Genomic DNA, 258655 nt, shown 5'->3' on the forward strand with positions numbered 1-258655 from the left:
CCTAAACCCTAAACCCTAAACCCTAACCCTAAACCCTAACCCTAAACCCTAACCCTAAACCCTAACCCTAAACCCCCTAAACCCTAAACCCTAAACCCTAAACCCTAAACTCGAAACCCTAAACCCTAACCCTAACCCTAACCCTAAACCCTAAACCCTCAACCCTGAACCCTAGACCCTGAACCCTAGACCCGAAACCCTAAACCCTAAACCCTAGACCCTCAACCCTGAACCCTCAACCCTGAATCCGAAACCTAAACCCTAGACCCTAAACCCTAAACCCTAAACCCTAGACCCTCAACCCTGAACCCTCAACCCTGAATCCGAAACCTAAACCCTAAACCCTAAACCCTAAACCCCAACCCAATGAAGTTTTTGCAACTAAACAAGTTTTCAAATTTGCTTCACTAGAATTGAAATCAACCAAATAAAGATTCCCATATCTAAAACCTTTGAACACACAAGACTTGTCAAAAAGGCTAGAAACAATAACTTCTTGCGGGAAGAAAGCACTTGACAAGACAAGATCACAAATTTGAGCAACCAAAAGCAAATTGAAATTTAGAGATTTGACAAGAAAGACATTATCAATTGACAAATCATTGGAGATAGCAATTTTACCTAACCCAATTACCTTTCCTTTGCTATTGTCTCCAAATGTCACTTTCTCTTTTTCTTTCCCTGCTACTTCAAATGTGGTGAACATAGCCCTATCACCGGTCATGTGTTGAGTGCATCCACTATCAAGCACCCAATGGCTCCCACCGGTGCGGTAGTTCACCTACAAAAGAAGATCAAGCTCTTTTAGTTACCCAAACTTGTTTGGGTCCTTGGAGGTTAGAGACCAAAGCTTTGGGCACCCAAATGGCATTTTTTTACCACTGAGTATAGGAGAACCCACATATCTAGCAACAATGCTACCATCATGAGCCTTCCTAAGCATATAATGAGAATCAAACATGCATGTCTTAGGGGGCTTACCACCGGGGCAATCATTCACCAAATGCCCAACTTCACGGCACTTGGAGCAATACTTACCATTGCTCTTGACAACACGAGTGGCATAGTGAGAAGGTTTCTTACCCTTCTTTGGAATGAATCCAAGTCCCTCCTTGTTAAGGATGCACCGTTGCTCACTCAAAATCTTGTCAAGTGTGTTCTTACCCTTGAAGCACCTCTCCAAACTCTTATTGAGCTTGGCCACTTGCTCCTTAAGCTCATTGTTCTGAACAACAAGTGAGGCATCACAAATAGAAATACAAGAGCTAAAGCTAGAGCTAGGCATATCCACAAGATCATCACAAGAGGTAGAAATGCTAGATGATGCAACATGAGCAATATGGCAAGTAGCACTATCATCAAGCAAATCACAAGATATGCCAACATCAATGAGAGCTCCATGTTGAGTAGTGGAAAGGAGGTTGTCATGAGCTTCCTTAAGCTTCTCATGAGAAATGGTGAGTCTCTCATGAGAGGTCTTTAGCTCCTCATACAAAACCTCCAAAGAAGCATGATCCTTCTTTAGGGTCTTGAACTTGACAATCTCCTTTTCACTATAAGCATGGAGCTCCTCAAACATACTCACAAGCTCATCATAGGAAACATCATCACAATCATCATCACTCTCACTATCACTAAGAGATGTTACCTTAGAGGAGCTCTTTGCCATGAGACAAAGTGGAGCGAAGAGTGATGGAGCCTCCTTGATGGCAACAACGGCCATCTTCTTCTTCTTGGAGCTTGCATCATCACCACCTTCTTCCTCGGACCCGGATGAGGCGGAGCTCTCCTCATTTGAGTCCCATTCCCCGATGAATGCCTCAATCTTCTTGCCTTCCTTCTTGAGCTTCTTCATGAGCTTGTAGCCTCCACTCTTCTTCTTGGATGACTTGTCTCCATCATCATCCTTGGAAGGGCACTTGGAAGCAAAGTGTCCCTTCTCACCGCACTCAAAGCACCTCAAGTTGGAGAGAGTCTTGTTGGGTTTTCTATTTCTTCTCCTATTTGAGTTCGAGCCCCTTCCTCTCTCCTTTCTCCTTCCCAAGAGATCATTGAACCTTCTAGCAAGAAGGGCAATCTCTTCCTCCAAGTCCTCATTGACTTCATTCACCTTGCCCTTACCCTTATCTTCAACTTCGGCTTGGAGAGCAATGCACTTCTTGGAAGGTGAGGCTTCCTCCATCTCCTTCTTCTTCAACTTGTACATGTCATTGGTGTTGATCTTCCCCAAGAGGCTTGCGGGTGTCATCCTTGACATGTCGGAGTTGATGAGCATGGTGACAAGGGTCTCATACTTCTCCGGTAGAGCCCTAAGCATCTTTTGGGCAACCTCAAGATCGGTGTAGTTTGCCCCAAGCCCCTTGAGATCATTCACAATGACATTGAGCCTCCCATACATGTCATTCACACTCTCATGAGGCAACATGGAGAATGTCTCATATTGGATCTTGAGGAAATGAAGCTTGGCATCCTTGTACTCGCTTGTGCCCTCATGGATCTCCGCCAACTTGATCCAAATCTCATATGTGGTCTCAAAGTTGCTCACTCTATCGAACTCCTCTTGGCTCAAAGAGTTGAACAAAGCATTCATGGCTTGGGCATTGAGTTGGAGGTTGCGGTGATCAATCTCCGTCAAGAGCGTGCCGGTGATAGCAAAGCCTATATCCACAATACTCCAAATATGGAAGCTCATAGCTTTGAGGTGAGTAGAAATTTTAATTTTCCAAGTGGAGTAGTTTGTGCCATTAAACATGGGAGCCTTCCCTACATGGTTCACCTCGTTCGACATCTTCTCTCTAGGCGGTGAAGCCTAATCAAGAGAGACCAAGCTCTGATACCACTTGTAGGATCGAGATGTCGACTAGAGGGGGGTGAATAGGAGATTTAAAACTAAATGACACCTAATCAAAACTAACCTAAGTTGCTAGGCTTGGTGAGGGTGAACTCTAACTAAACAACTAAGTTATGTTTTGCAAACCTAGGGTGATAGAAGCTCAATTATATCTCTAGGAAAGTAAATCACACTCCTATGTCAATGTTTAGCAATCCAAGGGTGATATGATCTCAAGTATGTCTCTAGAAATGTAAATTGCACAAATGTAAATGCGACAATCAAATGAGACAAGGAGACAAGAGATTTTTCACCGAGGTTCGGAAACTTGCCGGTTTCCTACTCCCCGTTGAGGCGAGCCCAACTCCACCGCTCAACCACGAAGCCACCGCACGCCCCCTTCGTCAAGGGGTGGGCAAGGCGGGAACCGGCCCACGGAGAGGACTACCCAAGCCTCGATCACTAGGGTAGTTCTTCCTTCACTCCGAAGGTGGTGAACTCCAAACCACTCACAAACCAGCGCCGGGCCTCCTCCACAATCTTCTCGGAGAGGTCACCAGGCAACTTCTCCACAAGCCGTCTAGGAGGCGGCAACCTCCAAGAGTAACAAGCAATGACCCGGCGTGGAGATGATCAATCAAGTGTCACACTAGCTCTACAAATGGAAGCAATGCACTTGACTCTTGGCTAATCAACCCTCTAACACACTAGATGGATGAACACAAAGCTCAAGTGGGTGTGAGAGAGGTGCAAGGGGTGTATGGAATTGAATTGGGTGCCAAGAGAGTCCCCTTGCTACTGGAGGGGGAGTATTTATACTCCCACCAACCAAAACTAGCCGTTGGGGGCGAAATCCCCAAACTTTGTGCTCTACCGGTCTGACCGGAGGTATGTGGCCGGTCAGACAGTGCTACTCTGCAACGGCTAGAAAACTAGCCGTTGTAGCGCTGTCAGAGGGCCCCATCGGCCTGGCCGGTCAGACCGGCGTTGAGTGGGCGGTCAGACCGGCCTCGACTCGATCAGACCGCCATCGCCTCAGTCTTACCGAATATGGCTCCGTCGGCTCTGTATCGGCCACCCCGAGTAGCACCATCCCGGCCTCCAGGGGGCCGGTCTGACCGCGCATGTGCCGCCGGTCAGACCGGCCTTATGTGCCGGTCAGACCGGCCAGGGCACGCCGGTCAGACCGCCACTATGTGGCCGGTCTAACCGCCCCTGGTCAGGCCGAACCTAGTGAATTGCAAGGTGATTTTTGTGTGTGTGATGAAAATGTGAGCACAAGTGAAAATGCAATGACTTAATGTGGCAATTTAATCATCTCTTTGCTAGGTCATTACCCCCCTTGATAGTACGGCGAAACTAACAAATAAACTACCAAATTTGATCGCCCTTCATCTCGATCAATTTTAAAATTAAAACACTAGTTTTACCGTTTTCTTTTCTTCGCTTCGCACCATCAAATTTTAATCCATCGATAGTCATCCATGCGCACACATGACGTGGACCTAACTAAAAATATATCTCAATAGCAACGGTTAGTCCACAATTAGTGCTTGTCATTAATTACCAAAATTAACAACGGGGGCCTAGATGCTTCAATAGTTGCAAGTCCTTCAATTAGTGACAACAGAGTGCTGCAACACCTCAGGCACGTACATCGCGTCTCGCGTGCAACGACACCGTGAGCGTGGGATGGATGTGGTTTCCCGATGTAGGCTTTATTGGTGGTGCGTAACCCATTCACCTGTATGCGTACACCACTCCGTTATCATTTCCCTATATGATTTTCCCTTTCAATTCCGCTTTAATTTATTTGATTTAATCACCATTAAAAGTCACCTTTTTATCCCGAGTTTTCTAGATTCTTTTCGATTTTGATAAAAATGGAAAGAGGAGATTGAGTGTATCAAAAGCTATCAACCAATTGCAGATTCATTTCAATTTTGATAAAAACGGAAATAGTAGGAGATATTGTGTATCGAAAGATTTTGGGAGATCGAGAAAGATTCGACCAGATTTGATGGGAATGATCAGTTCTGGCATCGTACGGACACAGAATGTCTTATAGAGGTTAAAGACGGCAGCCGACCATGCGAAGGATTGGGATAGCGGGATGGGTTGGGACTGAAAAGTGTATAGTGATAAAAAAAAGTTTTTAGTTTTTACCCGTTGCAACGCACGGGTATTTTTTTCTAGTTAACATAAAAAAGAGAAAAATGCTTGCATCGCTCCTGAACAGGTTGTGGCTGATAGGAGTGGATGCGTCGGCGGTCGTGTAGCACCCTAGATTTGCGGCAGATAGGGGCGGATGCGGCCGAGGTCTCGTACCTCCCACGGATCTCGGCGAATAGGAGCGGATGCGGCGCCCGTCCCCTACCACCAGCGGCTTGCAACGCTTGCCTGCCATAGGCGGCTTGCGGGGAGTTCGTTAGCAACGCCCGAATCGTGCGGAGGTTTGACAGATAAGGATGGACCAGGTACCCCGATCTGATTTTCATTCATCAGTAATATCCTTTCTTTCTCCACGAATCTCATCTTCCTAATTCTTGAAGGTCGGCGTTGTCGAACCTCCGTGTGCAAGATGTCTGATTCCGCCGTTCAGGTCCATAGTTATCCCGAAGTCCATGACGATATAGCAGTGGTGAGTGCAAGTCCTTATTGCATCATGCCGCTACTGCAGACATGCCTTGTTATTTTGTTTGGTATGGCTTCCTTGTTTGTGCTAAGCCGTGTAGAATACTACTCTCCATTGGATCTACCCATATGATTATTAGTCAATATCTACTTGTTTATAAGCAATAGTATAAGTGACTACAGTGGAAAGAATACTTAGCAAATGAAAATGTGAATTATGGGATTGTCAAAGGCACAATAGATAATTGGTATTGTCAAAATATATATCACCAAGCTGTCGATCTCAGGATCTCATTAGCGGATCTCATTAGCCTAAAATAGATGTTTTCCTAGAATATATTTTTATGATTCACTAAAAAGAACAGATGTTTTCCTTAAGATCATATATTAATTTTTCTCTGCGATGTAATATTCATGCATTGTCAATCACTTATCTAGGCTCCCAGGTTCATGTGAACCCCCTATATCAACTAGGCTCCGCCACTGTTAAGTACAATTACCTTTCTTCAAACCAAGAGAAGTTCAGAAAGCAGTTTCTACTTTCTAATGCATGTACTGCCTATTGATTTCAGTGACTGATAATTGGCACAAACAGACAATTCACCATGTGGTTTATATGATGATCAAGTGACATAGCGAGGGTAACAAATTAAAGACATTTTTACACACAATATTTTGTGTACTGCCTATTGATTTCAGTTTGCAGCTTGCTTCAACTAAGACGTTGATTTTTTTTTCTTCTTGAAGTGCAGCTTGATGAATTATCATGTGCTGATGAAAACATGTCGGCCATGTTTAATGTGTTGAAGAAGAAAAAATCTGCAAGGCTTGAAAACCTAGTGTTGGATAGAAATTCATTTTCCCAAATGGTACAGAACATAAATAATTTGGCATTCCTTGTTTATGCTGGAAGGGTAGAAATAACTGTGAATGATGGGGGCCGTCATATTGTATGTAAGTGTCTCATTACTTGTTCTCTATTTCTGTTGCTGCAAATCTGTGTACTCTATAGCTTAACTTGATGCTATTATATTTGTTGGTATAGACCCAAGGAATGCACTTGCGGCAGAAGACATAACCTGTGGAAATGTAAAATACAGCCAGTTTGTATTCAGGTTGGATTTCAAGGACCGGCAGGTATGTACTCATTCATAACATTTCTGACCTTCATCTATCAGATTTTGGTTGCTATAGTTTTTTAATATTGTTAATGTTCTCATGTTCGATTTGTATCAAGAGCAGCTGGCTGTCCATATTACAGTGCAATATGTTTTTATCTTGTCTCACATTTGTTGGTAGATGATGATGAAAGACAAGGTCGTGGACGGTGAAGAGCCGATGCATAGTCCTCAGCTCACCACACATGGCACCAATGCCAGCAATACGCCACCAATCCAAGTCATGTAGGATGTGGAGGCGGCGGCCACCACCACGGCCAAAACGTTCACTATTATTAGCATCGAGATCATTGCACACGAAGTTTGTGAACTTTATGACAAAAAAAATTGTGTTTGTTTCCACTCAGACTATATTTTCGCGTATTATAGCCTTCGGATAAAATACGTGAGTCTTGAGCTTTGAGAAAAGAACACATGAATTTTTCCTCCAGCCCAAAATTTCACTAGAATTAGCATCGAAAATCGTTGCACACGAAGTTTGTGAATATTTGAATTACAACAAAACATTTTGATTTTTACATTCTAGCTATGTTTTCATGAGTTATAGCCTCCGGATAAAACACATGAGTGTTAACCTTTGAAAAAAAGATTTTTTACTCCAGCCAAAAATTCGCAAGTATTTGTACTAGGATCGTTGCACATGAAGTTTGTGCACTTTAACATTATGACAAAAATTTTCATGATTATTTATCTTTAGGCTACAATTTCATGAGTAAAACAAGTGTTAACCTTTCAAAACACGCAATTTTTTTACTCCGATCCAAAAATACACTAGTATTTGCAACGGGGTCGTTGTGCAACAAGAGTGCACATTAACATTACAATAAAAATTTTCATGATCTTTTGACTTCAGACTACATTTTCTTGAGTTATAGCCTTAGGCTAAAACCCATAAGTGTTATCCTTTGAAAAACAGATGATCTTTTTCCCCGGACAAAACGTTCACTAGTATTAGCATTGGGATCACTGCCCACGGCATTTGTGCACATTAACATTATGGCAAAAGATTAAATTATTTTTTGCCTTTAGGTTACATTTTCATGAGTTATAGCCTTCGACTAAAACCCGTGAGTGAACCATTGAAAAAAGCATGATTTTCCCCTGGCCAAAAATTTTACTATTATTAGCATCGAGATCATTGCACAAGAAGTTTGTGAATATTTACTTTATGACAAAAATATTTCTTGATTTTTTGCACTCAAGCTATATTTCATGTATTGTAGCCTTCGGATAAAACACGTGAGTCTTAAACTTTGAGAAAAAAATGCAAGAATTATTCCTCCAACCCAAAATTTCACTTGTATTAGCATCAAAGATCGTTGCACATGAAGCATGTGGATATTTCAATTACAACAAAATAATATTTTTGATTTTTGCATTCTATCTATATTTTTCATGAGTTCTAGCCTTCGGATAAAACACGTGAGTCTTACCCTTTGAAAAAATGTAAGATTTTTTCACCCTAGGCCAAAAATTCACAAGTATTTGCATTAGGATCGTTGCACATGAAGTTTGTGCACATTAACATTAAGACAAAAAATTTCATGATTATGTGTCTTCTGGGTAAATTTTCGTGAGTTATAGCCTTGGGCTAAAACAAGTGTTAACCTTTGAAAAATGCAAGATTGTTTCACTCCGGCCAAAAAGTACACTAGTATTTGCAATGACATTGTTGTGCAGCAAATTTTGCACATTAACATTACGACAAAAACTTTTAAGATCTTTTCCCTTTAGACTACATTTTGTGAGTTACTCCAGCCTTGGGCTAAAACCCGTGAGTGTTATCCTTTGAAAAAAACACATGAATTTCATCCCCGGAAAAAAAGTTCAATAATATTAGAATTGGGATCACTGCAAATGGCGTTTTTGCACATTAGCATTACGACAAAAGATTAAATTATTTTTTGCCTTTACGCTACATTTTCGTGAGTTATAGCCTTAGGCTAAAACTTGTGAGTGAACCTTTGAAAAAAGCATGATTTTTTCCGTCGGCCAAAACGTTCACTATTATTAGCATCGAGATCATTATTTTTTGCACTTAGGCTCTATTTTCATGTGTTATAGTCTCCGGATAAAACACGTGAGTCTTAAGCTTTGAGAAAAAAACACATGAATTTTTCCTCCAGCCAAAATTTCACTAGTATTAGCATCGAGATTGTTGCACACGAAGTTTGTGAATATTTGAATTACAACAAAAGTTCTTGATTTTTTTTTCATTCTAGCTATGTTTTCATAAGTTATAGCCTCCAGATAAAACACGTGAGTGTTAACCTTTGAAAAATCGCAAAAAAAAATTACTCCAGCCCAAAAATTCACAAGTATTTGCATTAGGATCATTGCACACGAAGTTTATGCACACTAACATTATGATAAAAATTTTCATGATTATTTGTCTTTACGGTACAATTTCGTGAGTTGTAGCCTTCGGCTAAAACAAGTGTTAACCTTTGAAAAAAAAATACATGATTGTTTTACTCCGGCCCAAGAATACTCTAGTATTTGAAACGGAATCGTTTTGCAGCAAGTATGTGCACATTAACTTTACGGCAAAAATTTTCATGATTTTTGCCTCCAGGTTACATTTTCGTGAGTTATACCCTTTGGCTAAAACACATGAGTTTAATCCTTTGAAAAACACATGATATTTTCCTGCAGCAAATAAGTTCACTTGTATTAGCATCGGCATCATTGCGTATGGAGTTTGGGCACATTAATATTATGACAAAAGTTTAAATTATTTTATGACTTCAGGCTACATTTTTGTGGGTTATAGCCTTAGGCTAAAACCGGTGAGTGAACCTTTGAAAAAAGAGTGAATTTTTTTCCGCCAGCCAAAAAGTTCACTATTATTTGCATCAGGATCGTTGCGCATGAAGTTTATGAATATTAACATTATGATAAAAAAATTCATGATTTTTTGTACTTAGGCTATATTTTTGTGTGTTATAGCCTTTCAGATAAAACATGTGGGTCTTAACATTTGAGAAAAAACGCATGAATTTTTCCTCCAATACAAATTTTCACTAGTATTTGCATCAGGATCACTGCACATAAAGTTTGTTAATATGTCAATCACAACACAAAAAATTTTGATTTTAGCATTCTGACTATATTTTCATGAATTATATCATTTGGATAAAACATGTGAATGTTAACTTTAGAAAAAAAATGCAAGATTTTTTTGTTCTGGCCCAAAAGTTCACAGGTATTTGCATCAGGATCGTAGCATACGAAGTTTGTGCTCAATAACATTATGACAAAAATTTTCATGATTATTTGCCTTTAGGCTATAATTTCGTGAGTTATAGCATTTGGCTAAAACAAGTGTTACTTAAAGTAGCATTTTAGAAAACACAAGATTGTTTTACTCCGATCCAAAAATACACTAGTATTTGAATCGGTATAGCTGTGCAGTAAGTTTGTGCACGTTGACATTAAGACAAAGTTTCATGACTTTTTTTCTTTCCGGATACATTTTTGTGAGTTAGCATTCGGCTAAAACCCGTCAGTGTTATCCTTTGAAAAAAAACACATTTACTAGTATTAGCATCGATATTGTTGCGCACAGAGTTTGTGCAAATTAATTAACATTACGACAAAATTTTTCGTGACTTTTTGCCTTCGGGCTACATTTTTGTGAGTTATACCCTTGGCTAAAACCCGTGAGTGAACCTTTGAATAAATGCATGAATTTTTTTATTGACTAAAAAGTTCGCTATTATTAGCATCGAGATTGTTGCGCAGAAGGTTTGTGAATATTAACGTTATGACAAAATTTTCATGATCTTGGGCTAAAACCTGTCAGTGTTATCCTTTGAAAAAAACACATGATTTTTTCCCCGGACAAAAAGTTCACTAGTACTAGCATCAGGGTCGCTCCCCACGACATTTGTGTACATTAACATTACGACAAAAGTTTACATTATTTTTTGCCTTCACGATACATTTTCATGAGTTATAGCCTTCAGCTAAAACCCGTGAATAAACCTTTGAAAAAAAAAGCATGATTTTCCCTGGCCAAAAAGTTCACTAATATTAGCATTGGGATCGCTGCCCACGGCTTTTGTGCACATTAACATTACAACAAAAGTTTAAATTATTTTTTGCCTTCAGGCTACATTTTCGTGAGTTCTAACCTTCAGCTAAAACCCATGAGTGAACCTTTGAAAAAAAAGCAAGATTTTCCCCCGGCCAAAAAGTTCACCATTATCAGCATCAGGATCATTGCGCATGAAATTTGTGAATATTAACTTACGACAAAAAATTTGATGATTTTTTGCACTTGGACTATTTTCATGTGTTATAGCCTCGTGATAAAACACGTGAGTCTTAACCTTTGAGAAAAAAATGAAAGAATTTTTCCTCCGACCCAAAATTTCATTAGTATTAGCCTCGGAATCATTGCACATGAAGCTTGTGAATATTGAAATTACGACAAGAAATTTTGTGATTTTTGCATTATAGATATATTTTCGTGAATTATAGCTTTCAAAAAAATATAAGATTTTTTTTACTCCAGCCCAAAATTCGCAAGTATTTGCATTAGGATCGTTGCACATGAAGTTTGTGCACATTAACATTACAACAAATATTTTCATGATTATTTGACTTTAGGCTACAATTTCGTGAGGGTCCAAAAATACATGTTTTATTGCATCGGGATCATTGTGCAACAAGTTAGTGCACAACTGCACATTAACATTACGACAAAAGTTTTCATGATCTTTTGCCTTCATGATGTATTTTTGTGAGTTATAGCCATGGACTAAAACCCGTGAGTGTTATCCTTTGAAAAAAACACATGAATTTTTTCCCTAGACAAAAAGTTCACTAGTATTAGCATCGGGATCGCTGCGCATGGCGCTTGTGCACATTAACATTACGAGAAAAGTTTAAATTATTTGTTGGCTTCAGGCTACATTTTCATTAGTTATAGCCTTCGGTTAAAACCCGTGAGTGAACCTTTGAAAAAAAAAGCATGAATTCTTCCCTCAACCAAAAAAAATTTACTATTATTAGCATTAGGATCGTTGCGCACGAAGTTTATGAATATTAACGTTATGACAAAAAATTTCATGATTTTTGCACTCTGGCTATATTTTCATGTGTTATAGCCTTCAGATAAAGCATGTTAGTGTTTGTATCATGATTTGGTAAATAGTTAGTTTTATTTGAGTAGGCCAGATTATTTCAAATAGCTGGTGTATTTTTGAGTGGTGTGGGTGTGGGTGCAGGAATCAGTAATGTACTGGAAGATTGTGTGTGCAAATCACTAGGTTATTGCAGCAGTTGACTCTGCTCGGAGATGGAGCGCATCAGTGTTGTGCATGCAGAGGTGCAGTAGATGCCTTGCCTGGAGTTGATGCCTTGATGGAGATGCAAGTAGATGGAATGCAGCTGTGTGCAGTTGATTATATGCGGCCGGAGCGGCAGTGGTGGTTGACGACGAATTGTGTTGGTTACATCTGACCGCACGGGACAACGAGAAAGTAGCAGAAGACATGGTCTGGAATTTGTGCAGAGAACACAACCGGATTGGTAAAACTGCATCCAGGATGAAGACCAAAAAACCGCCAGGGAGATCTTCACGCAGTAGGCAACGTATTTTACAGATATGATAATATTCCTATTATTTGGATAGGACACCGAAGACCAGACTGCTATGTATATATAGCGCATGGCTGATTAGATGGAGAACCCCGAACAATTATCAATCTACTATTAGTTTTCTTTACTTTTCAGTTCTTTTCTATTTTGCTTTCATAGCTGAATTCTGGCAAACCTAGAATTTAGTTAATCATTATTGTTTTACGCTGAAAAACGGTCGTGCTTCTCCATGAAAGCGAGGTTATCCTTTGCTAGTTTGCTTGGAAACTAGTCGTTCGTCATCACGTTAGTACGATATTTATCTTCTTTGCTAATTTGCTTGTAAATTAGTCGCTTGATTCCGCAGAAGTGAATTAATCTCGAAATCGGTTCCGCTAGCTGATTTTGATCTAATGATTTTGGTGACCCAGTTGATTACACCGCAAATCATTAGGTGATCTTGTGTTGACCATGAAAAAGCATCAATAGTTAGTCTTAACCTTTCAGGAAAAAAAAGCGCAAGAAATTTTCCTCCACCTGAAATTTCACTAGTATTAGCATCGGGATCGTTGCACACGAAGTTTGTGAATATTCCAATTACAACAAAAAAATTGTGATTTTCACATTATGGCTATATTTTCATGAGGTCTAGTCTTTGAATAAAACACGTGAGTGTTAATCGAGTACACCAGAGTCATTGAAATAATTACATCTCAACCTATGACCCCACCTGTTAGCTATCAAATCTAAGTATATTTTTCTCTCTCACCCCACCAAGTCGATGACATCGTTGGCTCGGCACCAGCCTCCGATCCCCGTCGGCCTTCCTAGGCTCCCAGCCCCTTGCCACCAACTCCTTACCTTCTCTCCGGTGACAAGATTGAGTTCTGTCCCCTCTTCAGCGACAAGCTTGAGCTCTCTCCCCTCTCCACCAACGAGATCGAGCTTGTGCCACATATCCTTCTTCAGTCGTTGCTCCCTTCCCGCCGTCATGATGGGCTCCCACCCCGACGAGGCATGGGCTGTGCAAGCTCATGGGCCTCAAGCTCGCCGGATCTAGCCTCATGCTCGTCGGATCCGGCCTCATGCAGCAATGGCAGGTTGCAGGGGCGGCGGGATGCGGAGATGGGCACGTCCTGCCATCGGCGGCTTTTTCCTCTTGCTTCTCTCCTAGAACCACCATAAACCATTGTTACCTCTGCAGGCTCCTCTGCCACCCTACAAGATTACTCCAAACCTTAGGCATGGCATCTAAACTAGCTGGAACTTGAAACTACAGGCACGTGGCACTGCATTGTACATGACCTGAGGAGAACAAGGTGAAGGGGCCTCAACGTCGCCAAGAGCATCACCGGAGTGGGGTAGTGCATGTCACCCTCTCAATCCCCTGTGTGTCGCCACGCACCACCAACTAAGCTGACTAGGGCCCATCCGCAGGCACGTCAAGGGGGCTACCTTCGCACCATTCGCTGCCATCCACATCTTGATAATTTGGACCATAGATCAATCATCTAAGGGCTAAAAAGAATTGAGGTGATGTGGCTTAATGAGAGAAGAGTGAATTAGTGGGGATGAACTTTATATATATACACAGAATCTCCAAGAAAACAATTTTGTAAATCGAGTACTCATAACGCTTAAAAGAACAATATTTTGCGCTCTATAGTAGTTGATTTGGAATTGCAATTGTACATGACACATCAATGCATGTATCAAGTATGAGAGTGATCCAATGGCTATTATTTTTATAGGTGACGTGGTTCTATGCATGCTGAGCTTTTTGCAATAACTACAATATGTTGGTTGTAGATGCACATGATATATGGATGGTTGAGATCAAAGTATGACAGAGATACAAAGGCTACTATTTTTTATATGATGCAACTCAATGCATATCTTTTGCTTCCAACTATATAGGATATATAATAGGGATTGTTGCGCACAAAGTTAGTGAATATTCACATCAGGATATAAAATTCTGTCTTCAAGCTAGAAAATTGAGTTATAGGACTGAAACCTGTGAGTATTAACTTTTAAAAAATTGAATGAACTTTTTCCTCACGTCCAAAATTTTACTAGTATTAGCATTAGAATCTTTACGCATTAAGTTTGTGAATATTAATATTATGACAAAATATTTAGAGAAAACACATGATTTTCTTTGTCGGTCACAAAATTTAACTAGTTGCGCATGATCTCATAAATTTAGCCCTCGAGCTATAGCAATTTCGTACCCCTCCGTCCCATAAAAAACCTAATCCTACCCATGAAGGTTCATAGTCAGGATTGTCTTAAGTTATATCCTTCCACAAAAATTCATGATTATTAGCCTTTGAAAAGAATAATATTTGTTCTAACCTAAAATTTCGCAAGTATTAGCCTCGAGACCAATCAAACAAAATATTTGTGAATATTAAATAGCCTTAGGAGAAATGGTTCAAGAAATAATTTCGTGAGTTATAACTTTGGATGAAAATTAATACACATTAACATATAGAAAATGGTGCAGGAATATTTTTCTAGTGATTAGGTGTTAACAATAGCATCAGAGCAGGTACAATAAGCTGAGGCTCCAAAATATGCCACATCATTTAATTCCTATGTGGAGAAGAGAGAACTCGGGAGAGAGAAATAAGCCGACGCTTATTTTACCGCTCGGCTACAGCGCAGCTTTTCACACATTTTGTGAGGCCAACCTAACACCACCCAATAACGTGATGGACTGATCTAGTAAAGTACGATTAGAAAATGAAAAACTAACACCGGAAGTTGTGTACAAATGGAGTGCAGCCTACTACTGTACATACTAGCTTTTAGTATTAGCTGCGCTATATGACATGGGCCGTTTTACCGCCCATTGTTAGCTGCATTATTGACCTTGCTCTCATAAAGCACAAAAATCATGAATATCAATCTTAGAACTAAAAAATTCATGATTTTGACCTTTAAGCTATAATTTCGTGTGAGATAGCCATTCAAGAGTATTAACATTATAAAATGACGCATGAATAGATAAAGCCTGTGACCAAAATTCAAAGAGTAATAACTTTTGAAAAAATGCAGGAACATTTTTTCTCCGACCCACAATTTGACGAGCACACATGCTTGGTGAATTTTAGCCACAGGAAAAAAGAATCTTGTGCTTTAAGTTTTAACCATATGAAAGAAGAGTAATAAGTACGAGTAGGTAAAAGTGGCCATGGGTACCAACAGAACGGGAAGTATGACAGTTTCCATAGAAATGGATCCAGTCCACAGCAATTAGCAAAATAACAATACATGCTCCTAATCGATACATGTGCTGTTCCATGTTGCATCATCACCAAGAAGGGAAGGGAAGGGAAGTGAGCCAAGCCAACAAAGTCCTGGCTGGCTGGTGTCTAATTCATTTTCTTCTTATCACGACGATGATAGTAGATGTAATTATTACTTAATCGAAGGAAGGAGCATATATATAGCGAAAGAAGGATAAGGCGGATATGAATGATGATGGATGGGCTACTCGGAGCGGGCGGCGAAGCGCTCCACCTTAGGATCGGAGAGGTTGATACCAACCATGGCCTCGCCGAGCCCGCTGCTGACCTCCGCCAAGATCTTGGGGTCGCTGTAGTGGGTGACGGCCTGCACGATGGCGCGGGCGCGGCGCGCGGGGTCGCCGCTCTTGAAGATGCCGGAGCCGACGAAGACGCCGTCGCAGCCGAGCTGCATCATGAGGGCAGCGTCGGCGGGGGTGGCCACACCACCGGCCGCAAACTGAACGACTGGTAGACGGCCCAGCTGCTTGGTCTGCATGACGAGGTCGTAGGGCGCGGCGATGCGCTTGGCGTAGGAGAAGACCTCGTCGTCGTCCATGTTGCGGAGCGCGCGGATGTCGCCCATGACGGAGCGGACGTGGCGGACGGCCTCGACGACGTTGCCGGTGCCGGCCTCGCCCTTGGTGCGGATCATGGCGGCGCCCTCGCGGATGCGGCGGAGGGCCTCGCCGAGGTCGCGGCAGCCGCAGACGAAGGGGACGCGGAAGTTGTGCTTGTTGATGTGGTGGGCGTCGTCGGCGAGGGTGAGGACCTCGCTCTCGTCGACGTAGTCGACGCCGATGGCCTCGAGGATCTGGGCCTCGACGAAGTGGCCGATGCGGGCCTTGGCCATGACGGGGATGGTGACGGCGCGCTTGATGTCGCGGATGAGGCCAGGGTCGGACATGCGGGCGACGCCGCCCTGGGCGCGGATGTCGGCGGGGACGCGCTCGAGGGCCATGACGGCGCAGGCACCGGCCTCCTCGGCGATGCGCGCCTGTTCGGGGGTGACGACGTCCATGATGACGCCGCCGCGCAGCATCTGGGCGAGGCCCACCTTGACGGAGAAGGTGGCGGACTTGTGGTTGGAGGGCTCGAGCAAGGCGGCACCGTTGGTGCCGGAGCCGTAGACGGTGACGACGCCTGTGCCGTCGGTGGCCATGGCCGGAGGGGAAATTTGGGGATGGGGAAGGAGAGGCCCTAAGAGCGCAGACGCGGCGGCGGCCGGGGGAGTGGGTGGTAGGGGTGTGGTGCTGCCTCGCTCTCCCCTCTCCTCTTATTATATCCACCGATGGATGGATGGCGGTCGGGGTGGGACGAACGGTCCAGATGCCCACCACCACACCACAACAAAGGACAATTCCGCCTTTGCTTCTCCTCTCACCGCCGTGGGCTTTGGCAGTGCCACTAGCCCAATACTCCCACTGCTCTACTACTGGTACTGGGCTCTTCACTACTTATTTATTTATTTTTATTTATTCAGGCTGGTGCCGACGACAACATACTGTCTGTGGGGGGCCCTCCTACCTCACCAAGCAGCAGCAGCAGATCTTTTAGTAAACGCCGTTCGAGGAAGGGCGGACGGACGGTCAAGATGACAAGAAGAGAAGTACGAGTACTTCGGACTACCTCCGTCCTAAAATATAGCTATTTCTAGCATAGTACTTTGTCCTAAAATGAAACTATTTTTCTACCTATCTTCTCCTCTTAACCAATCATAACCATTCTTTTTCACCTACTTTCTCTTTTCAACCAATCATATATTTTCTTCAATCATTTTCACATATTTTCTTAATACCTGTGCTAATCTTAAAAATGTTTATATTTTAGGACGGAGGAAGTATCCCAGTAGCAGGGCTGCTAGGAAGCAAAAATCCAATTTCACCTTGGTTTGCTCAAATTCACATGGAATGGCGCATTCTATATTATGATAAAAAAAAGAAAAGCGGATGATCGAAAGCGTGATGAGTGAGTGAGTGACTAGGACGACGGCTACGTCCGCTCTCCATCTCCTGGTTGTCCACCGCCGGCGACGCCCTGCCGCAGGTCGCCAGGTCCGGACGCTTGGTTCCCCTCCTACCACCAACCATCCTTCCCTCCTACTCTTCTAATTTAGGCTTAGATTTATTATCTTACAATTTTAAATCAGTTTATTAGCTTATATGATTTATAAGCCAGTGGAATTAATGACCTAAATCTAGTGTTGGAGTTATACATCTACCTTATATAAGCCAAAAAAAGCTTCTCCAACCTAGCTTTTAGCTTAATACTCCCTCTGGTTCTATAATAATTGATATTTTGAACAAGGTTGAGGTCAAACTTTAATAACTTTAACCATTAATAACTTCAAAAATATTTAGTTTAAAGAAACTAGAACAACATATATAGATTTATCTTTTAAAATACTATAATAAAATTAAACATGCATTTATTTATTGTGTATATTATAATAGAAAAATAAGGTCAAAAGTATATTTTGTAAACCGTGTCATTGTCCAAAACGTCAATTAAAATGAAACTGGAGGGAGTAGTGTTAGAGTGGCTTATGGCTTAAAAAAACAAACGAAAAAGCTGCTTGTTTATTTAGGATTTAGACTTTTCAGCTTATAAGTCTAATCAAAGAGCGTCGAAATCCCACGGAAAATAAATTTAATATAAGATATAACATATTATAGAAATATTATAGAAATGTGAATTCAAATATAAATTTATCCAAATTCATATCACTAGGATATATCATATCATGTACCATATTTATATTTTATAGGACGAGTGGAGTATTTATGGATATGAATTTTTTAAAATGTTTTATTTTATTCACTTATTTATTGAAATACTTTTAAAAAAATAAAGGTTTACAAATCTATACCCCTGTCGTTATTTAGGAGTCTGTTTTTATAATGTGACACATGCCTATTGGGGTATTGTAATTTCTCATGGCTATGCCTCTTGCTGTCCTCTTCTATAAAGGCTTGCCTGCAAAGAGCCCCTTGTAAAATGGTTACCTATGATATTTTGTAGACGCGCCTTGTAGGCTTTCGGAGGACGGTAACAACCATAGTTATTTTATAGCGACCCCATTACAGTTGTTTGGGAGGGCGGTAAAGGGGTCGCATATAAAATGATTGCGCGGAGGTTGTTAGCATGTGTCAACGCCATGTGCCACAGCATAAAAGGCTCTCTTGGGTCACAAAGGGCACTAGGGGTGTGCATTTGTAAAACTATGAAACAAAAATTATTTTTTAAATATTTTAATACATAAAATTAAAAATTAAAAAATCATAGATAGGCAGGCAATACCACAAACAACTACTCTCGGCCCACTGTTGACCTCCTAATACTCCATAGATATTAGGAGAATATCCATATCTGGTAGACATGGTCATCTCTCCTCCAACGACGCCAACACCTACATCCTATGCTCCTGCGTGCCACACACAGTGCCCACTCCCTCGCCGTCGATGCCTTTCTCTCGTTCCTAGACAACCATCCCGTCTCATCCCCAGCCTTCGACGCTGCTGAGAAAAAGGTAGAGAGACACAAAGAAAGGGAGAAGGAGAGGATGTGTCATCGATACGTAGGGTCCACCATTATTTATTTATTTATTTAGACTGAATTAGCCTAACATGTCGGTCCCACGTAGGGTTGTCAACGGGCCGAACTCGAGCGAGCTCGCCTGCCTAGGCTCGAGCTCGATACAAGCTCGAGCCAAGCCTATAAAATGTTCGAGCTTTCAAACAGATTCGATTCGAGCTCGATCAAGCTCGAGCTCGACTACCGAGCTTGATTTTTAATTAGAACAATGTATATTTCAGAGGATAATCTTTTAAAAATAATTAATTTAGGGTTCATCATATTAGTAGAAGAGGAAAAAAAATAAAATAAATATATAATACCAATACAAGACATACAAATAACATATTTGATCTCCCAATTTATTAAATAACAACAAAATATATTACTAGGCTCGTTAGAAGCTTGAGCTCGGCTCGACAAAGCTCGCGAGCTTTGGGACAGGCTCAGGCTCGGCTCATTTGGAGCTCGAGCCAAGCTCGAATCGAGCCTAGGACGAGTCGAGCTCGAGCAGCTTGTGAGCCTCGAGCTTTCTTGACAGCCCTAGTCCCACGCTAACTTAGCCTCCACGTCAACCAAAACCGGGTACTATGTTGCCCTGACATCTTGGGTACACCGGTTTTACAAATTGAGAGATATGTTATACATGTTATTGCGGTTCAGGAATGAATTTTAAACTCAGTGTCAAGACGAGGGACCTAAAATGAGTTTATTCCATCCTCCTAGTACTATGTCTGTAGACCAATTCATTCAATTTGGGCCTTTGCTTGGTAAGTGTACGTACGTAGACAGCAATAGAGAGTGCCGAGTGCTGGTGGCTCCTGTTGGTTTGGGTGTCACGTTTGAGCTCAGGGGGTGATGCTCATTGGCTGCAACCGGATAATGAGATGACAGTACCTGTCATGAAGACGATTTCTTCGCTCTAGTCTACTCTCTCTCCCTTCCACTTAAGACTGAGCTCTTTCCTCAGCTTTCCCAACTCATCTCTTTCATTTTTCACGCACACGCTTTTCAAAATACTACACGGTTATGTTTTTTATAAAATTTTTCTAAACGAAAGTTACTTTAAAAATCATATTAATCTATTTTTTAAAAAAAATTAATAAATGCTTAGTTAATCATAAGAAAATGTGCCGCTCTGTTTGCGTGCGCGGGAGGTGAATTCCCGAACACAGCCTGAGAGTTTCGCTAATACTCTAGTAATATATTGCGTTGAGTAATTTTTGTATAATGCTGGATAATCTGGCATTGCAATAATGAGGTAGTTTTTAACCATAAAAAAATCTCTAACTTTATACAGGTTATCTTCATATGTTCGAACTGACTCCACTCTTGATGTATATGATACTTTTCAAGAACAATATGATACTATATGCAACGATGTTGCACACCTGAAATTGGTAACCAAGTAACTTTTATTTTAATTTAGATAGCGTAGTACGTATAGAATTTTGTTCTAGAATCTATGTGATTTTAGAAACGTTTGATTATTTTATTGGCGTAAATTAGGAGTTTTTCCTATCATGCATGTTTTTTTTCTAAGAGTAAATTTCAGAAAACTGAAATTATAGTGATAAAACTATCAGTTTGCTGCAAATTAGTGATCTATTTCAGTTTGTTGCAACAATAGCGTGGGAAGTTATCACAAAACTGTAACTTTTACGTGATATGCTGCTATAGTACGTGATATGCTGTTATAGTTGTCATGTAGTAGCATATCACGTAAAAGTTGCGGTTTTGTGATAATTTTCCACGCTATTATTGCAGCAAACTGAAATAGATCACTAATGTTGCAACAAACTGATAGTTTGTCACTATAGTTGCAGTTTTCTAAAATTTACTTTCTTTTTAATTTATTCCTATTTACTTTCTAGACTTTTTGGTTGTGTCCACGGATAAAGGACAAAGATGTAATTCATTTCCATTATAGAAAAAGTAAGGCGAAAGAAAATTGAAAAAATTTAAGGGAGTTGCCCAATTAATGTAAGATATAATTGAAAAAAACATAGTATACATGTAAGCCAATTATTGTAAAATAATAAGTACAATTGAAAACTAGTCGTTTTTTTTATTTGCTGGAATTAATCAAGAGTAAATTGAACGTACGTTCCCGGCGGGGCATCATCAGACGACGGAGCATCTGCAAGTGAAGAGAAGCGAATATGCTTTTTATGTGAGTTCAATTTGGAGGAGGTGAATGATTCTCCCGGATAGCTCGTCCTAGCCTAGCCTCGCCGCCACCGCTTCCTCCTCCGTGGCACTGGCCGGCGAGCTCCCAAGCAGCCGCCCCCCTCCTTCCCATCGCCTGAAGACGCCACCATCCTCTCCTCAATCCGGCCATCGGCGCCCTTCTCCCACGCCCCCTACTCCGGGCGCCGCCCTCCCCCACCGCCGGCGCCGCTCTCCTAATATGGCGGCATGGAACACCTCCATCCTCTTGCCGCCGCCGCCGCCGTTGTTGTCGCGTGCTGCCGTCGCGACGCCCGCGCTCAATCCGTACCCTCTCCGCCTGCACCGCCGCCACCCCCAAAAGCCCCTCTGCCTTCCATCGGAGTCGTACCCTGCGGATACCGACGCCGACGCCTCGTCGGCCTCCCTCGACTCGAGGCCCCGCCGCATCGCCCTCTTCGTGGAGCCCTCCCCGTTCGCATACGTCTCCGGCTACAAGAACCGCTTCCAGAACTTCATCAAGTATCTTCGGGAGATGGGTGATGAGGTAAGCTTTTCGCCGGCTTTGGATTTTGGAATTTTTTTTCCCCTTCTCCATTCCTTCACTATCCTATCCTGGTCGGTTTCGCTTCCACAGGTCATTGTGATTACCACGCATGAGGGCGTACCTCAAGAATTCTACGGAGCAAAGCTAATCGGATCATGGAGGTAGTATTAATATAATAATATATGGACGCCATTGTTGACAGTCCGCTGACAGCAGCATTTTTGCTGACATGTCTTATTTGATTGATTCCAGCTTCCCCTGCCCGTGGTACCAGAAGGTTCCACTTTCACTAGCCCTAAGTCCTCGGATTATCGGAGAAGTTGCTAGATTTAAGCCTGACATCATTCACGCCTCTTCCCCTGGAATAATGGTAGCACAAAATTTCTACTACATCAACACTTTGAGTTTTCATATGCCACTTACCGCTTTTGTTTCCCCAAAACAGGTATTCGGTGCCCTAATAATTGCAAAGTTGCTCTGCGTCCCTCTAGTAATGTCGTACCACACCCATGTTCCAATGTGAGTTTCCTGAGCTAATACTAGAAGGCAAAGTTTACGACAATCAGTGCAATATCAGCATTGAAGGGTCTCTCCCAAATCACTGCCATCAGCTGCTTCATGATGGCATACTTGCTGCTTCCTCCATGTGAAAATTCTGCATAAGGCTTGAAAATTTTAGCCGTGCTCTTTTTTACTCACTACCAAAGCATCAATTTGAAAGGTGAAAAGGAAAGAAAAAAACTTCAGTTCAGTACTTGAATAATTCAGAAATTTATTCTTTATCTTCAGTAACATCAGTGGAAACACGATTCTGGGCTCCTAGGAAAAAAAATCCGTTGATGGCTGGTTTAAGTCCTATGAAATTATGGCTTTATCCACATAGCAAACTGATTCTTCATAACCAATGGCAGTTATATACCGAGATATACATTCAGCTGGCTGGTGAAGCCTATGTGGTTGATTATAAGTAAGCTTCCAGCCATGTCCTATGCGGATACACCTTTACATTAATACTAGCCAACTGATGCATTTCTCACTCCCCAAAGAATTCTTGCACCGAGCTGCGGATCTCACACTGGTACCATCAGTTGCTATCGGCAAGGATCTTCAAGCTGCCCGTGTTACAGCAGGTTGTCATGGCTATACATAGTTTTGTTTTTTTTTACCTTTACCATCTTATTCTGACATAGTTTCACCTTCTTTTGCTATTACCAATTTATTATGATGGGTCATATTTCCAGCCAATAAGATACGCCTTTGGAACAAGGGTGTTGATTCAGAAAGCTTCCATCCCCGTTTCCGTAATGACGAAATGCGTGCAAGGCTAACGTATGTAATCTCCTCTGTGCTCAGTTGCCTTTTTGCAGTACAGATGCAATGGTGCTAAATTGCTACTGGTTGTTGCCTCATTCATTATGTAGAGAATATTTTGAAATGAGCAATTATATTCCCTGTCTAACAGCATGCTTATACTTTCCCTTTTCCTTTATCAGTAACGGTGAACCAGAAAAACCGCTTATACTGTATGTTGGTCGTTTGGGAGTTGAGAAAAGCTTAGACTTTCTTAAGAGGTGAGCTCATGCTGTGAATTTTGTCTGATTTTTTAAAAATGCTGCAGTGCACACTGCGAGGTATTTTTGGAAATATTTACTAACTTCTCATGGCCCAATTGTGTCTGATTTCTACAGTGCATATTGTAGAAACATTCCCTAACTTCTCACGGTTTTTTTTGGCCACAATATTTTGTTGGCATACTTTTGCTTTCTGCTGATATCTGTTGTTGATTCTTCTCCTGAGCTATATCCTGTATTTATTTAGCATCATTCACTGTTCACTTCATTTCTATTTTTCTTAGGGTCATGGACCGACTTCCAGGATCAAGAATCGCATTTGTTGGTGATGGGCCATTCAGGTGAGTATTGCAGAACCATGTAGTTAGGGGTATTGTTTCATTGCAACACTCGAGTTAGGCAATATGATCTCTCATGGCTACCATTCGGTTCTTTCCACAGCTGTGGTGTACCACACTTTGTAACACATTGCCATACCTTTTATAGATTCATATTCTTGCCCAATTCTAGCACAGTCTGGTCATCATTTCTCCACCTCAGAAAAGGTGTTCTTGGCACAGTTTAGCCCCTCAAAAAAGGCAACCAAACATGATACTCACTAGAGGAAACATTCTTGTGAGGTTCCAAATGTTGTACTAGTTTTGTATAAAAAAAACTAGGGCGGCTGGCCATATGCTCTTATCATCCCCAAGTAGGAAAAGTGAATTTAAACTAGCAAATGAAATGCACAAGGTGAACTTGTATTTTCTCATGATTGTTTATTTGTGCACTGGATATGTGAGTTGGTCTTGGCTATTTTCTGTGCAGGGCTGAACTCCAACTGATGTTCACGGGAATGCCTGCAGTGTTCACTGGTACATTACAAGGAGAAGAGCTATCGCAGGCCTATGCCAGTGGGGATGTGTTTGTGATGCCTTCTGAGTCAGAAACGCTTGGTTTTGTTGTGTTGGAGGCTATGTCATCAGGAGTTCCCGTAGTTGCAGCTCGTGCTGGAGGAATACCTGATATTATACCAGAGGATCAGGAGGGTAAGACCAGCTTTCTGTACACACCAGGAGATGTTGATGACTGTGTTAGCAAGATCGAACGTCTCTTGACATGCGAAGAGTTGAGAGAGACAATGCGGAAGGCTGCCAGAAAGGAGATGGAGAAGTTTGATTGGAGAGCAGCTACGAGGAAAATTCGGAACGAGCAGTACAGTGCCGCGATTTGGTTCTGGCGCAAGAAGAGGGCACAGCTATTGAGACCCATCCAGTGGGTGTCCCGGAGGCTGTTCAGGCCTACACCTGCACCTTCCACCATGAATCAATCATAAATTCATCATATTCATGAATCATGATGCTCGATTCTGTCAGTTGGAAGCAGGTCGATCAAATTTTAGTCAGATATATAAACTTGTTAATGTGCCCCTGTGATGTGAGAATATGTAAGCTCAAGCATATCGGATGAAGGAAGGTGAGGCGAAGTTCATTGAACATAATGTGTAAGGCACCGTTCAATATGCTGTCTTTGCTTGCCTTCAACACAAGAGTGTTCCTACAATACTGACGAAATATCAACCTGTGAATTTGTGAATGATAATTATATGAAAAGCAAAGCATAGGTTTTTAGGTGGCGTTTGTGCCTCCAGCCATATATTGTAAATCGCCGTGGTATTCCACCTTGCTTGCTTCATTGTTGATTGTTGTATTTAGGGATTGTAAACACCCTCTAGTGGATGTTTGAATGGGAGGAACTTTGTAATTGTTAAATTCTACAGGATTTTTTTTCATCACTATAGAATACACAAAAAAATGAAATCCTATTAAATCTTCTATTTATTTTCATAACCTTCCCGTTCCACTTTTGTGAACGGTTATCCATCTATGAGCTATTATTTTTGCCTTCCTTCTTACCATTTTGTTTTTGATAAAAAAGAAGATAAATAACTAAAGCGCTTACAAACACTGGCCAGGTATTATTTGTTGAGAAAATCCAAGAAATACCATTGACAAATGTTCAATTCTTAGAGGGGAATTTAACTATTTGCCACTATTGTATTTGCCACTTATCCAAATGCTCTTATTAGATTTGCTTTTTTTTGCCCTTCTAAAGTGATGGCTTCTTATTTGTCACTTTTGCCTACGTGGCGAACCATTGTAAATATCGATGTGGGGCCCACTAATCAGTCTCACAAACTCTCCCCTTCCTCTCTCCCTTTGGCCCAGCCAGCCCCGCCGTCCTCGCCTTCGTTGATCCTCGGCGGTTGACGGCGACCCTCCTTTCGGCGGCAGCGCGGGTGCTTGGTGATGGCGTGACCAGGAGGCTCCTCGAGATCCCCGGCCACCGAGGGAAGGGCCGCTGGAGCTCGCGGGACACCGGACATGGAGAGAGGATTGTCCGTCGTCACCACACGCCCGCCGCCAGAGCTTGCGGGATGTCGGGCATGGAGGGAGCTTAGCCGGCGTCAGGCTTGGAGGGAGGTAGGGAGCTCGTGGAGAGAGGCGTGCGCACGGGAGCTCACCGGCGCCGGGCTTGGAGGGAGGCAGGGAGGGATGCCAGACTGGGAGCCAGCTCCTCCCCGTCGACGAGCTGGAGGATGAGGAGAAAGCTAAAGTGAAGGGGAGAGGCAAAATTGTGGGTCCTACTCTGCATTTTAGAATTGTAAGCCACGTTGGCATGCCATGCTAGCAAAAATGGCAAATAGTTAAGAAGCCATCACCTTATAGGGAAAAAAATAAAGACAAATCTAATAGGGGCATTTGGATAAGTGACAAATGCGATAGTACACCATCGACAAGTCTGAGTTCTACGAAATGCTATTGTACATGCAAGTTTGTCCCGGGTTCCATTAGCAGCCCTTTGTTAAATGCTATAGGATAACAATGCATTATATGGCGTTGGGTGGATGGAACCCTAACGACGATGATATATCTAGAACAAAGTCGCTTGTACGATAACATTTAATCAAACTCACACTAATCGATGTTATTTCTTAGAATTAGACGCTTGTCAATGGCATTTCTTTAATTTTCCCTTATTTATTAGTTAACTCCATCCATCCAAAAATAAAATGAATACTACATGAAAAATCGATCTTATAACCTTTGGCTAACATTATATTAATATCTTCTTTTTATAAAGCTAATACACACCAAAAACCTAAAGCTCAACATGCAAGCATAATATTTATTAGCACTCCTAAAATATATATGCAAGCATGCCACATCAACCCATTAAACACACAAAGCTCAACATGCAAGCATATAGTAATTATGTCTATAATTCTAAAACTAAACATACACATGCTAAATCATCATTCTTAAATCATTTTCATAATATTTCAATCTAAATCATTTCATCATTTCTCCAATATCTAACACATATCCTGCAGCAAAGTGGGAGCATCATCTAGTAATATCTGTGTTTAGTGCCATGCTTTTCATACCACTAAATCCGTATTTCAAAATACTATAATGTGATGCTATTTTGAAGTTGTGATAACATATAATGAACATTTTTTTTGGTCAAAGTATGGTATTGGAGCCATGTGGAAATGTATAGGTCTTTTAATTTATATAGGACAGAGGGAGTAGATGATTTTGATTATAATAAAAGGTGATTTCGATTTGAGAATTAATTTTATTTTTTTTACTCATGAGTCATGACTGCTGTCTTGACAAATAAAATCCACTTGAGATAATTCTTTTTTAAAAGAAAAATCAAACTTAAAACTTAAAATCCTTTTTTATTATAACATGAATGAGAATGTGAGAATACAAGCAAGACACACATGCGAGAGAATTCTCATTAACGCATCTTGATTTATGTTGGCTGCAATAAAACACATATTGACTTAGGTTGCAATAAAACACACTATCTCTTCTCTACTATTATAAAAATTAAAGATATTTTTGTTAGAATTTGGGTACATCATTCGTATTTGAATCGGTTTTAATTTTTATGTTTATGTCAAATCCTTTCCTTTTTATGTTAGAGTGTCCCTCTTATCCGAGACACGAATTAATTGGACCTGCATCTTTTCACGCGCCCCTTGCTGCACGTAGCAATTGGGCTCACGCCTGAGTCTGTTTTCCACACGCGCCTTTGTGCATCGCTGCGATTGGGCCTGCGACGCCCTCGCGCACGTGATTTGCCCTTGCCACATGTCCGATTGGGACTGCGTCGCCCTCGCCCGTAATTTTAAAATTGAAGATGTTTTTTTTCAAAACTATGGTACGTCATCCGTATCCGATTCCCATCATTTCTAACATTCATTGCGAAGTCACGACTCGTGAGCGAACTACGAAAGAGAGTCCGTGTGATGTGGATACCAAGCGAATGACCGTGTGGATATCACGTGCGTAGTTGCCTAGATCATCCAATTCTATTCGTATTATTACACCGCATAATTCTTGGGACATGTTAGCATGATTTCAAGTCAGTCTCCACACATGCTCGCACGTACTAACAGGGATATCGTTACAATAATCCATAAGAATCATTTTTTACTTTTGAAAAGAACATGCCGACCAAAATAAAAGATAATTGAAGTTGCTAATTATGTCCGTCATCAATTCCTGCCTGACTTGAGATTAAGTTGGACGACAAATCTAGCTCATATTTGAAGGCCTCATTGTTTGGCTTATGCTTATTACTATAAGCCAAAATTTAAATTTTAGAACTTAATTTTGAATTTGAATTTTTGGTTTTTTATCATACTTTATTTTATAGATTTTGCTTTCGAGTCGTTAAGAACAAATATTTGCACACAAATAGTCTTTATTTAGAAATAAGTGATTAGTATAAGCTCATGAATAAACGAAACAATAGGCTGTGATTAATCCACGACACATATGCACAAATCAAATTGGTTTTACTCGTGGTAACGCAAGGGTATCTTTTCTAGTCCATTAAAAAAAATCAACTTATGCTTACAAATCTAGTCTAAGATAGTAACAAGTATTTGATTTTTTTTACGAAGGAAGCAGTTTAATGTGAATGAAAAAAGTCACCCCAAGTTAAATCCACAGCAAATATATCAATGTTAAAACCTCAAATGGCTCGCTATAATCGGTGAACTTGGCATGGCCTAATATATTTTAACCCACTCAAATCAAAATTGAAGTCCAAAATTTATGAAAAAAAAGGTTGAAGTATGAATGGTTTTTAATTTTAGTTGTAGAAAAAGGAAATGAATATGGCGAAAAACATGGTGGAGAAAATAGCAGTGGCCACCCGATGAAATGCAGATGGTGGAGCGGGGCCCACGTGGCAGTGTAAAGCAAGAAAGAAGGGGGATCCCAAATAATATCTTGTATCTTGTGGTGTGGACCTGTGGTGGGAGGGAGGAGTCGATCTGGTTGTGGTTCCCCTCCTCTCCTCTCTTTCTTCTTCTCCAAATTCAATTTCTCCAGAGAGCAGAATCTCTCTCAATCCAATCCATCCCCGACCCCGATCCCAAACCCTAGCTAGCACGTACTCCAGTAGACTGTGATGGGCGCGCCGCCGACCAGGGAATCCGAAGCCCGCGACGAGGAGGCGGAGGTGTCCCGATCGGGTGAGCAAGGCGGCGGTGAGGCCTCTACGACGCAGCAGCAGCAGCAGCCGGTGCCTCTGCGCCACCAGCTGCTCGGCGCCTGCCGCGCCGACGAACGCCTCAGGCCCCTCCTCACTCTCAACCTCTCATGCGGCGCCGCCGAGGACCGCTTCATCTCCCACCTCTCGCAGGTACCTACACCTTTCCCTTTCTTCTCTGCAACAACAAACCCCAAACCTACCCGATCTCATCTTCCATCCATCCATGCTAACAGCACTTCGAGGCGTCCGAGGTCGGCTTGCTCTACAGGTGTCTCTGCGTTCCCCTCGTCGCTCTTCGCGTCGGCAAGGTCGACCGCCATGGTCCTCTCCTCTGCCCAACGCCCATCAGGTACCGTGCTTCTTTCCCTTTCCTTCCTTCCCCCTTGCGTTGCTTGGATTCTCCTGTACTGTTACACTTTTCCTCTCTTCAACACAACAAACAATGAGGAATACTTGCACTTGAACCTTTTATTTATTCTCTCAACCTTATTTACTGGTAACGACTCTCGTGATGATTGTTATACACAACAAGGGCATCACTGATTTGCCTCCTGCTTGTTTGCATGCATAAGTCTTTAAACTGCTTGTTTACTCTTATCGGTTCCTATTAGCATTTACATTCTACTCTTGGATTGATCCAATGTTTCCTTGCAACTAGAACTTCCTCCTTTCAACTTCACTTGTACTGGACTAGCCTTGCCTTCGCCCTTCTGTATGTCTTTTTCTCCCCACACACACAAAGAAAAAATCTGTATGTCTTTTTCTCCCCATACACACAAGAAAAAAAGAAACCACAAATTCATGTCATGAGAACTGTCAATTCATGTCATGAGAACTGTCAATTCATTGGTTTGATCATGTTCCTATCCAAGTGCATGTGGATCACTAGCTTATCACCTATTAATTCTTGCATGTTTACCCTACTACTTCTCAAGTAGGCAGCACAAACTCTTCTGCTGAGGGATTATATAGCATGTTTGGCGCCTGTTGAGCATGTCCATGGTAACATACTTGTGTTTGGAAATTGTGTGCCCTACTATTAATTTGTCTCCAATGGCCCACTAAACTTTTCTTACGTTTTTTTTTCCTGAACTATGTCTACTTCATATGCAAGTGCAAGCTAGTATGTTGTAAGAACTTGCATGGGGATCGCTTACTGTTGTCTGCAAAATTTTGGTATCTTGAATCCTATTTATCCATATGTCTTTATGTAGCTTGCACCTAGCGAAGGAAAATGAAAATAATATGTCTAACTGCACAGTTGTTTGTTCTTTTTTATATAAAATAATAGCGTGGTAGTAGTGGCCATTCTATTCTGGTGGTCCTTTCTTTTGTTAGGAATATGTTCCATGTTACAATCGTCCAGTCAGAAGACTTAGTAATAAGCGATGAATCGTTCATTGCTTGCATGGGCAAGTATTGCAAGTGCTTCCTTCAATAGATTTTTGAATATTGCCATATCCAAAACAATCTGAAAACCCTTGTACTTCTCCGGTCAGCATAATAATGCCTTCTGGTCCTCCTATTTTTCTTCTTTGCCTCTTTCATGCCAGTACACTAATCCAGTTAGACCTGTGTTCATGCGGTCACTATCCTGTGTCACAGAATTATGCTACGGAATTCCTTCGTTCTTCTGTTTCTCTCTGCTATTTTAAGCATTTTGTCCGATACAGTGATACTCTGATTTTGACATGATCATTCATGTCATTTCTTTTGTTCACTTCATATCATATAATAATTTCTCATGAGCAGATATTTTCAAGAATTCTCACCTAATTAAGAAGTATTATACTAGAAATTGTTGATTACAGGATTACATGTTTCATCTTATGAGCGATGGCACTGTTCATCCTACCAAATAAATATGTCTTTTCATTTGTAGGTAATTTGGGCGTGTGTCATAATCTCTGATATATGAGGAAAGAGAAGGTAGTTTCTTTCATGGCCTTACGATATTATGTTGCCTGCATTGATAATGACTAACAGTACAATTCTAGTCTTGGATGAGATTTGATTAATAGGATTCCTGATTATTGATGCTTTTAGATGTTATATCTAACTGTGAAGAGTGTGCTGTCTTTTTTTATTGTTGTTTTTACTTCTGGTATTACTTCTAGGAACAAAATTCACTTTACTCCCCCTACCATTTCGGTGGATTTAACCTCCCCCAAAACTGTTTTTTTTGGCTCAGCTTACTTTATCCCCTGAAACTACTGAAATTGGCTCACTTCATCCCCTAATATAATTACTTATTTTTTAATTCTCTGTGTACAAATTGTGTTATAGGTTGATTTTTTTGTGAGATGACACATGACAGTGCAATCTTTGTTACAATATTGTACATACTTTTACATTTTGATGGTTGAATCATTCGTAGGTGCTTCCAACCCATCCAAATGGTTGGAAGTTCTAAAAATTTTTCGAGAACATTAGGTTTTTTATCTGTCATCGCACAAATTTCAATTTAAAACATGACTTGCAGAAAGAAAAACAAAAGGATAAATTTCATGAGGAGGTGAAGTGGGCCAGTTTAAGTAGTTCAGCGGGGTTAAATGCTCCAGCAGAATACTTTAGGGGGAAGTGGACTTTTCATTAATTTATATGATGTGCAGTTATAAAGTATGCTTGTGGTTGCAGCTAATTATTGCTAGCATCTCTGGTGTTGTTACTTTACAGAGTACTTTTAGTATTTGCTTCACTCGGCTCACGCTGTAAATGTAAATATTTGGTTCATTAGTTCACAGTGACAGTGTTTTACAAGTTGCACCGTCGATGAATCGTTGTGTTTGCAAACTGTGCCTTTTATTTTCCCCTCTTGACGTGTTATCCATTAAACACTATGTGCTACATCTTTTGTCTTCCACTTAAAATGGCACTTGGTGTGTTCTTGTTGTTATTATGCCCTTATGCTGTAAAAAAGTATTCCTGCTATCAATATCATTGCTCTACAAGGTTTTACCTGTGAGGGAAATATTTTTAGTTTATGTTTGGTTTTTACATGCTCATGTTGATCAAGGTAATAAGAAAGTCAAAGAATTGGCCATTTACTTTTTTTTATTTACTCCTATTTCTTTCTATGAAAAAAAGAGTTTTCCCATCAAAAAAAGAAAAACAGAGTTTTTTTATTCTTTTTCTTTTTTGGAAAAAGGTGTCAAACACGACAATTTAAGTTGATTTATGAATGTCTTTACTCATCATTTAGTCCCACAGATGTTTCGAAATTTATGTTTTGCCATGTTGTGCGTCAGTGCATGTTACATTTCTACACTTGTCTAGTGTTTCTGGTCTCATCTATTGCTGAGGCTAGATTTTGAAATTGTTTACCACTTCCCTTTCCCCTTTGTTAATTCTTATCTCCCATTATGTTTCTTCTGAAGTTTCTCTTCTGCTCTTCGTTTAATTGATTTCATTTTCCCCCTTTATTTTCTTATTGATGGTGCAAAAGGGGATTTATGTTTATCCACTCATGGTATCGCCATTGACCCACTCAGTCCAAGTGTCCAACTAAAAGTGTACATTTATCTTATATGCTACTTTATATTGTGTATGAATTTATAGACCAAAAGAACTAAAGCGGGCCAATCGAGTGCAAAACAATGATGCCATTGCAATACTTTTCATAGACATTTATTTGTCAATTATCTTATTTTCATTTAAAATAAGGATTCAAGGGTCTCATGTGCATCAATTTCTATGTGCAGAGGAAAGCTGAGCCTTGGTCTTCTTCCTTCATCGAGCATGTGCATTATCTTTGCTGGTGATGATGGTCATTCGGAGCAACTAGCTCTCCTGAACAATGACCATGAAGTTTCAGAAGTTTGTGTTGAAGAAATTTCAGCTGATAATACAGGACGATCTTTCCTCATCAGGATTTCAGAATCTAAAGTTTTTTACTATTGGTGTGCTGAGAAGTCAAAGAAACACGGGATGGACCTTCTTGCAAAAGTTCGTGTTTTGTATCATACAGTCTATCAGCTTTTTACATAAATGGGTGACTATAAAAGCTTGAGCAATTCGTGTTAGACTAAAAATCGACATCACAATTTTCTATGAAAATGTGCCAATATTACTGAGAATGTTGATTCTTCTATCTACATTTTGTGTGCAGATGAAAAATCTACTGCAGGGAAGGCCAACACTCTCTGATCTCACAGGCATCTCAGATTCACGACTGGATGCTTTTGCCACTCATCTACATGCTTATCTTGTTGCATCAAGTATTGGAGATGTTAAATCGCTGGGATCACTTAATGACTTCCTGGGCGCTTCAAGCCCACAAGATCAATATTTACAGCCCTCATCAGTTGTTTCCAAGTCTTCACGCTTCCGCACCTCTGCAGCTAATGCAGCAAAAGCAAGTTCTGTCTACCAAACTAGTCTGAGTCCCAGATGTGGTGCTTTTAAAGATGGGGTGCCAAGGACGTCGTGTGCAAAGATTGCTGGAAGAGACAAGCTGAAGCGACGTGGGAACTGGCTGAGCTCATCAACTGGTCCTGATGACGCAAATCTTTTGACACCGAAGATTGTTAGCTCTGATTCTGCCAGTGAGAAGTGTGGTGGGGACTGTTCTGAAAACAGTGCTAATTCACCTCCTCTAGACTTGCCTCTTTCATTTCCCTTGTTGCCATCTTTGTTTCCTCTTGCGACTCAATATCCACTTCCTAAGGATTCTACAGAGCAACCATTTAAGCCTTACTATTGCTGGTGCCCACCATGCCCATCTTCTCTGCAGTACAGTGTAACCCCTCTGCATATGCCAGTTACATCAGTAGAACCACTGCCCTTGCCGCCTTTGAGTTCTCTGCTATCAAATGATCAGCCGCCGACTTCAACAGTTTCTGCAAAGATGGATACAACTGATCTCCCATCACTTAATCTTCCATCGATACTGCGTGATCCTTTACTTCACCTGCCGCTTCCTACTTCACCACTTGTATCCTTGCATGGTTCACAAGTTCCAACATTCACACCATTGATGTCTGACCCCATTGTGCATGTCCCGGTCATTGATGTGTGTTCCTCTGGCCAGGCTTACCTGGTGAGTTGCGGGCCTTCTATGTCTGCGACTGTTCCCCTGCTCCCTAGCTTGAAGCCCCTGATTCCAGAAACAGAATCTTTGGTTGAGAGAAGCGCTAGGGAAACACTAATGAGGCTTATAGCCTCAACACCATCTGCAAGTAATCCTCAGCTGGTGAACATTCTCCCTGCAGTCCTTACTGACGTGCCTGAAATGAATGTAAGCAAACGAAAACTGTTGTTCGCCTTAATTTAACTGGCTTTTGATGTAGCTTACCTGGCCTCGTTCTTTTTGTAGGTGAGGAAACATCCTGGTGTCCATCCAGGCGACAGGCTAAGCTCATCTTGTAGCGTCGATGTGATTGGACCTGGGTTTGCCGTCACAGAGGATGATGCATCTGTTGGAGATGGGGCTCACGCAACTTTTGCGGAATATGATGATATCGGCGATCAGCAGCATTTTCAGAGCATGTAGGTGGTAGGTTGTCGACAAGGTACTCGTTGGTTGTCCAGAATATTTTGAAAGGCAGTTGTATCTATATGGTAATAGCTTAGCGTTGGGTTTACTTTTGTGACGCTCTGCGTACTGCCTATTTGCTGTCATGATTTAGCTGCTCAGTCAAAAACCTCATTAGGTTGGTCAATGTAATTAGCTGTTTGTAGTGTATTCATTCATAAAACTAAAAGCAAACTACCCAGTTAATTTGCTCGTGCGTTTCAAAGATTGAAATGTGGAATGGTTATGCACGTGCGTAGCTCAGCGTTTTTGCTTGAAGTTACTGTGGTAGATTGGGGTTTTGAACCAAATATGAATGATCAAATGCCTGATGTAACCACACGTGGCATTGTAAACCATGCAAATGTAAGGGCAAGCTAATTGACTGACAGCTTTTAGTTCACAAATATCAGTAAGATTTCCCTTTTTTTCAGTACAACTCCAATTCAATTGAAATGTTTCCGAATGGCTTTTCAATGCAAAAATAGTGTGCAAGTGCAAGCTAATCGACAGCATGTGGTTCATCAATATAGGTCTTTCCAACACAACTCCAATCTAAATGTTTTTGAATGACTCTAAAATGCAAAAAAAAAAAGAAGTGAAGAATCTGTGGGATTAAACCGTAGTACTTGTTAAATAATAAGAGACATAAATAACAAAAAAAAAGAGGGATCAACGAAACCGTGATGGATTCGGTGGTACGTGTGTACTTGGTATGGATTCCGGTCGGGTGCGCGTCGATTGATTCATTTGATTGGTAGGTATTAATGCTATATATATCGCCGCCACCGCGTGCTTCGGTTACATATATATCCAGAGAAACAGGAAGCCGGCATATGCAGCTGGAGTAGTAGCAGCTCCGAGATCCCCGGCCTCTCGATTCGATCTGCGACGTACGGTACGGCGAGGCGATGGAGGCGACGACGACTGACGGCACGATGGACCACGCGGGGAAACCGGCGGTGAGGAGCAAGAGCGGGACGTGGAGGGCGTGCCCGTTCATCCTGGGGAACGAGTGCTGCGAGCGCCTGGCCTACTACGGCATGAGCGCCAACCTTGTCAACTACATGGTCGATCGCCTCCGCCAGGGCAACGCCGGCGCCGCCGCCAGCGTCAACAACTGGTCCGGCACATGCTACGTCATGCCCCTCGTCGGCGCCTTCCTCGCCGACGCCTACCTCGGTCGCTACCGCACCATCGCCGCGTTCATGGCGCTCTACATCGTCGGCCTCGCGCTCCTCACCATGAGCGCCTCCGTGCCAGGCATGAAGCCGCCTAACTGCACCACAATATCCGCCTCCTCGTGCGGGCCCTCCCCAGGCCAGAGCGCCGCCTTCTTCGTCGCGCTCTACCTCATCGCCCTGGGCACCGGCGGGATCAAGCCCTGCGTCTCCTCCTTCGGCGCCGACCAGTTCGACGACGCCGACCCACGCGAGCACCGGAGCAAGGCCTCCTTCTTCAACTGGTTCTACATGTCCATCAACGTCGGCGCCCTGGTGGCGTCGTCGGTGCTCGTCTGGGTGCAGATGAACGTGGGCTGGGGGTGGGGCTTCGGCATCCCGGCCGTGGCCATGGCCGTGGCCGTCGCCAGCTTCCTCATGGGGAGCAGCCTCTACAGGCACCAGAAGCCCGGGGGGAGCCCGCTCACCAGGATGCTGCAGGTGGTCGTGGCCGCCGCCAGGAAGTCAAGGGTGGCGCTGCCCGCCGACGCCGCCGCGCTACTCTACGAGGGCGACAAGCTGGCCTGCGGGACGCGGCGGCTGGCTCACACGGAGCAGTTCAGGTGGCTGGACCGGGCTGCGGTGGTGACACCGACGACGGACAAGGACGACGACACCGGCAGCAGGTGGCGGCTGTGCCCGGTGACGCAGGTGGAGGAGCTCAAGGCGGTGGTGCGGCTGCTGCCGGTGTGGGCGAGCGGGATCGTGATGTCGGCGGTGTACGGGCAGATGAGCACCATGTTCGTGCTGCAGGGGAACACGCTGGACCCTCGCATGGGCGCCACCTTCAAGATCCCCTCGGCGTCGCTCTCCATCTTCGACACCCTCGCCGTCCTCGCCTGGGTCCCCGTCTACGACCGCCTCATCGTCCCCGCCGCCCGCCGCTTCACCGGCCACCCGTGCGGCTTCACGCAGCTCCAGCGCATGGGCATCGGCCTCCTCATCTCCGTCTTCTCCATGGTGGCCGCCGGGGTGCTGGAGGTGGTGCGCCTCCGCGTCGCCGCCGCCCACGGCATGCTCGACTCCACCTCCTACCTGCCCATCTCCATCTTCTGGCAGGTGCCTCAGTACTTCATCATCGGCGCCGCCGAGGTGTTCGCCTTCATCGGCCAGATCGACTTCTTCTACGACCAGGCGCCCGACGACATGCGCAGCATGTGCACCGCGCTCTCGCTCACCTCCTCCGCGCTCGGCAACTACCTCAGCACGCTGCTCGTCGTCATCGTCACTGCCGCATCCACCAGGGGCGGCGGCCTCGGATGGATCCCCGACAACCTCAACCGCGGCCACCTCGACTACTTCTTCTGGCTGCTCGCCGCGCTCAGTGCTGTCAACTTCCTCGTCTACCTCTGGATCGCCAACTGGTACAGGTGCAAGACAATCACCACCACTGAAGCAGCCGCTCAGACTTGAGGGCCGGGACCCGGGAGATTATTACAATCTGAATCAATTTCTCAGAACCAGTATTAGTTACTGTTTTATTACAACCTCGAATCCCAAATGCTACACCATACATACTGCTATTTTCTGTCATAGGCATAACGTTTCTTACAGCAACTAGTAATATGTCAAAATCACTCGGAACAAATTTTGAGCCTGAGGCGACGTTGGGGTCGGCGCCGCCATGGCGCTCACCGACGGGGATTGGCAAAGGAGTTATCTCGAGTTCAGAGCTCCATCCTCCCCACCCCACCTGCGTTCGACAGAATCTGGAACCCACCTCGGATTGGATATGTGCCTAAATTGGGTGATTTTTTTTTTTAAAAAAAAGAGACTCCTGCTTTTCCACTCGTCTGTGTGTCCCTCGGGTCAACTCTAGCATTTGGCCTGTGATTCTCCTACCCCCAAATGGAGGTTCGCATCGTCTGTCTTTGAGGCAAACGGCAAACTTTGCCGTTGATAACATCTGAAGCGTTCATCACTCAATCAACCGTTGCATGTTTAGGCCCCTCCTCATAGACTAATTAACAGCCAACTAATTAATAGAATCTGATGTGATAGTGCCTCCTTCCTCTACTTGTGCAAACTCTCTTACAATCAAAAATCTTTTGAACTTCTGGTTCTCCTCTCCATCAGAGTTGTTTTCTGTTCGTTCTTTGGGTTTGGGTATTTTCTCCTCTTTAGTAGTCAGTTCTAGCGTTGCCTCGCTCATGGTTCTTGTCAGTTGTTCGATTTTCGGTCGCAAGAATTCTCGGTGCACAATCTCAGCCTCAAATGCGCTGATCTGGGTTCAACAAAGATTTGCTGAAAGGTTGGAGTTTGTGTCCTTCACCTTGCCTGCTTCCTCCAATCATCAGAGCAAGAGCGAAAAATTCAAATTTGTCAACAGGAACCAATTGTTTGTCAAGAGTTAAGCACACTGGTTTCCCCTTTAATGAATTCGACCACTGTCTCTTTGCCTCAGAGCAAATTACTCCACTCCTCCTACCGAGCGAGCGGCATTAGTCACACCACCAACGGAACACCGCTCGTAGCAAAAGCATCATATCCCCCTGAGAGCAAACCTCTCTCGATGCTCAAGAGCATTATTTTCGTCCGCAGCTGCCGCGACCCCATTGTTTGTGCTCGTCGCTACCGCTCCGGACACCGTTAGGATGGATTCATGTAGATAGATCCTTGGTGGCTTCCACCCCTGCCATCTCTCTTGCACTCTCCACCTTCCCATCCTTGCCTTCCTCCTCCTCCTCCGCTGCCTCCACCATTGCGCCCTCCGCCCCCCACCACCCCATCTTCCAGGCTCGTTGGGTCCGCAAGCTAAGGTTCCGACAGACAGCTCGATGACGTCAATCACTCACTACACCTGCAACACCTTTCCCACGCTCAAGTCACTCGTGCTGGAATTGGATGGAGACTCTACAATTGCAGCAAGGGGAACAAGGCGGTCCTGCTCAGGGAGAGGTACAGCTGCCAGCAGCAGATGGCGGTAGAACCAACAACCAGGCAACTCAACAGAAGGAGAAGCCAAGCTTCTAGGATCGATACTGAGGTAACCTTTGGGTTAGGCTTACTGTTTGAAGACCTAGGTTTTCTTCATGTGGTCCTACCTCCGACAGTTCACCACAACTTTGAGGCAGACCCCTCTAGAAAAGGAAAATCAATTAGCTTTATCTTTGGTGTCAATGCGCCTACCATTCCTGCTGATGATGTTGAGATCAAGGACATCTTTCTCTGCAACCCAACCCCTAGAAGGACTTGCGCGAGCAGCCATCCCGGAGTTCCATGCCACAGCCAACTGTCGAGAGGTCGCAAAATTGGATAGGAGAATAGATCTTTTTGGTCTTTTGTATTCCTGTACCCCGTCCCCTTCATTTCTTGTCTTTTCCTTTAATTAAATTTTTTTTCCATCCTTAATACAAAGATGCGCTCCTTGCGTATTCAAAAAAAAAAAAACCCCTAGAGGGACCGCTATCAGGCTGGGATCACCCCAAACCCCTATCACCCATCACAGCTACATTGTGCGCCGTCCGACAAATGGATAGAAACAGTGCGCCAGGCCCAGATGGATTTGGGCCAAGTTTTTATCAAGCGGCGTGAGATAGAATAGGATCGGATGTTATGCGGATGATGAACAGCTTCCACAATGAAGAAGCAGATTTGGGAAGGATTAACCAAGCACATATTATACTCTTGCCAAAACATACAAAAACAAACACGCCATACGTACGGTTATCGCACCATCTCATTGCAAAATTGTGCAGTGAAGATTATTGCAAATTAAGGTGCTAGCTAATCGTCTTCAAAGATAACTTTCTTCCTTGATTGATCAAGACCAAACTAGTTTTCTTAAGGGAAGAAGCATATATGAAAACTTCATATATGCAACCGACTTAATCCAGTGTTGCCACAAAAGGAAGCAAGCAACAACAGTGTTTAAACTAGACTTTGCAAAGGCCTTTGATTCGATGGCTTGGGATAGTTTTCTGAAAATTATGACTGTCAGAGACTTCCTGGCTAAATGGTGCAGATGGATAGACACCTTGTTGAAAACCTCTAAATCATTCATTCTGGTGAATGGAGTGCCTGGGCATTGGATAAATCTACAACAAGGAGTTAGGCAAGGGGACCCTATGTCCATGTATCTCTTCATTCTAGCTAGTAGCTGATGTTCTTCAAAAACTTATACAAAGCTCAGCGCATATCAGGCACCCCATCTATCCAGAAAAACCCTATGCGACTTTGCAATATGCAGATGATACCATTCTTATATGCAAAGCAAACAAGACCGATGTGCAAGAACTTAAGTACTGTCTTGATAGTTCTGCCAAAGCAATAGGGCTAAAAATCAATTACAATAAGAGTACTCCGGTGGCAATGCATACAACTCAAGAGGACAGAGCTGAACTAGCTGTTGTGCTAAGATGTCAAGTAGATAGCTTCCCTCTCTTATTTGGGACTCCCTCTGTCAAGCTCCAAACTCAGATAGGCTAATCTACAACTTATGATTGACAAAGCGGACAAGCACCTGGCGGCTTGGCAAACAAAGCTACTTTTATATGCAGAAAGAATGATTCTAGTGAACACAGTTTTAAACAACTCCCAGTCTACACAATGGCTTCGGTCCAACTACCAAAAGGGTCGGTTGAAGCATTCGACAAAAATAAGAAGGGTGTTCCTTTGGCATAGGGAGCATTCATGCAGCGGAGCTGGATGCTTAGTAGCATGGACTGATGTTTGTGTGCCTAAGGCAAAAGAAGGATTAGGAATCAGAAGTCTGCATAAACAAAATGAAGCTCTCCTCCTCAAGCGACTGCACCACTTACATTCTACTGACTCCTCTTGGGCAAAGGTGGATTTTGGCAAGAGTTTGAAAACTCGTCTCTATTCTATGACAAACTCATGGGGACACACTGGGATGACATGCATGCTAAACTTGATCTTAAAGATGTAGAACTTAACCTCGGTTATTGTTGGAAATGGGCAACGAACTTCATTCCGGTATGATGTATGGGTTGAAGAGTATCCTCTCAAAAGAAAAATTTCAGACCTGTACACGCATGCTGGGGACAAACATGCATGCCACGGTGGCTCAGGTACTCTTTGCTGATTTGAGGGATTGTTTTGTTCCCAGGCTGTACAATATAGCGAATGATCAGATCCAGGGCCTAGCTATGATCCTTGCAAATACCTCGGTGAACAATCTACATGATATTAGGTGTGTTGTAAAAGGGGTGGAAGGGAGTATTTTGATGTCCCAACAAATCTACGAGTCCTTCAATGAAGATCGAATGAACGACCAAAATTAGAAATTTGTTTGGAAAAGCCGAGCTCCACCAAAAATCAAATTCTTTGCCTAGTTGCTAGCAAAAGAGAGAATCCATACAAAACAAAACCTATTCAAGAACATTGTGCAAACAGGGGGTTGTGACCTTTGTGAGGGTGAAGAGAGATGACTTTTCGTATATGCATTGGATGCTCTTTTGCTCACTCCTTCTGGATATGGCAAACCTAGCAAGATTGCCCCCCCCCCCCCCCCCCCCAATGCAACCCTCTGGGTCGAACGCTTCAAAAGTGAAGATAGAATAGTTGTTCCTCTTGGAAGGGAACTCTTTCCTCTTCAATTCGCCATTCTGTAAATTAATGATGCCATATACTACTTTCTTTTGAAATGAAATTCATGTGGGAAACTCCCCTCCCCCCCCCCCCCCCCCCCCCGGGGGGTGAACTTTCTAAAAAAACTAGTAATATATCTGTGCGTCGCAACGAGACATGTTCATATAATTAGGGATTGGTTGGGTTGATGCAGGCAGGCCAGGCACATATAATTGTAGATTAGTTGGGTGGATAGATTAAGGAGAAAGTAATGGATCCTACATGGTTACGCACACGAAGTGAGAACGGAACGGAAGGAAAAGGACTCCACTTCTAAAGTAGTAAGAGGTATGCACGATGGCCACAAAATTCATTCAATCTGCAGAGTTGTACAATGATACAATATATCACTACTGTTCTAAAAAACATCACTACAGTACGTTTTGAGGCAAACATCTCGCGGTAGTTCACCCCTAAGAAAAAGAAGAAATTACAGCTGATCATTCAAGGTGCATGTTTGCACTGAAAATTTGGGTCTCAATCACAGTCACAGATCAGCAAACAAATGGTAAGTCCTGGAATCGACCATGATTAGCCTGAGCGCAGCAACTGCAGCTGCGATGGACAATAAGCTGAAGCCAGCAACATTGAGCCAGTGCCAGGATATCTGCAAGGTGGACAACTTGTGCCTCTTCACCATCAGGTACATGTGATTTGCAAGAACGAATGTCAAGGGGAAGGTGCTGAGAGCTCCGGTCAGGCTCATGAAGTCGCCAAGGAATGGGAGCATCGCAGCTACCAAGGTGTTGACAGTCAGGTAGCCTCCTCTTACACCCACTCTGAACATCACATTGTGGATCGCAAAAGGGCCACCGTGTCCGCTGCCGTATTTCGTGTCCAAGAACTCGTACATTGGGCTCGCGAATATCTGACATTTGACTATAAAAGTAAATTCAAAAAACACATGCACACGCACACGCACACACAACTGTGAATTGAAAAAACACACACAATTGGAAAATTACTGAGGTGGATTGGACCTACATGTAATGCTATGACGGTCTGAAGAAACGCTGATAGATTTGCCATAGCTTTTACCCAAACTGGCCCCTTGACGCTATTCAGTAGATAACTTGATGTTGAGGATCCATAAGCCCAATAGCCCATAAAGGTCACGGCATAAAGAGGTAACGAACCGACAGTGAACTGAAACCATAGAGCCTTCTCCATGTTCTTCACCACAGGAGGCCTTATGGTTGCCTGCAATATTGTAGTAAACATAAGATAAGCAATTTCATAGCAAATAAACTAGTCACTGGCCATATGTGCTACACTGACTCACTTGAATTTCTGGCAGCATTCCAGTGTTGTAAGCGAACACGAGATTTGCCACAGCACCTATCGTAGTGAAGATTCTAGCTGAATGGGATCCAGGAATAGTATAATCCTTTGCAGGTGTGGTTATCCCTTTCAAAAGAAAAAAATAATAATGAAATTTTATATGACGACAAATGGAAATGCAATGAATCATGGTCTCAAAATTGGCAGGACAGTTGAACAAAGAAACAATGTGTAATACCATCTCTAAGCGATAGCACAAATGCTATAGTAATATAGATGAGACTGAAAAATGTTGAGAATCCCAACCAAATCCTGAGAGCAGAGAGATAAGGAATTCCGAAGGCAAAAAGAGCACAGACAAACCCAGATAATGCTATACAGTAGGGTAGCTTTAGAACTCCATCATCCCTGAACAATACATATGTTGCCTGCACAGAGGAAGTTCACAAAGTGAGTTCAGGAGGAGAAAAGACTTCATATGCCATCAACTAATTTATTCTTTCTGGAAATAAATTCAACACGTGCATTCTGGCAAAATTTCTAAACTTAGATACTGAGATATAGAAGGGCCAGATATTGCAGGGAATAAATATGGATAGAGCGACATGGAATTTTCACCAGATTGGTTTTCACCATAACAAAAGCTGGGTATCGTTACTCTGTAGTCTGTACCTTCAAGGCTTGGCCAGCTAATATTATAAAGCCAGTGTTGATCATGAATAGATTAACATATTGCAGAGCCCATGTAAGCGAATACATTTTTCTACCTGTAGTCACCAGAATAAAGGAAATTCAATCACACCTTTTCTATTAATAAACAAAACCACAGAAATGCATTAAAAATCCAATAAAACAAGTATGAAATTTCAGAGATATGATGCAAGGGGGCAAGGGGGAATAAATTAAGGAAATGATGGTTGATTTCTAAAATTGACCGTCACAGGACAAAAGAGAAAAAAAAGGAAAAGAGAATGAAACACCGCATTATCAAATATCAAGTAGACCTCATAGAAATATTTACCATATATGTGCCCAGCAAGATCTCTGTATCTAATATGTCGTTTGCCTCCGATTTCGTGAAGGCGAGCAAGGAGAGCATTGGCATACAGAGATATTGCAGCAGCTAGGATCAAGCCACATGTCCCACCAATCCAACCTAAAGGGACCATGACTGATCCAGAGTATCCCAGAACATATGCACTATTCACCCCAGTTGTCAGAACGAATCCAACTTGATACCAAGGATCTGAAAGTGAAAAGGAAAGAAGACTTTCAGGAGTTAATCAGTAATCATACATGCTACTTTGAAGATTGAAATGTGAAGCCATGGTGACTGATATGCAGATTGACTTGAAAGACCATAAGGTCGTTTGCTCTCTCTCTCTCTCTCTCCTTTGGTTCAGGCCGAAGTGACATGACTCTAATTTTGGGTAGAGGAATCAGATAAACAGAAATAAGAACAGGCATCACTGAAAATATATGAAATTAAGAAAGGAAATTACTTCATCTATGAACATGAACGGGGTCTCTGCAGGATGATGAACATGAATGAGCTGACAGAAGAAGCCTTTTGTTTTCAATCTAGCCGTGGATAGCGTCTATTTTGGCACTAGGGACCTGTTTAGATTGATGATATTTTAAACCATACCATTATTTAGTAAAATTGACAATTATGTGGCTATATTTAGTTTGTTACCAAATATTAGCAATGTGTATGAAATTTTGGTAACATTATTAAGCCAATCCTAAAAAATTTTAGCAATGTTGCCAATTTGCCATAATTTTGCCATTGCCAAAAATTTTGTAAGGTTCATTTTAGCATCAATCTAAACATACCCTAGGTTATGATGAGACATATCTCTACAAGTGAAAAGGGAATCCCAAAATGTAATAAAATGAGCCACATAAGTTGCAAAACAATAGCGTTGGGTCCACATAAAGAAAAAAAAGCATGGCAAAGCACAACCGTTGGATGAGAGAGGAGACTTCTAGATGTATAGAGAAAAAGAAGAGGAAAGCGCCACTACATCACCTTTCCTACTAAGGCTTTGGGCCAAGTTTAGGCCATTAGCAGACAACCCCTTATTTTAATACTATATTATAAAATTATCTAATTAATACTACAAAGCTTTATTTATGTGTAACTCCGTATGTTTGTTTATAATTATAATCGATATCATGTATTATTTAAATTAATATTCTAGACCCTAAAACTACTCAAAATTGTGAACATGTAATGTATATCCATTTGACAATTTTATTTCTAATAATTAAACGGGCGCATGCTACAAATATAAATTTATAATTGGCCTATTGGTTCATAAATGGGCTATTGGGACATTGGTAAATATTAGTTCTAACGACTAATTGCAATTCAAGTTTGATAAAATATAGGTATCACAAGCGAAAAATAAACATGGTCATGAAACAACAGATGTAGTAGGAATGTAACATCTTATGTAGCAGCTGGACCTAGGATACATAAGAGGAGGATGGGGGTCATGCAGCGACGGAGATGACGCTAACGCGACGGCTCAAGCGACAACAAAGTGGGCGATTATGGTTACATAGATAAGGAGGGTAGAATAGCGGAGGAAAAGACTACACTCACCATTTTATTAAGCTGAAAAATGACTAGAGGTGTGTTCGGGAACCCTCACTCCTAGCACGCAAAACGAAATAGCGTTTAGCTTATGATTAATTAAGTATTAGCTAAAATAAATTTAAAAAATAGATTAATATGATTTTTTTAAAAGGAACTTTTATATAGAAAATTTTTGTAAAAAACACACCGTTTAGCAATTTGAAAAGCGTGCACGCGGAAAACGAGAGAGGTGAGTTGGGAAAGTAGAGATAAGAACTCGACCTAGATATTTCAAATTACATGCCTATTTACAATATTACTACAAATGACATTGTATGGTAAATTTGTTTGTTGTTATGACAATATTCTTAGTTACAAATTAATATAAACATGTGTTACAGCTACAACTCGTGCAAGTTATTTTCTTCAAACACTTACTTAAGCTAATGTTAACACATTTAACAAAGAGAGAGGTTATAGTCGCACAAAAGTGCGACTTTATACGCTAGCATATGTATGATAGGCTCATACATAAGCATGAGTTGTGGTGTTCATCTTTGTTGAGTCAGGTACTGATAATAAAACAAACAAGAGAACATATATATATATATATATATATATATATATATATATATATATATATATATATATATATATATATATATAGATGAAAAATTACCAGCGCTAATCTGGTGCGCTGTATCCTCGGAGATGAGAGCCTTGTCGTCGGAATTGGCCATGTCGATGTTCATCTTGCAGGTAGACTGGCCTGGGGCAGCAGCAGCGCCGTCACCCCGTTCTCCTGGGGGGCCTCCTTCTGCTCCTGGCAATGGCAACGTCGGCAACGAGAGGAAGAAGAAGAGGAGTCTTCTTATTAGGTCAAAAGCATAGCCAAATTATTAAAAGCCCCCCAAAAAGTAGCAACAAATGGAATCCGTTCCATTCGTTTGCACTCCACATCGCACATATTATTGCGGAGGAACATGGAATATTAACAAATTTACTAGTTTTTTTCTCCTTTTCCGTTTCATAATCATACCCTCCCTCCTAGTATTAATCACTAGTAGAGTGGAATGTAAAACAAACAACTAAACAAAGGAATAAACTTTTTTCCCCTTTTCGTTAAAGATCCCCATTTCTTGTATTGTATTTTTGGTTAGAAAAAAAAAGAATCAATCAACTGCGCCCGCCCGTATCATAATTCATAACGATTGAGAGAGGAGCAAGGAAAGGAAAGGAAAAGAAAGAGAGGGACCCTCACTCACTCACATGCATCGTCAGTGGACTGAGACGGAGAGGCCTTTTCATAAGTAAAACAATTACTCCCTCCGTTTTCTAATAGATGACGCCGTTGACTTTTTTTCACATGTTTGAACATTCGTCTTATTTAAAAAATTTACGTAATTATAATTTATTTTGTTATGAGTTGGTTTATCACTTAGTAGTACTAAGTGATAAACCAACTCATAACAAAATAAATTATAATTACGTAAATTTTTTAAATAAGACGAATGGTCAAACATGTGAGAAAAAGTCAACAGCGTCATCTATTAAAAAATAGAGGTAGTAATTATATATGATCCACCTCTCGTATCCAATATTTGTTTGATTTTCGATAATAAAGCAGGGGCAATCAATCCGTTTCGAATCGATTCTAGAGGAATTTTACTTCTTTTTGGGAGGGAAAAGGAGAGGACAGGAGGGAAAGAAAGCAGCAGCAGCAGCAGGGCACCTACTAGGACTAAACAATAGTGGAGTGGAGTATATGCTGAATTCCGTTGAGGCTTGGGTTTGGGCTTTGCTTGTTGATTGGAGTTGCCGATCGAGGCGGTTGCTACCAAGAAGAAGAAATACTCCACATATATATAACGTGCACGCTAACATTAACTTTGTTGGGGATACAGGCCCAGCCAAAACTCAGCAGAGGTTTCCATCTCCATAACACTAATAAAACTCAGCTGTCTGTCTGTGTCTGTTAACATAACTCCAGTTTCTCCTTTCAGTCACAGAATCATCCATGAGCAGAAAGAGGAAATGATTGGCACCAGACCAGAGCATCATTAAAAAAAAATAATTTAACATCATAAAAAAAACAACAATAAAATCTTTCGTTCCATAACGGAAAAGGGTCGTTTCCTTCTGGATGAGCAACTTGCGAAGGATGCCAAAGGCTTACCATGCTGTGCTTGATTCACTCAAGTTCACGTGCCCCCCAACAACGGCAACAACATATGGTTTTTTCTAAGCAAGTTCTTACCACAAAAACCCATTTCTCCCTAGTAAACAGTAATAATATCTGGGAACATCATGCAGGCGGAGGTTGAAACTTCTAACACCACACGGATCTTGAATGATTGTGCAGAGAGATGATTATGCATTGCATATGTCCAGGTAAAACACACTGCTGGATTCCTATTTCTCCCCTGCAAAAGAAAATTTGGATTCCTATTTTTGCCATAATTGACAGATTTTACCAATCCAGCAGAGCACGATAGATGGTTCTTCTGATATACTGTACATAAATACTGAAGGGCAAGGTGCTTCAACCATTGTTGTTTGCGATGAAACCGGAAGCTTCAGATTAGAACAATCAAAACGGTACAAGATCCTAAGCACACTAACGCACAAAGGCAGCCAGGCATATGCTTGCCGAGATGTTTTCAGATTAGAATGACAAGAATGCTTCAAATTCTTCAATGCCCTATCAGCGGAGGCATGCAGGAATATAGTTGCAGAGACCGAATTCAGTTGACGGTTGACTGGGTTCGATCGAAGTAGTCGCCGAAACAGGTTCTCAGACCATATCCTACCAATTTTTGTTCAAACTAAGGAGCTGACTGTTTTTTTTTTAAAATTGCTTCTCATTAGGAGAGAAGCTAATATTGTGGTGCACCTTAGCTAAACATATGCCGGACTTCTTGTTGACATATATGCATTCAGCTAAATGGAAACATTGCTCTTGCTCTAGGAAAAAAGGCTTACAATACAAAATCAGACAGAAAATGCCAGTCAGCCCCTAGGAGGAAACAAGACAACTTTCTTCGACACAAACTCTCTAGAGAGAAATCTGACTAATGACACCAAAGAATACATGGCATGCCAATGGTTGATCATGAGCATAAAATTTTACACCTGATGTCAGAATTGTGTTACTTAGGACATTCACATCATCATGCATGCCATGTATTTTTTTTTTTAAAGATAAGGGGAAGATGATATTAAATCCCCTGCCTTTGCATGCTGACGCACACAGCCAGATGTATGCTAATTATAGGCAGTCATATTTCATGATAGAAATATATATGTGCTTTTCAAGCTATATGGTTGTGACAAAACTTATCCAGAAAGTAAATAGCTAAGCTACAATGAAGCAGCATCATATCCTATCTTACTATAAAGTTATAACCTACTAGTCCTAAAGCTCAACATGCAAATATATATATCACTTCATCATCCCACTAGCAATAATTACAAACAAAACGTATGCAAGCATGCAACTATAATTCATTGAATTCTACCAATCAACATCCAATCATCTTCCTTCACATTATTTTTCACAATATTTTTAACACATATATATCCATCATTTTTTAATGCTTTGCATATATTCATCCATACAATCAAAGTGCAGGATATCATATTTCATCTACAATCTCATACAAAGTCTACTAAATGTATTTCTCTCTGAACATAGTTTGACAAGCCAGTTTTATTTGTTGTTAATAACTAATACAATTTTTACTTTTTAGCTCGATTATTAAAAGAAATTTAAAAGTTACTTAGTAATTTCGGCAGCAAAGCGCAGGGAATCACCTAGTTCCAAAATATAGCTACCCTAATGAAAAGCAACCCTGAATTCCAAGTAGAACTAGCGGGTCTTAACTGAAATCAACAATGAGGGAATATATATATATAGTATTCCGGTAGAGGCCATAATGGACTCAGGACTCTAGAGCCACTATTGCATCAATGTAAAGTGGCTTTGGCTAACTGAAAGCAAGCTGAGACAAACGTACATAAGCAAGATGAGTAGCTGTTGCGATTTGTTATGCAGCTTTGAGATGTCATGAACCTGCAATAGGAGCCTCTATGCAGTTGGAGCTTTATGAAAGGGCAACCAGTTGAGGTTTAAATTAAACACCTGTTGCAAGCTGTTTTGCAAAGCAGAAGTATTAGATATGTGAATTGAAGATGAATAGCTAGAAAAGGCACGGATCGAGTATGCAACAGGAGGTAAGAACCCCTCTGCAAATAATCAGGAATTGGGTGAAGTCTTTTCCTTGTTGAATTGGGAACAGCAGGGAAGTTTTGCCAATCATTTACATTATATCCTCAAATTTGTAGTGAAATAGTCGAGAAATAAACGCAAGCATTCAGCTAGAGAGAGAGAGAGAGATGATGATGCTGTATGTTTTAAAATCAAATATATAATCAGAGATGAGAAGGAAAGGAGTAAGCGCATGCACATCACTGAGCATCAGAAGAAAAGAATAGCAGCAGTAGGTAGTGGATGACAGATTGGGAGTTAGGAGTACAAGATAGTGGATGAAACAGGATTGAATTGAACCTCTAATAATCTGAGGAGAAACTGCAGAGTTTGCGGTGTTAGATTTGCCCGCAAAATCTGCAGATTTTCCACCAAACCACGCTTAACTAGTACTACTACTTACAGACAGCACTCACACATGACACACTCGAACTGGGACTGGGAGAGGGCATAATTAAAAGAGGAAATACTCCCTGTGCTGTGATGAATAATTAACAGAGGCACAGGCGCACAGCTAAAGAAGACTAGAGACTAGTTGTTGTTACCAGCTACAGCTGGAGACGGAGTAGTGGCTGCGGGGGCGTCGTCGTCCTTGGCTCCGACAAGCACAATCTTCTCATAGACGACGTCGGAATCGGAGGTGGTGACTGGTGCGACAGGGCGGCGCGTGGCCAGCAGGGAGTACCAGACGAAGAGTAGGAAGAATGTGAGCATGGCACCACAAGCGGCGGCGAAGAGCAGCGAGAGCCAGGGGTAATAATGGTGGGGGTGAGGTTGTGGGCGGTGAGGTGGCGGCGTGGTGAGCAGGTGGGAGGGGTCGAGCGGCTGAGAGTGCTGCATGGTGTTGTTGGAGCGGAAGGCCCATGCGAAGAGGGTGCAGTTGGTGGCGGAGGAGGTGAAGCCGGCGAGCATGGGCTTGGTCCGGAGGAGGAGGAGGGCGGAGGGAGGGAGCGGGTGGAGGGAGAGCAGCGGGAGGGCGGGGCGGCGGGAGGTGGCGGAGAGGCGGAGCTGGAGCGTGGCGGAGGTGGCATTGTAGTGTATCCAAGAATGTAGGCGGGCGGGGGCGGAGGAGGGGGCGAGGTGGGAGGCGGCCGTACCCGTAGTATGGCCGGTGAGGTCGATGCGGACGCGGGCGGCGGCGTCGAAGACGATGGCGAGGAGGAAAGGGTGGCGGTCGGGGTGGGGGTGGGGCGTGAGGAAGAAGGAGAGGGAGCCTGGGCCTGACAAGGAGAAGGAGAAGTAGGTGGAGAATGCGGGGCCGAGGGCGACGGGGTGAGTGAGCTGGAGGCGGGCGCGCGGGGACGCCATGGAGACGGCGGTGGGGCGGAGGGAGGCTGCGCCGGAGAGGGCGAGGCGCGGGGGAGATGGGGATTCCGGGAAGAAGTCCAGGGAGAAGGGCGCGGTGGGCGGCGGCAGCAGGAGGAGGAGGAAGAGCAGCACCATGGCCATGGCTAACCTTCTTCTTCTCAGATCTCCGACTGCATTCTTCTCCGACGCACGCGTTGCTCGATCTGTGTCTATGGAGTGGAGTGGAGTGGAGTGTGGTGAAATGTGATGTGAGAGAGAGAGTGGATAGCGCTTGGTTTGGTGCTCTGCCTCCCTCATCTGCTTTTCCTGCTGCTTTCTGCTTTGCACGCCTTTCCACTCTCTCTCTCTCTGTTTTCTCAAAGACTCGAGGGCCTAACCCAACCCACTGGACAGTCAATTTAGGAGTACTGAATAACTCATGGGCCTGTATAATTAACGTGGCTTGCCTATAGACCCCCAGCCCAACAATCTCTCTCTCTCTCTCTCTGGGAGACTGGGCGCTAAAGATGATTATACCTGAGTGGGGTGGGTTGGTTTACATTGTCGAAAAAGAAAAAGAACATCCATCCTCTGGTGGAGGACGCAGGCAGGGGCACACGGGAGGAGAGCGCCAACGCCCGATGGCGGCGAAGACGGCTGCGTCGTTCAACAAATACTAAAACACCTTCATTTTCAACTCAACTGCATGCTGCGTCATTAAACTTTTTTTTAAAAAAAACAAACTGGATCGTGCATGATCGATCCTTGAATATATTGCTGCATGGCAAAAATGAAATGAAATTAATTCGATGTGTTTTGTACTAGCTAGCATATAGGAGTTCTCCGTTTGCATGCATTAGTAATAATTAATGTAATTGCATACGAGTGGAGTATAATTAATTAATTTAGCATGGGGGGTAATCGTTTGGCGGCGGGGGGAGCATGGCGTCGGGGGTGGGGCCGTCTTGGACGTCGAAGGCCATGGCCAAGCCGAAGGGAAGGTGTGCCTCCAGGTGGCAATGCATGAGCCACACGCCGGGGTTGTCCGCCGTGAACCGGATGACCGCCCAGCCGCCGGCGGGGACGGCGATGGTGTTGCGCTGCTGAGGGTTGACCAGGTTCTTGCGGATCTTCTTCTTGCGGATCAGGTAGTAGTAGTTGCCTGTGCCCTGCGCCAGCACGTAGAAGTTGAACCCATGGAGATGCAGCGGGTGGTTCTCCGTCCCCAGCACCGCCGTGTTCTGCAGCACCACCTCCACCGTCTCGTTGTACCGCAGCGCCTTCACCCTCGTCCCCTTGGACGTCACCATCAACGACATGTTTCTGTTCACCGCCGCCGCGTTCGTGAAGTCGAACATCACCGGCGGTCGGTCAGGGAAGTCGCGCGTGTACACGCCCGACGAACGCGATCGCGACGCCTCCAGCAGCGACATGGTCGCCGGCAGCTGGAACGAGACGTTGTTCATGCTGGCCGCCAGCGAGCCCCGCGTCCGGTTGCACAGCGTCTGCGCCGGCAAGCACGGCGCGATGGCGAGGCCGTAGGTGACCACCATCCGCGTGTCCACCCGCTGCGGCACCGTCGGCTTGCCGTCCCGCAGCAGACCCGTCAGGCTGCCGTAGAAGCGCTGCGCTGTAGCGCTGTCGTTGAGCGCCGGCATACGCGGCGACATTATTATTGTCTTGGCGGCGTCCTTGGCGTCGTCGTCGTAGCGGAGGAGCGCCCTGGCGGTGGCGCTGTATGTGGCGTTGGCGATGCTCTGGTACACCTGGGCGGCCACGTAGTAGCGGCGCCCCGGCGCGGCCCCCGCGTGCATGAGGGCGTCCACCGTCTGGCCTGGCGCGATGACGATGACGTCCGTGTGGTAGGGGTCGGTGTAGCAGGCGTCCACGGCGACGACGGTGAAGTTGTGGGCGGCCACCTTGAAGAAGAGCTGGTAGTTGAGCGCGGCGTTGACGAGGCGGAGCAGGTAGGTGTTGCCGCGAGCGACGCGCAGGTGGTGCATCTCCTTGTGCGCGTGGAAGAGGCCGGGCATGCCGTTTATGGTGAGCGCGACGGAGTTGGCGGGCTGTCCGCCGGTGAGGAAGGCCTGCCTCTCGACGTCGACGAGGGTGGCGGAGGCGTTCCACCACTCGCCGAGGAGGAGGGTGTGCTCGGCATGAGGGGCGGGGAAGGGGTAAGGGACGCCGGGGCGGGGGCGGATGAGGAGGGCGCCGTAGACGGTGGCGCGGAGGAAGGAGACGTGGGCGTGCCACCAGAGCGTGCCCTCCTGCCCGGTGACGTTGAAGCGGTAGGTGTAGGAGGAGCCGGCGCCGGAGCCGGGGAGGATGGGGCACTGGGTCACCATGGCTGGGCCGTCGGCCCATGCGGAGAGGCGCTGCAGGACGCCATGCCAGTGGATGGTGATGTTGTATGGCGAGTTGTTGACGACGCGGACGAGGAGGGTGTCGCCGTTGCGCGCCTCCACCTTGGGCCCCGGGAACTGCCCGTTCACCGCCGTTATCACCTGCCGCTGCCCCAGCCGCTCCACCGTCAGGTTGCCCACCTGCATCATATGCATGCATCCATTGATCATCTCATCTATCAATATATATATAACTAATTAAAATGCACATACTACATACATGGAATGTGTGCTCCACGATGGCAGCATCAACCACAGCCTGCTGCCGCAGGCATAATAATAATGATACAATTAGTAATATTCTTGTTGATCCGGAGCCGAGGGAGGGAGCCATGCATCTATATATTATGCACTTGTGCAGTCGTAACACACACTGATCGATCGATATATATGATGATCACTACTGGATTGGAATCTGTATCGACCACGATGATCGATCCTGATGAGTATATATATCAAACGCATGCAGTACTATATAGTGTTGAGCTAAGCTAGCTAGCTAGCTAGAGCAGAGCGAATAACCACCAGCTGGAGAATGCGATCTCCTAACTAGAGCTTTATATATATCAGCCCATGCATGAATGCATGTGCATGCTAGCCATAGTTGATACTACTTGCATATACACTTACTGTACTCCACTGAGTACTATACTGACCAGTGACCACTAGCTAGCAATTAAGCTACTAAATGTATATATTCTAATAAGCTCTGCAGCTGCATGCATGCATGGCCATGTAGTCGGCAAGCTAGCTAGACACCAGGCCATTAACACTTTTAAACAACGACGAGACCCTGCATTGCAGATTTAGTTCAAGCAAGATTATTAATTAGGAGTACCTGCTTCAATTCTAGCTAGCCAATTTGTTTGTTGACAAAGTAATACTCCCTCCGTATCTAAATATTTAATGCCGTTAATTTTTTTAAATATATTTGACCGTTTACCTTATTTTAAAACTTTTATAAATATTATTCAAAAACTTGAGTAGTAGTATATTTAACAATGAAGCAAATGATAGGAAAAGAATTAATAATTACTTAAATATTTTTAAATAAAACGAACGGTTAGATATGTTTAAAAAAAAGTTAACGGTGTGAAATATTTAGGGATGGAATGGAGTGAGTATATATGTACTATATTGTAGTCGCTGCAGGCGCCAGCAGGCAGTGTCTCCATCTATATAGGTAGTTGCGATTAAAAGGAGCGGAGTTGGTGATCAGAAAGCTGCATGGCATTTGCATCTCTAGCTAGCTAAAGAGACAACATGCAACTACTATATACTAGTAATTAATAAATATATTGCTCACGCAACAATTAACTTGTTGCATGCTGCAGGTCTTTGCATGCTGAGCTGCCTGATGGAGCTCTTTCGCTTACCGCGCGTGCGCCCCTCTAAACCGGCCATCAGTACCATGTACATTTTTTGTGTGGCCCACTGAAATTTTGATCATTAATTAGTTAATGGAGATTGCCCAACAATATATGTATAATCTGTCGATAGAAAATGCTCCAAAATCATACAAACTCAAAATCGTTACATCGCTTCAAGATTCGTGTATCTATTATAACTCACACTTATCTCCTTCACTCCCTCTCTCCATCACTCACTCTTTTCAGGCCAACGCACTGCTGAGCTCCTCCCTGCCCCCCTCCCCCTCCCCCCAAACGGCGCCCCGGGCTCAGCGTCTCGTCGACGTTAGAGCCATACACGGATACACCCTCCCCCTATCTAAGGGTGTAAGTGGGTTTACCCGCGAACCCGTTTATAGACAAAAATAGTATGTAACCCGTTGGTTTGATTAGCGGGTTAACTATGAATTTGACTTATAAATAACTCTGTAGATCGATACACTTCTATATTTAGATGCGGCAAGCCGGGCCACGACGCGAAAACCCATAAATTATTATTTATGACGAGTCAAGTGGTAACGAGGTGCCCCACCTCGCTATATTCTCTGTCTTTGATAGCTCCATCGCCGCTGGAGATGCCAACCTAAACATAGCCACTGCTGGGAAACCCTAAGCAGTTAACAAATATGTTAATCATTTAATTTGTGCCTCCAAATTTACATATATATACTTTTATTTTATAAACGCAACCCAAACACAGTCACTGCTAGGGACATTTTTGCTCCTAGTTCACAACCCCTTCTAGCCCGGTTGTGCAACTGACACATAATCTCGGACTAAATATGATATTTTTAATTCCGGTTAAAATAACCGAGACTAAAAACCGATAAAAAGCAATAAAAAGGCAATAAAAAAGCAATAAAAAGGTCACATTGATCGTCAGTGAACTTTCACATTACTTAATGTTTGAATGAATGGTGATTTGATTATTTACATTGTCGTTCATATACAAGTTGCAGTTAGCTATGGTACGTAGCTTCTTCTTTTTCTTTTAGCAAGGAAGCTAGCGACGGAAGCGCTAGCGCTTATGCTTATTAATTTGGACTGATGCATGCATGATTAATACTGTAACTGTTCTGAAAGAGATTGATCAAACAGGGTTATACATGTATGATTAGTACTAGCTGACTAGCTGCCACGCGCAAACAGCAACAGATGAAGCATAATAATTAACTTGCAGCTGGGTCGCGTCCTATATATATGGATGCATACGTATGCCACCATCATATCGTTCGTTGGATCGATCTATCATCGTACGTGAGACGGTGAGATCGATCATCTGGCTTTTTGGTAAGCTAACTAACCGCACCTAGTAGCTAGCTACCAAATATATATAAACACTGTACCGAGTACGTACACCCGAGCTGATATGAGCAAAAACTGATCCCACCAGGGACGGGCTGAAGTATAAGAGGAGGTACCCAGAAATCTTATCAAGAAAATTTTTAACTATATAACTCATGTGCACCCCCATGATACAAATATAGGCACCCACACCCAGGGTTTACAAAACCGCGTGGTTACCACGCGCGGTAAACTTTTCAGTTTTTTAAACCACGGTATGTCTCGTGGTTACCACGCGGTTTTCACGGTAACCGAGCATAAACTCGATCGAAATTAAGTAGAGTAAATTAAAAAAGTGGCACCCTAGATCTCTATTTTATTCTAGCTCTCCGTCCCTAGATCCCACTGATTAATAACTGTATTTGACCGTTACTATCTCTACCGTTCGATCTTACTTCTTCCGGGCTGATAATACTTGTCGTTTTAGACAAGAGTGAGGTCAAACTTTAGAATCTTTGATTATAAATTATTTTTAAAATATTTATCTTTCAAATATGGTGACTACATGTATAGATTAGTCTTAAAAAATACTTTAATAAAATAATATATTTGTTAAAACTTTTGTACATATTATAATAGAAAATAATAGTTAAAGTTATTTTTTTAGAACGTGCTCTTATTCAAAGTGACAAGTATTATCAAATCCGGAGAGAGTAAAGTATAAAAGGTAGCACTAAGCTTTTTCGTAACAGCGTGTAGCGCGGGTTTAGGTCTCCATCTCTTTAGTAAGCGTGTAGGATTAATTAATAATTAAACACATTCGTGAATGTCTTTGCGTGTAATTACTAAAAAATTATGCCATACTGTAGGTATATTCGGTTGACGAATCTTGTTTTGTTTTACAATTATAGAGTCATATATATGATAGAGATTAGAGGGTGTCTTGTATGATACTAGACATTTTGGCACACGTTGTGCGCCCTATCGATATTAAACCTAAATGTATCAATTCATTCAGACGAATCGTGTATCAAAATAAAAATGTATAAAAAATTATTACAAAATTCTCCAGTAGTGAATAAAATTACTTATCACATTACTGTAACAGCAAGTTGTGCATACACACAATGTCGGTGGCTTAAAATCAAACCTGTAGTTAATAAAAATTGATCATCATATTATTGTAACAGCAAGCACCATGAACATGATCTAGTTGTTATTACAAATAACACTGATTCTTAATGTCGCTTAGGACAACTGCTTCATTATAATAGTAAGCAATAACAGGATACAAATTTTGGTGCAAAATATATAACATGAATTGATTCTCAGCAATGCTTTGCTAATTACACTAATTGTATCAGGTTTAGAGAGAGGAGGCTGCCCCCCGATGCCACGTGGCCCTCCTCGGAGGGGAGTCAGGCCCGAGATGGGGTGGCAGCCACTCCTTCCCAAAGACTAGTCGGAGAAGGCTGCCCCCCGATGACACGTGGCCCTCCCCTGAGGGGGGGAGTCAGGCCCGAGGTAGGATGGCGGCCACTCCTTCCCAGAGACTGGATGGAGGAGGCTGCCCCCCGATGCCACGTGACCCTCCCCGGAGGGGAGTCAGGCCTGAGGTGGGGTGGCGGCCACTCCTTCCCAAATACTAGTCGGAGGAGGCTGCCCCCCGATGCCACGTGGCCCTCCCCGGAGGAGAGTCAGGCCCGAGGTGGGATGGCGGCCACTCCTTCCCAGAGACTGGATGGAGGAGGCTGCCCCCCGATGCCACGTGGCCCTCCCTCGAGGGGAGTCAGGCCCGAGGTGGGGCGGCGGCCACTCCCTGTCCGAGACTAGAGGGAGAAGGTTGCCCCAGGCGCCACGTGGCCCTCCCCCGAGGGGGGATCGGGCCCGAGGTTGGGCGGCGGCGGCCCCCTCCCGTGACTAGGGGTCGGGCTCCCCCGACCCCCTCTCTAGGTCACCATGTACAGTGGGTTAAGTGTCCACCTCCAGGTGCCCACCTACCCGCATTTATGGCGGCCCGAGTAGTTGTGCCACGCCGCATTTAATGCAGTGTGCAATGCACTTAACTGGTCTGTGACCGGTCGAATGACCGATGGGACTGGGGTAGTGCGCCTGTGCGCTGCTCGTATGTCAGGCGACGTGCAGCCTGACATGTCCCATCAAATAATGATGGTGAGAGGTTCTCATCCTCTTATCCTAGCCGGAGTCGGTCCTCCCGCTCTGGTCAAAGCAAAGCTCCCGTTTCCTGGTGTAATAGGAGTCCAGAAGTCCTCACCCATTAAATGGTGACTGATAGGGGCACCCCCCGTGTCAGGCGGCAAGATTTGACAGGCCTCATCATCAAGATGACGTGCGCTTGCTTCCCAAGTCAAGAGACAAGACATGCATTTAATGCAAAGATTGTAATCCTTCTCCACTAAGTTATGTTTTTGGGCCCATGTGGTAACCCCTTGAGATATAAAAGAAGGTCCAGGCCTAGTAGGAGGGGGGGGGGGGAGCCCCTGATGATCAACACCTTCTATCCCAACAAGGAGATCTTGTAATTTCTCACAAGATTAGCTAAGCACAGGAGTAGGGTATTACGCTTCTCAGCGGCCCGAACCTGTATAAACTCCTTTTGTCTCATCATCTTGGAGGGGGATAACTCCCTCAAGACGACACAGCTTCGCTCACCAAGCCCTCGAATCTCACCCGCTGCCCCCGGCCGAACTCACAAAGGGGGGCCTCACGGTTCCCTGGTGGAGGAGTTCATTCTCCGACAAGTTCTAATCTAGAATGTTTAAAACAAAGGCATCATTGTTGACCTGGCAACTACCTGTTAAACAGGTATGTTTTTCCAACGTAATCATAATGTTAATTAATAAGAGATGAAAGTTAGAAATGGTAGGAGCTAGTTGGCCAAAATTTCAAAATAAGAAAATACTCCAAAAACATGTTTAGTTAACTTACCAAAATTTGGGAACAGAAAAAAAATTCCAGGTTATGTTCTAAAAGTAAACCAAATCAAAGTATCAACAGTTGCAAATATACGTTATGGGTTGTAATATGCATTCTAAGCCTGCAGGGAAATATGTTTCAGGCCAAGACTACAGTCCAGACTAATTGTCACTTTGTCAGCATAATGTTCCTGAGACATCAAAGTAAGCAGAGAGCACAAGTCAGGACATCGGCTAAATGATTCTATGGAGCAGGTTAGATGCAGCAAGGCAAAAATGAGACATAAGTTAGGTCCACAAAATGCTTGCCAAATCAGTTGTTATGAACAATGAAATACAATTTTCTGCTTGGCTGTTGTATAAGTACATGCTTATCAGGTCATTATATCGTTACTGCATCATCTGGAGAAAGAACCAAATTTCTCCTAGCCATCCTAATCAGTTCATGTGTAACATATTATTCGAAATCTGGGAACACATTATGATATATGAAGGCTGAATGGTTGCCCAGATTTATATTGCAGGAGTTGCAGTGCCAGCTTCATTTTTTTTTCTCATTGGAGAAGAAGATGATCAGATAGCATTAGAACATCAACCAACACATCCTCCCATCTTTGATAGTTCCAATTGTGCAACCCAAAAAAAATCTTTAACAGTTCCAATTGTGCAACCCAAAAAACAGTAGGATAGATAATAGGAGTTCCTGCCATTTAACATAAGATAAATCAGTAGATTATTAGTACTTGTTTGGTGATTAAATGTCGCAGCACACAACACAGCAGTGGTAGGCAGCCAACCTCTGCTCCAGCAGCACAAGGCCAAGTCTTGTAGCTTGCACTAACTGACATTTTTTACCAAATCGATTGCTCCATTCCAGCCACAAACCATAAGAGAATCATTTGAGGTAAGGGAAAGGGAAGAAAGTAGATCTGGCATTTTTTAACCAAATACCATCAGACCGGCGTCAAAGCACAAGCGAATCCAAGCAAAATCCACTGCCTAGATGCAGTGCTCTTGAGAATGACATCAAGAACGAACAAGTTCCAGGCAGATTCACTCCGCCGCAGTGACCGCCAGCTATCTCCTCCTTGATCTGCAACAAAGCATCAAGACCTAATAGCTCAGTCCCAAGCCCATCCCACCAACACACACGCACCGAAAAGAGAAAAAAAATCATCACCTCTCTTGGCCACCGACGCATCCTCGCACGAACTGGTGCTCTTCGCGGGCGCGGCCGCCGCCTGCTTCATATCGGTCGAACCAGAGGTCAAATCGGGATGAGGAGAAATCATTTCCGATCTGCAGGAGAGGGGCGATGGAGGAGAAAGGGGACTGGTCGTCGATGGTGGAGAAAAGCGAGCGATGGCCTACCGCCGCCGCCGTGAGGGCAAGGGAGAGAGCAAGAGGGGAACAGCGGTCGAGTGGCGGCTAGGGTTTGGGGGAGGTGGAGCCTGCAGGGATGTTTGGTTTCGCAAAAAGACCCCTCACTTTACGCTTTTCAGAGCGCACTCCTGTTTTCCGAATTTTCTCTTCTTAGCATAAGATATTTCATATTTCAGAGGGCCGGTGCGTAATAATACATGACTGAGGAATGTACGTCTAGGGATCTATAACAAATTATCGGTAAAATCAAGGGTTTTTTTGAAAAATGACCAGATCCCACAGCCCGGCGCTCGCTCGCGAAATCTGGCTACCTGGGTGTTCGGGGGCGACGTGGATAGCGCGGCGATCGAACACACGACTCCGAATCGCTGTGGGAGCTTCAGGGGTAGGTTTTAATATAACCGATATATAGAATAGGATGCCAAGTCTATATAACCGGGTGGAACTAGAGGTGGTAATGGGTTTAACTCTTTAGCCTGGAAGAATTTGAAGGTTAGGCAATGGGCTGAACTTTTATTCATTTTTAACCTAAGAATATATGGGAGTTAAGTAGGGTTGTGAAAAAACCCATGAGTCTTAACCAATTACCACCCCTAGGTGGAACCAACACTTACAATATTTGTAGGGTAGAGGGACCGCTCACTACTACAAAAACCGTTTTCACTGGTGGCTGACTGTGGCGGCAATGTTAAGATATCCGCCGTAGAAAACATTTTTTGGAGCAAAAAGAATCCCCAATCCCCAATCCCTAGTCGTCGGTTGCCATCATCGAGCTACGTCGGCGAAGGACAGAGCTCGCTGCAGACATCGTCGTAGCTGCCGCGGTTACCATTGTCACCGCCAGTCGAGCCACGGTCACCATGTGGCCCCAACCCACTGCTTGCCAGATCTGGGAGTTGGGAGGTGTTAACGCCAAAATTTGGTAAGCTCTGAAGTCATCATAAGCCTAGAGTAAGTATCGGCTTCAGAGTCCTAGAATCGGCCGATGGGCATTATCAATTGCCAGTAGTCGGATTTTTTATGGGTTTGGTTAAGGAAGTTAATCAATTAAATAAAGCTTATCCAAAAGAGACCAAATTCAAGGAGGATGTGGCATGGCAGTTTATCTATTAATTAGGAAGAGTGTGTTAGTTTCCTTTTATCTTTAGGAAAGTGTGTTTAGTGTCCGATAAGGACTCTATGTTTTTTTCTTTTATCTTTAGGAAAGTTTGTATCGTATACCCATGGGTATAAATATGTACTCCCAAGGTCCCTGTAAACTATTTCATGATCAGTACAACTACTCTCGGCGCATCGTCACCCTCTTTTTCGAGGTTTTTACTTATCAATCGGCGAAACTTGGCACCTAACGCGGGGCTGCATCGGCTTCCGATATCTGGCGAAGGGGTAAGTCCTACGTTTCGATGGCCCTAGGCAATTGTGTTAGCTACATTGCTGTTGTTCAAGGCTTCATTGCTTCCATCTCTTGGATCGCTCTGGTTCGGTTGATATATTTGCCTACCTATTTATTATATATCTTAGTTAATCCAAGTCGATTATTCAATTTACTTGTACGATCAGATCTTTTCTAGGGTATTCCCGGTATCAGCTAAATTGTTTTGTCGATCTAGATTAGCTAAGGTATCAACCATCCTAAAAAACAGTCAAATGCTTGATTATCTAGATATTATTTTTTTCAGACTTAGTGTTGCATCAGTTAAGTTTGACCTACTAAGTCGTGTTTACAACCATAATCTCTAGCTTACTTTTTAATTGTCAACAAGGGTTTCATCGGGGTTTCAGTCGATGAGTTATCTAGACGTTGCATCGGCTTATAAGGATTACATACAAGTTAGATTTAGCCGACCACAAGCAAGGTTTCACTATTTATCTAATTGTTTGGATTTAATGACATCGGACCTCCAGCCGATGTATGCTTTAACCTTTGGATTAGCGCTTATTCTATCATATCTTTATTAGCCGATTGGTTTCTACTTAATTATATTATTGTTTCATTACATTATCATCAGCCGATTGTCTTTATGTCATTATTTACTCAAGTGTCAGAATCTACATTGGACATATAGACGATTACTCAAAACCCTACCGAAATCAGCTGGTATCGGCATCGGTTAGCATCGCTTAATCGGCTTGTCAGTCTATCGGCTCTTTGGTGATAGATATATTTATCTATTTTGTTAGTTGCAGGATCAAACTGACTGGCACGCCCGCATCTCATCAATATTTAGACCTGCACTGGAGCTAAGAAGTTCTTCCTGGCCATTGTGTTCGTCGACTTAGTTCGCACCAACACAGATCCGACACCATCGGCCGAGCGCGAATTTTTCATCAACGCAGATTTGGCACGCCTGGTGGGATGCGTGTTTTGTACCAACATGTCTGAAGAGGAAGTCAATGACAAGAAGGAACAATCCCCTAAGTCAATGCCAACAATTCCGCCCACCATGCCTTCCCCGCCACCGGATCCACCTCCTCCACCACAACCTGCCCTCTCCTTCGCCGCCCGCCGCTGGATCCGTCCCCTCCCTGTCGCCCATGCCCCAAGTCACCGCCCGTGCCCAATTGAGTCTCTACCAGATATGCAGCCGCGCCCCTTGCCGCCGCCACCACCCATGAGGGAGACGAAGGGAGAGGAGAGGGATCTGGGAAAGCTGGGAGAGATGCGGTGGGAGAGGCAGGAGGCCACCAGATTCGCTCTCCACAGGTCCCCCACCCGCCCAAGCACCACCACTATCTCCATCACCATCATTGCACGGGGAGAGGAGGAGGAGGGAGAGGGGAGAGGAGGCTGGCGCACAACTCTATTTAATTGGGTGATTTTTTTTCCTTGCGGTTCTTGTTAGTCTCCACCAGTGAAAATCCTATTTTTGCTAGCTGTTGCTTAAGTGGGCCAAAGAAAAAAAGATACATCTTCGCCGGCGGCCCTTTTAACTTGGCTGCCAGCGAAGATCCATTTTCACTGCGGTCCTTAGCCCTCACCCCTTGTTACATTTTCGCTGGCGGTTTTCGCGTATGGCTGCCAGAGAAAAAATAGATTGACGCCATGAAAAATCGATTTTGTAGTATTGGTTGTGATGACAATGTCCCCAAGACCACCGGCAGAGGCAATGGTTGCTGCTGCTACTGGTGAAAGTTGACATCAGAGGAGGTCCACCCTGATTGGCCAGAAGAATAACACCAAAATATCACACTCTATCGAATCATAGAGCTTGCTCGTGCAAGTAGGGGTGGTCATTACCATCAATCCCATCCATTTAAGACCTCATTGGACGGATCAATCACATGTGTACCGAGTCCCATCATCAAGAATGGTTGAAGAGTGTTTCCACCTTGACGTGCATGTGGGTGGGATAGCGCCACCCGTTGCTCTTACCATCATGAACTTGCGCTGCCTCCCTCTCACTGACTTCCTGTTGTCATCAAAGATGACGAGGTAGTCAGCGTCGTCGGTGAAGATGACGACCACCTAGCAAGGAGGGGTGATGGCGTCTGAGGGGCGATGGTAATTGCAACGGAGTGCGTCGTGCCGATTCTCCTTTCATCCCACATGGAGCATGCCAGTCACAGGGTGTTAGAGTATTCTGCATGTTATGCACTCGTGAAGAAATCATCTTTGGCCGGTCGACCCAAATCCATAATATGGTTTTCTCTACAGTGCCCGGAACCTCCTGGTGAAGAACACCGGAACTTCCTGGCAGAGATGAGCAGCCCGGAACTTCCGGAGTTCTTGAGCCAGGAACTTCCGGGCAACAGGGAAAATCAAAATTTGGGAAGCAAAACAGGTCCTAGCTATAGACAATCAGGCACAAGGTTGCACAAGATGTAAATCACAAGATACCAGCAGATTCAAACACAGATCATGCACAAGAGAGACAAAGGCGATTTTTTCCCGAAGTTCGGATCACACGGATCCTACTCTCCATTGAGGTGCTCAAAGAGCCGGGTCTCGATTAACCCCTTGCCTCACTTATGCAAAGATCCCAGAAGAAGTCCACAGCCTTCAACTCAACACTTCTAGGTCATTTTCTAGAATTGAGTGACCACCAAGATCCAACTCACAATTCCTTCTAGAAAAGACCACAAGTGCAAGTTGCTGTACCTAGGACAACCTCTGAAAACTCAGCACAAGAATCTTTACTCACTTACCTCGTTTCCTTGCGGAGGTGAGGAAAACCTTCACAAACCTTCCCGGGACATCCACAAGATCTTTGGAAGCTCACGGGCAACACCTAACCGTCTAGGAGAAGATCTCCAAGAGTAATAAGCCCAAGTGACAGCCCACAAGGTATCCAAAGTGCTCAAACAAACATAATCTTCAAGCCATCTCCAAAACACTCCTACACTCTAATCTAATCTCTCAATCTCACAAGATAGGCTGTAGATTTGAGTGGAGGAAGCAAAGGAAGCTTGGGAGTGGCTAGAAAACCCTAGAACATGAAAGAACTGAAGTGGAATGGCCACAGGGTGACCTGGGGACGAAATCCATATATATAACGGCTAGGTGACGTCATCTAGCCGTTACTCACAAGTTTGAACTGGAAACCTGCTAGGAGGTTCCGGGCAAAAGTGCCAGAAACTTCCGGGCAGCACTTGGGAAAAATCTAGCTAAACTTCAGTGCCCGGAAGTTTCGGCCAGAACCTCCGGGTAGCCCTCTCTGTCTCGGGGAGAAAATAAACTTTGGTGTCCGGAGGTTCCGGCCAGAACCTCTGGGTAAGCCTCTCTGTCCCGGGGAAAAACATTTCCAAAAAAGATTCCAAAAACCTTTAGACTCATGAATATGACTCAGAGCACTTTGTATACCCTAGAACCACACTTGAAACCCCTCTTTATAGTACGGTTTTTCCTAAACTCAATTTCAAAAGTGAAAGACCTAGTCTAATCACCTTCGGTGTTTTTCGCACTTAGGAACATTCAAATTGGGGGGTCTCCTTGCATTCTTAGCCATCACAACTTGCTTTGGGACTAAATTCCTGTGAATAAACTTAATAAACACGTTAGTCCCCTTTAACCACCTTGTCATTAATCACCAAAACCCACTAGGGGGTTTAAGTGCACCTTCAATCTCACAAAAAGATAATAGAATTTAAAATTGGAATAATGAGAGAAGTGTGAAGCTCCCCCTAAAGATATGCATATAATAAAATGAGATGAAATACAATATGCAAAAAAACGAAGGAAAGCTCAAAGGAAACTTCACACTATCCTTAATCAAATAAGATGCAGATGAGAGAGCTTAAATAAAGAGTGATGCAAAAAGAAAGACTAGATGACATGGCAATCACTCAAAAAGATGAAAAGAACACATCATCACATCAAAATGCAACATCCATATGGACTAACTTGCTGACATAAAGGATGATAAAAAAAGATCTAACAGTCATTACATCCAACCAATAGAGAATATGATTACATGTCCATAGAGAGATAGATAAAAGGGAGGGAATCTGCCTGGCCAGAACTTCCGGATCACAGGACCCGGAACTTCCGGCCAAATGACCAGACAACAGTCAAGGCGGCAAAAAATGATTTAAATGACCCCCTTCAATTCACAATTTCTCCCCCTTTGGCATCAAGGCACCAAAAAGCAAGAAACCACGAAGAGAAGAAGAGGATCACTCATCTCCATCTCCATCTGAGGGAACAATCTCGGTATCGCCAGAGAGATGAGACTCATCGGACTGTGCAGCGGTGTCAACAGCTTCCTCAACATCAGTAGGAACATCCTCAACAGCTGCCTCAATGTCATCCTCATCATCATCATCATCATCTGATTGGGAAGACTCTTCATTGAAATAAGTGGATGGACCTTCACCGGCAACATTGCGGGCTGCCTCATAAGCCTCAAAAGGATCCATATAGACCTCATCTTCAGAATCATCTGACACTTCTTTCCCAGCCTCTCTTCTATCTTCCTTCTGACGCCTTTCTATCTTCTTCACTTTCTTTGCAGTCTTAGCACACATACAGAAGATTGCCTGAAGTGCCTTCTTGATGGGAGAAGAGCTCGAGGATGGTGGTGGAGCACTAGAAGAAGGACCAGCCGAGGTAGAGGGGATGGATCTAGGTGCCACTGAAGAAGAGGATGGTGGAACACGAGGACGAAAAGGATTGTGGCGCCCATCTTTGATGTAGAACACCCCGGTGACTGACTCAATCATCTTCATAATGAATGGAGCATAGATGCAACCTCGCTTAGGCTCAAGAATGGTGTTGGCAATCTCATACCAAATCAACTTCATCACACTGAAAGGAGGCTGATTGTAGCGCATGCGACTGAGAAGATGAGCATGTTTGGAAGGCAAAGCAGTGGCATCTCCAACCTTTGGAAGCAAAGACCAACGAAAGATGGAGTACAGCACCTTGTAGTTTGGATGCAAACCATGAGTAGTTCCCATACAAGTTCTAGGAGCATCCTTAGTATACATGAACTTGGTCTTGATCAAGGGGAGGGGTGCTTCACTATGAATATTAGGCCTATTGAGATCCTCATCCTCCAAGCCCAATATCTCAGCAAACTGTGCTATGGAAATCTTGTGCCTAACACCCTCAGTCATCCATTTTACATAAGGAGTTCCCTTCCTTGTAGAACCAAAGAAAGCTGTCGCATAGAACTGTGCAATGACCTCCTCATTCCAATCATACTCCAAGGCAAGAATATCCCCAAGATTCTTGTTGTGGCAAACTTGCATTGCTTGATTGAACACTTCATTGTTTTTCTTCCTCATGTAAGTCCAATCAATCCACTTCATCTCAACCACTGGATTGTCTCTAGCCATAATCACTGAGTTGTACCGATCCAACTGAGTTAAGGTTCTGAAACGTGGATCCTGTGACTCCTCAGGCTGTGTCTGTGGATCAATCAATCGGTCCCTTCGGCACTTGGCAAGCTGATGAAGGTAGTTGGACTTGGGTCTCCCAATGTGGTGCATAGGAGTGGTGTCAAAACCAATAGTCTTGTAGAGCCGAACGGGATTCTCACGAGATCCAACAGGGAAATCATGAGAAGCCCTTCCAGCCCCAGAAGAGCGACCACCACCTCTCCCACGACCTCTTGAAGAAGAAGCATCACTACCCTGACCACTGTCAACATCTCGAATCTGGACTGGGCGATTGCTTGTTTGCCTTGTAAACCTGGGAGAGGTACGAGTGCCGCTGCCACTGCCACCTTCAACCACTTTCTCTTTTCCCAAACGACCACGAGGAAAACGAATAGGAGGACTCTCATCACCGGACACATCCTGAGAAGTTTTCTGTCTTTTCTCACGAGTCATAGTGCTTACTGCAACAGGAATCAATAAATTGGAGTGCAGTAGTTAGGTAAAAAAAAGAGAGAATCAAGAGTGGCTGGCTGGCTGGACAGCGCCCGGAGGTTCCGGGTGCAAGAACACCGGAACTTCCGGCCGGCAAATATGAAGAACAGAGGTCTCAAAAATAGCCAGTGCATGTGAACAAATCCTATAGATTGGTGATCTACAAGGTAGCAGAAACAAGACTATCCAAGAGGTTTTCTCCCTAGGTTCACAGATTTAGAGATCGGGATAAAAACACAATGAACCGAGAGAGGGAATCAAAAAGTGCTACCTTGAGAGAGGAAATCGCAGAACTATCGCGGGAAGATCCTCCTAGCCACCAATGTGGTTGATTCCATGAAGAAGAATCAAATTTTCACGGGTGGAAAAGGAAATCGCCACTAAGGGCACTGTGGCGGCGGCTAGGGCTGGCGTCGGGGAGGGAGTAGAAATGAGGAGAGAGACTAGGGTTTCTAACTCCCCTTGAGAGTAAAAACTCCCCGACACCCGGAGGTTCCGGACAGGGAGGCCCGGAACTTCCGGCCTGACAGATAAAGGGCAGTCAGGCCCAAAAACAAGGAGGTGATGAGAATTCAACGAAGGAAAATTAGGAACTATGGACATGAAGAGACTTATGATGTATATGACCAGCCAACAAATAACATTACATAACTATGGTCATAATACATCACAAGAAGGAAATGAAAACCAAATTTTCGCAATCAAAGGCACACAAAGGATTTTGCAAAAATTTTCACAAAAGGGTTTTTGGATAAAAGGGGAATGTTTGAGCTTTATTCCTGGTATCAAGACCATCTTCTATACAAGAAGTGATCTCAAGACACAAAAGCTCTTTTTTTTTTAATTTACATTTTAGTGACATATGTTTGACTATAAATTAGCCAATCACCCATCACCTAATGATGCGAGAATCTAAGATATTGAGCTCACTCCTAAGCTCGCAAAATCTTTTCTCATCTAAAGGCTTGGTGAAAATGTCGGCTAATTGGGTCTCGGTTCTCACATGGGTAAGGCATATGTCTCCTTTGGTCTCATGATCTCTCAAAAAGTGGTGGCGAATATCTATGTGTTTGGTTCGAGAATGTTGAACGGGATTATTGGCTATTTTGATGGCACTCTCATTGTCACATAGGAGTGGGATCTTGGTGAAGTTGTAGCCAAAGTCTTTTAGGGTTTGTTTCATCCAAAGGAGTTGGGCACAACAAGAACCGGTGGCGACATATTCGGCTTCGGCGGTGGATAAAGCAATGGAATTTTGCTTCTTGGAGGACCAAGAAACAAGGGACCGCCCAAGAAATTGGCAAGTCCCGGTTGTGCTTTTTCTATCAACCTTACACCCGGCGTAATCCGAATCGAAATAGCCCAAAAGCTCAAAGTCACAACCCTTAGGATACCACAAGCCAAGATTAGGAGTATGGACTAAATATCTTAGAATTCTCTTGACGGCAATCAAATGGCACTCTTTAGGCTCCGCTTGAAAGCGAGCACACATGCATACACTAAGCATGATATCGGGACGAGATGCACATAAGTAAAGCAAGGATCCTATCATGGAGCGATATACCTTTTGGTCCACACATTTACCATTATCGTTGAGGTCTAGGTGGCCATTAGTAGGCATGGACGTCTTGATGGGTTTGGCATCTTCCATCCCAAACTTCTTGAGAATGTCCTTCACATACTTGATTTGAGAGATGAAAGTGCCCTCTTGAGCTTGTTTCACTTGTAGCCCAAGGAAGAAGGTCAACTCACCCATCATAGACTTCTCGAACCTTTTAGTCATGATACTACTAAATTCTTCACAAAAAGAGGCATTAGTAGAACCAAATATTATGTCATCGACATAAATTTGGCATATGAATAAATCACTCTTAAAGTTTTTAGTGAAGAGAGTAGTATCCGCCTTTCCAATTTCAAAACCATTTTTCAAAAGAAAATCTCGGAGACATTCATACCAAGCCCTAAGGGCTTGTTTGAGCCCGTAGAGCGCCTTGTGGAGCTTGTACACATGGTTTGGCAACTTTGGATCCTCGAACCCCGGTGGTTGCTCCACAAAGACCAACTCCGAGATAGGTCCATTGAGAAAGGCACTCTTGACATCCATTTGGAATAACCTGAAATTATGGTGAGCGGCATAGGCTAAAAGGATTCGAATTGACTCAAGGCGAGCAACGGGTGCGAAGGTTTCACCAAAATCGAGACCCTCGACTTGGGTGAACCCTTGCGCAACTAACCGGGCTTCGTTCCTTACAACCACTCCATGTTCATCTTGCTTGTTGCGGAAGATCCACTTAGTGCCAATGACATTTTGGTTGGGTCTCTCCACCAACGTCCATACTTGATTGCGAGTGAAGTTATTCAATTCCTCTTGCATAGCCATCACCCAATCCGGATCACCAAGTGCATCTTCAACCCTGGTTGGTTCCAAAGAAGAGACAAACGAATAGTGTTGACAAAAGCTAGCGACACGAGAACGAGTAGTTACCCCCTTTCTTATGTCACCAAGTATGTTGTCGACGGGATGATCTCTTTGGACAGTGTGATGTATTCTTGGATGGTGCACCGAGGAGACCTGAGCTTGATCAGGATGCTCTACAGTACCCTCGGCATCAATCCCATCCACTTGTGCCGTAGGCACGCCTTGACTGTCCTCTGCCCGGAACTTCCTGGCAGATGGACCCGGAACTTCCTGGCCTGGAGAGGTCCGGAGGTTCCGACCATCTGGTCCCGGAACTTCCGGGTCGACTGACACTTGACTCAATTTAGGGCTATTGGATGTCGATGACGAAGGTTGATCCCTGTCTTCTTGATCATCCTGCGTCTCGACTGGTCGTATGTCTCCAATAGCCTTAGTACCTATAGCTTGACTTGGATCCACATCACCTACAACATGTACAACAACTTGCTCTCCTTGGGAGCCATTAGATTCATCAAATGTCACATCCCTAGTGACTTCAACAATACCGGAGGTTTTGTTGAAGACACGATAGGCATGTGCATTTGATTCATAGCCAAGTAAGAATCCCTCATCCACCTTAGGTGAGAACTTAGATGAGCGAGGTCTCTTACTCAAAATAAAGCATTTGCTCCCAAAGACACGAAAATATGAAACATTAGGTTTCTTACCACTCAAGAGCTCATATGAAGTTTTCTTTAAGATCTTGTGGAGGTACAATCGGTTGATGGCATGACATACGGTACTCACGGCCTCCGCCCAAAAAATATCCGAAGTCTTGTACTCATCAAGCATTGATCTTGCGGCTTCAATAAGAGTTCGGTTCTTTCTCTCAACAATGCCATTTTGAGGAGGATCATATGGGGCGGAGAACTCATGCTTGATTCCCACTTCATCAAGGAATTCCTCCACTTGAGTGTTCTTGAATTCTCCTCCATTGTCGCTTCGCACCCTCTTGATGGTGAGATCATAGAGGTTTTGGGCTTGCTTGGCGAAGCGCTTGAAGACATCTTGAGCCTCACTCTTGTCATGGAGAAAATACACCCAAGTGAAGCGGGAAAAATCATCAACAATGACAAAACCATACTTGTTACCTCCAATACTTATATAGGCCACGGGCCCGAATAAATCCATATGTAGAAGCTCAAGAGGGCGTGTTGTAGTCATGATGTTCTTGATAGGATGTGGATTCCCAACTTGTTTCCCGGCCTGGCAAGCACTACACACATGATCTTTCTCAAATGTGACATTAGTGAGCCCGAGGATGTGTTCCCCCTTTAGAAGAGTTGCCAAATTCCGCATTCCAACATGGGCTAGTCTACGATGCCATAGCCAACCCATGGAGGATTTAGCAATCAAACAAGCTTCCGGATTCACTCTATCCACATCGAAATCGACAAGATAGAGATCACCCTTTAACTTGCCTTTGAATGCTACGGAGGAGTCATCCCTTCTAAAGACGGTCACATCCTCATCGGTAAACAAGTAATTGTAACTCAACTTACATACTTGAGAAACGGATAATAAATTGTAGCTTAATGAATTGACAAGAAGAACATTAGAGAGAGATTGATTATTGGAGATGGCAATTTTACCTAGACCCATTACCTTTCCTTTACCATCATCTCCAAACACAATATTCTCACGAGTTCCGTTCTCCTCATCAAGACTTGTAAACATACTCATCTCTCCAGTCCTATGATTGGTGCAACCACTGTCCACAACCCAACTTGAACCACCGGAGGAGTATGCCTACAAAAGAAATCAAGCTTGGGATTTAGGAACCAAAACTTGTCTAAGTTTGGGTCCCTTGATGTTAGTTACCAAAGCCTTTGGCACCCACACACAAGTACGATATTCATCATTGTAATTCCCATTAAAATAAGCAACCACTTTGCCCTCTGAATTTTTGGAAATTACATATGAATCATAGTAAAGACCATCTGGCCGGAACCTCCTGGCATTATGCCCGGAACTTCCGGTTATGTCTTGTGCACGACCATTGGCCCGGAACTTCCTGGCAAACTGGCCGGAACTTCCTGGTGGGAATTTTTGAGAGACAGAAACTCCCACCCGCAGGTTTTGGCAGGTTTGTCCGGATGTTCCGGGTCCCTGGCTGCTCACAAGATTAGTCACCTCACTTGCTTGTGGTGCTTTTCCTTCTCTCACAAACATCAAGCATTCTTTTCCATTTACCATCACACGCTTAGACACAGGACTTCCACCCGAAAACCCGAGCCCGTGTCCATCCTTGTTAGGATGAGCGGTGATGGTCTTGTAAAGGGCATCTTTTGAATGGTATGTCTTCATGCATCCATATTTCACCAATGTGCCCAACATTTCATTCTCTTTCTTAAGAGCTTGCATAGCATCAATATTAGTAGCATAAAAGTTCAAATCAATATTGTAACACCTAGCACAACCATTGCTAGTAGAAGGGTTAGAGGAATTAGAAACCACATTTGGTTGAGAGGTACTATTCCAAAGAGTGTCAATTTGAACTTCAAGATCTTTATGACTTTTGTCTAAACAAGCAAATTTCTCTTGAAGAGTCTCATTGACATCTCTAAGGCTAGCTAAAGAACCATTAGCAAAATTAAGCCCATTAGCTAGTTGTTTATTTTTAGCACTTTCTTTAGCTAAGCTCTCCTCTAAGGCAAGATTTCTTTTCTTCTCAAGAATAAGAAATTCTTCTTGCCTTTCGAGTAATTGTTCTTTACTATCCAAAGCTCTCATTAACTTAGCCAAGTGTTGCATAGCGGGTTTGCTAAAGCTCTTAAGCACATCATCTAATTCATTATCACTTTCCTCATCACTAGACTCAACATCAAGAGAAGTGTGAGAGGGCTTTTGAGTCATCACCTTGCGGCCTTGGGCCATGAAGCAAGAGTAGTGGTAGGAGTCGTCGTCGTCATCACTCAAGTTGTTGAAGAGACGCTCCTTGCTTGAAGAGGATGACTTGAAGGCGACGGTAGCAACACCACCTTGACGCTCCTTGCTTGAAGGGGTGGTCATTACCATCAATCCCATCCATTTAAGACCTCATTGGACGGATCAATCACATGTGTACCGAGTCCCATCATCAAGAATGGTTGAAGAGTGTTTCCACCTTGACGTGCATGTGGGTGGGATAGCGCCACCCGTTGCTCTTACCATCATGAACTTGCGCTGCCTCCCTCTCACTGACTTCCTGTTGTCATCAAAGATGACGAGGTAGTCAGCGTCGTCGGCGAAGATGACGACCACCTAGCAAGGAGGGGTGATGGCGTCTGAGGGGCGATGGTAATTGCAACGGAGTGCGTCGTGCCGATTCTCCTTTCATCCCACATGGAGCATGCCAGTCACAGGGTGTTAGAGTATTTTGTATGTTATGCACTCGTGAAGAAATCATCTTTGGCCGGTCGACCCAAATCCATAATATGGTTTTCTCTAGATGGAATACCATAATGTAGCATTTTCGTAAACCTTCTAAGTTTATTTTAGCATGTAGATAACAATACTACCCATTTTATCAAGTAGTAGTAATACTAATAGACTGGTCCTCGCAGTACTTTGCTGATGGCAATTGCTTGGAAGAAGTACGAATTACCCCCCTCCCAAAATATCACGGTCGACCGAATTATCCCTCTAAACCACAACACCGGACATCCTTCACCCTCAACTATGTAAACCGGACAAACAACCCCCGGGCTGAACCACAAAACCGGACATCCTTCACCCACAACTATGTAAACCGGACAAACAACCCCCGGGCTGAACCACAAAACCGGACATCCTTCACCCACAACTATGTAAACCGGACAAACAACCCCCCAGGCTGAACCACAAAACCGGACATCCTTCACCCCCAACTGAACGCGCAGAGATGTAGCCTAGGGGGGGTGAATAGACTTTCCTGAAATTTTCTCAACAATCGCAGCGGTTAAATTAACAGTGCCCGGAACCTCCTGGTGAAGAACACCGGAACTTCCTGGCAGAGATGAGCAGCCCGGAACTTCCGGAGTTCTTGAGCCAGGAACTTCCGGGCAACAGAGAAAATCAAAATTTGGGAAGCAAAACAGGTCCTAGCTATAGACAATCAGGCACAAGGTTGCACAAGATGTAAATCACAAGATACCAGCAGATTCAAACACAGATCATGCACAAGAGAGACAAAGGCGATTTTTTCCCGAAGTTCGGATCACACGGATCCTACTCTCCATTGAGGTGCTCAAAGAGCCGGGTCTCGATTAACCCCTTGCCTCACTTATGCAAAGATCCCAGAAGAAGTCCACAGCCTTCAACTCAACACTTCTAGGTCATTTTCTAGAATTGAGTGACCACCAAGATCCAACTCACAATTCCTTCTAGAAAAGACCACAAGTGCAAGTTGCTGTACCTAGGACAACCTCTGAAAACTCAGCACAAGAATCTTTACTCACTTACCTCGTTTCCTTGCGGAGGTGAGGAAAACCTTCACAAACCTTCCCGGGACATCCACAAGATCTTTGGAAGCTCACGGGCAACACCTAACCGTCTAGGAGAAGATCTCCAAGAGTAATAAGCCCAAGTGACAGCCCACAAGGTATCCAAAGTGCTCAAACAAACATAATCTTCAAGCCATCTCCAAAACACTCCTACACTCTAATCTAATCTCTCAATCTCACAAGATAGGCTGTAGATTTGAGTGGAGGAAGCAAAGGAAGCTTGGGAGTGGCTAGAAAACCCTAGAACATGAAAGAACTGAAGTGGAATGGCCAAAGGGTGACCTGGGGACGAAATCCATATATATAACGGCTAGGTGACGTCATCTAGCCGTTACTCACAAGTTTGAACTGGAAACCTGCTAGGAGGTTTCGGGCAAAAGTGCCAGGAACTTCCGGGCAGCACTTAGGAAAAATCTAGCTAAACTTCGGTGCCCGGAAGTTCCGACCAGAACCTCCGGGTAGCCCTCTCTGTCTCGGGGAGAAAATAAACTTTGGTGTCCGGAGGTTCCGGCCAGAACCTCTGGGTAAGCCTCTCTGTCCCGGGGAAAAACATTTCCAAAAAAGATTCCAAAAACCTTTAGACTCATGGATATGACTCAGAGCACTTTGTATACCCTAGAACCACACTTGAAACCCCTCTTTATAGTACGGTTTTTCCTAAACTCAATTTCAAAAGTGAAAGACCTAGTCTAATCACCTTCGGTGTTTTTCGCACTTAGGAACATTCAAATTGGGGGGTCTCCTTGCATTCTTAGCCATCACAACTTGCTTTGGGACTAAATTCCTGTGAATAAACTTAATAAACACGTTAGTCCCCTTTAACCACCTTGTCATTAATCACCAAAACCCACTAGGGGGTTTAAGTGCACCTTCACCAACTATGTAAACCAGACAATCAACCCCCCAGGCTCAATCTGCAGTGGTTTTGATCCTACGTGGCACTCCAGTCAGCAATCCATTTATAAAAAAATAGGTGGACCCTACCTGTCAGTTTCTCACCCTCTCTATCTCTCTCTACTCTATCTCTTTCCCCAATCGCTCACTCACTGACTCACACACTCTCTCTCCTCCATCTCCTTAGCTCCATCGGAGGACAACGACGAAGGCAGCTGGGCGATAGAGGGGAGCCGAGGACTCCGTTGTGTAGGGCGGAGCCAAGGATGGCGACGCGCCTCTGCCCCGCCTGCCGGCCGCACGAGCGACCTCTGCCTCCTACACCGGCACCCGACAGAGATCTGCCTCGCCGGCGCACGCCCGATCGAGCCCTACCTCCCCCATCGACGCTCGAGCGAGCCCCATCTCCCCCACCGGCCGATTGAGCTACCTTCTCCATCGGCCGCCTGAGCGACCTCCGCCTCCGCCACCGCCCAAGCGAGCCGCCAGTTGGCTCTGATCCTGCCCGCCAAGTTGATAGCAGCTAGATAGGTTATCCCGAATATTGTACTTGTGTGATTCTAATGAATATATAGCAACACCGATTTCGGCCAACAGGAGCAGGGCTATTACCAGTTAGATAAGAGCCCCTAACCTGTATAAAAATCCTTGTCTCCATCTCTTTTACCTTAATCTCGCATATACCCTGGTACCGACGATTTCTATACCATACAAATACCGTAGTCGTGACCTCAAACGTCGACACCATCAAGCATTGAACGTGCCTCAGGACATGAGTAATGTATAATGCTCGAGTGGATCTTAAGGTGGGTCCAATGTGGGCCCTACTGTGATATAGCATCTCTCACACAATGTACTACGACCCTGTTTAGATCCCATCCCAGAACTTTACACCCTGTCACATCGAACGTTTGAACACTTGCATGAAGTATTAAATATAGATTAAATATAACCAATTGCACAGATTGTGACTAATTTGCGAGACGAATCTTTTAAGACTAATTGCTCTATGATTTGACAATGTAGTGCTACAGTAAACATTTGCCAATGACGGAGGTTTACCGACGGATCCTGTAATTAGTTTTTTTTATTAGTACCCGAACACCCCATACAACACTTTATATAATACCCGATATGAAATGCTAAAAACTTTACATCCGTCGATCATAACACCCCCTACCTATAGCAAGAGGAAATGTTGGTCCTACCTTTTCCTATCCAACCTTTACGAACTACTACTCCTTTCCAATTTATCGCCCCCAAACCGGCAGCCGGATCCAGCGGTGGCGTCCGCAGGAGGAGGAGGCAGTGACGGCGGCGGCGGCGGCGGCGACTGTGCTCGCGGGGGGCTGCAGTGGCGGCGGGAAGGAGGTCGCGACGGTGGTGGCCCTCATGTTCCCTTTCCGGTTGGCGAATGCACGTCATGCAATGCCATGCCGCCGCCGCCGCCGCCGCCGCCACGGTTCCCGCCTACTGTGCCCTTATCCGCCCTCTGGCCTCCGCCGGCCGCGTCGATGCCGTCGACGCCGCCGTCGCCTCCGCGCGCTCTCGCCTCTCCCCCGCCACCATCCACCCGCTCTACGTCGCCTCCATTCGCGCCTACGCACGCGCCGGCCGCCTCCGCGACGCCGTGGATGCCTTCGAGCGCATGGACCTCTTCGCCTGCCCACCCGCCGCCCCCGCCTACAACGCCATCATGGACGCCCTCGTCGACGCCGCCTACCACGACCAGGCCCACAAGGTGTATGTCAGGATGCTTGCCGCCGGCGTTTCCCCCGACCTCCACACACACACCATCCGCCTCAGGTCTTTCTGCCTCACCGCCCGCCCACACATCGCTCTCCGCCTCCTTCGAGCCTTGCCACACCGCGGAGCGGTCGCCTACTGCACCGTCGTCTGCGGCCTCTATGCGCACGGCCACACCCACGACGCGCGCCAACTGTTCGATCAAATGCTCCACACCCATGTCTTCCCCAACCTCGCCGCTTTCAACAAGGTTTTACACGCTCTTTGCAAGAGAGGGGATGTCTTGGAGGCTGGCCTACTTCTTGGAAAGGTCATCCAGCGGGGCATGTCTATTAACCTCTTCACCTACAATATATGGATCCGGGGACTCTGTGAAGCTGGCAGGTTGCCCGAGGCTGTTCGACTTGTGGATGGCATGCGTGCATACGCTGTTCCTGACGTCGTCACTTACAATACGCTCATCCGTGGACTCTGTAAGAAGTCGATGCCCCAGGAAGCCATGCACTATCTTCGCAGGATGATGAATCAGGGCTGCTTGCCCGATGATTTCACCTACAACACCATCATCGATGGCTACTGCAAGATAAGTATGGTGCAAGAAGCTACTGAGCTCTTGAAGGATGCTGTCTTTAAAGGTTTTGTGCCAGACCAGGTCACGTATTGCTCATTGATCAACGGCCTATGTGCTGAGGGTGACGTTGAGAGGGCATTGGAGCTGTTTAATGAGGCCCAGGCAAAGGGAATCAAGCCTGATATTGTCGTTTACAATTCTCTTGTCAAGGGGCTCTGTCTTCAGGGGCTCATCTTGCATGCGCTGCAGGTCATGAATGAGATGGCTGAGGAAGGTTGCCATCCTGACATTCAAACATACAATATTGTCATCAATGGACTATGCAAAATGGGGAATATTTCGGACGCCACAGTTGTCATGAACGATGCCATCATGAAAGGCTACCTTCCAGATGTGTTTACCTTCAACACATTGATTGATGGGTACTGCAAGAGGTTGAAGCTGGACAGTGCTCTTCAGCTTGTTGAACGAATGTGGGAATATGGCATCGCTCCAGATACTATCACATACAATTCAGTCCTAAATGGCCTCTGCAAAGCTGGGAAGGTCAATGAAGTCAATGAAACATTCCAAGAGATGATCCTTAAAGGTTGTCATCCAAACCCTATAACATACAACATACTGATAGAGAATTTCTGCAGGTCTAATAAAATGGAAGAAGCTTCGAAGGTGATAGTGAAGATGAGTCAAGAAGGATTGCATCCTGATGCAGTTAGTTTCAACACACTGATTTATGGGTTCTGTAGGAATGGTGATCTTGAGGGAGCATACCTATTGTTTCAGAAATTGGAGGAGAAAGGGTACTCTGCAACAGCCGATACTTTTAATACCCTGATTGGTGCGTTTTCTGGGAAACTGAATATGCATATGGCAGAAAAGATTTTTGATGAGATGCTCAGCAAGGGCCATAGAGCTGATTCATATACTTATCGTGTTCTAATTGATGGATCCTGCAAGACTGCAAATGTTGACCGTGCATACATGCATCTAGTAGAAATGATAAAGAAGGGTTTTATTCCTTCGATGTCAACATTTGGTCGTGTAATAAACTCACTAACAGTGAACCATCGTGTTTTTCAAGCTGTTGGAATTATTCACATCATGGTGAAAATCGGAGTAGTTCCTGAGGTTGTTGATACCATCTTGAATGCTGATAAGAAGGAGATAGCTGCACCAAAGATACTTGTTGAGGACTTGATGAAGAAGGGTCACATTAGTTACCCTACTTATGAAGTTCTGCATGAAGGAGTTAGAGATAACAAATTAACTAGAAAACACCGAATGTTGTTGCTCAACAACCTCAGTCATTCATAATCATTAGAGACAGCATGGGTTTGTTGTGTCAACCAACCCACAAGTGTTTATGTTTCTAGTTCTCCAGGATCTTGTATGCAGTCAAACTTTGTTACTTCAGGTGCAATCTACCATATATTGCTTAGAATATGGAAAACAGAGAGCATCTGATCCGAAATGCAGGAAAACGACAGAAGGTCTGTGGCTATTCTTTGTACTTCATATTCTAAGGACACTAGGCTAGAGTCTTCTCTACATTTAATTTTATACTTCACGCAAAAAAATGTTTGTCTCGGACTGCAAGGCCGTTGGTAGTAGTTAATAGTTTGGAACATCAACCATATACAAAGATTTCAGATACTATTCATGTTTTGAAGTACTCCTGTGTTTTCTCTTGCCCTGGAAAGATACTTTTGGTTTTCTGCGTGAACCAGGTTGGTATTGACTTTTTTTTCTTTTTTTTTGTTGCCATTGTCTTCTGGAGTAATAGTTAACATTTATGCTTTTTACATGTTTAGATTAACCAGGCTAGAAGTGTGAATTCAAAACAACTGCATTTGCTCTGCACTTGGATTCTTCTTCCCATTCAGATTGTGCCGACCTGCTGAGAATAAGATTAAAGAGATCTTCAACGGTCAGCCAAATTAATAGTTATATTTAAAGGAAATGTCAATTCCCACATTCATACCATAATCTTCAGCAAGAGAACAGTATGGCTGTTGTTCAAATGTTTATGGGATTCTATTATTATCAAAAATGGTTTGGGCATTAAAGCTGGAACTGACAAGGAGATGGGAGGGACCATCAGCTTCCAGATCGCTCATGTATAGTTTTATCTACTCATTCACAGGAAAATGAGCCAGTGGTCAGTGGCTCTCTGACCTGTCAAACTATGATAGTAGCTAGAATATGCTAAAAGGTACTGTAACTCTATGGTTTGGTGCCAAGTATAAATGATACCTGTTTAAACGAGAAGAGAGGTAAGCATCACTTGCATACTTGGGCCAGGCGGCATTGGAGACCAGTTTAATCAAAACAATCGGTCACAGAACTGATACCAGGTTTGCGAGCTATCACAATTCACAACTGATCAATATGCACTCTTTCACTCATTTCTTCACAACTGACCATCTTTTTGTTTATTGCTGATTTAATGAAGAAGAGCCAAATGAGTTGGAATTGTTCTACAATGGATGATAACCTGATTGTCCTGATATAAGCACTGACGTAAATTCCCTTAGGTTGGTTCGAGCAGGATAATGGGGCATGGGCTCATGGATGTCATGGTCTGTATCAAGTCCGACCGGCTTATAGATTGCTAGTTGAAAAAGGCAAGAGAGAGGTGATAAGCATCTTGCCACATTGGCACGTCCCAAGATGGTGAAGATCCAATTTATAGGATTTTGTGGAAATATAAAGTTCAGCTGAAGGTGTGAGTTTTCTAGTGGCATGTCAGTAATTGTAGTGCCGGCTCATGCTGTTATGCATTGGAGGCATATTGGTCAGATTGCTTTTCCGGTGCAGACTGTAGGCGGGCATATGATACTGTCCTCTCCCGCCGTTAATTTGTCAAGAAAGCAACATGCATAAGATTGATTATATTGGCAATTACTGCCAACAGGGTGTGTTGAGATAAATGTTGATGGTGCTCAACTGCGCATTATGCTGACCAATCTCAAGGTGTCTCCAGTGTGGTGATCTAATCATCTAAGGAGGCTTTTATCGCGGTAATGTCCAAGTGGTATGATCCTATTCATGTTCTCTGGTTGCAGTGTTTAATTTGATTGTTGAGTTGGGGGGATTGATCATGTTATGGTGCAGAGGGACTGCCAATATCTCTAGTTTCACTTTGGTCTTGTTAGCATCGGGCACCAATCTTGCATATCCTGGAGGAAATACAAGAGCTAAGAAAGAGTTTTGTTTCTTTTATTATTGTGTATGCTAAAACGATAAAACTAATTTAGCTACTCATCCGTGTGTAAAGCAGACAAACATGCTTGTATGATTCGCACTTGGTTGAGTAATTCAATGAAAAGCTCATGGTCTAAAAAAAATTGAGTAAAGAAAAACAAAACATATACTTGTAGTTCACTTGAGAAAGTATTCTAAAGTTTTATTAATATTTTATTTGAAATTAAATATTATAGGCAAAAGGTTTCACCACAGGATAATATATTTATCTGTGAGTTGAGGTATTCATTTGTGTTGTATCCTTGCTCATAGATATTAGATTTGGTATGAGTGGACCAACTGAACCATAAGGCTGAATCAGCATGAAGTACGTGTAAGCACTAAGCAAACAAGGAGATGGTTACATTTAACTTGGACGTTTTTCAAAGCTGTCTGGCTAGTTGCTTCCTGTTACGCCATATTCTGTCCTTTTCAGCTTATGTCATACTGAGAGAAAACAAAATGAATAACAGAGATGCTGTGTTAATTGTCTTAATATCTTTTGCATAATCAAAGCTACTGGTGGGGCCGTTGATGCAGACTACTTAGCATAATGCTTATGCAGCTGGTTCTTGAAATGGTGCCTCTAGTTCCATCATCCTGCAAAAAATTGGACCAATAGTAGGTTAATGTTTTGACTTGTAGCACGGTAGCTGGATTCCAATGCTTTACTATTAGTATTACTAATTCATTAACAACCGGGCAGGCCTTGAAAATTAAGTGGAGTTGATAGGAGGCCTAAGTGTCCATCAAACCTGCAGGCTGCAGCAGCACCTCTCCTCTTCTCTCGTGTTGCTTGCTTCTTCTACGGAGGGATCACACTCCAGTTTCAGGTCTGATCAAATTTAAACCTTCTTAATCATCTACAAACAAATTGACCAGAATCCTTCTCTTGTGGAACCTTAGTTTCTGTAGGATGCACAGTTTGCTCTTTATTTTTGTTTAGGAATTTTCTAATATAATTTCTTATCATGTTTTTTGTTGTTCTGAACAAAAAGGCTCTACAGGACCAAAACTAAAACAGCAGTTGCATAGCCTTTTTGTCCTGTTGAGTTGAGGAAGATGTTGCCCCTTGAACACAAGCTGGATGGATACTGAATTGTTGTGCTTGTTGCTTTTAATCGTGGAAGCTAGGAGCTTCAAGATTTATTGTTCCTCTTGCTTCTGACCTTGCAAGCTAGGAGCTTGCACTGCAGGTGAATTGCGAGTTATGGGAGTAGTTCTTCTGGGTTTCTTTGGCCAACTGATAAGACGACGAGCTGCTTGTCTGCGCTGGAAGCAAGCCGGCCGAGCATCTTACCGCTGCAGCTAGCACCTTGACAATTTCTCAGTTCTACAGCTTTGTTTATATATGTTAATGCATGAAATACATGAGGATGAACGCCCAGTTGTTGCAAGGCCTGTGTTCTGATGGCATATGGAAGTATGTTCTTCTATGGTCATTCCAAGGCAATAGACATCATGGGTAAGCCCTATTGTTTTATTTTCCTAATCTTTATCACCAGATGCATGGGGAAATACACTATACGGTTCAAATATTGTTAGTAGGACAAACTATTTCAATCTTGTTTTTAGCACATCATGGTTTCATTCTTTCAATTGCTCCATTGGTTTCAGGATATTGACTTGGGGCGATGTTTATGTCGATAAAGTGATCACAGAAATCAAAGGAGATCTTTATGATAGCCCCATTGATAGCAAGAACCAGATAGTAATGTCTACTTTGTACAACAATGACCAGTACCAAAGCTATCCACTGTGCCCCATTGAGGCAGCATTACTGAGCATGTCCAGCCATACATACTCTCTAGGAGAAGAGTAAGCATGCTACCATAGGCGGTTAATTTCATTTTCTTTCTACTCCCTCCGTTTCAGGTTATAAGATGTTTTGACTTTGGTCAAAGTCAAACTGCTTAAAGTTTGATCAAGTTTATAGATAAATATAGTAATATTTACATTACCAAATTAGTTTTATTAAATTAATAATATATTTTTATAATAAATTTATCTTGGGTCGAAAATATTACTATTTTTTTTCTATAAACTTGGTCAAACTCGAAGCAGTTTGACTTTGACCAAAGTCAAAACATCTTATAACCTGAAACGGAGGGAGTATCTGCTAAGCACTGTAGTAGCTGTAACAGTTCCAAACTTAACAGGCTTATTGGTAAAGTAGCGCTTACGGGACAACATTGCTGGATTTCTTCCTATGAGTTCTCTTCAACATTTATGTATAAGGTGAGTTAAGCTTACTGTTACTGTTCCATAAATCATGTAATATAGAGCTTGCATAGCACAGTACATGGTTTCAGCAACATTATTTTTCACTTCAGTATCACGAGGACTGGCAACTTCAGTTTGCAGCCGGTATCAAGGTAAGACAAACCTCTATCTGGTATCCTCTTAAATCAGTGTTTGCCTGTGGTATCAGGAATAATAGCTTCCTGCTTTACTGACCTGACAATTAGTATTTCTTACCTGTAGACAATTCTGTTTGTACCAGTGGTTCCTCATGGGGTTCTTCAACTGGGCTCTTTAGATTTGGTATGTTCAGCTTAACTAACCTTTGATAACCATGTCTTGGCCACTTGGCCTACTTACTTTTACGATTTTAAGTGAGGAAAACAGCATTCTTGTGGTTGAACCTTCAAGTAATGGTTATGTTAGGAGCAATTATAACCTAGATTAATGTTGAGGCTCTCATTATCTTCCAGCCAAAGGTTTTAGATCTCTTACTGCATAACTCATTTGTGTATTTTACTTTCCAAATTTTCAACCATCAGGTTCCAGAAAGTTCAACATCAGTGGCACTCATCAAGGATTTGTTCTATAAGCTTTATGATGCCTCAATATCTGGCAGTCCTTCAGGCACAGGGTTTGGTTACTCAAATACTGGGAGACAACCTGCTGCAATGCTACCAATGGATTCTCCAGATGTTGTGCCCCATAATTTTTTTCGTTCCATAAAGAGTTCAGCTCAGCTCTTGAACAATGATCACCTTAGTCTCCTACATGCCTTTCCTGTGTTGGAGTTTGCATCAACAGAAGATAGCATTGTAAGCATTTATGACACTAGTCTAACAGCTTGCGCGGTTGAACCCTTGGATGGTAATGACAGTGATATTTGGACCAATGTTCATGAAGAGTTATCTCAATTTACTCGCTGCAATACAGCCTCTGAGGCAGACAAGGCAAACATAAGCTATATGGATAAGTTGATCAATTCAGATAGCAAAATGAGCTGCAGATCAGTAAGTCATGCGGAAGATCCAGGATATGGTAATATCGATCACTTTATCCTGACAGAAATGGAACGTGAAAATCAAGAGCACATTAACAACTATACCAGTGTAAATGATTATGCTGTGACCTCAAATCCCTCATTTCATTCAGAGCTGCACAAAACTCTTGAGCCAATCTCCAGGGAGGAACGTGAAGACTGCATGTGGCATATCAGATATAGACAGCAAGAATCTACAAGCTCTGCGCTCCTTCAAGAAAATGGAAATAAAGCAGGATTCGACAAACAATGTGAAAACAACGATTATGCAGAGCTGTTACTAGATGCTATAAATGACCAGGTTATTTGGGCATCAAACAGTGAATCTTCTCATTCAACTGATTCTCCAGTTTCATGCGCAACACAAATTCAGAAAGATGACCATGTACCGAGACTAGATGAATCATCAGTTCCGAATTTCCCAGGTGGTCAAGACTTTTCACTTATCTCAATCGACGAAGGCTTCATGAGTTGTACAATGACTGGTTCTTCCCTTACAGAAACTAACAAGGCCATCTTGGTTGAAGAAGATTTCATTAGTGATCCAATTGAAGGCATGCACAGGGAAACTTCAGTCGAAATAAAGGGGAGATGCAGAAAAACTGGGCTCCATAGACCAAGACCAAGAGACAGACAATTGATTCAGGACAGGATGATGGAGTTGAGGCAGCTTGTTCCAAATACATCAAAGGTTCAGCTTCTAGCATTATTTGATGTCTCACCTTCCACTAAAGATGTTTTATTTATCTGTTTGTTTGTTTTATCTTTTGGCAACGAAGAAGCGAATGGATTATTGACTGTATCTTCTTTTTACAAATTAAAACAGTGCAGCATTGATTCTCTCTTGGACAAAACCATAGCACACATGCAGTTTCTCCAGTGTGTATCAGAGAAAGCCGATAAGGTGCGCGCGGTTGTGCTTCTCCAGAGTTGGATCTCTTGCAAATTTTAGTCTAACATTAATGCCTAATTGCTTTCTATTGGAACATGATGGTGCGAGAGCAGCTTGAGAAAATAATAAACAGCGAGGGATCGACCAAGAGGCAACCGGGAAGCTGTCCTCTGAAAGTTGAAGTGCTCGATCAGCCGGGTCATCTCCTCCTGATCGAGGCAAGTGATGCTGTTAGTGTTAGCTAGCTAAAACAATCGATTGGCTTAGCCAAATACTAGTAATTAACATTTTGTATGTATGGCAGATGGTGTGTGAGGAATACGGTGTGTTTCTTGAGATTGCGCATGTGTTGAAGGACCTTGAGGTGACCATACTGAAAGGGTTGCTGGAGAGCCGTTCAGACAAGCTCTGGGCTCGCTTTGTCATCCAGGTACTTCTATTTAGGACTTCCTCCGTTTCACAATGTAAGTCATTCTAGCATTTCCCATATTCATAATGATGTTAATGAATCTAGATAGATATATGTCTAGATTCATTAACATCAATATGAATGTGTGAAATGCTAGAATGACTTACATTGTGAAACGGAGGGAGTAGTAGTAATCACTACAACTATGGAAATCCAAAAGAGACTGATCAGAATTGATGTGATGCATCTTACAGGCTTCACAAGGCTTCGACCAGATGCAGATTCTATACCCACTGATGCACCTGTTGCAGAAGCAGAGATGGAGCTGAACTCTACCATCATACATCTACCATGGGTCTGCATGTTGATCATTGTGGGCTTGTTCAATAATAGTATGTTAGGCTCCGGTTTGATAGAATAATCTACTGCATGCATACTGCTGTCGCCTGCTTTCTTGCTAGAATGTATGTAACTACAGGACATGAATGTATGTTATAAACTTGTAACAAAATACAGATATAGGCTATCAACAAGCATTGCAAATTGGCATCCATTGAAATGCTAACCTGATCTTATAATCAGCAGATACCAATCATAACATCCAATCCACTGGCAAGGTTAAAATCTCTGCTGCGAAACGGCGTAGTCAAAATAGGAAATTATTCACACGACAAGAGGTTGGTTAACGGTGTCCAAATTAAACTTTCACCACTAATAACATGACAGCACATCACACAAACTACGATCATAGTGTACAGTTGATGGCAAGCATAGAGAGGAGGAACCAAGAAGCCTACATTAGTTCTAACCCGGCTAAACCCTCCTGCGGATGCGCCTATCACTAGCCTCCACGCTCTCCACAGGATTCGCTCCTTCGTTACCACCGACTCCCCTCTTCCGGTTGAATGACGCAGCATCATCATCCACTACTGCGACAGTAGCTAACAAGTCAGATAGCAGGGACGGGCATGTCTCCTCCAAGTAATTAAATCCTTCTGTCTCCATCACAGCTGCAAAATCACAACATGAAAATGCCAACAGATAAACACAAATATGTACATATACATTTTTGGACAACACCACATATATAGCTTAACAGAGCAAATAACAAATGCAGGCATAAGACACAACATTACAACTCATCATGGAAGTAGTGCTGATGAAAAATACAACCGCATAAACATCGGTCCATGGAGGAGGCATGTAAATGGCAGTTTTTAACAGGAAATGGTAGGGAAGGTCTCCAGTATGTAAATCAAAAAGGAAAGAATAATGTACAAAGCCACTTCGAACTTTCTATTAAAAGAGTTTGCAAAAGTGCACTGAAACCGTTAGCACGAATTGGAGGGGTACCGATCAAACAAACTGCATGTGCTATTGATTTTCTACTGCATATCACATCTCCTCTGGTTCATATATAGTCCATAAAAATGGCCGGCCATTTGCAAATCCAATACGGCTACAGAATTCAACTACTTAAGGTTGTGACATTCTTCTCCTTAAGTTTATATGGTAACTTGTGTCACTTCTAGTGAGCTCGTATTCAAAGGGATTAGAATTTGAAAAAGAAACCAATTACAACAAGTGGTCTGTAGAAGTTGTCAATAGCTTTGTATAATGATTACTTAGGTGCTTCGATTCAGATGATGTGACTAAATGTTATGGATTGGCTAAGGTACGTGTCCAAAGACCGAGGGATAGGGCACTCGCCCTCTAATAGTGGCGGCAGTGCTTCTCCCTGAGATTCATCGATTGCTTGATAATAGAGTACACGGGGTCCCTTTATATTCGGGGAGGGCATACTTGACATCCAAGGAACTAATCTCTAGTATTATAGAAACCAATACAATCCCTATCTTTAACTTTCTAATGAACCTCATCTAGTCATCTCTTTGCTAACTAGATAATCCCCTATCTTCATTTGACTTGTTCCTAATTTATCATGCCTAAACTGCTGCATGGGCCTGGCCCATGCCCATGACACTTAGAAAGGAAACAGAAAATAAACACCCGAAAAGGGAAGTCCCATCAACCCTATCAACATTAAAAAAAATGAAATAAAAAGGCAAGTAATACTGCACCACACATCCTATTATTGATATCAAATCGTTATTTGCTACAAGCTTGTCATTATAGGGCAATTATCCTTCCAAAATACATGGCACTGTCTTGTTGCCTACATTTGCATAAGGCACAACCTAATTGGCTGTTTTGATTGTTTCAGCACTGTTGCACTCTGGATCTAAACCAGGAGATGAAATATTACTGATGAACCTTTGGTTGGTAGGGAGACCACTAAATACAATAGCACAGCAGAGAATTAGGAAATACCACAACAATTATTTTTTTATTTTGTCAGCCATAAGGTTGTTCTGTTGCAAAAATAGGAAAACAGGGTACACACAGCATTATGTTCTTTCAACAAAGGCCTAAAAAAATTAATCCAGAGAGCATAGTACATACCTCCCAGATTTTCCCGAACAGCAGTGAACTTCAGACAAGCAGATTTCAGCTGAGTACAATGATGTTGTTCAGCTAGGGCTAAGGTTGTTGCAACTGTTTCAGCAGTGAGTTCATCACATAACTTTTCCTCGCATAGCAGACGTAGCCGATCTAGTCCATATCTGTCAGCAGCCGCCAACAAATGCTGTACTACTACTGTCGATGTCCAAGTTGAGACAGATCCAGCTAGTTCATGAATACTAGGAAGTTCATCAGAGTATATGAAATTCACCATTGCCTGCATTGCGGGGGGGAATTGCATATTTACTGTGAGGGGATATTTTCGATCGAATGACAAAGCATACAATGGCATGTGGCCTAGGAAGTAGACATGATCGAGAACATGTTTTGTGAATGAAACAGTAGATAGAAGTAAAGATTAGTAAGATGCTCAACAAGGAAGGGATTTAGGAGTGCACAGGATAGGAAAGTTGTTGATTCAGCATGTAGCAATTACCTTGAAGACAAGAGGTTCTACATCCTCGACAATGACTGTGTGTAGGTCAGGATTCCCAATAGGACCAAAGAATTGGGCTTTGAATACAGGGGAGCGGGCAGCAAGAATCCACTTGTGCGCCTGGACTCTTTCATCACCCACCTCAAAAGATACGTCACAGCCGATGCGGAGATTGAGGAGGTTGTTGAAGCAACGGCCCATGTCGGATGGAGGAATATTGATGTGGATGTTCTTTGGTGTTTCGAGACGGTTCTTGACGACGCCTACAGTGCAGTTCATAACGAGGCAGTCGTCCTTGAGAAAGTCGGATGATTCTAAGAGTGATCTTCGGTAGAAGCGCTTGTAGCCCCTAGTATGTATGTATAAGAGATGAACTGAATTGAATTGCTACATAGAAGAAACATGAATGAATGGGAATTGGGAAAGCAAGGGATAATACCACATGGAGCCTCGGTACTTGAGGGTGTAGGGTCCGGCCTGGAGGGATCGGTCGAAGTGGGAGTGGACCTTGTGGCGGCCGCGGCCGGACTGGTCGAGGAGGGTGAGCTCGAAGAGGGCGCGGACGTCGGCGCCGTCGGAGGCGAGGGCGACGAAGACGGAGACGTAGTTGGCGTTGTCCTCGGGGTTCTTGCCGTCGGGGTAGAGGTAGACGGCCCAGTGGTAGCCGCCCACCGCGAAGGTGTCGCTGCTCACGTACCGCCCGGCCCCTACGCCCTTCGCCATCGAGAACCCCTTCACCGTGTACTGGTGAGACCCCCGCACCGTCTCCGTCACCGACCGGGACCACGACGCCGCCGCCGTCATCGCATCCAACCCTAGCTAAGCTCGATCGATTGCCCTCAAAAAAATGGGGAATCACTAACCCTAATTCCAAATCCAAATCCAAATCCAAATCCTCCTCCTCCTCCTTGATTGAATGATTGGATTCGAGGATGCGGCGGCGGCGGCGGCGGGTGATTTTTTGGGATTCGATGGCGATGACCCTCCCTCCCTCACGAGACGGGGGTCGGCGTCGGCGTCGGGGGACGGTCGCTCAGCCTCAGCTGCTGCCTGCCTACAATACAATACGCCCCTTCTCTTAATTCCTTCTTTCCTTCCTTCCTTTCTTTCTTTCTTACTCATGAGACTATAAAACTATTTTAAATAAAATGTATGTACAAAATATTCATAATGTTTTAGTGGTTGTTATGTACCATAATCAGACATGTCCAAAGGTACCATTTCCATTTGTCATTATCATCTTGTTCAATTTTCACAGCCACGACATATCCATCTTAGCATCACGATAAATTGTTACAGGTATCGTTGGCTATATCACCTTACATTCGACCAAAGGGTCCATTGGATCTCTCTATGACGATAGGTTGCTAAAGAGAGGTGCTATCTGCTGGGAGATTTAGTGTGGGTCTATAACAATGGCAGCCCCTCCCTACGCGTGGGAGGAGGTGAGAGTCACTTAGTCGGTAAAATTTCTACTCTTACGCACCTTCTCTCTCGCTCGCTCTCTTTACTCTCTATAAAACTATTGAATTTGCAATATTTTTAGGTTGCTAAGGCTAATATTCCAAATGTAACATGTTTTACTCTTGCCAATTAATACTTCTCTAACACTAGTCGTTTTCGTAATTTGTAAGCACCTTTTTAACCTTTTCTCCATGATTTGCCCTTTGTCAATGATAGATGCTATCGCTCTTATAAATAAAAAAAATACAAATAAAATGTAGAAAAACAATTTGAAATATTTTAGTGGTTATTATGTAACGTCGAACAACTTATATGATCTTGGAGCTATGATCTTGCATGACCACAAAATATATACTATATGATTTGAGCCACGTCCTTCTTCATCTGGCCACAGCGGCAATTATATTGTTGGTGTGCCATACCACCCTGCCTCCGATCAACGGGCAATCGTATCGGGTCTCTCCATCAAGGTAGGATGTCGACACTAGTTAAGTATGCAGAGCTATTAAGCAAAAGATCATTATGGGCTGATCTACGAGATGATTTCCGAGACTATGTGATTCGATAGGGGCCTTAGATATCTGTGGGAGATGAGCAAGGAGGACCATGCCCTTTTTCTTTTCTTTAATAAGATTTAAATAAAAATATATTAAAAGCTAAGAACAGAGTACATAAGCAAAGTACTCCTCTGTCCTATTTTAACTACAGCCATAAGTTTCTGTATCTAACTTTGAACGTCCGTCTTATTTAAAATTATTTTATGATTAATATTTTTATTGTTATTAGATGATATAATGAATAGTACTTTATACGTGACTTATATTTTTTATTTTTTTTAAAAAATAAATAATATAAATGATTAAAGCTGAACACGAAAACTTATGGCTACACTTAAAATAGGATGAGGGAAGTACTTGTTACAATTCATGTTATAATAAAATACAAGCATAGAGAGTAGATGGTGGGAATCTGGATTAATAAATAATTAATTTGAGGCCAATGCGTATGGAGGGCGATTGATCGAGTTGCACATGGCATGGATGCATCATTAAAAATTAGTAGTACTCCGACGGAGCAATTATTTTTTTCTAGAAGTTTGACTAAATTTGTAAAAAAAATATAATAGTATTTTCAACCCAAAACAAATATATATTATGAAAATATATAAAATGTTATATTAATGATACTAATTTCATATTTTATATGTTATTAAAATTTTTTCATAAATTTAGTTAAATTTAATAAATTTTAACTTAAAGTACCTGATGAATTGCTGCATATATATCCATGTGGTGTCAATTAATCTGCACTGCTGTGGGTTGGTTCAACAATTAACAGTAGTTACTGTGGGCGGATATATGAAGCAGGTAATGGGATGAGAATGAACGAGATGATTTCCGGCCGGTTTCAAGCTAAGGTAGCCTGCAACATCCATATATACCACATTAGTTAATTACTTGTGTAGGCCAGTTATATATGCATGTGTTTGGTGTTTTGGTTGGCTGTGACTCGGTCAGTCTGTAATAACTGTACGTGCTTGCATGCTCTAGTAGCTAATAGCTAGCTTGATCTGAATAATTAATTAAAAAATGAAAAATAACGTAATACTAGTAGCTAGTCGATCGACATGCGCGCATGAGAGATATGATATGATCCTGCAGATGGATGGATCGAAGATGTGCAGGTAGATATGATATGTATATATGCGTGGTAATTAGATTAGAATCGCCCACAGGAAGGAACACTAATCCGGTAGCTAAGCTTGTAATTTTGCTATATATATACTCCTACTTATATGTAGTATAGCGATACTCCACTACAGTAGATAGGTAATGGATGGATGGTGGCAAGTTGCAATTTGGCTATGAGCACGGGCCAACAACACGACAAGGCCGGCCCACGAGACGAAACCTGCCATCTGGGCCCCACTTTCTTTTTTTCCTTTTTCCTTCTCTCTCACTCTCTCTATAGAGTATAAGAATATAGAAAATAATAAAATGAGAGATGAGATGAGATCGGGCCGTCCATACAATACAAGAGAAGAAGAAGGGAAGGGAATCCTCCTCCTCTTCTTCTTCAATAAAAAGGAAGGAAGGGCAAAGTGCAGAGAGAAAGGAGATCCCCTGATCCCTCTTCCTCGCCGGCGGCAATCGCTCGCCGGAGTCAAGGTAGGATGATGGCGGCGGCGGGGCTGGAGTCGGCGTGGGAGTACCTCATCACGCATTTCAGCGAGTTCCAGCTGGCCTCCATCGGCACCTTCCTCCTCCACGAGAGCGTCTTCTTCCTCTCCGGCCTCCCCTCTCTCCTCTTCGAGCGCCTCGGCCTCTTCTCCAAGTACAAGATCCAGGTACCAACCCACTCCGATCCCTTAGCTTGTCCATCCATCCATTTGGTGATAGGCCGCCGATCGATCCGTTCCCCACCCTGCACTCGATCAACTCACCACCACCCCTGGCCCTGGGCCCTTCCCCCCTTACCCTACACCTCTGCCTGCACAAATCCTCTATTTACTACTACCTGCTTAACTGTTGCTCATGTTATCAGTCTCAAACACATTATTCAGCGGCACATTTATTATATTATAGGGATAAATTACATATTCTCATCATAAATTAACTCAACAAACAAGTTCTTTTCCCGGACAAAATGTATATTTTTCAAAGCGTGCAGCAAATAATCTGAAAACAAATAAGCCGGATTGGAGGGATGAAAAAAAATGTTCCCATTCTTGCCATTTTGTTGGCAAGGGTTGAAATGAAAAATAACACCCACCTGTTTTTCTGCCTGCTCTGTGCTGGCTGTATTTTTCCTACGACCTGGCTCAAGTCTCATTTCTTCTTCTTGTATTTTGCAGAAGAAGAGCAATACACCCGATTACCAGAACAGATGTGTAGTGCGTCTCGTTCTCTACCATGTCTGCGTCAATCTCCCTCTCACCATTTTATCATATCGCACCTTCAAATTCATGGGCTTGAGGAGCACCCTTCCGCTGCCTCACTGGTATCCCATTTTCTCCATGGAAATATAAATGCTACTCCCTCAGTAGCCAGAGGCAACATATGCAAGCAGGTAATGAATGTTAACCTCTTCTTCCTATACTGCATTGCAGGACAGTTGTCGTCTCCCAAGTGCTCTTCTTTTTTGTGCTTGAGGATTTCATATTCTACTGGGGGCATAGGGCACTGCATACCAAATGGCTGTACCAGCATGTTCACAGCGTCCACCATGAGTCAGTACCGTTTCTCTTGACATTCTTTTTACGTGCAGCCGTTATATGCACATCTCTAACACATCGTCACACATGCATTTCTGAGCAGATATGCCACACCCTTTGGCCTAACATCTGAATATGCTCACCCTGCTGAGATTCTATTCTTGGGCTTTGCTACCGTGGCCGGCCCTGCCCTTACTGGCCCTCACCTCTTCACTCTCTGGGTGTGGATGGTCTTGAGGGTCTTGGAGACAGTTGAGGCTCACAGTGGCTACCACTTCCCATGGAGCCCGTCCAATTTCTTGCCATTGTATGGCGGGTAAGTAAGCTAAGCTGTAGTACATACTTGTGTCCCTGAACATTGTTCATTCAGTACTTGTGCATGTGACTGAAGGCGTGGCCTTGAACATTTCAGCGCTGAATTCCATGACTATCATCACCGTGTTCTCTACACCAAGTCTGGGAATTACTCGTCGACCTTCATCTACATGGACTGGTGAGAATTTATCGAGGACAGACCTAATTGTCCTTTTTCTTTTCTTTTTTTTTACTGAATTGCATGGAGCATTGTATTGTCCCTTACATGAGCTGCTCTTTGACTGTCTTGCTAAAGGCTGTTTGGGACTGATAAAGATTACCGCAAGACAAAGGCCCTAGAGGAGAAAGAAAGGACGAAGCATCTGTAAATTGTGAGCTCTTATCCCTTTGCTGGCGCCTTATTCCCAATGAGCTTTCATGTGTTGTAGTACTGATGATGAGACATTCCGTTGATTGAAGCAAAACGGCAGGCAGGCGTCTTAACCACTGCTACCTTGATTAGGGCACATGTGTATGTATGCGGTGCTCCTCCTGTTATTAGTTTTCTTCATGCTGTAATTCTCCATTGTAATTTTGGACTGCAGAGTTGGGGGTAGAGGTGTCCTGCGATTAATTTGAAGCAAAATAAAAGGTTAAGTTTTGCTGAGGATCGATGTTTGTTTGCACTGGTGTTGCTCAGATCGGGATATGACGACTTTGTGTCTTGTTTGTTGGGATGTTAGAAATGCAAAATTATTACTGTATATATGGGCCCTGGCTGGAGTGTTTCAGGATGTCCCAAATTGTAAACGGCCTGGACCTGCCTGGCCCTTCTAAAACGAGGCCTTTCGCTTCTTCATTGCAGTATCCATCTATCACTCACTTGGTTTTAGTTTCTCGATGATGATGAAGATGGTGTGCATGCTTGCTGGGCTGCTACTCGATGATGATGATCAGTACTAGTACGCTACACGCATGCAAAACAGTATAGTTGTGTTATCTACTCCATTTTGTAAGTATTCCATTTGTCCTAGAAAGACTATTATTAACCTTTTTTTTTTTGCTATATACCTGAATAAAGTCTTTCCGATCGGGACGGAGGGAGTAGCTAGCTGGTCCTGGAAGAAGATAACGGGCTGTGATAACCATCATCTATATTGAGTGTTACCAAGGTTGATGTGCAACCTGGCCTGGGACTAATTGACATGGGTTGCATATTTTAGGGCCTGTTTAGTTCCCAAACGCTGTCACATTAAATATTTGATACATACATAGAGTATTAAATCTCTAGATGTTTTTGCCGGTGGTTTGATAAGTTGTCTGTATCCGAGTCTAATTGTCATCCGCTATCTCTGATTCAAAAACTACTGACATGATCCATGGGAAGCAGTGCCGCGTCCACATCCGATTCCCATGTACATCGCCATCGAATCCAAATGCTCCCGTTGCCATTTTTTTAAGCGTTCACATGCGTTTCCCTTTTGCTTCATCCGAACCACCCCGTCCGATTCGGTTTTACTATTGCCACGATCAAGCGAGATGGACTTGGTTCTGTACTCCGTACAGATTGGAGAGATGTGCGCCTGGTTAGATTGGAAGGAAATACCGATGGAGATGGCCTGCATGTGCATGGCTGCATCGTTGTTGCTTTTTTGCCCAATCAAGTATAATTAATAGATCCTAACGAGCAAATATATCTCTGTTCACCTCCTATTATTGCGAAAAGAAATAAGAACTGCAAATTTATCTGTTCACCTCCTATTACACGAAAGAAATAAAAACTAAAAATTATTAACGGGAAACAATAGCGTGCCATATCTCTATCTTTACTATTATAAAAATTAAAGATGTTTTTACCAGTACTTTCATACATTATTCATGTTTGTGTCGGGTTTTAAGTTAATTGCTTTTGGAAATACAAAACTAATCGTATAAGAAATTTCTTTAAAAAAACTTGGATGCCAACTTGAGATAAAAGTCAAACTCATAATTGCAGCTCTTAATTTTCTAAAAATTAAAATCCAAGCGAATTCACACAATGAATTCATCCTAACTCAACCATATAATAATAATAAGATTAAAATAGTTTTTACCCGTTGCAACGCACGGGCATTTTTCTAGTGTAGAAAAAAAACAAAACCAATTACACAGTTCGCTAGGAAATTGTAAGACGAATCTTTTAAGCCTAATTGTGCTATGATTTGACAATGTGGTGCTAAAGTAAATATTTGCTAATGACGGATTAATTAGACTTAATAATTTCGTCTTGCAGTTTTTTGACGGAATCTGTAATTTTTTTTTATTAAACTTCAAATGTGTATCCGTATATCCGATGTAGCATGCAGGGACAAATTTTTTTTTGCCAACTAAACAAGGCCTTAGTTGATCGTGTTGACTAGTCTTATGGGGGTGAGTATCCATGCATGATTCGACAAGAAAATTTAGTGGGGTGAGAAATATTAATCACTTGGAGAGCTAGAAATTGCGGAAGCTGGAAATTCCAATGTGAACCAGAGAAAAAGAAAATTTAGAGTTCAAGTAAGATTACAATTTAAAAATAACTACAATTCAGAAAAATAAAAATATTAAAAGAGCCATCTATCTAGAACACGATATGAGATTAGTTAAAATTTAGAAAAAAAATCAAAATATATTTAAAAAAACTTGAAGCAGAAATATAGTTTAGAAATAACTGAAATTTGGAATAAAAAAAATATTGAAAAAACAGTCTATTACAACACAGCACGAGTTTAATTAAAATTTGGAATAAAAATAAATTCTGATTTTTTAAAGTTTAAGTAAGAATATAATATATAGATAACTTAATTTTTTTTAAAAAAGATATGCAATGCTAAAATAAAAAACCATCTAGAACATAGTACGAGATTGATTAAAATTTAGAATGAAAAATAAAATAAATTCAATTACGTTATTGAAATGACAAAGCAAGTAAAGCAATGGCGGTTAGCGAGACTTTTAAAAACTAAAAAAGAAAAGCAAAACTTTGATGTTTAAAATCCCAATTATAATAAAGAGAAGGGACAACAGGCTGGCTACAATTAAGACCCTAAAACTTAAACCTCGATGTTCCACGTCATCGTTAGTTCTCAACCATAGGATCGGTGGATTAGATCGCTTCTTAGTCGTTAGAAGAACAAAACGCAACAGCCACCACGTGAGGCCCATCTATTTCAATCCTGACCCAAATTAATCACCTCTTGATCTTTGTGTAAACCATGATGAGCGTGCAGTGTCCTCAATTGCGCACTGGACGCGAAAGGGCCTGTAGCCTAGTGGTTACAAGAGCCTCAGTAACACCTTAGGTCCTGGGTTCAACTCCTCACGGGAGTGAATTTTTCAGGATTTAACGGCTTTGTGCTTTCAATGGTAGGCGACGTACCCGTCAACGACGAAGCGCATGTGGTGACTTCGTCAATCTCCAGGATTTACCGGCCTAGTCTTTGAATATGCTCATATGGATAGGGTTTGCGTGCATGCGTCCATAGAGGTGAGTGTGCGTGTGTTGTGAGTGTATGTGCTGCACCGAGTAATTTTAAAAAAAACTACGCGCTGGACAACAGCCTTGCTTTGGCCGACGGCGCGCAAACCATTCTATTATTTGTACGGCTGCGTTCGTTAGTCCAACAAGGGGGTGATTAAGATTAAGTTTTTCGTGACACACTTTTTAAACTGCTAAACGGTGCGTTTCGTGCAAAAACTTTCTATATGAAAGTTGCTCTATAATATTATATTAATCTATTTTTTAAGTTTGTAATAATTAAAACTTAATCAATCATATGCTAACACTGCCTCGTTTTGTGTAAAAAAACTTAATCTTCATCTTCATCTTCAGGAGAAAAGAACACCACCGTAGTAGTGTATGTGTCCGTCTTCCATTCCATATGTGGTACTTTTTTTTCGGGGAAAAAGGACTTCATTAAATCACATGGGACAGATTACAGTTGTTTTCAATGTGTGCTACCTCTTGATTGTCTTGAGTTCTCTTTTCTTTTCTCACCATGTATGAGTAAATCTGTCTTGTTTTCTTGCATTTCGTATGCTTAGATGCTAAATATAGGAAAAAAAAGTCCAAATTGCCAACTATCGCGGTAGACCAAATTATCCCTTGAACTCAAATAGCATATATTTTACACTCTCAATTATTCATACCAGGTGAATTACCCCTAGCACTGTTTTGGGCGGTTTTAATGAAGAGCTTGCATACATGTGGCATCAACGTGATGAGGACATCACTAGCTTGGATATGATCACGGCTACCTTATGTATCCATCAACTAAAGGTGTATACTTTCTATGTGAGATCTACATGTTATATATTTGAACAAACACTATTGCACTATGAGTTTTGCATCTTCTCGTTTGCAGAAATACTTGTATGGGTGAAAGAAAGAAGAGCGGACTCATGAAGTGTTTGAATGATCAATGAAGTTGATTGGAGGCTAATACAAGACCTTTCCCAAGTCTACTCCAACATTATCATCACTTTTGGTTCATAGAAAGTAAGAGATAAAGTTCTGCATGTTTTGGATTAATTCGGATTCTGGCCTCCTAACAACATCAACTTTAAACGGATCTAGCCACTGATCTAGAAGGAATTTTGAGACCCATAAGTACCTGTTGGAAAGCTTTATGGAGTCTACTTTCAGATAGTTTTGGTCCCATGTAAAAATTCGTACCGAACTATTGAGAGTATGCAAAATAAGCCACATACCTCTTCTAGTCCGAGTCTGATTTAGACCTTGGGCCTTTTAATTGTGTCGTGGGTTAAGTCCAAGAGGTGGACACCCTAAGGCTAACACTAGGACATTTCTAATCATATTTATTCAGTAACCGTCATCGTTTAGAGTCTGGTTTTTCTTAGATTATCTTTGCCATTGTAGTTTCGTCACTTGTTCGGTTTGTAGAACCCCAATTTTAAGTGCTTAGTTATTCATTTGCAATTGAGTTGCAATCTACCTTACTCTTACTTGTGTTCTTTGAATCGCATGGAGGGATTAGCCTTCTCGGCGAGATTAATCAGGTTTTGGCACGGTTGATAATCAGAGAAGACGTGGTGCGATTATAGGGTTTTGATTGTGTTGATCGAAAGTCAGATCGTGTGTCAAGTTTCCACCAAATCGATAGTTATCGATAACATCAACTATTTGAAGATCGACAGTTCCTCATCACAACGTACCAATCCAGTCATTAAAGAAAATAAAAAGAAGTGTCTGAGCCCACTGTCATCCAGCATTAATTATTTGTTATCCTTATTAGCCAGTTGGAGTAGACACGTAGCTATAGCTGCCTATTCTTGTCGATATTGCAAGCTTTGCAGATCGACATCGACCGGCGCCGGATGCACGCGTTCTCGAGTGCAAAGCCATCAATGCATGCACCCATGATTCATTGTTTTAAGACGTTTAGATTTTTTTTAAGTTTAATTAAGTTTACAGAAAAATTTAACAATATTTATAATAATAAATTAGTCTACGTTCCTTAGCATGGATTGGGAACCCTCCCTCCCATGCAAGCAAAACGAAGCGACTGCGACGTGGTGACAAGCCGTGCTCCCTCCTGTTGAAATGCCATACGTAGGCATGGCCCTATAGCCAACTGCAACGTGGCACTCCTGGAATGCTCATGCTTTGCCACCTCTTGGTTACTCAAAATTGAGCTATAAAAGCAAGTTTAATAGTATAGCCCACTACTAACTTCAATTCATCTATAAGCAATCAATAGCCAATTCATACAATAGTTGTTTATTATACTATTAATACCTAGTCTTACCTGTCATACATACAATACGTCTTGGAATCCGTGCTGCAGCTGACTACAGATCTGTAGCCCGTTACTCTTCTCTCTTTTTCTTTATCTCTTTAAAATATGTTTATAGCTGCTTTATAGCCTGCTATTGTACTTGCTCTTACTATACTATTAATATATGATCTCACATGTCATACGCACATTGTGTCTTGGAGTCCGCGCTGCAGCTGGCTACACATCTGTAGCCTGCTGCTCTTCTATCTCATCTTTTATCTCATTAAAATATGTTTGTAGCTAGCTAATAGTCTGCTATTGTACCTGCTCTAAGGGCAAGTTTTATAGTAGAGATGGCTACCACATCCAATTTTATGCATGATATACATAATTAAATTAAGAGGTGACATGTATAATATGTTACCTCTACCACACAATCCCCAATATCTCTAAGACTCTCACATGTTTATTAAAGTTTGTGCAGGGGTTGCCCCTTGCATGAGAGGTGACTATTTCTCTCTCATCTTTCTTCTCTTCTCCACATCACTATTTAGTCTTATATGGCATCTTGGGGCTTGTGTTTGAATGCCCATAGTACTTGCCCTAATCCCATGTCTTGTTGCTTGACTTGGAAGCCACACACACGGGCACCGTAGCATGGGGCCCATCAAATCGAACCGGTTGACACGGGGGACACCCGTGTCATTCACTATTTAATGGGTGAAGACTTCTGGGTTCCCATTTGCACCGGAAAACAGAAACCTTACTTTGACCAGAGCGGATGAACCTACTTCGGCCGGGATGAGAGGCTAAAAACCTATTATCATCATGACGTGACGGGGAATGGCACGCCGCCTGACGTGTGACCAGTGTGCAGGCGCACTACCTCGGTCCCATCAGTCATTCGATCGATCACAGACCGGTCAGGTGCGCAGTACGTCACATTAAATGCGGCGTAACGCGCCTGCTCAGGCCGCCTTAAATGCTGTTAGGTGCGCATTGGGACCGCCCACCTAACCCCGCACACATGGCGTCCTGCAGAGGGGGTCGGAGCAGCCCGACCCCAGGCATGGAAGTAAGTCAGAGGATTCTCTTCCGTAGCTTTTAATAAATTAGAAACTTTTGTTGGAGAGCTCTTAGATTTTCAAAATTTTTTTTACCAAATTTGAATGACCAGTTCTAGCATGTCACCGACGATTGTATGGGCACTATAAATTGACGTTGGTGTGGCACCGTTTTATTTTTTACATTTTGTGCTTTTGTGTTTCTCCATTTATTTTGCCTTTACTCTGGTTTTAGAGACCTGCTTAGAATGTATATTGTATTGAATTGTTGATTTTTTTCTAAGGAAGTCTTGACCTTTTCTTTTAACCACTGTTATTTTGTTTTCAAAATTCCAACATAACATTTTTTAGTTCTCATTTTATTAATATTTTTGTTTTTTTTGTCTAAATTTTCTTTTGCTATAGTAGTATATTGTTAAATCATTGGAAGGATCTAGATGATCCCAGTTTAATTTATTGAGTGAGTTTAGAAGTCTCAGGACCGCAAGCTACAAGAAAACTTAAGCAATGTAGCATCTATTTTTTTAGTTTATGTGTATTTATTTATTTATTTATTTTTCACATAGGACTCCATGATTTATCTACAAAGCTACTTGTGCCAAGTGGACCAATCAAATAGCTGGTCTTCAGCCAGCTTTAGAAGTTTTGATTGATTTCTGTCGACTGATCATTTAAAATTAGAATAACTAGATGGTGTCCCACGCTTTGTTACGAGATATATGTTAGAAATTAGAGAAATGATAAAATGATTTGAGAATGATCATGTAGCATGTGTATGCTTAGTTTTAGAATAAAATAAATTGTAGATATAATTACTATATGCTTATATGTTGATCTCTGTGTGCTTAATGGGTTGATGTGGCATGCTTGCATGTATGTTTCGGTGTTTAGTGGACATTAGGTTTATAGAAATAAGAGATCGGATATGATACTGGGGAAAAGCAGCTAATAAAAGCACACAGTAGAAATCTAATTGCATTCAACACATATATCACAATGCATCCAAGCATTCATACACTCAAAGATTCACAAATCATTCAAATGCTGCGAAGGTTCACACAACTGATTTTAAATAGACATCATTTTAGAGCAATACTCTTCCATCATTGATACACATATCAAGTATTATATTGCTGATCTCGTATGGGATAATGAGGTTAATTAATTTGCAACCAAATAGGTGTCCTGATATCACCTTCACTTATATATATACCACATAAAATGACACAACTACTTAGGTTCACTTGCAACCATTACTTAGAACCAACACACTTTTTAGACATTTTTCTGTAGGTTCAAGCGAAACCATATATAATTAAATTTATTAACTCTGTGAGTTGGTTGCGGGCCGACAAAAAATAAATAAATAAACGGTACTGCTCTCTCAAGTCGATCTGGTAGTGAACAGCCACAATAACAACATCTATATATTATTACCCTATAGATTAATTAAAAGGCAGCCATAATAAAAATCAAGGGTTGGGCCGAGATTGTTTTGTATACAGTAGCGTGTTGTCTAGTTATAATTAGAGGTTTGCAAGGCACAGATTTTAGAACATCAAGGAAAAGAAACGCACGCTCAAAAAACAGTAGTGATCATTTATCTGATTCCAAATTAACGTGCATGCAACTATATATATACTACTGTGTTTCACTCAAAAAGAACTTGATATTATTGCATCACAAATTAATATTTTAAATCTATTAACTTATTAAAGTAATAGAAAAAGGAGCATCCACGTTTGCTCTCACGGCCTAGAAATTCTCATATTAATCGGAGAAAAAGAAAAACAGAGTCCATATAGAAATACAATTTAGAAATAGTTGAAATTCGAAATTAAAAAATAAGGAATATTAGAAAAGGAGACTAGAGTCCATATATAAATACAATTGAGAAACAATAGAAATTCGGAATTAAAAATAAGGAATATTAGAAGTAGAGTATATAGTCTATATAGAAATACAATTAAGAAATAATAGAAATTCGAAATTAAAAATAAGGAATATTAGAAGTAGTGTATAGAGTCCATATAGAAATACAATTAAGAAATAATAGAAATTCGGAATTAAAAATAAGAAATATTAGAAGTAGAGTATAGAGTCCATATAAGAATTTAAAACTAACTAAAATTCAAAATAAACATAATAAACTTAAAAGTAGAGTTTAGAGTTCGTATAAAAATATAATTTACAAATAACTAAAATTCAAAATTTAGAAAAACATGGAAAGATAAGAATACAATTTAGAAGTAACCAAAATTCAAAATTAAAAATTAAAGAATATTGAAAGATGAGTTTAGATTACACATAGAAATACAATTAGAAATAATAAAAATTCAGAATTAAAAATAAAGAATATTGGAAGAAGAGCCTACAGTCTATATAGAAAATAATCTACAAATAACGAAAATTTAAAATTAAAATAAAATAAATATTGAAAGACGAGTCTAGAGCTCATATAGAAATATAATTAATTTACAAATAACTAAAATTTAATATTAAAAATTAATTAATAACTAACACGTAGATAAAATACAATATGGATATTATACATTAGTAGTTTCGTAAAGATAGTACAAAATTGAAAATTATATTGTTATTTTTATATTTAAATAATAAATTAAGAAAATATATATGCTATTATACGAGAGAAAATATAATAATGGTAGGATATTTTGTGAGGGACATCAGACGTGCCTTCTCTCCCCCTCCCCTCCCCCCTCCCCCTCTTAATTATCCTCTGTCAGAATCTCTCCTCTCCTTAATTTCATGTTTATGTGTGCCATGTCACTGGCCGGGATGGCGAGCAGTACGTCGACGCTTGGCTACCGTCCTCCTCTTCGTGGGCACCACCCACTGCCAGCAGCAGCAGCAGCCAGCAGGTTCCAATAATCCTTCACTCCGTCCGATATACCCCAACTAGCTAGATGGCTTAATTTATTATTAATCCAGCGTGTTAGCCATATCATCACCGCTGCCCTCCTCTTCTCTCTCCATTATATCAGCTGGGGGTTGGAGATGACTACCTCGTCGCAACACCTCATCAACAATAAAACTATATATATATATATATATATATATATATATATACATATAATAATTTACATGAAAATAAATACACATCGAAGATATAATGGAAAAGGGGACAAAGGAAGACTATCATGTCCCTAGTCCCGTATAGGTTAGCGCGCAGGGATAAATTTTCCCCATTCCCACCCTTATGGAAGCTAAGATTTTCCCTTGGATTGACATGGAACAAATCCCCCTTGCCAGGTACAACTAAGACTAGGTACAATACTCAAACTAGCGGACCGATTCTTTTATATATTATTATAGATGATTTTCCTACTAGTTCATTTTTATTGAAAATGAAGAGGTGATTGAATTATCAATTGAATGCACATAGTCATAAAGTTTAAGTTAAAATATATTCTTAATATACAAGTATGGGATCATTTAACCCCTATAAGATATAATTTATAAAACAAATAAGCAAAACACACATTAAATAAAAGCATATTGAGGCCTCCTTTGAATTGAATGAAAAACATAGGAATTTTGTAGGATTTTAATCCTATAAGTTTTTCTTTCTATATGGTACTTTGAAAACAAAAGATTGAAAACTATTGAAATCTTATGAAATTACAAAAGAATGCCTCAATCCATACAAGTTTTGAAGAATTTTTAACATGAGATCCAACATAATGGGAAGTTTCCTTTGAGTCTATCTCTCTCATCTAATTTATATATGTGTTTTTCATACAGTCCAATAAAACGTCTATTCCTATATTTTTTCTGATTTTTATAATCCTCTATTTTGCATATACATCCCTATCAGATTATATTCTTTTTTATTCCCTCGTTTCTTTTTCAATCCTATGTTTCAAATGAGCCTAAAGTTAGCAAACGTAAGGGGATAAGTAGGTGGTACATTAGCATTCACAGAGGAGGCAACCCGCGTTGTCCTCGCGTGTGAGGCTCAGGGCACAACCCTAGCCGCCTGCCGCCACCCCCTTCCCCCTTTCCCCCATCTTGCCGCCATCGGAGCACGCCTCCTGGAGAACCAGGCGGCAAGCTAGGATGGTGGTGACAGGGCCGAATCCAGGCAACGCCTTGTCTCTTACACATGGGAGGTGATGTGAAGCTTGGCAAGCTGGAGGAGCTCGGGGCGGCCAACCCCACCATGAGGTTGTTGATCCAGCACCGCCGTGGCCTGATGCAGGGTCCCCGTTGCTAGATCCGAAGTCTCCACAACAGATTTGGCTAGGGTCAAATAACCGACGTGGCTTGGGACGCTGGGAGAAAGGTGGAGTGGGTGACGGCAGTGGCAGTGTGAGGCCGGCATCAATGGTGACGACGACTGCGGGAGGCCAGCGTGGGTGGCTGAGCAAGGCCTACAAGGTGGTACAGAGGGTTGTGCGAGGCCTGCGCGGGTAGCGTCGGCGGCAGTAGGAGGCCAACGCCTGGGGCTACGCGAGGATGGCGCGATGGTACCGAGGGCTGCGCTGGCCGGTGGTGGGGCACTGGAGTGGCAGAGCTGCAAGTTGGCAGAGACTGGTCGGGTGGTGAAGCTCTGGGGTGGCGATGAGAGGTGTGGGAAAGGGTGCTATAGGCGAAAGCCTAGCTCGAGGTTCCTTGAGTCGGCAATGATGACGGCTTTGGGTGCCATGAACCCCCCTTGAGGCGTTGTCAAGTGGATAACCTTCCCCTCCCTGGCATGTCTCTCCGGGTGAAAACCCATTCGAGTTAGACGGGCGATGGTGGTGCAGAAGGCGTAATGACCTCCTTGGAGGCGTTGTCTAGAAGGTCCTTGTTCCCTGCCTTTGCCGTCTCCCCTCGGTTTGGTTGCTAACATTCTGTTGGTTGTCGTCATCAGGTTGATGCGAGGGACGAGTGAATCTCCTTCTCTCTCGCCCTCTCCCTCTCATCAACCCCTCCACGTGAGGATAAGCGGAAGCTCGTCGATGACATGTTGTGTGGTTTCGGTATTTGGCGTGGCGTTTGCAAACCTCTTTTAAGCCTAGCAGGAATTGGCTGGAGGTCGGCTTGGTGTTAGTGTCTTCTCCTAGGTTGTGTGATCGTCGTGTTTTTTGTTTTTCCTGGTTACGACCTTTCAGAGTTTGTAGTCTTGTAATATTTTTTTTTCTGTTATATATACATACATACATACATACATACATACATACATACATACATACATACATACATATATATATATACATATATATATATATACATACATACATACATACATACATACATACATACATACATACATATATATACATATATATATATATATATATATAAGGGTAAACGTAAGGAGCATGTAGAGCCAAGAGCATAAGAATCTTTGCTACCCCAGCCGGCCCCCCGATGGATGGATGGATTGTTCAATAGTTTTTCCAGTACTAATAATATAGTAGAGTAATGGGACATACACAGATGCCCCGAGACAATCATGCATGATAAGAGCAGCAGCTTGCTACCTTACCTACCTAGATCACGGTGTCGACCGAAAAGATAGCGTGCAGCTGCTTCATCGATCTTACTACTCGTACTTTTTACTAGCAGTAGGAAATTAGCTAGCTAGCAAGCCCAATCGATATATACTCCGATCGATATCCATAGAAGATTTTAAGCCCTACGTACCATTATACGCCGATGAATTATTAACTTCGATTTCAGAATCGTGCATCTAATTTCGAGAATATGTGATCATTAATTAAATCAAATACTATGTTGTAATATAATCAATGAGGAATGAAGGAAATATTATTGTACTATGTTGTACCTGCTCACAAGAAAATCATTTCTAAAGCTAGCAACCAGAGATCGATTAACTAATCTTCCGTAATGTAAAACGAAACAACTCATTAACAAATAATTAATTAAATATTAGTTTTTTTAAAAATAGATTAATATTACTTTTTAAAGTAACTTTTATATAGAAAATTTTTATAAAATATACACCCCGTTTGATAGTTTAGAAAAAATGCGCATGAAAAAAAGAGGGGATTAAGTTGGGAAAGCCAACAAAAGAAACAGCCCAAGTGTATCAATCAATCAGTATGTACGCCTCCCTAGCTTACTTTTAGTACAATTAAGGAGTATTATTGTCATCATTAAATAAATGATCAAAATGGGAAGAGAGACCGTTGATCAGTGGACACTACATAATTAATTTATAGCTAGATGACAATGAAACAGAAGAAAAAGGTCACAAGATGGACAGAGGCATCACACAAGCATCGACTTTATTATGACTTGAGAGACTAATCTATCTGGATACATTGACTCGTATATCATATCGAATAAAATCGATCAATAGAGAGAGTTGCAGTCAGTGACGTATGCCTCGATCGAACAGATGAAGTGACAAGTTAAAAAGGCCAAAAAAAGTGGTGATTGAGTAGTGCAAGCGAACGCACATATATGCTGTCCGCAGCCTACCTTTTCGCTAGTAGAGATTAGTAATTAGCTAACTAGCCTTTTAGTTTGTTCAATATTTGCATGCACCAGCCAGTTCGATCTGATTAGGGTTGTGTAGTTAACCTGCTTAATTATGTATCCAGTTTTAAATTTCTCTTCATGTTGGTGCTCATGTTAAATTTCTTGGCGTGCTATACTTGGAAGAATATTAATTGGATGACGTCCATTTTATCCCCGTTAATCTAACGCAGATTTTGCTACAGGACAGTGACTTTGTACGGTTTTAGCTCCAGGACACCGCACGAAGTCACTTTTAAGGAAAAACACTCTCAAAACATGGTTATTTGCCAGCGGACACGAGCGGCAATATTTAACGGGATTTGCATGGATTGGTCAGAGTTCTCCAGAAAAATAGAAGATGAAATCCGCTTTGAATCCACGCAATATTCAACGTGATTTGCTTCGATTCTTGAGGGGAAATAAAGAGGAGGATAAGGGGAAGAAATCCCCTCAATCAATGTTTGAAACGAGCTACGGGATCGGCCGAATTTGGAGGGGGAGGCGGCAGTGTGGCGCACGGGCACGAGAGCTGGAGGTTGAAGATGTATAGTAGCGCGAGGGAGGGAAAATAGACTTTAGATGTGTAGGGGCAATTTGGTCCGGTCGCGTCAAAATGTGGGCCCTCTCAAGTCTAGTCAGCACGAATATACTAAACAAATGGGTGCTGTGTCCTCTGGCAAATAGCCATGTTTTGGAAGTGTCTTCCCCCAAAACTCACTTCGTGCGGTGTCCTGGAGCTAATTCCACAAAGTCACGATGTCCTGTAGAAAAATTTGCCTTAATCTAAAATCACCCCAAATCCTATACCGCGTGTATTACTCTTCAAGCAATTTATATTAACAATCCCCCTCTCCCCCACCCCCAGAAAAAAAAGATGATGCATACATCATAATCTAGTTAAAAATAAAAATAGTAGGGTCCATATTGTCAGCTAACCCAAACTCTTTGCTTTGATGGCATCCACGTAACATGTGGCGACTTGTGATGGTCACTACTCAGTACTACACAAACGATTTTTCTATACAAAGACCCCTATAGGTTGCAGGCGGACCGTAACTGGCTGCGCCTAAAAAACCGACCTACATTTTCGCATATGGCTCCTTAACAGGTCTATTTTTGCATGCGAGCCTTAAGTGACCTGCATGCGAAAATTACCCCATATCCCCATTCTTTTTATTCTCCCCTCCTCTCTCTCTCTCCCCCTCTAAGTCCTCTCACCACTCTCCTCTCATGGCATCCTCCTCTCTTGGTCACTTCCTCTCCCCTCTCCTCCCTCTCGACGGCAGTGGCGGGCGAGGGCTTCGCACTACTACAACACCGATTTTTGCGTGCGGCTAAACGCACCTAGTGGTCTGGGAAAATCGAGATTTTCGCGTGCGGGCGCTTATGTCGCCCGCATGAGAAAACAAAAAACTGAAAAAAATATTTTTTAAAAAATAAAATACATAGAATCGGCGGCGCTACCTCTTCCTCGTCGTCAGCGGCGGCGGCGGCCTCCACGCCGCCCGCCGGATCCATCCTCCCCTCTGGGCGCACCACCGTCGACACCCCTCCCCTCCACTGGATCTGGGGAGGGAAGGAAGGGGAGCGGATCCCGCACGGGGAAAGGGTGGCCATGGCCGCCGGATCCGTGCGGGGATGGCTGCCGCCCGCCGGATCCTGCGCCTCCACCACCGCCGTGTGGAGCTGAGGTCGCCGCGTGCCGATGCCGACCGTCGTCGCGCCACCGTTGTCGTCGAGCCGCCGCTGTCGCCGCGCGCCGCCGTCGCCGTCGCCCGCCGAAAGGAGAGAGGAGATGAGAGGCGTGAGAGAGAGAGAGAGGTTATGCACGGGAGAGAGAAGAGAGATCAGAGGGGAGGGGGTGAGGAGAGAAAGAAAAAGAGATAATGAGAGGAAATGTTGAAGTGGGTGAGAGGGAAAAGAGGGAATACTATTTTCGTGTGCGGCTCTCTTAATAGATCCACACGGAAAAATCGGCTTATTTTCTCGTGCGGTCCGTTTAGGAGGACCGCACAGGAAAATCAATTTTTCTGTGCGGGCGACAACCCAGCGCTGGTCCCCCTATTTTCCTGTGTGGTTCCACTTACGAACCGCATGGAAACAAAAGAGGTAGCGTCCAGGAAAATCTATTATGTATAGTAGTGTCGGCGGCGGTAGTGGCCCAGGTGAGGGCTCAGGCGACTATGGTGGAGGGCTCCGGCGGCCTTCTCCACCCTCCCCTGCGCGGATCTAGCGGCGGACTATGGCAAGCACTCTGGCAGCGACGGTGGTGGCGACGACAACATCAACCGGCAGCAGGCTAGGGTTTGGGGATGAATCAAGGAGCTAGGGTTTCTACTTTTGAATTTTTGAGATTTTTATTTTTTTTACGGATTTTTATTTTTCGTGCACCACCCGCATAGAAAAATGGAGATTGTCGCAGATACTTGGGTGTAGACGGATCGGTGGCCTAGATGTGAAAATCGGTTTTAGTTGTCTGGATAAATTGTTTATGTACTAGTGTGTTGCAAAGCTTAGGGCTCTTTACTGAGGAGACGTGGGTCAGTGGTGGAGTCAGAAAATCTTCACGCATATGGCTGAACTAACAGGAGTCCAAATATTTTTCTCAAATTAAATAGCATTTTTTCATATTACAATGGAGATTATGGAACCAGGCATGGAACTCAAGCCCTAGCTGCTCCATACCTATTTATGCCCCTGCATGGGGTGGGTGGGGGGGTGCATAGTTGTAATAAGCACGGTGGCAAAGGTGGACATGACGGGTGTGCTAGCACCAAAAGCGGAGGAGTCATGGGCCCGACAATGGTGGCATACGCGCCTTGTGGCATAGGTGTTGTGGAGGTGAATCTCTCCTAAACCGAGTGAAGGGTGGGGTGGGGATAGGGAGCTTATCAACGGTGTAATAGGCATCACGATGACGAATGGAGCCAGACGGGTATAGAGCGATAGGAGCTATGCGGCATCTTGATCGAGCTCTTTCATCGCCGCCCACCTCTTCCATTTTATTGTGAGCGTGTTGGGTTGAAACCACACACCTGACCCTTACCACTACACTATCAAGTGAATCTCAAAAAATGTTATTATTTTGAAGAGGAACAATCAAGTCTTGCACAATTGGGCAAATTGAGAAAGGCTCCAAATAAATGGACGATCATGTCTACTCTTCATCAGTCATGTGTTCACATTATGAAGCTAGCACAGCTCGGATTGTTTGCTTAATTAATTAGACAAGCTAATTAAGCATTCCACTAGATTGACAAGTAAACTCTAATTTATGAAATAAAGTGCAGTCAGGTGTGTATATGGATGGAATTAACTTGGACAAACTTATATGTATGTATTGGGGTATATACGTACTAGCTAGGCTACTAGCTAGCTAATCTGCTAATGTATTAATAATATATATATATATGGACTAACTATATGTAGCAATACAATTAATTAATTACTAGCTAATGTATTATGGACCAAATATATAGCCTTTTTGTAAGTTAGATATGCACATATATAGACTTGTAACATGGTGGGATCGATCAAATATATATATGTAGGGCCTCCCTCGCCCAGCTGCAGGAAAAAAATTAAAATGTAAATCGCCAAATATTCCTTCTTCCCAGAACATGTCCGGATGATACAAAACTGCCACCCATTTTATTCTTGTTCCCTTGTGTATATATATGTTTGTCCGAGACAAGTTGCAGAGGACTCAAATGTTTGCTTCCTCCCTGTGACCATCTGATGAACATCACAAGCATACACACATTCGTAGTACAGTAGTATGTAATAGTAGAAAAGAAAAGAAAGAGATCGTCGGTTGAAGAACAGTTGACTGCACTCGCACAAGCACGCAGTGCAGAAAACAAATGCATCGTCGTACGGTGCATGCGCCAAAGCAAGAGACACACATGACTTACCGCTTACCAGCAGCCAGCTAGCTAGCACACCTCAATTCAAATACTCCCGATTAATTAATACTAACAAATACTCCCTCTGCGTTGTTAAATAAATATTCGCTTGAGAATTTTTGTCGTCCCATCGAACTTCATCAAGTTTGGGCACACAGCTAGGTATATATGAAAAAGATTGTGATTAGGTCATGTGAAATTGCCAATATTTAATTAATCTATATATATACACCAAGAAAATACTTTGAGGGCTCATTTGAAATGCATGACTGAAAAAACGGACTAATAAAAAAATACAAAATTTTAACGGGAATGTGAGTGCAAGATAAAGAAAATAACACAGTAAAAACACAACAATGATCATTTCATTGGGCTACGGGAAAAACGTATGAAATCGACTCAAAGAGAAATTACTAGAGGTTGAAGCTCTTGCTAACTTTCCTCTAACATCTCTTATAAGGTTGTCCATTCTATTAAAATTTTAAAGGAGAATATAGGATTCAATCATTTATTTCAAAGGCCTTTTATAGGATTTTTTTCCATAGATTGAAATCCTCTAAATTTCGTATATTTTTCCTACAAATCGAGGCTTGAAACCAGGTTTGCTTTTAAAAAAATGCAATGGAATAATGGTACTACCTAGCTGTGTTGTATATTGTTGTAAATAAATCATACTCCTCCGTTCCAAAATATAGTAGTGACATATATTATAGATTTGTCCATATTCGTAGTACTAGCATATGCATAATCATGTATTTAGGTTGCTATACATTTTAGGATGGAGTACAATTATTTATCAGTGGCATAATAAGTACTCTCTCCATGCTAAGTATAACAACCTAATATTTAATTAGATACAACATAGTACTATGCGAATCTGGACGGAGAACATGTCTACTCCCTCCGTCCTAAAAAAAAGGCAAACCCTGGGTTTCCGTGTCCAACTTTGACTGTCCGTCTTATATGAATTTTTTTTTATAATTCGTATTTTCATTATTGTTAGATGATAAAACATGATTAATATTTTATGCGTGACTTGTCTTTTTAATTTTTTTTCATAATTTTTTCAAATAAGACGGGGCACGGAAACCAGAGTTTGTCTTTTTTTGGGACGGAAGGAGTAGATTTGTAGTACAAAAGTTGTGTCTGATTCAGTACTAGATTGTTATATTAGGAGACTAGAGGGGCAGTAATAAGGTAGGAAGGATGGCATTTCTGGCTATGAGAAGTATTTTTTTTTCTATAAGGTTGTACGGCGGATACCTGGATTTTAGCCCTAGCATAGAAATGTATGTGCTAAAGTGTAGCGGTACTACTTGTACAGCGATATGCATAAGCCATTATGGCATCATATGCATGGTGGATGGATGTATCTGAAATGATGATGAGAGGAGAAGATGAGAAGAGAAGCATATATACGTAGGTACATACATACTATACGTATACGTATACGTATAGTAGTGTTTTAGCTAGCACATAAACGCAAGACAACAAAAACACAGCCTTCTCCAACTTGGCATCATGCACTATTAGCATTCTCTCTTGCAGCAGCAGCAGCTATACTACTACAACTACAGCTACTAGTCTTGGCTTGGTAGACCCTACATACATACTCCGATCGATCGATCGATCCACTAGCTAGCTTAGCTATAGGAAGAGGAGGGAGGGGATCGAGGCCATGGACGCCGCCGCCATGGAGCGCATGGCCAAGCACTACTGGGCTCTCTGGGGCGCCGGCGTTAGATCCGGCTGGCCGGCGGCGGCTCATGGCGGAGGGGCCGAGCCGTCGTGGGAGGAGAAGGCGTTCGCGCAGGACGCAGCGGGGCACCTCGGCGGCTGCGTGTGGCCACCGCGCTCCTACACGTGCAGCTTCTGCCGGCGAGAGTTCCGGTCGGCGCAGGCGCTCGGCGGGCACATGAACGTGCACCGCCGCGACCGCGCTCGCCTCCGGCAGTGCGACGACGACGACGACGACCCGATTCCACCAACCGTCAGCATCTGCGCGCCTCCTCCTCCTCCTCCTCCTCCTCTTTTACCTGCAGCAGCAGCAGCACCAGACTCTCCTAGTCCTCCTAGCTTGCTTCTACAAATCTCCAGCCCTAAATCCACAACCGCTGATCATCATCAGAATCATCAGCAGCTGCAGCTGCAGGGCACTAATTCGTCTCCTAATTCCTGCATAGCAACCATCATCAAGGAGAGCAGGAACAAGGCAAGATTGTTCATCACCACCATGCCTGCTCCTGCTCCTGCGACAACTCATGATCTAGGACTAGGAGGAGGCAAGGACGACGACGACTCCATCTCCATCTCCATGGAGGAGATCAGGAGGAAGCGAAGGCGTGTCGATCAGCCGTTGACTCCGACGCCCTCATACTCATCTGAGAGAGAACGCCGGCGAGAAGATGATCCTGCAGCGGCTGATGCAAGTAATAATAAGGTAATCCCAAGCTCCAGTATACTTGTTAATCAGCTGGCCATGGACATGGTAGGCCGGCAAGAAATAGATCTGGAGCTTAGGCTTGGGTCTACCTAGCTAGTACCTACGTACTCCGGTCTAAATTGAAGTTACTAGTTTGCATATATCGATTTTTTTTCTTCTTGTTTTGTGCCATTATAATTCGATCTGATCACCATGTTTGAGTGTGTACATGTGCTCGATCGATCTTGTCGTCTTCAATTTCTCCTCCATCTCTTCCCGCCCTGTGTTAATTTGTCTCAGCTAGCTAGCTGCTTCTTAATTACTTTCCTAGCTAGCTTTGTTCTGATTGTTCTTGCATGATTCAATCGGAAGTGACTTGATATATGTGTCCTAATTTGGCCAAAGGCCTTTTATATATATATATTCCCTTCAATTACACATTTTTATATATGTTCTTCATGTCTGCACATCGATATATATGATCTGTACTAATTGCAGCTCAACATTTTAAGCCATATTTCACGACATATATTGCAATTTGTACGGCAAGCTAACATTGTGTATATGTTAATTTATCAAATCACAACTATTTGCTTCCTCTCGTAAAATTTCCAATATGTAGTTTAATTAGTTTTGATCTCATCATGATCAAAATAACTAGAATCCATGTTAATTTGTCATTTTGAATTATCTCATGCTTACATGTTTAGACCAAACTGATATACGATTCAGTACTTGTTTGTGAATTACATTAAATGTTGATGATAATCACTATATTCTGGTCATGTGCGCTGCTAATTATTATTATTGAATCATTGTAAGTCGTCGTGCCATATATATAGGAATTATCGACCGATGCAAATAGTGATTAATAAGTAAATATAAGCCTTTTTTGTTTTTGTTAAGTTGGAAGTTTGAAAGTAAGTGTATATATATATATATATATATATATATATATATATATATATATATATATATATTTGTAAACTAATGTGGTTTCTAGATTTATTCTAAGAAACACAGCATGAAATTAACAACAAAATCTATGGTATTTGTAGCTGAGGAGTCTATATATATAGTTGGTTGTTGAATCTAAAGGGAAGTAACAATTCAATAAACATATACATGCATACATAGTTATGTTTCGTCTATGTATGTTTGATGCGTGTTTATCCTGTGAGACCTAAGTTAATTTGCGATCTATCAAACTATGGGCATGTTTGTCCCGTGAGAGAGACCTGAGTTAATTTGCGATCTATATATCAAACTTTGGGCGTGTTTGGAATAACTTTAGATTTTGAAAAGTAGTTGGTAAGTATCTAGAGAAGTTAGGAAAACCAGTTTCTAACTTTTTTTTCATTTTCAGGATTATTTCTACAACTACAATTTTTTTCAAGATCTAAACCAAAAACTGATTAGAGGAGTTATTATTCTTAGTTAAGCTGCAGCTGGTATATATATATGGTTACGTTTCCATAGCATATACAATTAATTAAGTTGGGTGTTTTCTCCTCTCCCACCAACCATCCATGGGGTGGCCAAGCAAGCAAAGGTTGCTTCTTCTTTTAGGTCATCGATCAGGCCACAAGCAGACAGTAGAGAAGCCAAGGTGCTCGTCTGTTCTTGTCTCGTACACTCCCCTCATATATATGTAGGGGCAGTCAAGCATATTGAAAGAAAAAAAAATAAAGATCTCTTGCTTAGTTGCTTTATTATATCATATCAAGATTAGATTGATAGAAAGGTGGTTACATCATGATTATTTATATATCATCTGTATGATAATGCACGCGAAAATTGCCAGAATTCTTATAACCCAAAACATATATGTCTGTGTAGTACTCCCTCCTTTTCATATTATAAGTCGTTTAATTTTTTTTTCTTAATCAAATTTCTTTAAGTTTGATCAAGTTTGTAAAAAAAATATAGTAAAAATTTCAATAAAAACAAATATATTATCAAAATATATTCAATGTTAAATTTAATGAAACTAATTTGGTGTAAATGTTGCTAATTTTTTTTATAAATTTGATCAAACTAAATTTTGACTAAGACAAAATTCAAACAACTTATAATAAAAAAAACCTAAGTACACTTTCAGCCTCTTCACCATGAAAGTAGTCAGAAACAGCTATAGCTAGCTTCTTTGCTAATATATGGTTTCAGAAGCTAGCTAGCTAGTAAGAGTGTGCAGTCATGGCCTGATCATGAAGAGAATTATACTAGTATGAGAGAGAGAGAGAGAGAGAGAGAGAGAGAGAGAGAGATGAATTAGTTTTAGAGCTAGCAAGCATATGTAGAGACAGAGATCACAAGCAATTAAGCTAGCTAGCGAGCAAAGCATATAGAGTAGTTGCATTATATTGGCACCCACACACAATATATGCAGTATGCTGACACATTCCAGCACTCAGAAGAGGCACATGCGTATGCATACGATCCATCGATACTGCCATGGAATAATTCAAACACTGTACTGTCATCTGCTGCATCGTCCGTCGACATAGCTCTGCATGAAAGAATCTCTCTCTCTCTCTCTCTCTCTCTCTCTCTCTCTATCTCTCATGACCCATATATGTATGCATATGCTGGCATGATCGATCGATCAACTGCTCGCATGCCTCTTCTCTCAAGTCTGGACCATATATATACGTACAAATGTATTAATTTATATCATTAATTATGTATATGCATAGTACTCCCTAGCTACGATGACAATGTGTACATTGCAGTTTATGCTTCATCAATGAGAGAAGGAATTATGTACTCAGCATCTGATATCATACACATGCATGTATACAGAACTTGTGTACTAGCTAGTACAGATGTTTCTATATCTTTGTGGATCCCACCAACATTAGGCACAGTACTTCAACACTTCTTTTTTTTTAAGAAAACACATACGCGCACACAGAGATACTCCATATGCATTAATTACGTCGATTATTAATTAGCTATTAATTACGTCGATTATTAATTAGCTCCTACTTAATTAGTCCGAGTATTAAAGGAAAAGGAGAGCCTTACATTATACTCCATATGCCTGGGTCAAACAAAGAAAGTATCCGACAGCAGTAACGTTAGTCTCCCCTGCATCTGCATGCATTCTGCAGCATATATTTTGCCGGGATGACCAAAAGAAATCATCTAAATGTTATTAAGATAGGAAGAAAAGGTTACAAGAAAGGTTTTCATCGATAGCAGGATGTGCACCAGAGCACACGCCCCGAACCATATTCCAACTATCCAAACACACGCTACAGAGAGAGCAGCCGAGCACCAAACCGGCCGTCTCTATGTGAGACCGGTTGCCACCGGGTCTACAACACCACCACAGAGCTTAGACTCTAAAAACGACGTCCTCACGAAGGTTGCGACGTCGAAAGACGCCTTGTCGTCTATCCAAAGAACTGGACAAGGTTTTCACCCAGAGCTCCTTGCCGTGGGAGGAGGGGTACCTCAACAACGCCCTCAGTAGGGTTACCATATCCAAAAGCGTAGTCACTGTTGGCCCAATGAAACATTAGGCTAAGCTTTCGCTTGGAACCCTCTGCAACCCTACCACCGTTGTTCGTCGCCCAATTCGAAACCACCATCCAAACATCGGCAGCACATGGCCTCCGCCACACCCGACCGACACCCCTCCACTGGCCGGCTTCCAATCCTGCCATCAACAAGACTACCACATCACCCCGTCACCAGCGTGCTGACCCAGGCCGCCTCCACCACACCGCTCGTTGACCTCCTCGTTGAATCCAATCTATGAGAGCCCGGACAAGGAACAACATTGTCTTGATAACCTGATTCTTCCTTATAGACCGACCACCGCCTCCACCCTGCCTAAAAGCTCCCCACAAATAAAGGGAGGAGCTCCCCTAACAGGGCAGTAGCCTGGCCAACCAAAAGTAAGACGACCTCGCCGCCAGCACCCTCTACCCCACCGCCGCTCCGCAATGTGTTGACCCAGGTCGCCTCCGCCACACCGACCGTCGGTCTCCTCGTCGAATCCGACCTTTGGGAGCTCGGACAAGGAACATCATCACCTTGGCAACCTAAGTCTTCCCTGTAGACCAGCCACCGCCTCCACCCCTGCCTAAAAGCTCTCTACAAAGAAGGGGAGGAGCTCCCTTAACAAGGTGTCTACCAGGCCAACCACAAGGAAGACGAAACCGCCGTCAAGCCCACCGGTGACCACGAGGGTCAGCGCCGATGCCTCCGCTCCGCCACCACCTCGCCGCCCACCAACGGCCTCTCCGCTGCCAGAGCCAGTGTGGCTGCACTGCTGTCCTACGACGGAACCGCTCAGCATCGTCGGTTGCGTCTCCATGCTGCCAGCCGCACCTCCACGCCGGCCACTGCGCGCTATGCCGGCCTCCGCGTCATCGGCCACGTCTCCACGCCGGCCACTCCACACTGTGCTAGGCCCGCCCGTGACTTCCTCCTATGCCGGCCAGATCTGGCGGCGCCTGTCGTGACCGCCCCGCAATCACCGCTGCCGCTCCGTTGCTGCCGCCGCAGCAGCAACCATCGGTGCCGCCCCCTCCTCTCGTGGCTCCACCTCCTGGCGCCGACGCGGACCTAGCACGTGCTCGCCGGTCTCTTCCTTCCCCGCCTCCGCCTCCTCCTGTGTGCCGGCCTCGACAGCGGCGTTTCTCCGCCAGCGCCAGATTTGGAGGTAGCCACCGCCCTCATGAGCCGCCGGCTTTGCCGGCCACTCGCTTAGGCGGAGGTGAGAGGTGGAGGGGGCCAGCGGTGGCCGCTAGGTTTCCACCACCTGAGTCGCCCACGTTGGAGGCGACGCGGGGGCGAGCAGCTGAACATGCATGTCATTCTGCAGCACATATATTATGCGCGCGCGCGCTGGCTGCCTCTGCCAGATGAATGTGCTCCAGTTTTTTAAGTGTGGATTTTGTCAGTCAGATATTTCAATATCTGACTTTGTTTATATCGATTGAGGAGGCTCAATCCAACGACCACCAGCTGACTCTGTTGCCAATACCAGTCGATCTCCACATCCAAATCATCCAAAGTTAACAATTTAATAAACTGAACCAATTGAGACAAGGGCCTTTCATTCATTTGCCAAACCGTCAGAGTATTGTCAAACTCAAGCCATGGCCAGAAGCCCAGAAGCATATGGCGAGCAAAATATTTGGACATACTCCGTAGTATATAGGTAGGTGCTGAATATTGATGGTTATATAGTACCAACTAATAACATTGTCCAATATAAAGACTAAACCAGCAACGGCAAGCATGGTTGGGCCAGCTGACGAGAATTTCATGGACAGCAGAAACCTTCTCCATTGCTGTCCTATGAGCTTTCTTTCATATAAAATCAACCCGCCACTTTGACCTCACCTTCAAAATAGGAAGCAGAGCAAGAGGAGGCCAACAGGACCGAATACTGAAGCAGCTAAGCTGGTGTTTCAGGGCAGCACTTCACTTTCTGTTCGATCAAGCCCAGCTAAAATTGGGGTTTTAATTCATTGATCCAACGGAAATACAACTAGATCAATAATGCATATTCTGCAACAAGAATTGAATTGATCGACCAATCCTGAACAAGATGCAGCAGTACCAGATCCTACTGGCAAAATAGTTTTGCCTCAAAATTCTTTTACAGCTGGTTCTAACTAAATGTTCAGCAACTCTTGGCTAGGCCCCCTCCTTCTATAACTTCACGTGTCTACTCGCTGTAATAATCTCCCTCACTTTCCTCATAAATTCATCATCTCCTTGTCCCTCATGGGGTATAATTTGCAGACAAGACGACAACACCCAAACCTTTGCATCCAGTGCCCTAAGGACATCTGGATCACGGTCATAATCCTGCCACACACAGAGAGAAAGGAACGAAATTAAAAAGTCCAAAATGGACGATGAAAAAAAGTAGTAGCAGGAAACAGTGCTCTATTAAGAAGGCAAATACCTTCTCTGTAACCAAGACAACAGCATTATTTTTGTGCTGATACACAAGCTTCTTCAACGTGTCTTGGATAAGCTGCAGGTCCTATTGTATGCAACAACGAGAGAAAAACAATCACCATGTAAGAATCAACAGAGTGGTAGCACTAAGAAACTATAGATTGACAAAAATGCTGCGTTGCAACATCTAGACTAGTACCACTGAGCTAACAATTAGATATGTTCTCTTTATTTTAGGAAACAGTTAATATTACAGATACATTGGAAAGAAAGGTTTGCATGCGCATGCTCAAACTATGTATCATTGAGCTTTTCAATCTAATCACATTTTGAAAGTGCGTGCATCTTCAATTGTTGAAGGAATGGTCACTCTGCCAATGTCAATATGGTGTTACTTACATGAGAACTGAAGGAATGGTGATCGCTGAAATCCAACCTTTCAATCTTGAGAGGGCCAATCTACAGCCAATGAATGAATAACATTCTAAAATTTCCTGATGACAAGGATTAGCTGACTACTCAATTCAGATTTGTGTTTAAATCTAGCATGGCATGAATTAACCAAAATTGAGCAGAGCAACACATAGATCCAATATTTGGTAGATATCTCCATTCACAATCATTTTTGAACCATGGAATTACCAACTTTGGACAGGATGTAGTAAAAGCCTACACCCAAAGGCAAGCATTGCAAATGAGCCAGAAAGAATGTACCAATCATGTGGTGATTTGACTGTCTTGTTTGTTTTAGCTGAGAGCTCTAATAGTAAACATTAAAGGAAGACAGCCACCTTTTGCAGCTTTGCAAAAAAAGGTATTTCTTATACTCCAGTTGGGAGCAGAGAAACTACACCATATTTTGTTACTTGGATTACATCTTTTTTTTTATCTTCTTTCTATTGCAGATTTATCTGTCATTGTATCACTCATTTCTTCAGAGGAGGTGGGGGTTGATTAACAGTTAGCCTGGTAGCATTAAATTGCAATAATGCATAGGTTACCTTATAATGAAAAGGATTACAACCTCACAACAACCATCGTTCCATATTTGAGGATAGGTAGGACAAGGACAAAAGTTTGTAGACAAAGTGATAAAAACAAGAAAGGTGGGAATACCTCTTGAACAGAATGAATGAAAGCATCTGGGCAGCCAATAGCAGAAACGCATAGCATGATTATACCGTGCAGCACATGAAGAGGAAGCCTGTGCATGGGTTGGTTGACTTGAAAAATATGCGATGGTACCAATTTACTAAAGAAGACTGGACATGTTGCGCCATTGTCGTGGACCGTGGAAAGAATTGTTTTAAGTTGTGGTTGAGAAACCTGTGGAGTATAGTAGTAAAAGGTTGTTTGAGATATGAAATTAAGAAATGGATTTGTTTGCTTCAAGTACTAGTAAATATGGTTGTTGGCACTGGATGGAGGATCTGTCTATTCATGGGCTTTGATCATAGAAAGTGCTGAAATGAAATTGTTTGGTATGGATGGAGTAGTTACCAGGTTAGCATGATGAATGAGGAGAATATGAGCTCTGGTGAGTGCAGTGAGTGGTTCCCTCATGGGTCCTCGTGGAATGAGATGTTTGTTCCCCCAAGGATTGAGGGCGTTGATCATGACAATGTCAACATCTCGAAGCAAGCTGAGGTGCTGCATCCCGTCGTCTAGTATGGCGACTCCAATTTGGGCACCATATTTGCGGAGCATGGAGGTAGCGACAGCCGCTCTATTGGGACCGACACCAATCTTGGCGGAGGTATCGGAGAGGCGGCGGCGGAGCATCCTGGATTCATCGCCGCCTGCGTAGCCCTGGAAAGAAAGAAAGACCTACTAAGAAAGAAAGAAAGGAATAGGGTAGCCTACCCAACCCTAGCCTACCCTGGTTAGGATGAGGGGCGAGACGCCGATGCGGTGGAAGGCGCGGGCGAGGAAGTCGACCATGGGGGTCTTGCCATTCCCTCCCCAGGTGAGGTTGCCGACGCTGACGACGGGGACGGGGAGGGAGGTGGAGGTGGAGGTGCGGCGCTGGAGGTGGGAGAGGAGGCGGAGGGCTTTGGAGGCGGCGAAGAGGAGGGGGAGGAGGAGGGCGCGGTGGAGGAAGGGGAGACCAGGGACGCCGGAATCCGGCGTGCCGGCGACCCTACCCACCACTCGCCTCCACTTCTCCATCTCTCTCTCTCTTGCCTTGCCTTGGGCCTTTTGTTTATGGGCCCAATGCAAAGTGTGCTTGCTAGCCGGCCCAATATTAATTCCTCCGTCCCGGCCTCCTACTGCACGAAAACCGGTCTAACTAATTCTACAGCAAAACCAAGTTTGATTTCTGTACTAGGTTGTTATTAATGGGTTCACCTTAGGGCACCCGTAATGGTTATCTATAGGCTCTCTATAAGAGATCCATGTCAGTATATTGTCCTACTTGGAACAGATTAAATGAAGAGAGAGAGCAAAGCTATCTACTAACCTGGAGATAATCTGTAGAGAAAAACGAGGCAATGCATGAGAGAGCTATAGATACCCATGTAGACATACTATTAAGGTGGTTTATTATTAATCTAGTCTATTGCTGAGATATATATGTTTTATAGAGAGCACCTTACTTTACCATTGCGGGTGCTCTTACAGCCCAACACATGTTTCGAAATTTCCGAAATTCGTGTTTCTTGGTGGGTACCCATCAAAAACAGTACTACCTCCGTCCCATAATAAGTGTAGCCATGAGTTTCCGCGCCCAACTTTGATCGTTCGTCTTATTTGAAATTTTTTTATAATTAGCATTTTTGTTGTTATGAGATGATAAAATATGAATAGTACTTTACTTGTGACTTATGTTTTTAATTTTTTTCAAAAAATTTTCAAATAAGACGAACGGTCAAAGTTGGACGCGGAAAACCATGGCTGCACTTATTTTGGGACGGAGGAAGTATCAGCCAAAAATTCGGCCTTTTTTGAATTTGCATGCGTGACACTGTGTTCTTTGACTGGCTACATCATTATTTTTGCACTTATCCTGATCATTTGCATATTATGGGCCTGTTCACTTTGATGCCATTTTTAATCTTACCAAATTTTTGGTAAAGTTGACAAAAAAAAGTGGCTACATTTAGTTTGCTGCCAAATTTTGATATAAGAAATCCTACCAAAATTTTGGCAAGTTGCCAAAATTTTGACATAGTTGCCAAAATTTTTGCAATGCCAAAATTTAGTAAGGTTTTTTTGGCATCAAAGTGAACAGACCCTATATATGTTATTTTTTATACCAAATGGTTTATACAAAATACTAGCTAGGATTTCCTGCACAAATTGAGCCAAATTTTAACAAATTTTGTCTGATTTTTTTCTTATCACCGATAAAATTCCGATAATCCCGTTAATCGACAACCCATGATTTTCTTTTCATATCGATTATATTTTCGAATGTAGTGAGCAGCATATATATATATATATTCTTGTTTTCATCATTGCAATGTGTTTTTTTTAAAAGTTGGATTGAAATGTGTCGAGTCCAGGCCGGGGAAGTACGCACTAGTGGACTAGTGGTGGTATAATCGTGTGTCCATGACTCCATCCACTACGTTTTAAATCTTGATGCCTACGAATATTATGCATATGCAGGTGAACTTTCAACAGGACTTTAGAGAGATCATAGATGTGTCGCTGGTTTATGTCTTCTAGAGCATGTGTTAGGGGACGCATTCATAAGGGTGTGAATGTGGTGTTACGTGTGTAGTGGTGTGTGCGTGTTTGCGTCTGCCGTGTAGTTAAAAAAATGTTTCGAGTCCATGCGTTCGTCTCCGCAATAACAATTAGTAATGATTTTGTCTTGGATTCGCTAATGCTCGTATAAAAGTATTTTTAAAACTGTTTATTACATATTACTTGATAGAAAACGTAGTCTCTAAAAATTTTGCAGATTTTGTATTGTTAGCTAGCTTTCAGATTTGTGTGCCACCTCATCTGATGCCTACCACTTTCCACGACCATCTCTCTAATTCATCTCTTCCTCCCGCTCCCCCTTATTCCGACGACGCCACCCTGAACCTAACTTGTCGATCGGGCTACTACCGTTCGCATCAGAGGATGCTGGAGCTGGAGGAAGGCCTGGCACAAAATCAAAGCAGTCGATGAGATCAGAAATTTGCAAAATATTGGTACATCTTAATTGTTTGTGGAATGTGCGTGGCATTTAACTCATTCTAAACGAGGGCCGCAGGCAGGCAGGCATGCATGCATGCATCAAGAACCTGACGATTTGAGCATAAATTACTTGAAGGCCATCTAAGAGAAATCTAAGCAATTAATTGAAGGACATCTATCTGACGGACATCAGCTAAAACAATATCGACCACATGCTTAGCTCCATCGTACGTGCAACAAACAATTAAAGGCCTGCCTGGGCGCGCGTGCGACATAAGTATATACTCCCTCCATTCTAAAATATTTGCCACCGTTGATTTTTTTAAAAATATTTGACCGTTCATCTTATTTGAAAAATTTAAGTAACTATTAATTTTTTTTCTATCATTTGATTTATTGTTAAATATACTTTTATGTATACATATAGTTTTACATATTTTATAAAAAATTTTAAATAAGACGAATGGTCAAACATGTTTAAAAAAGCCAACGACGTCAAAGGAGGGAGTATATATATATATATATATATATGATTTACTCGATCTGACTGTATATATGATCATCATGTATAATAGTGTGTGAACGCTAGCTTAGATCAGTGTATATATATGTGAACGAATTGATTGAAGGAACACAATATTGGCCATGCATTCCGGCTCCATTCATACTAGCTAGGCCATCCATCCATCATTTTCATTGCTCTCTAGCTTTTTAGATAATAGAATAAAACATCCTAACCTGAGCTACGGCCAATTATTATAAAAGTAACTTCCTTTTCTTAATTCTTTTTCCTTTTTCTTCCTTTCATTCTTTCTCTTCAAGACGACTACTGGTGGTCTTGTTGCTAATTGGTTTAGTCAAAGTGTAGCTAACTATCAAAATTTAGATCAGTGCAAATTAAATCGCGCTAGTCCCGTGTTAGTAGCTGCCTGATTATTTTTGTAACAAATTATATATATGTGGGTTTTTTTTTTGTTGGTGGGAAATTGATCGATATGTGGCTGTGAGGGATGCAGGCATCGCTAGCTGTAGGTAAGCTTTGGGTGTGTACGTGCCTTGAGCGGCCTGCTTGCATTGAGTTTTTTCAACTCCATGGATATATATCATCTTAACGAACTCTTTACAAGTACTAGCTTGGACTAGATTAGATGGTAGTATGTCCTTAGCATGGAAGACCATCCAAAATAAATATAGATAGATAGATAGGCAGCTTCCATCATAATTAGATGTATATATTGCCTAATTGCATGTATGACCTGCCTGATGAGGCGCTCGATCGTACCAGATGATCAACAACGTACTTACGTGGACGATCTTGATCGTACTAGTGCATATACTAGGTAGACAGAAAAAAAGGAAGCATTCATATTTTTGTTTCTTATTATCGAACATGAGGTATTTATATTTGTTAAGAAGAGGGAAAAAAGGACAAAATCTCTATCTCTATCTCTACTATTATAAAAATTAAAGATGTTTCTGTGGTTCGTCATGCATGTTTGAGTCGGTTATAAAAATTGAAGATGTTTTCGCGGTTCATCATCCGTGTTTAAGTCGATTATAAAAATTGAAGATGTTTCCGCAGTCCGCCATCCGTGTTTAAGTCGGTTTTAATTTTATGTTTTGATTTTAATCTATATCTCTTCTCTATCTCTACTATTATAGTATTTTGGTACGTCATCCGTGTATGAGTCGGTTTTTAAGTTCGTTTGTTTTTGAAAATACATATCCGTAATTTAGTCGGTTTTTAAGATCATTCACTTTTGGTAATATAGAAGGAATCATATAAGAAATATGTATAAAAAACCTCGCATGCTAACTTGAGACGATCGGACTACTAACTGTGTAGCTCATGATTTTCTAAAATATATATATCCATGCGAACTTCGCTCCAATAGTAAATTTTATCTTAACTAAATCATATAACAATAATGAGATTAAAATAGACTTCACCCGTTATAACGCACGGATATTTTTTTGTCTAGTAAATTATACAGTAACATATATAATATGATGGTCAATTTGCAGGTGGGACTGAATATTTCTTGTATGTGTGTTTGACACGTGGAGCAGAGCAGAGGAGTTTGCCCTTATAAAGAGCAGAGCATATGCAAACTCCATATATATATAGGTAGAGAGCAGAGCATATGCAGAGCAGGGGAAGGGGCGAAGCGTACTCCTTCCCTGCAGCTGCTTCCATCGATACAATACAACTAGTGATTTCGTTGCAGTGATCCTTTCTGTCGATGGCGCAGCAGCAGGGGCAGGGGGCGGGTACTACTACAGTGGCGATGATGAGCCGGAACCCGAGCTACTACTACTCCGGCGAGGGTGAGCTGAGCCTGGCGGTGCAGCGGCAGGACTCGCTGTACAGGGACGCGAGCCGCGCCGGGCAGCATGAGCAGGCGCATGGCGAGGGGTGGGCGCGCACGCTGCGTCTGGCCTTCCAGTGCTTCGGCGTCCTCTACGGCGACATCGGCACCTCCCCACTCTACGTCTACTCCACCACCTTCGACGGCGGCATCCGCCACACCGACGACCTCCTCGGCGTCCTCTCCCTCATCATCTACAGCTTCCTCCTCTTCACCATCATCAAGTACGTCTACATCGCCCTCCGCGCCAACGACGACGGAGACGGCGGCACTTTCGCCCTCTACTCCCTCATCTCCCGCCACGCCAAGGTCAGCCTCGTCCCCAACCAGCAGGCCGAGGACGAGCTCCACCTCCACATCAGCAAGTCCTCCTCGCTCCGCCGCCCCTCCGTCCAGCGCCTCGCCTCCACCGCCGAGGAGCGCGCCCAGTGGGTCAAGGACCTCCTCGAGAACAGCCGCCCCGTCCGCATCTCCCTCTTCCTCCTCACCATCCTCGCCACCGCCATGGTCATCAGCGACGCCTGCCTCACGCCCGCCATCTCCGTCCTCTCCGCCGTCGGTGGTCTCAAGGACAAGGCGCCACACCTCAACACTGGTACCTACCTACTCCTACTCCTACTAGTCTAGTATTTGCTCTACTCCTTTTCTATTACCTATTAATATATTTTTGCTTTATTTAATTTCCACGATTAATCTGCATGCATGTATATATCATACATATATCCATGATACGTATATATACTGTACATGTACCTGTACTCCTGTAGGTTTAGGTAGTTGCTCCTGCAGATGGCTTGCTTGGCAAGACGCTGATCGAAACCGATCGATCAAACAAAATCAATTAAGATGATTAAGATGTTAATTAATTGCAAATAAAGCAACATGTAACTAGCTATATGTATGTGCGGGGAAAATATATATATATCTTGTACACATAAGCTTTACGTCCACAATAATTACCAAATATATCACTGAAAAATCTAGAAAATTTTGTGGATAAGTATTACACATACGTATAAAATCTTAATCTCAAATTCATTGTATATAAATTTGTCAGAATATTTTTTTCTTTTTATGTAGGATGAATTTGAAGGTAGGACTTTATAAGTGGATGTAATAACTTTAATACAATTTTTTTTCTAACTATTTTTTTAGTGATATTTGTTAGTTTGGTGTGTCTATGGAGTTGATAGACGTACAAAACTTTATATATATAGATAGATGATCATATAGTATACACGTAGCTCTCCCGCAGTTAAGAGAAAACCACGACTTTGGAACCTCTGTTTGTCGTTGCGTTGCTTTCGCCATCGATGCTGCTCCTGCAGTAGCTTCAAACTCATATTATCTATGGCCTACGACCGATTCTGATATATCCCTGCATCTTCATCTCGATCCAGGGATATGAATATCCATGCCATCTGAACCATATCATGAATATTATTGACATTTGTATATTCAATCTAATATGAACTTGGTTAATATAGAAGAATACTAGTAATTACAAAAAAAAGGGAGGAGCTATTAGCTCGCTAGATAGTGTGATCGATGGACATAGCGATCGATATGATGGAGATAGATATATGCAGGTAATTATTTATAATCAATCAACAAGGCTGGGTTAACGCGTAGTATTGTGCGTGGTACCTGCAGCTTCAGATGATTGATAGACAGACAGATACAGACTGCTAGCTGCTATTAATTGCGCTGATTTATATCCCCTTGTATATATTGGTCCTGCATGCGTTAATTCTAGCTAAAACATCATTTTCCGGCTTAATTAATCACTCCTTTTTGACCCGAGAGGGAAGAGTGCAGGATCAATACTATTATTAGCTAAGCCCGGACCAGCAGTATGAATCATGCATTCCCATATCTCGTCAGTTTGCAGCAAAAGCTACAATCTAATTATCGGGTTAGTTGAAATAGTAGGAATTGATAAACCATACATACATGTACTTTGCAAGGCCGGTGGGCATATATAACCACGTACATATAGCAAAAGTGTCAAAACCGATCTCGATTATGTCATATCATATTATGACTTTACGATCCTAACTAAAGTGTTTGATTTTTATGATTTTATATAGGTATAAAATATATCATTTTCACGATTTTTATGTTTACGATTTTATAATTGTAATCCTACTTAGAACTTCCTATTTTAATTCAGGGTCACGATTTTAAATACTAATGCTCACAAATATTATGTACATGTATGTGGGTTTTCAACATAATTTTAGTGGGGTTAGAGATGTACCAATGAATTGTACTCCCTCCGTTTCAGGTTATAAGATGTTTTGACTTTAATCAAAGTCAAACTGTTTTAAGTTTGACCAAGTTTGTAGAAAAAAAGTAGTAACATTTTCAACCCAAGATAAATTTATTATGAAAATATATTCAATTATTGATTTGATGAAACTAATTTAGTATTATATATATTACTATATTTATCTATAAACTTAGTCAAATTTAAAACAGTTTGATTTTGACTAAAGTCAAAACGTCAAATAACCTCAAACGGAGGGAGTAGTGTAAATAGAGATAAAAGTGTCAGTCAATGGCACAGAGCTTACAAAGCGAGCTTGCAATAGTATTCTATAGGTGTGTTTAGTTCACGTTAAAATTGGAAGTTTGGTTGAAATTGGAACGATGTGACGGAAAAGTTAGAAGTTTGTGTGTGTAGGAAAGTTTTAATGTGATGAAAAAGTTGAAAGTTTAAAGAAAAAATTTGAAACAAAACACGGTCATAACTAAGCATCTAGGAGTATCTATCACCTACAGTACACACAGCACTGTACATCTTTAATTTGGTGTGAAACCTGTGAAAAATATATTTGATGCAGACATAAGGTCGACACCTATGCAGTACTGTCACCATAGTTCACTGCTTCAACACAGTCAACGTATAATTGCTACAAAATGAATCCATCCATGTCATATATAGTACGTAGTAGAAGTATTCAGTAATTAGTATGTCGGTACAAGTAGATATTCATGTGAAGAAAGAATTATTATATTTATAAAAAACATTTGAATTTGAATAGTTAAACTAATAAGATGAGAATGGAATGGAATGGAAATGCATTGCAGAGCAGGTGGTGTGGGTGACGGTGGGCATCCTGGTGATGCTGTTCGCGGTGCAGAGGTTCGGGACAGACAAGGTGGGGTACCTGTTCGCCCCCGTCGTTTTGCTGTGGCTCCTCCTCATCGGCGGCGTCGGGGTGTACAACCTCGCCGCCCACGACGTCGGCGTCCTCCGCGCCTTCAACCCAAAGTACATCCTCGACTACTTCCGCCGCAACGGACGCCACGGCTGGGTCTCCCTCGGCGGCGTCCTCCTCTGCTTCACCGGCACCGAGGCACTCTTCGCCGACCTCGGCTGCTTCAGCATCCGCTCCATCCAGCTCAGCTTCGCCTTCGGCCTCGTCCCGGCCGTGCTGCTGGCCTACGCCGGGCAGGCCGCCTACCTGCGCGTGTACCCGGACCACGTCGGCGACGCCTTCTACGCGTCGACGCCGCAGGTGCTGTTCTGGCCAACCCTGGCGCTGGCGCTGGCGGCGTCCGTGGTGGGCAGCCAGGCCATGATCTCCTGCGCCTTCGCCACCATCTCCCACTCGCAGGCCATGGGGTGCTTCCCGCGCGTGAAGGTGGTGCACACGTCCAGGCAGTACCAGGGGCAGGTGTACATCCCGGAGATCAACCTCCTGCTGGGCGCGGCCGCCTGTGTGGTGACGGTGGCGGCGCGGGACACGGTGGTGATCGGCGAGGCGCACGGCATCTGCGTGGTGCTGGTGATGCTCATCACCACGCTGCTGCTGACGGTGGTGATGGTGCTGGTGTGGCGGGTGAACATCGGGTGGGTGCTGGTGTTCGCCTGCGTCTTCGCCTCCACCGAGTCGGTGTACCTGACGTCGGTGCTCTACAAGTTCGCGCACGGCGGGTACATACCGGTGGCCATGTCGGCGGTGCTGATGGGGGTGATGGGGGTGTGGCACTACGTGCACGTCAGGAGGTACAAGTACGAGATGGAGAGGACGGTGTCGACGGAGAGGGTGAGGGAGCTTGTGTCTCGGAGGGAGCTGCAGAGGGTGCCCGGTGTGGGGCTCTTCTACACGGACCTCGTGCAGGGGATCCCCCCGGTGTTCCCTCACCTCATCGACAAGATCCCCTCCATCCACACCGTCCTCCTCTTCGTCTCCGTCAAGCACCTCCCCGTCCCGCACGTCGACCCCTCGGAGCGCTTCCTCTTCCGCCAGGTGGAGCCGCAGGAGCACAAGCTCTTCCGCTGCGTCGCGCGCTACGGCTACCGCGACCGCCTCGAGGACGCCCGCGACTTCGTCGCCAACCTCGTGGAGAGGCTGCAGTACTACGTGCGGGACGTCAACCTGTACGGCGCCGCCGCCAATAATAAGGTGAGCTACCCGAGCTCTCGTTGCGACAGCATGGGCATACCCAAGTCGGCTTCCTACGCGGAGAGGCTGCAGCTGCAGAGGGCCAGGTCGGTGGCCATGCTCCACTCGCATTCTCAGCATCAGCAACAGCCTCTGCCTCAGCAGCTGGGCCAGCTGCTTCAGTACTCGGCATCCACGGGAGAGCAGCAGCGCCGCTCCGTTTACGCGGAGGAGATGCTTACTCCGGCGGAGTCGTTCTCGGAGATGGGGACGATGGCGGCGAGCGGGCGGCAGCTGATGGCGGTGGCGGTGAAGATGAGCCTGGAGGAGATGGCGCGGATCGAGGAGGAGCAGCGGTTCATACAGAGGGAGATGGAGAAAGGGGTGGTGTTCATCCTCGGGGAGAGCGAGGTGGTGGCGAGGCCTCACTCCTCCCTCCTCAAGAAGCTCGTCGTCAACTATGCCTACTCCTTCCTCCGCCGCAACTGCAGGCAGGGCGACAAGATGCTCGCCATCCCCAGGAGCCAACTCCTCAAAGTCGGCATGTCCTACGAGATCTGATCGATCTCTCATGCATCCCCCATCCATTCCTTCATAAGCAAACCTTCCTTAATTGTTGCTTTCATTTCTTCTTCCTTCTTCATTATTTCAATCTCGATCCATCTACTCTACTACTAGTTCTTCATTTCTTCTCTGCTACTCCAGTATACTCCACTGGTTATGGTTAGTACTAGCAGCTAAGCTAAGCTAAGCTAGCTTCATAACTATAAGTGCCTTTATTGATGCATGCATGCCAGTATATATAGTGATCATATATATATATATATACACATATACTAGCGGAGGAGTATGTAACTAGTTGCTAGTATTGCTGATTGATAATTAATTGTTCAATTGGATGCACTGAATTGATCCAGGTTCTTCCTACATGTTTGTATGTATGTATGCTTGTAGAAGCTTGCACAGATATATTGATCATATGATTGTCAATTCCATGTTGCAACCTCCATTTAACTTATCACCCCTACTTGTGTTGCGCTGTATAAACGTGCTAATCTGTTTTTTAATATATGACACGTTGACTTTTAACGTGACGTTTGATCGTTCGTTTTATTTAAAAAGTTAAAAGTATCTTTTTTTTAATGTGTTTTATCGTCGGAGAAATTATATTCTTAACCTATACTTTTACATATTTATAATAAATTTTAGAATAATACATATAAAACCTTCTAGCATTGCCCACATATTCATTAACATATATATGAACATGGGCAATGCTATAAAGTCTTACATTATGTGAAACGGAGGAAGTAGCTAGAGCACAAAGATGAGGTGAGGAAGTGGCAGATAAAATAGAAAAACTAGAGTGCACTTACACAGTACTTACATTGCACTTACAATATAATTACAACGTAACTGCATCGTATTTACACGGTAACTCTAGTATATTATTATTTCAAACTTTTAAATGACAAATAAATTTAGCGGTATAGTGTAGGTGATTTATAGTGTAAAAAGGATCCGACTATTTTTGGTGAAAAATATGGTGCCACGAATATAGCTACTCCTAAAAAGAAACTCGCTAAGTTTCAGGGAGGGTCAATAGACTTTAGCCTACGGATATGGAGGAAAATGACCAACAAAGAGGTAGGTAGCAAATGAGGTCCATATGTACAGCGAGACTTGGCCCTTGCGTAAGGACCATATATGTGTGGATGGGATGATTGGATCGATCAGTATTGTGTAGTCTGTACAATGGAGTGAGTAATAAAGCGAATATATAATGTACAGAGAAGAGATGAGATATACTACTAAGTACATACATACACCAGCATATGAATGTGCATATACTTACATGATGTTGTCTTGTATCAATGGATGGAGCTAGATGTACTATATCCGTGCATTTTGAAACCTTATTACCAGTGTAATAAGGTAGTCCGTAATAATCTGTGTGTTGTTAGCTTGCATAATTGATAATCTGTGGTTGGCAAGGCTTGTCTGCAGTGTTATGATCGTCCATCCTCGCCTCCATCAGCTTCTCCATCAGGCTCTTCTTCTTCTTTTTCTTATTCTTGCTATTAATCTCATTCTCCTTCTCCTTCTCCATAGCTGCTGATCCTGCTTGATCGACCACAGTACTGGACCTCGCCGTGTCCCTGTCTCTGTGTTTGTCTGAATAAGATGGTGAGAAGCCGTTGTGCAAGACTCTGTTTCTCCCTGAAGAAGAAGCTGCTGTCTTCCTCCTGCTCTCGCTGATGGCTGACTGCCACAGCCTGCGTATCAGCGCTGTGTTGAAGTTCCCCGACCGCCTGCTCCGGCCGGACCCGCCCTCCTCCTCCGTTACTCCGCTCCTCCCGCCATGGTCGTTGCTATTACTGCAAGCAGCATTGCTAGTATGATGAGGAGGAGGACGAGGGGTTTCCCTTTCCCATGGCCAGCCACCATCATCGTCGTCCTCCAGTTTTTCTAGGAAAAGGTCGGTTGCTGGGCTGGCAACACTGCTGGAGGTGTCAGTGTTGTTGCGGCGGAAGTGGTCGAACACCTTGTCCACGTCGTCGGGCGCGTGGGGGCTCTTGTAGGTGTTGGCGGGGGGGAAGAGGCCGTCGTCGGCGTTGGCGCCGCGGACGGATGCGGCCAACATGTTGACGGTGCGGCGGAGCTGGGCGTGGTTGTGGGTGCGGTGGCCATGGCGGAGGAGGAAGGACTCCATCTCGGACTGGAGGGTGTTGAGGTGGGCGTACTTGTGCTCCAGCACCGCCTTGGCATCGGAGAGCTTCATCTGCACCCGCTCCTCCCGCCACACCTCCGCCATCTGCAGCATCCGCCGCTCCTCCTCCATCTCCTCCCGCATCGACACGCACTCGCGGCGGAGCGCCTCCACCTCCGCCTGGTCCTCCTCCACCTCCTTGCTCAGCTCCTCGCACGCCTCCTCCATCAGCTCCCGCGCCTTCCGCTCCGTCTCCACCCTCTGCCTCGCCCTCGCCACCTCCTTCACCAGCTTGCCGTTCGCGCCCTCCAGCTCCCGCCGGTGATGACGCTCCAGCTTCAGCTCCTCCCTCGCAGCCGCCTTCTCCTCCGCCACCTTCCTCAGCTTCCTGCTCATCAACCGTTTTTCCTCCTCCATCTCAACAATCTCTGCTCGCGCCTTCTCCAGCGCATTCTCCAATGATCGCATCCTCCTGCTGCTGCTGGAACCAATTTCCTTCTTCACCAAGCTCTGCTTCTTGCCATTGTCCCATTTGGTTGCCTTCTCCATGGAACCACAATATGAATATGAAGAAGAGCAGGCCGCCTCAATCTGATCCATACATACATCATCATCAGTTCATTGCTAGTATTGCCAATTGCAATCTACTACTAGTACTTATATGTAGTGTGTACCTTGTCTAAGATTCCATTGCCATTGCCATGGCTCCTACAACATTGCTGCTTCCTCCCAATTCCAAAATGAATTTCACTCGGCGCTTTCCCTTTCCGTCCACCAACACCAAGGAGGCTAGGCCTAGGCTGCACCAAAAAAGCAATCCCCACTCAGACTCCTCGATCATATCATTTTCACCCCCACACACACAAAGCTTACATGGCTGATTGCATTTTCATTCTATGATTTGGCATATGGTTTGGTTTTTTTTATTTTTATCAAGAGCCAATCGATCTATCGGATTATTACAGTTATAGTTGCTTGCTGCATTTGCATTGAAAGATGATACTCCGCTTTAGCTTTGGGGAATTGGGGGTAATAAAAAGGAAGGGACCAGCAACAGCAGGTACTAGCAGTAGTACACAAATGTCAGGCCCTGATCAAGGAATCAAACACAAGACAAGTACATAAAGGACAATCAATTTGGACCTGAATTGAATTTACAGACCAAATTAGTCATGCCTGCCAAACAAGACTAGGATCATCATCATCAAATTAAGGGGCGCCGCCGAGTGAAGGGGAAAAAAATAATCTTTGGGCAGTCAAAACTCACAAAAGGAGGCAACTTTAGTGGACAAAAGTCAAAATTACAACCAACTAGATTTGATCTATATTTGTTTTAAGAAAAAGAAAAGATGATGATGAAGAAGAAGGCATTAAATCTCGTGACGATCGAAAACGGATTAAATCTCTTGCATGAATAAACACAAAGGGGAAAAAGAATGTCCCCAAATGAAATGATGCATCCATCCAGTCAACGAGTGATGATGACGAGGGAGGAGCGCGCACCTGGTTGTCTTGCCGGCGAGCAGCGGCGGCGGCGGAGCGCTCCGCTTGGCGCAGCCTCCATAGGCCGGCGGCGAGGGCCCTGGCCGTGACCGACGAGGCGACGAGCGGAGGCGCCTTCCCAGCGGCGACATTGCGGCGACGGGACCGGCAGGGGCAGGCGGTCCGGCGAGGGGCGGAGGGGATCATGGAAAGGGGAAGGCGGCGGCAGAGTTATTGGATTGGAGGATCCGACGAATTGCGTTTGCATTTGGCAATTCGCATGCACATGTCATGTGTGAGGCCGGGAGACCATCACAGGAGGAGGAGGAGGTACTACTACAACTACAACTCTCTCTTTCTCTCTCCTTCCTTTGGCCTTTGGCCTTTGGGGATTGCATTGTATGCCCATGTGCATGTGCATATACAAAATAGAGTACGTCCATGATGATGATGATGAGCAACAAGTCATTTGGTTTGCTTGGCTGGCCATGCCCTCAATAGTTCTACTATTTTAGATTCCTCACTCTTCACCACGTCCATCCATTCTTCCTCCTCCCCACATTTATGTCCAAAATTTTTTGTGTTTCAACTTCTTTTTCTTGGTGTAAAATCTATAGATTCTTATAAAAGATTGCCTCCTTTTTATTTTCTTAGACTAGTGGAAAACAATTTAGATTTTTATACCACACTTAGATTTCATATATAACTTTCTTTCAATTTCTATGACGATAGATATATCGATCAATCTACACTATTGTTATATTTTTGAACCTACCAAGATCTAACATTATACATCTTTCTTTTTTTTTTTGACTAGAAAAAATGTCCGTGCGTTGTAACAGGTGAAGTCTATTTTAGTTCTATTATTGTTATATGGTTTAGTTAAGATGAAATTCATGGTGGGAGTTCTCTTGGATATATATATTTTTAGAAAATCATGAGCTGCAGTTAGGAGTCTGATCGTCTCAAATTAACATGCGAGTTTTTTTAAACATATTTTTTATATGATTCCTTTTGTATTACCAAAAGTGAACGATCTTAAAACTAACTTAAATACGGATATGTATTTACAAAAGCAAACGAACTTAAAACCTAACTCATAAAAACATCTTTAATTTTTATAATAGTAGAGAAATGTTGGAACGAGATGCTCGCAATATCCTGCCCTTGCCCCGCACCAACCGCCAACAGTGTTGTCTACTCTTCTTCTTTCTCTGCTGCTGCTCCTCCTCTTGCCTGGGGTAGTGACAGGCTACGTTACCCCGATACACCACTCAGGCCACGTATCAATATCCGACACGCCGATGGAGTACGGATACGCTCCGATACGTATCCAGCAACTCCTCGATTTTCAAATAAGTACGTATCGTATCCGCTCCGATCTCGTAAAATTCATGTTGATAGCTATTTGCGTGTGCGTAATATATATTTTTAGGTTGCATTATTCATCAGTATAGTGTACATGTAAAGATCGAAAGAAGGACATGTAAAGGAATCTGTGATTATACAGGCGATGATATTGATAGATACTATCCTGCCTAACACTTTTTTCTCACTGAGATTACATATATTTCAACCTGGTTAGGCTAGCTACTTCATGCCATTGTGCTTGCTTGCTAGATCTGCATTCAATTAATAAAATAACATCGCATCCATGAGTACGATCGATACTAGAGTACTCCTAGTTTATGCATGGAACTTAAGGGGAGCTAGCTCTAGTTTAATTAATTAGCTATCTAGGGGAATATAAAGCAGGATAGAAAAGTATACATCTAATTAAATCTCTGATCTATATCTAGACTCTTGTAAGAGGACTAGAATATATATATCAGGGAGGGAAACCATATTATATACTCCCTCCATATTTTAATGTATAACGCCGTTGATTTTTTGACAAACGTTTGACCTTTCGTCTTATTTAAAAAATTTATGTAATTATAATTTATTTTATTGTGACTTGATTTATTATCAAATGTTCTTTAAGCATGACATAAGTATTTTTATATTTACATAAAATTTTTGAATAAGACGAGTGGTCAAACGTTGGTTATAAAGTCAATGGTGTCATACATTAAAATACGGAGGAAGTATATACTATATGCCAAATTGACAGGGCCATGTTTGACGCTGATGTTGGCGTTGTGGGATACATGCAGATTTGGATCCTTACCCAACGCTGATGTGCACCTGCCTGCCTGATATATCAAGTCGGGGTTAAACTATAATACTACTCCCTCCGTTTCGAAATGTCTGACGCTGTTGACTTTTTATCACATGTTTGACCGTTCGTCTTATTCAAAAAATTTAAGTAATTATTAATTCTTTTCCTATCATTTGATTCATTGTTAAATATATTTTTATGCAGGCATATAATTTTACATATCTCACAAAAGTTTTTGAATAAGATGAACGATCAAACATGTGCTAAAAAGTCAACGGTGTCAAACATTTCGAAACGAAGGGAGTACTATATTGGATAATATATGTATTCTAATGACCTACATCGATCGATTACGTACTCACTCCAAGTTCCAACATATATATAATGGACTATATATATGGCACATATATAGGAGTATTACTTTTGCATATTGATCTCGCAAAGTACTACAGTATGAGCACCAGTTTGTTGCTGCTTCTTCTGGCGTTTCAGGCAAGCAGGCTACACGCCATTTCTCTTACTGTATATTGAGACATAACATACTATGCAATGCTTGCTGATTTAATTTTGGTCCCCCAGGTAGTTCATGGCATAATCTGCTTGTCAACCCATATACAACTATCTCTGCACGTTTCTTTATTTATCCTTCTTTATACTACTCCATGTGTCTGCTTATCTGTACTAGTGGCAAGGACCTACTAGCTTGTAATGTCACGGTAAGCTGTCATGCAACTGCAACAGCACAAATTAAACTGTTGCTAGGCTGCAGAACCTGTATCTTGAACGGACGAATCAATCTTCCTGCTCTGTGTGTGTGTGTGTGTGTGTGTGTGTGTCTGCAAGAAGGAGAGATCACGGTAAGCAGCCTCCTTCCATTTATCTGTTCAGGTGAGCAACAACTGGCATAGGCATGTCCACATTCACAGGAATCCCTCTCCATCTGCTAATTGTCCAATTCAATGCTACAGAGCCTTGTCAAAGTTCAGATGAGATTATATGATTCTCTGTCATGATTAATTCATACATCAGAAAATGAACAATTGAATAATATAAATTCTAAACAATAATGGAGTGTAGTCCATCCCAATATGATGTACTCCCATCAGACAACAGTGGTCTTGCTAAATTGTCCTGCGCATTTCACACCCTTCAATTTTTTTCCCTTCTTTCTCTCTATACAAAGGCATAATAAATTATTACTACTATTATATGGCTTACAAGAAATTACACTAACAGCTATCAGGAACTAAAAAGCACATGTAACCTACAACACTTTGATGTGATCATCGAGCACAAAAACTCCGCAGTTGACAATTCCAATCAGCTCTCCTGAATCTGAAATTAATAATTCGCTAACTGGACTAGACTTGTAGCCAAATAGCAACAACAAGGGTGCCCAGATAAATAAGTAGGCTAAGCTCCAGTCTGTTCTGGTTGACACCTGCGACAGGAAACATCACCTTTAATTCATATGACCACAAAATATAAAGCTCCTATACTGATTCAGAGATATATCATAGCTCAAGTATAGTGTTGATTGTTGAATACTGTTTCCACGGAATGGATAGAGAAAAATAAACATGTTGCCTTACCATTTTGTGCCGATGTCGCAGCAGGTCTCTCTGGAATATTAACAGCTGAATACAAAATAACAGAACTTACAGTGAGAACCTAAAATAAATAAAAGCAACAGAGCACATACATTCAAGCACCACAAGAAGCTTGTGACACAATGCAACTGTAAAGGTGTCACTACAGCTTTGCTAGAACCGCTAAAAAATCAGAACCTAAAAAGCCAGGACAAAAGCTGTATAGAGACAAGCAATTTATTGATCAAAGAGGTTTCTTTCCCAGAAGAAGAGGATACCCTCAACAAGTGAAAAAAAAAATCCACAACTTTCTTCAAAATGATCAAAAAAAATAAAAAAGAGGAAGCAGCAACATAGAAACAGAAGGTTTTAAAATTTTTTTAGCGAGGGAATCAAGGGGAATATTTTACACTCTACCATAGAATTGGCAACTCAGACTTAATTGCATATTGTTTTTACAGAAGAAGGTAGAAAAATAACAGTAGATGAATTAAAGAAGGGTTCAACTTTTAAGCTCACAACTAATCTATTTGGCTGAGTAACTTTTTTTGGACCTGTCTGCAACATAGGAATTTGGCATTAAATTCACTTTAAAATAGTTCAATTCCTGCAGGGATCAGGAAACTTTTCCTATGATCCAAAAGGAGCCTAAGAAACAACAAAAAAGGCGCACGTGCGTAAACATGTAAATACAACTAGCGCATAGGAATACATGATCAATAGATATACAACATACATTTATTGCATGAAGAAGACGATGCTTGCATAGAAGATGGCCATGGGGCAGCAATATTATCATTCAGATCGCATGTGAAACTAATCCCAGTAGCTGGGTCAAAAGATGCATCCGAGGGCATACTTGGAAGAAGGCATCCAGATTCTGCATAAAACGATAAAAAAACTAATCAGGAACAATTAATGCAATCAATTGATACGCAATTCACAAGTTGACAAGGTTAAATTCAATGTAGCTAGTGAAGCCTCAAAAACGCTATTGCATACAGTTTGGTCAGTATAATAGAATTTTGTCAAGGTAACACAACGTAAATCTACAATGCAGACTAAAAAAGCAGCACTTTGCTATAAAAACAAGTTCAGTTAAACAATTGGTACAAGCTGATCAATCATTCATGTACTAACTCCCACGCCAAGCAAATCATGATCATTTTACAATCCCTTAACAAAATCAGCCCAATATTCAGAAATGTAGGGTAGAATGGTTTCTTTTCCCACCCTCACCTAGCTAGGTTAGTGGACAGGAAAGAATATTCAGAGTTCGGTTCCTTTTCCTGATTTTGTTTTGGGCAAGGTGAAAATGACTTCATTTATTTTGACAGAGTAAATAGACTTCCCTCACATAGCAAAGATTTCCTTACCACTACCAATGCTGAAATTTTTTTGAAAATATACTGTTTATCGGATGATTTTGCAAAAATATACCGGATTGCGAAGGTTTTGCGGGAATATACCATGGGTATCGCTGTGTGATACCGATGTTCGCTGTTTGGAAATGCGATAACATGGCGATATCGCGATGTGAAATAGCGTAGTTGTGTGCTAGGTTTGGTTGTTATTTATAGGGGATGGGAAGAAGCTGCACATAGTCTCAATTATTAGAAAGAGACGACGGAGCGTCGGACTGCTTCACTAATCAATCCAATAATTACAAAGAGAGGACGCACTTTCGGCGCGTCAGACTGTTTCACTCGTGAAGTTAATAATTACAAAGGGACATAGGTTTCTTCAGTCACGCCATGCCTATCGAGAAAAGTGATTGGACACTGTCACTTTCGGCGGCACATGCTGCTTCTTTGTTTTCTTTAGTAATTACAAAGCGACGACGGCACTTTCGGCGTGGCGGAATCTTCACTGTTAAATGTGAATGATTGATTCTCTGTGAAATGTCCCGTGATTGGAAAGAGAGGATGCCATTTTAGGTGCGTATGATTGCATCTCTGTGAAAAGAAATTAGTGTGTAATATAAGTCATAGTAGTAAAAAGTAAAAGTAATATCCAATTTGAACCGCACGAGTAACATCGAAACTGCACTATTAATTTAATTAGTGAGACTATAATTTGTGTTAGCTGTCGTTCGAAAAATTATTAGTTAACCAAAAATCATGTGTTAACTGCCTGCAAAATAGGGCGTAAAAATATGATATATTTCGGAACTACGAAACATCGTACATAACATGAAGAATAACCAGTACAAAGAAATAATGTTCACTGCTAGTAATAGAAAGACAAAAGCATAACAAGGTCCAGTTAGGTTTGCCAGCGAACTTAAAGACATAATGTTCACTTCTACTCGTCATCATTGTCAGTCATAGTCCTAGATGTTCCAGCTCGCTTTTTTGTAGTCTTTTTCCTTGCTCCTGCGGCATGTCGAGGGCCTGAGATTGACAGACGGTTTAGCTCATGGCGCTCACTGTTAGATCGACGCGGGTCATTGTTGTTTCCTTCTAAATCGCCAACCTCTGGTTGTGTGGGCTGTCACCGGGGGCGCATCAACAGTTTGCGAAGCCCGAAGCTCATTGGATACCAATGACAACCCTCCACCGAAGCTGGACATGTCGCCGTACGATGCTGTGTAAGGCATCCGGCTGCTTGCACCCGAGGATCCAGACGAGCGAGGACCACCCACTATTGAGCAAATATATGATATGCAGCTAGCACCCCCTGGCTCACTTGACGGTACTACTCGCATTGAAATATTTTGTTACATCGGTTTGTCGTTATACATGGGCTTGCACTTTCTTACATTGTGGCTACCTTCCATGCAGACCGATATTGAAGGGGAGTTAGTAAGGGATGCGAAAACTGTGGGAGAAGCTTAGAGATGGTATCGCGGGTACTAACCAGGAAGTTATGGCCGCGGTCGACTCCCTCCGTAGAAAAGGTAAGCGAATCATGCAGCTCATGTCATGCCGACATTCCTCGGACGTCTATACTCAGCAACATCAAGAAGGACGTTCGAGCCAATTCCGGAGCGTCCCTCTACCTCTTCCCGGCCGTCCACCTCGTTTCGTGAGGCACCCACTATTCTGATAAATTCCACACCCACTAGGTTCTACCTCAAGTTTCTACATAATTTATCGGAATAATGGGTGCCTCACGAAACGAAGTTGACCTTCCTGTAGCCCGACCATCATTGGATCATTGCGCGGAGGCTGAAGGCTGGGCTGAGGTGGACGGCCGGGAAGAGGTAGAGGGACACTCCGGCATTGGCTCGAACGTCCTTGATGTTGCCAGAGTATAGACGTCCGAGGAATGTCGGCACGATGCGAGCCGCATGATTCGCTTACCTTTTCTACGGAGGGAGTCAACCGCGGCCATAACTTCCTGGTTAGTACCCGCGATACCATCTCTAAGCTTCTCCCACAAAGTTTTCGCATCCCTTACTAACTCCCCTGCAATATCGGTCTGCATCGAAGGTAGCAACAATGTAAGAAAGTGCAAGCCCATGTATAACGACAAACCGATGCAACAAAATATTTCAATGCGAGTAGTACCGTCAAGTGAGTCAAGGGTGCTAGCTGCATATTATATATTTACTCAATAGTGGATAGTCCTCGCTCGTCTAGATCCTCGGGTGCAAGCAGTCAGATGCCTTACACGGCATCGTACGGCGACATGTCCAGCTTCGGTGGAGGGTCGTCATCGGTACCCAATCAGCTTTGGGCTTCGCAAACTGTTGATGCGCCCAGGTGACACAGCCCACACAACCAGAGGTTGGCGATTTAGAAGGAAACAACAATGACCCGCGTCGATCTAACCGTGAGCGCCATGAGCTAAACCGTCTGTCAATCTCAGGCCCTCGACATGCCGCAGGAGCAAGGAAAAAGACTACAAAAAAGCGAGCTGGAACATCTAGGACTATGACTGACAATGATGACGAGTAGAAGTGAACATTATGTCTTTAAATTCGCTGGCAAACCTAACTGGATCTTGTTATGCTTTTGGCTTTCTATTACTAGCAGTGAACATTATTTCTTTGTACTGGTTATTCTTCATGTTACGTACGATGTTTCGTAGTTCCGAAATATATCATATTTTTACGCCCTATTTTGCAGGCAGTTAACACATGATTTTTGGTTAACTAATAATTTTTCGTACGACAGCTAACACAAATTATAGTCTCACTAATTAAATTAATAGTGCAGTTTCGATGTTACTCGTGCGATTCAAATTGGATATTACTTTTACTTTTTACTACTATGACTTACATTACACACTAATTTCTTTTCACAGAGATACAATCATACGCACCTAAAATGGCATCCTCTCTTTCCAATCACGGGACATTTCACAGAGAATCAATCATTCACATTTAACAGTGAAGATTCCGCCGCGCCGAAAGTGCCGTCGTCGCTTTGTAATAACTAAAGAAAACAAGAAGCAGCATGTGCCGCCGAAAGTGACAGTGTCCAATCACTTTTCTCGATAGGCATGGCATGACTGAAGAAACCTGTGTCCCTTTGTAATTAGTAACTTCACGAGTGAAACAGTCTGACGCGCCGAAAGTGCGTCCTCTCTTTGTAATTATTGGATTGATTAGTGAAGCAGTCCGACGCGTCGTCATCTCTTTCTAATAATTGAGACTATGCGCAGCTTCTTCCCATCCCCTATAAATAACCAAACCTAGCACACAACTACATCTCTTCTCCATAAACGTTCTGCTGGTTCCAACTTCGTGTTGCATATTCTTAGGCCCGATCTTGAGGCAAAAACTGAGTAGTTGGTGAACTCGCTCTATGTTGTTCGTTCACTCGCTACACGGTTCCTGCCCCAAGATCGAGTCTATGAATATACAAATGTGATTTTTTTAATACATTCTTACACCCACTCTTTTTTTCAAGTTCCAGCGTCCATTTGTGAATATGACCTACTACTGCAAATTCATAAACTCGGTGTTGCATATTCTTAGGCCCGATCTTGTGGCAAGAACTAGGTAGTTCGTTAACTCGCTACACGGTTCTTGTCATAAGATCCGAGTCTATGAATATGCAAATGTGATTTTCTCTGTTAATATGACATTCTAAATTCATATTCTTTGTCAACTTTGTAAAAATTGCTCCTGAATGATCTCTCTACTCCTTTATATATTTTTAATAAATATATATTCAATTTCTATTTTTCTATAGGTAATATATTGTTTCTTTCCTATATGTATCTGTAACTGATATCATTATTTTGCAAATTCCAAGATATTTATTTTTCTTCTCATAGCCGCGTACACAATCTTTGCCTATTTTCAATATATACATATTCTCATGTTCATTTATGTATATATGTTGCACACATAATAAAAAAATATGAAAAAAAATTATACTTTCTACATAGCAACGGCTCATGAAATATTAACGACTTGCATGAAATATTAACGACTTGCACCTGATTTGCATGCGCAATTAGCTGACCGCTCTCGCGCTCCCGAAGCGCGATATTGACCGAAGCCGTCACTGTCGCCACCTACGGGATTATCAGCCGATTAGGGGGGTGGGCCACGCCGCAACGGTATCGCGCTAGCCGACCGCGATACCGCTGGCGCTCTCGCTCGCGCAAAGCGCGAGACCGACCGCGCTCTCGCTGGCGCATAGCGCGAGACCGCTCCGGGCCTCACGTGCATCAGACGGCCCCCGCCACTACGGTCTCGCGCGAGCCGATAGCGATACCGCACGCGTTATCGCGCACTCAAAGCTCGAGACCGCTTCGTGGCCCGCGTACGTCAGGCGGCGTCGGACGGCCCACGCTTTCGATTTACAAAAGTGCGATACTGCTTTGTTCTCGCGCTTTCCGAATGCGAGACCGACGCATTACCCCTCTCTCTCTCTCTCTCAATTAGCGATAGCGCCGCCGCTTTCGCGCATGGTTTACGCGATATCGCTCTCTCGCTCATTCAAGGCGCGACACCAGTATATTTCCGCAAAACTTCCCCTAATCAGCCTATTCTTGCAATTCCAGTCAAAAACAAGTATATTTCCAAAATTTTTTCTACCAATGCTAGGCTAGTCAAACAGAAGAACTGAAGATGCACATACTCTCGTTAATATAAACTGTTATATGACCGGTAAAAATAATTGAAAATGTTCACATACCTTGAGATCCAACTGTTTGTCAAATCAGCAGGGTGGTCCAATCGGTCAAACACGTAAGTTGAACGACGGAAAGAAACTCCATCAATTCAGTTTCCAAGAAATACACAAATGACATTTAAAATATGATCTTAATGCACAAACAACTGAATGTTCTTTTCTAACTTACCTTGAAGAGAAAAGTCCTTGAGAGTTATCTGACATGAGCTATAAACATTCATACTGACATTCATCTTTTGCAACTTGTCACCAAGGAATTGGGCACAATCTAAAGCTTGCAAATTTGTTATGAAGCTTTGCTTTTGCAAGTGAGATACATAACTGTCCATAGCCTTGCAACATGAAGTACCATTCTTGACAGTTCCACTGCACTCTTTTGCCACTTTACTCGTGTCTGGAAAGCTTAGTGGACAAACTGGAGAGTTGAAACGCAAACAATTTCTCAGCATAAAGAACACAAGCACTGAACAGTGAGAACAAAACTTAAGACATAATTGCTTATGTTAAAATGATGGTGATAAAAAAAAGAAAAATACAATTTGTCATAAAGACTAGGTACAGAAAATTTCTGTAACTTGTTCAATGTACATACATGACAGTTCTAGTGTACTAAAGATTCTTATTATTTCCATCCAGTTCATACATCTGAGATCCATCAGACCTAATATAAGTGGCAACGGCCCACATGTTTTCAGAACCTAGCATATTATGATAGCACTGACCTAGATACTTGAAGTAAAGAACTAAGGCTCCTATTGAGTTCCATGCAGTCAACTTCCAATGGCAGCAAAGTGTTCCGAAAGACCCACATGGACACAAGAGACTATGCTTAGATGTAGATATATCATGTATGGATTGTTTAGTGCTTTGCTTTAAATTACGGTGTTCTCTTTGGAAGAAAATCAACTGCCGCCCTTAAATCCAAAGGATCTGTCTGCAGCACTTGCATACCTTTATGGTCATGTAAGACAGTAAGAGTGAGCTATTTTATTCTTATGCGTCCATCAACTTGAACTAATTTTTCCCTCTTTGGTGCTTGTCTGAATCAATGGTCTTTCTATCAGTTTGATACTTACATACCAACATTGATTCCCTATAGCCTATATAAACTCAACTAAATCAATCTAACTTGCAGGGGATAGTGCTATATAGTGACACGTGAAAGCAAGTTTACATGAATACAGTTGCAAACTACACAGGGCAAGATGTGAGAACAGACTGGTGCACTTCTAACAGTTTGATTTATAGAGGGACTAAATAATAACTAAGCTAAATAAATGCTAAGCAATATAGATCAGGAGCAGGGTGTGTGGTCTATTGTAAAGAACATAACATGCTGGCTGATGGCATTGTAAAGGCCGGTAGTAGATTGAAGTTGCTAGTTTGAGGGGGTACCTCCATTGACATTGCAGTTAGATATCTGCCTGAGCATTTGCTTTGCAGATGATGGGCCAAGCCTACTGGATAGCCATCTGAGCACGACATTCCTGCAGCTATCAACTTTGGGGCTACCAGCGTAGCTTGTCAAACCGCCATCTTTGAAAGAGATCTTCTGGGAGGCATCGTGGATAGCATTCTGGCAGGTGCGGCTGCAGCACTCGTTGACAGGATCAATCTTGTGACAGGCCTCGAGGAGCTTTGAGGAGTCGATGACAGCTTCAAAGGCATCGACGGTGCTAACAGGGCATGATCCCTCGGTGACATTGGAGAGGTGAAGGGAGCAAATGTTGTGGAGCTCATCACTAGCGCCCTGGCTCAACAATAGCTGCTGAACATCGGAGAGGCAGTAGGTAGCGACGGTGGGATCCAAAGCAAGGGAGCCAGTCTGCTTGCTGGACTGCCCAATGAGGATGGTGAGCATGGCCTGGAGCTGGGGGCAGCAGATGACATTGGCGAGGAACGGGGCGAAGGACGCAAAGCAGTCGACAGCAGTGGTGGTGATGAGGTCACCGACAGCAGTAAAATTCAATGAGCACTTGCCTGCATCCACCAAAATTACATTGGCAATTACTTATTTGTACTCTTAATTAATTAATACTCCTATATATTATACTCCTATAAGAGAAGTGTAAGAAGATCGAAGGAGGAGAGGTAATTAAGGGTACCTGACAAGTTAGGAGGGGTGGTGTTGAAGAATGGCGCGAGAGGGGCGGGCGCGAGGAAGGGAACCAAGGGGTTGGGAGAGCCGGTGGGTGAGAGCTGTGGCATCAGCCCGCTGCCGTCCTCCTCCTCCACAGCAAATGCAAATCCAAATGAATTGGGCACACCTGCGCATTTATATTTATTTAATTAACGGATTCAGAGCAGTGGCCACACACATACAGATCAAAATCAAGAAACAACCCAATTAGATTTGGTGAAACAGAGAAGAAATGCATGGGAAACTGGAAAGGAAAGGAAACAGAGGAGGGATCAAGAGGCAAACTACTGACAGAGGAGGCAGGAGATGAGGAGGAGGCGACCGGCGGGGGCCATCCCCATCCGAGCGGCGGCGAGGAGGGAAAGGCGGCGGACTCTTCACTTGAGTCGAGCTAGTTGGAAGTTGGAACTTAGAAGAGTAGAGGAGGCGAAACGAAGGAAGAAGAAGAGGAGGAGAAAAAAGTGGAGAAAGTAGGCAGGCAGGCGGACAGCAGCAAAACCTGCAAATTCGCTACGTACACCCGCCCCCTTTCTACTCCAATTCCAAATGCATGCCTTTTGACTTGTGACTCCCTCACTCCTCCTAAAACAAATAAATACTCCATTATTAAATTATATACTCGCAGCCAACACCGATTGAAAACAAAAATCAATCTGTGTCAGGGTTATGGATACCACATACCTAATAGTAGTTGACTAAATCTCGGCAAGACCCACTACATACCATGTCCTATACGGAAGCAGCCTTCGGATATAGGAGGAGTTCCGGATAAGGAAAGACAACCAGATCTCTACATGGAAACGACAAGGACTACTCGGATTATACCCATATTGGTTTCCCTAGTTCTACTTGGACAAGGCGACACCTATGGGTATAAATACAAGCCCCTAGGAGGAGAGGGGAGACAAGGATCAACACCCAACACAATTGACATAGAAACCACAACATAGAAGCCTACATACACCAAGACACGCCGCTGGATATCGACTTCAGGGATAAGCACGGCTGGTACCCTACGGTGTCTCCGGATACTGTCAGGAGAGACGAAAGCGCTATCTCTGATCTCGCCAGGCACGGATTCGAGGAGGAAGGCTACCCTGTTGTCGACTACGAGTCAGATCGTCAGACCGCCAGATCGACAACAGTTAGATAGGCTACCCCAAATATTGTACTGGTGTGATTATCATGAATAAGAGCAATACCGGCTTCGGCCAATAGGATGTAGGGTTATTACCTAACAATTCAGGGGCCCGAACCTGTATAAAAATCCCTATCTCCATCTCTTTTACCTCAGTCTCGCGTATATTCTAGTACCAACGATCCCCATACCATGCAAATACCGTAGTCGATACATCAAACGTCGACAATCTGTTACCCCTGTCTGTCTTCTACATCTCCCTCTATCTCGCATACCCTTCAATCCTCTAATTGCTCGTCTTTACTTCACGTTATTTCGATGTCTATAAAAAGATATTCTAGCTGGACTATCGAGCCTATAACTAACTGGCTCGCGTTCACCTTAACGGAACGGATTCCCTCTCGAGCGTTCATTCGACAAAATCTATCCTATGTGTGGCGGTGCTTCTTTATGTACCGCTACATGTTGCAAATAAAGTGCTCAAGTGTGTCCAGACATGAAACTCCTTTTTCACGTAAATATAATTATGACATGAATTTATTATAAAAAATATATATCCTCATGTTAACCAATATTAAATACTCATCTTGAATTGTCAAAAAGATTAAAGACTGCCTCTCAAATTTTTTTAAATTTGTTTTTAATATGTTTCAAGTCAAACTTTCAAAGAAAAGAGAGTTAAGTATTGACACACTTGCATTTTGATATGTTTCAAGTCAAACTTTCAAAGAAAAGAGAGTTAAGTATTGACACACTTGCATATTTAGATGTGATATAATAATGATATTATCGATATTTGCATATTTAGATGTGATATAATAATGATATTATCGATATTTACTATAAATGCACTAGTAGTAAAATACTACTTACTCCGTTTCACAATGTAAGTCATTCTAGTATTTTCCATATTCAGGTATATATATATCTAGATTCATTAACATCAATATGAATATGGAAAATACTAGAATGACTTACATTGTGAAACGGAGGGAGTACTACTATAAGAGAAAGACTTACGCAATTAAATCATCAGAGTTTTAGTAGGAGTAGTCCATGTTTGAAGAAGGGAGAAGGGAGGGAGGGTTTTGGGGGTAGAAAAGTGAGGGTAGGCATAGTAGAGGAAAAGAGTGTGGGGAGGCTGAGTATTGATGTGGCCATTAAATACGTGCATTACTGCACTTGAATCCCCCCCTCGCCACCCTGTCCCCTTTCTCTCACTGCGCACCGGGACCCACCCCACCGCACACGCGGTCCCCACCCGTCAGCTACGTCTACTATGTACTCTCTCTCTTCCCTGGTTAGGAGTAATTGCTCTCTCTGTCCCGGCCCCACCTGTCAGCGTGGCCATGGCGCATGAGGACTCCCAGAAGAAGAGAAGCTAGCGATCAAGGGACGCAAAGGGAAGCCATGCGTTGCGTATGCATGGCTTACAAACCAAACTAATTAAAACAAGGTCCCGAATCCAAATGTAATGGACACATTACTGTACGAGACAATAAGGAGTAGTATTCTATTGTCGTTGACACGCTAATTAATTAACGAAATGGCTAAAAATGGCATATCATATTTTATTTTATAATTGGTTTTATTCCAGATTTTATACGAAACTTTTTAGCTGATGGTTGGTAGAGACAAGGTTAAGCGGAGGAAGCCATAGGTAACCACTTTAGCGATGAGGTATAGGAAAGTTACACAACCACAACTCATACCATAGGACAAACATAACCAGGTTTGGAATTCAATTCAACAACTTAAAACAACGCTAACTTTAGACAGCCCTCAAATGTGCATACGAATTTCATTTTGTTTCCAAGTATATAATGAAAAGCTCTTGGATCCCTCCTTTCAAAGGATCCAGCCTAATCATAAAATTTATTATGGGTTGTCAGAAATTAAAGAAATATGGTGTTATACCATCTGTCATAGGCCTTTGCGCCTATAACTTTGTTTGGGACCTTGGCCCAAATAAAGTGCGCCTCAACCTGGTGAAGAACGGCAGTAAGGATTCTTTAGTCGTTCTCCTACCTCGTTACATAGTTAGTTACCTCTTTAGGGTCTCTTGAGTTTTATTTATATTGAAGTTTAACCATTGCTACTTTTCCTAGTAAATTCATAAATCGGTTATATCACCGTTTTCTTGTTACGGAACCCTAGCTTTGATTTCTATTTGAAATATCAGACAGAGGAGAGAAGAAAAGAGAGTAGCTACCAATCTCGACCTTGCGCACATCGCCGTTGGAGTGAGTAGAGAGGTGAAGGAGCCGCCTAAGCGAGCAACAACACCTGTCGGTGGGAAGAGAGAAGATCAGGTAGACAAGGGCAAATTAGTTGCAAGATATTTGATAAAACACACCGAATGAGCTTTATGTAGTGGCTAAGTGGCATATCTCAAATAGAGCGGTAGAGTTATAATAGCATCGTTACAACTTTAAAAAATAGATGAAATTGTAATGGCGTATTAGGAACTATAGAATATATTTTTAATAAAAATGACTACCCTTCATGGATGAGGCTTACCTCTCCACCTACCTATAATCCAAGGCCATGTTTAGTTCCCAAAAACTTTTCGTAAAAACATCACATCGAATCTTCAGAAGCATTAAATATAGATAGAAAGAAAAACTAATTGCACAGTTTGTATGTAAATCGCGAGACGAATATTTTGAGCCTAATTAGTCCATGATTAGCCATAAGTGCTACAGTAACCCACACGTGCTAATGACGGCTTAATTAGGCTCAAAAGATTCGTCTCACGGTTTCCAGGCGAGTTATGAAATTAGTTTTTTTATTCATGTCCGAAAACCTCTTCCAACATCCGGTCAAATGTCCGATATGACACCCAAAAATTTTCATTTCATCAGCTAAACAGGGGGACAACACCGTGCATTGCATTACACTGCACTGCACCTGCACTGATGGAAACGTTTGGCTGTAACACACACAAATCAGCATCACCTCTGTACGCTCTAAACATGCATGCATATGAGAGAACTATACAATACTACACAAGCACCAAAATTCATTCATCATTAATGGAGCAGCTGACTATCCATCCAAGTAACAAGGCCTTGTTGACGCTTTCAATCATTTACAGCTCAAAGCACTACCAGCATCCCGCTCCTGCTTGCCAGGCGCAATTCTAGTTTGTTTTCTTTCTTCTTTTTGGGAGGAGTTCAAAGTTTTCCCATAACTAACATACTAAGTACAGTAGTATATAATAACATCATATTATGTAGTAACTAACTAGGAGGCCTCTAGCTAGTTGATTGGGTGGTACTGCGCTGACACCCGCTTAGGAGGGAGCTTCCGGAGGATGAAAAGGACAAGAGCTGAAGGCAGTATCTCTGTCAACTGTACACCATAAATCCATAATGCACATGAGCACTAGTCCAGGGCAGGCATTTATCAATACTCTACTAGTATGTACCAGTTCCAAATGTCTTAATTAGTGGACTAGTAGTTGCTTACCATATAGTAGAAGAAATCAAGAATTGGATGGTCCAAAACCTCCAGAGATACATCAGAATCAAATGCTGATATCGCCACCTACAATCAAGTCAAACCAAAAGCAAGGAGAAACTCTCGTTATTACAAGAACAAAAAACGAAACCACATATATCTATATATATGTCCGATGTTTCGGAACAGTATTTGTAAACCATAAATATAGTGCTCTTAGCACAACACTCCATAGTTGATATGTTTCACGTTCTCACAATAGGTCAACATCAAAGTTCCCTTTCAGACCAACCAGAAAAATAAGTGTGATTCTTGATACTTGAATGCCTATCAATGAGTCATGATGAATCAAGTACTTACCACTATGCACCTTATCAGGAAACAAGCACAGCAGATTGCAGTCACTGTCCCAACCTGCGACATTTCAAAAAAACAACGGTAGAATGAAAGTTCTGTAGCCACAAAACAGTTTAAATGTTTCCACTCCAAGTTGCAATCTGTGACAAGCAATGTAAAGTCTGTAGACCACACAACTATTAAAGATTTTTTTCAATTTTCTATTCTAATCAATTACTGAAACAAACAAATAACGAGAAGAACGATGATTCCTCTCAAGGGCTGAAAATAACCATGTTTAACTGGTGGACAAAAGATAGTATTATCCACCATCGATTGAGGTGGGTCCAGATTATAGCTGTGCATTGGTCAAATACATTTAACTGCAGTTTTATGACAATAACAACTGTATATCCGACTATTAACAAAAGCACTAGAGTTGTAGCTCTTTTAGTTTCACACACAAACAAATGCATCATGCTAGTTAGGCACTATTAAAGGATAGTTATATCATAAATTAGAGTTGTTATGCAAAAGGGTAAGGCAACACAACATATAAATACAGTTACAGGACTACATGACAACATATAAACATAACAAGCAATTCAGTGTTCAATGCTCCTCATTTTCTAGTATTGAATAAGAACTAATATTGGTGTGGCTAAATATCAGCCAAATGATAGGCTCGAACAACTAATCAAACAGATAAATTTATTTACAACAGCCAGTTCTATGTGCACCAAACAGGAAATATGTTTAATTAGAGCAAGTTTTGAAGCGCGCAGGCACCTCATAAAGCTTCTTTTTTCGCCCCTTAGATTCAATGGGGAAACGTCTCAGCAAGAAGAACAGCCTATCACAGATTAACAGAGCTTACAATTCATTCAGAAAAGGAAATAAATAGTGAACAATTAAGGCAGAGAATAGAATATGGGCACAAGGCTTTGGACGTGGAGTTACCTTCCACCATATACTGAAAAGCCAAGAAGAGCCACAAAAGAGACAACTACTATGAAGATTTTGCTGACCAGCTCAACCAATGGGTTGTCGTTGATTCCGAGGTATACCCAAATACAAACCTGTCGACAAGCCCAATGAGATGTAGCAATTCTAGGCTTTATAGCTAGTTAAGAAAGACGATGTACCTAAGCAACATCACTTGGGACACAGAAAAGGTACTAGGTACTTATGAAGATAGGTTTTACAGGAAGAGAAGAAGCTACTACAGCTAGTATATAAGTGTGTGCAAAGATGAGACTGAACAGACCTGAATTGTGTAAATGATGGCATTGACGGCTATGTATATAATCCTTAACTTATCTGTTGGGAGGCTCCTGGCCTGCAAAAATGAGATGATTCACTGATTGGAATAATGGATAACAGATGGGCAGTGAAGAAAAAGGGGATGGTGAAAAGCAAGCATGCCTGATGGTATATTTCTGCCCAGAAGAGAACAAGCAGAGTGTAGGTGGAGAAAAACAACAAGCCGGGGAGGTCTAGCAGCACCAACTTATAAACCTGTGGAGGCCGGCTTTTTGATCAATCAATCAGTTGTTGATGGTTAGTTTTTAGTAGTACTAGTATTCAAGTAAGTGGGGTCTTACTTTTGCGGAGAGAAGGAAGACATGGAGATGGAATCCAAAGACGAGAGCACGGACTGCAGCAGAAAGACAAGTGTTTAATTTGTGAAGGAACAGTAAAAATTACTCCAGAAATTATGATACGAAGCATCAGCAAACGCGAGTGAATTAATAAGAATAAGAAGAAGAAAAGAAAAGGGGATGGGATCGTGGGACGTTGCATAACCTCCATTGACAAGGAAGTTCATGAGGTGAAAGACCTTCTGCGTGGTCCATCCGAATTCGGGCACTCGGCGCTGGATCCTGATCAATTGAATCTGCACTCAAATCAAATCGAATATATATATAGTACGTATATTGCAGGTGAGGTGAGCTAATTCGTCGGCGAAGAGATCGAGTAGCTATAGGTGAATGAATGAGAGTTTGGGAGACGGACCAGCGCGACGGCGGAGACGAGGGCGTATGCGGCGGAGAGGGAGAAGAAGGCGCCGTCCTGCCATGCCGGCGACTCGTTGACTTCCTCCCAGAAACCCCGCAACGCCGCCGCAGAAGAAGCTGCCACGACCGCCGGCTCCCTCATCTCTCTCTCTCGCCTTCCCTCCCCTTGACTCTTTCTTTTTTTCTTTTTCTTTTTCTGTGTGCGCGCGAGTTGCGATGCGAGAGGAGAGGATAGCTGCGAGCTGCGCCTGCGGAGAAGAAAAGAGGGGTGGTGGTGGTGGGTCCCACGCATCAGTCTGTCGTCTGTTTCTTCCCGGCCTCGGGCGCTTCGGGGCCCACCTAACAGTGACCAACCGGGGGCGGTGGACGGCGTCTCGTCAGCAGATTGTACGTGGACAGCTGGGCTCCACGTGGCGACCGATAGCGCTATTTAGGGCCCACTGTCAGCGACACAAGACCGAGTCATGTCCTAATGATAGGATATGGCCCAGAGTGGAGTTCATTCCAAAATGGATAACATTGCGTTGCACCGTCTCATATCAAATTACTAATAACAAGATAATATAAAAAAATACAACATGTGGACTATTCTAGTCCATGCTTAATTTATTTTAAAAATTGCCACACATTATATTTAAGGAATACACCTATTCATCTATTCGAATAAAAATATTTAGAATCCAAGTGAGTTTAGTTTTCGGTTTCTTGTGGTGAAACCAATCCATTAGTGTTCAAATTCTAAATTGACACGGGTACTCGCAATTACATTTAATTATTTTTTCAGTGGTATGCGACATATCCGTCAACGGCGAGGCATCCATGGTGACTTCGTTAATCTCAAAATTATCAGCCCAATATTTCGGAGATGCTCATAGGGGTATGGTGTGCGTGTGTTCATTCATAGGGGTGAGTATACACGCGTTATGGACACATGCATTTGTACTATGTTTCAGTAAAAAAAAGTTTTTGATTACTTATTTTTCAAATAGCGCAGCGAATATTTTGTTTCAATAATTCCGTTAAAAAGCTAAATAGATCAGCATAACCGACAATAACTAGTACTCCCTCCGTTTATATACTATAAGATTTTCTAGCATTACCCATATTCATGCTAGAAAATCTTACCATATAAAATAGAGAAAGTACTATCAAGTAAATTTTTAACATGCTACCCTATTGCGTGTTATCTTCAATATAATTACAGTTCTTTCATGTCTTTTCCAAAGAGCAATGAGAATTTATGCTTATGATTTGCATGGTTATCCGTATTAAAGACACGCAAAACCATGAAATTTGCAGCACATACGAGGAAAGTAATCTTTCAGATATCCGTATGATTTATTATTGTTTAATCTCTATGACAAAGGTGGTTTACAATTGTAGATGAGGGAGGTTAAGCAGCACAATGCAGTTGAAATGCGAATGAAAAAGAGAATTTTGAAAAATATACTGACTGAAACAAGACCGGATCACCACATAGCAATCTATTATTGTTCTTGCTTCAAGTATGGATAACCGGGACAAGTATTACAGGCACACCCCGAACCCATCACATGCACAAAATTGCGCATCATGCCACGAGACATCCTCATGTAGCACGCAAAAGTTGCCACCATTGGCGTCGTCTTCATCAACAACCAATCAGCCCTGAGTGCCACGTCAGGCTATCTCCCCGTCGACTACAGCTTATCGAAAGGCTCGGGCCACCTGCTCGAAGTGTTCGACTCCATTCATCAAATTGTCGATTGTCTTCAGTTTCAATCAATCTTGAACATCATGTCTACCCATCTCCCTTGTAAAAGCAACTTATCAAACAATCAAGACTGCTTGCTCGAAGTGTCTAGCTCCATCGATCAAATTGATCGCCAACGTGCTCCACATTGCACAATATCATATCACGAACACTACGCGTAACCTTGCGCGGTGTGAGCACCTCCATCGTCCCTCTTTCATTGGATCTCCCTCCAAGGCAGGTTCTTATACCACTTGTTATACAAACCGACTTTGAAATCGATATTAGTAACTGGACGTAGAATAATGTCATAGAAGATACAAAGATTAGGATGACATTGACGCGATATTTGGTAATAGAGTTCAATGATAGCCTACATCTCCGATGCATCGATTATAGGTGCTCCTCGTTGTTCCAGCATAACTACAACATATCAGGGTAGTCACGACCATCGAGCGGTTATTCGGCCAGCAAGTTTTCCCTTGCCTATGCATCGCACTCTCTTCATTTGGTCACAATATATGTGCCTCTCTATTAAGAGATCATATGATAGATCTGACTCTAATTTATGTTGTGTACCTATTACAACTCCAATTTCTAATTTATATAGCAAACTTCGGAAGAGCATATTCGGTACAAATTCTAAAAAATGCAGAATTTTTGTTATGTCAGGTAGTATATGCAACTGTATTCTAACGTACATGTCTGAATCATAGTTGGACTGCTGTTTCTAGCTAGCCAAAATGAAATGCTCACAGCTAGCTGCACACCTGAAATTGATCAAATAAGCAAATAGCAGCGGGTTAAGTATATTATTGGGGAACAGCTAGCTGGTATATGGAGACTGAAGATCATAATAACATATCTGAAGTCGCCCGGCATCATTTAATTAAGAGCAAATTTAAACTCTGTGTGACTGGGGTAACAAAAAAAATATTATAACCTTGAAGTATTTGAATATGATATAGCAGACAGCCAGTCCGTTGCTCTTTATTTAAGGGGTGTGAAAATCCAAAAAATAAAGAAAGAAGAAGAAGAAGAAGAAGAGAAGAGAAGAGGAGAAAATGAAAGGAGAGAAGATCGATCGAGGGCCTGAAGTATCCATGGCATGTATGCAATCGTACACGTAGAGATGTGATGTGACTGGATCGGAGCTAGACAAGGAGGGGCTTGCCGCGGCCCATGGTGAAGCCGCGGGTGCCGTCGGGCATCCTGGGGCCGTGGGCGTGAGGAGGCGGCTGGCGTGGGCTGGAGGGGCACTTGTGGCGGGGGCTCGCCGGCAGCTTGTGACGAGGGCTCGCCGGCTCGAAGTGCCCCACACTGCCGGCGGGGGCCGACTGCGGGCTGTGCGGCGCCGCCACCTGCAGCTTCCCTCGGCCCCCTCGCGCCCACCCTCCTCCTTTCTTGCTGCTGTTCATCATCTGCTGCTCCCCGCCCTGATCGTGACCCGCCGCCTCCGCCGACAACTCCGCCGCCGTCGCCGTCGCCGTGGGGGATAAGTCCGACGACATCGGTGACTGCTCGTCGTCCGAGTTGAGGTCGAACTCCGTCCGCTTCAGCCTCATCACCGACTTGGGCTGTCCACCGACGCGACCATGCATGCATCAAAAATCATTTCAAAATTTAAATTTAAATTGATGATCCAATTGCCCGGACGGTTATTATAGTTTAATTTGGGATCGATCATATATAAAAATTTAGTACCGATCGCCTGAGGACGGTGCGCACCCGAAGGCCTTTCCTCCAGTTCCGTTCGTCGTTCAGCTTCTCCACCTGCATACATGCATGCATTCCACTTGATTTCTTTTCTCCTAGCTTGCGTATATTCACATACTGTATATATATATATATATATTCTTCTGGAAAAACAAAACGACTACTCTACTCTACTCACTGCTTTCTCAGCTTGCTGCGAGCTCTCGTACTCCACCAGTGCATGCATCTACACACAACGAACATACGTCAATAACACCAGTTACTGCATGCATCTTAATTAGTTTCTACTATGGAATTTCTGAGTGAGTCGTCTGCTACAATACAAACAAACTTTATTGCTGCAAAAAAAAACCGTGTCGCTCTTGCGCAGGCGGCTCATAAGCGAAACCCTAGCCGCCCATACTGCCACCCCCCTTACCCCTCCTTGCCACCGGAGCCCGAGCTAGCGGCCAGCCGGGAAGGCGGCGGCGGGAAAATCAACCCCAACGAAGCTCCTCCTTAGTGCGGGAGGCGGAGCATGAGTCGGGTACGGAGACCGGCGGCCGGAGTGGTTTGGCGCGATGGATCCGGCCACGCAGGAGGCGGATCTGGCTCACCACGGCCAGATCAGGAGAGGATAGCCCCGACGGTGGCGCTTCCCGGGACGGTGACAATCCGGTGGAGACGTGGGACGGAGTGAGGAGAGGTATGCACAGAGAGGAGGCGCCGTGCGGCGCAAGCGTGGCCATTGCTAATGCGGTGGCAGGAAGAGACTGGCGCGGACGACAACAGGAAGGCCGTTGTAGCCTGTGTCCACGAGAGTCCAGGACAGGCTTGGCTGGTGGTGGGGTGTTGGTGCCTGGTGTGGCAGAGGTTGTGCAGGTGGCAGAGCTTGAGAGTGGCAAAGACTGGTGTCGTGGGGCAGTTTGCAGGCAAAAGCCTAGCTTGGGACTACTCGAGCTGGCAATGGCGATATTTTCGGACGCCGCGTCCCCCTTTGCGGCACTATCGAGCGACCACCCTTTCACCCTTGACAGGGCCCTCCATGTGAAAACCAAGTCCTTCTGAACGGGTAACGATGAAGTCTAAGATGCCATGGTCTTTCTGAAGGCGCTGTCTAGGAGGTTCTGTTCCTTGCCTTCATCGCCTTCTCTCTGATTTGCCGCTACAGCTCTCGGATGTCTACATCAAGTTGAGGCGAGGGACGAGTGGATCTCCTTCTCTCTCGCCCTCTCCCTCTCCTCAATCTCTCTACATGAGGATAACCGTAAGTCTTTCGATGTCCTTCTGGGTTGAATCGGTGTTAGGCGAGGCATTTGCAACCCCCCTTGTTGGCCTAGTGGCGATCAATGACGCTTAGCGGTGGTTGGTTTTGTGCTAGTGTCTTCTCTAGGGTGTGGTGTGAGGAGATATACTAACTCTCGGTTGCGGTGTATTTGTTTTCTTTGTTTTTTCTAGTTACAATCTCCGAGGGTTGTAATCTTATAATTTTTTTCCTGCTATATCAATATGAACTTCGCGTGAGTAGTTAAAAGAAAAGTACAAACAAACAAACAGTGATGTATATATAGCTTAACAAAGTACTACTCAACATATAAATACCTTGTTACTGACTAGAGTGTCTGACTTGGAAGCTCTTGCCGTGCTAGGCTCTTGAGGGTGGCACATCTTTATGTTCTTCACACTGCACATGCATGCCGGCCCACCCCATCGATCGATTTTTCACATATGTATGCATGCCAAGTAGTAATATAATTTATTTCAACAACGTAGTAGTAATATAACACACACAAAACAATACACTCGTATACAATGTGGGAAGCATGCAACACGACTATCTGAGGCCCGGCGGCACTTCCTGACCTTCCAACGACACCGAAGATTTTCTCCAGGCTGTTTCTCGATGAGTCCTCTGGCAAATTCTCAGCTATGATCATCCTTGACTGCGCGCGCGCGTACGTATAAACGTGCACCAACAATTAATTAATTTAAGTATCATATATATATTTGTTTAATTTTAATTTGATTGTCACTATATATAGCTAGCTAGCTAATTAATCAGATATACACATGCATCGAGACAGAGAGAGAGAGAGAGCAGAGTGATGAGACCTGAAGCTCCTCCTTGTGCTTCTCCGTGAATGGCTGCCTCCGCCGGACTTTCTTGCCGTCATCACTCACAATCTGCATGCACGAAATATATATATTAACGAAAACACACAGATGGATCGGAGTATGTACGTACCCAAAGCAAGTATATATTGGATGAACCATATACTAACTATATCGATCGATGCTTAATTAGTTAGTTTGTTGATTACCAGCTTGGTGGAGGTGCGAAGAGCCTTGACCAGCATTTGATTGGTTGCTCCAAGAGACTTGATCTTCTTCCAAGAAGCAATCACGGATAAGGGGACTGAATGCAAAATCACGTTCGGTTTTAGGAGCTAATTAAGCTAGCAAGCAGAAATATATATATATATATATATATAATATATAATATATATATATATATATATATATATATATATATATATATATATATATATATATATATATATATATATAATGGAATGACGTACGTACCGTAACCTTCAGAATCTTTGTTCATGATCTTGAGCAAGAACTCGTTGGCGACGAGGTTAATGTCGCTGAATTGGTACTCGACCTGCTTGACGATCTTGTGGGGCATGTCGGCGGCGGAGGTGGGCTTGGGCTGCGCGCTGGCGGCGGCGGCGGCGGCGGCGGCGAACTTGAAGTCGGGCATGAAGAAGACGGGCTCGTGGTCATGGAAGAAGCTCCAGTGATCGGGCTGCACGTGGAGCCCGAAGGGGGAGTAGAAGCTGCTGCTGCCGGCGGGCGCCGACATCGGACTGGCCGTCGGCGACATGGCAGGCACGAACTCCGGCGCGTGCACGTTGAACTTGAAGGCCGACGACGGCGTCGACGCCTCCTCAACAACCACCACCGCCACCTGCTTATTATTATTATTGTTGCCGTCACCACCGCTGCTGATGCTCTCCTGCTGCGCCGTCGCCATGGATGATCGAAGAATTCAATTGAATTGAATTAATATTGTGCCTGCAGCTTGGATCGACCGATCGATCGATAGCTAGCGAAGCGACTGCATGCATTGGATGGATGACATATATATATAAATGAAGCTAGATGGATCGATCGACCGAGAAGCTAAGGGTTGGAGGAGGAGAAGGAGGCCATGATTTTGAGGCGAGACCGTGTTTTTCTCCCGCGCAGATCGAGGTCAGCATGCAACTAATGGCCACTCGCTTACATGTAGGGCCATTCCTCCGATCCACCACCACCACTCGCCTTGCTTTCCTTAATTTATTATTCCTTCACGTAACAACGGAGGACAAACTAGGGCCCGTTTAGTTCCCCAAAATTTTTTCATAAAAACATCACATCGAATCTTTGGACACATATATTATGCATTAAATATAGATAAAAAGAAAAATTAATTGCACAGTTATGGAGGAAATCGCGAGACGAATCTTTTAAGCCTAATTAGTCTGTGATTAGCCATAAGTGCTACAGTAACCCACATGTGCTAATGACGGGTTAATTAGGCTCAAAAGATCCGTCTCGCGGTTTCCAGGCGAGTTCTGAAATTAGTTTTTTCATTCGTGTCCAAAAACCCCTTCCGACATCCGGTCAAACGTCCGATGTGACACCCAAAAATTTTCTTTTCCCTAAAAACACACCCAGATAGACTGGATCCATCTTCATTTTTACTACTACTAAAGATCTACTCAAGGAACCAAATTTATCATGTCCAAATTAAGAAGGCAGCTGCCTTCTCCTCCAAGGCTCCAATTATATATATACTACTCTAGGGTACGTATATTGATTGTGTACGTTGTGCCCTTAATCCTTGTCAGCAGTAGCAGAGCTAAGCTGCTGGACATGCGAAGGCAACTAAGGCTGGGCTCGCATGAGTGGGATGGGAGCTTATTCCCTCGCCATGGAAAACGGAGCGATCCATTAGCGCATAATTAATTAAGTATTAGCAATTTTTTTTAAAAAAGATTAATTTGATTTTTTAAGCAACTTTTGTATAAAAATTTTTTGCAAAAAAACACATCATTTAGTAGTTTGAAAAGTGTGCGCGTGGAAAACGAGGGAGAGGGGTTGTAAACACAGCCTAATTCTCTTTGCCGTAGGCACAGATATATACAGTACAGAGACAGAAAGAAAGAGGATCAGTTTCTCTTTGGGCTTAGCTTGTTTTGAGACACTAGAGTTATGGGCCGCGTAATCCCTTGTCGGTCCAACAAGAATAGATTGGGTGGGCCGTCAAACGTATGTATGTAAGCCCATGGTTGATATATATAGGAAAAAGTATACTTTGACTCACTCAACTATGGACCGAGTATGAAACATGCCCTCCAATCGCAAAACCGGGTATATCACATCCCTCAATTGCTTAAACCGGTGCAAATCAACTACCAGGCAGTATTGTGGGTGGTTTCATCCGACGTGGCGGATTGACCCCGGTCAAAAAGCCGAGTCAGCATGGGTTTCAGTTAAGAACACGCGAACTCCTCCCCCTCTCTTTGTCGCACCTACAGTCCGAGTAAAACCCTAGAAGTGCTGGGGCGACGAGAAAGGCGAGAAGAAGGCGACACTGGGGACGGCGAGGGAGGGTGGCGCTCTAGGGCGTCGCAGCAGTCGGTTTGGTCGGCTGAATCTAGATCTGTGCAGGTACGCCTCCTCCTCCTCCCTTCCCCCCTTCCACCTCCCCCTTCCCCCTTCTCCCCTTCACATTTGTGTGGTTTATCTATTTGGGTGCTGTTTTATATAGTAGTGGATCTGTACTTTTATCTTGGATTTGATGTGGATTTGGCATTGTTTAGGTAGGAAACTAGTAGATCAGGTTAGAGTTTGACAATATTTTATTTCGTAGTGCCTCCAAAAGGTGGTTGGGATGTGGATTTAGGTTTGATCCGTGCATTGACAAGGGTTTTTTTTTTGTCTGTTTTGCATGTAGGAAACCCTAGTGGTGCAGCCATGAACGTACTTGACACTCTTGCAGTGCAGTTTTATTTCAAGGGAAATTTTGTTGTGCAAGGCAAAGAGAAGAGTTATTGTGGTGGGAGGGAGGCAATGTCTTACATAGACCGAGATAAAGTGTCCCTTCCTGAGTTAGTAGGACATCTACGAGACCACTACGAAGTAATGGATGGCACGCTTCTTCACTGGTTGGTGCCTGGGGGAGAGCTAGATGATGGGCTTCGGGCATTAGTAGACGACAAGGTGTGCAATTTCATGTCGGACTGCATTTGTGAGGGAGGTGTGGCTGAGATATATGCAGAGGAGCCAATTCTGGTTGATGTTTCAGATTGTGAACCAGATTTGCAAAGCATACATGAGCAGGAAGAACATGGTGCTATCCAAGGATTGGAAGACAATGTTGAGTCTGAGAAGAGGCTGGTTGTTTACAAACAGCAAGAAGAGATGTTTAATTTTGAGGCAGAAGATGATAGTGATACAGACAGTGATTACATTCCTGGGGATGAGTCTGAATCAGATGAAGGGGAAGAGGCTGAGAGCATCAAAAAGCAGTACAAACAACTGAAGAAGAAGATAAAGGCAGGGCAAGCAAACATTCTGGATGATGTTGCTTTTGAGGGGTATAAAACCAATCCAGTCATGCAGGATGGTGCTGAAGAAGGTGGTAATGAAGAAGGTGACTCTGATGAGTCCATAGAGGAGATAGGCAGTGATGGTGAGGTTACTACTAGAGCAAGCAATTATGCAAGGTTCAAGGAGGATTCAACTATTCCACATTTTGTACTTGGGATGAAGTTTAACTCCAAAGCTCAGTTCAGGGCAGCCATTACAAGATATGCCTTGAGTGAAAGGAAGGTGATCAACTTCATCAAAAGTGATCCAAAAAGAGTGAGGGCAAAATATGACTGGCCCAGCTGCCCTTGGGTATGTTTGTTGTCAAAGACTTCAAGGTCTGACAGTTGGCAGATAGCTACTCTGGACAACGGTCATGCATGCCCCCCCAGAAGAGATAATAAGCTTGTGACCTCAAGGAGGATAGCTGAGAAGTATGGCAAGTTTATATTTGCCAACCCTTCATGGAACTTGGCACACATGAAGGCTACAGTGCAAGAGGATATGTTTGCTGATGCTTCAATTGGGAAGCTAAAAAGAGCAAAGCAATTAGTGATGAAGGCAGCTTTAGATGCAACTAAAGGGCAGTACCAAAAGTTGTATAGTTATCAGCTAGAGCTTCTTAGAAGTAATCCAGGCAGCACAATTGTTGTGAACAGAGAGGTGGGAATGGATCCACCTGTATTCAAGAGAATATACATATGCTTAGGTGCACTGAAGAAAGGATTCCTAGCAGGTTGCAGGAAAGTTATAGGGCTTAATGGTTGTTTCTTCAAGGGTGCAACTAATGGAGAGTTGATCTGTGCTCTAGGAAGGGATGCAAATAACCAAATGTATCCAATTGCTTGGGCAGTAGTCCACAAAGAAAACAATGAGGAATGGGATTGGTTCATGGATTTATTGAGTAGTGATTTGCAAGTTGGTGATGGGGAAGGGTGGGTCTTCATTTTAGACCAACAAAAGGTATGAAATTGCTGATATGTTGTGTATAATAATGGTCTTTTATGAGGTCTTCATTTGTACTGACTTGATCTGTGCTTGCAGGGGATTCTCAATGCTGTTCAAAAATGGGCTCCAATGGCTGAACATAGAAATTGTGCTAGGCACATCTATGCCAACTGGAAGAAGCACTTCCATGACAAAGAATACCAAAAGAAGTTTTGGAGGTGTGCCAAAGCTTCTTGCACCATGCTGTTCAATTTGGCAAGGGCACAGCTAGTGCTGGTCACTCATGCAGGAGCACAAGCCATCATGAACACACATCCCCAACATTTGAGTAGAGCCTGGTTCAAGGTAGGTTCAAATTGTGATTCTATAGATAATAACTTGTGTGAATCATTTAACAAGTGGATCCTAGAGGCAAGATTCTTCCCAATTATAACCATGCTTGAGACAATTAGAAGAAAAGTAATGGTTAGGATTAAGGACCAAATAGCAAACTCCAATAGATGGAACACAGTTATTTGCCCTGGTATATTAAAGAAGTTGAATGTTTACATTGCTGAGTCTGCATTTTGTCATGCAATATCAAATGGGGCTGAGGCATATGAGGTGAAACATCATGAGCATAGATTTACAGTGCAGCTAGACAAAAAGGAATGCTCATGCAGGTATTGGCAGCTATCTGGATTGCCTTGCCCTCATGCTATTGCTTGCATATTCTACAAGACTTGCCAACTTGATGGTTACATTGCTGACTGCTACTCAGTGGAAACATTTAAGAAGATTTATGCACACTGCCTACAGCCACTAGAAGGGATGAGCTCTTGGCCAGAGGATGATAGACAGCCACTAAATGCTCCTGGGTACATCAAGATGCCAGGAAGGCCAAAGACAGAGAGGAGAAGAGAGGCTCATGAACCTGCCAAAGCAACCAGGGCAAGCAAGATTGGAACAATCATCAGATGTAGGAAATGCAAGTAAGTAGGCCACAACAGATCTACTTGTGATAAGCATAATGGTGAAGGTAATACCACTTCAAGGCCTCAGCAAGTTCCAAACCCAGATCAACATATAGTGCTATGAAACACACCACAGAGCTCAACTCAAAGTAGGAAGAGGAAGTCAGTTGCATCTGCCACCATCAGTGCTGCAAGCATGTCAAAGACAAAAATTCCTAGCAACCAAAAGGTTAGTCAAGTGTCAGTCAATTTTACATTCATAGCACAATAAACCATTTATTCATTTACCTAATTCTGAAATATTGTAGGCACTCCAAGTTGTTAGGGTCAATGCAACAACAAGAGTTGCAACACATCAAGGTGGTTCTGCTACTGTCAATTTGCAAGCCATTGTACCAAGATCCCAGGGATCGACAAGTGCATCAGTATAGATCAAGTCTGGGAAAGCTTCTGTTTCTGTATCAGCTCAAGAACCAGGAAATGGCAAGGGAAAGAAACCTACTCCTGGTCCACTGCTACTTATACCTCCATGGGAATCTGCCAAACTGTGATGCCATTTGTTGAAGGCTGTGATGCCATCTGTTGCAAACTGTGTTGCCATTTGCTATGTTATGTTATGTGTAATATTCTAAGGCATTGTATTGCCAGACTTGAAGTTCCTGTAATGTTTTGTAAGACTTAATGCCAGACTTCTGTGTGAGTTGCCAGACTTCATGTCAGGTTCTGAGGCATTGTATTGCCAGACCTGAAGTATGTGTGCTGCTTTATGGCCAGACTATGGCTGATTTAGTGATGTAATTGCCAGACTTAAAGGCAAGATATTAAGTGTTATATTCCTGACTTATGGCATATTATTATGTGATGAATTTCCCAACTTTATGTCTTATAACTTGTATATGTACACAGTTCATTTAACTCCTGATTGTTTTGCTCCCAATCTGAAAGTCAGTGATAATGAACTTTGACAATTTGCATCCAGATTCAACATTCACTCACATTTTGTACTACAAAAGATAATTCCATTCATTCAAACATATTACAAGCCATTCTTGCTACCTTACATCAACATTCACTCATACATCTCAGCTGACATTCTTAGTACCTTCCATCATAATAACATTCACTGATACTACTCAGTTCATCACCCAAACCATGACAAACAGACCACAGATTGCCAGTAAAACAAAAAAAAGCATGCACCTATCCTTCTCTAGCCTACGGTTTTGTTCTTTCAACAGAACCAATTTTGCATTGGTCTCAACAACATGCTTCTTCAACGCTGCCAACTCCCTCCTAGCTGTATCTACATCACGAGCCATGGCTTGCCCTTCCCTAACAGCAACAAAAAGTTCATCCTTCTCCCTCCTTAGTGACCACACCGCATCGTGCAAATCATTCAACAGATCTCTGATAAAACTGCTCGTTGGCCCTTCATGCCAGTCAAAAAAATTGCATCCACCGTCTTAGGTTCACAAACCCTAGAAATCAGTCCCAACGAGAAATCCAATCCAACAAAGAGAATCAAAATAAAAACTCACTCGAGCATTGCGACATTTGTAGTATCGTCGCCCCGGGTTGTCACGGCTCCACGAGATCCATCGTGCCGCCTTCGCTCTGCATCTGCACAGCACCGTAGGTTGATACTCCATTGGCCCCATGCGATGCGGGATGGGCGAGGCTGATGTGCGACGGGAAGAAGCGGAAGATGCCTCGCTATGATAACTGGCCATATCCGCCCGCGCTGCTCAAGCTCACTGCCGCCGCCGCCGCCACCTAAGTCGCTGAGAATGGTTGGTGGTAAGGTTGGGGAATAAAGCCCTCGCGCCGGTGTGTGCTTTTATTCCCAACTACCGTGCTGACTCGGCTTTTTGACCGGGGTCAATCCTCCACGTCGGACGAAACCACCCACAATACTGCCCTGGTAGTTGATTTGCACCGGTTTAAGCAATTGAGGGATGTGATATACCCGGTTTTACGGTTGGAGGGCATGTTTCATACTCGGCCTATAGTTGAGGGAGTCAAAGTATACTTTTTCCATATATATATATATATATATATATATATATATATATATATATATAGTGTAGGTGCTATCTCTCAAAACGACTCACTCGATGTTTGATTTTGGGAAGGTGGTTTTTACTGATGTGACTAGGTTGATCTAGTCTAACCAGCTGAATTGGCATGTGAGACCTGCACTGCATGTTGATGTCTCTCATACTCTTTCTTTATATTATGTTATGTGAATCCTCTCTTAATTTGTCAACACGAGTCAATGACAATTGATGATTATGCCTCCGAATTTCATTTAAATTAAATTTGTCTTCCCTAGCTCCTTCGGTTGTTAAGCTGTTGCTTTTTTAAGAAATCATATCGTTGACAATCTTCTATGAACCTCAATCGGGGAGTAGCTATACATTTCTCGTCGAATTTTAACTAAAAATTCGACAGATGTAAATATCGTGCAATCGTGATGTAATTATGTTTTAACTCGCATGTAATTGTAGTGTAACTTTCAAAAACTCCTAAGTGACATGCTATTTCTGTGAAAACGGAGGTAGTGATAATGAATCCTCTCACATGTGTGTAGATTGTGATTTTTTCTCTCTCCTTTGCATAAATTTTAAAGCAAATCAAACGATTTAAAATTACATGTACTATATTTACATATGTCAAATGTTTAAAAAACATTTATCGATAAATATATAGCAAAATCACAATCGAATTGTGTATCGCAATCTTCGTGGGAACACATCAATTTGGTTAATTTCTACTCCCTCCATTTCACAATGTAAGTCATTCTAACATTTCCCACATTTATATTGATGTTAATGAATCTAGACATATATATATCTATATAGATTCATTAACATCAATATAAATATAAGAAATGCTATAATGACTTACATTGTGAAACGGAGGAAGTAGCTACCACCCTATCGTAAACATTTGTCACTCCTCACACGACCTCTTCAATTGCTTTCCTGTATCTGGTTTCTTTATTCTTTTTAACGAACGAGCATGCTGTCAATTTCATTAAATAAAACATGAGAAAATTGTACCATGTAGAAAGAAACCGAGAAAAATAAGGTCATGTTTGGATCTATGGATCTAGAGACTAAATTTTAGTCTCTGTCACATCGGATGTTTGGACATTAATTAGAAGTATTAAACATAGATTAATGACGACAAAACCCATCCTTTTAAACCTAATTAATTTATAATTAGCACATGTTTACTTCTCTTTAATTTTAGATGGTGTTTGAATTTAGGGATTAAATTTTAGTCCCTATCACATCGGATGTTTGGACACTAATTAGAAGTATTAAACGTAGACTAATGACAAAATTCATTCCATATATAACCCTGGATTAATTCGCGAGACGAATCTATTGAGCATAGTTAATTTATGATTAGCCTCTGTGATGCTATATTAAATATGTGCTAATTATAGATTAATTAGGCTAATTAAAGTTCCTTACATACATCGCGAAAAGCTCTTTGATTAGGGGAATCCATGGGGCTAGCATTCGTCAGATCCTCATAGCTTGTGTATCTGAAACTTGTCAGGAGGTGGAAAGCCTGCATTTCCTGCACTGAGTGACGATAAGGTTGCAAGTGGAGCAGTTTGGGAGTTGCTAGCATTTTTCTGCTTTCGATTCACACTTGACTGCGTTCGGTCCTGCCGCATCTCAGCAGGTCACGAAAAAGGAAGTGATCTATTAGCTCATAGTTAATTAAGTATTAGCTAATTTACTTTAAAAAAAGATTTTTTAAGCAACTTTCGTATATAAACATTTTGTAAAAAAATATATCATTTAATAATTTAAAAAGCGTGCGTGTGGCAAACGAGAGGAGAGAGTTGGGAACTGGCTATAACGAACGCAGCTGCCAATCTACTCCAATTAGGGCCTGTTTAGATCAATTTGCTGCGGCAAATTTTTTTAGTAAAAGTTTCTTACACGTTGGTGTTTAGATGCATGGTAAAGTTTTGCCATTAATTGTTACTGCCACTCTCATGGAAGGGGCCCGATGCTTTTTTAGCCAAATTTGCTGCTATGGACTCTCAAATAATAAGTGCCAACTTGACTACTTTTTGCTACTATAGTGTTTAGATCCATTTTGCTAAAAGTGATCAAAAGGGCAAAACTTTAACCATTTTAAAGGATCTAAAGAGACACTTAGTCTTTTTTTTTTCTTTGCGCCGTCCACCATCTGTACTGATATTTTTGTTTTTGTTTTTTGGACGGGCAATAATAGTATAGTGTTTAACTAGGATAATCCTAATGGGCGATCGATCGCTCCAGGCGATCAACCCCGAAAATCCTACTGGGCGAGCGATCGCCCGGGGCAATCAGGACGTGATCCCCTCCTCCACGTGGTTTCTTTTTTTTGGCATTGCATTACTTTTTATTTTAGTAAATTTATACACCTAAAGTTTGTACACCTCAAGTTTACACATCTAAAGTTTATACACCTAAAGTTTAGAGACCCAAAGTTAATAAGTCAAAAGTTTATATATCCGATTCAAATTTGAATTTGAATTCAAATATTTTTTATATATAGTATTTCTATACATCTAAAGCTTGTATACCTAAAGTTTATAGATCCAAAGGTTCTAAGTCAAAAGTTTATATACCCGATTTAAATTTGAATTTGAATTATATCCAATTCAAATTTGAACTTGAATTCAAATATTTTTTATATATAGTATTTCTATACATCCAAAGTTTATACACCTAAAGTTTATAGACCCAAAGTTTATAAGTCAAAAGTTTACATACCCGATTCAAATTTGAATTTGAATTCAAATATTTTTAGATAATGAAAATGGATTACATCTCCGGCTTCTGTCATAAGACACACAGCCAAAGTTAATTTAATAGTAATAAAAAGTTAAGGTAAAAGTAAATCAAAATGAGAAATAAGGTGATAGGACAAATCCCCAACTCCCCTTTATTATTGACTAGCGTTAAACCACATAATTTTTTTAGCTAGCAATTCTAATGGAACTACGCCACCTATAGTAGAATAAGAGACCCTTGGCTACCGATTCCAAGAGTGTAGCACCATTGCGCATAGTATCATGCTCTTCCTGTGGTAGCATCGTAGATCAAAAAGGAGCCAGTAGAAAGATATGAAGATAACCTGCATAGGGTTAGATAATTGTTTACCATTAAAAACTTTATCATTACGATAACGCCAAATTGACCAATATACAACACTAGCTCCAATTAGAATCATCTTCTTAATGGACCTAGATACCCCTCTAAGCCAATTACCGAAAATATTTTTGGCGTTACGGGGTGGGGGATATTAAAAGCAAAAAAACACACATCTCCAAACAAACTGAGCGACATGACAGTCAAAGAAAAGATGTTGGATTGTCTCTTGTGCATAGCAGAAAGAACAATGTTTGTCTCCCCCTATTTTCTTTTAACCAGGTTATCTTTCGTTAGAATTACTTTCTTGTGAAGAAACCATATAAAGACCTTGATCTTTAGTGCAATTTTCAAGTCCCACAAAATTCTCTTTTTATCCGAACATTACAGTTCATGATCGCGGCATATATAGATTTGACGGAAAATTGACCATTCTTATGGATCGACCATACAAAACAGTCATTTTTATTTGACAGAGTTATATTAGCTAGCCTGAGGATCAAATCGTTCTACTCGATTAGCTTTTGGCCAACAATAGCTCTCCTAAAATAGATATTTAGTGGTGTTGTGTTCATGACCTCTGCCACAGTAGACTAATTCAAATATTAGTTTATAGACCCAAAGTTTATATACATGTTTCAAATTTGAATTTGAATTCAAATATTTTTTATATATAGTATATTCTATACATAAATTTTTCCAAATTTATTTTTTTTATTTTTTTAAAAATTTATGGTGTAGTAGGAATAGAAGAAGGGGAGGAGGAAAGGAGAGAGTAGCGTATAGGGCATGGGGGTGATCGCGGGCGATCCGCCCATTAGCCACACCCGTTTAACTATGCGTATGCCTATGTATCTTATGATATGCCTACGTAAGTTGGTTGTTGCAACTTAATTAACAATTAACAAAGTAACAACATACATATGTCCCACTTGATTTGCAGCATGTGCCACCATCTCCATATCTGCTAGCTAATATATGCACGGGAATTTATATCCATCTCATAAAAAAATTCCATCTAGGATTCCAACAGTATCGAGAAAAGGAATAATATTTCTATAACAAACCAATGCAAGTTAATTTAATACTAATATTTGACAAGGGAGCAATTTACTACTCCTCTATACGTTCTTTTATTGTTTTTGTTGTTGCTGCTGCTGCGTTCTTCGTTGGTTTGAAAGATCAATGTAGTACTATTCACCTGATTGAGACTCTAGAGAAGCAAAAAAAAAAAAATTAAAACACATGTATAGTTAGTTAGGCTCTGAAATGTGATGTTAGACACGCGCATCTAATCCAATTGAAAGAGAAACATGCACATGCAGTCACTACGCGACCTAGCGATTGGCTTGGATTGATCTCTATGTGCACTGTCAACGTACAGCGGCTAGCTGTGCAACTGTCCTTAATTACTTTAGTGAAGTAATTACTACCCCACTCCTGTCAGGCTGCCGTACAGACACTCTGTGGAGTAGTAATATATTGTTAAGACCTTGACCTAGCTAGTTGACTCTGATCATTTTGATAGCTGGTGGTATTAGCTTACAATATCAAGATCACATAATAGTAAATCAGTACGTCCTGCTTCAGTTGATTAATTTTTTTTGACAGCTTTTCGTTAGCAGATATTGCAAGTAATTAGGTAGCCCAGTCAAGTAAGTTAGGACATATGGACATGGAGAAGACATTTATTCTCGCAAGTAAAGTACTACTGATTAGAACAAAAAGGTAATCAAAGCGTACAGAGCTAGGATGGTGTTTGGTTGGAGGGGCTAAAGTGAGGCTAAACTTTAGTCCCTCTCATAAAAATATAAGTCCCTATGAGAGAGATTTATGAGAGAGACTTATGTTTTTGAGAGAGGGGCTAAACTCTCCCAAACACCCCCTAGGGAGAAAAGAAGAAAGCAAGCTCGATCTATATGCTGGCTGCTACTGCTAGAGAGAGAGAGAGAGAGAGAGGTGAGGATCGAAGAAAGCTAAAGCAGCAAGCTAGTTAATATATAAAGCAGTAGTGTGTATGTATGGCTGTATGTAGGGCACGCAATTGATCAGTGTTGAAAAGGAAAGAAAGAAAGAAAGAAGGAATCTTCAGTTGGTGTTGAGCTGTTTGTGATATATGAGATGCTGAAAGATGACATCTTTGCTTGCATCCAAAGCCACATCGGAATTTTACGGAGTATATATAGCTTCTTGATACGGCCCGGCTGATCCTGTGATCCACATATATACACTGACTGAATATGTAGATGTTAGGTACAGACATGCAGAGAGGAGAGGAGAGGGGAGCAGAAACGAAAAAGAAAGAAAGCAACGGCGGCACTGTCATTGGATATTGCCTCCTCACCAACTAGCCTGTGCTAATTCATTACCTCCCCCGATGACCAGCCTATAAAAAAAAAACAAAATGCTTCAGTATTCTTGTGATCTGAATCTCTCTGTAAACTAGCAGTAGTGCTAGCTTTGTCCAAACTTGGTCTATTTTGTTACTGTTTGTAACAGAAGAAACGAAGTGGAGTAGCTTGGATGTCTTGTACATGTGGCCAGGGGGCAGGGGGGTTAACATAAAATAGGAGTATCTCGTTAAGCGGAGCAGCAGCTTAATTAGCTCATGAATCTAGCTGTGGAGTGGATATATATAAGCACAAGTACAGCATTGAATCTACTTGTGATGAAGCACAAGTAGGAGGTGCCATGTGAGGGAGGCCTTGTGGATTACTCATGTGAGGGAAGGGAGGCGCACAGCAAGAGCTTAGATTATGAAATCTGAAGCAGAGGCGCCAGTGTATGCATATGCTGTGATCAACTAGTAGTAAAATAGTAGTACTAGCAAGTATAGTACTACTACCTCCCTACCATAAAAATTAAATTTCTAGGAAGTTAAAGATAGATTAAGAGAATACACAAATCATCACAATAAACTTATTTAATAAACACATTACATACACATATACCATATATATAAACTTGATTAAAAGTCGATTGAGACAACGGGTTAGGTCGAGATGGGATAGATGGAAGAGAGATTACAAGAAAACATATTTTGGTATAATCAATTTACCAGGTCCCACATTACTAGAAATATAATTTTTATGGGACAAGGAATTTAATTTTTATAAGAATGAAGATAATAAGTACTTCATTCGTTCCATAAAAACCAACCTATTACTAGTTGTGACATATCTTTACTATAAATCTAAACATATCTCTGTCTACATTCGTTGTACTAAAATTTATCATATCCAGTATTAGATTTTTTTTTTGACAGAGGTAGTAGTAGATTCCAAGTTGAATATATGCGTCTGTTAACTAGTATGAGTAATTGATTAGTTACCGTCTTGTTCGTGTGATGGAGATTTTTGAGATTGATGGAGGACAAGAATCAAGATAGGGAGAGTGGATAGAGACAAGTGAGTTCATAGCCACGTTTAACTCGAGACAGCTTTAGATACAAATATATATATATATATATATATATATATATATATATATAAAATAGATATATGGATGCAAGCAGTTAACTACTCTACGTCTCAAAATATAAAAGATTTTAGAAGGATATGGCATATCCTAATACTATGAATATAGATAAGATTTATAGTCCTATGATAAAGATGTGACTTCTTTTGTATTTTTAAAAGCAAACGAACTTAAAACCAACTCAAACACGAATGACGTATCAAAACAATGGTAAAAATATTTTTAATTTTTATAATAATAAAGATAGAGATAGAGATGTGACACATAAAATCCTTTATATTATAGAATGGAGGAAGTATTTTAAAACCTCTTATATTATGGACCGAGAAAGTAGTATGAGCAGTGGGGAAGTGGGGATTTGATTGGTTCATTGTATTTGTTCGGCATATAAGATACTATATGAGTATATAAAATCAGGATGCTTTCTTGTGCTGGGCCAGCAGAGAGATGGATTGATGGACGGAATTGCACGCACCAAAATAATCGAGAGACAGCATCCAATTCTCATCCATCCATCGCTTGGCCCTTGCTCATCTTGGAGTAATTATTTGACCCTAAAAGAAATTTCAACACTATATGTCATTGTCGATGTTATATATATATATATATATATATATATATATATATATATAAAGCGTCTTGATTTAAAGAAAAAACGAAACCAAACTTTACCATGTACAGTGAAATACTCCAGTAAAAGACTGGATGAAAACCAACAAACTCACAACTAACTAATCTAAAATGAAACAAAGAAAGTAAATATGAAAGCAGTAGAAGTAAAGGAAGGGGCGGGCGGGTTACATCCATGATCCCATCAATAGTAGTAGTACAAGAACAAGGAAGAAATTCCATGAGTTAACTAAATTAAGGAGGAGTATCCATTCCATGAGTTAACTAATACTAATACTATTGGCTCAGGCATCAGCTGATGAGGCCTGAGGTCATGAGGAGAGGAGCTGAGGCCTCACCCTCCTCCTGATGCCTTGCTCTCTTGCCTCCTGCTCTCGCTTCTTCTCTCCTCTATTTTCTTGGCCTCGCCTCGCCGGCTGCTCAGTGCTCAATCAAGAAGAAGAAGAAGAAGAAGAAGAAGAAGAAGCTCTCTTTCGATGATCTCCCTGAGTTAGTTAACGCTTACTCTGCTCTCTATATATCTGTTTGATCCAGCCAGCCACCTCCATCTTTGCTTGGTTGGTTGAGATTTGAGATGTTAAGGTCCATGTTTGAGATTGAATTGAGGACAGGTTCCTGAACCGGCAGGGAGGCTGAGGAGTTAATTAATTTCCGTCTGTCTGTCGGTGCAGCCAGTTGCCATACCACCTGCTGCATCTACTCCGTACTCCATAAACATATATATTTTGCTTCTTCTCTTCTCCCTGCTCCATCGATTCTTCTTGTAAGAGCTACACACACTACACTCTTCTTGTAAGAGCTGCTTGCTACCTAGTTGGATCAGTAGTAGAGGAGGCAGCTAGCTAAGCTAGCTACCAATTAATGGCGGGTGATCAGCTGCTCCGGCGGCTCCTGTTCCTCCTGTGGGTGGTGGCGCTGGCGGTGCCGGGGCTGGCGGCCAGGCCGGCGAACGTCAGCATCGGCGCGCTCTTCACCTTCGACTCCGTCATCGGGAGGGCGGCCAAGGTCGCCATCGAGCTGGCCGTCGCCGACGTGAACCGCGACGACGGCGTTCTCAACGGGACATACCTGAGCGTGGTGGAGCAGGACACCAAGTGCAGCGGATTCATCGGCATCATCCAAGGTAACTAACTCTCATCGATCCCCTTCCTCCCTCCCTCCATCCACTCATTAATTAAATCTGTTGCGCTGTCAACTTACTACTAATTCGATAGGTAGGGGAAGAGTAGTTATCTAATTCCTCCATTCTCGTTTGATTTTTTTCTTAATCTTTTTTAAGTTTGGCCAAGTTTTTATAAAATTACTAACATTTTAGAAAAACATATTATTAAAATATATTTAATGGAACTAATTAATTTGATGTTGTAGATGCTAAATTTTTCCTATAAAATTTGATCAAATCTAATAAACTTTGATTAAGAGAAAATATCAAATGATTTATAATATAAAATAAAGGAAGTATTATAGTATTTGACTGCGTGATTAATCGAGTGTTGACTCTGCTTCTGATGGAGATGGACCCTACCTTACTTGCCTCCCTCCATATCTTCTTGTCTCCTGCACATGAAAATTTCGTTTTTCTTCTTCTTCATCATCAATCTTCTTGTTTTTCTCTACTTGGTTTGGCTGAGAGAGAGAGAGAGAGGGTTTGGTCGGTCACTCGGTCAGATTCATGCGTTACACGCCTTCCTTGACTATTATTTGTAGAATTCTATAGTAGCTTTCTCCCCCCAAAAACTGTCCCTCCCTCCGTGCTCATGTCATGCTTATCAGTTATATATCACACAGAATTTCATTTCCTACATGATGCATCATAGTTGCATACTACTACTTTCTCCTCCCTTTCATATTATAAGTCGCTTTAACATTATTTTCTTAGTTATGTTTTCGGATTAAAACAGCTGCCTCAGAGATGTACACTTGTCAGTTGTTGTTTCCAGGCTGCTTCTATACTTATTGTATGTTTCATCCATACTCAGACCCTGTTTAGATGGGACTAAAACTTTTAAGTCCCTATCACATCGGATGTTTGAACACTAATTATAAATATTAAACATAGACTATTAATAAAACCCATACATAATCTTGGACTAATTCGAGAGACGAATCTATTTAGCCTAATTAATCCATGATTAGCTTATGTGATGTTACAGTAAACATTCTCTAATTATGGATTAATTAGGCTTAAAAAAATTGTCTCGCAAATTAGCTTTTATTTATGTAATTAGTTTTCTAAGTAGTTTATATTTAATACTCTAAATTAGTGTCTAGATACAGAAACTAAAATTAAGTCCCTGATCCAAACATCACCCGAGTTGGCTACCTGCACTACATTCATTCCTTGTCAAAGCTGGATGAATACTACTTACAAGACTTGGTTTTTTTTTTCTTTCCTGAGAGGCTGAGATGCTTTGCCCGTCCTCTGCTTTTCATAGCTAGAGCCTAAAGGCAAATGGTACCACCGTAGTTGGTTCCTAAATCAAAGCCAACTTTACTCACATGTTAATGACCCTACATTCTGGTACATAGATCAAAGATTTCATCATTCAGGGGAAATGTGTTTGTTCTTTTATGTTTGCCCGGCGAAAGATGTATATGCAATACAATGTAGTAGTAGTATCTGAACCCAAGTTGGGTTGCCTTTTACTCCACTAGTTGTAATTTGGAAACTACGTACGAAACTGACATGTATAATTTTAGCCAAATTAAGAAAATTTGAGAATTTTGGAAGAGAAGAGAATGAGAATGTGCATTATATATGCAGGTCTGCAGGTGATGGAGAAGAAGGTGGTGGCGGTGGTGGGGCCACAGTCGTCGGGGATCGGACACGTGGTGTCGCACGTCGCCGACGAGCTGCGCATCCCGCTGGTGTCGTTCGCCGCCACCGATCCGACGCTGGGCTCCTCCCAATACCCTTACTTCCTCCGCGCCACCCACAGCGACTTCTTCCAGATGGCCGCCGTCGCCGACATCATCTCCCACTACGCCTGGCGCGAGGCCACCCTCATCTACGTCGACAACGACTACGGCCGCGCCGCCCTCGACGCCCTCGGCGACCACCTCCAGTCCATGCGCTCCAAGGTCTCCTACCGTGCCCCGCTCCCCCCAGCCGCCGACCGCGCCGCCATCACCGACCTCCTCCTCCGCGTCAGCATGATGGAGTCCCGCGTCATCGTCGTCCACGCCAACCCGGACTCCGGCCTCGACATCTTCGCCGCCGCGCAGTCGCTCGGCATGATGTCCAGCGGCTACGTCTGGATCGCCACCGAGTGGCTCGCCGCGCTGCTCGACTCCGACTCGTCGCCTCCCAGGAAGACCACCGCCCTGGCCCTGCTCCAGGGTGTCGTCACGCTCCGCCAGTACACCCCGGACTCCGACGCCAAGAGGTCGCTCATGTCCAGGTTCGCCGCGCGGCTGCAGGCCCACAACACCACTGGCGGCATCAACGCGTACGTGCTCTTCGCCTACGACGCCGTGTGGATGGCGGCGCGCGCCATCGACCAGCTCCTCGTCGACGGCTCCAACGTCTCCTTCTCCGACGACGCCAGGCTGCGCGCCGAGAACGAGACCGGGAGCGCGCTCCGCCTGGGCGCGCTCAAGGTGTTCGACCAGGGCGAGCAGCTGCTGAGCAAGATGAAAACGCTCAACTTCACCGGCGTCACCGGGCAGGTGCGGTTCGGCGACGACAGGAACCTGGCCGACCCGGCGTACGAGGTGCTGAACGTGGGCGGCACCGGGGTCCGGCGGGTGGGGTACTGGTCGAACCGCACGCGGCTGTCGGTGACGGCGCCCGAGCAGGAGCAGAACGGCAAGAAGAAGAAGCAGCAGGGGGAGGAGCTTTACAGCGTGATCTGGCCGGGGGAGACGGCGTCGACGCCGCGCGGGTGGGTGTTCCCGAACAACGGGAAGGCGCTGCGGATCGGGGTGCCGTACCGGACGACGTACAAGCAGTTCGTGTCCAAGGACGCGGGGGGGCCGGACGGCGCGAGCGGGTACTGCATCGACGTGTTCAAGGCGGCGGTGGCGCTGCTGGCGTACCCGGTGCCGGTGTCGTACGTGGTGGTGGGGGACGGGGTGAAGAACCCGAGCTACGGGGAGCTGGTGCAGCGGGTGGCGGAGGGGGAGCTGGACGCGGCGGTGGGGGACATATCGATCGTGACCAACAGGACGCGGGTGGTGGACTTCACGCAGCCGTACGTGGAGTCCGGGCTGGTGATCGTGACGGCGGTGAGGGAGAGGGCGTCCAGCGCGTGGGCGTTCCTCAAGCCCTTCACGGGGGAGATGTGGGCGGTCACGGGGGGATTCTTCCTCTTCGTCGGGGCGGTGGTCTGGGTGCTGGAGCACCGCTCCAACACCGACTTCAGGGGCTCGCCGCGGAAGCAGCTGGTCACCGTCTTCTGGTTCAGCTTCTCCACCATGTTCTTCGCCCACCGGGAGAACACGGTGAGCACGCTGGGGAGGCTGGTGCTCATCATCTGGCTCTTCGTCGTGCTCATCATCAACTCCAGCTACACCGCCAGCCTCACCTCCATCCTCACCGTGCAGCAGCTGTCCACGGGCATCCAGGGCCTTGACGGCCTCATCGCCAGCTCCGACCCCATCGGCTTCCAGGTCGGCTCCTTCGCCAAGAGCTACCTCATGCAGGAGCTGGGCGTGCCCGAGTCCCGCCTCCGGGAGCTCGCCATCACCGACTACGCCTCCAGCCTGCAGACCGGCGTCGTGGCGGCCATCGTCGACGAGCTGCCGTACGTCGAGCTCTTCCTCTCCACCAACTGCCAGTTCAGGACGGTGGGACAGGAGTTCACAAAGAGCGGATGGGGATTCGTGAGTATTCTTTCTTTCTTTCTTTCTTCTTCGAATTCTTCTTCTTCTTCTTGATACTACGACATATGCAGGCTTTCCAGCGCGACTCCCCTCTGGCCGTGGACCTTTCGACGGCGATCCTGACGCTGTCGGAGAACGGCGACCTGCAGAGGATCCACGACAAGTGGCTGAGCCCGGGGCAGTGCGCGTCGCAGGGCACCGACGTCGGCGCCGACCGCCTCAACCTCAGCAGCTTCTGGGGACTCTTCCTCATCTGCGGCGTCGCCTGCTTCATTGCCCTCCTCATCTTCTTCTTCCGCACGCTGCGCCAGTACTTCAGATACCACGGCCACGCCGACATCGACGACGACGACGACAGCGAGAACAAGGCAACGCCGTTCCCGGTGGATGGCGGCGAGAGGATGAGCTCGCGGCGGCCGGCGCGGCTGGCCAGCATCCGGGACCTGATGACGTTCGTGGACATGAAGGAGGCGGAGGTGAAGCGGAGGAAGAAGATGATGAACGAAGACAGCAGCAGCTGCGGGAGGCGGCTGGACATGGACAGTCACAGTCACAGGTCCATGCCCACCTCCGCCAACGCCAACGCCGCCCCGCCCTCTTCTTCCTTTTCCTCCGTCTAATAACCAATGCATTCCATTAACCTCACATACTAACCCAAATACTAGGAATTCCTACTAACCAATATCAAGATTGATCAAAGATCATCATCATATTCATCCCTGTAATGGGAAATAGGCAACTAACTAATACTAGTATATTTAAGCGTCCAGTATTATCCGATGATTAGCCGTGTAAGTTCACTTGTACTACACAATCATGGATCTGAAACAGAAACTCTATACCAAGGGAAGAAGGGAGAATTGGTGTTTCCTTGAGACTTCCTTCCGGTGACATGTCCCAAAGCTTTCAGAGCTCAAACCATCATATATATGTGCCTTGCTCTGTCTTGATCTCTCCACTCTTTCAGGGTAAAAGCTATCAACAACTTAATTGCTCTCGTCTAGTTATCTTATACAACAAAATATGTCAGCTCATGAAGCATGTAATAATTAGTTTTGCATTGCAGAGCACACACAGGTTCCTAAGAGCGCTATGAACTAGTACTACTAGTAAAATAGGCTGCACAAGTCTGCAAAAGCAGAGTGCATACTCTGTTCTTCCAACCTTATACTTGCTCATCCTTCATGATATTTACCATGTGAGAACCAACTCTCATACAAATCCTTAGTCCTCGCTCAGGTTAGCAAACTTTGTCATCGCCATAAGGCCACCCAATCTATCACATAAAGGGAGGGTATGCTAGGGCGATGAGATGAGGTCAAGTGTCTCCTCAAAGCTCGGTGCCTGCTGCGGCATTCTCATCGAGATTGCTCTCCTCATTGTACTGGGGCTTTGGCTCCAAATCAATAAATTGATTTGAGTTACTGGCCAAATGTGATATGCTCACCCTCCCTTGTTTCCTGATGTAATCTGCGACAGCCTTCATCTCCTCAGTAGATATGTATATGAACTTCCCACGATCATCCATGACACCAGATAGCCTATCTGTGGTATTGTAAAGGGCAGCCCATCAGACCAAACAAGGTTGCGGAGTAACTTATCAAGTCATGCCAAAATATGCAAAGCATATGCCACTTAGGCTGATGCAGTAGCACAAGACAATAGTTTCAAGTCACAAAAGAGTGATACATACCCATGCCTTCAAGTGTAATGATCCGGTTGATACAGTCCTGGAAAAGAGGAAAGGCAATCAGAAGAGAAGTGAAATAGGATGCCAGTAAAGAATGGAAGGAAAGGTTTTCCTCAGACACTAGGATCACAAAAGGTAGATAAAAAAACTAGTTCCAAAAGATTAGCGATCACCAATAAATAAATTCCTGCAGTAAGAACAGGGCACATTGTTTCCCAAGGGAACAATATACAACATGCTCTTGATGGCCATTTTAGGGAAAATTATTTTTTCTAATTGATTTGCTAGATAGTCATGGCTCTGGGGAACAATAGAGTGGAGACTGCAGTGCAGAAAATCCAATACTCCAATCTCTGGCACTAGTGATACTAATACAGTGCCCATGCATTGCAACTGATCCGGAAGTGTCTTTAAAGCACCAAGCGAATCAACTAATGCATAAATGGTGATAATACAGATAGGCAGCATATTGTTGTTGGTTGTTCCATGTTGTTTTGCATTGCTCAAATAAAAACAGAATATATGGGATAGACACAAAGTTAAAAAAAAAATACAAATGAGTTAGCTAGGTGTTACACTCATGTTTGCAAGGTTAGCAAACAGGGTATCAAGTACCTAATGGATTATGGATTTATCTTCATTTCTGAGTTCTGACATGACCTTATAGCTCAGAGTGCATAAAGTGTTAATGATGTTAGCAGCAGTAGTAACACTAGTCCCTATGGCATATAAAGGCTCTTTAATTACCTGTGTTCTCATCCTGAACTCTGCGGCAAGGTCCTCTAGAGGAACACACTTCTGGTTCTGTAAGGTTTATGGAAACAAATAAAATTACAAAATTGTCAGTTTACTAAGCCAAGCAGGTTTACCTAAGTACTTATACAACCAACGGCATGAGAATATAATACTGCAGCCTTAAAAATATCCTTTTAGCAAACTAGAGAAATATTTTATAGTTGCTACAATTTATAAGAACTTTTTGACAAACTTTAATGTAATAGAGATGTAGGTTGTCTGTCAAGGCTAAAGGGAAAACATGAATAACTTCATTTTTTTTGGATGATGACAGTTAAATATGATGTGTCATGAAAAGAAGATAAATTTATTTGGTTTCCAAATTTCACAAAGTTACAAAATCATGCCAACTGGGTGACTATGCATGAGCTCTACATTGCACAACCATAAGAGGTAGAGCAGAGGCACTTAATTTGTCAAATAATAGGTCTACAAATTCTTGAACGCAACACATCACTGTCTTCACAAAAAAAAAAGAAGAGGAGTACCTTGATGTACTCTACAAAATTGTGGAGCAAACCCTGGCCATCATCTTGTGTGTCACTCTCTGTTGTACCTTCAGCATCAACTGAGAAGGCTCCTTTCCATTTCTCAAATTCCAAGGCAGCAGCTTCCTCCTCTTTGGCTTTCCTCGCCCTTGCTTCTTCTTCCTAAAACAATTAAACAATCAAGTCAACTGGAGCTGAATAGCAATATCAAACAGAATGATGAGCAGTTAAGTGGTGTCCAACCATAAGTCTCTCTTGTGCCTCACGCTCTTCGTCTTTCTTCCTCCTCATTTCTGCATAGCGATCTTGTTTAGTCCTCCTCGAATCCCGGGCTGCTTCTTCGGCCTGGCAAGTAGACAGTTTGTGTGCATGAATGTGAAAAACTTGGAACTTTTAGTGAACAAACAGCAAAGGAATGCATATGAAAGTTTTGGTCCATTGTTATACTGTGAGTTGAACAATCAAGCCGGTCATCACATATGTTACTTTTCTTAACGGTTACCATGACATATCTTCATCGGGAAACCAACATGGAACCTTAAATCTAAAAAGCTGCTATCAGTCTTGGCATACTATGAAGTTGGTTTCAATGTGTAAGGAGGAACCAATGACACAGACTTGCAAAGTACAGTAGGGATCAAAACACATACTGCGGCATATAAGAGTTAGAATTAGATATGCAAACTACAGTAGGGTTTCAATGTGTAGTAATAATATACTAGTAGTCCTATATTGTAGTGTAGTAAAGAATATAATGTGAGTGAATAGCAAGCAACCTGACGCTGGGCCTCTCGGTCTTGCCTTTTCTTCTCCTTCTTCTTGGAACCCCTGGGGACATCCTGGATCTCCTCCTCTAGGTCACTGTCAGCGTCGTCGACTGCAGATGCGAAACTAGGGTTGAAAACAAACAAGCAAGCAAGGAAGAAAGATGGATGGAAAGTAGTAACAGTACCATCGCGGTCGCGGCTGGTGGAAGCGTCAGCCGAAGTGGAGAGCGGCCTCCGGCGCATGCGGCGCGCCGCCGGACCGGGAGCGGGGCCGCCGCGGAGCACACGTTCGTCCTTGGAAGCCAAGATGGCGAGATTAGGCAGTGAAGGAAGGGGAGAATCATCGAAGACCTAGCTAGGTCGCTACCTGGAGCGGCTGGGGTGGGAGGCGGTGGGCGGCATCGGAGCGGCGGCGCCAGAGGAGGAGGGGAAAGATGGCGAAGACCAGCAGCAAGCACACCACGGCGCCCAACATGCCGCCGCCGCCGTCCATCGATTTGCTTCCCGTCGGCGTCGGCGTCGCGACCGAAGAAATTGGGAATTTGATGATGAAGGGGATCCTTTGCTATTGTTGTTGCTGAAGAAGAAGCAGAAGCAGCACTTATGGGCCGGACCGGGCCTTCCTTCCTTCCTTCCTTCATCCACGCGACGCGCGGCCCAACCCAGTCCCGCCTGCCTCCAAAGGCCTAAACAGGGAATTTTGTCCCTAATTCGCCGCCGCTTCACAACTTCAACAACCTACTCAAATTAGACACTCTAAACACCTGTATAACCAGCTCTTCAACTGATTTGACAAGTCATACTAATACTTAGTTCAATAGTTTCTACATCCACGCTCTCCATTCTAACAATGGGACTCATATGTCAATCTCTCACTTCTTTCTCCTCTTCACATTCCTCCCAATCATTGCATAAAGTACTCCATCCTCGAACTCTCTACCAGTCGCTGCTGGCAACACTGGTGGTGAGAAGGGGAGAAACCATCAACGGCAACGGCAGCATCCAAGTAGAGCCGAAGGACCGCGCACGGAAGGCAGGAGGATGGTGGGGAAGGTGTGCTGCCCCGCAGCCGCACCCTCCCTCACTCGCTATTGAGCTACCCCACCATTGGTGCCCTCCCTCGCAATCTCCGCACAGCGGATGGAGAGATTGCAGGGATAATGGGAGAAGGGAAAGGAGCATCTTAGATGTGGGGCCCACATTTAGCAAAGCAGTTGGCTTAGCCATTAAGGTAGAGAGGCGGTTGGAGTGGGATTTTTTTCTCTAGAATTGCTAAACTCCCTATTAACTATTGAAGATGATCTCATTAACTATTTTTTCCCCTCAATGATATGCATTCTTAATGAAAGGCCCTATTAACTATTTCTTTAATTTTTTTTCCTCCCACACACGAGTCTACGTATTTTCTTACTATCTTACCCTTCTCTATGTCGGCTGGCTGAATAAACTACTATGTCCTTTTCACAATGTAGGATGTTTTGGGTTTTGAATAGATTCATGCATAGATCTATATATGTGCTTTATATATGTGGCCAAAATTATATGCAAGTTAGTGAATCTAGACGAATGATGAAGAGGCTAAAGCGTCTTTTAATATTCTATTAAAATGGAAAGGTCTAGCTAGCAAGACATTCCCATTTTCTCATATTATAGAAGTATGGTAACTACAGAAGTTCGGAGTTCAAAATGTAAAGCAGATAAACTGAAGCATGAGACAGACAGTACGAATTGAACACCATAATTAATTAATGTAAGTATTAGTAACACACTACTATATATATATATATATATATATATATATAAAATTTTGCATGGACGAACAAGGTCCAGCAATGTGCAGTTACTGAAGCATGAGTTGGACAGTTAGTTGGCTGTTGAGCTGTTCCGACGGCCGGGTTTCTTTTGTGCCATCAGGACCTTTAATTTTCAGTACCCCCGTTTATTGACAACAATCCAGATTCTTAAAGTTGTGGAACTCATTTGTTGGTTGAAAAACTGAACGGCTTCAGTTCAGTGCACACAAACTGAACCTTCTGAATTCTGATGCATGCATCACTGCTGCCGGCAAGCTGCTTACCTGTTGCATAGTGGTATATGTCAAGCCAAATTTTAATTATCATATGTATTCACAGCCACACACCTGTGTGATCAGCAGCCAAAATGTTTAATAAGCCGGCATGCTGTTTGTTGTCAACACACTGTTTGCATACATATATAATTGATTTACCCAAATAAATAAGGATAGATATTCGATCAAACTGAAAAATTCGGCCTCAGTTTTCGATCTTTTAGAAATTTCAATCATCTAAAACTGGAGACCAATCGATCTTAAAAAATAATAAAGATCGAGAAAATATGTCTCGGTCTCGATCGATCATTACTGAAATTTCAGAATATCCAAAATAATTAGTCCAAGTCCCTATAAGTTGTAGATAAAAAAATTCATACATATAGAAAACAACTCAAAAACACAAATTGACTCTCTTCACCAGCATGGGTCACACATTGAAGCATGCTAGAGGTCGAAGTTGGGCCAAAATAAAATTTGGTCTTCTCAACCGAACCAGTGATTGAATTTCTCGGTCTCTGTTTTTCGGTCACGGTCCTGGTCCTGCTCTTTTTTCTAGCCACCACAAATAAATACCATTTCAATTATTTGATAATTTTGTATATAATTTTGTTGGAAGGAGACATCTAGAAAAGGGAATAGAAGAGGATAAAAAAGTTGTCTTTTAACACAATGAACAAAAGCTTGTTTGCTCGCTTTGTATGACGTGTGACACATGTTGCCTTAGCTTTATTTAATTTTACCCGTGCTAATTGGCTACGGATAAAGAAGTATTATAATATTAACTAAAATATATAAAATTGTATTTTAATTCATGAAATATGCTACCATCATTTTTCTATGGAAAATATTTACCTCCATTTGATTTTATGTGTCTATCCATTTAGATTTGATATAGGTGATTTGCGAAATTTATAATAAGAGTAATTGAGGTGGTATGTTTACTGCCGCCACCACCAATGGAGTATTTTAAAGTAGTACATATGTGGTCATATACCTAATAGATTATAATTAGATTTGAAGGTGTAATAGATGGTAGGGGTGGAGTTAAAGTCGGACTCTATAACTCGGCTACCCCTTAAATATAGAGGAAGTGTCATAATGCAACCATGTATGGCAACTATAAGTACTGTAAACACGCAGGGAGAGGGTGACGGCGAGACTATGCATAGATTCATACCCGCTAGGTACTATATTGATCAATGACTGCAGTGATTAGGAAGATTAGTCGTCGTTCCATAATATATATTGACTAACTTTTATAAAAGATATATAAAATTATTAAGCTACTAGAATAATGCTCTAGTTACTTGTTAATTTGCCATTCTTCTCCTGCTTAGCTTAGGTGTAGAAAGCTTGCGATGAGAGAGCGATTTGTGGCTTTTTGTATTTATGAGCACGGCGGCTAGGGATTTTTATTGCATTATTATCTAATAAAAAGGTTGTGATAAAGATGTGGTCGATATCTAATGACGATATGGATGGCCTTGTTGTTCAAACCACTACAACAAATACACTACATGGCAAGATTGATTGTGTCGGCAATCACTAGCTAGCGTAAATTAATGCAGGTGAAAGCTCTATATGTGTAGGAGTATTTGTCTATGGTGTCACATAACCATTTACTAGGACCTTGACTTTCCAGTTTCCACGAAAAATGTTGTTTCATTCGTCTCACCTCGATCTCTCTTCCATCAAGCATAGCCTTTTATGTTTCATTACTGGTCCTACATATATAATTAGTTCACACACATGATTCCATGAATAAAGTGATAGCGATATGCATGATGTATCTATTGATCAAGGGACACCATAATAGTATAATATATATTATATTATATATGATGCCAAAGTAGATAAGTTTGTTTTTATAATTATCTTTCTTAACCCTTCTATAATTAACGAAGACTAATTAGCTTGTGCATCTATATGTAATATGCATGCCCAATGGGTTCGGCGGTTCACCAATCTATAATTAAGCCGATGGATAATCGAGGAACGAATAATTAATGTGTGAAAATATGTCATAAAAGGGATAAGGGGTCAATAATCAGGATCAGCTTTAATTTATTTAGCAGTAGATTGTTGTGGTGTTCTTTTCTCCTGAAGATGAAGATTAAGTTTTTTACGCAAAACGAGGTGGTATTAATGTATGATTGATTGAGTTTTAATTCTTACAAACTTGAAAAATAGATTAATATTATATTTTTAGAGCAACTTTCATATAGAAAATTTTTACACGAAACACACCATTTAATAGTTTGAAAAGCGTACCACGAAAATCTTAATCTTCAATCCAATTCTTGTGTGATGTACTGATCGAAGACAATGACATGCATGCGCCCTAATCTTTTACTTCTGTACATGTGGTGGGTCACTGTATCATAGATAGCAAATTGATTTAATCTGCAGATTATTAAAGGAGGCTTTTTTGCCACTAGTAAATTATAAACTTTAGTTTTGCAGGATTAACGCCGGCCGCATGCAGTGATGTAGATGAAACATGCATGTACACCACGCATGCACACATGCATATTGTCCCTTGGCCTAGATATAGATAAATCCTTGCATGAACAATATTTGTATGTCCAGATATATTAATTGTACCATGATTAACCGATTAACCATGATGCTTTAAAATTTCTACGAATTAATTACTATATATATAGAGACAGATATTAATTGTTTCTCATGCATAGTGCATCAAATTTGAATTTTTTATAATTAAGTAATGTCACAAAAGAAAAAGAGGGAGTATATATATGTTAGGACTTCAAAATTAATTTGCTGCACCGTGAGAAACAATTACTCTTAACTTCTTCTCGTCTGTACGTTTTGACAGTATTAATTCCAAAACAGAAATTCTATCTGGGGGAAGAAAATCGGGTGTGCTAACTTTTGTTCTCTTTTTAAGGGCATAAAGAGCTTTTCTGTTTAGTAGTGTCTGTATTTTTTCAATGGAGGAAAAAGGTAGCACAAATATAAGTTGAATTGAATGCTATCCTCTCCTTATCCACCTTTAGTCGGTAATAAGGACAATCAAATGATCAATACAAACTATGACAATGCGACCGCGAATATTTAGCTATCGACCTTTTGCTGTCCACCAGCAGTCACATCTTCTACATGTGTGTCGGCAACAAAAAAGAAAAGAAAATTAAGAAAACAAAAACGAACACAAACACAAACATATATTAATGTACAAATTAACATAAGATGCATGAGAGGATGCACAAATAATGTCAGTATATATATATTACTTCTGGATGCGTATTTAATCCTATATACTTGTACAGTTCATTCCCACTAAGTGTAGTAAATGCTATTTCTCTCTTCTCTCATTAAACCACATTACCTCAATTATTTTTAGCCTTTGGATGATAGATCTATGGCTTAAATTGTCTCTTCTTTCTTCTCTCATAACACCATGCAATCTCAGTTATTTTTAGGCTAAAAATTCATAAGTATCAATTTATTTTAGTTTTAATAATTATATTGCAGCTTATTTATACATATTATGTAACTTAATTTCTCGTAGCAATGCGGCGGTGTATTCATCTAGTTAATTATATATGTACGTACTCATGTATAAAATATGATCCGCCGCATTCAATAGGTTTCGTGTGCACTCCATATTTGCTACTACCTCCTTTCAAAATATACAAAGTTTTATGTTTAGACATGGGTATTAAAAAAGTATGTGGGGTTAAATGGGAAAAGGTTATGATTGGTTGATAATAAGAGAAAGTAGGTGAAAAATTTGAATAGTAGAAGGTTGTGATTGATTGAGAAATAAATATAGGTGAAGAAGTTATTATATTTTGGAACAAACTTTGAATGTTAAAAAATATTATATTTTGATATGAAGGGAGCAATAGCTAAGGAAATGGTTGTACGATTGCAACGGGTATGAATATATGAATTTATCTATGGCGTGTCCTTGTTAGTTATAGAGGGTCAAAACAAGCAATACGGTTTTGTGTTGATCAGTTATTTTCAGCCTTTTGGTTTGGCTAATACCTTGCATTTCATAAGCACATTTTCTAAACTGCTAAACTGTATGTTCTTTTAAAAAAATATATATGATTTTTTGAAAAAAAAACATATTAATCTATTTTTTAAGTTTGAAATAATTAATACTGGATTAATCATGCGCTAATAGCCTGCCTCGTTTTGCATGCTGCTGAGTAGCTAAGACAACTGTTCCTTTGAACGCAAACTTAATTTGCATCAAACATACTCTTACTTCGCTCCTATTTTAGTGAGATCGTGAATGATGAGGAGTGTTGTCGGAGCATTTTTTCACATCACCGGCAATCATGCACCCTCGATCGATCCTATCTATGCATCATTCGACACATTTATGTTAACAGTGAAATTTGGTAAGCCCCGAAGTCATCATCGGTCTAAAATTAGTATCGGCTTCAGAGTCCTGGAAATCAGCCGATGGGAATTATCAAGTCGCTAATAGTCGGATTCCTGCTATATTCAGTTAAAAAAATTAATCAATTAAAAAAAATTATTTAGAAGAGATCGAGTTCAAGAAACTAGGAAGAAATATTATATCATCTCATCTAGAGCTAACTATAGCTAGCTAGGAGATGAATGGCTAGGAAATAACTAGCTAGTAAATACATAGGATGCTATATCGCAGCAGTGATAGAAATCACTATGGGGAATAGGAAAACGGCCAGCTTCTGCCACTCGCACTGGCTGGAGAACAAGATGCCTAAAGAGGTCGCTCCTGATATCTTTGCCGCCTCCAAGCGCAAAAACAGAACAGTGCACGACGCCCTAATTTCCAATACATGGACCCGAGACATCAACCTCCTTGGGATAACGACATCGAATCATATGCGACAGTATGTCCAACTGTGGGCTATATATGATTCGTCGAGTGGGGTCTCTGAACGAGCAAAGGGACACCATCACGTGGAAGCTTATTGCTAATGGTATCTACTTAGCCGAGTCTACGTATAGGTTTCAATTCATCGGAGTGGCCGGAACAATCTACAACCAGATCTATCTTATGCCCCGCCTAAGTGCAAATTCTTCTCTTGGTTAATTATCCAAAATAGGGTCTGGACAGCGGACAGACTCCAGAAGAGGGGGTGGGCGAACCAGCAGATTTTCCCCCTCTACCGCGGAGCACTCGAATCAACATTACACTTGTTGGCTAAGTGTAGGTTGTCCGTTGTCCAAAAGGATATGGGCCAGAATACAGACATGGACATGCGTCATGATTGCGCAACTGTGAAGGACCGGTGGTATCACATCTCCCAGTTTTCACACTGCCTGAGGAAGGCCCTAAAATCGACGATCATTTTGGTGGCTTGGGAGTGTAGGATCGAAAGACAAGAACTAAGCCAACCAGAGGGGGGGTGAATGGTTGGTATACCCAAAAACTCAAACTTTTAGCGGAATTAAAAGTTACCCTCGAATCGATGTAAATCGGTCTGACCGGAGTAGTCCCGTCGGTCTGACCGCGCCTGTGCCGCCGGTCTGACCGATGTAGATTGCCCGGTCCGACCGCTCCGAAGTCGCCTCAACCTCCTGACACCGACGCTGGTTTGATTGCAGCGGTCTGACCGCCGCGATGTTGCCGGTCTGACTGCCGGTGTCCCGCCGGTTGGACCGCCGCACCCGAGAAAACACAAATCGAAGAACTATCAAAGTAGATGACAATTTTATTGCTTCTCTTTGTGTTTACAAAGTGCAACTACAACACTCCTCACGAAAATCTCGACTAAACTCGAAACCCTAACTAAACTATCAACTCGATGCTCTCAAAAGCGATATCAGGAAGCCTCACTCTCCCTCTCTATTTATACATGAGGTAAGCAGCCTAAATCTATAAACCAAACTCATACTAGAAGTCCTAATCCACCTAGGAAACCTTCCCGTACAAGAAACAAACTTTACAAACTCCAATCATACCAAATTTGGACTCCTTCCAAATTTGACTTCGTATCCCATATGCACATAATACCTCCATCGTATACCATATGGAATCTTCACCAACCACGTGCATTGAACTCTAGCCTAAGTATCCCGTATGATATCTGACCACCACGGACATCGCCTTATCCCCAAGTCGACTCACGGTCCATCACCAGCAATACTCTCCCGAAGCATCAAGTCACGCACCTACACATGAATCAAACAAAGAAACCATATTCCGAGACCAAGCTATCTCCGACTTGACTCATTATTAGCAAACAACAGTATTACATACGCATAGTATCCATCTAGAAGCCATAAACATGAAACAATCACGGATATCCAAACAAACAACCCGAAACCGACACCAACACAGAGTCGGCAGGTCAGACCACAGGCTGGGCCGGTCTGACCACGCAATTAATATACGCCGGTCTGACCGGCAACACATGCCCGGTCTGACCGGATCTGACAAACAGCAGTTCCTGTTGATCACCTAAAAATTCCAATCATCTCCAAAACCACTTCGCCAATAATCTCCAAATATCAAAACCAATAATCACATATGCCAATTGTTCATCATAAAATAAGAATAAAAAACACTTTGATTTTACAGTGAGATTTGGTGTGAAAGAAACGCCAAAATATTCTGGCGTATAGCAACCGCACCAACCACCATCATCGCCTAGATCAAGGAAGAGGTGCGGACTTGGATCAAGGCGGGAGCAACAAAAATTCGTAGAGATCATCCCCCACGGAGAGTAGCCCCTTTGGCCTTTTTACGTGTCTTTTTTTTCTTACTTAGGCCCTGTAATATTACTTTGCTTTGAGGGTTTTTTCTTCTTCTCTATTAATATAAAAGTGAAAAAGCTTTTATCCTTCCTTTAAAAGAAAATAGGATATATGAGCTGGATATTGTGCACACGTGTTAGGCGGCAGCAGATGGTGCCTATAGAAAATCCAGGGCGGGCCAATGGAAGAAGAAAAGGGGTTACTAAATTTAGTCGGCATGACACACATGTATAATTAAGATTGATTAATTGTTGCTTGGTTAATAGCCACTTATATCTGATCATCGAATCGATGCAGTGCAGTTCAGAGGATATCTGATCCTTGCCGTGGCTGCAGGATTGACACTCGAACAACAGCTACCGCGTACAGCAAAAGCTTGGTGGGAGAGAGAGAGAGAGAGATAGCTAGAGAGAGATGATGATGGATGCGATTGACTGATGAGACGTCTGCTAAAGTGACCAACTAATCGATATACTCCGTACTAATTCAATGGCCCATTCTAATGGCCGGCCCCAATTAAAATGGACAGAGAGCCTTGGCCTTAATTATTGACGTAGTACGTGTCAGGAATCACCCAACCAATCGGCGAGCCGAACACACACGACACTTTGGACGAACACCTTTGTGGAGCACTGTACACCGTCTGAAAATGTGAAGAACAGAGCAAACAGAGGAGTTTGGTGCTGCGAACTGCTTGCAGCTTTTTTTGGTTTTTCTTCTCCTTATTTATATCAAATACAAGGATGCAAAGAAAGGAAACGTGTGCTTCAGAAACGTTCCCACGTCGCGGATTTGATCGTGTCCATCCCCACGGATCCGCAAAACGCGTGCACGCCCCCGTCGCCTGCGCCACGCCGAGCTATTCTCGCGCCATGACATCTATTCGCACGGCTTCCACAAACCGGGGCTCGCGCGCATGCAAAACAGAAAGAGAAACATGCAAACACACAAGGTTTATCTGCTAACAAATCTCCCCCTAAACCTTGCGTGGAGTTTTGATTTCGACGAGGCCAATCCGAGAACGAAGTTCGATGAATATGTCGCGCCCGAGTGCCTTCGTCAGGATGTCCGCCAACTGCCCGTCAGTGCCGATGAACTCGGGCTTCACCCTGCCCTCCTCGATGCATTCCCTGATGTAGTGGTATCTTGTGTCTATATGTTTGCTGCGATCATGGAAGACAGGGTTCTTACTGAGCATGATTGCGGATTGGTTGTCAATCTTCAACGTGACGGCGTCGGCCTCCTCTCCCCGGAGCTCAGCAAGGAGACGCGCCAGCCAAACGCCTTGGCAGGCTGCCGTTGTCGCCGTGATGTACTCAGGTTCGCAGGACGACAATGCCACAACCTTCTGTTTCTGCGACTGCCAGGTGATTGGGTTGTCACTGAGGAAGAAGAAGACGCCGGAAGTGCTCTTGCGAGTGTCGAGGTCGCCGGCCAGATCATTGTCACTAAAACCGACGAGACTTGCAACCTCCTTCTTCCTCATGTAGTGGCAGCCATAGCGATAGTGCCGGCGATGTATCGCAGCACACGCTTCACGGCCGCCAAGTGTTCGACGGTGGGTTTCTCCATGAATCTGCTGACATAGCCCACTGAGTACGCCAAGTCTGGCCTCGAATTCACCAGATAGCGCAAAGAGCCCACAATTCGCCGATAATCAGTGGCATCAACAGCAGGAGCAGTACTTGACTTACTCAATTTCAGGCGTGTCTCCATGGGAGTCAGGCTCGGATTGCTCCCGGCCATGCCAGCCACCTCAAGAATCTTCTGAGCGTAGGCACTTTGGCACACCGTGATCCCTTCCTCAGACTGGTTCACCTCCAAGCCGAGATAGTATTTCAACAGCCCGAGATCGCTCATCTGAAAAGTGCCCTTCATCTCTTCCTTGAACTGCATGAGCTCGCCAGAGTGGCCGCCCGTGATGATGAGGTCGTCGACGTACACCCCAACCACCAGCCGATGCACACCTATGCCACGCATGTACACGGCGTGTTCCGAGTCGCTCCGGTGAAAACCGAGTGTTAACAGCGAGGCGTCGAGCTTGGCGTACCAAGCACGCGGTGCCTGACGCAGCCCATAGAGCGCCTTGTCAAGGCGCAGCACTTTGTGCTCTTGGCCGTCGACGTCGAATCCCGGCGGCTGCGCGACGTAGACCTCCTCCAGAAGCTCGCTGTTCAAGAACGCCGATTTGACGTCCATGTGATGCACGGCCCAGCCCTCACACGCCGCATGCGCCAGCAGCAAGCGGACGGACTCGAGCTGCGCCACCGGTGCGAACACCTCGTCAAAGTCGATGCCCTGCCGCTCCACGTACCCCTTCGCGACCAGGCGTGCTTTGTACTTGGTGATGTTGCCGGCGGCGTCCTTCTTGGCCTTATAGACCCACTTGAGCCCGATCGAACGTTGGCGCGCCGGCGGATCAACGAGCCGCCACGTCTTGTTTTCTTCAATGGAGCGCATCTCCTCGATCATCGCTTGTCGCCAGCGGCTATGCTGCTCTGCTTCGGCGAACGACGCCGGCTCCTCCGCTGTTATCGCGAACAGTTCCTCGCTCAGCTCGCGAACGGCCTGTCCCGGCGGCGTCGCCGGCCAAGCACGTCATCAATGCGACGGAAACGGAGTGGCGCATCATCGTGGTCCGCGTCGAGATCATCCTCCACGTCAGGCGGAGGAGAGACGAACTCCACCGGCAGCTCTTCCGCCACAGGCGGAGTTGGCGGAGTCAAGCCTGATGCAGGCGAGCATGGCGAGGCCGGAGCTCCCCCGTGCTCCGGGCCGATTTGCGTCGGGGCCGCCGTCGCTGGGTGGTACACCGTGGTGTACTCGATGGTGAAGTCAGAGTCGACGTCGGTGGCCGCCTCGCCATCCCAATTCCACTGCGCCTCCTTGTCGAACACCACGTCTCGGGAGACGTGGACGCGCCGTGTCGCCGGGTCGTAGACACGGTACGCCTTGGAGCCGGGCTCATAGCCGACGAAAATCATCGGCCGGCTACGGTCGTCCTGCTTCTTCACGTTCGACGCCGTGACCTTCACATGTGCCACATACCCGAACGCGCGCAGGTGGTGCATGGCCGGTGGGACTCCATTCCAAAGCTCGTATAGGGTCTTGCCACCAATGCTCTTGGACGAGCTCCTGTTCAACAGATACACAGCCGTGTTCACGGCCTCCCCCCAAAACATACCTAGGAGTCCTTTGGCCTTAAGCATGCTTCGCGCCGTGCCCACAACGGACTGGTTCCGGCGTTCGACGACACCGTTTTGTTGCGGCGAGTAGGGAGCCGTCAGCTCGCGTCGCACCCCGAGCTCCGCACAGTACTCGGTGAAGCGGCCGACGGTGAACTCGCCCCCGTGATCGGTGCGGAGTGCTCGAAGCTTGTGGCCGCTCTTGCGTTCGGCCGCTGCCTGAACGCGCTTGATGACGGCCGGTGCGCCGTCTTTGGTGGTGAGGAGCGTCAGCCACATGTAGCGGCTGTAGTCGTCGACGAGTAGGAGGAAGTAGCGGTTGCTGCTGGGTGTCGCCGGTGTGATCGGGCCGCAAAGATCACCATGGATCAGCGCGAGCGGCTCGGTGGCGCGGTGGAGCGCCTGTTGCGGGAAGGGGGCACGCCGGTGCTTGCTGGCGAGGCACGCCTCGCATACCTGTTCGACCTGCGACAAGACAGGCAAACCATGTACCAGGGACTCACGGCCCATCTTGCGCAATGCGGCGAAGTTGATGTGGCCGAAACGAGCATGCCAGCGCCACGCGTCCTCCCCCGCGCGCGCCATTAGGCAGACCGGCCGTGCAAGGTTGATGTCGAGCACGTAAAGCCGGCCCGGGCTGCGAGCTATGCGGGCGAGCAGACGACGCTGCTCATCCCACACGCGCATGATGCCATCCTCGACCACCACCTTGAAACCCGTCTCATCCAGCTGCCCCACACTTATGATGTTGGCGGCGAGACGCGGAAGGTAGTATGTGTTGTGCAGCATGCGGTGTTCGCCGTTCTTGCAGGCAAACAGTACCGTCCCGCGTCCTCTGATGCGGACAAGTGAGCCGTTCCCGAGCCGGACATTGCCGGCGACGTTGGTGTCGATGTCGGAGAACGCCGCCCTCGAGCCGGTCATGTGGTTCGATGCGCCGGTGTCGAGGATCCAGCGCTTGTTGTCGTGGTCGGAGGCGTCGTCCAGCGCGGCGAACACCTTTTGCTCCACCAACTCGACGACGTCTGGGCGAGGCTGCGACGCGAGCGGCGACGGCGTCACGCACGGCGCGCCCGTCTCCTCCACCTCATCAATGCAGCCGCCCATCATGAGCATGAGCGTGGGCTCATCCTCGTCCTGGACCACATGGGCCTGCTCCTGCTTGGGTTTGCTCCTGCAATCCTTGGCCTAGTGGCCGAGTTTGCCGCAGTTGCGGCACTTGTCAATCTTGCGAGCCAGGCCAGCGCCCGTGCTGTCTGCGTTCCCATCGCCACCGCCGCCGCCAGTGCGCCCTTGTCCGCCGCGGCGCTTGCCACGGCCGTTCCCTCCGCCATTGCTCTTCTTGGCCTCCTGCTCCTTCTTCTTGTGACGTTCAAGCCACTCCTCCTCAGTGAGGTAGAGCTTGGCCCCGGCACCTGGTGAAGACGAGGACGACGACTGGCCGGAGTCCTCAGCCGCCTTGAGGCGTCCAGTGACTTCCTCCAGCGTCAAAGTGGAGATGTCAAGTAGTGTTTCAATGGAGAGAACTAGCTGGGAGAACCTGGGACGCGCGACGCGGAGATATTTCTCAACGTCTTTGTCATCCGGCTCGGGATCCCCCAACGTGGACAGCTACGTGACGACGGTATTGAGGCGCATGGCGAAATCCCCGACCGACTCCCCGTCACGAAACGCGAGAGCCTCGTACTTCGAGCGCAGCTTCTGTGCACTCGCCTTGCGAATGCGGTCGTTGACGACGCGCATGGTCTTGATGCAGTCCCACGCCGCCTTCGCCGTCTCCTTGGTCGCCAGCGTGGAGATCATCTCCGCGGGGACCACGCTGCAGATGGCATCGAGTGCCATCCGATCTTCATGGAGCTCAACCTCTCCTAGCTCGATGGCTCCCCACAAGCAGCGAGCTTGCAACTTGATCTTCATCAACAGTGACCATTCGTTGTAGTTCGTCTTCGTGAGCACCGGGTAGTTTGCTGGACCTCCCGCCTCCTTGACCACGCGGTGAATCACCAGCCCGCGATCATTCCCGCCGCTGCCCGTGGCGCGGCCGCCGGAACTTCCTGGAGTAAGCCCGATCGGGGACGACAAGCGACGGCGAGGCATGAATGCTGCTTCTACTGCGCGATCACGTGTCCACACCCTAAACCTCGCTCTGATACCAATTGTCAGGAATCACCCAACCAATAATCACATAAAAATTCTAATCATCTCCAAAACCACTTCGCCAATAATCTCCAAATATCAAAACCAATAATCACATATGCCAATTGTTCATCATAAAATAAGAATAAAAAACACTTTGATTTTACAGGGAGATTTGGTGTGAAAGAAACGCCAAAATATTCTGGCGTATAGCAACCGCACCAACCACCATCATCGCCTAGACCAAGGAAGAGGTGCGGACTTGGATCAAGGCGGGAGCAACAAAAATTCGTAGAGATCATCCCCCACGGAGAGTAGCCCCTTTGGCCTTTTTACGTGTCTTTTTTTTTCTTACTTAGGCCCTGTAATATTACTTTGCTTTGAGGGTTTTTTCTTCTTCTCTATTAATATAAAAGTGAAAAAGCTTTTATCCTTCCTTTAAAAGAAAATAGGATATATGAGCTGGATATTGTGCACACGTGTTAGGCGGCAGCAGATGGTGCCTATAGAAAATCCAGGGCGGGCCAATGGAAGAAGAAAAGGGGTTACTAAATTTAGTCGGCATGACACACATGTATAATTAAGATTGATTAATTGTTGCTTGGTTAATAGCCACTTATATCTGATCATCGAATCGATGCAGTGCAGTTCAGAGGATATCTGATCCTTGCCGTGGCTGCAGGATTGACACTCGAACAACAGCTACCGCGTACAGCAAAAGCTTGGTGGGAGAGAGAGAGAGAGATAGCTAGAGAGAGATGATGATGGATGCGATTGACTGATGAGACGTCTGCTAAAGTGACCAACTAATCGATATACTCCGTACTAATTCAATGGCCCATTCTAATGGCCGGCCCCAATTAAAATGGACGGAGAGCCTTGGCCTTAATTATTGACGTAGTATGTGTCAGGAATCACCCAACCAATCGGCGAGCCGAACACACACGACACTTTGGACGAACACCTTTGTGGAGCACTGTACACCGTCTGAAAACGTGAAGAACAGAGCAAACAGAGGAGTTTGGTGCTGCGAACTGCTTGCAGCCTTTTTTGGTTTTTCTTCTCCTTATTTATATCAAATACAAGGATGCAAAGAAAGGAAACGTGTGCTTCAGAAACGTTCCCACGTCGCGGATTTGATCGTGTCCATCCCCACGGATCCGCAGAACGCGTGCACGCCCCCGTCGCCTGCGCCACGCCGAGCTATTCTTGCGCCATGACATCTATTCGCACGGCTTCCACAAACCGGGGCTCGCGCGCATGCAAAACAGAAAGAGAAACATGCAAACACACAAGGTTTATCAGCTAACAGTACGTACACTTGATGCTTGTTGTTGATAGATGCAGATCATATATGTATGGATCGAGGAGTTGAAGAAGATACATGCATACATACAGATACACTGCTGCAGTACAGAGGAGGCCGGAGGAGGAACTCCAAGCTAGAGGATGCGCGGGCCTCAATGTTCAGTGGCGGCACGCCACACGTTTCATCTCCTAGCTAGCTTGTTGCACTGCATCTGTAATATACTCCTCCTTATATTCCTTCATTTTTCAGCCTCGATCAGCTCTCCTGGGGTTGGTTGGTTGGTTGGGTTATATATCTACCAAAGCATGCATATCCCTTCCTTCTTCCACTGTGTTCCTAATTCCTTCCCTGCAATTATTGGTTGCTGCTTCACTTCATCTTATTGGCAACCAGCTAGCTAAGCTTATATACACACCCACGGCCAGACCTGAACCTTCTACCTACTACCGCACAAAAACAACAAGCTACCTAGCTCGCTAACAACAATCTCATTTGCATGAATCGCAGGAGATCGATAGTAGCTACTAGTTAGCAAGTTCATATATAGTATCGATCTATGATCGATGCTAGCTAGCTAATAGTATCATCGATCGGGAAAACAGACACAAATTAGAGCTAGCTAGAGCCCCCGGCCGGCCGGGTCGACGTACTGCTGCTAATCAATAGCCAGGTTTGTTTGATCGATACTAATTAACCCATTAACATGTATCTCTGCAAGTTTATTGATCTGTGATCCCTGCAGTACGCTAGCAAGTAGTTAATTGTTTCTTCCATGCATGCATGTTTAATTTTCCAGCTCTTCAATTCTGCACATACAGTATATATATAGACAAGTCTAGCTAGCTATACATGCATGAATGCATCAACCAATTAATTTAATTTTGCACCTCCTGACAATATATTGTTTTAATTCTGCACCTGAATGCATGCATCGACAATATATACGTACTCCGTACGAGTACGATTGATAGATCATGAACTATAAAATTAATAATATGCATCGCGCCCCTGAAAAAAAGAAAATTAACATGCATCACATATACATATACATAAAAGTTAGTTAGTCAGGAATGGTTACTGGCCCTTGATCAGTACGTAACAACAACGAAACTGAGACTCGATCATCTTGTTGCTAGGCTCGAGCGAGTATACAGTACATGCATGTGGATTAATTGAGAACAAGAACATACTATTGGAGACAGAAAGTATTTTCTACATCTAGATGCCATACAACAATCAATCTTAATTAGTGGAGTACAATTTAAGTCAGTCGGGCCGCATGCACATGGCATGCAGGAGCCAGGAGCGAGTCGATCAGCTAGCTAGCTAGCCAGCACACATTCATGATCATGTGCTGCAAAACACTACTGCATACTCCTATGCCGCCAATAATCTTGTTATTACTCCTTGCAATCGATCGTTAACCCCACTGCCACCCCCATCTTTTCTTCTTATGTGCATGCTGTCCTTGATTAGTCTACATGCATGTAATTTCCTATGAATTCTCTCAAGTTCATCATGTCTACAGTCTACCCAAGAAAAAATAAAGCCTTAAGTTCATCATGAATTTTTTTTTTGAGAAAAACTGATGATTTGGTACAAGATTAATCTAAATATACCAATTTTAGGATCAAATTCAACACACATTGAGGGAAAAATGACAAATCTAACCTATTTGCACCATTCATTACCGTTTTGTTTCTCTCTTTTTCTCTTAATTTGTAGGATGAGTTTAGACATGATTTTTTTTAATTTCATTATTATCTATTTTTTTCATTTTGTTCAGAATTTTTCATGATTAATTGTTTCTATTGTATTTGAGAAATGATAGAATACACATGCGAGATATACAGTCGGGAGGAAGGAGAACCCCCCTCCAGCTGGGTTTAATTTTCTTGACCTAGAAAAATTAGGGGATTGAGGCCCCCTAAGTAGGTAATTTTCCATTAAACAGGGATAATGTTAATTTATTGCGCCCAATTGGTTTTGCATGTTTGTTGAGTTTTTTTTGGGATCTATAGTTTTTGGAACTTAATTAAATCACAATAATTATTTATTTTTTCTGAAATAAAAGATGACATTGAAACAAGCATTGTTCCTAGGTTAATTAATTTATATATAGGTCCGGAATTCCATGTTTTTTTTTGATATAGTGTTTGTGCTTCCTTAGGAGAATTTTTTTTAAAAAAATTGACCACTTTGTTTTTTTTTTGCTAGAATATTTAATTTGTTTTATGAGTTCACAACTTTTTTGTTTGAGTTGCAAAATTGAACAAGACGTACATGCATTAGACTTTTGATCGACAATTTTTCTTTGTCAAAGGACGAAGGGTATATATATATATATATATGTTCGGCCTTATGCAGATGCCAATAATTTTGTCCTGGGATATCAATGCTGAGTTGCTTACAAAAAATATTTGTAAAAAGCTTAATATTACACACATATATAGCTAGTCTTAATTTGTTTCATATAAAAGCTGATAAAGCTAAGATAGCTATATCGAAATTAGACTTTGGTTAGTAGTTGTTAACGAAAGTAGAGAGAAGCTAGGGGATACATTAGCATATGGTCGATCAATTTTCAGTTAGCATGCAACTGTGCTGGTTTTAATTAAAAGAGTAACTATTCATATGATTAATTGTAATTAATATATATGCTGGCCCTTGTGTTATTTCAAGTGCTCTAGCTAAGCGAAGATCATCGATCTGATAATGGCCAGAAATGCAAGTACATCGTTTACCCTTATTTGAAGTAAATTGTGGGATCCCTAGCATGTTACGCCTAATAATGTCTTCTGTTGGATATGGATGTGTTACTAGCTCTTACAGGCTTAGGATAATATTAATATATATTGATGTTCATAGATTGGTTTGATGCTTGAGTACTATATATATATATATGCACGTTTCCTGACGACGACAAGACAAGAGAATTATTGATATATTGAGCCAAGATCGATGTGAATATATACTACATGGTGATGGTAGTATCCCATATGCATGCATATGCTTGCTGAATCTCAATGTAGATATATATAAGTTGGTAATTAAATGTGTATTATATTCGATCGTACGTGATCACATGAACGCATGACAAGGTATTATTGATCACTAGTATAGATCGGCGAAAAGTCCAAAAAAAACTAGGACTAGTTAACGCATGTAACAATGCAAGTAGTCGTCTGCTTGGGAGCAGCTGCATGACCTGATCGATGATCAGACAAAACAATTTTGGAAAGTATATGCAGGTGTAATTTTATTTGAAAGCAGTATCGATCAGACAAAAGAATCGCCGTTGATTCTGGGAGCGTTCGCCTATAACGATCGTCTTGTTCTTGTGACGTTATGCCTATGAAAACACACTTGGGATATTCACATATTCTGGTAGTGATTATTGTATATTCCTACATTTTCTTTAGAAAATAATAGAAGTTTTTATTTAACTCAGCTAATTATATCAAGATGATACAAAACCACTAACACACCTACGACCTCTATATAACTATGATGCACACAACCAAAACACAGATGAAGTATTACGAACCACCACTTCTAAGATTAGATCGCCACCCATGTTTTTGAGTATAAGAATTTCCTTGGCCGCTTAGTATAAGCATAGACACCGCACAATAACCAAATTCCACGAACCCAATTTTTTAAGTATAACTCAAGTGTGCAACTAATGGATAATTAAGTAAACAACATACAAAAGAGAATAAATAATTTTCTGTAAAAACCAATATCATTTTTGCATAACTAAAGGGACAAAAACAGCAGTCGTTCCTAACGGAACATATGGATGCAAATTTTTTTGAACTCTCCAAAGCCAACAAGTAAACTTGTATAAAATACTATATATGTTGTGGAGTAATTCTTGATGCGACATATATGATAGACTAGACTAAGTTAGCAAAACAGCAATCAAAGAACATGTGTTTAATTATCTTTTTGTTGTGATAAAAGCAATAATTTTGATTGCCTTGCCAACTACGTTTACATAGATTGTTGTTGGTTAGCACAACTCCACGACGAAGGTAGCAAAGAGAAATCTTAACCTTACGTGGCACCTTTAACTTAGACTGCTGCAGCTTCTCTAGAGGAACAGTGGAAGCTGCAAGCTAGTAGAAGACTAATGGTATTGTTGGTGCTAAGCTGCTTGTGCTAAGCAGCAGCTGCCATAACTAGCTAAAGCGAACTATGAACTAGTGCCACGTAGTGAGTTCTCACATTAAACTATTCAGCGGTGTCAAATTCCATCGAAACTTATTTTGCTCCGATTAATTAGTTGTATATTTATTTTGACGTATACGACACATCATGTTTATTTAATTTTGACGTATAGGATGATACAAAGAACAAGAGAATTAACATCATATGGATTCATGCAAGTTCGCCGCATGCATTTTTCTAAGCAGTTTAATTGATTTTGTCAGAAATGAGGAATAATAGTAATTTCTTTTGGTAACCCAGCACAAGACGTGGGAATGGAGGAGCACGACTACGACTCCAACTCGAACCCGCCGTTGATGAGCACGTACAAGCACCTGTTCGTGGAGCAGCACCGCCTGGACATGGACATGGGCGCCGTCGACGTCGACGAGTGCGAGCTCCCTGTGATCGACCTCGCGGGGCTCATGGAGGCGGAGCAGGTGTGCCGCGCAGACATGGTGCGTGCGGCGTCGGAATGGGGCTTCTTCCAGGTGACCAACCACGGTGTGCCGCAGGCGCTGCTGCGCGAGCTGCACGACGCACAGGTGGCCGTGTTCCGGCGGCCCTTCCAGGAGAAGGTGACCGAGAGGCTGCTCGGCTTCTCGCCGGAGAGCTACCGGTGGGGAACGCCGACGGCCAAGTGCCTGGAGCAGCTGTCGTGGTCGGAGGCCTATCACATCCCAATGACGACGCCCAGGCCCAGCACGAGCATCAGGGCCAGGGCGGTGATCGAGGAGGTGTCGAGGGCGATGTACGAGCTGGCGCAGAAGCTGGCAGAGATCCTGATGAGAGGGCTGCCGGGCGCCGGCGAGGGCGAGACGATGGTGACGACGCGGGAGGAGACGTGCTTCCTGCGGCTGAACCGGTACCCACCGTGCGCCGTGGCCATGGGGGGCTTCGGGCTGTGCCCGCACACGGACAGCGACTTGCTCACCATCGTGCACCAGCAGCAGGACACCGTCGGCGGCCTCCAGCTGCTCAAGGGCGGCAGGTGGGTGGCCGTGAAGCCCAGCCCCAGCACCCTCATCGTCAACGTCGGCGACCTCCTGCAGGCGTGGAGCAACGATGTGTACAAGAGCGTGGAGCACAGGGTGATGGCCAACGCCACGCTGGAGCGCTTCTCCATGGCCTTCTTCCTCTGCCCCTCCTACCACACGCTCATCATCCCAAGCAGCAGCCATGTCCACGACGACGATGCCCATTACCGGAGCTTCACCTTCGGCGAGTACAGGAAGCAGATCATGGAGGACGTCAGGAGCACAGGCCGCAAGATTGGACTGCACCGCTTTCGAACCCGATAGATAGATCCACCTGACCTACATACCCGCCCTACTCCTACTATATATATCAAATCACCACTGCTATAATGCATTATACTCGATCCACTATGCATTTTTCATCGCCACAATATGCATGTACCTAGCCAATAATTAATTAAGCTGCACTTTGCTTACTTATTGCTAGCTTGCTACTGCATCGAATGCATATGCATGTACACACATTTCATTACCTTAGCAGTGTATGTATATGCATTATTTTTTCCTTATTTGCCCTTAGCTTGCAGATTTCATAGCAGCTAATATATATCCGTCGGAATTATTTGAACATTCATTGTGACTTTTCTTTTCAATGTGTACGTGGCTCCAAAATGATCATAGTTTAAACAAGCACATACATGAATATATTTGAACACTGGAGGTTCTTCTGAATCGGAGTATCTGGTGACATTTGGGGTCTGTTTGGGAGAGCAGTTAAAGATTTTTATAAAAGCTGCAGCTGCCAGAAGCTCCCCTAAACAGTATATATTTTCACTCAGATTCTAAGAAGCTGTAGTTGTAGAATCTAGAAAATGGACTAGAAGCTAGAAACTGGGTTTTCCAGCTTCTTCAGATTCTTACCAGCTAGCTTCTCGCCAGCTGCTTCTCATAATTTTAAACTTTCCAAACAAAGCCTTGGAAGCAAATCAAATAGAAGACCAGAGTCTCTGGTTACAAGTACTGAAGCCTCTGGTAGGCATGCGCCGCCTAACATACAGTACTAGAGTCTTTGGTAACCCGTCCTTTTAACTCTGAGCTCATTTTCCCGTATGAGTGTGGTGACATGTGTCTCTCTCTAAGGACAAAAAATGCACATTGAGCACCTAGACACCAACATGATACTTACTCTATCAATCTCATAAAAAATCAACCTAATACTAAATACTAAATGTGATATATCATAATACTACGAATCTGGATATACGTACTAGGATATATCACATCTGATACTAGATTGGTTTTTTATAAGACGGATGGAGTAGATATAAACCTCTTTTAATTCTACGGCTTTCCTAAGACTCAAGTTCAAAAGAAAAAAAAAAGTTAAACTCCTTCGAGTGTCCTTTGTTGTTTGCATATGTTTATGAGGGTATAAATACTTACATCTTTCAACACATGATGGAAACTAGGCCTACACTTATCCTCAATAAATTTATTAGTCTCTTGATTTGTCTTGTCATCCAAGATCCAATAAAGACCTAGATAAACTTTTCGTACTAGTACTATTGATTGATGGTTGAGGGAGACTGCTTTAAACCCGGTTGTGCGTGCTTTTGAGGGATACAAATCATATTCATCAAGGGAACCAAAATGCACCTTAATTTTCGAGAACTTTTACGGTAAAGCAATTTTACTGTTCTTGAGGAGGTACCATGAGGTATCACTTTTTCTATTATAAAGTTAGTACCTCTTGGTACCTAGGTACTATGAGATACCAAATTTTACACTAAATTTTTGGTACCTTTACCTCCTAAAGGACCGTAGATTTGCTCTTTACGGTATATTCTACTGTAATTATATACTTGCAGTATATAGAAGGGTAAGTTTAGTATTTGTGAAAAATATAGAAAGGTCTGTTTAGTAATTTGAATTTGAGATTTATTTGCACCCGGAGTTAATCTCGAACGGGTTGTTTAGTTGGTATTAGTTCTGGATCTCGTAGTACGTTCAGCTAGAGCAGCAGCGCTTCTTCGGAATACATTGTGCGTGGCGGCGAATCGATTGTCGACGGACGAGCGCGCGTGGAGGCAGAGCGATTCCTTCCAATTGAAACAGTATTCAGTACATCGTAGTTCAGATGCCGTAAGCCATTAACGACACACATCTACCTCCATCTTGCACGCTAGCCTGAACTCTGAAGAATCACCAACACTCGTTCAACTATCTCAGAGACACAGCAACTGCAGAGCTGATGTTGCTGCTCCAGTGCTCTGTGCTGCTTCCCCTTCCTCTCTCCCCATACGTGATAGCATGCGAGTGTGGCGGCGCTTGATCATGGCGGCTGTCAGCGGCAAGCCGGCTGGGGCGCGACGCGGTGGCTGTCGCCGGCGGCAGTAGCGCATGGGACGAGTCCCTTTCTCACTATCCGGATCGGACTAAAGAATAGAACGCGAAAATACAAAAATATCCCCCGCAAAAAATATGGAAAGACAAATATACCCTTCACAATTTATACTGTAAAAAAAAGATTGGATGAATCCACACCGTTAGATTCTTTATAGTGCAAGTATATATTGCAAGTATAGTGTACCATAAAACTCCTCTAATTTCGCTTAGTTGGAAATACATATATTTAATCTCCTTAGTCGAAATACATTTATGCAATCTGGCCGGGTTTGGGCTGCACAGCCTGCACCCCCGTCGATGAAGACGATTAAAAAGTAGCTGGATCAGGCGGCAGGCCGAGGCCCACAGTGACCACTCAACTGATGGGCCAATGCATCGGGCTGTTTTGATTATGTACTGCATGTACTCTAGCAGTCCAACTTGTGGGTGAGATCAATTCTTTTATTTCTTGCACAATGCATTCTGGAGTGTTTGGGGGGAAATTATTTTGATCCCTCGAGGGAATATTCCCTTGTTGTTTGCATGCCACTCAAATGATTATAAAAAAAATTAGAAAGATGTATTAACATGTGATATATCACTCCAAAAATATTCAAGTTCAAATTAACTTCTACATCTCGCAATGAAAAAAAAACAAATTAAGCTAGAGCTAGTTAACATATATTACAGTTAAATTTGTTTTTTTGGTTGCGAGATGCAGAAGTTGAATTTGAATTTTCATGTTTGTGAAATGATATGTCACATATTAATACATTTTCTCAATTTTTTTATAACCATTTAAGTGACATGTAAACAACGAAGGGACATTCTCTCGAGGGATCAAAATCCACTCCCAAGTGTTTGGTAGTACTACCAATTATTGGTTTTTCACGCATTTCTTGATTCGAATTTGGATGTGTGTGGTTAGGTGGGAGGGGGGGTTAATTATATCGAAATGCATCTGGTTAATTGTGTAGGATCGAAATCTTCACCAACCACGTGCATCAACTCTAGCCTTAGTATCCCGCATGATATCTGACCACCACGGACATCGTCTTACCACCATGGACCCGGCCCACCGGCTCTCTCTCTCCTCCCCGCCCACGCGCGCGCCTTGGGCCGCCCTCTTGGGCCGGCCGGCCCATTAAGCTCGGCCGAGCCGCCCCTTTCTCTCGGGTCGCGCCCTAGCCACCCGAGGGAAGTCTAACTTCCCTCCCTCTTTCTTTTCTTTTCTTTTCTTTTTCAAAAAGGGTTTAAATAAATCCTTTTCCTTTAGACAAAAATCCAATAATCTTAGAAATTCAATATCTTCCCAACCGTAAGTCCGTTTGACTCCGTTCAACTTCCAAAATTCCTCAAATCTCGAGATCTATCTAATGGCACGCTTAGAGGTCAATAATAGGACTTTATTTTCGCCGTTTGTTGAGTTGTCCCGTTTCGCGTGTAGTTTCGGAGCCCGAAAACCCGTAGTGCGAGGATTTCGAGGATCAAGCTCAAGATCTCGAGCAAGGCAAGCCACCTTTGAACATATTGAGCCTATATTTGAACTTAATTATATTGCTTGCAAAATATTATGCATTGATAGGATTGCACTTAATCTGTTTGCCCCGTCTGCAAGGCAGACCGGTGGGCCTACCTAACTTATTGCATCTGATCCTTCCTTTGTTAATTGTTATACCATGTTCCCTTGTAACCACCTAGTTGCGCCTCGGTAATCATGCACTCCGCACGAGTATCGACGGTCACCTTCAAACTTAAAATCTGAGAAACGTCTTGGGTGAAACTTGGGTTTTACAAAAGACTTGGAAAACCCGACACCTGGGTCGGTGCTTGCGAACTAAATGAATTTCCAAAATCGCGGACCGGGGAACGTACCGGGAGTACGGTTTCCCGCTCTTGCACTTAAGGACCGTCTCCTTGGAATTTCATCCGAACATAAGACAAGTACGACCACATGGGTGGAATGGGACACCCCTGGCTGAGTAATTAGCTAATCGGGGGAGCCTTGATGCCAAGAGACATGTTGATTCGCCGGGGTGGTGTCGGGGAGGACCCTTGGGCTTCCTGGCACAGTATGGTCTGGGACCTAATCTGGTGTTGGTCTGGGACCCCTCTCGTTGGCATATGGTGAACCTGTGTCGGCTTTCAAAATGCCTTGTCATGAAAGCCTTAAGGTCTCTAGTCGTGGCTGTTCTGCACGGGCTGGATGATCCGGGTTAGTAATGTCGTGTGGGTAAAGTGTACCCCCTCTGCAGAGGTTATTAAACTGTTCGAACAGCCGTGCCCACGGTCATGGGCGGATGTGAGGTGATTCCTAGCGTAGTTTTGTTTGACTACTGCCTTGTGAAATTTGCTGTTGTGAAATGGGTTTGATGTTTGGAAAATCCGCGGCTGATGGGATCAGCCTGGCCCGGGTGGCCGTTTGAAAGCTGTTGGCCGGGTGCCAATCTTGATCAATTCAAAAGACTGATACATTGCACAAACTCCGACCGGACGAGACGCACTGTCTCATCCGTGTCGTTTGAGAAGCACTCACTTAGTTGTTTCAGGAAAGAGTTCAAATAAAATCAATTGCAAAAACAACAGCCCTTCCTTGAAGCCTGCATTAAACACTTATTTCCCATGGCTTGCTGAGTACTCCCGTACTCACCCTTGCTCTATATAAATAATCCCCCCCCAGTTGCTGAAGAAGATGAAGCGGATCCTGCCGACGAGGAGTTCTTCCAGGAGCAAGCCGGCTACGACGAGTTTTAGGGTTTCGGCCTAGTTCCCAAGTCGCGCCTGTGATGTTTGGTCCAAGTCTTGGCTTCCGTTTCCCTTTTGTAACGCAGTTGTGAGCTCGGGATCTGTCCGCAGCCCAACATGACTGTACTCCTACTCTATAATAAAGAGACCTCTGTTGCTGCGATATTCTATCTTCCTGTGATACCAGCACTATTTCCTGGGACTGGTATCGATTAACAGGTTAATTTGGAGCGTCACGGGCTAGTTCCGCTCGGGACTAGTTGATCATAACTAAGCTTTTCTTCATTATCATCATCAGATTCATCAACATCAAAACTTGCATTACGAGCAATAAAAGCTAGATCAACAACTTGCTTACCTTTGCTCTCACCTTCATCTTCCGATTCATCAAAAACTTTTATGAGTTCTTGGATTAACCACTGCATACAATGCTTCTTCTTCTCCTTCTCTTTCATGTTCTTCTTCTTGTTCAAGTCATCATCTTTGATTCTACCATCATCTTCCTTCTTTTCTCTCCCAAGCTTAGGACAATGCGAGCGAAGATGATCAAGTACTCCACACTCAAAACAACGATTCGGTTCTCCTCTTTTCTTGTTCCTAACATTTTTCATAGCTCGAGAAAATTTGTTAGATAACAAAACCAAGTCCTCCTCCTCGAACTGTTCGAGTTGATCATCGGACATGGCATTAAATAAAGCAAGAACAGAAGACTTTGATGAAGAAGCACCAACATCCAAAGAACTCAAAGACGAAACCAATGCACTAGACTTAGAATCGACTTTACGAGCAAGAATATTCATCTCATGAGTTTTCAATTTTGTGTAAAGCGAATCCAAAGTCAAAGTAGATATGTTAACAGACTCCTGAATAGATGTAACTTTCATCTCCCAAATAGACATGTCAAGACCATTCAAAAAGTGACGAGAAATCTTAGATTGTGGATAATTAGCATCATAAGAAGAATCAACAGATCTAAGATCATTCAAAATTTTATTAAACCTAGAAAGATAGTCATCCAAAGCTTCTCCAGGTTTCATCTCAAATTTAATATATTCCTTTTTGAAAAGATCACGACGAAGTTCTTTAATGTTATTTGTTCCCTGATGAAAATTACTCAAAGCAATCCAAATCTCATGGGCAGTTTGAAGATGAGCAACACGATCATAATCCGAACGAGAAATCCCACTCAAAAGAATATTGCGAGCTTTGCAATTTTGTTCAAAAACAGTTTTTTCAGCAGCAATATTAATAGCTTTAGGAATCACATAAGGATGAGAAACTTTTCTCCGAATATCATAATCTTCAACCATAATGTAAGATTGCATCCTACTACACCAATGAGAAAAATCCGTTCCATCGAAAACATGCAGCTTAGTTGAAAACCTAGCAGGAGTAGCCATGGCAAAAACTCTAGATCGATAAAAATCCAAAGAAGAAAACAAGGCTCTGATACCACTTGTAGGATCGAAACACAAGAACTAAGCCAACCAGAGGGGGGGTGAATGGTTGGTATACCCAAAAACCAAAAACTTTTAGCGGAAATAAAAGTTACCCTCGAAGTCGATGGATTGTGGTCTGACCGAAGGTGTTGAGCCGGTCTGACCACCTGATGTACGTCGGTCTGACCGATGTAGATCGATCGGTCGAACCGCCGAGATCGCCTGCTGCCGACTGAAGCCGCCCCCGGTCTGACCGCCCTTACGTTCGCCGGTCTGACCGCCGCCTTGTCGCCGGTCTGACCGTCGAAACCCGGTGAAACACAAATTGAAGAACTCTCAAAGTAGATGACAACTTTATTACTTCTCTCTGTGTTTACAAAGTGCAACAACAGCACTCCTTACAAAAATCTCGACTAAACTCGAAACCCTAACTAAACTATCAACTCCATGCTCTGAAAAGCGATACAAAAGCGATACCGGGAAGCCTCACGCTCTCCCTCTATTTATACATAAGGTAGGTAGCCTAAAGCCATGAACCAAACTCATACTAAGAGTCCTAAACACCTTAGGAAACCCTCTAGTATAAGAAAGAAACTTTACATAACCAATCGTACCAAATTTGGACTCTTTCCAAATTCGACTCCGCATCCCATACGCACACAATACCTCCATCGTATGGCATATGGAATCTTCACTAACCACGTGCATCAACTCTAGCCTTAGTATCCCGCATGATATCTGACCACCACGGACATCGTCTTACCACCAAGTCGACTCCCGGTCCATCACCGCAAATACTCTTCCGAGGCATCGAGTCACCTACACATGAAACAAACAAAGAAACCATATTCCAAGACCAAGCTATCCCCAACTTGACTCATTAGTAGCAAACAACAGTATTACATACGTATAGTATCCATCTAGAAGCCATAACCATGAACAATCACGGATATCCAAAGAAACAACCCGAAACCGAAACCGACACAGCGTCGGCCGGTCAGACCACGGGCCTGGCCGGTCTGACCGCACACATAGCACCGGTCCGACCGGCAACCTCCGCCCGGTCGGACCGGACACATAAAATAACAGTGAATCCGATCATCACCTGAAAATTAATTATCTCCAAAACTACTTCGACGATAATCTCCAAATATCAAAACCAATAATCACAGATGTCAATTGTTCATCACAGAATAAGAATCAAAACACACATTGATCTTACAAATTGTAATATATATGATTGTTACTAGCTGGCCATGCTGAAACGAGATAGATGTACAGTACTTGATTGCTTCCAGTAAATTGATAAAATCCAAGCATACATGCGGTACCCTGTAATATCTATATATCGATCTGAGTATAGCTGCTGGCTGAACAACCAAGGGAATAGCGACCGAGTACCTGCTGCATGCATATATGAGATCGACCTGGCCTTTTTGTAGTACAGTATTAATTTGTTGCCTTGGAAGCAACAGATCGATTCATCTGTAGTATTGTATACATAGCTGCTTGCTGGCTATAGCTACAAGAGGCACGCGCGTACGACGTCCGTCCATGGATGGATGACGACATATCTTCAATTGCATGCATTCATCCATCCATCGATTTGTTTTCCTTCCAAGCTACGGCGGCCCGCGCCCAAACAACTAACATCGTATCTGTCTATCTATCTCTCGATCGACACCAAACCAAACGAGATATATAATCTTTTCTAGGAGTACTTTATATACTCCCTCCGTTTCAAAATGTTTGACACCGTTGACTTTTTAGTACATATTTGACCGTTCGTCTTATTCAAAAAAATTTGTGAAATATGTAAAATTATATGTGCACATGAAAGTATATTTAACAATGAATCAAATGATATGAAAATAATAAATAATTACTTAAATTTTTGAATAAGATGAATGGTCAAACATATACTAAAAAGTTAACGGTGTCAAACATTTTGAAACGGAGGGAGTATATATCAACAGCGAGACATATATACTACTAGCTATATATGAATGAATATATGCAGAGATCAACAAGAGGGCATATATATGCATAGTCGTAGTAGGTAGCCATCGATCGATCAGTCTCTCTCATATCAGGTAAGGTTAAGTTGCAGGCAGGGCAGGGTATGTAGGCCCGGCCAGGGATTCCTACGTACATACTACGTAACGTACGCATGCATCATATTCATATATGTACACTCCTATTACTACACATGCACCTCCGGAAATTAACTACTGAGATAGATAGTTAGCACCAAGCCACCAACTACCACAGACTTTTTAAATAATGGACTGTCTATTACACATCTCATATAAAATATCTCTTAAAATCTTATAATTTTTAAACCGTTAAATCACATTAAGATTCGTACAGACACTCAAACCCTAATCTATTCCTCCTCTTTTTCGTTTTCCCTTAGCCCCACACCCCAGAACCTTTCGATGCCCTACTCGGTTAATCTCCGTTGTCGCTGCCTCCTTTGCCGCCATCACCTAATGCCCCGTCGCCTAGCCTCGCCGGTTGGTCGGAAGGTGGTTGACGGTGTTGGCAAGACCCACCTCAAGTTGTCGGTGGTAAGGTGCCCCGCCTCATCGTCCTTCACATCACTATCAGCTCCCCGCCACCTGATCCGCTCCTATCGGCCATCACCGCCTAACCCGCCGCTCCATTTTGCCCCACTGCCAACATCGGCCGACCGTTGACTGTTGACCCTACGTCTTTGGTAGTGGCAACGCCACCTTGCCGCCTGCCAGTTCCATCTCCTACGTCCATAACTCTAAGCCCAACCATCTTCTCCTTCTTCCCCCTCCCTCTTCCCCACCCATACCCCAATACGGGACCCTAATGTGTAGACCCTCTGCTAGATTTAATTTTAGGGTGCTATCGACACTGAAGAAGAAGAGTAGGTCGTCGGAGTTGAAGGAAAAGGACCTAAATCATAAATCACAAAGCATATTTGTTGATCTAAATTCTATAAAATTTAGGGATGGGTTTTCTTTCGATTGAAGGTTGGCAATTCCGTACGTTTTAACAATCACATCTACACACATCTTGTTGCAGTCGCATCTTCTGCTGGGGCACGCATGCATCGCAATATTATAGTTGCCTTGCCGGCAGCCTTTGCAACCTATAACTGCATGCCTGCCATCCATCTACTTCCACTGTAAACGTACGTTTCATTTCTCGGACGACATCTCAACTAACGAAAGGGATTATGTGTTCTACTGTGCTAGCTGGAGTAGCTGCTAGATCGACCAGAAAAGGTGTAGGCAAGCAGCCACGCACATGCATTTTCTGCGTAGTACGTACGTACTACTAGCTATGTTATCTTAGTTTGCACTGTTCGTCATCTTTATTAATTCCTGCAAAGGAATCGGAAAACTTAATTATGTATGTAATCTCTCCCGGCCCCACCTAATTTTTTCTGATGCTAGCTACTATGGTAGTTTGCATGTATGCAACGTGAAAAATAACAGCGTGTAGGGTAACTTTCCATGACACAGCTGCAGAGCTGCTAGCGTCGACAGAGCTAATTAATTAAGAGTTCAATTAGCTGGGCTGTCATGGAATGGGCGCACACAAGTGTATATATAAGAAGCAGCTTCCATCCATCTATCTCTCACACTGATCCAGGCTCTCTCCACTACTATATGCAAGTTAAGTTAGTGCACTGAAGGAGAGCCTGAGATACGTCGTCGTACACACTTGATTAATTAATGGCGTGGAGGAACAGCGGGCGGGTGAAGGTGATGAACAGGAGGAGCAGCAGGATGGCAGTCATGGCAGCCGCCGTGCTGGCCGTGTGCAGCTTTGCGGCGGTGACCATGGCCCAGCTGGAGATGGACTTCTACAGCAAGACGTGCCCGAACGTCGAGGAGATCGTCCGGCGGGAGATGGAGGAGATCCTCCGGGTGGCGCCGACGCTCGCCGGCCCGCTCCTCCGCCTCCATTTCCACGACTGCTTCGTCAGGGTACTGTCTCATGCATCTCATCGATCGATCGATCATATCGCTAGCTAGCTTGCTTTAATTTAATTACTCCTGCAGGGGTGCGACGCGTCGGTGCTGATCGACTCGACGGCCGGCAACGTGGCGGAGAAGGACGCCAAGCCCAACCTCACTCTCCGCGGCTTCGGGGCGGTGCAGCGGGTCAAGGACAAGCTCAACGCCGCCTGCCCGGCCACCGTCTCCTGCGCCGACGTCCTCGCCCTCATGGCCCGTGACGCCGTCGTCCTCGCCAACGGGCCCTCCTGGCCCGTCTCGCTCGGCCGCCGCGACGGCCGCCTCTCCATCGCCAACGACACCAACCAGCTGCCGCCCCCCACCGCCAACTTCACCCAGCTCTCCCAGATGTTCGCCGCCAAAGGCCTCGACGCCAAGGACCTCGTCGTCCTCTCCGGCGGCCACACGCTCGGCACGGCGCACTGCGCGCTCTTCTCCGACCGCCTCTACAACTTCACCGGCCTGGTGAACGACGGCGACGTGGACCCGGCGCTGGACGCGGCGTACATGGCGAAGCTCAAGGCCAAGTGCCGGAGCCTGAGCGACAACACCACCCTGTCGGAGATGGACCCCGGCAGCTTCCTCACCTTCGACGCCAGCTACTACCGGCTGGTGGCCAAGCGCCGCGGCATCTTCCACTCCGACTCCGCGCTGCTCACCGATCCCGTCACCAGGGCCTACGTCGAGCGCCAGGCAACCGGCCACTTCGCCGACGACTTCTTCCGCGACTTCGCCGACTCCATGGTGAAGATGAGCACCATTGACGTGCTCACCGGGGCGCAGGGCGAGATCAGGAACAAGTGCTACGCCATCAACATATAATAAAGTAACTGCATCTGCATGCATGCGCACTAATCAAAGGTTCGATTTATTTGGTTTCTTCCGTCAATTTTTTTAATTGGTTTCAGTTTATTTGCAAAAAAGATCGTGTTAATTTGGTTTGGGTACAGTACAGATGAACGAATCCATCACTGCGTACTATGTATATGTGTGTAACTGATGTACTATGTACGTAGATTGCATGCCAATGGGTTTCTTGTTTTGCTACTTTTTAATTTGTTTTTTGGGGTGCGTGGCATCTATGTTCAACTCTTGTGAATTCATTCATGATATATGTAATAAGTTCAAACGAGACAATAACTAAAATATACTCTCTTTCACAATTTATCACTAGTAACTGTTGACTTGAATGTTTTTGCACCCAATCTAGGTATATATACATCATGCCTGCATTGATATATACTCCCTCCGTTCTAGAATATAGAGAGTTTTAGAGTTAGACACAATTATTAAAAAAGTAGATATAATTAAATATGAAGGGGTTGTTATTTGTTGAGAAGTGAAGATAGGTGGGAAAAGTGAATGTTGGAGGGTTATGATTGGTTGGGAAAAAAATGTTGGTGGAGAAGTTGTTATATTTTGAGACAAATTCTAGATACTAAAAATTGTTATATTTTGGGACGGAGGGAGTACATGCCATACTTATGTACTGTGTTTTTCATAGGCATTTTGGAAATGGACATTCTGATTATATCGATGATGGGCTCAATTCAGCCCGTTACTTGATTAGCAAAGGAGCCCATGCATAGTCCAAACAGGCCTTAAGCCATGACTCTATTCGTCTGTCTTGTTTATTTGGGCCTAAACTAGCTCAGCCCCTGTCTGCTGCTACGAATCTCATGGCATTTGACCTGGTTCCGTGTTTCCTCCGAACGAGGCTATCAGTCCATTCTTCGACTGTACAATGACACCAACTACTCTCTTCGATCCCAACTATAAATGTTTATAGGATTCAAATTTTCTACGCAATATAAACTTTTTTAGAACATCGACCAACTAATCAGGCGCTAAGAAGAATTTGAGAATTTAAGAATTTCAAATTTCAAATTTTATGTAATGAGTTGACTGAAAGGGAATATTTTCCCTACCTTTAATCTTTGGTAAATGACTTAAGAGAATACTTATATTTAAGAGCGGTAGGAGTAATTACTAGCTTGTATGCTTTTGAAAAACACATATCAGTTAAGACATTTGCTTTGGTTCAACAAAAAGTATCTCGAGGTACCGGCCGATACCTCACGGTATCAAATCGTTTCCGATCGTTGGAGCTAGCTGGGCAGGATGAGCATTGTTAAATCGAACGATCAGAAACGATTTGGTACCGTGAGTTACAGCTACCTCGAACTACTTTTTGTTGGATCAGAGCAAATCTCCACCATTTAATGGTTTGAAAAACGTGCGAACGGAAAACTAGCAAAGTTTTATAAGTTGAAGAAAAAAAAGGGTAAGAGTGATAAAAAAAAACCGTGAGCCGATACACAAAGATTTATACTATCATGATATCATCCTTATAGCAGGTACAATAGCAAGCTATAAGCTAGCTATAACCACACATATCAAGAAGAAAAGAGAAGAAAGCGGGCTACAGATTTATAGCCAACTGCAACACGGACTCGAAGACATTATGAGTGTACGAGAGGTGGGACCGGGTATTAATTGTGTAGTTTATTTTTTAGGAAAAAGTACAAATTACCCCCCCCCCTGAACTATGACGACAGTATGAATTACCCCCCTAAACCACAAAACCAGACATTTTATACCCTAAACTATCTATACCAGACGAATAACCACCCTCAACCCAATCCAAAACGGTATCGTCCTACGTGGCGTCCGCGTGGCAATCTAGTCAGCAATTTTTTTTAAAAAAGGTGGATCCACCTGTCATACTCTCACAAATCTCTCTTCCCCTCTTCTCTCAATCTCTCTCTGTCACTGTCTCAGATGTCGTTGGGAGCAACGAGTTGGTGGCCGGCGATGGGCGTGCGGCCGGCACGGCCGGCGCGGCGGGTGCGGCGGGTGGCGGGGGTGCGGCTGGCGGGCGTGGCGGGGTGTGGCGGGGCGTGGTGGGGGCGGGGCAGGCGTCGAGTGTGGCGGGCGTGGGGGTGGCGGGCGTGGCGGGCGGCGAGCGTGACGGCGCCCGTGCCCCCCTGGGGCCGCGCCGCCCCGCTGCCCCCGTGGTGCCGTGCCCCCTCCTGTAGCGGCGGAGTGCGGCAAGTGGTGAGGGTGGAGGCGGAGGTCGTCTCCGCCCTTCCGCTCCGAGCCCCCCGGCGGCCGCCGCCACCGCGCCCGAGCTCCTCGTCGTCGTCTTCAACCTGGGGCCGTTGGTCTCTCTCTCTCTCTCTCACCCCTCTCTCTCGGGCCGTCGGGAGGTCAGCGCGCACGGCGGAGGGTCGACATGGCCGTGGCCACCGTCATCGCCGCGACCGCGCCCGAGCTCGCAGTCGTCGTCTTCAACCTCCAACCTCATCCGCCCCTCTTTGGAGGCCGCCGGTCAGTATCCGCCACGCTTCTCCTTGCTCGGCTCTCCCGACGGCACCAGAGAGAGAGAGACGACCGCCGTCTCGATTCAATGTCCTCGGCCGCCCGCCGCCCGTCTTGCCCTCCCCACCGCGCCCTCCTCGGGGAGGACTCGTCGCCCGCCGCTTGCCTGAGCCGAGAGAGAGAGAGAGAGAGAGAGAAGACGATGACGACGTAGGCCGCATCCTCCAATGCCCTCCTCGGCGCCTCCCGTCGCCCGTCGTGCCATTCCCGTGCTCTGCCGTCGCCCCCCGCACGTCGACCGCCCGTCCGCGCGCCGCTGCCGCCGCCCACTGCCCATCGACACATGCCTGAGAGAGAGAAGGCGGAGGGAGAAGAGAGATAATGACAGGTGGGCCCTATATTTTCTTTTTTTTTGCTGATTGAATTTCCACGTCAGCGACATGTGTATGCCACGTAGGAGAAAAACAGTTTAGGATTGAGTCGAGGGGGTAATTCATCCGGTATCAATAGTTCGAGGTGTAATATGTCTGGTTTTGTGGTTCGGAGGGTAATTCATACTGTCACAACAGTTCGGAGGGGGGTAATTCGTACTTTTTCCTATTTTTTATAGTTAACTATTGTATGAATGGACTATTAGATTAGCTATAAATAATTTGGAGCTAACATTTGGCTGTACTATTAAACTTGCTCTTAGAATTAAAAAAGAAATGTACTCCATTATCATGTATTGACTGAGCTAGAGCTAATTAAGACCAATTCCTCGGTCTACGGCTGTAATTAAGTGGCCTGTCAGATGTGTAGAGAACATGCATGCTCCGCCATATAAACCCGGAGCAGATCGAGTGTCGGAAGATGAGTAGAATAATAAATGTCATGTTGTAAAAGTATATGCCCCCACCCTCGCCGCCGCCATCCTCAGGCTCCACTTCCACGACTGCTTCGTCAGGGTATTATACATAGATGACATATATATATAGTAGTTTTCTTCTGCTCTACTACTAGCTACTCCGTATATGCTGATCTGAATGCATGGATTGGGATTGCAGGGTTGCGACGCCTCCGTGCTGCTGAGCTCCACCCACGGCGTCGGCGGCGGCAACAACATGGCCGAGCGGGACGCACCACCCAACCGGAGCCTGCGCGACTTCGTCTCCGTCCAAAGGGTCAAGTCCAGGCTCGAGGCCGCCTGCCCCTCCACCGTCTCCTGCGCCGACATCCTCGCCCTCATGGTCCGTGACGCTGTCCTCCTCGCCAGTGGACCCTACTGGCCCGTTCCGCTCGGCCGGAGGGACGGCCGCGTCTCCTGCGCCGCTGAGGTTGTCTCCATCCAAGATCGTTTAGAAATTTAAATATTCACTTATGCATATATATATCCGAGACCTTATAATACATTTTTAGACATCCAAACGACCTTAAATAAATAGTCATCAACTACAAAGCTGTAAATCTTGTCGAGCTCTACAAATTTGATATAAAATTTATCTTTCATCCGACTTTATATGAAAAAGTTAGATAAAAACACACATATATAAGCCGTGTCATTATAGGTGCGGGTTTTTTTTTAAAGGAGCACCTATATATGGACTTATAAGTGCTAGTTTTCATTAAGAACGGGCACATATATGATATATGATGTGATGTCTATATGTTTCGGTTCACAATAAAAACCGGTATCTATGATAACGTACTTATAGATGTCGGTTTATTATAAGAACCGGTACATATATATGTGATGTTCATAGGTACCGGTCTGTTATAAGAACCGATACCTATGACTTGGGAGGACAATTGGCATTGGTTTTTGTTATAAACCATTACCAATGAATGGTTATAGGTACCGATTCTTAATTTTATACTTAAAAAATAAAAAGAAATAATTTCATTGATGTCGGTTTTAGGCAAATCGGTATTTATAAGGCCGGATGCATGCAGTTTGTAAACACAACAACTTGGATTAGTGTAGTATATAGTTTCAGCAACTTGTCCAAGCGTAGATCTTGTTCATCATGCGATTGATTTAAAAAGAAAATTAAGCACGTAATGGATCATCAATTAATTTTTGTGTTGCTAATTGACACATTGTTTATCCGTAAGAACGTTGAGAGACATGCATGCATGCATCCGGGGTAGCCCTTATTGGTGCTGGTGCATGTGTATATTGACTTGAAAGAGAGAGATCGATTTAGCGGCGGTCAAGTCAATTAATTGGCACTAGTATAGATCCTTACATCTGTGATGGCCCATAACAAGACTGGAATTTACGGGCCGTCACAAGGAAGTAATCTCAATCGGGCCGAAGTTTCGCCCGATTGAGATATGGTCGCACAAGCATGGTATATCGGCATAAAAATAAAGCCCGTCACGGATGACACTTATCTGTGACGGGCTGTAGTTGAGGCCCGATTGAGATGAGGGTTCCATATCTCAATCGGGCCCTAAAAGAAGCCCGTCACAGATGAGGGTCATCTGTGACGGGCTCCAACTAGAGGCCCGATTGAGATAAGTGTAGTGCCCGTCACAGATGACACTCTTTTTTGACGGCCTTTTATTAAGGCCCGATAGAGATTACTGGTATGCCCGTCACGGTTGATTGTTTTAGGGCTGTTACAGATATTTGTTGCACAGTATAAATACCCGCCACCACCTAGTGTAACTGTATCCCACTGTTCACTATTTTGGTGGGAGGCTGTAGGGGGCGATTTTTTGTCCTTTTTCCAAGGAAAACAGAAATTAAATTTCTGTAGGTGATCAAAATGGATCAATCAAGTGAGCAATATTAATCATTAATTGAGCAATTTCATCACGTCTTACTTTTGCAATAATGATCTTATAATATGTGCCTCTAATTTGTTTTTTTTATTTTGTAGCAATTGATCGAAGTTGGATGTATGCGAAAAATTTGAAACGTCATTCTACAGAGTACAGAAAGGGCGTAATAAATTTTATGAACGCCGCGGAGGAGGATCGGATAAGAAGAAACAGTGATTACATGTGTTGTCCATGTGCAGATTGCAAGAATGAGAATATATTTGATAGCGGAGAGGACGTACACGGTCATATGATACAACGAGGATTCATGGAGGGCTATACATGTTGGGTGAAGCATGGAGAGCAAGAATCAGAAAGTGGAGCAGCAGCAGACAGAAGTGATGCGCATAATCAGGAAGATGAAGATGAGCATGATATGTTTATACCTTCTCCATTGGGCGGTGAAATGGTTAATGTGGATCACGATCTACTGCAAGACATGTTACGTGACATTGAGGACCCAGCCCAGAATGAGAGAGATGGAATGAAGTTCAGCAGGTTGGTAAGTGATTCCGAGATGCCTCTGTACGCTGGATGCAAAGCAAAACACACTTAGTTGTCAGTTACCTTGGACCTAATGAAACTGAAGGCAAGTAGTGGATGGACAGACAAGAGTTTCACAGATCTTTTAGGAATTTTGAAGGCTATGCTTCCTGTTGAGAACACATTGCCCGAGACGACATACGAAGCAAAGTAGGTTCTGTGTCCACTAGGGTTAGAGGTCCGTAGAATTCACGCTTGTCCCAACGACTGCATATTGTACCACAAGCAATATGCGGACTTGGATGCTTGTCCTGTCTGCAAGGCTTCTCGATACAAGCGAAAGAAAAGTGCTGACGAAGGAAATAAGTCAAAGAGGGGTGGTCCGCAAAGGTTGTGTGGTATCTACCTATCATTGATCGTTTCAAGAGAATCTTTGCCAACCCGAACGAAGCGAAGTTAGTACGTTGGCACGCCACGGAGAGAAGGAATGACGGTATGCTTAGACACCCAACGGATTCGATTGAATGGAGGAATATCGATCGAAAACACAAAGACTTTGCTGCCGACCCTAGAAACATGAGGATATGTTTGTGTACGAATGGCATGAATCCTTTCGGTGACATGAGTAGTACTCACAGCACTTGGCCAGTTCTTATTGCGAACTATAACCTCCCACCATGGTTATGCTTTAAACGGAAATATATTATGTTGTGCTTGTTAATCCAAGGTCCAAAGCAACCCGGCAATGATATGGATGTATTCCTGGAGCCTGTTATCGATGATCTGGAGATTCTTTGGAAAGAAGGTGTGGAAACTTGGGATGCATATGGTCAGGAGAACTTCAAGCTAAGAGTTCTATTGTTCTGCACCATTAATGACTACCCTGCACTCGGTAATCTTTCCGGACAAACTATAAAAGGAAAGAAGGCATGCTCCGATTGCAAGGAACATACACGAAGCTGGTGGCTGAAGAAATCACGAAAGATGGTATACATGGGTCACCGAAGGTGGCTCCTGCTACGTCACGCATTTAGAAGAAAGAAGAAAATTTATAACGGTAAGAGAGAACTTCAGCCTGCTCCCAAAGATTTGTCCGGAGATGAGGTCCACAATATGGTCAAGGACATAAGCAATGAGTTTGGGAAGAAAAGAAAACGTAGCAAGACAAAGGAGAAGGGTATGTGGAAGAAAAAATCCATATTTTGGCGGCTACCTTACTGGAAAGATCTTGATGTCCGTCATTGCATTGATCTCATGCATGTAGAAAAGAATGTGTGTGAGAGTTTGGTTGGCCTGATGCTGAATATTCCCGGGAAGACAAAGGACGGGTTGAACGCGCGCCTTGATCTATAGGACATGAATATTCGCAGTGAACTCCAGCCCATACGAGATGCAGAGACAGGTAAAGTGTACCTCCCTCTAGCCTGCCACACACTGTCGAAGGATGAGAAGATCGCAATGTTATCATGCTTGAAGGATATTAAAGTTCCATCGGGCTATTCAGCGAGGATAAGTAAGTATGTTAAATTGGACGATCTAAAACTTGTTGGAATGAAGCCTCACGATTGCCACGTGCTAATCACACAAATCTTGCCAGTTGCTATCAGAGGCATTCTACCACCGAAAGTGTGTCACACGATCCAACGTCTGTGCGCCTTCTTCAATGCAATTGGACAGAAGGTTATAGATCCAGAAGATCTAGATGGGCTACAGACCGATATTGTGAATACCCTCTGTCACCTGGAGATGTTTTTCCCACTGTCTTTCTTTGATATAATGGTTCATCTCCCTGTTCATCTGGTGAAGCAAACAAAACTATGTGGCCCGGCTTTTCTAAGGGAAATGTGGCCGTTTGAAAGGTATATGGGAGTTCTGAAGTCGTACGTTCGTAACAGAGCTAAACCCGAGGGGAGCATCATTGAAGGTTACACGACCGAGGAGGCTATTGAGTTTTGTGTCAATTACATGTCCGATGCCGATCCTATCGGAGTTCCTGCGTCTCGTCACGAGGGAAGGTTGTCAGGTGTTGGCACAATCGGAAGGAAAAGAATTAGGCCCGATCAAGCGTCGTACGCGCAGGCTCATTACGCTGTGCTCCAACATATGGCAGAAGTTGGCCCATACTTTGAGGAGCACTTAGCGAAAATCCGAGATGAGAACTTGGGGCGATCTGATGCATGGATTAACAGAGAACATAATTCTCGGTTCAACAAATGGTTCAAGAATCGTGTGACAATGTCCTCGGATGTCCCAAATGAGACAGTACAGTTGTTGGGGATGGGACCGTCTTGGACCGTAGACACATGGCAAGGATACGATATAAATGGATACACATTTTACACCGTCAAACAAGATGACAAAAGCACAGTGCAAAATAGCGGCGTCCGTATAGATGCATTCCAGGATCAAGTTGGGTCAAACACATACTACGGCCGCATTGAGGAGATATGGGAGCTAAACTACGTCAAGTTTAAGGTTCCTTTGTTCCGCTGCCGTTGGGTGAATCTACGCACTGGTGTCAAAGCCGACAAGGAAGGTTTCACTTTAGTAGATCTATCTAAGGTGGGATACGCCGATGAACCATTTGTACTTGCGAAACAGGTCGAGCAGATATTCTACATAAAAGACCCTTCAAACAAGAAGATGCACATCGTGAGGGATGGAAAGCGCTGAATTGTAGGAGTTGACAACGTCGTCGATGAAGAAGAATACAACCATAATCTTCATGTAAGACCTTACATTGACCTTGATGATGATCCCCAAGAGCCTGTGGCATATGCTCGTTCAGATCATACGGAAGGCATAACCTTGTGACTGATGCATTTGTACTTATCTATTGAAATGAATGAAGTATTTTGTTTTATTGCAAAGACTTGATATGTGTAGTCATTAATATGGCTATTTTTGTTTTAGTACAAATGACCAAAATAAAAGTTGTAGATCCTGATGAGAGGATCAACTCTGTTGTTGATCAACTCTCTACATATTTTTGGAAATATGGCGACGCCCTCCACCGAGCTCGGCGCTGCCGCCACCGAGCCCCACCGACCGTCCTCAGGTGAGTACTCCATCGCGCCGCCCTATGCTAACTGTGAATGACATGTCATTGAAATGTGGATGTGGATGATATGTGATTGAACTGTGAGTGAGACATGTCGATGTTAGGATGAAATGTGGTGCATTTATGAATTTTGTGATAGATGATTGTAGTGATTGATGAAATGTGGTTAATTTTATTACTGTGAGATGTGCAATTTCGTTTATTTATACATGGTGCATTAATGAATTTAGTAAATAGATGAAATGTGGTTTGTTTTATTACTGTGAGATGCGCAATTCAGTATTCTGCAATTTCGTTTATTTATATATGGTGCATTAATGAATTTAGTAAATAGATGAAATGTGGTTCGTTTTATTACAGTGAGATGCGCAATTTAGTTTATTTGTATGTTTCATTTATTTTTCTAGGTGACATTAAATTCATTGTAATAGATTGTAGCACTCAATTGTGTATTTTTGTTATTTAGAAAAAAAAAGTATACGATGTCTCAGCAAGGCGAACCAATGTCGACGACAACTAGTGGGTCCTCAAGGGCACGTACTCCTAGGACAGGGAACAAAATCCCTAAGGAACGATTCCGCATAACAGCGGTGGACGCCGTAGGGTTGCCGACATCTCCAAGGAAAATATTGAGCTGATTTAGGTCTATCTGCGGGGTCACAGGGAGGCAGAAATTCAGTATTCTGCAAGATGACATCAAGCTCGTGCCGGCCGCAGAGAAGGACATTGCTTGGCTAACGTTCAAGGAGAGCTTTGATTATCCTGCGGAGCATGAGTACCGTCTTAGGCGGGCTGCTTTCAAGGTTATGGGCAATGCTTGAAAGAACTTCAAGACTAAGCTAGTCGGCGAGTTCGTCTACAACCCGGCGAATCCAGATCCAAGACAGAAATTTCCTTGGATCACGGAACAGGTCTGGGAGGAATTCCATGCGAAGAAGTCGACCCCCGAGTCCAGAGCTAGAAGCGAGGCATATCGTTTGCTCCAGACCAGGAACCAACATCCGCACCGGCTTGGCACCGCCGGATATGCCGGTAAGGAAGAGGAATGGCAGCGTGAGGATGAAGAAGCGGAGGAATCGTGCACACCGCTTGTGTTTGGCGATATCCCACACCCTCGGGCTAGGAACTGGGCCAGGGCCAGGTACTAGAAGAATTATGATGGCACAATCTTCATGCCAAATGCAGAAGATCAACGAGTATACGAAGCTATTGTAAGTGTCTAGTCAAACTAGATGTTCGCATTGTTTCCCATCATGCAGTTTATTTAAACCCACTAAATTGTAGTGCAGAAGGAGTTGGTTGCCGAGCAACAAGCCTCGCAAGAGGCCTGCTCTCAAAGACGCGAGGACGACCTCCTCACGAAAGCGTTGGGCAACAAGGAACACCGTGGACGGACACGGGGCGTTGGGTCTTCTGTTCCCTGGAAGTATGGATTTCCAGACTACGCGTGGTAGTACAAGAAGCGGACTTCCAACAAGGCGGAGAAAGATGCACGCCTTGAAGCCAAGATCCGGGCGTTGATAAGAGCTGAGCTGACATCTGAATTCGACGAAAAGCTCGAGTCGATGAGGGCCAAGATTAGGCAAGAGATCCGAGAAGAGCAACAGAACCCCCAGGCCGCCGCTGCTGCTGCGCACGAAGAGTTAGGAAGTCCCACCCAAAAACGAAGCAGTTGCGCATCAACTGAGTTGGCGGAAAATCCAACATCGGTCGATAGCGCCGTCGACCACATAACGGTAACCGTGAACTTACTCAATACATGAAAGACTTAACGAATCCATATGATATATAATATTCTAAAAGAATTGATTAATCTATCGCAGGAACCAACGAGCTGCACCCTCACAGTTAGGGTGATGCTGACCTTCACGGTTCCAGCAGCTGAGGGACTTGCGTACAAGCCGACCCCAAAGACAAGAGTGCATGGAGCGCAACTCAGGGCCGACTGTGCAAAAGTTCAAGTCGATTCGGTGAAGCCCGAATACGAGCTGTTCCCTCTGAAATATCCACCGAACGACGAGGTCCTCTCACTAGGAAATGCCCATGGTACCTTCATCCAATGGCCCAAGGACCTCATTGAGATCAGGGTTACAGCGAGGCCAACCACTGCACCAGGCGGTCGTCCACCAAAGAGACCTGCCTCTGCTCCTTCAGCCCCTCCTGCTCAAGATCGTCATGCACAATCTTACGATGTGCAGTTGCAGTACGACACGGATTTTGGGGAGGACCGAACGGAGGCCGACAGCAAGGCGATTCATGAACCCCCACCGATGAAGAAGAGCAGGAAGGCACACTCTTCCCCTCAGAGAATTACTCTCGATAAACCCGAAGCAAAGGGGAGAGGAAGGGGAGGAAAGGTGCAGGCCTCGCTTCTAGCTCCAAGGAAGCTAGATCTGGGCAAGGGCCAGGAAGAGACTAAGGGCAAAGAGGTCAAGAAGAAATACGTCGCTCCACAGGAGTTCCAACTAGGCATGCCATTGGTTGGAGATGACGTGCTTGCTGCAATGGGCACCGCTTGCAAGGACCTTCACTTATACTACATGGAGAAATCTAACGCCAGGAAGCCAAGTAAAGCTACCGATATCCTTGGAGAGCACGATGGAAAGCCATTCCTTGATCCAACAAATTATATCGTGGTCGACTTCAAGGATCTTTTCGACCTCTACAGGCTCCGAGCGGTGGACACAAGCCTCCTTAAGTGCTACTCCTTGTAAGTATTGTCGCCCAACTCAATCTGGTAATAACAATCGGTTTAACTTGCTTACAAGATCGTTTATCCTGTGTGTAGGTTAAGTTGGCAATGGTGTCAGAAGCATGCACCGGAAGTTGCCTTCCTTGATCCACAAGTGGTCACTATCACAAATCTTCAGAATGACCGTCAAGGAATGGTCAACTACATCTACGACACCTTGTGGTCCCGCCAAGACAAGGAGTACATTATGTGCGCCTATAATTAATAGTAAGTGTGTTAACTAAATATACACAACAGCATGACACATTACTTGAGTACTTAATTAACTTTCACTATATTAATGCCGCAGTGCCCATTGGATCCTTCTGGTCATAACACCTAAGTGGAGTACATGTCACTACCTGAACTCCAGAATTGATAAGAACGCATATGATTGGACCCCAATTCAACTAGCGATAGATGAAGCGTGGGCCCAATACGTGCAAAGAGGAGGCCTCAGGAAGACAGGGCATGACACCCTCATCCACAAAAAAAGACTTCCCGGTGAAGCAACAAATAGGTTACCAGTGCGGATTCCATGTGTGCCACAATATGCGCTTTCTGTATAGAGAAAAGGTGAAGACTTTGGCTGAGTTTGAGGTCGGTGGTCTCAATTGTGATAGACTAACTACATTTTAGTACTTATATATGATCGATCAACTAATCTGTAATTATGACAATGTAGGGCACAATAACCAAGTCTCTGCCTACCAGCTGTGAGGAGGTTCGCGAGGAGATAGCCGGCTTCATCCTCCGCGAAATAATTAACCCCAAAGGAATGCTTAGGCTTAAACTAAAATGATGAACAATGTTGAACTTTTATGTTTAGGCAATGATGAACACTTATTATGCAACTGTGATGATGTAACTGTGATGTTTATATTTATGTATATATTTCATATGTTTATGTTAAGACTTGCTAAATAAATATTTGATCCAATTAACTTAGTTTTGTAGGTGAAACATGATAAATATTTGAATGGATGTTAAATATGTGAATGGATGTGAAATATGAGATGGCTGTGAATGTGTGGTTATGTCAAATATGTTGATGTCTGTGTATGTGAATGCATATGTATATGAATGGGTGAAGCTGGGGAGCTGGGGATATTGGATATCTGTGTTTGTTTCTGTCATTTTTGCAGCGGGCATGGCTAGCAAAGACCTAAGGCTAGCCAAAAAACAAAATTTATTTTTTTTGTGTATTATAGTCATCTGTGACGGGCCATAAATAAATGCCCGATTGAGATGAGTTCATCTGTGACGGGCTCTAGTTTAGACCCGATTGAGATCAGTAGTCATCTGTGACGGGCTCTAGTTTAGGCCCGATTGAGGTCAGTAGTCATCTGTGACGGGCTATAGTTTAGGCCCGATTGAGATGTGTATCATCTGTGACGGGCTCTAGTTTAGACCCGATAAAGGTTAGTAGTCATCTGTGACGGGCGCTAGTTGTGGCCCGATAGAGATAGGTCATCTATGACGGGCTATAGTTTGACTGGTCGTCTGGGTCAAAGCTATCTGTGACGGGCTTTACTTAGGACCCGATTGATATATATTCATTCGTGACGGCCGTTTGCTCAATTGAGATAACTCTTCACATCAGTGACTTCTAGCCTGTGACGGACGCTGTACCCGATTGAGATGGGGCTTACCGCCCGATTGAGATGAGGGTATCCGTTCTAGCGTGGAGCTCCACGCCTTGAGCTCAACTAAGTTTGTGATTGCTCAACTCAACTCAACTTGCCTCTCTCTCGAATATATATGCATGCATCGATCTGATCAATCATCGCCACATGCAAATTTGACTTGCTTAAACCGTGTCTGCATGTCCAATTCAAATTACCTACTAGCACTACTAATTAAATCTGACAATAAATTCGATCAAGTCGTTACACGTACTATGCTTAATTATGCCAAATTGGAATTTTTATACTTGCGTTGCCGCGACCATGCATAAATATGCAAACAAAACCTTTCGCCAATCAATAACCATTGAAATAAAAACTGGCATTAATTATATTCTGACTACGTTTTTGCAAAAAAAAAAATATAAATTCGATTTGAATTTGACCAGTTTTTACCAAGCGGTTTGTCAATTTGAGCCAGCTCGATCGAAACCTCGAAATTTTGCAAAAACTAACGGATGATTAATTTTGTTTCTTGCAAATAGTAGGACCCCTTTAAAACACAGGAAACTCGGAACACATGAATAGGAAAACAAAACACAGGAATCAAATGGCACGGATTCTCAATTCCTACACGAAGACCACAAGAGAACTTCAAAAGAGGTGTTTGATTGAAATGCAGGAAAAAAAAGTAAAAGATTGAAAGAGACAAAGGATGGAAAGCATGAGGTACGGCATCTTGGTTATATTCCTCCAAAATTATCATAGGATTGGCAATTCCATATGAATTTTAAAGGAATAGTATGATTCAATCATTTCTTTCAAATGCTTTCATTGGATTTTTTTCCCATAAGATTAGAATCCTCCGTATTTCGTTTAGGAATCCTCCAATTCAAGTGGGGCCTTAATTTGGCATATCAAAGAGCCCAAATGTAATGTAAGTTTTTCACCTGGATTGTGATGAATGGAAAATCCTAACTGCAGATAACTTAGGCTTAAGATAATGCATGCCAAGCCGCCAAGCAGTATTGATGAAAGTAAGGAAAGATTGTGTTAGTTCACAAAGAAATGTTGGGTCAATGTCTGATATGTTTATGGACAGCACTGAACGGGACAGCCGGCCAGTGTACTACTACTCTACTACAGCCATCAGGCCCATGATATCTGTCTTTTGGGGTCGTTTGCATGAGGCCCGTACATTATAATTGAGTAGGCCGACTGGAGGCCCATCTTGGTTGTCCAGGCTATATATGTAGCTTGTAGGGAAACTCTTTTAATACAACAACTCTTTTAATACAACAACTCGTTTATTGAATTTTAACTAAATAATTTTTTTAAAAAAAAAAGATAGATCGGTATATAATATCTCACCATAAACCTGCAATTTTAAATTTGATTTATACAAGTAATAAATTTGACTATAAATATATGTATATTAGTTAGAGTTTAAATTGTTGTTTTTTTACAACTTATAGATTTTGATTGATTCAAACTTGCACATTTATGAAGTAGTTTATTACGTATTAATTTATCTTGGTAATCTATTTTAATTTTTTTCATAACCATTTAGTTGATATGTAATAAATGGACACTCACTCGAGTGCGATTAGAATCCCTCTGCTAAATACATAGTCATCTGCTCCTCATATCCTGCCTATGGTCTGTTTATGAATTGATCGTCATATTAGTAAAACGTACTCCCTCCGTTTCAAAATAAGTACTCCCTCCATACTCGTAAAAGAAGTCGTTTAGGATAATGTTTAAGTCAAACCTTGGGAATATAAATCATGAATAACTCTCAAGTTGTTGAGTTTAAAAATGTAAAAATTATATGAATAAATTTATCTTGAAAAATATTTTCATAAAAATATACATATATCACTTTTCAAGAAATATTGTTATAGAAACAAGAAGTCAGAATTGTGTTTTGTAGACCGTGTCGTTATCCAAAACGACTTCCTTTACGAGTACGGAGGAAGTATAGTTGGCTACATTTATTTTAGGACAAAGGTTTGAACTGTAGAGTTGCACTTATTTTAAAACGGAGGGAGTAGTAAGTAGTATCTTACATTAGCTTGTTGGTACTTAGTAAAATCCCTAGGCAGCTAGATCACCGGCCAGCGTAACGGCAACGCAAAGATACTCTATATCTCTAGAATATATGCATGATTCTTAATGAATTCCAGCTGCAGCTGAGGTGAGGCAAGTATGCAGCTTGTTAAATCAGCAAGGTCAACTTACCGACGAATTGATTAAGAATATGCACCGGCCGGGCAGGATCTCGAAGCACACATATTAATAACTCATTCACACTAGGACAGTAGTGGATCGGAGTGTCACACTGCACACTCAACTCTCAACTCGATCGATCAGTGACGGTACGTGTCCGTCCAGCCCGTTTACTTACCTAATTTAACCAGCCTGCCTAGCTCCTGCGGATCGATCATCAGTGACAGTGTCACACACACACACACCCAGCCAGCCAGATTCTTCTTCGTCTATCTACTAGCTAAGGCAGCTGCTGTCATGGCCGCCGCGGCAGCAGCAAGAATCTCCTCGATGGCGTCGCAGCTGCGGCTGTCATGGCTCATGGTGATGCTCATGCTAGTGGCGTCGAATAATAATGCTGCTGCTGCTCCACCGGCAGCGGCAGCTGGGCAGCTGCGGACGGGGTACTACCGGGAGACGTGCCCGCACGCAGAGGAGATGGTGTTCCGGGAGACGGCGAGGATCATCCGTGCGTCCCCCGACCTCGCCGCCGCGCTGCTCCGCCTCCACTACCACGACTGCTTCGTCCAGGGCTGCGACGCCTCCGTCCTCCTCGACTCCACCCCCGCCAACGCCGCCGAGAGGGACTCCGACCCCAACAAGTCCCTCCGTGGCTTCGACTCCGTCGCCCGCGTCAAGGCCAAGCTCGAGGCCGCCTGCCCTGCCACCGTCTCCTGCGCCGACCTCCTCGCCCTCATGGCCCGCGACGCCGTCGTCCTCGCCAAGGGCCCCTACTGGCACGTCCCGCTCGGCCGCAGGGACGGCCGCTCCTCCACCGCCGCCAGCTGCGGCGGTCAGCTTCCCCCGCTCTGCGGCAACGTCTCCCGCATGGTGGACTCCTTCGCCGCCAAGGGCCTCGACGTCAAGGACCTCGTCGTGCTCTCCGCCGCCCACACCCTCGGGAAGGCGCACTGCCCAAACTTCGCCGACCGCCTCTACGGCCCCGGCGCCGACCCGCCGCTCAAGCTCGACGGCGCGTACGCCGACAGGCTGCGGAAGCAGTGCAAGGAGGGCGCCCCGCCGTACGACGGGAACGTGACGGCGGAGATGGACCCCGGGAGCTTCACGAGGTTCGACAGCAGCTACTTCCGGCAGGTGGCGAGGAGGCGGGCGCTGCTCCGGTCGGACGCCTGCCTCATGGACCACCCCTTCACCAGCGCCTACATCCGCCTCGCCGCCACCGGCAGGTACGACGGCCACTTCTTCCAGGATTTCGCTCACTCCATGGTGAAGATGGGCGCCATCGGCGTGCTCACCGGCGACCAGGGCGAGATCCGCCTCAAGTGCAACGTCGTCAACTCAACCTAGCTAATTCATTCATTCTCTGCACCCTAGCTAGCTAATTATGTAGCTTAATTGCTAGTGTACGTCGTCATAGTGTGTGTTTGTGATGGATATGGATTCACTTTATTTTTCTACTATTCATGGACCGATATGATTTGATTTGCGTGCTGTAATAATTGGTTAGGATTAATTCATTTTAGTTTATTCTTCCTTCAATTCATGACGTGCGGTGCCTGTAGCATTTCAGACAATTAAATTCAGGGATCCCTTTGATCAATGATTTAACATAAAAAAAAACTCTTTATGTGAAACAAACGAATATTGCAATTTGTTGCGAATGCCTTTTTTTTTTCCTTTGATAGAGCGCACCGAGATTATTCCAGATCAGGGTTTCTTGAAATTTCAAACCCCACCGGCAAGCACAAGCACTAGGGGTGAAAACGGGCAGCTGCCGTTTCCAGTTTGCACCGACCGTTTTAGTCGGTATCTGTAACCAATGGTGGTGAAAATGGAAACGGTAATATCTTCCGGAAATGGTAACGGAAATGAGATGGAGGTTTTCCCGACCGTTTTGTCGGTAACCGTATTTGTACTGTAATTTCCATCAAAATTCCAAAAGTTCCCCAGTGGCTCAACCAGCCCAACCCATTGGAAGCCCATGAATGAAGAAAGCCTGGTAGGTTTGCAGCCCATTAAAAATAGGAAGTGACCAAAGAAAATGTTATTAACCCTATAACATGGCATGTTGATTTTGCTGAACTTTGGTCTCCTCAACTCATCAATGTTATGTTGAAGTATAATTGAACTTTGTTTATATTGTTCATCAAACTTATTATCATATCATTAATCAATTAATCATCATATATATAACGGTGTTACGTGGAGCGTGGTGATGCAAGAATAAAGTTAAAAAGTCATCTTCGTGCATAGTTAAATGTGTGCTATGTCACACTTCGTTGATTCCGACATGAATTTTTGACTTCCGACCAATATTGGTATGTTCCGTTCCGATGGTTCCGTTTCTGATATACTAATATTACCGATATCGTTACTATTTTTAGGTCTACCATTCCGATTCTGTTTTTGAGAAAAAAAAATAAAAATTAAAATGGTATAGGGCTTGTCCGACCGTTTTCATCCCTAGCAAGCACAAATAAAACAATCTCTTTATGTGAAATAGACGAATATGGTAATTTGTTGCGAATACCTTTTTTTTTCTTTGATAGAGCGCACCGAGATTATTCCAGTTCAGGGTTTGAAATTTCAAACCCCACCGGCAAGCACAAATATCCACTGAAATTTTCGATTTTTTTTAATCTGATCAAAAGTTATTCAAATTCAGTTACAATTTCAAATAATATCGCTAAAAAACACAAAAAAAAATTTCAAATTTCGGTGGTTACCGAAATTGCAAACCTTGATCCAGATCATGATTGAGTTGGACTGTTGGAGGCATACCTACATAGCGGATTGCTATTTAGCGCAATTGTGCTCCCAACACAAAGTACGGTTTTTCATGAAAACTTCTATTAAAAAACTTCCGTCAAAAAAACTTTCATTTGAAACCTTTTATCCGAACATTTTAATCTTTAAAATGACATCATATGTAGCGATCCAGCTGATAGGCCCAAATATTAATAAGGAAGATAAAAAAAATGCTTTCTTGATCCACTTTGTTTCGGCTAGAATTTTTTTTCTCTTTCTGAGAAAAGCTAAGGCCCAATGTGAAAGATTTGATAATTTGATGCTAGGCCTCCATTATTTAACATCTTGGTCAATTTTAATTGATTTAGATTGTCCCATTCACAAGTGTCAATCAAATTAAACTAGAGGATTGCACCGCGCAGTTTCAACGGATATGATCACGTAGAGTTAGATTTAATATAGAACTCTGAAATTTTATTTCTGTATGTACTATTATATTTATAAGTATATTTGGATTTCATATACATCTTTTAGTTTCTATTTTTATAAGATCTAGATTTTATATACAGTTCTTAAATTCTATTTTATAATTAATCTTAGATTTCATAGACAACTCTTAACTTGGCAGGCGCGCGAGGGACAATTGGGGATGCTTCTCCGAGTGGAAACGGCATGCTAGCGCAATGAAAGGGAAGGAGTAAATATGGGAGAGATGGTGAAAGAAGATAGAGACTTATAGGTGAGTCCCGCCTAAGCATCCGCATTAATCATATGAGATGGATAAAAAGGAAATGAAAAGAAAAACAACATACCACGTCAGCAAGAACTGCTTCCCAAACCTCTAAGAAATTGATTTGCACCGGTTTTCAATGATAAAGAAGGTTTTATACCCGGTTTTATACTTGAGAAAGGTGATTCAATATAAAGCAAAACGTTAAAAGATACAAAGTAGACTTATTACATGATTTATTAGTAGGATAGGAGAGAAGGTACCGTACGTAGAATATGGCCCACCAAAGTAGTTCTCAGAATATGGCCCACCAATGCACTCAAATTTGGGCCGCTATACCAAATGGGGCTGGCCCATCGAGATTTGTAGCCAGGAAACCAACATGACACCGGAATCGCTAATTCCCGTGCACGCCAGCAGCGCGCGTTTCGGGCCCAGAAGGCCTAGTGCCGGCCCGCTGGCACGCACCGCCTCCTCCCACGCTTTTTTTTTCGTTTTTTTACCGATTTTTTTCGTTTTTTCTTTCCACTTTTTTCTGATTATTATTTTTAATCTTTTTAGTATGTTTTGAGTTTGAAAGTTTTTAAATTTTGAGTTGAAAATTTTTCAAATTTGAACTTGAAAGTTTTTAAATCTCGACTTGAAAGTTTTCAAATCTTGATTTGAAAGTTTTTCAAAATTTTCAAATCTGGACTTGAAAGTTTTCAAATCTCGAGTTGAAAGTTTTCAAATCTCGAGTTGAAAATTTTCAAATCTCAAATTGGAAGTTTTCAAAATTTTCAAATCTGGATTTGAAAGTTTTTAAATCTCAATTCTCGAGTTGAAAGTTTTCGAATCTGAGTTAAAAGTTTTCAAATGTCGAGTTAAAAGTTTTCAAATCTGAGTTGAAAGTTTTCAAATTTGACTTTAAAATTTAAAACTTAAATCAAAAGTTTTCAAATCTAACTTAAAAATTTTCAATCTGTTAGTAAAAAAATCTCAAAAAAATCTCCAAAATCTTTCCTAATTTCTATAATTAGTGTTAAGTATATGTAATTAAGGCTTAAGAGGGGGAGGGAGTGCTCGCTAGCGGCGCTTGCATGACACACATCTCCAGAAGGAGGAGGGCAAAGCTTTAATTAATACTCCCTCCGTTTCGAAATGTTTGACACCGTTGACTTTTTAGCACATATTTGACCGTTCGTCTTATTCAAAAAATTTAAGTAATCATTAATTCTTTTCCTATCATTTGATTCATTATTAAATATATTTCTATGTAGGCATATAATTTTTTATATTTCATAAAAGTTTTTAAATAAGACGAACGGTCAAACATGTGCTGAAAAGTCAACGGTGTCAAACATTTCAAAACGGAGAGAGTATAAAACAGTCCATGTTGCATAAGCGTCGAGGAGACCTGTGATCGATATGCCCATGGCAGCGACTAGCTGTACGTCTTCCCCAGCGCCGGCGGCAAAGCCCGCGACCGCAAAGGTTCTAGCGATGGATCACACACTCGATTAATTATCGGCGTACGTCACGACTTCATATATAGCAGGTAATTAACCTCTCGAGAGCTAGATCGATGAAGTACACATAGTACTAATTCAGATATCCAATTTGATGCGCACAAGTCAAATTACGCCGAGGAATATATATATATTCAAGTTTTAAGAAAGAATTTATGTCAATCGACCGACTTCGATCCGATATTGAAAATGATGGTTTCGAGCGTGACGGCCAGCATATATACGCATCTAGGAGTATCTATCTATCTATCTCCACTGAGAACTAGCTAGCAGAGACCGAAATACTCCCCCTTCATAATAAGTTTATTTTTATCTTCTTTCATTTATTTCAAAATAAATTCATAGTTAAAGTAGTAATCAGTACATCAGAATTTATAAGATTAAGGAATAATTATATTAAAAATAGATAAAGTTAAAGTGAAAAATAATCGCTGATTGGAATTAATTTCGATCTCTCTAGATCACTTGACCACTATTCCTTAAAGTTGGCCGATAAAACTTATTATGCTAGCGGTTTTGATGCTTTTCTTTTGGTGGTTTGTGCTCCTGCTCCTCAAGAAAAATATCTTGATTAATTCTTGTAGTACAGGCGTACAGCTGATCGATTGGATCATTTGAAATGGACGGGAGCTGACCTACAGGCGTGCAGAGGTCGATTATGGGATCAAGTTGATATTATAACTGTTTAGTTTCACGCACAACAGCAAATTAATATAATCCCTCCGTCCCATGAAGACTCCATTTTTCAGTTTTGGAATACAACGTTTGACTCTTCGTCTTATTTAAAAAAAATATGATTACTATTTTTATTGTTATTAGATAATAAAACATAAATCATACTTTATGCATGACTAATTATTTTTAATTTCATAAAATTTAAATAGGTCAAATGGTCAAACGTTGAACACATAAACCTTTTTTTTTGGGACGGAGGGAGTATATGTATGTGGATATCGAGAAATTAATGTGTTCTAATTATGCCCTCAATTAAGGTACTAGCTATAAATATGTTCTACTAGGTACTACATTTATATATATGTTATGGTCGATCGATATTACATATGTGAAGCGTGAAAGGGCATGTAGCCTAGTGGTTGTAGTGACCTAAGTAGCACGCACCCCAAGGTCCTGAGTTTAAATCTTTATAGGAGCGAATTTCAAATTGGGTTATTTGAGAGCTAAGTTTCTTGTTTGATAGGCTAAGTTTAAAAAGGCTGCATATATAATTAAAAAAAATTACATATGTGAAGCTACTAGGTATACTCTGGCACGGTCATATATCAGATTAAACAAGGTTATCGTCGTGTCCATATGTAATACATATATATAATTAATTGGCATATTAAAAATATATTTTTTGGAGCCGTTCCCGTTGACATTCTCCTATCATATGCATGCATGGTGCCGTGTAGTACAAATGGAAGAGAAGTTGCAAGTACAGAAAGGGAAGAAGTACGTACCAGTATACGTGTAGTACCCATCCATCCAACGTACGCACATCGGCCTCTTTGTTATTTTGATTCAACTACTACCAGCTAGCAATCGATCGAGTTACTAATTTCCAGCTAGCTACCTATATATATGTGTGTGTTATTGTGTAAAATATTAATATCAATGTTAATTAAACTGCTGATAACTAGCGAAGGAATTGAATTAAGAGCAAGACTAATAATTTATGCAGTTCTTTTAGCATTTTAGCTGTTTTTATTTCTTAAGAGTAGATAAAATTTTATCACACCAATATTTTTATTTATTTTAGTAAAGACTTATTGTTTCTGTGTGGTCGGAGATGTAGTACTTTTTTCATTATCTTATTATAAAAAAAGAGCAAGACTAATAATAATAATAATTATTATTATTATTATAATAATAATAATAATAATAATAATAATAATAATAATAATAATAATAATAATAATAATAATAAAGCTAACCGCGAGAGCTCTATCAATTTAATAGCTAACGGAGTACAATAGTTAGATGTACTCTTTCCAAAAAAAAAAGGGTTAGAGATACATACATATTATACCTGATTCACCTCACTGTCATAAAACTTGTTGCAAAAGTTGGCAATAGATCTGCGGCTCACTTGTCTTGTTTCTCTTAAATCCAACTCAGCACAAATATAAGGTGGAGTAATTAATTAAGAACCTCTATATTATCATCCTGCTCTCAGAAATAATGTATGAGAGGAGCTAGTAATTAAGCAGGCTAGATCCCATCTCATGCGTATGCATGATGCCATGACAATGCAAGCGCGCTCCATCAAAACAGAAAGTGGATAATTGATGAGCTTACTTTTACTAATTTGTTGGTCGCAACAATATTGCAAGTAGCCGCATATTGATTAATCAAGAGCATTTTGCACCATTAGTCGTTGGATGGGTGGACTATTTATACTGGACCTGCAGAAGTCTCCATCCTTGCATCACACGTACACATCTATCCATCGATCCAGTCCGCCCCGCAGCAGCAGCAGATAGCTAGCTAGCTAGCAAACAATGGCGGCGGATCATGAATTGCGAGCTGCAGCAGTGGTGATGGTGGTGGTGGTGGTGCTGGGCATGGTGACGACGTCGTCGGCGCACGTGTTCGTGGGGGCGTACAACACGACGTGCCCGAACGCGGAGGACATCGTGTACAAGGAGATGACCAGCATCCTCGCCAAGTCGCCGGAGCTCGCCGGGCCGGTGCTGAGGCTCTTCTCCGTGGACTGCTTCGTGGGCGGCTGCGAGGGGTCCATCCTGCTGGACTCGACGCCGGGGAACAAGGCGGAGAAGGACTCGCCGCTGAACAAGGGAGTGAAAGGGTACGAGGTGGTGGACGCCATCAAGGCCAAGCTCGACGCCGCCTGCCCCGGCATCGTCTCCTGCGCCGACACCCTCGCCCTCGCCGCCCGCGACGTCGTGCGCCTGGTAACTAACTAATCATTAGGATCGAGTTCTTGTACATCATCATGAACCAGCAGTAACTAATGCAAATATATATGCCATGCCTCAACAGACGAAAGGGCCGTACATCCCACTTCCGACAGGTCGGAGAGATGGCAACAGCTCTAACGCCGCCGATGTGGCCGCCAACTCTCCTGCCCCCGGCGCCACCGTCAACGACCTCCTCACCATCTTCGCCAAGTTCAACTTCACCGCCAAGGATCTTGCCGTCCTCTCAGGTACATACGCACACACTCTATACATATGTACGCTCCGTAATTTAGTCCTATCAGATGTAGTGTATATTTAATTTACACTAAGGCGCTGTTCTATTCTTCAGCTTTCTCGTTTTCCGTTAGCACGATTTTTAATGGTGTGTTATTTTAAAAAGTTTCTATATAGAAGTTGTTTAAAATAAATAAATAAATCTATTTTTAAATTTATAACAGTTAATACTTAGTTAATCATATGCTAATAATATTTCTCGTTTTGCGTGCCATAAAAATTCATCTCCAAAACTGGAGATCGAACGGGGCCTTATCTAATGAGAAGCAAGGTTGTGTTCGTTTAATTTGATCGAGTTGGGGACCTTTCCCCCTCCCCTCTCTTGCACCGAAAACAAAGTACCTCATTAGTGCATGATTAATTAAGTATTAAAAAACTTAAAAATATATTAATATGATTTTTATAATAACTTTTCAATATAACTTTTTTTAAAAAAACACGGCGTTTAGTAGTTTTGGAAGCGAGCACGTGGAAAATGAGAGAGTAAAAGTTTGAAAAGGTAAAGAAAGTCCCCTTTTATATATATAGTTGTCATCAACCTGTTGTACATACGTTGTGTATGAGGTCATGTCGTTGTATGCATGGTAAAAGTGGGACTGTGAAGGAGAGAAGCTAGTGGTCGATCCTATTTATCTCAATTTCTAAATATAAGTATTCTTAGGACTTAAATTTATACACAATATAAGCATTTTGGAGACATTGATTATGAGAATCCCAGCATTTTTAACCAATCAGGTGTTTAGAAGGGAATCCAAGTAATTTAAAATTTAACCAACAAAGTGACAAATATATAATGTTTCTCTTATCTTAATCTTTGCTAAATAACTTAAAGAATTTCTTATGTTTAGAAACAGAAGGAGAATCATACACCCTCTGTTCTAAATAAATAAATATATATATATATATATATATATGTATATGTATGTATATATATATATATATATATATATATATATATATATATATATAATTCTTAGAAGTTAGTTTTTCTTGGGGCTAAGGGAGTATATACTCTAGGGAGTTTTCTTTTGGCTTCTCTACAAAGTGCTTCAGTATCTAAATTAAGCCGGAGATTTAGTGGGTTGGACTCAATAAGAGTGCAATCTAAATAAGAAGTCTATTTTTATGTCAGCTCAATTGCGAGTCAAGTTTCAATCCCACCCCTCAATCACAAAACTAGATATATGTCATCTCTCAACTTTTAAAACTAGTGCAAAAATAAATCACTGAATAGAATAGTGAACAGTTTTGGCAACCGTGGCACTTTATATGGCACGTTGGCCTGATCTTTTAGGTGATGTGGCACAAGGTAGCATTTTAGTTCGAAAGAGGCACGGAGGTGACACGCGCTCTTAATAATTTCAAGGTATTCAGTTTGCACTGGTTTTAGAAGTTGGGGATCCTCCAGACATGGACACATGGTTTTGCGGTTGAGAGATGAAAAAGAAACTTGGACACCATAGCTGAGAGAGGTGAAATGAACTTTATTCGTTATGCACATGGTAGGCTTTCTATTGGGCCATTTCCCAAAATCCCAACCTCCACCTCACGCAGCATGAATAGGACCTGCCTGTCCACCTCATAGCATGAATCTGACCCATTGAGACTAGTATGTAAATTAGGCCCATCATGACATTTGGGGTTGGGTTGGGCATTTGCAGGTGCGCACACGATCGGCAAGGCCCACTGCTCCGCCTTCTCCACCCGCCTCTACAGCAACTCCTCCTCCAACGGCGGCCCCACGCTGGACGCCAACTACACGACGGCGCTCCGCGGGCAGTGCAAGGTCGGCGACGTGGACACCCTCGTCGACCTCGACCCCCCAACCCCGACCACCTTCGACACCGACTACTACAAGCAGGTGGCCGCGCAGCGGGGCCTCCTCGCCACCGACGCCGCGCTTCTCCTCAACGCCGACACCAAGGCCTACGTCCTCCGCCAGGCCAACGCCACCTCCTCCGACGAGTTCTTCGCCGACTTCATCGTCTCCTTCGTCAACATGAGCAAGATCGGCGTGCTCACCCACTCCCACGGCGAGATCAGGCACAAGTGCTCTGCTGTCAACCCGCCGTCGCCGCCGTCCTCCGCCGCCGCCTCCATGCTCGCCACCTCGCTCGCCGGCTCGCTTCTCTTCCTCCTCGCGGGGGTCCTCATGCTGCTCTTCTGATCGATCCATCGATCGATCTCACACATTTTACATGCATGCGTGCGTGCAAATTGGACAAACTGTTGTACTGATTGTTCGTACGTCGTTTCGTCGTCATTTCTGGATTTGTTTTACAAAAACCAAAGATTTTTCCTTGATTTTCTTTTAATTTGTCATGTGTGCAGGGTTATAACCCTTGTTTGTTTACTTAATTTCCAAAGGGACAAATTTGTATCTTGGGAGATGAAATCTCCGATTGTTGTAACTGTGGCCGGACGGACGTCAATCAAGGGCCAAATGAATCGTGATTTGTTGTGAATAATCGATTGGACTCATGTGGCACATCATTTCACAGTCATGCTAGTTTAAATTCAATCTATACTAGTTAAAACAAAGGTAAAGTAAAATCTAACTAGTATAATACGTGTACTATTGAAAATCATATATATTTGTAATTTCCGTTTCAACTTGTAAAAGGTCAAATTTAAAGATATCACAAGTACTCAGCACCAGCTGACTAACATGCTCAATATAATGAGCTAATCCTACCATCCGTGCCAGTGTTAAGAGGATACAGAGCATGCAAGAGCTGCTAATTAAGCACGACAGATTAATTTTCCTCATCCTGACATGCGTATCCTCTGTTTTCTCTGCACTCTCCCTTGGCCATGAACCGTTGACTACAGTACATATGCTAATTAAATTAACACACCACAAACGATCAATGATCTGGTTAGCTTCACCTGGTAGCTTTTCTTGAGTGAATAATCTTTGCATTATATTGAAGAGATTAACGCGTGACCACTAGCTAGAACAGTTATAAACCCAAAATGTATTATTTCTGTATTGACAGGCATACGTGTATATACAATAAACTTTCTATGTACTCCATAGATATATAGACCAAAATAAATGTCCACGGATCAATCAATATTGTAAAAACGATGATGTTGAAGAACATCGTTGCGTCTGAACCGTTGTAGGACGCTGAAAAAACCAGATTTTCATCAATTTGTTATTGTATTCCGCATTAATCGGTTAAGAATAATCTTTGCCAACACATGTGGCACAACAGGCCAGCTGTTCTGACCGAGAATGCCTGAGCAAGGATATAGCACGAAATCCAGGATATGATCCAGCATGTTGGAAACCACTACACATTACTCCAGATTACCGATTCAACAGCATAAATAAAGTACTCCCGGTTGATAATACTTAACGTTTTGAATAAGGACACGGTTTCCAAAAAAAACAACTTTGACCATTATTTTCCATTCTAACATGTATAAAAATGTTAATAAATATATTATTTTATTAAAGGAATTTTAAAGACTAATCTATACATGTAATCACCATATTCGAAAAGACAAATATTTAAAAAATGATTCATAATAAAAAAATTATAAAGTTTAACCTCACTCATATCTAAAACAATAAATATTATCAGCCAAAGAGAGCAGCTAGCTAGGGATGAAAACAGATCGGATACGGACGGATAATGCTCATACCATATTCGTTTTCATATTTTTTACCGGATACGGAAACGAATACGGATAGCTCGAATACGGAAACAAATACGGATTATCTCAAATACGAATAAGAATCGAATATGATCGGACACAAATACGGAAACAAATTTTTCTCGGAACACGAAAACCAACTCAACTTCTAATAGAAACAAATATCAACATATATAATTAGCTCCTTTTATATAAAATATAGTATAATTTATAAATATTTTTTAAAAATTTAAATAATATTAAGAGTGTGGACTAGTGTTAAGAGATAAACTACTATTAAAATCTAAAAAAGTATCTTGAAGGTTATAGAGTTATAAAGAAATGAGGTATGTCTCATGGCTTCTGCGGATATCCGAATAGCACTATTCACCGGATATCCGAATTACTATCCGTATCCGACGGAAACCCCGATACCATATCCGTATCCGTATCCGGGAGAAAATATCCGTATTCGTATCCGTATCCGAACTATCCGAGAAATATCCGATCCGAAAGGTATCCGTATCCGTTTTTCTCCGGAGCGAACGGAAACTATCCGCTCCGTTTTCATCCCTACAGCTAGCTAGTGGAGAGTACTAGTATTTTCTTTGGCAGATATTAATTTAATATTGGGTTCCATGCCTGCTTATGTGTAGTTATTAACTGTGTAATTAATCTCTAGCTAGCTTAGAATTAGATAAGCTTTGTGCTAGCTAGCTAGCTGCACCACACGGCGGAGAAGAGAGTAAAATAATTGGAAGAGCCAGAGTTAGTTGTGCACATGCATAATGGCTTGCATGTTTGTTTCGGCGGTGTGGTGTTAGCTAGTTCATGTCATGGCAACCATGAAGTATATATTCTCCATATATCGATTATCAAAGTCAACCGCCCCCGAGGAATAATCAAGTATAGCTTCCCAATTCCATTGATCTCACATTATTTGGCTGTTAATTAATTAAATACCCATTATCAAACATTTAATTGAATCATTTCGATCCTTAAACACGCTAAAGCTAGCTGGTGTGTATAACATTTATTATAAATAGGAGTACATCCATAATCGTGGACGATCACCACCAAGTACGTTACGTACAAACAAGAAGAAGGAAGGAAATTAAGCGGATCGATCGATCAAGGCAGCAGGCAGCAGCTAGCAATGGCAGGGATGATGAGTAGGAGTTTGTGCAGGTGGACGGCGGTGGTGGTGGTGGTGGTGGCGGGGATGGCGGCCGGAGAGGCGAGGGCGCAGCTGCAGTACGGGTTCTACAACACGTCGTGCCCTGGGGTGGAGGAGGTGGTGCGGAGCGAGCTGAAGGGGATCTTCTCCAACGACACGACGCTCCGAGCCGGGCTCCTCCGGCTGCACTTCCACGACTGCTTCGTCCGCGGCTGCGACGCCTCCCTGATGCTCAACTCCCACAACGCCACCGCCGAGAAGGACGCCGACCCAAACCTCACCGTGCGTGGCTACGAGGCCATCGAGGCCGTCAAGGCCAAGGTCGAGGCCACCTGCCCGCTCGTCGTCTCCTGCGCCGACATCATGGCCATGGCCGCGCGAGACGCCGTCTACTTCGTACGCACGCACGCACGCCGGCCTCCTCTACATATCGTCAATGCATGCATAATGCGTATTAGCTAACCTACCTTGCTGCATCGATATATATATATGTATGATCCAGAGCGATGGCCCCGAGTACGAGGTGGAGACCGGACGGCGCGACGGCAACGTCTCCAACATGGCGGAGGCGCTCACCAACCTGCCGCCGTCCGACGGCAATGTCACCGTCATGACCCAATACTTCGCCGTCAAGAACCTCACCATGAAGGACATGGTCGTCCTCTCCGGTAAGTACCTACGTGTAGTATTTGCCCAATCAAACACTGATCGATCGATCGATCATTAAACTGAATATATATACGCATGCAGCCGCTCACACCATCGGCGTGGCGCACTGCACCTCCTTCTCCAAGCGGCTGTACAACTTCACCGGCGACGGCGACCAGGACCCGTCGCTGGACCCGGCGTTCGCCAAGCAGCTGGCGGCGGTGTGCAAGCCGGGGAACGTGGCCAGCGTGGAGCCCTTGGACGCTCTCACGCCGGTGAAGTTCGACAACGGCTACTACAAGTCGGTGGCGGCGCACCAGGCGCTGCTCGGCTCCGACGCCGGCCTCATCGACGACAGCCTCACCGGCGCCTACGTCCGCCTCATGACCAACGACACCAACCTCGACACCTTCTTCGCCGACTTCGCCGTCTCCATGATCAACATGGGCAGGGTCGGCGTCCTCACCGGCACCGACGGCCAAATCAGACCCACCTGCGGCATCTACGTCGACTGATCATCTCCATCATATCGATTGATTGCTTCATTCTTCTTTAACCAATCAATCAATTGACGTACGTACGTGCCGGCCATTGTACGCGTTCAGGCTCCACGACAATCGATCAGTTATTTGTGGCTCTCTCTCTCTCTTATCTCTTGCCGGATTTTATTTTATTTTTCTCAGTTTGCGGCTCTACTTTTCAAAGTCAAAGACATTTTGTAACACATTAATTGGTTCCACGTTTGCTGGTAATTGGTTTGCTGGAATACTATATGTTGCTAAGCTGTTCTTTAATTTGCACACTCTCAAAAACAAATTATTTACGGATTTGCTAACTGTCATCGACGGAAAATTGAGGGGGATTTAATTTCTTGCCTTTTTTTTGTTGGATAGTATAGAGAGAGGGAAATATTGCGTAACGTAGGATAATTGTATTGAGTCTTAGGGAGCCAATATATATAGGAGTATATGGGGAGGAGATATGGAAGGAATCCACACAAATCAATCCCTCCGGTGACGCAACACAGATTGGCGATGGAGACGGTCCCAAGGCCGATGGCGGAAGAAGGGGTGACGGCAAGATCGACGATGACCGGAGACGCTGTTGCTGCTTGATGACGACGCAAATGCCTGAGAGATCGATCTCTCAGGATGACGACTTGACAATGCAAAGAGAAAAAAAAGTTGGCCACCCCCAGGAGATCGGAGCCCTCCCGGGGACGGCGGCGGCGGAAGCGTGAGCGGCGGCTCTAGGTCGCTCGCTCTGATACCATGTTGGATAGTATAGGGGGACGGAAATATTGCATAACGTAGGATAATTGTATTGAGCCTCAGGGGGGCAAAATATATAATAGTACATGGGGAGGAAATAAGGAAGGATTACAAATATGGAAGAAATCCACACAAATCAATCATATCCTAATATGACTCTAACTACCATATACTTTAACATTTTTTAACACCCCCATCTGCTCCTAGATCCATGCTTAATGATCTTCTCCTGCTCCAACAACGGCGGTGGCCCCAATCACCTAGGATTCGAGGTTGTTGGTGTCTGGGTGGCAAGGTTTATCAAGCTTAAACGGATGGCTATGAGCAGGATTAGTGGTAAGCGGTATACACAGATGGACGTAGGGGGTGAAAACGGATCCGCTCCAAATTCGTCCAAAATAAGGATATGGTATGGGTTTTTAAAAATCCGATAAATATGGATGCGAATAGTACGATGTGAATTCTGATGTGGATATGGTATTTCTAAAATCCAGCGGATGCAGATTATTCAAAATTTATGCAGGATTATCTGATAGGTCATTTGCTGAATAATCCGAGATTGTCAACCCATGTAACCACTCTATCTGTTGCATGTAACATGTGCTGGCTTATCTAATGGCCTAATTCATCAATTAACCTAGATTCTTTAGTCCGAGGCTTTTACCATCTAGCTCATACTTGCTTAGCTGTGTTTTTATATTTATGGATATTTTGTATTCATGTTATTTAGCACTTAATTACATAACTATTATGATGGGTCGTTCATTGATTATTGCATTGTTGTCCCTTACAATGCTAACTCAATGGTGTATTGGTTGCATACATGCATAACATTCGACAAATTTAATCCGTTTCCAAACCTGCGGGCCTGCACTGATTCCGCACCATTTCCAACATCTGAAATAATCCGCTCTGCATCCGCATACTATCCGCATGTCGGATCCCAAAACTAATGATTCGGAAACCGACATGTTTAGACTGTATCAAGCCCTGGATCAGTAGATTGATACAGGTTCAACAATCTGGATCTTCATTGCATACATTTGGACAAGACTCTAAAGGAGATATTATTACATAAAATAATAGGGGAATTTACAAGATTGTGGCTAACTAGTCCAACAGAGGCTATAGAAGTATTTAAACACTAATGTTTTATTATAGACTTAAACCATCTAACTAATCTATACTTGAGAACTAGGTTGAAATGAAACTAACTTATATGATTGAACTCCCGGCTTCGGCAAGAATTCCAAATGGACTCTGAAAAAGGGGGTTGAAGCAAGAGTGAGTACAACGTACTCAGCAAGCTATTATATTTAATCAACAATGAATGTATGAAATGATAATATCTGTGTAAAGCTAGGCTTACTTACAGAAAGCAGAGAATGTAGAAGTAGAAAACCTGTAATGTTTTAAATGCAGCAGTATTTAATAAAATTCCGAATTAGATTTCTATCCAAGATGCCATAGTGAGTCCCAATGCCCGATAACCGCGAGCACGGCTATTCGAATAGTTTTGAGGATATACATACTGCAGTAGATGTACGCTTTACCCGCAATCCATGACGTGCCAAACACATTAGCCTTGTCATGGCAAAGCTTTTCGGTTACTAACATCAGTGGTACCTGTTCCATGAACTCTAGTCCCCATGCGCTCTGAACGTAACGTTATCAGCAGCGAGAGGAGTTCTGGCGTTCCCGAGGTCTTTAGAGAGAACTGATTGTATGACACCATGTCATCACAATCAGGGTTTACAAACAATTTGTGCACAATTCATCTCATATATTTACCTGCGCCTCGGTAAATATCACAATTGCCCTTCGCGGCATAAATTTGCCTCCTACGCGAGGACTTAAGAAGAACCACTATACAGAGGTACCACTTTTGCTAGATAACTTAATCAGCTAGGTCTATGCCCATACGAGAATTGCGGTCGTACTCGTATGTTCTTCACATGTACTTGGCAGTCTTATGTCGGTTGGAACAGTACTAGCTACCCGAAAATCAACCATTTCTACCGTACTGTCCCAATCTAAGTTCATTATATTTTACGCAGTCTAACTAGGCAGGGCTAAACAAAAGCTAGCATATCTGGTTTGCTATGTTCAGGTTATGCATTTGAAATCATGTATGACTAATGCATGAGGTATCAGAGATATAGAATATAGGGTATTTATGCTCAAAGGAGAGGAATAATAACTTGCCTTGCTCCAACGCAAATAAATCCGAGATAGGCAACCTGATTATCCGATCCTCGAAATACCACAGGTTGCCATCCAAAAGATAATAGACTCTACTAACGAAGACGAAGAACCAAATTCAATAAAAGTCATTAAATAACAAGAAAAACAATAAAATGGCGAGAAGGGCTAGGTTTAGGGTGTAAATATTTCCTTTATAGGGTATAGGGATTATTGGGCTAATATTTCATGTGTAAGTTCTAAAGGGTTGGAGGCTAGAGGGGATTAAGCAACTAATGTCGCTTATATTTCATGTGCAGGCCTTGGTTGCTTGGAGAATAAGGGATTTAACTAGTTCAGTGAGTATGTGGCTAGCATTGGTTGGTGGTAGGCTTAGGTAGTATAATACCTAGGGTTTGGTTATATTTAAGCCGTCTGCGGAGTAGGGAAGCATATCGGCTAGGCTCTGTATAGGTTCTAGGAGAGTAGGTGGCTGAGTATAGTGGATAGGCGATATTGGTAGGTGGGGTATTTGGATGACGGTTGGGTTTTAACTAGCAAGGTGTTACCTAGTATTTGGTTGTGTGCTAGTCGATGCTAGAGCATAATGACTAGGTTTGGTATTTTCTCTAGCCGGTATCGATAGATAGCATATTGGCTAGAGGGATTGGAGGTTTATACAGGTTCAGTGGGGCGGAAGTGTTACTCCGACAACCGTGAGTTGCGGCGGAGCGGCTAGGATCACACAGAGCTCGAGAGCTAACTGTGTGGTGTACTGTGGAGGTCGAGGAAATAATGAAGCTCCGACTGTTGTACGCAACGAGGCGTAGGTTGCCAGGAGCAGCACTTCGACCTTAGGTTTGTTTTTTGCCGGGCTTTACAACCAACGGTTCGATGTTGAGGTCCATAGACCACACAAACGTCCCATGAAAGGCGTAAAGTTCCGACCGGCAGCTTTTTAGTGGCTAAAGGGTATTTTTGGGTAAGAAGGAAATATTTGAAGGGCAAATCTAAGTTTAAATTGGAAATTCAAATATAAGATTAAATCAAATATTTATTCAAATGGAATTTGAATAAATTAAGGAAATTCAAATAAAATCTTAAAATAGCAAATTTGGTATCAAAATGTAGATTTTGAATTTAGAAGAATTTAGGTCCAAGTTTCACTGGAATTGGATCTACGGTTTAGGAGATATGGGCTTCTAAAGAATTGGATTTGAATTAAATAGGGAAATAGGAAGAGTTACTGTGCAGGGGCCCACCTGTCAGTGTTTGTTTTCTTTTCTTTTTCTTTCTCTTCTTCTTCCTCCCGTCTCTTCCTTCTTCTTCTTTTTCAGCCGAGTAAACGAGAGGAGAGGGAGAGAGGGATGCCGGTGCTCCAGTGGATGGGGGACGGCGACGTCGGTGGCGGAACGTGTTCCCGAGCAACGCGTACCCGGGGAGGGTGGTGGCTGGAAAAGAGGAACGGTGAGTTGGCCGGAACGGCGGCAACACGAGCTCACCTTCGGCTGGCTAAGGTGGTAATGGTGGTGGCTTAGTTTGGAGGGAGAGAGAAGGGGGAAATGGACAAAATGGATTCGCCGGAGTGAAGAGAGACTAGTGGTGCAAGGATTCGAGAAGTGGAGCTGTAGGGGAGGAGATCGGCCGGGACTTAGTGGTGGCCGGTCATGGTGGAGAGAGAAGAGAGAGCTCGTAGAGCTCGGATGATGTGGGGAAAAGAGAGGGCTTCACCGGCTATTTATAGGAGTCGGGAAGTCGGTTCATCGGAGGAGGACGAGGAAGGCATGGCGACGGTGGCGTGAGGAGAAGGATGACGGCGCCGGTCTCGTCCTTTGATTGGGCATCGATGTCGGTTCGCCTCGTGTTTGATGTCAGTGAAGTGTCATGTACATGGGCTAGGCTGGCTCTAGGCCCAACCAAATAGCAAGGAGGAGTATAAAACCAAGCCACACTGTAGTTCTTGGGGGTATCGATGAACAGATATTCAACTTGTGGCTTTGCCATGGCTCTCTTCCTCCTCCAACTCTACCTCCTCTGATTCTATTTCTCTAATTCCAATCTCATGCTTCTGCCTTTTCTATATTGCTCTTCCCGATCCCTGATTCTATTCTCTTGATTGTATCCCTGAGCACTTGTATTCTTGAGTGGATTTGCAACATATTGGTGGCACTTGTGTGAGAGATTTGGTGTGATTGTGTTGGTTCGTGACACAAAGTGACGTGCGGCTGACGTCGACTTGATTTCTTAGCGGCGACGGAAGGACGTTGGCGGCGGCAGAGTAAGGTACGGCACGACGTCCGCGGCGGCGCAAATCACGGTGCACGACAACGGCGCCCACAGGGAGGAGAGGGGCGGCTCAGCTGGAAGGGTTGGCGGGGTCGTCCTGGGCCAAGGGGGAGATGGGCCGAGAGAAGAAGAAAACGGAATTTTGGCCCAAAAGCAAATAGAAGTTATTTTTTGAATTTTGGAAGATATTTGAAGAAGGAAGTTTGAATCCAAATTAATATTTGGAAGGAATTTGGGTGGCTAACTTTTGAAATGAATTTATTTTGGAGATAATTTCCAAAGAGAGATTTCCTAATTATTTGAGTGCAATATTTTAGAGGTAGCATATAATGGAATTTATTTGATGCACTCAAATGAAAGGGTAAGGGATATATGAATAAAATTGAATGTGTAAATAGGAAGGTGGGAAGAAGATAATTGGAGAAGGGTAAGTAGGGTTTTAGCCTCAAAATATATGGCATGGGTTTCAAAGAATTGTTTGAGGCTAATAGGAAATTTGGATGACAAAGATATAATCTATTTTCTTAGCACAAGAGCAATTATTCAGAATATTTGCAATAATAATATTTCTTGTGCCGAGAAGAAAATCAAGCCACAAGAATTAAATTGGTGGCTAAATTAAAAGAAAGGATTTAGATATTTGGATCGAGAATCAAAGGATGGGTTAACAAATAATTCCAATAACATTGGAATTGCAAGGATTTGGTTTAAAGGATTTTCCTTGGACCACAATTCACAAAAATAAAAAGGGTTTTCAAACTAAATTTGAATAAAAGGAATTTTGTCAAAATAATGTTTTAAATTAAAACCAAATCGAGAAACACCTTAATTTAACCAAATATATTTTTAAAGGAAAGACATAAAAGAAATTAAATACCAGAGAGGGATTTTATGCGAGTTAATTTTTGGAGGTCTCTCTAATTATATTTTCCTAGGTTTAGAAGGTTCATAAGAACATAAGAACCGGCATGATGCATAATTAGAACATAGCTAATTTTCAGTATGTTATACCGCATCCGTTTAATAATATGGTTTAGGATATGTTATGAACACTATGTGTCCGAATCCACGCCGTTTTCACCCCAATATGGACGATGAGAGACGGCGGCGGCACCTCCGGAGCCATGTGGATGGAAGGGGTAGCACAACAAGCTTGAGCTGAAAAAATAAACACGAAACTAAAAAAGTTTTAAAAAGTAAAAGTAAAAACATAATTGGATTTGAAAATATGGTAATGGAAATGCCCCTTGATCTGATGTATGTGTCGGCCCAAGCAATTTATCCTAATTAAATGTGGAAAGTGGGCTTGTGCAAATTGAAGTATGTATTGGGTTTTTCTGGGAGAATAGCATCTGTTTGGGCCTGGGCCAAAACTTTTGGTTGTTGGCTTGGAATAAGTTCACTTGGTGACCCTCAAAAGTCATTAAAATCTAATCCGTGACCCTAAACCACAAAACCGGATATCTCGATCCCTCAACTCTTAAAACCAGTTTAATTTGACTCCCTCGGCGGTTTTGGAGGGCGGTTTCACTGACGTGGCGCCTACATGGCAGTATTGATCTGGTCTTCTTTCCACGTGGCGTTGACGTGGCGCTTAGATGGCATTAGAAATAAAAAATGTGTGTGGGACCCATTTATCATTCACCCAAAATATGGGTGGGACCCACTGACATGTGGGGCCCACATGAATCATCCCCCTCCCCTCTCTCTTTCCCTTCCCTTCGGCGAGCTGTGAGCGTTGGATGGGGCCAGCAGTGGCGGGCGGGAACCGGCGGCGGCGACGGCTGTGGGCTGGAAAGGGAGCCAGCTCTCGCCCGTCGTCGTCGATGGTCGCCGCACCCACCGCCCGCCAGCAGCGTCGCCCGGCGACAAGATCGTGATGCCCTGCATCATGACACCGGATCTGTCGCTACTGGAGTCTAATCCCGCGGGGAGCACCTAGATCGGCGGCGGCTCGTCCACTGATATGTGGAGTCCACGTGTCATCTTCTCCCTCTTTCTTCTTCCTCCCTCTCTCTTTCTTTCTCTCTCTCTCCCTTTCAGACTTTTGCAAGAGGCGGCGGCAGGAGGTTGGGTGCCGCCGGGCCGGAGCAGTGGCGGCGGCGGTGGCAACGAGCGGGGGCTGGAGTGGTGGCGGCGCTTCGGGCTGGAGCCGGCGCAAATGGATACAGAGGAGGAGGAGGCGGCAGCAAAGGAGACGGCGTACCCACGAGGCCAGCTGCTATGGAGATTTTTTTAGATAATGAGCTGCTATGGAGATTGATTTGCGAATTTTGCATCTCCACCACGTCGAAGCCGTCGAGGAGGCCATCCGGCAGCTGCTGCTCCTGATTAAGAAACTGCTGCAACGACGACGACGACGTCTCCAAGGGTTCTTGCCACGATGTGAGATCTCCATGGAAGTAGAGCTACTGTTGCTGATGCTGCATGCTCGTCATAGCAGGCGAAATTGTATTCTGCTTCTTGGTTGTTCTGCTCCTGTTGCTCCGGCAAGATGTAGCACTAGCTTTGCTCGATGTGAGTAGAAGTCGATCGCGGGGACACAAACACGAGCTCGTCCGACAGCCGGCGCGGCCCGTCCACGCCGCTCGACCCACGGCGTCGTCGTCAGCTCCCTCTGCCATTCACGGCGCCGCCGGGAGGACGGAGCCTGTCCTCACCTCCACCGGCACAGCGCCCTCACTGGGGGACGAGCTCCCTCACGGCACCGCCGCTACTCCCGACCGCCGGACGCCGCCGCCGTCCCCACTGCCGCTCCGTGGTGAAGAGAAAGGCTGGGGGAGAGAATGAGAGAAGGGAGAGAGATAGGAGGAAGAAGGGGAGGAGAGAGAATGACATGTGGGCCCCATGTTAGTGGGTCCCGCATGTCATCCTTTGTGTGAAAGATAGATGAATTATTTTTTTAATTCTAATGCCACTTAAGCGCCACGTCAACGCCACGTGTAAAGAAGACTCGGTCAATACCACCACGTAGGTGCCACATCAGCAAAACCGTCCTCCAAAACCGTCAAGGGAGTCAAATTATACCGGTTTTAAGAGTTTGGGGGTCGAGATATCCGGTTTTGTGGTTTAGGGTCACGGATTAGATTTCGATCACTTTTGAGGGTCACGAAGTGAACTTATTCCTGTTGGCTTTGTTGCGCGAGTTGGGTTGGGCCACGCACGACGCCACGAATTAATTTATAAATAGAATGGGCTAGGAAGCTAGCGTACACAACTTTGACCAAATCCCTCTCTGCGGTTGAGCTAGCAGATGAGAGACCTCACCTTTCCAACAATAAATTAATCATAATATATACTGCTAGTGCCAGCTCACTCAACCGGATTATTCGAAGTCATGTGCTCTTTCAGCAGCGTTTGCATGTTCAGTAATTCTACAAACTAAACTCCATGAATACAAAAGGATAGGATATACTGTGCATGCATGCATATATGTATTGTTGGATGCATAATTATTTGTTTGCCAATATCATGTAATTGCCTGAATCTCCGTTATTTAGCTATCTGCAGGGGTGATCGATCAAGCAACTTAAACCACCATTTAATTTAAAAATGTACCTCCCTCCTTTAATTTATTGATGACAAAGTAAAAAAAAATCTTGTTTAGTAAGTTCCAACTTCAGAAAATTGCAGGTCCAGCTTCAACTCCAAATTAATGGGTTTGCAACTGAAAGTTTTCAAACCAAGGCAAATTAGGCAGCCACACAGGAGAGTGTGACCCACATGCACTTCAAAATAAAAATTAACCATGTATATGCTTCATTGGCAGTATCTACTAAGGTGGTATTTGAATCTTCTAAAGATGAAGATAAAATACAGATTAAATGTTTCACGTAAAACAAGATGGTAATAACGTGTGATTAATTAAATTTTAATTATTATAAACTTAAAAAATAGATTAATTTGATATTTTAGAATAACTTTAAAGTTTTTGCAGGCTTATATGTGTGTATGGATGTATCTGGAGCACAAGTTTCTCACTGCATTTGTCCATGCATCATCACCCAGGCTGCCAGGCAGTTGCCTTGCCTGCTGCCTGTCTGTCTGTCTGTCTTAACAACTCAATTGTTAATTATCTGTAGTTTGGAGAGGAATCTTCCTACCCCACAAAAGCCAATGAAGCTCTAAGAGCAAGTTTAATAGTATAGCCCACTAATAGCTCCAATTCATCTATAGACAATTTATACAATAGTTGCTTACTATACTATTAATATATTGTCCCACATGTCATACATACATTGTGTCTTGGAGTCCGTGCTGCAGCTGGCTATAGATCTGTAGTCTGCTGCTTTTCTCTCTCATCATTTACCTCATTAAAATATGTTTATAGCTGGTTAATAGTATGCTATTGTACCTGCTCTAACTACTAGTAGCAACCATGCATCTCACAGAGTTGACATGCCAATGCAGTAGCGCCCCCACTCACATGCATGATCAATCTCTTATTGTTATGATGCCAACGAATGCAAGGCTCGTAATTCGTGCTATTAATTGGGTGCTTAATTATAATCAACGACCTAACTCTACACTTGCAGTAGTCATTAACAAGTTGCACGATAGCTAAGCTATTCTGAAAATGGGAATATTGCATCTCACTTTGTATATATAAGTTCAATCGACTCCTCTGTTGAAGTACAAGTGAATGTATTAATTGGTCATTTTTGCACCGTTAATTTAGTCTTTTGTTTGAATTAGAAGGGTATCCACAAACAACAACTATGACCTGATTGACAACTACGACAACGTAAGACGTCTACAATTTAAGCTTGTTAAGAGCATCATCAACAGTACTCTCAAATTCTAAATACAAAATATCCTTTTAAGAATCTCTAATATGGATTTAAGAAAAATCTTATCTCCAATAGATTACCTAAAATTAACCCCCTAAAATAAAAAGTAAAGTCATCTCCAATTCTCCTTGGTACGGTTGGTCCCCCTACCCCCTTGCACGATTGACGCCTCCCCCTCCCCTTCGCGCAATCCACCAATTTGAAGTTGTAAGTCGCTGCGTGCTCCCGAGTTATGGAGAGCGAAAAAAAGATATGAGAATTCTAAATTTTGGGCATTGATTATAGGGGACTGTTTGGAGCCCCATTTTCATCTAAAATTTCATAACTTTAGGATTGGGACCTGTTTAAGCCTATGGGAATGTTAGAACGACGCATGTATACAGGCTAACACAGTAATTAGGACAATTATATAATTAATTAATTTTCAGCGTAGATTGTGGAAGACATGAACTAACTATAGCTGACAAAATAAGTTACGTGGGAACATGTAAACAAAAGAACACGCTGATATGTTTTTTATTACTCTTAGTTTGGTCTCTGTTAGCGCGTTGGGTTCGGTTTGAAGTTAACACGTAGACATATAGATATAGTATGTTATGTCAGAACCAAACGGCTGGTGGAGTAGTGAACTATCAAGATGTAAATATATAAATATGTGTGTGAATATTGTTATTAGTATGTACTTTTATATTGTTGTTAAGGGGATTATATTTTAATGGTTTAATTTGGTGTAATTGGTATGATATAGGCGGCATATTATATATATCATGTTAAAGCATGCACATGGATTGATCATTGGCTGCCTGCCTTCCTTTAAGGAAGGAAGGAAGAAATGGAAGCCGGGCGGCAGATGATGCATGCATGCATGATTATAGTATTAGTGTGGTGTGGTGTGTTGTTTATGCAATTCAGCAAGCAGGTAATTAACATTAGAATTTCTGGTCAATGTATGCCGCGTATGTATGCCCACCAACTCCCACATAACCGCAAATTTGAAGTCTTCGTGCATCATCTGTCGGTGCATGCAGCGTATATATCTCTAATTTAGTTAATTTAACTTGTTGATCGATCGCTATATATAAGAGCTAGCTAGCTGCCTGCAGTCCTGCACAGCCCACACAGTAAGTGTCAGCAACTACAAAGAGTCTATATAGCTACTAATTAATCATCCTCGATCGATCGATCTCGGTCGTGTATAGCAGTAGCACTAGAGTGACAGCTGATACATCGATCGATCGATCGATATCTGCATATGGCAATAAGCAGATTAATGGTGACGAAGAAGCAGCAGGCGGCCTTGTTGGCCGTGGTCGCCGTGGCAGCTCTGGCGCAGGTCGCGGCGGCGGCGGTGCATCCGGTGGGAGGCAATGGCGCCTGGGACACCACCGGCAACTACAATGCCTGGTCCGTCTCCCAAAAGTTCTCCCAAGGCGACTCCATCCGTAAGCACCTCGATCGATCTCAACTCTCTCATTCCATCCATGGGCCATGGCCATGGCATGGATGAAGAAGCAACCTCTCAATTGACCATGAACATACGTACCATGCGTGCAGTGTTCACCTATCCCTCCTCGCACGACGTGGTGGAGGTCCCCAAGGCCAGCTACGACGCCTGCTCACCCGCCAACGCCCTCGCCTCCTACACCGGCGGCAGCACCACCGTCAAGCTCGACGCCCCGGGCAAGCACTACTTCATCTGCGGCGTGCCCGGCCACTGCGCCGCCGGCATGAAGCTCGAGGTCACCGTCGCCGCCGCCACCGCCACCAAGCCCAGGCACAAGAAGGGCGCCGCCCCCGCCGCCGCCCCGGCGATGCCTCCCGCCGTCTCATCACCCACCGAGGAGATGCCCGCTGTCACCTCTCCCACCGGATCTCCGGCGCCGTCGTCCGCGTCTGCTGCGTCAACCATCGCCATCAACGTCGCCGCCACGCTCGCCGCAGGGATGGCATTGGCCTTCCTCGCCATGTGAGACTGAGACTATAGGCTCCATTTAATTATTTTTTGGGCTCTGCTTAATTAATCCCTTCCCTTAATCATGTATGCATGCCACTGCTAGCTAAGCTGTTGAGAAATTTGCAGGCTTTTCGCTTCTTCTTTTCCTTTTCCTTTTGATTAAATTATTAGTTTACGTACATTTATTTGTTGTACACTTGTACTCTCTCGACGGAATAAATCGAGCTATATATTGTCATTCTTTCAGCATGATTCAGTGTTGATCCTCATGTCGCCTGTATTTTTCATCACTTAATTAATTAATACGTGCTCAGAGGTTCGCTATTTCAGAATGCACAAACCTAGGAGGGACTAGATCGAATTCCGAAATTTTAGAAATACTTGGGAAAATTTCGACTAAGATCTTCAGTATTTGAAGAAATTTTGCTAAATTAATTTGAACATTTTTCGCCAGGTAAAGAAGTACAAATAAATTTTGACCTGAAGAATACTGGGACCTACGACCGATAAAGCACGGAATTTCAAAATTTCAAATCCGAAATTGTAAACACTGTCTCTATATAGATTATCTATGTACTGATACAATGCTAGCTAACTATTGCTGAGATGCTCAATATATATATGCTCTTGTTCAAAGTCGTTGATTAGTGAAGTTTCAGTGATCAGATCTCTCTGGGCAGTGTGAATACTACACAAATAATTCAGACCATAGGAAAGAACAGACTACAAAACACCTGCATTCAACTCTCTGTAACACGTACATCACTGCATTACCTTGCAATCAGGGACCATATATATTTAACTTGTTGCCCTGTGGTCAACAACAATACCTGCAAAATCAAATCAGGAGCAACCATACAAATCCACACAACTTAATTATTTCCATATCTCAAAATGTCCAACACAACAATGCATTACATTAATTTTTTTAGTTTGGGTATTACCACTTCCGGCCAAAGTTCAATGAAAAGATACGACATTCTGAGTATTGCTCAACACATTTGCTATATATATGTTCATTTTGGTAAGGACACTCAATAATCATTTCTTCGCTTGAGAGCATGGTAATAGCTAGCAAATGTGTCCATTCCCTCATCTTCAGCGCGCTTCATACTGAACAACTGCCAAAGAAGAAGCAAATTAAAATGAAAGATTGCACATGGCAACATACTAGGGAAATGATAAATGCGTTAGAACAAAGAAGAGACAAAATTGTATACATGTTCAGATCAAACTGAACAAGACATAAACAAAGCCTCAGTATTCAGTTTTTAATCAAATATGTGATTCGCTATTGTGCTTATTGAACCATAAAGAAATGCCGTGCCAATGCTCAGTTTAACTTAATTAGTCTAATCATTATGACCAAGTTAAGAACAAAGTACAAAATAGTACTAGTAATGCCTTGCTTTTGTTTGGGAGAAACATGCGTATGCTATAATTTTTACACCAAAAAAGAGGAAATGGATCAAGCTCAAGTTTCATTAAACAATGACATAAAACCTTTGTACGTACATTCACAACAGATGACCATAAGGGTTAATTCCACACTTTTATTACAATAATAGACCAACTCATCCTAGGATGGTTTGATATCGATCTCAAACTTATCGTCGTGTTTGTAGACCAACGTGGGATATATATCTCAATGTGATTAGCAAATATATGTTATTTCATTGCTTTCCATGTAATTTGAGTTTGGTTGTCATGGTTTGCACACTTACAACATATTGAGCTTTCCAAATTCCTTCCTCTTGTAGAGCACCTCATGCAAATATGAAATAGTTGTGATATATAAATCATTGTGATCGATCATAGTCACAACTCTTGGCCCGGTTATCAATCCAAGATCAATTAATTTGATGGCCGCAATCAAATTTCAACAGGCACATGCTATAAGGACATTATATAGTTGTATGTGTTGCAAAAGGCAACCTAATCTCACGTACTACTCCATTACACTTATACTCCAAGTGACGAGAAGCTAGCCAATGATAACACAAACAATGACCAAATAACAAAAATGTGCTACAAATAAATATGGAAAGCAAAAAGGAACAAGTTAAGGATTGGTATATAGAGTTATCGTACCTTGGCGGGTTCGCTTCTTGCAGAGGATGCGACAGCCACATTCATGGCACTGGACAACATCAGTCGGTTTGAGTAAGGTCTCAGTTCCACAATCTAAAACAAATACATATACACTTCGTATTAGGGATTAATTTAAAATCTAACAAGTCAGAACTGAACTAACCTAGAGTAAAACAAAACATCATTTCATCATGAGGGGATAGAATATATCAAAAATCAACACTTTTAGAAGAAATAGGTTATCCATCATCCTCGGTTGTAGTGCGGTTTGAATCTGGAGCCTAAATATATATGGAATACAATCATCCAATCATCTTGTATATGTGGGATCTACTTACATCCATAAGAACCAAAAAAACTAGTTAGAGGGTCATGAAATCCACAACATGAGCGCTTAGAAAAAGGAATCTTGCGTGATGATGCCTATTGTTCCTTCCTTGGCAACTCGCCAAAATCGCAACAGCAAATTGAAAAACATCACTCATCAAAGTTTGTCTAAAATTGTTGGAGGACGAGAGAGAGAGATAGATAGATAGAGAGAGAGAGAGAGAGAGAGAGAGAGAGAGAGAGAGAGACGGGGGGGCTCTCACCTGTGCATAGATAGCTGACGGGTTTCGGCTGCTGAGGATCCATTGGTGCCGGTGAGCTAGGGTCGTGCTGCATTGCGTTACGCCGCCACAACCACCGTGCTCAGAAAAGGGGGAGAAGAGAGCAGGAGCAGCCGCAAAGAAGGAAGGAGTTGGCTCAACCCTAAAAAGGGATTTTATATGCTAAGGTAGGATTATTGGGTTATGCAATCAGCTTGGCCCAATTATGCTAGGGCAAAGAAGGAAAGAGTTGGCTCAACCCTAAAAAGGGATTTTATATGCTAAGGTAGGATTATTGGGTTATGCAGTCAGCCCAGCCCAATTATGCTAGGGCCATTTACTCGTACTCTTTTTCCTTTTTTTCCTTTTATATGTAATCAAATATCAGCGGAGTTATTTTTACTATAAATAAATTGGATGGCTAGGAGCACATATTGATTCAGAGGTGATCTGTACAATTAATTCCAAATCTTGAAATTAAATGATAGATATATGCAGCAAATATCTCAAAGATGTCATGCAATCCACCCCATCAGTATAGTTGGATGTCATTAATAGATGCACTACATTGATTGCTTCCTTTGCTAGTACCTCTTTAATGGTGTGTTATTAGCATCATTTGATCGTAGTCAAATCTGTTTTTCTTTATCAGAAAAAGCCATAGAACATGCATAAATTACAGCTGG

At 43.2% G+C, this 258655-nt stretch overlaps 27 protein-coding genes and 1 pseudogene across 36 annotated transcripts; 17 read left to right on the plus strand and 11 right to left on the minus strand.

Moving 5' to 3' along the window:
- The first annotated feature begins 5411 nt into the window (after positions 1 to 5411).
- Positions 5412 to 6871, plus strand: LOC127778414 (non-structural maintenance of chromosomes element 4 homolog B-like). The gene is made up of 4 exons (XM_052305011.1): positions 5412 to 5450; positions 6217 to 6418; positions 6510 to 6601; positions 6764 to 6871. Exons 1-4 carry the CDS (start codon positions 5412 to 5414, stop codon positions 6869 to 6871), a joined length of 441 nt encoding a protein of 146 aa, XP_052160971.1.
- Positions 6872 to 15440: 8569 nt separating this feature from the next.
- Positions 15441 to 16791, minus strand: LOC127779169 (probable pyridoxal 5'-phosphate synthase subunit PDX1.1). Its single transcript, XM_052305886.1, has one exon. The coding sequence runs from the start codon at positions 16681 to 16683 to the stop codon at positions 15727 to 15729; it is 957 nt and encodes a 318-aa protein (XP_052161846.1). The 5' UTR covers positions 16684 to 16791; the 3' UTR covers positions 15441 to 15726.
- A 4454-nt stretch (positions 16792 to 21245) lies between these two features.
- Positions 21246 to 25180, plus strand: LOC127779168 (sulfoquinovosyl transferase SQD2-like). Its single transcript, XM_052305885.1, has 10 exons — positions 21246 to 21810; positions 21901 to 21971; positions 22063 to 22180; positions 22256 to 22329; positions 22722 to 22777; positions 22857 to 22940; positions 23052 to 23139; positions 23304 to 23381; positions 23666 to 23722; positions 24189 to 25180. The coding sequence occupies exons 1-10, from the start codon at positions 21505 to 21507 to the stop codon at positions 24694 to 24696; spliced, it is 1440 nt and encodes a 479-aa protein (XP_052161845.1). The 5' UTR covers positions 21246 to 21504; the 3' UTR covers positions 24697 to 25180.
- A 3517-nt stretch (positions 25181 to 28697) lies between these two features.
- Positions 28698 to 34621, plus strand: LOC127779410 (uncharacterized). Its single transcript, XM_052306176.1, has 5 exons — positions 28698 to 29090; positions 29174 to 29289; positions 32642 to 32885; positions 33049 to 34176; positions 34255 to 34621. The coding sequence occupies exons 1-5, from the start codon at positions 28857 to 28859 to the stop codon at positions 34429 to 34431; spliced, it is 1899 nt and encodes a 632-aa protein (XP_052162136.1). The 5' UTR covers positions 28698 to 28856; the 3' UTR covers positions 34432 to 34621.
- A 177-nt stretch (positions 34622 to 34798) lies between these two features.
- Positions 34799 to 37347, plus strand: LOC127779412 (protein NRT1/ PTR FAMILY 8.2-like). The gene has a single exon (XM_052306177.1). It carries the CDS (start codon positions 35364 to 35366, stop codon positions 37083 to 37085), a length of 1722 nt encoding a protein of 573 aa, XP_052162137.1. The 5' UTR covers positions 34799 to 35363; the 3' UTR covers positions 37086 to 37347.
- A 4193-nt stretch (positions 37348 to 41540) lies between these two features.
- On the minus strand, positions 41541 to 46103 carry LOC127778823 (probable proline transporter 2). 3 transcript variants are annotated; one of them, XM_052305457.1, is made up of 8 exons: positions 45806 to 46102; positions 44045 to 44159; positions 43564 to 43788; positions 43215 to 43309; positions 42781 to 42970; positions 42544 to 42668; positions 42246 to 42461; positions 41541 to 42129 (listed from the first exon to the last, which is right to left on the minus strand). In XM_052305457.1, the coding sequence occupies exons 3-8, from the start codon at positions 43709 to 43711 to the stop codon at positions 41749 to 41751; spliced, it is 1155 nt and encodes a 384-aa protein (XP_052161417.1). In that variant the 5' UTR covers positions 43712 to 43788; positions 44045 to 44159; positions 45806 to 46102; the 3' UTR covers positions 41541 to 41748. The 3 variants fall into 3 exon arrangements, with proteins under 3 accessions (XP_052161417.1, XP_052161416.1, XP_052161418.1); XM_052305456.1 differs by lacking the exon at positions 44045 to 44159 and having other exon boundaries at positions 45806 to 46103; XM_052305458.1 differs by lacking the exons at positions 44045 to 44159; positions 45806 to 46102 and adding an exon at positions 45154 to 45188.
- A 3494-nt stretch (positions 46104 to 49597) lies between these two features.
- Positions 49598 to 50994, minus strand: LOC127778358 (uncharacterized). The gene has a single exon (XM_052304943.1). The coding sequence runs from the start codon at positions 50840 to 50842 to the stop codon at positions 49925 to 49927; it is 918 nt and encodes a 305-aa protein (XP_052160903.1). The 5' UTR covers positions 50843 to 50994; the 3' UTR covers positions 49598 to 49924.
- Positions 50995 to 51382: 388 nt separating this feature from the next.
- On the minus strand, positions 51383 to 53593 carry LOC127779849 (laccase-14). Its single transcript, XM_052306768.1, has 2 exons — positions 53303 to 53593; positions 51383 to 53223 (listed from the first exon to the last, which is right to left on the minus strand). The coding sequence occupies exons 1-2, from the start codon at positions 53414 to 53416 to the stop codon at positions 51586 to 51588; spliced, it is 1752 nt and encodes a 583-aa protein (XP_052162728.1). The 5' UTR covers positions 53417 to 53593; the 3' UTR covers positions 51383 to 51585.
- Positions 53594 to 59190: 5597 nt separating this feature from the next.
- Positions 59191 to 62840, minus strand: LOC127779221 (uncharacterized; annotated as a pseudogene).
- A 13574-nt stretch (positions 62841 to 76414) lies between these two features.
- On the plus strand, positions 76415 to 79252 carry LOC127779536 (putative pentatricopeptide repeat-containing protein At1g74580). Its single transcript, XM_052306338.1, has one exon. The coding sequence runs from the start codon at positions 76635 to 76637 to the stop codon at positions 78849 to 78851; it is 2217 nt and encodes a 738-aa protein (XP_052162298.1). The 5' UTR covers positions 76415 to 76634; the 3' UTR covers positions 78852 to 79252.
- On the plus strand, positions 78898 to 85764 carry LOC127779537 (transcription factor LHW-like). 2 transcript variants are annotated; one of them, XM_052306340.1, is made up of 13 exons: positions 78898 to 79264; positions 79349 to 81613; positions 81779 to 82245; positions 82398 to 82598; positions 82940 to 83018; positions 83114 to 83155; positions 83265 to 83324; positions 83564 to 84485; positions 84561 to 84751; positions 84887 to 84964; positions 85066 to 85170; positions 85257 to 85382; positions 85616 to 85764. In XM_052306340.1, the coding sequence occupies exons 3-13, from the start codon at positions 82142 to 82144 to the stop codon at positions 85688 to 85690; spliced, it is 1983 nt and encodes a 660-aa protein (XP_052162300.1). In that variant the 5' UTR covers positions 78898 to 79264; positions 79349 to 81613; positions 81779 to 82141; the 3' UTR covers positions 85691 to 85764. The 2 variants fall into 2 exon arrangements, with proteins under 2 accessions (XP_052162300.1, XP_052162299.1); XM_052306339.1 differs by having other exon boundaries at positions 78899 to 79264; positions 83564 to 84751.
- Positions 85765 to 85826: 62 nt separating this feature from the next.
- Positions 85827 to 89417, minus strand: LOC127779538 (BTB/POZ and MATH domain-containing protein 3-like). Its single transcript, XM_052306341.1, has 4 exons — positions 88760 to 89417; positions 88321 to 88669; positions 87825 to 88101; positions 85827 to 86371 (listed from the first exon to the last, which is right to left on the minus strand). Exons 1-4 carry the CDS (start codon positions 89122 to 89124, stop codon positions 86175 to 86177), a joined length of 1188 nt encoding a protein of 395 aa, XP_052162301.1. The 5' UTR covers positions 89125 to 89417; the 3' UTR covers positions 85827 to 86174.
- Positions 89418 to 91810: 2393 nt separating this feature from the next.
- Positions 91811 to 94056, plus strand: LOC127779539 (very-long-chain aldehyde decarbonylase GL1-8). 4 transcript variants are annotated; one of them, XR_008018672.1, is made up of 8 exons: positions 91811 to 92131; positions 92639 to 92784; positions 92894 to 93013; positions 93102 to 93314; positions 93411 to 93491; positions 93609 to 93684; positions 93773 to 93824; positions 93898 to 94056. XR_008018672.1 is itself a non-coding variant. In XM_052306343.1 (7 exons), the coding sequence occupies exons 1-6, from the start codon at positions 91958 to 91960 to the stop codon at positions 93679 to 93681; spliced, it is 807 nt and encodes a 268-aa protein (XP_052162303.1). In that variant the 5' UTR covers positions 91811 to 91957; the 3' UTR covers positions 93682 to 93684; positions 93773 to 94056. The 4 variants fall into 4 exon arrangements, 2 of the variants coding, with proteins under 2 accessions (XP_052162303.1, XP_052162302.1); XM_052306343.1 differs by having other exon boundaries at positions 93773 to 94056; XR_008018671.1 differs by having other exon boundaries at positions 91812 to 92131; positions 93609 to 93824.
- An 18034-nt stretch (positions 94057 to 112090) lies between these two features.
- Positions 112091 to 113804, plus strand: LOC127779802 (zinc finger protein 10-like). The gene has a single exon (XM_052306704.1). The coding sequence runs from the start codon at positions 112191 to 112193 to the stop codon at positions 113046 to 113048; it is 858 nt and encodes a 285-aa protein (XP_052162664.1). The 5' UTR covers positions 112091 to 112190; the 3' UTR covers positions 113049 to 113804.
- Positions 113805 to 118380: 4576 nt separating this feature from the next.
- Positions 118381 to 121071, minus strand: LOC127778531 (probable tetraacyldisaccharide 4'-kinase, mitochondrial). The gene is made up of 6 exons (XM_052305152.1): positions 120741 to 121071; positions 120363 to 120671; positions 119979 to 120188; positions 119262 to 119321; positions 118867 to 118947; positions 118381 to 118766 (listed from the first exon to the last, which is right to left on the minus strand). The coding sequence occupies exons 1-6, from the start codon at positions 121029 to 121031 to the stop codon at positions 118608 to 118610; spliced, it is 1110 nt and encodes a 369-aa protein (XP_052161112.1). The 5' UTR covers positions 121032 to 121071; the 3' UTR covers positions 118381 to 118607.
- Positions 121072 to 125126: 4055 nt separating this feature from the next.
- LOC127779188 (potassium transporter 22) lies at positions 125127 to 130603 on the plus strand. Its single transcript, XM_052305910.1, has 2 exons — positions 125127 to 125960; positions 128459 to 130603. Exons 1-2 carry the CDS (start codon positions 125240 to 125242, stop codon positions 130318 to 130320), a joined length of 2583 nt encoding a protein of 860 aa, XP_052161870.1. The 5' UTR covers positions 125127 to 125239; the 3' UTR covers positions 130321 to 130603.
- Positions 130604 to 130627: 24 nt separating this feature from the next.
- LOC127779189 (uncharacterized) lies at positions 130628 to 134344 on the minus strand. 2 transcript variants are annotated; one of them, XM_052305913.1, is made up of 3 exons: positions 133973 to 134344; positions 133144 to 133264; positions 130628 to 133060 (listed from the first exon to the last, which is right to left on the minus strand). In XM_052305913.1, the coding sequence occupies exons 1-3, from the start codon at positions 134101 to 134103 to the stop codon at positions 131720 to 131722; spliced, it is 1593 nt and encodes a 530-aa protein (XP_052161873.1). In that variant the 5' UTR covers positions 134104 to 134344; the 3' UTR covers positions 130628 to 131719. The 2 variants fall into 2 exon arrangements, with proteins under 2 accessions (XP_052161873.1, XP_052161871.1); XM_052305911.1 differs by having other exon boundaries at positions 133144 to 133269.
- Positions 134345 to 137145: 2801 nt separating this feature from the next.
- LOC127778854 (uncharacterized GPI-anchored protein At1g61900) lies at positions 137146 to 146423 on the minus strand. Of its 3 annotated transcripts, XM_052305493.1 has the most exons (8): positions 146229 to 146422; positions 145902 to 146063; positions 145192 to 145776; positions 143966 to 144211; positions 143800 to 143811; positions 138438 to 138581; positions 137705 to 137749; positions 137146 to 137553 (listed from the first exon to the last, which is right to left on the minus strand). In XM_052305493.1, the coding sequence occupies exons 1-8, from the start codon at positions 146275 to 146277 to the stop codon at positions 137474 to 137476; spliced, it is 1323 nt and encodes a 440-aa protein (XP_052161453.1). In that variant the 5' UTR covers positions 146278 to 146422; the 3' UTR covers positions 137146 to 137473. The 3 variants fall into 3 exon arrangements, with proteins under 3 accessions (XP_052161453.1, XP_052161454.1, XP_052161455.1); XM_052305494.1 differs by lacking the exon at positions 143800 to 143811 and having other exon boundaries at positions 146229 to 146421; XM_052305495.1 differs by lacking the exons at positions 137146 to 137553; positions 137705 to 137749; positions 138438 to 138581 and adding an exon at positions 141091 to 143173 and having other exon boundaries at positions 146229 to 146423.
- A 3653-nt stretch (positions 146424 to 150076) lies between these two features.
- Positions 150077 to 159437, minus strand: LOC127778860 (la-related protein 6C-like). Its single transcript, XM_052305502.1, has 18 exons — positions 158904 to 159437; positions 158639 to 158733; positions 158430 to 158501; positions 158181 to 158260; positions 157920 to 158001; positions 156517 to 156564; positions 156327 to 156395; positions 156070 to 156199; positions 152889 to 153007; positions 152679 to 152769; positions 152477 to 152529; positions 152298 to 152390; positions 152140 to 152211; positions 151833 to 151951; positions 151662 to 151725; positions 150897 to 150950; positions 150546 to 150623; positions 150077 to 150428 (listed from the first exon to the last, which is right to left on the minus strand). The coding sequence occupies exons 1-18, from the start codon at positions 159355 to 159357 to the stop codon at positions 150336 to 150338; spliced, it is 1866 nt and encodes a 621-aa protein (XP_052161462.1). The 5' UTR covers positions 159358 to 159437; the 3' UTR covers positions 150077 to 150335.
- A 13912-nt stretch (positions 159438 to 173349) lies between these two features.
- Positions 173350 to 178824, plus strand: LOC127778852 (glutamate receptor 3.4-like). The gene is made up of 3 exons (XM_052305492.1): positions 173350 to 174253; positions 175895 to 177954; positions 178026 to 178824. The coding sequence occupies exons 1-3, from the start codon at positions 173992 to 173994 to the stop codon at positions 178572 to 178574; spliced, it is 2871 nt and encodes a 956-aa protein (XP_052161452.1). The 5' UTR covers positions 173350 to 173991; the 3' UTR covers positions 178575 to 178824.
- A 91-nt stretch (positions 178825 to 178915) lies between these two features.
- Positions 178916 to 182252, minus strand: LOC127778859 (DDRGK domain-containing protein 1). The gene is made up of 8 exons (XM_052305501.1): positions 182062 to 182252; positions 181880 to 181988; positions 181704 to 181804; positions 181171 to 181272; positions 180928 to 181089; positions 180392 to 180448; positions 179648 to 179684; positions 178916 to 179499 (listed from the first exon to the last, which is right to left on the minus strand). The coding sequence occupies exons 1-8, from the start codon at positions 182185 to 182187 to the stop codon at positions 179285 to 179287; spliced, it is 909 nt and encodes a 302-aa protein (XP_052161461.1). The 5' UTR covers positions 182188 to 182252; the 3' UTR covers positions 178916 to 179284.
- Positions 182253 to 196851: 14599 nt separating this feature from the next.
- Positions 196852 to 202966, plus strand: LOC127778858 (gibberellin 2-beta-dioxygenase 5). Its single transcript, XM_052305500.1, has 2 exons — positions 196852 to 197794; positions 201598 to 202966. Exon 2 carries the CDS (start codon positions 201612 to 201614, stop codon positions 202635 to 202637), a length of 1026 nt encoding a protein of 341 aa, XP_052161460.1. The 5' UTR covers positions 196852 to 197794; positions 201598 to 201611; the 3' UTR covers positions 202638 to 202966.
- Positions 202967 to 212503: 9537 nt separating this feature from the next.
- LOC127778857 (peroxidase 1-like) lies at positions 212504 to 213927 on the plus strand. Its single transcript, XM_052305499.1, has 2 exons — positions 212504 to 212850; positions 212926 to 213927. Exons 1-2 carry the CDS (start codon positions 212596 to 212598, stop codon positions 213700 to 213702), a joined length of 1032 nt encoding a protein of 343 aa, XP_052161459.1. The 5' UTR covers positions 212504 to 212595; the 3' UTR covers positions 213703 to 213927.
- Positions 213928 to 216115: 2188 nt separating this feature from the next.
- Positions 216116 to 217550, plus strand: LOC127779222 (peroxidase 1-like). The gene is made up of 3 exons (XM_052305962.1): positions 216116 to 216214; positions 217062 to 217148; positions 217248 to 217550. Exons 1-3 carry the CDS (start codon positions 216116 to 216118, stop codon positions 217548 to 217550), a joined length of 489 nt encoding a protein of 162 aa, XP_052161922.1.
- Positions 217551 to 229263: 11713 nt separating this feature from the next.
- Positions 229264 to 230716, plus strand: LOC127778856 (peroxidase 1-like). Its single transcript, XM_052305498.1, has one exon. It carries the CDS (start codon positions 229436 to 229438, stop codon positions 230483 to 230485), a length of 1050 nt encoding a protein of 349 aa, XP_052161458.1. The 5' UTR covers positions 229264 to 229435; the 3' UTR covers positions 230486 to 230716.
- Positions 230717 to 236539: 5823 nt separating this feature from the next.
- Positions 236540 to 239839, plus strand: LOC127778855 (peroxidase 1-like). The gene is made up of 3 exons (XM_052305496.1): positions 236540 to 237039; positions 237128 to 237293; positions 239001 to 239839. The coding sequence occupies exons 1-3, from the start codon at positions 236626 to 236628 to the stop codon at positions 239504 to 239506; spliced, it is 1086 nt and encodes a 361-aa protein (XP_052161456.1). The 5' UTR covers positions 236540 to 236625; the 3' UTR covers positions 239507 to 239839.
- A 2241-nt stretch (positions 239840 to 242080) lies between these two features.
- LOC127780396 (peroxidase 3-like) lies at positions 242081 to 243592 on the plus strand. The gene is made up of 3 exons (XM_052307305.1): positions 242081 to 242557; positions 242664 to 242829; positions 242912 to 243592. The coding sequence occupies exons 1-3, from the start codon at positions 242141 to 242143 to the stop codon at positions 243322 to 243324; spliced, it is 996 nt and encodes a 331-aa protein (XP_052163265.1). The 5' UTR covers positions 242081 to 242140; the 3' UTR covers positions 243325 to 243592.
- Positions 243593 to 254427: 10835 nt separating this feature from the next.
- Positions 254428 to 255552, plus strand: LOC127780409 (blue copper protein-like). Its single transcript, XM_052307319.1, has 2 exons — positions 254428 to 254779; positions 254892 to 255552. Exons 1-2 carry the CDS (start codon positions 254590 to 254592, stop codon positions 255305 to 255307), a joined length of 606 nt encoding a protein of 201 aa, XP_052163279.1. The 5' UTR covers positions 254428 to 254589; the 3' UTR covers positions 255308 to 255552.
- Positions 255553 to 258655: the final 3103 nt, after the last annotated feature.

This window comes from Oryza glaberrima, chromosome 7, assembly GCF_000147395.1.
Source record: "Oryza glaberrima chromosome 7, OglaRS2, whole genome shotgun sequence".
In the NCBI taxonomy this organism is placed as follows: domain Eukaryota; kingdom Viridiplantae; phylum Streptophyta; class Magnoliopsida; order Poales; family Poaceae; genus Oryza; species Oryza glaberrima.

Coding starts and splice junctions, on each gene's coding strand:
- LOC127779188 (XM_052305910.1), top strand. CDS start 125,240: ATGGCGCAGCAGCAGGGGCAGGGGGCGGGTACTACTACAGTGGCGATG. Junction 125,961..128,458: donor GGCGCCACACCTCAACACTG/GTACCTACCTAC, acceptor AATGCATTGCAG/AGCAGGTGGTGTGGGTGACG.
- LOC127779410 (XM_052306176.1), top strand. CDS start 28,857: ATGGGCGCGCCGCCGACCAGGGAATCCGAAGCCCGCGACGAGGAGGCG. Junction 29,290..32,641: donor CTCTGCCCAACGCCCATCAG/GTACCGTGCTTC, acceptor TTCTATGTGCAG/AGGAAAGCTGAGCCTTGGTC. Junction 32,886..33,048: donor GGATGGACCTTCTTGCAAAA/GTTCGTGTTTTG, acceptor TTTTGTGTGCAG/ATGAAAAATCTACTGCAGGG.
- LOC127778414 (XM_052305011.1), top strand. CDS start 5,412: ATGTCTGATTCCGCCGTTCAGGTCCATAGTTATCCCGAA. Junction 6,419..6,509: donor TGGGGGCCGTCATATTGTAT/GTAAGTGTCTCA, acceptor TTGTTGGTATAG/ACCCAAGGAATGCACTTGCG. Junction 6,602..6,763: donor TGGATTTCAAGGACCGGCAG/GTATGTACTCAT, acceptor ATTTGTTGGTAG/ATGATGATGAAAGACAAGGT.
- LOC127778856 (XM_052305498.1), top strand. CDS start 229,436: ATGGCCGCCGCGGCAGCAGCAAGAATCTCCTCGATGGCGTCGCAGCTG.
- LOC127780396 (XM_052307305.1), top strand. CDS start 242,141: ATGGCAGGGATGATGAGTAGGAGTTTGTGCAGGTGGACGGCGGTGGTG. Junction 242,558..242,663: donor CGCGAGACGCCGTCTACTTC/GTACGCACGCAC, acceptor TGTATGATCCAG/AGCGATGGCCCCGAGTACGA. Junction 242,830..242,911: donor GGACATGGTCGTCCTCTCCG/GTAAGTACCTAC, acceptor ATACGCATGCAG/CCGCTCACACCATCGGCGTG.
- LOC127779169 (XM_052305886.1), bottom strand. CDS start 16,683: ATGGCCACCGACGGCACAGGCGTCGTCACCGTCTACGGCTCCGGCACC.
- LOC127779189 (XM_052305911.1), bottom strand. CDS start 134,158: ATGATCCCCTCCGCCCCTCGCCGGACCGCCTGCCCCTGCCGGTCCCGT. Junction 133,270..133,972: donor CTCGCCGGCAAGACAACCAG/GTGCGCGCTCCT, acceptor TTTTTGGTGCAG/CCTAGGCCTAGCCTCCTTGG. Junction 133,061..133,143: donor GCAATGGAATCTTAGACAAG/GTACACACTACA, acceptor TGTATGGATCAG/ATTGAGGCGGCCTGCTCTTC.
- LOC127779536 (XM_052306338.1), top strand. CDS start 76,635: ATGCACGTCATGCAATGCCATGCCGCCGCCGCCGCCGCCGCCGCCACG.
- LOC127778531 (XM_052305152.1), bottom strand. CDS start 121,031: ATGGAGAAGTGGAGGCGAGTGGTGGGTAGGGTCGCCGGCACGCCGGAT. Junction 120,672..120,740: donor CGCCCCTCATCCTAACCAGG/GTAGGCTAGGGT, acceptor CTTTCTTTCCAG/GGCTACGCAGGCGGCGATGA. Junction 119,322..119,978: donor TCATTCATTCTGTTCAAGAG/GTATTCCCACCT, acceptor CATTGGCTGTAG/ATTGGCCCTCTCAAGATTGA.
- LOC127779802 (XM_052306704.1), top strand. CDS start 112,191: ATGGACGCCGCCGCCATGGAGCGCATGGCCAAGCACTACTGGGCTCTC.
- LOC127778854 (XM_052305493.1), bottom strand. CDS start 146,277: ATGGGGATGGCCCCCGCCGGTCGCCTCCTCCTCATCTCCTGCCTCCTC. Junction 145,777..145,901: donor CACCCCTCCTAACTTGTCAG/GTACCCTTAATT, acceptor TGGTGGATGCAG/GCAAGTGCTCATTGAATTTT. Junction 137,750..138,437: donor GTCTTCTTCATGCAATAAAT/GTATGTTGTATA, acceptor TTTTGTATTCAG/CTGTTAATATTCCAGAGAGA.
- LOC127778358 (XM_052304943.1), bottom strand. CDS start 50,842: ATGGCCATGGTGCTGCTCTTCCTCCTCCTCCTGCTGCCGCCGCCCACC.
- LOC127778859 (XM_052305501.1), bottom strand. CDS start 182,187: ATGGACGGCGGCGGCGGCATGTTGGGCGCCGTGGTGTGCTTGCTGCTG. Junction 180,449..180,927: donor ATTTTGTAGAGTACATCAAG/GTACTCCTCTTC, acceptor TAAACCTTACAG/AACCAGAAGTGTGTTCCTCT. Junction 179,685..180,391: donor AGTTCAGGATGAGAACACAG/GTAATTAAAGAG, acceptor CCTCTTTTCCAG/GACTGTATCAACCGGATCAT.
- LOC127779539 (XM_052306343.1), top strand. CDS start 91,958: ATGATGGCGGCGGCGGGGCTGGAGTCGGCGTGGGAGTACCTCATCACG. Junction 92,785..92,893: donor ACCCTTCCGCTGCCTCACTG/GTATCCCATTTT, acceptor ACTGCATTGCAG/GACAGTTGTCGTCTCCCAAG. Junction 93,315..93,410: donor TTCTTGCCATTGTATGGCGG/GTAAGTAAGCTA, acceptor TGAACATTTCAG/CGCTGAATTCCATGACTATC.
- LOC127778860 (XM_052305502.1), bottom strand. CDS start 159,357: ATGGCGACGGCGCAGCAGGAGAGCATCAGCAGCGGTGGTGACGGCAAC. Junction 158,734..158,903: donor CAAAGATTCTGAAGGTTACG/GTACGTACGTCA, acceptor TTTTGCATTCAG/TCCCCTTATCCGTGATTGCT. Junction 150,951..151,661: donor GAAAAAAGAAGCTTTATGAG/GTGCCTGCGCGC, acceptor GAAATGTCGCAG/GTTGGGACAGTGACTGCAAT.
- LOC127778857 (XM_052305499.1), top strand. CDS start 212,596: ATGGCGTGGAGGAACAGCGGGCGGGTGAAGGTGATGAACAGGAGGAGC. Junction 212,851..212,925: donor TCCACGACTGCTTCGTCAGG/GTACTGTCTCAT, acceptor TTACTCCTGCAG/GGGTGCGACGCGTCGGTGCT.
- LOC127778823 (XM_052305456.1), bottom strand. CDS start 45,878: ATGAACATCGACATGGCCAATTCCGACGACAAGGCTCTCATCTCCGAG. Junction 43,789..45,805: donor AGCGCACCAGATTAGCGCTG/GTAATTTTTCAT, acceptor TTTCACTTTCAG/ATCCTTGGTATCAAGTTGGA. Junction 42,669..42,780: donor TGTGCTATCGCTTAGAGATG/GTATTACACATT, acceptor TTCTTTTGAAAG/GGATAACCACACCTGCAAAG.
- LOC127778852 (XM_052305492.1), top strand. CDS start 173,992: ATGGCGGGTGATCAGCTGCTCCGGCGGCTCCTGTTCCTCCTGTGGGTG. Junction 174,254..175,894: donor ATTCATCGGCATCATCCAAG/GTAACTAACTCT, acceptor TTATATATGCAG/GTCTGCAGGTGATGGAGAAG. Junction 177,955..178,025: donor CAAAGAGCGGATGGGGATTC/GTGAGTATTCTT, acceptor CGACATATGCAG/GCTTTCCAGCGCGACTCCCC.
- LOC127778858 (XM_052305500.1), top strand. CDS start 201,612: ATGGAGGAGCACGACTACGACTCCAACTCGAACCCGCCGTTGATGAGC.
- LOC127779412 (XM_052306177.1), top strand. CDS start 35,364: ATGGAGGCGACGACGACTGACGGCACGATGGACCACGCGGGGAAACCG.
- LOC127779538 (XM_052306341.1), bottom strand. CDS start 89,124: ATGACGGCGGCGGCGTCGTGGTCCCGGTCGGTGACGGAGACGGTGCGG. Junction 88,102..88,320: donor TAGAACCTCTTGTCTTCAAG/GTAATTGCTACA, acceptor CCCGCAATGCAG/GCAATGGTGAATTTCATATA. Junction 86,372..87,824: donor TGTTCGGGAAAATCTGGGAG/GTATGTACTATG, acceptor GTGATTTTGCAG/CTGTGATGGAGACAGAAGGA.
- LOC127779537 (XM_052306339.1), top strand. CDS start 82,142: ATGAAATACATGAGGATGAACGCCCAGTTGTTGCAAGGCCTGTGTTCT. Junction 82,246..82,397: donor CAAGGCAATAGACATCATGG/GTAAGCCCTATT, acceptor CATTGGTTTCAG/GATATTGACTTGGGGCGATG. Junction 85,383..85,615: donor GGGCTCGCTTTGTCATCCAG/GTACTTCTATTT, acceptor TGCATCTTACAG/GCTTCACAAGGCTTCGACCA.
- LOC127780409 (XM_052307319.1), top strand. CDS start 254,590: ATGGCAATAAGCAGATTAATGGTGACGAAGAAGCAGCAGGCGGCCTTG. Junction 254,780..254,891: donor CTCCCAAGGCGACTCCATCC/GTAAGCACCTCG, acceptor CCATGCGTGCAG/TGTTCACCTATCCCTCCTCG.
- LOC127778855 (XM_052305496.1), top strand. CDS start 236,626: ATGGCGGCGGATCATGAATTGCGAGCTGCAGCAGTGGTGATGGTGGTG. Junction 237,040..237,127: donor CCCGCGACGTCGTGCGCCTG/GTAACTAACTAA, acceptor ATGCCTCAACAG/ACGAAAGGGCCGTACATCCC. Junction 237,294..239,000: donor GGATCTTGCCGTCCTCTCAG/GTACATACGCAC, acceptor GGGCATTTGCAG/GTGCGCACACGATCGGCAAG.
- LOC127779222 (XM_052305962.1), top strand. CDS start 216,116: ATGGCCGTGGCCACCGTCATCGCCGCGACCGCGCCCGAGCTCGCAGTC. Junction 216,215..217,061: donor TCTTTGGAGGCCGCCGGTCA/GTATCCGCCACG, acceptor GAAGATGAGTAG/AATAATAAATGTCATGTTGT. Junction 217,149..217,247: donor TCCACGACTGCTTCGTCAGG/GTATTATACATA, acceptor TTGGGATTGCAG/GGTTGCGACGCCTCCGTGCT.
- LOC127779849 (XM_052306768.1), bottom strand. CDS start 53,416: ATGGCTCCCTCCCTCGGCTCCGGATCAACAAGAATATTACTAATTGTA. Junction 53,224..53,302: donor TCGTGGAGCACACATTCCAT/GTATGTAGTATG, acceptor CATATGATGCAG/GTGGGCAACCTGACGGTGGA.
- LOC127779168 (XM_052305885.1), top strand. CDS start 21,505: ATGGCGGCATGGAACACCTCCATCCTCTTGCCGCCGCCGCCGCCGTTG. Junction 22,778..22,856: donor GCCTATGTGGTTGATTATAA/GTAAGCTTCCAG, acceptor CACTCCCCAAAG/AATTCTTGCACCGAGCTGCG. Junction 22,941..23,051: donor AGCTGCCCGTGTTACAGCAG/GTTGTCATGGCT, acceptor TCATATTTCCAG/CCAATAAGATACGCCTTTGG.